We start from the raw sequence: 288,358 nt of genomic DNA on the forward strand, positions 1-288,358 counted from the left end.
ACCAACCCAGCAATACTCACCATCAGCCCACACAGTCTGCAGTGTTCAGCAGCTCACAGCCTGGAGACCCACAAAGCAGGGACTGGTTACTCTATTCACAAAGCAGTTTGGAGGATTCTGAGTTGAGTCCCATCCGCAATGTTCTCTCAAGCACCATTACAGATGGAAGAGAAAAGTCCCTCTGCTCCACTGAGGGGATTCCCACTCTCCTCTGGGATTCATATGACCTCCATGACCAGAATCACGATGCTGCAAATAGGTAGTGCTTCTCTTCTCAGTGAGATCTGTCTAAACTGCAACTCTTGCACAAAGGATGAGCTATTTGTTGTTTTTTCTCTTGTCACTTCCTTTGAAGGAAACGTGTTGATGTAGTCAGTAGTTTGACCTTACTTTGTTGCACTCAGGGCAATATACATGTTAAGGCAGAGAAAAGACAGTTTATGGAATGAGCAAACACTGTGGAGAGAAAAAAACAACTCTCTTAACAGGAAGAGCTCTCTGACAGACCAGACTCAAAGATGTGCAGCATCTGCCTCGGTTGGTTGTGGTGAAAGGAAAATGGGCGACAGAGGAGGGAGAAAAGCAGGAAGGAGAGACAGGATAGAGATGGCAGAGAGATACCAGGAGCTATTAGAAACTAAGGCTGATATAAAAGAACAAATAAGAATGAAGAATGTGAATTTTAATGTAAATACTATATATTCAGTTAGTTGTTCCCAAAAGCCTTGATAAGGATTTAAATGAGAGTAGGGTTGTTATTTGTTCCAAAGCTCTGGGCCTCTAATAGTAAAAGCTCAATCTCTTTTCTTACAAATTGAGCTTTTCATGAGACCGTTCCATCAGTCCAGTCCATTTGTCAAAAGTAATGATGGTAATTCAAACAAATATTTCCAATCACTTTGCATTTCCATTTTCTGAAAAGATAACGAGTTGGTAAAAAACAAATGCAGCTATTTGACAAGAAAAATTATGTGAATCTTATCACTGCATGAGTGACTTCTTTTCTCAGGTGTATTGCAGGCATACTCCTGCCACTCTGAAGTCATTCTTGGTTTTCAGCTCAGATCTGCAATGAAAGATGTGAAGATGAAACGAGATGTGAAGTCTGCTCTGTGTCACAGTTGCCCCCAATCTCCCACTCCATTCATCCATTCATTATTAAACTATAAAACCACATGGGCCCTGGTGTGGCTGCACCTGCTTGGACCGCCTAGAGTTATGTCATTGGGTGGTAAATTCAGTTTCTACTAATAATTCATTTTTGAAATGCTCCTGGTCTCCATTATCTTCTCTCCTATTTTTGTAAATGTGAAGTAGTCGTAGTCACTCCAGCGTGTCCTGGGTCTTCCTCTGGGTCTCCTCCCAGTGGGACATGCCCGGAACACCTCCCGAGGGAGGCGTCCAGGGGGCATCTGATACAGATGCCAGAGCCACCTCAGCTGGCTCCTCTCGATGTGCAGGAGCAGCGGCTCTACTCCGAGCTCCTCATGGGTGACAGAGCTCCTCACCCTATCTCTAAGGGAGCGCTCTGCCACCCTGCGGAGAAAACTAATTTCAGCCACTTTTATCCGGGATCTTGTTCTTTCGGTCATAACCCAAAGTTCATGACCATAGGTGAGGGTAGGAACGTAGATTGACCGGTAAATCGAGAGCTTTGCCTTTCGGCTCAGCTCCTTCTTCACCACAACAGACCGATAAAACGACCGCATTACTGCGGCCGCTGCACCGATCCACCTGTCAATCTCACGCTCCATCCTTCCCTCAATCGTGAACAAGACCCCAATATACTTAAACTCCTCCACCTGAGGCAGGATCTCTCCACTGGCCAGTTCGGCTTGGGTAATGAATGAGTCGACATCTGAGTCCCCAGCCTCTGCTTCCTCTAGGGAAGGCGGGTTAGTGGGATTGAGGAGATCCTCGAAGTATTCCTTCCACCGCCCGACAATGTCCCCAGTCGCGGTCAACAGCTCCACCTCCACTGTAAACAGTGTTGGCGGAGTATTGCTTCCCCCTCCTGAGGCGCTGGATAGTTTGCCAGAATTTCTTCTTCAGAATAGTCCTCCTCCATGGCCTCCCCAAACTTTTTCCAACACAATACAATTGACTTGACTAATAAACCCTTCTAACTGGTAGACACTGGACCGACTCCACTTCCTGCTTTACACTGCAGCAGCAGACTGTTTGACATCTTGGTCACACATGTTACCTTAATTGCTTCTGTTTGTTTGCATCCTCGTAAACAGAATAATCCAAAGAATCCAGAGACCTGGGGTTAAAAGCAGCATAGTTTGGTCCATTTCCAACTAATTAATCTAATTGTCTACAACAACTTGACATACCTGTTTGTGTATGAATGAGAACACCAAGCTAACGTGTTTACATGGAACCCTGAACAGAACAGTGTTCCAGCAAACACAGGTTTGATCATGAACATGGAATAACACACGTAAACAAATATTACATCTCTGGTGAGTTTAGTCAGATTCATTACCATCGAAGATGGTGTTCAATCACAAGCTACTGTGCTATAAGCTACTAAACCATGTAAGAAGATATGAGAATATGTTTTCAGTGAAGGAAACCTGTTTCCTGCTCTGGTGTTCATTTCTACTTCACAACAATAAGTTTTAGTCTTTTTAGAGCTCCAGACTGGGTTTGTACTTCTACATGGAGATAACTTAAGTCTGCAACAGTTAAATATTAGGGTGATTTGATGAGTGTGGATTTAGGAATTTTGATCATGGTTGAACAATGATATTGGTTAAAAAAATGGGCACAATTCTGTTTTTTCCCTTCCTAGTTTGGTGGATATCTCGGAGAAGGACTGGGTTGAGAAGGAGCAGGAGGGTTTGATGGAGGTGGAGAAGATCCTGGACAGAGCAGATCAAATACTGGAGGTCAGCAACGCACACGTCGCAACAGTCTGAAGTTTCTTTTCTCACTTTGTCTGATTTTAATTGAATTGTCTTTTTGTAAAGGAAGAAGAAAATGTCCTGGCTCAGGAGGCCGTACTGGAGGCTCTTCTAAGGTCAGAGAACCACGGTCACTGGCAACTGTGGGACAATCAAGAGTTGCTCACTACGGTATGATTAAATAAAGGATGTGATCTATGATGTAAGGGAGGCTGCTAATCAGTTACTTGAGGTCTGATGGTTAAAGGTCACATAGAGTGGTCCTGTTGCACATACATGTTAGTTATAGAGGTCTACTTACATACATTAACTTGTTTTTATGGTCAAAAACCTCCTAGTTGCTGGAAACGAGCCGATAGAAATCTGTCCGTTTTGAAGCACTTGACAGCCGCGCTATTTCAGACATAAATCTCACACCCAGAAGACGGACTGTGTTGTGATTGGCCAGTACCCTGGAAGTGACATTCAGCACACCAGCTCTCAGAAGCACAGCGCCCCCCTCTGGAACGGTGGATGCACTGCTCCTCATTATCAAAACATTGTTTTAACAATGTTTAAAAATAGCTTCGTCACGACTCCCCGCCTCAGTCCCTTTTATGACTTTGACCCGGAGTCAGACCCAGAGTCAGAAGACACTGTCGCTCGTGAAACACCTCAACAACAGATGTTATTCTTCTTCTGTGGTTCAATGTACGCAACCGGATGTACCCGGAGCAGGAGGATCTGCTGTTCCGGAGAACCGCTGTTTACATAACTATAACGGGATTTTCAGAGATCTCGCTGAGCCTGAGATTACAATAAAACAAGGTAATGACACAGATGCACACTAAAAAACAGTGTTAATTTGAACTTCCGGTCTAGTTTCGCTTTAAATAAATTTAAATGTTGTTGACTGAGTCAGTAGGCAGCTGGCTGATGTTGATCATTTTACAATTGAATTTTTACATCTGGGGCCTCATGTACAAAGACTTGCGTGGATTTCCTCCTAAATCTTGGCATACGCCAAAACCCAGAAACTGTCGTACGCTCAAATAAATTCAGATGTATCAAAGTGTGCGTACGTATGGATCCAAGCACGTTTCCTTTGTACATCCCAAATCAACGTGGAATTGAGCGCACATGCAGAGGTGCCAAACTCCTCCCTGTCCACGCCCCATTTACATATGCAAATCAATTTAAATAGGCCCTGCGATTCACCTCTTTGATCAAATAACGCACTGAACAAAGAAAAGTAAAGGAATTTCACACAGTCTGAGGAAGAGATTCTAGTGAATGAATGAAAACGCGCAGGGAGATTTTGTTTGACACCCTGTCAACAGGGATAAATATGACAAAAAAAGACGTGAGTGGGAGTGTGTTTGAGTCTGTGGGATCAGAGCAGCGCACACACACACACACGCACGCACACACACACACACACACAATACACTCACAATACACATCGCTCGTGCGTAAAGATGGCAGGACATTAAACACTTTGACTCATGTTAAACATTTTTTTTATTATTTCTCACAATTAAAGAATGCAGAAGTGCGCCGCGGCTGACATTTGCAACTTTACGCCCGCTTTTACTGACATGAATACTGAACACAGAGAGACAATCAGGGGCTTGTTAGAAAGCTCTGTAGCTCTAATTTCACCAGCAGAAAAAAGCAAAGTAAACCAAAAACATGATGTGTGAATGCGCACATGCCCAAATGTGCATGGCTGGTTTTCATCATACGGGACAAATAAAATAATAAACTATTTACTCACCCAGAAGCCACCCATCGCGCACTGTTCCAGTTTCCAGCCTGTTCAATTTGCGCATCACATATGATTTGAACATTGATGGAATGAAAATGTTTCCTATTAACGTAAACACATTCTGTGACGGCGCTTTTATAGCAATGTGTGTGCAGTCAATAGCTCCGATTACATTGGGGAAACCGGCTCTCGCTGAAAATTGCGCTTTAATGTTGGCCTGTTCAACAGCATTTTATGGGAGTGTGATGTACCTGGATGATATTCAGATGATTCCATCCCACACAGCTGGCATGGCTCGGCTCAGGGTTGACTGGCACACTCCTGACCGCATCGGCTTATGAGCCAATTATCATTGTTTGCAAGTAAATCCTCGCGTTCCCTAAATACTCGCTCACGTCAGATTGTTCATAAATGTGTCTCTGATGTTCACATCACTCTGATGACTACATGTTTTCACATTATTAACAGTTTCCCAGCATCACCACCAAGTGTCGCAAAAGAAACAATAGCTGGAGAAACGGGCGTACGCCAGCCATGAAGTTAGCGTGGGCACCGCACATTTCCACGGTCATTTCACGTTTCATACATCTGAACGTGAGCGTGGAAAAGGACGTACGCCACGTTTTTGTGCGTACGCAACCTTCGTACATGAGGCCCCTGGTGTTTATATGGTTTGGAAATGACTGCTGGTTAACAAACAATTAAATACATTTCTGAAAAGGTGTTTAAATTTAGTTTATGGGTTGTAAAATCTCTCTGTGTTTGTTCATTTTGTGTCATCTACTCTGCTCATTTTTACAGATGTCATCTACTGAGTTGACTGAAGCTGGTGTTCTTGGTCTTGATGACTGCGTGGAACCTGCAGAAGCTTCTAGATCAACACGAGATACAAGTGAAACTCAGGCCTCTGAAGATGATGGACACTTCACTGAATCTGCAGCAGGAGGAGCTACAGGAGCATTTCATAGCAGGCCGGACCTGCTGACAGAGCTAAGGACAGTGCACGATATGGATAAGCTGATCATGGAGGAGAACCTGAAGATCCATGAGCTCAGGCGCTCTAAAGAAACCCCCAACAATGAACTGCTCAACAGCAAACCTGCAAACGTGTCATCGAGTTTGAGCAAAGAGAGGGAGGCTTTCCGCTTACAAGTGGAAAAGGAGAAAAGGGAGGTGGAGCTGCTTGAGAGGAGTCTGGACAAAAATATACCTCTAAAGGTTGTCAAATGTTCTGTAATGGTTAAGGCTAGAGGTGAATTTAATGAAGACCATTCACTGTATGATGAGCTTTTATCAAATGGCTTTAAAACATCACAGAGAATACCCTCTGTAACTGGGGACCAGTATGAGGACACCTGTCACAATGAAAATATCCAGGGAGAACTGGTTCTTGATGTTCCTTCAGAAGACAACAGTGTGCCTACTAGTTCTGACACTGCTCCGTGTGGTTGTGATGGCAGTGACACGACGCTCCCTGCTGAAGAGTTGGGAATACAACCTGTGGAAAACACTGATAAGAAAGAACTGGGTGAATCTGGTGAAAATGCAACTGCATGTAAACCAGCAGTTTGCTCTGAAATGAGGCCAGATGACGCGTTTGACCCAGGTGGAAAATCGCTCCTGCCTCCTGATCCTCTGCCAAGAACAGCTTCACATCCTGCCAACAACAACCTTACAGAAGATGAAATTCCTCATTCCACAGAGGTGCTGAATCCAGGTCCGTCTTCTGTGGCTCAACGTCCTGATTTCATACAACCTGATCTACAGGAGGAATCGTTTCAATCACAACTGGAGAGCGACTGTGATTCAGTCAGTTACATGCTTCTCTATCCAAAGGTCAAGGCATACAACAACAACAACAACAACAACAACAACAATAAGCATCCAGAAGAATCCAGGCTTTCATTTGATCATGTATCTGAATTAACTGCTACAGAGGAAGGTGGTGCATCTGAAGTGTCTACATGTTTACATACTTCCTCTGTAGAGAAGTCGCAGCAGTCAGCAGCAGCATGGCTGCCTCCTCTCCAGCCTCTCGAGTTAGAAACACAGCAGCTAAATGAAGACTGTCCTGATGGTGGTGGTCAAAGCTCAGAGGCCTTGAGGATATCACATTCTGTGTCACCTGCTTTTCAGACCAGCCTTAATGTTAATACGATAAAGGTAAAGTATGGAACAGTTGTTTTTCAGCCCATTAGAACCTACGCTTTAGAGTATTTTATTCTTTTTTTTCATAAAAATGCATTTATCTCTTTCAATAATGAATTTCAGATATCGGACTTTAAGACCCCCATAGTACTGGACACTGGGTCTGGTATGATGAAAGCAGGGTTTGCAGATCAAGAACACCCAAGTATTATATTCCCAACAGTAATTGGGATGCCGAAATATGAGGTAAATGTATGTTGTCTCATTCAGTTATCCAGATAATGGGGCTGTGCTTTTAATCTCGCCTCTCTGTTTTTGTTTGCAGGATGTAATGAATGGCTCCTTTGAAAGGGAATCCTACATTGGACACGAGGCTCAACACATGAGAGGAGTCCTGGCTCTGAAGCATCCCATTAAGAACGGAATCATACGTAACTGGGATGACATGGAAAAGGTTCAGTGAAACTTCTCACAGCTGTGTCTAAAGTCTCATGATTCTCCTCGTATTACTGTAGTAAACACAGTTCTTCCCCAAATATGTGTATATAAAACACGTGTCGTGCCCATAGATTTGGCAGCACAGCTTCCAGCTGCTGTGTGTGGATCCACAGGATCACCCTGTTCTGCTGACTGAAGCGGCCATGAACCCTCTGGAGAACCGACAGCGTATGGTGGAGATCATGTTTGAGTATTTCAGTGTTCCCTTCACCTACGTGGCCATGCAGGCTGTGCTGGCACTTTATGCATCGGGCAGATCCTCTGGTAACCTGCTCATTTTATAAGCATTTCATGTATGTTCTGAAATTTGTTCCCCATTTAGGACCTCATGGAGACCAATATCTGGTCCTAAACAAGGCAGAACCTCATTTCTGTGGAACTGGTTAAATTTGATTTAATTGTGGTTAGGTTATTAGCTGGTTATGGTTGTTAATGATGAGGCTTTATAAATTCGAAGAATAGCTGCATGTGTGAGTGTTTTTGTTGGCTCACTGATTCCAAAATGCCAAACTCTCCCTTGTAGGTGTGGTGTTTGACTCTGGAGATGGTGTGAGCCACAGTGTGCCTGTGTTTGATGGCTACTGTTTACCTCATGCAGTGCAGCGCTTCCCTCTGGCTGGTGTGGATGTAACGATGGAGCTAAGAAAGGTATTCAGGAACACATTTGTTCAGTGAAATGTTCACTTGAAAAGCTGGTCCTCAGGCACAGAATGACCACAGCAGCAGTTTGTATCATTTTCAATTTTCTTATTATATGGACTGATGTGTGTTTGTGGAAATGCAGTGGTGAAACTAACCTTGTGTAATGTCTAAAGCGCATGGTTTTCAAACTTTATTCCTCTGGTGGTACTTGGAGGGAAATCATAAATACTGTTCTACCGTTTGTTCCAGTGTATTTGATCAGAGTGCAGCTGAGGAACAATGAGTCTTTGGCTCCATCTTAATCTAAGGATGACGAGAGCAAATTCCGTCACAACATGGGTTAATTAAACTCAAATTAATTTTAAAGCTACAATTGTGTACAAGTTTACGCAACAGCAAGAAATCATTTCATCTCATTGAAAAATGTTGAAAATATTAAAAACTATGATTTGTAATTGTACTTTTTGTTGGGTTAAGTTTTGTTGACCACAGTTTATGATGTTTTCATGGAAGCATAACTGCTGCTGAGTGGAAAAACAATAAAAGGAGGTGCTGTATGGGTTGATGCTACAATGGTTTATCATATCTATAGTGTTTGCTGTGTTTGAAGCTCCTACAGGAACAGGGGGTGAGCATGTCCACCACTGCGGAGCTGGAGATCGTGAGGGAGATGAAGGAGAAGTGCTGCTGTGTAGCGCTCAACTACGAAGCAGCACTCACTCAGGACAGCTCCTCCTGCAGGGAGATGCATTACACTCTGCCAGACGGACGCATCATCACACTCTGCACAGAACGCTTCAGGTAACTGCTCATCAATTAGAGAAAATTAGAGAACTAAAATCCTCTGTTTTGGCATGTTTGAGCCGTGAAGGTAAAGTCAAGTCAGGTTTATTCATACAAAGCTTTTTTTTTAAGAAATAACATTTCAACAAAGCAGAATGTGAAAACAAAGAGCCAGATAAGACAAATTGAGAGCTTTGAATACAAATACTTTGAAATAGATTCTGTGAGGGAACAGTAACCAGTGTGAGAGTCATGGAATGCCTGAGTAATACAGTCAGAAGACATCCAGCTAACACACAGTGCTCCGTGCTGCAGCTTATGGTGCCCCCATGTGGATTAAAGATGAACTCACAGCCTTAACTCCACTGTAGATTGACACCCACCTTTCACTTTCTATATATTATAATAATGATGTATTCATTTGAAGTGGGCAGACCTATCACCTACTCCTGACCGCAGAGAGTGAATGGGTGTGCAATGTGTGTGAATGGACCTAGAAAAGTGTTGATTATATTTTCTTCTTCTGTATTGGCTAAATATGATTTAATAGATTGGTCAATGCACTAATGTAAGTTAACAGTTTTTTGTTCTCTGGAATTTGATCAATGCTGTGAGGTCACTAAAACGTATATTTTCACCCCAAAGTGTTTCATCTGTTTAATATTTAGCTTTATGGATTACTTTTATTGCAGAGTAGAGAGAGACCATGAGTGTTTAGTAAATTTTGTTAAACTCTGATATTAACAGATGTACTATTGACCAATCTGATCATTAACCATTTAGATCATGAAGTTTGACAATAATCAAGACCTGAGCAGGAAAAGTGCATCAATTAATAATGGATTCTTATTGGTTGGTTAGTGGACATTACTGTTGACTGGGTTATCTCTGACTCAAACTCTCCTACACTTCATGTTTAAGACCAGTAATGATTGTATTTAATGCTGACTCATCAGATAGATGATGTACAACTGTTGTGTGTCGTTCATCCAGGGCTCCTGAGATTCTGTTTAAACCAGAGATGATTGGACACGACCATTATGGGATACATGAGAGTATCTTCAAGTCCATCCTCAGTTCAGACATTGACTTACGGCGCTGCCTCCTGGGAAATATCATATTGTCAGGTAAAGCTTGCTTTTTGTTTTCCACACAGAATCGTGTTGTCTTTATTGATCTCCAAAGGGCGATTCATTTGCATCTCATCACATCTGTGTTACTTTTAGCCAGATAGTGAAGTAATGGAAACAATCCAATTTTATTTTAACGCCACAAAAACATAACATACATTATATCAAGGCACTGTACATAGACAACATCATGCAGAGCAGAGAAACCCAACAATTCACACAATGAGCAAACACTAGGCATCAATGGAGAAAAATAAACTCCCTTTCAACAGAAGAATAAATCTGTGACAGAACCAGACTCAAAGTGCAGCATCTGCCTCGACCGATTGGGGTGAAAGGAAAAATGGGGAAAAGAGGAGAAGTGGTGGACAGAGAGGGGGAGAGAAAGAACAAGAGGGAGGTGAGGTAGAGACAGAAGAAAGAGAACAGGAGCAGATATATAACAACTGTGTCAAGTTCTAAGTTTATACAGGACAGAGTCAGTGATGACATGGTTATAGAACTACAGCGTAATTTATATAAGCAACAGCAGACGTTGTTAATAAAAATTATACTGATATCAACTTTTAATTATAGCATAATAATAATGATAATAATAATAATAGTAGTAGTAGCCTCAAATCTGGATCTGAATCCTGCAAGATGAGGACACAGAGGGGGGGGGGGGGAGGAAGAGAGACACAAACTAGAGAGAGAAAGAATGAGGTTAATGACGTATAATAAAGTCATATTCATACCTTGAGTGTGAGAGAGTGAGTGTGAGTGAACCTTAGGAATTCTCCCAGCCTATGTCTATAGCTGCATAACTATGACATGGTCCAGGTTTCCCTGAGCCAGCTCTAACTATAAGCTTTATCAAAAAGGAAAGTTTTAAGTAACTTTAAATACAGAGAGAGTGTCTGCCTCCCAAACTGTCATTGGGTGAGAAACGGTGACAATAAATGCATTACAGTAGGATAAGTCAATAAGAAGATAAATACATGCATGTCAGGTTTAAACTCGGGCTTCCACTGACGTCTCTCTGTCTGCAGGGGGCAACACTCTGTTGCTGGGTCTGCCTGAGCGGCTGCAGGCAGAGCTGAGAGACCTGGCACCTGCTGACACTGGGCACAGTGTTCACGTCTGCAGCCCTAAAGACAGAGACTTCTCAGTGTGGTGTGGGGGTGCAGTGCTGGTCAACATGCCCACCTTCAGCTCTGCATGGATCAGCCAAGAAGAATATGAGGAGTTCGGCCCACAGATTGTCTTCAGGAAATGCTTCTGAGACACGGTGCTCTATATATTATGTAATGCATTTAGTGTAAATGTTTGTGTGTGAAGTTTGTGTTCCTGTCGTCATCAGTGAGGATCTTGTGCACTCTCACTCTTAACTTCCTGCTTGTTTTGTGCCTCATTAAGTTTGAGAACCACCAAAATGACAGTTTAATCCGGTGTGGCATTAAATCCCTGTCATTTGACGTTCTTGGCTGTTAAGTAATATCTTAACTGTCTTAACTGTTCCCATTTTGGCAGTGTAGTTCCAATGTAAGCATGATTTTAGTTGGAGGTGAAATGAGCAGTGGAGGAACAAGAGAAGCTCACTGTGCTGACTTCAAATATATATATATATATATATATATATTTATGTATCTATGTATCAATCTAATATGAAAAACTGCAGTTTATTTATACAATACAACGTCAATTTGGTTTCTTTTATACATGTTGGAATCACAACCAGATTATATTTATTAATAACAGATTTATATGATGGGGATTAAGGACTCGTTTTAGGGTTGGGGGAAAACAGCTTTTATAATTAATTTTCAAAACATTTTTTATATATTGTAATATAACTGTAGTCAAACCCCTTTTCTTCAGTGTGGCTTCTTATTTTATTGTTTTTCACAGTTCTATCTTCTCTGTGTGTGCTGTGTAATTCATCATATTCTGACCATGGACTTTCATATGAACATAACCTTTAAAACTTCATTCTTATAGTTTTTTCTTTGTGCACTGGCCTTTATACTCAAATCAAATGGAGGAACAGGAGCACTCGTTACTGTCCACTTACTCACTTGTTGATGGTCACTCTGTTGGACGTGTGAATGATGGTGAATGATTGGAAGTGCAGTGTAGGTTTGGTAACAAACATCTATCACTTGAAATGTTAAATGCTACTGCTGCAGGACAGTGTGTTTTTGCCTGACAATGCTTTGATTTTCTTTGTCATATATATTCTGTATTCCCTGTGCAGTGTTTTGTTTTTTGTGTTGGATTTGAAAACTTGTACAGTAGTGTTTATTTTTGAAAAGGTGATGGGGTCTTTGGTGCCAAACCTGCTGCTTTTGTGTCATTACCAGGAATTCTGAAAAGTCAACCATGTGCATTTACCCATTATTTTTGCATGAAATTATTAGTTGTGTGTAATTGTTGAACATTATTGCATGTGTTTGTTTGCCATGTTGTGTTTGGGTGGTCATGTGACTTTGAGACCGATGAAGACATAGTGTGTTTGAAGGACAGATGTGAGCTCCTCAACCTATTTGGATTCTCTGACTCAGGTGAGAATAAAGAGCCGCCTCCTGTAAATGTGCTCTAACAGTCTGCACTGAGTCTAGCAATGATTTCAGTTAAATCATGGAATCTGTTATGTCTGTTTTTATAATAAATATTTTAATAGTGATGATGTATGTGCTTCATTGTTTTCTCTGTTCTATTTTTCACTGCAGTAGCTTAAGTCCTAGCATTGGCTTAATCATTTCCTGAGGTCCAGATAGAGAGAATGTCCTCAAGCTGAGCTCCACAACTTGGATTCATTTGTTAATGTTAGATTAATTTTTATAGCTGTGCGGTATTATATGTTTGTATAGTGGTCTAAGTTTTCTCTAACGTTTTATATTTGATTTCACATGTATAGTTTGGGGCCCACGGTTGGTGTAGTGGTTAGCACTCTTGCCTTTGCAGCAAGAAGACCCGGGTTCCTGGGTTCGAGCCCCGTTTGGAACAACTTTGGAACAAGGGTCTTTCTGCAAGGAGTTTGCATGTTCTCCCCGTGTGTGCGTGGGTTTTCTCCGGGTTCTCCGGCTTCCTCCCACAGTCCAAAAACATGCGATATGGGGATTAGGTGAATTGACCACTCTAAATTGACCGTAGGTGTGTGAGTGTGAGTGAATGGTTGTTTGTCTATATGTGGCCCTGCGATGGACTGGCGAACTGTCCAGGGCGTACCCCGCCTATCGCCCAATGTCTGCTGAGATAGGCACAGCACCCCCCGTGACCCTCTGGTGGAGGAAAAAGCGGTAGATAATGGATGGATGGATGTATAGTTTGCTTATATCTCATATTTTTATATAGCGTTCTCACCGTTCCGTCTGTTCGTCCGGACTAAAATGAATACCTTCCTGTGCGCGTACGTCCTTCACATTTTGCAGGATTGTTTAGTGGGTGAATATCTCCAGGAGTTTTTTTCGTTTTGTCCAAAAACCTTTTTTTGAAATTTTCTTGAATTTTTACGCGTTTTTTTTGCTGAGCTTGTCAACACGATAACTTGACAAATATTCGACATATTGATGTCAAACTGGCACTGTCCATGCCTCTTACAAGTATCTTGAATAAGTTTGACCTTTCCAAGGTCACCGCTGCACACCACATGTCCAAAGTGGCCTTCATTGCCTATGCAAATTTGCTCTAAAATTGCCATAAAAATGTGGGCGCATGGACTCGGCGCGGAGCATTAGTAGTCGTCGACTATCACCACTCTAGTTCTTTATATATTTTTTTTAGTACCCAGAACTGCTGCTGTAACATAATAATTTCCTCTTTTTTTTTTTTTTTTAGGATCGAATTAAGTGCATCTATTAATATCTAACAAGTGGTTAATATACTATACATTTTAAAATGTGCATATATTCAACAACACATTCCCAAAAACGATAATATTGTAATTATTTTGTCAAATTGAGGCGTATGGGTTATAAAAATGTTATTTTCTATTGTCTGGGGAAAATAAAATACAACATAAAGATAAATAATGCATGAACTATGCATGTGTACAAATGATGTCTTCAATAGTTAAATTGAAGTTGACCAGACTGAGTGGAGTTATGTCCATCCATCCATCTTCTACCGCTTATCCGAGGTCGGTCCCGGGGGAGGTAGCTTGAGCAGAGAACCCCAGAGACAGAGTCCCTCCAGTGAGTCCTGGGTCTTCTCCGGTGTCTCCTCCTCCCAGTGGGACGTGCCCGGAACACCTCACCAGGGAGGCGTCCAGGATGCATCCTAACCAGGATCCCGAGCAACCTCATCTGGAGGAGCAGCGGTTCTACTCTGAGCCTCTCCCAGATGACCGAGCTTCTCACTCTATCTCTAAGGGAGAGCCCAGACACCCTGCAGAGGAATCCCTTTTCGGCCGCTTGTATCCGCGACCTCGTTCTTTCAGTCACTAACCACAGCTTGTGACCATAGGTGAGGATAGGAGCGTAGATCAACCAGTAACTTGAGAGCTTTGCCTTTCGGCTCAGCTTCTTCTTCACCAAGACAGACCGATGCAGAGTCGTTGCACCGATCCATCTGTCGATCTCTTGCTCCATTTTTCCATCACTCGTGAACAAGACCCAAGATACTTAAACTCCTCCACTTGGGGCAAACCGGACCCTCAACGCCCTGGCTGCGTCTAGAAATTCTGTCCATAAAGGTTATGAACAGGTGACAAAGTGCAACCTTGGCTTGAGTTGAGTAGTTGAGTCCAACTCCCACTGGAAACAGATCTGACTTACTGTTGGCAATGCGGACCAAGCTCTGGCACTGGTCGTACAGGGACCGAATTGCCCTTACCAAGGGTTCCGGAACCCCATACTCCCGCATGTAGACGGGTTGGGCGAACTCCCATGCACCCTCCAGGACCCTGCCAAGAGTATAGAGCTGATCCACCGTTCCACGACCTGGATCCGAGGTTAGACTATCCGACGAACTCTCCTCTCCAGGACCCCCCGAAAAGATCTGCCCCGGGAGGCTGAGGAGTGTGATACCCCTGTAGTTGGCACACACCCTCCTGGATGACTGAGATGCTTCACAAACATTTAATATTAAAACAATGAAAAACTATTGATTAAAATAATTTTGTCTACATTTCATAACATGAGAAGTTAGGCAGATGATGAATGAACGAGTTCATATAGATATATGGTCCATATTTTATACATATGTATATATCAACAATATGTACAACAAAAGTACAACGATGTACTGATGTGTGCACACTTAAACAAAGACCAAAGACCAGAATCTGTTTAAGAGGAAAACAGAGGACCAGACCATCAATGGACCAGACCATCAATAAACCACCAAATATAAACTCAGAACAGCACTGCTGCAGCAACGATGGAAAAATATTATGTAAATGTAAGTGATTGTAATTCCTGTGCTGCACACAGGAAGTGATTCATTTACATCAAGACAGATGGAGGAAATGGCAACATTGAGCTCGTACATTAAAAGCACACAGGCTGGAGTTTGACATGCAAAGTTTCAGAAGAGAAATATGCTGCTCAAAAAAAAAACAGAATAATAACAAACTTTAAAACAACAGCACTGTGTCATTTGTGCTTTATTAATCATAAAATTGACTTTGTTTACAGTGTTCTTCCTGTCACATGAGCCATCACTGTGCTCTGATCCACTGTTCACTGTTCAACCACAACTCAAGTTTTGAGTTTTGATCAGTGAAACTGAAACAACAACAAAATCAACAGAAAAACAGATAAAAAAACTTGACTGTGTGTAACTGTCCAGTCACAGATCCTGTGGATTCAGCACAACATCCAGGGTCTTTCCTGACCTCATCACCTGCAGACCTGAGTCCAGCTGAATGTATTCTCCATAAGTACAAAAAAAGCTGTTGGTTGTGTTTGAAAACTCCTGGACTGTGTTTCAGTCTGGACGGATAAAAGACTTCCTGATCTTATCAGCCACATCTTGACTCTTAGTTTTTTCATTTTTACCTCATCATTGCTCTCGTAATAATAATAATTTGCTTCCTCATTAGTCAAACTTTCTGAAACAACTGCAGAAGACCGAATAAATGTACTGTTTAATCCATGCCCAGTTAATTAATTAATTAAAAAGCCTAACCCATTAAAATGATTTTGTCAAATATCAGAAGTTTTTGATTCTGATTAAAGATGTAATGTGAACTAACTTACTGTGGAACTATTTTTAAGTGTTAGTGTTATATTTCTTTGAAAAAAGTGGCAATTTATCCACAACTTTATTATCAAAGCTATGCAAGGTTAGGATAAAGTCATGATTTTGCATGGTTTTAATATTTTTGAAATCTTTAGCTTTAAATACATAATTAATACAGATTCACTTTCAACTTAAAGCCCTATATAATATATGTCATTTCATAATGAAGTAGCAGTGTGTGAACAGTGGCAATGTTGAAAATCAACAGCAGCTTTAAAAAGACTTGATAACAATATGATATGTCAAAGATTAAAATTTAGATCTGTAAAATTACATTTATTAACTTTCTATTGTTTCATAATTATTGTAATATAATAATAATAGAGCCTCTTTAATAATAGCCCCCAATAGATTATATTTATAGAGCCATTATCAAGCACAGAAAAAGTGGCTCGTCACAGAGCACGAGTCAATGCAGATCCTGCAGCAAGGGCCATTTACATCACCAAGACACACACACACACACACACACACACACACACACACACACACACACACACACACACACACACACACACACACACACACACACACACACACACACACACACACACACACACACACACTGACACAGAGACAAACAGAAACACACACTTTTCCAGTGAAATACTCACTGAAAGTCAGAGTAATGTACTTTCAGATTCATTGCTTTTGAATTGAAGACAAACGAGAGGAAAACTCCTGGTCTTGCTGTAGCACCAACTACATCAGCCTTTGAAGATGAGTGGCTTATGTCACCCAGAGGTGCAGTTTGTGAACAGGCACCAGGGCAGGCACCAGGGCAGGCACCAGGGCAGGCACCAGGGCAGGCACCAGGGCAGGCACAGGGCCCCAAGCAGATTATTTTATAATAATCTCTCTCGTGTCTCTCTGTGGATGTCATGGCTCATGTTCCCACAGTGGTACAGACATATAGGGAATCATCTTAGTGTTGTAAATGGAATGTGTTTTTGGCATGCGTTTTTTAAATAAAATGTTTTATATTTTACCTCCAATTGTCATGGTAAGGAGAATATTATTATTATATATTATACAGAATATATAATACATTTTTAGTCTTGGAACCTATTTAATTGGATTAATTGACCCCAAAAATGTACACTTTCACACCAAATGTGTTATTGTAACTATAACAGAAGCAAAGATATGGGCCTCTCAAGTATCGGCAACCATTTTGAAAAAGATTTGCGTATTTTAGATATAAAACGTGATCTCACTTGTGTCTTAATTTATTTCTATGGCCCTAAGGTACTTCCATGCCAAAGGTAACATTTGCATCATGACTTGAAGTCAAAAGTCACTTATCCTCTCTACTATAATGTCCACTATAAACTCAGGCAGATCCCCTCATGTCTTCAGCTCCTGGATGTTGTCGACAGCTTCTTTGTTACACGATTGCAATCTTTCAGGATTGTTTCGCAGCTTGAATGATGAAGAGGGATCTAATGTTTTTTTCCAACTGTAGGGTAACCCTTACCCAAGCTAACTGTTAGCTAGTTATTAGTTATATAACATTAAACACATTTTTCTATTTAATGGGTAAATCATGTGTCCCTCAAAGTGTTAACCTTTCACCTCAGACCTTGAACAGCTGTCATAGCTGGTGCAGATGAGATGTGTTGTTGCAGGAACTGATGCATAAGCTACTCCTGACTGGTCCAAATCTCATGCTACTTAGGACAAATGTAATGTACAGAAGTAGCTGCACTGCTTAAATACAAAATTAATGTTTTTGAAGGAAAAGATAAATAAAGTCACTTTGATGACCCAGTTCGATGACACAATGTGAAATGTGCATTTTTACCCCCAATTGTCATAATAAGGGGAAAAATGTTGGTTTCTTAAACTTGAAACCTATTTAATTAGATTCCTTGACCCCCAAAATGTGCACTTTGACACCAAATGTGTCATTGTAGCTATAACAGAAGCAAAGATATGGGCTCAAGAGTATTTTCGGCATATTGGCGGCCATTTTTGAAAAAACGTGTATATTTCCGATACAAAGTGTGATCTCACTTGTGTCTTAGGATAAATTTATTTGTATGGTTCTAATCTACTTCCATATCAAAGGGGACATTTGCATCATGACTTGAAGTCAAAAGTCACTTAACCTCCCTACTAACACCCAGAATGTAATGTAAGACATTTCATGTGTTTTTCTTCTGTGATTGTGAAGAGACTCGGCAGTCGACTGATCAACCCTGCAGACAGACTAAAGGAGCTGCACACAGATGTAGTCAGACTCTGATGCAGGCACTTCCTGGTCAGACAGTGTTTTCAAAGGAGCTCTCTCTCTCTCTCACTCTCTGCTTTTCTCACTTCATTCACAGTCTCGTCATTAGGTTCTGGTGTTATTTCCACTCACCTGTCAGTGGTGCTTAACAGAGAGGAGACAAGGTTACGTTAGTGACATCACAGTTAGCTTGAAATCTAAAGCTAACAGTAGGGCTGTCCTGTGCGGTGCTGTAGCCATGTCCGCCTCGGCTGGATGCTCTCCGGCGGGCCACAGCTCGGGCCTAGGCCCCGGTATGTCCATGTTCCGATGGTTAGAAGTGCTGGAAAAAGAGTTTGACAAGTCCTTCGTGGACGTGGATCTGCTGCTCGGAGAAATTGACCCGGATCAAGTCGACATCACGTACGAGGGTCGGCAGAAGATGACCACCCTCAGCTCCTGTTTCGCTCAGCTGTGCCACAAAAGCCAGACGGTTTTCCAACTCAACCACAAACTGGAGGTGAGTAAACCAGTGCGTGTTAAAGTGCACGTAATGTGAACGATCATTTACACGAGCCACAGATAACAAGGACACTCGAACTAAGGTCGTAAAACAGTCAAACTGTCAGACTCGTGTCTTATGACGCTGCTTGACAGGTGATGATGATGATGATGAAGGGCATGATGATGTTTGGACTGCCACGTTTGACTTTTTTTTAAATTGTTGATTTTATTGGCATATATCGATGCGGTGAAACTTTCATGTTACACTTAGATTATTAGATAGATCAGAAATCATTGTGTTATAATAGCATTATATCAGGCTACAGTATACACAATATAAATGTAATACAGAAAATAACAATATGTCTGGTCATGTTTGACCTTAAACGTTGTAGACTGTGGTCAAAAAGCTAAAAGTGAACTTTGTTTCTAGATTAGTCAAAAAGTATACAATAAAAGTACTTCAGACTACTGGGATATGAAGTACAACTGGTACTGTATCTAATGAAAGTGAAATCAGTGTTACAGCAGCCAAAAATCATAACAAGGTAGAAATAGATGTAGAAGAGAAATAAGGTATGGGAATATGAGTGTTAATATTAAAAGATGTGCAAGACAGACGATATAAAAACAAGATGACGTCACCATTTACAGTATAGCTACAATGCATTTTCTTTATGTTTGATTTGATGTCATTAAATACATGTAATCACTATAATATGATATAATTGTTTTGACATATAATTTAACCTTTTTCTTTTCAGTACTTAGTAATCCCCTTCAATAGGACTTTAGAATTGATGTAAAGGAGAGAATATCTGCACACTTCACAATAGGAGTGGTTAGTGGTTGATTTGACCACGGAAAGCCAGGTGACGGCTGGCTTGACCATAATAACATAAAATGAAGCTAAAGAACGGTCAGTCTAAATTGTTCTCTGATGTGTGTTCATTCTTATTGAAGTCAGTTAGTTTATTGAGTCACAGGTACAGCAGATCCATTTGTGTTGACACATATTAAACACACATTCTTCTAAATTAAAAACTCTTGCCTCCCTAAGTACTTACCCGTCAGCATGTGATTTAAGAAACAAAACCCTTATCAAAAGAAGAAAAACACATTTATCTCCTGACAAAATATTACTCTCATCTTCACAAGATTAAAAGTAGTGAAGTGTAGTGAAGTAGTTACAGGTTCATAAAGTCATAAAATGTGAATGTCTGTCGTTCAGGAAAAGTGCATTACTTGGTTCATTATAAGTAGAATTATGTGATGATTCTTTTAGTCATTTTTAAAATGAATTTTATCTTCATTTTTAGGTTATAAAAAAAGCGTTAAGAGAGAACAGTATAACAAGGCAATCGGAGATGGCAGACTTCACCCCATTCATGCAACAAGCCCCTGGCTCCCTCTGTTGGTCATAGTGGCAAGTGCAAGTGCGGAAACACAATCAGACAGCGCCACCAAAAACAGTACTAAATAATCTAGATTTATTTAATATAGCAATTACCTTCCATATTTTTTAAATATTGTTTATATGTGATTTCCAAGTGAGATTTCGATGATTATCCTAATAAATGTCTCCATTGTGACATTGTTAAGGATTATTTGTACTTGGTCTTTAACTTGGTGGTTTGAGAATATAATAGATTTAGTTTGATCTATTTTCAGAGGTAATTTATTTTTTATCAAAACATAACTTTATTTTATGTAACTCTCTCTTTATTGTTTGTTACAGCTGGTTTAGGTTTTCACCTGTGCAATATTAGGTGGTAACATCTGCAAATAAAACATAACAAATCAGACATGTTACTTACAGCTAATGTGTTTGACAGGAAATAGTTCCTGCAGTGATCATCATGTCAGCAAAGTTGTGTCTACTGTGTGGCCCAGGTTTTCCATGATAGATATGCTTGTGTAGTGTCCTCCATCACACTCACGTATGTTCCATACCACTGTCCACTATACCAACAGTCTTCATCGTCAGTCAGCTCACCTTTCATTTTAGATTAACAAGAAGCGGTTTTGCCTGAATACATTTTCTCAGTGCGAATCTGGGATTTTAAGTGAAATTTAACACTTTTAGACACAATTAATTGTGTTATTCTGTTCACTGTTGGTTAATTTACTGTTTTTAATGTGAATGAGTATGTAAGTCCATAATTAGTATTGATACATGTCTGTGTATTGGTGCTTTTGACACCCTGTGCCTTTACTATGGTGTCCTGCTCATGTCACTGGTGCTTCTTTTTTCCTGTAAAACAGCTCTTACTGATACACTGATGGATTAACAGGCTGTAGCTGCTCCTGGCGTATTCCCAGTCTGCACCCTCACTTATCAGTCACAGCTGATGCTCATCGGGGGTTACCTGTGCAGTCTTTGTAAAGGATTTGTCTCGGGTTGCTGCAGCTAGATTAGATATTAAAAATATTTTATCATACATTTGATCATAAATCATCATTTCAGATCAGTCCAGTTGTTTTTATGGAGTACAGCATCGCATTCAGAATTTTCTAGGAACCCAAACATTCACACAGTGAACAAAAACGCTGTGACGTTTTTTAGAAGAAAATGAGAGAAAACCAACTGGTTGGACTGGTAGGAGAAGTGGTGGGGGTGGATGGGTGAATGTGTAGATGTTTGTCAAGGCAGAATCAATCTATCAATTATTTTCTCGATTAATAAAATATTTTTTTGTCCATAAAATTTAGTTAAAGCGGACCTAGACCGGAAGTTCCGATTAACGCTGTTTTTTAGTGTGTATCTGCGTCATTACCTTGTTTATGAAGCCCTGAAGGTTCTAAACAAACAGTTCAGCCTGGTCCGGTTACGTAAACACCGGTTCTCCTGAACAGCAGATCCTCCTGCTCCGGTCCCTAGTCCGGGCACAACAATGTTTTGATAATGAGTAGCAGTGCATCCACCATTCCAGAGGGGGGAGCTGTGCTTCTGAGAGCGGGTGTGCTGAATATACTGAAGACTCTGGCCGTTTCTCAATACCCAAGTATGCCAGTATGTACTTGCTTACTTGGAAAGTACATACTTGAGAAGTACGACTGAAGTACATACTTGCCAAGTACGGGAGTACACGAGCATGATTCTTCAATTGAAACAGCAGTGTACTTCCTTGTTCTACTGTTTGAATGACGGGTGGCGCGATTAAGCCTCATTATCGCCACCTACAGTGTTGATGAATGAACATATAAAATATTTTTAATAAATATATGTATTTATTAAAAAAAATGTATTTGTTCATTAAACATAAAATAATTAAAATGTGAAAATAACAACAATATTATTGTTGTTATTTTCACATTTTAATTATTTTATACACTATAAAATAGTGTCCATTATATGTAAATACATATACAATGACAGTGCAACTTTAATATAAATCTAAAATTCAAATTTACGATAAGTTAAACATTAATATTATACAAAAGTTCACACTTTCAGGTCAAACGTTTGCATTAAAAACAACATGTCAACAACAGATCTATCGATCATACCAAGTATGTAATGACGTAGCCGTCTGAACCAGCGGATCATTTCATCAGGACAGGCCGAGGTAACGCTGCCCTCTGCTGGACACTGTGAGCACTGAGCGTCCGCAGAGGCGGAGCTGATCACCTCCAACAGTGCCGCTGTCATACTATAAATACGTCAAATCTTAATACACAAACCACATGTTTGGATTCTAAATGACTAATTTCTCGCCTCAAATGATTTCAAAACTGCGTTCCGGGACACAGAAAAATATTTATTTCAGGTTTATATTTGTATTTTATCCTGCTATGTTCCGCCGAAATGCATTCTGGGATATATGGCTTTCCCAAGTACGCTCAAGTCACCACCTGATGCATACTTGGGAAAATGGGCGGAGCGAGAACACTTCCGGGTATGAGAACCGTACTCGCTGCTCGCGTTCTTGAGAAATGGAACAGAACTTGGACTGAGGCTGATGATGTTTTCACAAGTACGGGAGTACACAAGTACACACAAGTACGCACAAGTATGGATATTGAGAAACGGCCTCTGTCTTCTGGGTGAGAGAGTTGAGTCTCAAATCTCGCGGCTGGGAAACAGCATCAGAAAAGAGGATTTCTATCGGCTCGTTTACAGCAACTAGGAGGTTTTTGACCATAAAAACAAGTTAATGTATGTAAGTAGACCTCCATAACTAACATATATGTGCAACAGGACCACTCTATGTGAGCTTTACAATGTTGATCAGTGTTTATCAAACCTGGAACCTAGTTCCAAAAAACACAATTCCGTTTAAAAACGGAAAAATCACACCCCTGATAAACGCTATCCAAGCTCAATCCAAACTCTAAACTGACCTCAACTCAAAAACCCACATTTTGAATGGAGCCTGAGGGGTCTAAATAGCTGTAAAACCTTGCGGCGAAATCTGAACCACTTCCCGAAGCAATCACGTGGTACAGCCGGGCAGCGAAGCTTCAGACGTCATCATTTTTGGCTCCTCCCCTTAATGGGGCTATGACATGGCAGTGACCTGACATACACTATCTACTGCTGGTGTCCTTCCCATTAACACTATTTTTCCACCATTCTTTTCTTATGTTTCTCCATTGTCTCCTTCTCTCCAGGCTCAGCTGGTGGATCTGCGTTCTGAGCTCACTGAGGCTAAAGCAGAGCGGGCAGTGGTAGACAGGGAGGTCCATGACCAGCTCCTGCAGCTTCATGCTCTCCAGCTGCAGCTTCATGCTAAACATGGTCAAGCAGAGGACTCTGACACCATCAAAGACAGACTGGTAGGTTTGGAGGTGGAGCTGCTGTCTGTAACCTTCAAAATGTGTGAATTCACGGTTTACATTCAGGCATGTTTTGGCATGGGTCTTCGACTCCCTGAAAAATGTACCATCATCCTACCCTGGAGATTGCGCGGACATTTAAAACAAACAATCGTTAAGTGTTGGCTTTTGTACTGATATAAAGTGATCACTACACAAGGTGAAAATGTCTTCTATACTTGATGCAAACACACTTTATAGCAGCGATCAACCTCTGCTGTCTCTCAAGATCTTTGGTGATCTGGTAAAATACTCTCCTGTTCACTTGACAGTTAGATGATATACAGTCAGGTCCATAAATATAGGGACATCAACACAATTATCTTCTTTAAGGCTCTATACACCTCTACAATGGATTTGAAATGAAACAAACAAGATGTGCTTTAACTGCACACTTTCAGCTTTAATTTGAGGGCATTTACGTCCAAATCAAGTGAACAGTGTAGGAATTACAACACTTTCTATATGTGCCTCCCACTTTTTAGGGGACCAAAGTAATGGGACAAACTAAACAATCATCAATCAAACTTTCATTGTTTAATACTTGGTTACAAATCCTTTGCAGTCAATGACAGCCTGAAGTCTGGAATGCATAGACATCACCAGACGCTGGGTTTCATCCCTGGTGATGCTCTGCCAGGCCTCTACTGCAACATGCTTCAGTTCCTGCTTGTTCTTGGGCCATTTTCCCTTCAGTTTGGTCTTCAGCAAATGAAATGCATGTGTAACCATTGTGGGTCGTCATAAGGAGGATGACAGGCCTGCAGCCAACACTCTCTTTAACAAACAGCACACGACTCAAGGTGTCAGCAACATTGTTCTGGTTGCCTAGTACATATTTAATATCAAAGACATAGCTCGCCAATTTAACCTCCCGCCGTTGCTCACAACAGTCTAATTTTAGCTTGGTCAGTATGTGACTGTATCCAGACTGTGAACTTGTGGCCCTTTAACCAGTGACTGAACTTGTCACAGACTGACCATTTCAAAGGCAGAAACTCCATCCAGGGACCCATCAGTTAATAACAGGAAGGGTCATCACTGTGAATCAATGAGGATTTCAGTTTCTGAAATGCTTGTTCCTGCTCCAGTGTCCATTCAGAAGAGCGACATTTTGGTTTTGTGTTTCTTTCCTCTCATTTTCACACCCTTCAGCAGGTTAACCCTGTAAGACCCAAATTAAGAAAAACCTAAAAAAAAAATTATTTGACCATTCAGATGTTGTTGTAGGAGGCCTTAGATGCAGAAATCAAAGAGTTTTTGGAAAAAAAATGTTTATGTACGTTTTTACAGAAACGTTGTAATTTTACAACGTTGGGCTTTGGTGGTAGCAGAATTTCAGTGTTTTTACTCACTTTGTCTGAACAACAATTCACAACAACTAAGGGTTTATTTGCAAGTTTGATTGCTTACTTAGCTCCATAAATGTATATAACATTTAAAAATAATCACACATTAGTCATATTTTTATGAAATCATTTATTAAAAATAAATACATAAATAAATAAACAGGATAAAACTCTAGCTTTTTCTAGCAACTTATTCATTCCTTTTTTCTTTTCATGACAAACTTTCATTGTTAGTGAAAGTCCTAAAAACAGTTCTTGTCCTCTGAAAAGCAAAGGCACTTGCTGCATTGTGTTGGTGAATCCTTTACTGCAGCATCCTCTCCCTGTCTTCATGTCCTTGTGTACGTCCAATGGCAGGTGTGCACATCTCGTGAATGGTCTCTTCTGAGCATTTAGAGGCTTCATGATGTCACTGTCTGTGTTGCTGGGCTCTCTTTGCCTTAAGATCATCCAGACCAGAAAAATCTGTGTTGGGACTGATGAAATATTTCTTCGGCCAGCGACACCTGTCACGGTGCATGGTGCGTTTGTGTGTTTTTGGCTCGATGTCCACGTAATTATCAGCTGGACAGTCCATGGGTGGTTGGTTTTCTTTGTCCACTTGTTGACAGACATCTTCATCTAAGTCTTCATCACTCTCATCAGTGTCATTGAGTTCCATCTCAACTTCACTCTCTCCAGTTTGGATGATATCAATCACATCCTGTACACTGTATCACAGCTCACTCCTTGCTGGTGGCATTCTGGAAAAAAAAAGCAATGAATTAACGTATAAATATGCTTTTTATATTGTAGTACATAATCTGAAGGAACAGATAGGGTGGTGGACCAAGTCCTCTGGGTAGAAATGCTTTCAAGGCAGACAATAGTGTCTGCTGATTGTAAGTCACTTTGGACTAAAGCATCTGCTAAATGCCCTAAATGTAAATGTAATTGTCTGAGCCTATGGTCTCTACTTATCATACTAAAATAAAAACATGCAAACCCCCACTTACATCCACACCCCACATTCAGGAACATTTACACCTTTCCCAGAACTGAATTGTCTGTTGATATCCTCTTTGTGGACAAAGACATGGGATTTTAGCTCAGTCTGATCAAATTAAATATATATTTTTTTAGACATAAAACTTTAAAAACAGTCAAATTTGTCCAGAACACAACACAAGGGTATAATGTATGTAATGTATACTGTTCATGTATAAAGAAAATCCTCTATTTCAAGCCGTGATGGAGTGGAGGGAATACAACCTGTCTGTGTCCACTGTAACAAGCCTGCTATTTTTGCTACCACCAAGACCCAGTGTTGTAAAATTACAACAAATATGTAACAAGCTCTAAATGAACTTTGATGTATCTATTCCACAATAACTAAATATGTACATGCTCTACACATTGTAATAACATCCAAAAAAAATATAAAAGACATTTTACTTACTTTAATTTGATGAATCCAGTCCAATGAAACAAAGAGATTTTGTTCGGAGGAAATCTTGAAAAGTTGTGTGCGTTCATGGCCATAAAGTGGGACTTATAAACAAATGTAACATCCATTAACATTGTTAGACTGAACAGTAAGACCCAATGACTATGTACATGTGGTAAAAAACCAGAAAAAATATAACAGATTGTTTTTAGGGATGGCTAAAGTTAACGTTGTAAATTTACAACCGTGGGTCTTACAGGGTTAAAGAGTGGCTTGGCAATGGCAGAATATCTCGGCACAAAATGTTGATAATAATTTACCATCCCCAAAAATGATCTTATCTGCTTCTGGGATAGGGTCACACCATCAGGTTCCATTAGCAGGGCTGCCAACTTTTGAGAAAACCTTGGAGTGAGACATCGTGGCATGCGGTGCTAATGTAAGGCTGGTTAACAGTACACATCCAATATATTTATTTATAGTAATATTTTATGCATCCCAAGCTTAATTAATGTTTTATACAATATGATTTATGGATTATTAATGCTTTGTACAATAATAATAATACAGTAAATAAGTTGAGACCTTCGATCCTACGATCTTGCCCACAAGAGTCAAATAACTTAACCACTAGACTACCAATGTTAATTCATTGGAGTCATTACCCGACTACCTGTTCTGCGCATGTCTTTTTTCGAGAACCATTGACGCACGGACATCTCTATTGCCGCTCGGTATCGTAACCGAACTGTCTAGTTATCGCCAGTGCGAGCAGTTTCAAACCTATCAATAGAGCTTAGATTGGGCCCAAAAAATCAAGCCCGACCGAGCCTGTGCACGTTGTGTCCGAGCCCGACACATTGTAACTGTAATTACGAGCCCGATTTAAACCCGATATTTTTTTCATACGTGAGCCGTACATGTACGTCCACGTCCTCCCCACAGAGGGAGCTTGTTGTATCTGCTGCCACAGTCTAATTGTCAACAATATTTGCTCTGGTCTGTTGAAACACCCTTCATGTCTATTATGTGGCCTAGAAACTTGACAGATTTTCTAGGGAAAAAGCACTTTTGCTTAGGTCAAAAACCATTTCCAGGCAGGCTTTTAGCCAGCAGGGTCCCGTGCGTCCTGGGGACCCTGTACTGAAAATAATAAGAAATTAGACGCCCTAGTTTTGGGCAGGATGCCCTAAAGACGCCCTATTTTTCCCCCGTTAACCACCGAAACGATGTTGTGATGACGCGCGGGTATAGACAGGTGCGTGCTGGCCGTAGTTTTTGCTGCCAGCACGCGCTCGTTAGGTGTCCACCAGAGTGAAGTACAGTGATCTCTTCATTTGTGTAGCACTTGTGTTATGTCCCCCACCCCCTTCGTAAACTTAAGCGCAACCTCGTTTGCACTGCACGCACACACACACGCTTGGACGCGAACAGCCACTCGAGAGAACGAGCCGGTGACGCGCGCACCATCATCTGAGAGGTAAGGTAGCCTGGACAGCAGGATCACCTTTTCGTGCACAGCTTCCCAAACCTCTGTGGTCGTGAACTTTACGTGTTTGTGACACTTCGACTTTTTTTACTCGTAATTTTTTGTCGAGGTGCACACGTGTCGATTGTCGATCGTTTTGTCAACAAAAAAGTCCCATCCCTAGTGGAAAGTCTCTTTGCGCAAAAGCGAAACTTGGCTGCAGTGCTGATTATGAACTCCCCGCGACACTCTCTTCTCTATCTTTGAGCAGTTAACTAAAAAGATCAGCTCATCTGATGCATCTGTTATTCCCGTAATTACAGCGCTAAAGCGTCTTCTAAAGAAAGAATGAGACCACGGAGTAAAAACAATGAAAAGTGTAGTTTCCCTGTATTTCATCGCGACTGCACTCGATCCTCGTCATAAAGATCATTATGTATGTCTCATACATGAATGTGGGGATGAAACTGCGCACAGAGAAATTATATATTCCATCCATACGAAGGGTTCGCTTACAGTGTGCACAATGCAGGAGAGAGATGAGCAGAGTCAGCAGGGGCGGTGCGCAGAAAAAAATCTAAAAAAAATCTTAAAAAATCCTAGCTAAAAGCCTGTTTCCAGGCGCTGCAAAGCAGTGTCCTCATCAGGTGCAAACACCAACAAATAATCTAAATAACACAACAGACTTACTGGTCACCATGCACCAAAACACTGATGGATCAATCCAGCAGGAGCGAAAAAAAGTTACAGCGCACATATTGGCACCAGAGCGTCAGCGTGATGTAAACAAAAAAAAACACTGTGTCGACTGGACAGCGGATCCAGCCCCAAAATAAGAGCAAAACAACAACTGACTTTCAATTAGATCGTTCTGATTAGAGAAGGGCGAATGTCCGCACAAATGCGTCATATGCATTTATGTCCTTTTGACTCGCTAATGAAGTGATTCACACGCATTTGGAGACCAGGGTCTGATTCTACCGGTTTAGAGGTTTTAAACGAGTCACCCTAATTGACCAAGGTAAGCCAGAACTAAGGCGCTGCGTAACTGAAAGCGCAGCAGAGTCACAGAGTTGTTATTACGCACCGCACAGGGAGCATTGATTTACAGCGAGTTATCTTTTCTTTTCTTTTTTTCAAAACACGTTCTTTTTAGATCTGTAGTGGCATGTTAACAAAATTAAATGGGTTTTTAATAATTTGGTACCTAAGAAATCTCAAATGGCACAGATGGTGCCAAACTGAATTCTGTCTGATGTAGGACTGTTATACTGTACTTAACACATTTTCTGCTGTTTGGGTTTACTGGTACTTTGTGCAATATGATTAATTGTGTCGTGCAATAGCACCAATATGCAAATTATTTTTTCTGTCTCCACTTTTGTATTGTGTACAAGCCTTTATATAGATTCCAGTTTGTCTATAGTTGTAATTTTTAAGTTCTAATTCCTTTTTTGGGCAAAGATGGCCCACCCACTTTTGCACTGGCCCACCCAAAATATTATTTCTGCCTGCGCCACTGCTCACATCACGATGCTGAAGTTGGCTCCACATTCACCTACAGTGCGACTCTCATTTATCTCGTCATCACCGGTCTCTATCACTGGTAGAGACTGGTAGTCATCAATTCTTTGTTGAACATCACGAAAGGTTCACTCATGAAGTGGCTTACACTTTAAGATGTAGGATAGTTCTTGGTCGGGGCAGTGTTTGACAAACATGAGGCCCACTTCATCATTCATGTTCTCTGCCTTCTTCCCCAGTCTATGAAGACCCTCAAGAGCCAGGTCCACTGCTTTGTTCAGTCTTATCCAGTAGTCTACTGGGTTCTCTCTGTGCTTGGGCAGGGTAGCATACAAGTCAGCAAGGGGGAGACATGAGGGAGCATCACTGAAATACTGGAGAAGGACATTCTATATCAGTTCAGGTCTCTGTTTAACATCCAGCGTAGGTTCACTACGCAGCGCAATCTGCACGACATCCCTGGCCTAGCCCATCAAATGGTTCAAGATTTCTTCTGCCTGATCATGTGCAGGAACATCATGTCTTTTGAGTTAAGTCTTAGTCATAACAATCCAGTCTCGCACTGAATACTTGTCAGTGTTGTCGCCTCTAAATGTCTGGAGGTCTTTGTCAGACTTAACATGAACTGTCAGATGTTGGAGATCATGCTTGCTAGCTTAATTGTGAGTGTTCTGTGTAGTAGATGTAGTCTGGTGGTCGCTATGCATATTCACAACACCAGCTGACATTAGCCTTGCAACCATGGATTCACCAATTTGAGCACCTAACTGCCCTACCATGTCAGTGAGATGGTGGATGGCATCAGCGTCACTGTTGGGCGTGGAAGTGTGGGGTCTCTCCCTCATGAACTCATCAACAGGAGCGAACCTCGACCTAACCCCATATCTGTACACCCATCAGCTGTAATCCTTGAATGTCCCACCTCCCTACTGTCATCAGAAAACAAAACACCCCTACCACTTGGTAACACAGGGGTATTAAACTCATCCATCTTATCCATGTTATTTTAGCAGATCTCCACAACCATTAAATGTGCCAATGATTAAATATACTTGCGTTGTGTAAATATAGGAGCAAAATTGAGTTGAAAAACCAAAGTAAAATTTTTAGAACAAAAACAATGTCTACACTAATGAATGTTGCCAACCCACTGACTAAAAAAAAAAATCACTTTCCCTAAACACACTGTGTTTTGAGATGTGACCACACAATGATCTTGAACTGTAGATCAGGACAACAGCACGGCATCCGCGGTGACGGTCTTCAAGCTGATCTGAACATCCAAGGGGTCACGGCACCAGTGTAACCATTGTTGGTCGGGAGAAGAAGGATGACAAGGATTCCGCAGTTTTCACAGCTTTTATTTAATCTCAACCTGCGGACGACAGCCAAAAAAAAGGATGGATGACAACATTTTGTACCCGACTCACGCCCTCAGCCATTGTAAACATTTCTGTGTCACATTTTTCTCTAACACGTCCAAAGGAAACTACAAAAACATAAACTGTCTAATAAACATGGCGTGTGTTAAATGTATAGAGCGCTCCATCTCGTGGCCAAATAAAAATTCGCCACCTTTACAACTTTAAAAAAGAAAAGAAATCCACAAACCTGCAGACGACAGTCGTGTACAAAATGTCGTGATCGTAATTTTTTGGTCATCGTCATTTTTTTTGGGCTCACGCCTAAACATACAGAACAACACTCGTACACACGGGCTCCTGCTAAGCACTGAACGATTCGGTGAACTAATCTTTTGAACAAATAATTTTAATGAACGGATTCTAGTGATTCAGTACCCTCGAATGAACTGCCGATCCCATCACTAATTCTTTCTTTTTAAGAATGTTCCAAACAGTTGATTTGGACACACTTAATGTTTTTGCTATTTCTCTGATGGGTTTGTTTTGATTCACTGATGGTGACAGCTCCTTGGATCTCATATTGAGAGTTAACAGCAACAGATTCCAAATGCAAATGTCACTCCTGGAATCAACTCCAGAACTTTGACCTGCTAAATTGAAGATGAAATAATGAGGGAATAGCCCACACCTGTCCATGAAATAGCTTTTCAGTCAACTGTCCCATTACTTTTGGTCCCCTAAAAAGTGTGAGGCACATATAGAAAGTATTGTAATTCCTACACCGCTCACCTGATTTGGATGTAAATACCCTCAAATTAAAGCTGAAAGTATGCAGTTAAAGCACATCTTGTTCGTTTCATTTCAAATCCATTGTAGAGATGTATAGAGCCAAAAAGAAGAGACTTGTGTCGATGTCCCAATATTTATGGACCTGACTGTATGTTTCCAGTTAGGTGACGTATATGTTTCCAGGTATACACATCTGGATTTATATAGTGTGGCTTTCTGCCAAGATGTCTTTGTTTTGACTCTGACTGTTGCATGAGGGATTGCACAACACTATCTACCGAAGCTCTATAGAAACTACAGTGTGGCTGTGGATAGTAAGTTAATGTCAGACATAATAATGATGTGACGTTATTATGGCGTAGCTGAGAATAAAAAAAGGGTGCTATTATATTCCTACTGCTGTGGAGAACATGAGAGTAGCATGTTAGTTACTGAAACAAATCTAGAGTTTTATAAGCAGTGAGTTACATACAGTGGCCAGCAGTCACCTGGTGCGGTAAACGGTAAACAGCAGTTCTCCTGAACAGCAGATCCTCCTGCTCCGGGCACTAGTCCAAGCACATCAGGTTGCATACATTGAACCGCAGAAGAAGAAGAATATCCGTTGTGGAGGTGTTTCACGAGCGACACGTCACTAGCGTCTTATGACTCTGGGTCAAAGTCGTAAAAGGGACTGCGGCGGGGGGTCGTGACGAAGCTATTTTGAAACATTGTTTTGATAAACAATGTTTTGCCAATCACGACACAGTCTGTCTTCTGGGGGTGAGATTTCAGTCTGAAACAGCAAGACTGATGAGAGCTTCAGTGAGGAGAGATTTCTATCGGCTCGTTTCCAGCAATTTGGAGGTTTTTGACCATATAAACAAGTTAATGTATGTAAGTAGACCTCCATAACTCACATAAATGTGCGATAGGACCACTCTGTGGGAGCTTTAACATCTGTCCTCAATTATCCAATCAGATCACACTGGGTTTTGGTCTGAACATCAGTCCTGAATGTGACCTCAGATCTGCATTCTGATAACATTCTGAGCATACAGCACAGTCAGGGTATGCCTCCTCAACTGGCCTCTCATCTGTGGCACTTTCACTTATGTTACACTAATCAATGCTTGTATGTTAATTTTACATCAGCACAATGTAAACACTGATCATCTGAAGATAACTTGAATCCACACACACTGACAGCAGACTCATCAGTACAGTCAAACCTGTTGTGTTGGAGAGCTGTCATGACGTTGGTGTGTATTTGAATAAACAGTAGGGACACTAGATCTGATCATTTACAGGATGTATTTGAATTCCAGGTGTAAACAGCTGTAATTATTGTTGTCCACATGTGATCCGATCACTGAGGACGAATGTTTGTGTCAGGGTGGGTGGAGTGAAGAATTTTGTTCTTTGATCATGTGAACAAAGCAAAGCTGAATCCAACAAAGCGTCATACAGACAAATGAAGACTGGTTGTACTATAGACTCATTTGATATCATTTGTCACAGCTGAAGTGATCATGCTCAACAGCTGTCCATTATGGTGTTAATTAGTTATATTCCCCTTGAGTGAATTATTTATGTAGCTAAGCTAACAAGCGAATTATTCCGTCCATCTAATATAAGGATTTCTCCATTTTCTCTCTAACCCTCATTTTCTTTACCCTGACCTTTTTTAACATGCACAGGGTAAATGGACTGCACTAAAATGGCACTTCTCTGAATCTTTATCACCACTATAAACACTTTACACTTAGTGATTCTGTATAATATATTATATATAAATATACATATAGTGTTGTTATTTATCAAAAACCATATATCCTCTGATGCAGTCATACGCTGCTATACTAGCAAGCACATTATGTCAGACTGGGAGTGAAACTGTTCCCATGGCTCCTCCTTATAATCCTAACAATGGTTAATTCTACATTACTGATGCATTTCTATAAGAAAAAGGTGATACAGCAGTGTGTCAGGTCCAGCATCATCTTTCTGTCATGATGTCCAGACAAACATGACGTGACTGCAGTGAACCATAGTCACAGCTGTGATCTGCTGTGTCCCTACTCATTTATCTTATATTGTTCTAGGTCTTTATGGAATGTGTTTTGTATATTTACCCTGGAACTAGAAGTAAGTGTAACTGTTATACTGTGCACAACATTATCAACATCAAACACTCATATAATTGCTTGATGGATTCAAATTCTTATTCTTATTCTTATTTATTTTAGTATCAATCAAACAGTGGTTGTACGTTCTCTACACATGATCCAGGCTGTAGTTAGCAGCAGAACTACCACCAGTGTCAACACAGTGAAGTTCTGCGCTAAATTCACAAAAGAGAGTTTTATCACTTTCATGTGCTTTGGTGCTCGCTACTCCTGCTTTCTTATCACTTCCAATGTTTACGGTTTCATTTTTCCAAACTCTAGGGTGCATATTGCTTTATAATACTATAAATCTGCCTTTTGTATTGAATGGTTAACTTACTCACCATCTCTCGTGAATTTCTCTAAACTCTGACTTCTCTGTGCTCTTCCTCCTTTCTTTAAAGCCTACACCAACACTGGATGAGATGGTAAGTGTGCGTACAAAACGTTTCTGTGTGTTTATTGGAAACAGAAACCTAATGCTGTGAGTGTATCAGAGTCCAGTGATTCTGAATTACAGTGAACCATGTAAAGTGGAATCTAAATTATCTTAAAGTGTTGTCGCATCATTGTTTAGAATTTTTAAAATATAATCGTTGTAGTCTTAAGCCCAATTTATACTCGTGAAGTGCTCTGCGTAGGTCAAGGGACGGAGATGACGAGGGCTGCGATTGGTCCTCAGGACAGGCCGAGTTAATGCTGCTCTGTGCCGGCCACTGTGCACACCGAGCTTCCACAGAGGCAGAGCTGATCACCACCGACAACGTCGCTGCCAAACTATAAATACATTATATCTTAATACACAAACCACATGTTTTGACTCTAAATGTCCAATTTCTGGCCTCAAATTATCTTAAAACTGTGTTCTGTGACACAGAAAAGTGAGAAACGGCCACTGTTTCAACAACAACAGTCTTTCTCTCTCTTTCTATTTTGGACGCCATTGCTCACTGTAGCTAAAAACACAACAACCTTGCGTAGCGACCCCTACTGATCGGGCGGGAAATTGCAGTGCGTATCCGTCACCACGACGGAGAAGTATGAAGGCTCGAGGGGTCTCCGTGGTTACGCAGTCGGAGAAGTATAATGTGGCCTTAACTGGGTTCATATGTTTTTCTTAAATTGTAATAAATGACACAGTACTTGACACCTCACTGAGCTCCTGAAATCAGCAGTTAAATAGTTGCACAGAGGCTCTGCTGTCATGTTCCTGTGTCCTCCATTTCAATAGATTTGCTTTGATTTGCTGGTACATAGAGCAGCAGTAGGTAAAACCACTCTGATGTTTGATGCTTATGTGTTGAATGCAAACATTATATTTATGACATGAAAATAATTGATCAACCATCTCTGCTGTCTACGTAAGCTCAGCTGTACCAAGCCTTTGACTTCACTCCTTCATGGCCTGAGACTCTACTGTGAGTCAACAGCTTCTGTACATTTCCTGCTCAGCACCTAATCCCTTTCCTTTCCCTGGTAGATATATCAAACCTCCACATTTCTGTCTGATGATGAAACAAAGACACACTCTTCTAAGTGGATAAATACCATGTAACATTTTGTCCTTGAGATGCTGCTCTTTTTTTCAACATTGTAACAACAATGAATGAATAGAAATGCCATCCATTCTGTATGCTTTGATGAAATAAGTTGTAGAAACACGGTCCTGTATTCATCAGCAGGGCTCAGCCTGTGTCTTACATGTGATTTGCTTCTTCTAGGAGCAGGAGCTGGAAACCAGTAAGAAGGAGAAGCTAACGGAGGCAAAGATGGAAGCAGAGGTCAAACTGTTTAAGAAAGAAAATGAGGCCCTCAGAAGGCACATGGCAGTACTGCAGGCTGAAGTGTATGGTGCCCGACTGGCTGCCAAGTACCTTGACAAAGAACTGGCTGGCAGGTGAGAAGCTGCTGCTCAAACACACAGGACACACAGACACTGACTGTTGTGAGAGACTTTATTTATTTACTATATATACAGTGGATGAAATAAGTATTTCATCTCTCACTGATTTTGTAAGATCGTCCACTAACAAAGAATTTTAATGGTAGGTTTATTTTAACAGGGAGAGACAGAATATCAAAGGAAAATCCAGAAAATCACATAAAACAAATTACATTACATTATTTTGCAATTCATTGAGTAAAGTAAGTATTTGACCCCCTATCAAAACATTACTTAGTACATGATGGAGAAACCCTTGTTGGCAAACAGAGGTCAGACGTATAGACTTATCAGACTGTATGTATATATATATATATATTTTTATTTTTTTTTATTTTTTTAATCACGTCAACATACAACATACACATATGTTGTGAGAGTTTAACCAAAGTTTACATATACATTTCTTATAATTCTTTTTAGTTTAGTTTGAAAGTTAATAAATACATATCTGCATCACATTCCATAAACTCTCACAGTGACCAGTTCCATTCAGTTTACAACTGACAGATTCAGTTACAGCCTTATAACACAGTAGGTCTCTTTGAAACTATTTAATAGCTCTGAATTGTCCTCTAGGGTGCAGCAAATCCAGTTACTAGGCCGTGACATGAAAGGGCCAGCACATGACAAGCTGTGGAACCAGCTGGAAGCAGAGATTCACCTTCACCGCCATAAAACTGTCATCCGAGCATGTCGAGGTCGCAATGATCCCAAGAAACTTCTCCCCTCTCCTGTGGGACATGTGAGTGTAAACCTACAGAGCAGGTAAAGCTGTCAGACAAATACATTTCACAGTTGAACAATTAATGTCCTTTCAGGACCCAGACACGCTGAAGAAAACCCAGGGAGTCGGCCCAATCCGAAAGGTGGTGCTGGTCAAAGACGATCATGAGGGACTGGGAATCTCCATCACAGTAAGGAGTCGCAGTTTTTCTTTCTTCTTCAGTGGCTGCGACAGAAGCATCTATCCTGTCAAACTGATGAGCCACTGGGTTTTGAGATTGTCACTTCAGCTTCGACTAATGCATGTTAGCACATCCGCATGTAGACTACAGGAGTAGCAGTGAATAATGCTTCCATCCATTGTGATCCAGGTGTTAAATAGTTTCTGAAAAAAACAAATGTTTTAAAAGACTATAATTTGACATTAGCTGAGATGTTATAGTTTGTGGTGTTTATATGGAGTTTATCGTGACTTCTCATATGTCTGTTCTTGTCAGGGAGGGAAGGAGCACGGTGTTCCCATTCTTATTTCAGAAATCCATCCAACTCAACCTGCAGACAGATGTGGAGGGCTGCATGTCGGAGATGCCATCCTCGCCGTGAACAGCATCAATCTGCGAGATGCCAAACATAAGGAGGCTGTAACCATTTTGTCTCAGCAGGTGAACGCACACACACACGCACACACACCAGGGTTCCCACAGACCCTTATAAAGTCTTGAAAGGCATTAGTATTAAAAATGTCTTAAATTCCTCGTTCAAAAGTCCTGACAATATTAACACAGGATGTATAATTGTATGATTTTTTTTGTAATTGAAAATCTCAAAATAATTGGTAACGGTTATTTAAAGGGGAATATTATGCAAAATAAACATTTTAATCATTTAAATCCTTATATTTGGGACTCTGGAGGCCCTATCAGTCCATTTTTCCATTTTTTCCTGTTAAGAGGAGTTTTACCTGAGCGATCAGAGATCTGGGATTTATTTACCTGTGTTTTACTTGTGATCTGTAGGTGTGCGTTTTTTCTCCAGGTATAAGTAAATGAAGGAACGTGAGTGCTGTTCCTATCATAGTATTTAATTGCCTTGTTAACTTGTTAACGGCGATAATATGTGTAATTTCCACTGTTGTGTCTCACCTTGTTTAATGTGTACAGTGTGCTTTCCTGCAACTTTAAAGCTGTTGTTGTGTAGCTGTGCGTTGTTTATGAAGGTTAGTAATATTCTGGGACTTAATTCCTCGTTGAGCGCTGACATGTGCGCTGTCTGTGGTGAGCAGAAATTGTTGATAAAAATGATATTGATATCCACTTTAATTATGGCATAATAATAATGGTGATGACATTTATGATAATAACAATAATAACTAGCACCGCAAGCGGTGGTAACGGGTTCGAGCTTGACGCTACGTCGCGACCCGCGCCCACCTTGTCGCTTGCGCCCTGATCTCGTCTCTCGTTCATTCGCTGCTTGCTGTCCTCTTCCACCACCAGGAGGCGATGGTTTCAAACGTGATCATTTTTGCATAGGTGTCTTCAGCAACTACCCATCATCAATCATGGCAAGTTTGGCTCCGACTTGACCTTCCATCGCAAAGTTATAAGCGTTTCGTTGCGTGTTGGGAAAATTTGGAATTTTCGCCAACTTTGGCGCCACCAAATACGCCCGCCATGCGATATTTCAAAAAAAATTTCAGATTAGATCGTACCTCAACTGGTCCACATCGACCTCGCCAAGTTTGAAGGTGATTGCTCAAAAACTGTAGATTTTGGTATCTACGGCAAGTTATGCTGTAAATTCGCCAAAAACGCCTTCGTTTTCGCCTTCAATCCAAAATGGCGGCCTTCCTGTAGGTTTCACAGAAAACTTGTGATTGACTTTTGCCCATGGCACAACCTAATGAACGTGTGTACCAAGTTTCGTTCATGTACGTTATTCCCGACAGGAGTTGACCTAGTAGCACTTTTTTGCGTCAGTCTAGAGCCCCGCCCACTTCCATTTTTTGACGCACATTCACCGAACCACTGTTTTACAAAATTTTCAGCGAGGTCTGATGTTGTCCCGAAAATTCGCGAGGTTTGGGATACGTTTAGGCCTTCAAAAAGGCACTTTTTTTGTGTGAAGAATAATAATAATAATAATAATAACTCTTTCAATTACAATAGGGTTCTTGCACAGTCGTGCTCGAACCCTAATAATAATAATAATAACTCCTTCAATAACAATAGGGTTCTTGCACAGTCGTGCTCGAACCCTAATAATAATAATAATAATAATAGTAGTTGCCTCGAAACTGGATCTGGATCCTGCAAGCTACAAGATGAGGACACAGAGAGAGTGAGAGGAAAGGAAAAACTAACTCCATAGTTCCTCACAGTGGAACTGGAAGCCATGGTGATGTCATCTAAAGTGAAAATGTGGTCAGAGAGTTTATTCTCTAAGGTGTTAAGGGCCGAGTATAATGACCTCAGTTTAAAAGTAGAAAATTAAAGGGTTATCCAGGATGAAATGTCTCTGATAAATATTGATAAATATAACTGTGTGTCATCTTCATAACAATGAAAGTGTATGTTGTGTTTTCTAATAATGTTCCCTAAAGGAAGCGAAAGTATAGGCCCAAGCACAGAGCCCTGTGGAACTCCACAATTAACTTTTATATCACATAAGTATGATTGAAACCAGCAGAGGGCAGCACCTGTGATCCCAAGAGTCTGCTCCAGTCTCTGCAAAAGAATGTCATGATCAATGGTGTCAAATGCAGCACAAGATCTAACAGGACAAGTAAAGAGACTAGACCTTTATCTGAGGCCAAGAGAAGGTTGTTACTAACTCTAACTAGTGCTGTTTCTGTGCTATGATGACAAAACAGACATTAATGTGCAAATATGCACATCATTGATTGACAACTGCCTTTTCTAAGATTTTAGAAATGAAGGGAAGATTAGATATAGGTCTGTAATTAACTAAAACATCTGGGTCAATGGTGTTTTTTAAGGCAGGGTTTAATCACTGCTACTTTAAAAAATTAAAAGGACAAATTAATTTGATTTAATATAGAGCTACCCTAACCCTTTAAACAGTTTAGTGGGATCTAACTGACAGGTTGATGGTTTATGATGAAACTAATGATGAAATTAATTTTAACTAATGGAGATCTAAAGGGGAGAAACTGTCTAACTACACATGGTGCTTCTAAAGCTCTTGTGCTAAAAGATGAGTCAGTGCCACTGTGAGGGACCAGATTATTAATGTTATTTTATTCACAAAAAAGTTCATAAAGTGGTCACTGCTCAGTGTTAAAGTAATAGATGTTTCAGTAGAGCTGTGGCTCTGTGTCAGACTGACTACAGTGCTGAAAAGAATCTAGGGGTGGGAATCTCTTGGCGACCTCACGATTCAGAGGTCAACGATTCGTTTCTAAACTGATTATCGATGCATCTCGATGCAACAATTTTTTACTTTAATACTTTGCTACTCTTTTAAAAGTAAGATAAAGCAACATAAATATAAATGTAGTAGTGCCCCCTCATCTGCCTCATCTGGTGCAGACAGACGGCCCTTTTATTTCTGCGCACCGCCCCTGCGCTGTTCTCTTCTCCCTCTCCCGCGCCGTTCGTCGCTCCTCTGCGTCTCCCAACGCTCATTTCATATCTAAAGCAGACTGGATCATTTCTCTACGTGTTTTATCCCCACATAAAAATAATGATCTTTATGACGAGGATGGAGTACAGTCATGATGAAGTGCAGGAGATCTGAGTGAAACGTGGTGACAGACTCTGATGAGCAGAGCGCACTTTTCATCGTTTTCACTCTGTGGTCTTAATCTTTGTGAAAGAAGACGCTTTAACGCTGTAATTACGGGAATAACAGATGCATCAGATGAGCTGATGTCTTTAGTTAACTGCTCAAAGAGAGAGAACGTTCTCTGCTGTGAAGTCAATGTCGCGGGGAGTTCATAATCTGTGCTGCACGCAGCCAAGTTTCACTTTTGCGCAGAGACTTTCCAGTGTTTAACAGGTGCTGTTCCACCGTGCTGTAGATGTGTTTCGACCGCCGAATTATCGTGCATCCCTAAATATAACCTCTTTATTGACAAGAACGATGTAACCGTAATAATGACGCACTTGATAGTGTGACTTGGGTTTCAATCGGCACCTGGACAAGCGTGCACTGCGCTGATTACATGGGGGAACGTGCGCTCTTGTTCCCCGGTATAGAAAAAGCCGAGGTGTATAAAGAAAATCTATTTTTTAAATAAATAAACAAGCAACGCAAAGCCTGGCGGCCCGCTAGGCTTATAATACACTGAGGGAAACCCTGGCTCTGCAGGGAGCGAAGCGAACAGAATGTTGCAGCAGGCGAAATAATTAAATTTTATTAAATTCCGATTATTAACTTAATCGATTCTTTTCGATGCATCGCGATTCTCTCTAGAACGATTCCGAATCGTTCTAGAGAGAATCGCGATGCATCGAAAAGAATCGATTATTTTTCCCACCCCTAAAAGAAACCTGTGATTATTCTTATTTTCTTCAATTAAAGCAGCTCTAGCTTCATGTAGGATATTTTTGTATGCTACAAAACCATCTTTCCAGGCTATATAAAATTCATCTAGGTCAGGGGTCACTAACGTGGTGCCCGCGGGCACCTGGTAGCCCGCAGGCAGCCAATAAGGTGCCCGCGGGCTCACTTCACTTCACCTCACTTGCATGTATCCGTATGATCGCTCAGTAAAATATCTTTGATATTGTTTATAAAAACTGGTAATCGTTAGGAGTAAGCACTGGAATGAATGTGTATGCAGTTGAATGCATAATATTAATCATTTAAATGGTAAACAAACAAAAAAATATTATATGGTAGCACTCCATATTATTTTTTACCCTTAAGGTAGCTCTCTGTCTCAAAAAGGTTGGTGACCCCTGATCTAGGTTAATGGAACGCCATTTTCTTCTAATCTATGTAAAGCCTGTTTAAGAGCGTGAGTGTCAGAATTAAACCATGGTGCTCGTCTCTTCTGATTCACCAGTTTCTTTTTCAGGGGATCAATAGAATCTATTGTAGCAAGCAGTGAGGCCACTGTACTATCAACAAGGTTATCTATGAGGGTGGGAGTAAAATCACAATAGGTCAGATGTACTGACATTACGGCATTTGGAGTTAAATAGAGGTTGCACTGTCTCTTTGAATGTTAATATTATCATCAGACAGGCACCGGCTGTAGGGTATTTATTCTTTATGTTATTGTAATTCATTATTGTACAGTTAAATATGAGTAAATAATGATCAGTTGGGATAGGATTTTGGGGAAAAATGTTTAAGTTATCAATATCATAAGTTAAAACAATATCGAGGGTGTGACTAAGGCGATGAGTCGGTTTATTCGCATGTTGAATGAAACCAATTGATTCCAACAGTGAATTAAATGCACAGCTAACACTATCACGGTCAACATCTACATGGATTTTGAAATCCCCTACAATTATCATTTTATCTGTTTTTAGTACTAACTCATATAAGAATTCAGAGAACTCTGACAGGAACTCTGAATACGGTGCAGGTGGACGGTAAACTGTGACATATCATCATAAAAAACATCATCATTGGTTTTAATGTTTTCCAACTAGGATGAGATAAATTAAGAATAAGGTTTTCAAAAGATAAATTACCTAGATTTGGGTTGGGGTTGATTAATAATCTAGTGTTAAAAATGGTCGCCACTCCTCCTCGGCCTGAGCTTCTATGAATATGGGTGTTGGCATGAGTGGGTTTAGTACGGGAAGGAAAAGTATGTTTTATGTTGAAATCAAACACTTGTCCCTTACTAATGTGTTTTGGGTCACTTAGCTGTTTTTGTTTATTGTAAAATTGGTCTTAAATTTCACTCCTAGTGGCATTTAAAATGTCTTAAAAAGTCTTGAATTTAACTTGCCTTACGCTGTAGGAGCACACACACACACACACACACACACACACACACACACACACACACACACACACACACAGATGAGGTTTTCATAACTTCAGGGGACATGACATTGACTTGCATCCATTTCCTGGAGACTTACGCTAACCTTAACCATAATTACTACTAACCTAATCCTAACCCTGACCCTAATCCTATTCTCAACCTAACTTTAAAACATTTCTTCTCCTTAAAATATAGTTATTTACATTATGGGGACTTGCTTTTTGTCCCCACAAGGAAGACCGATCCCCATAATGTGACTTTGTAAACACGTTTACGTCCCCACAACATTAGTAATACACAGTGTCTGTTGTCTGTGCTCCCTCCTGGTGTCTGTTACAGCGAGGACAAATTGAGTTTGAGGTGGTTTATGTGGCTCCAGAGGTGGACAGCGATGACGAGAATGTGGAGTATGAAGATGACAGTGGCCATCGCTACAGACTCTACCTGGATGAAGTGGAGGACGGCAGCACAGCGCCAACTAGCAACAGCTCGGCATCACTGCAGGGTCAGAGTGCATTTGTGAAGTGCAAATGAATTTGTTTTTCTTTAAGAAGATAAAGGCGGCTCATGCAGATGCAAACCTGCAAATGTTGAATTGTTAGATTGTGTTGAAGACACAAGTCTAATGTCAATTCACTACACTACAGTCAGATAATGTCTGTTTACTATACTACAGTCAGATAATGTACCTATGTTCACGACACTACAATCAGATAATGTCTGTTCACTGTACTACAATCAGATAATGTACATATGTTCACTACACTACAGTCAGATAATGTATGTTCACCACATTACAGCCAGATTATGGCTGTTCACTACAGTCAGATAATGTGAGTTCACTATACTACAGTTCACTACACTACAGTCAGATAATGTATGTTCACTACACTACAGTCAGATAATGTCAGTTCACTACACTACAGTCAGATAATGTATGTTCACTACACTACAGTCAGATAATGTATGTTCACTACACTACAGTCAGATAATGTATGTTCACTACACTACAGTCAGATAATGTATGTTCACTACACTACAGTCAGATAATGTCAGTTCACTACACTACAGTCAGATAATGTCAGTTCACTACACTACAGTCAGATAATGTCAGTTCACTACACTACAGTCAGATAATGTCAGTTCACTACACTACAGCGCTGTTCTCTTTATGGGTTGTGAGCTGTGGTTGTGGTTGATGTATGACCACATTTCACTAAGTGTTCAGTTGAATGTGTCTCTGCAGCTCTGGAGAAGATGTCCCTGAACAACAGAGCAGAGAATGGAGACACTGGTCTCTCCAGTGCGACACCATCAGAGGAAACTCCCTCCAAGGCCCCTGAAACTGACACCTCCTCCTAAAGGCTCTGCCAAGCCACTGCTGTGTGAAAGTCGAGGATTGCTGAAGAAATTCCTCTCAAAGAACTGAATCAAAGATATCTTTGTCAAGTGGAGGAACAAGAGAAAATGAAGAGAATCAGTCTGTTTTCTCTTTTTCCTCTTGGATCTGGTGAATGTGAGGGTTAAGTGATGATTTGGGGCTAAACATATTCAGAGGTGTAAGGTAAATACAGTGTGCTGTATTTTATTAAGATACTTACAGGACATGCTGAGATCAGAACAAACAGTAGATGTTATCAACCCTCTAAGCTGAGTCACAGTGACATCAGACGGAGGAAAGTGTGTTTCTGTAGATGACGAGAAGACGTGTTCCTACAGTATATGTTCTCCAGGAGAGGCAGGGAAATGTGTCCAAATGAAAGTGGATGAAAAATGAATGGTGAATGAGAATAAATGTGTGGAGGGTGATTAGTGTAACGTGTCATTTCAAAGCCCTTCATTCACTATTCAGTGGGATGTTAAGATTTTAAACCCCCTGACATGAATATTATATTATCTGTCAACACCAATATATTTTTTTACTTTGACAATGAATAAAAGAACAATCTGATTGGTATGGGGGGTTTTTAAACACAGAAATCATGAGTCAAGCTTTTCAAGTCATGTCATTTATTCTCCTTTGAAATATTGCAGATATTTGAATCTACATCTCAATGCAGGTGTTAAACAGTCAAGTCAATATAAGCGTTAGAAGTTTGACCTTTTTTTCGAGCATATTCTTCAACTCTTAAGTTTGTCAAAACAATCAAACAATGATGTAACAGAAGGGAAAATGTAATGCGATGTCATAACATGAAAAATACTTTCTCAAGTTCTAATGGTCAATGTAATCATTTCTGTCTTTACATGTCATGACCTTTGACCCTGCCCCAGTATTGTATCTATATTTATAAAGTGGAGACTGTCAGGTGCAGCTTTTTAACTGACATAGTTTGGCCTTTCTGTTACAGGGTGGACGCACTAATACTTGTATGATATAAACATATGCAGTCAGTTTGAATAACAGACTCTCTCTCTCTCTCTCTCTCTCTCTCTCTGTCGCTGTATACGTTGTCATTGTTATGATTTGAGGGTCATTCTTCTGTAACACTGTTTTGTCAGGAACACGTCATGATAAAATGTGACGTGTAACACTGTAAAAATGTGCTGCATGTGTTAGCTGGACTGTTCCCTAACAGTGTTCAGGCTCAAAGGAACACTGGCAGTAGATGGAAGTCTAACTCTGTGGCATACACTATTCACACATTCATGTCCTTTACTGGCTTTTTTTCCTCTCTGTCTCTAAACTCCTCACTCTTCATGATCAGCATCTTTATATATTTATTTTCAAGCTAAACATTTTATTTAGTCTTTGAATAAAGTTTGGTTTCAATTTGGTTTGTTTATACGTGTGTCTTTTAAGAAAAGAAATATCTTCAGTATATTTTTAGTCATTTTAAAAATCTGTTATTTTGTAGAATTATTTGAATAACTTCACTTACCGTTAGACACAACATTACCACAACTAACCATTATTCTCATAATTGATTTAATTTAATTAATCCAGTGCTTGCTCCATTAAATGTTGATTGGTGTTTCTCAAACCTGGAATTGAGGTTTTTGTCCACAAACCAAAATTATCTTTTTTTCATGGAGCAAAGAAACCAGAAAATATTCACATTGAAGAAGCTCAACGATCACACAATCTGGTGTAAATGACGAAGAAACACAGTGTTTCATTGATTATCAAAATCCATTTATGAATTTGAATTATTATGAATTAATAATCAAATAATCGTTGCAGCCCAAACAACAACAACCACACAGTCAAATTTGTCAGTGTAAAACACTAGTGTGTAAACTACTAATGATAATAACATTGCTTTAATTTCTCTGCCACGAAAACAACAAATGTCTGCATTCGTACAGCTTAAGTTAACACAGAATCTGAGTTTCTCTGCTCCAGTCTCCCAAACCCCTTTGAATGAATTCCAGATCCATGATCACAGTCATATTGTTGTCTCTGACAGGGAAAACACAGACGTCATGTGGACACATCGTTCTTTTCCTACGTGGTGGTGGAAGCAGGTTTGTTGTCACCTTTCATGAGTCAGCATGTCATAAAACGCATTAAACTAGCCCGGCATGTAATAATGCATTATTATATACTGTACATACTTATATTACACTACTGGTCAAAGGGTTTAGAACACCCCAATTGTTCCAGTTTTTTTATTGAAATTCCAGCCATTCAAGTCCAATGAATAGCTTGAAACGGTACAAAGGTAAGTAGTGAAGTGCTAGAGGTTAAAAAAAGCTAAGGTTACCAAAAAACAAAAAGTCAAAGTGTCAGTGACTCAGAAACTGGGAGAAACTCTGACAGGAATAGGTCTGACAGAGCCAAAGCCACAAGAGAATCACAAAACAAGATTCTGAGAGTCAACAGCTGTTGTTATAGGCGGCTCATCATCATCATCATCATCACCATCCTTTCACCTACTCGCTGGGTACAAAACTCCTGTGTGATGAACCGAAGATTTCAAACTTCAGTCCATAACACCTTCTTTCAGACCTCAGTCGTCCATTGGTGATGTTCTTCTTCTTATCCTGACGTCTTAGAAATGGCTTTCTTGCTGCAACTCAAAGTCTTCTCTTCACAGTTGAAACTGAACTTTCTTACTAAGACCACTATGAAGCTGTTGTCCTGTGAGCTGCCTGTGTATATACAGTGTATGCAGAAGTTTGGACACCCCTGTAAATTGTCCTTTATAAATCATTGGTTGTTTGGATAAGAAATTTCAGTTAAATATATATCATATAGGAGACAAACACAGTGATATTTGAGAAGTGAAATAAAGTTGATATGATTTACACAAAGTGAGCAAGAATTATTAAAACAAAACATCTCCAGTTCAGTCAGGTTTGATGGTTTCAGAGCATGGACAGTCTGATTTAAATCACACCACAAATGTTCAATAATATCAGGTCTGGGGACTGAGATGGTCATTCCAGGACGTTGTATTTGTTCCTCTGCATGAATGCCTTAGTAGATTTTGAGCAGTGTTTATGGTCGTTGTCTTGTTGAAAGATCCAGCCCTGACACAACTTCACCTTTGTCACTGATTCCTGGACATTGTTCTCACCTTCAGGGAGGTGCATTGTGATGGACTGCAGCAATGGCCCCCAGGCCCCCCCAGGCCAAGCGAAGGCAATCTGATCCCCCCACATCCAGCGATACCCCCAAGCCACCATAGCTGCCCCCACCCAAAAAGCCAGCCCCAACTCGGACGAGTGAGCAGGGGTCAGGCACCCGGGAGAGTACTCACGACCACCCCCAGCCCCTGCCCACCACGTGTGCATGTGAGTGTGATATGAGGTATGAGATACGAGGTATGTTGGAATCTCGTGTGTAATTAAAATGGAGGGGGAGGCGTGGCATGGACGCTACCCACCATGTGGTGGCTCCACCCCCCTGCACCCCAGCCATACCTCCCCTAGTGCCCTAAATGTATGTGGGGAGATGTATCCATCCTGGAGGGGCATAGAGGTGGGCAAGAGCAACCCCCCATAGGATGCCAGCTTCCCGACTGGCAGAGCCATGTGCTCTGACCACGCCCAGGTCTCCGCCCAAGGAGGGGGCGGTCTGTCTAGGCCAGGAACATACCATAGCGCCCCATGAGCACCACCAGAGCAGAGGGTCAGACCCACCTCCACCCGACTGGGGGGTAGGCCACCGATGAGCACAGCCCCCCCAGATGGGGCGGGGCCCATTCCTAGGCCACCATGGCATCGCCCATGACAGTGATCAAAAAAGTTAGGGATATTCGACGAGAACATCCCTATGAAAAGTTCATGCTACATTGATATTCTACCATGAAAGCAGGGCGTTTAAGTAGAAGGACGGTAATTGGTAATGATAAATGGTCATTTCTTTATCTCACACAAGAACAACAGTGGTGGCAACACCACAACAGAATTCAAATTCTCAATGCTTCAATAACGTGATACATTTTAAAGTGATGTCTTGGTCTCATGATGTCAACATTTGAACATCATGATGAAGACGACTGTTTGAATACAAATTGTCATTGAATCAGAACTTTAGACCACTACATCAGACAGTTAATCACCTTGTTAGAGAACAGCATGTTATTCAATACTGAAACACTGAAAAATTGGACGTGTGTATTCAAAGGTTTAGAGAAGGTTCACTTGAGTTCACTTGTAACGGTTAGAGTGCATTTTAGGTGCATTCTGAAATTGAGTTCAAAGACCAAACATCCCTAACTGTATAAATATATATACAAATATACACATACATATTTGTGACAATGAAGATAAAAGTGTTATAATAGAGTAAATGTGTATCTAACTTGTAGCTGACCTACTGTTATGTCCCCAGGTATCTTGGTATGATCACATCTGGTCCTCTTTAAAACAGTTTGGACAGTCCTGAGTGTAACCAGCATGTGTTACATCATCAAACACAGAGTACTAAAAACCAAACCAAACCACACACTCCATTCTTTGAAAAATACTTTTATTTTCCATCTGAACAGATCAAACCTCCAGACTGTCAAATAAATACAACCTTTGGCCTTCATAGATTTTGGCAGTAAAACAGAGTCATGTCTTCTACAGGAGAACAAGCCATCCAGCAGCTTGTTATAGAGTGAACACACATGCACACTGATGGACATTCACTCTCAGATGTTAACTGTGCTGTTTGGTCACAAAGAAAGACTGAAGAAAAAGAAGCATTTGCTGAGTCACTTAAAAAATGAGCAGATAAATACTTTCCTGTTTACAGTCATTAGCAAAGATACCATTGACTGACACATATCGCTTATCAAGACTGCAGTTTGTTAACATACTGAAGCTGTGATTGTGCTTTAAGAGCGTACTGCTGTACATATTAAATATTGTAGCACCTAATATATGATTTAAAGGTCCAGTGTGAAGCAAATAGTGCCATCTAATGGTACAGTCAAGGAAAATAACTGCTTTGCTCTTCACTAGTTTGTAGAAGAAAACATCATAGTAATGGAAAACCATGGAAGATAATTGCTATAACTATATTATATATATTATATTTATATTATTGCTATAACTGTGAAACTGCAGACTCACGCAGCCTTTCTCACCTGTGTCAGGGAACTACAGTGGCCTTCACAGACCAGAAAGGATGTCTATTCCTAACTCTCTACTCTTTCTCCTTCATCTGCATGAGTTGATTCAGTCAGTCGGTCATTTGTATTGGAAGCTTTCATGCAACAAGACGGGCTCCACGAAGTCAGACGCTTGACTAAATACATTTATTCTACGCTATTTTGTGTTAAAGCAATTACACTATACTTACAATACTTGTATTTGCTGAACGTTACACACTGGACCTTTAATATGTTTTTTTTCCCATTCTTATTGAGGCATATTGACAAATAAGCCCGTTTCTGTTTAACTATTCAAATGAACATTATTAAAGTAAACTGCGTCTCATTATAAAGCTAACACTCAAAGCTGATGTGGTGAATTCACACCTGAAGTCAGAACAACAGACAAATTCATGCAGCATTCTATAAACATATACATACATACATTCAGCTCAGCCTCAGTTCCCTTTCTCAGTGTCACACTGTTGACTGAAGAGCAGGAAGTGGACATAAAGCTCATGTTTCTCATAGCGTCACTGGGAGACACAAGTGTTGCTCATATACTGAGCGTATCGGTCAGAGATGCTCTTCCTCAGCTCGTCGATGTCTCTCCTCAGCTGACCGACCTCCAGCAGCTTAAACCTCAGCTCTTCTTTTACCACCTCTCCGTCTCTGTCACTTTCCTCTGCTGAAACACTCAGCGCTGCACACAGACAAGGAAGTGTACACATTTAACACCACTCTAGATTCTCTTTATTTAACAATCAGTTCATTCAGGAGAAGCTGTGGATCATTCACAGGCCCTGGGCACCATGCTCTGGGCACTATGCTCTGGACTAGGGCTGTAAAGTCAAAGTCCACTGGTCGACTAGTTGGTCGACACGCTCTGGCTCGACCAAAATTGTGATTGGTCGACTAATTTATTTTTTATTGTTTTTACAGTGAATATTATTAGGAGGAAAGTACCAAGGCTAATAGGGGTGTTTTAGAGCACCCGTGTTTCACAGGTAACAGCCTGTCTTCAGAGAACACCCCCCTTGTTTTCCACTATTTTGGTTTAGTCCAGCCCAGTGTGTTGTTGTCGCTGGTTACTATCGACTTTTTTGTTCATTATGGTCTAGAACATCCCACCAAGTTTCAGGTAATTCGTTGAAACCAATTTTGCCTAGGTTTTCACCTAGGGGGCACTATAGAGTCCTTGAGCAACGCACGGGTTCGGGACCTACACCAATATCGCATTTTCGCCAGAGCTGACCTCCATGCCAAGTTTCAGGGGTTTTTATGCACATTAACCCCCTCAAAAATAAGCGCAAACCAAGGATATAATAATAATCTGAAGGATTAACAACAGGACCCCTGCTGATTTACTAACAGTATTTGATTTTTTTTTTTTTTTTTACGGTGAATATTATTAGGAGGACATAACTTGGTAGTATTTGATGATAATCCTTTGATATCTGACCATTGTCTGGTCTCATTTGAAGTTGTACTTACTAATGTTACTGATCCTAAACAGCAGCATTATTACAGTCGCTGTTTATCCGACAGTTCAGTTGAAAAATTCACTGAACAGCTCTCGTCTGCCCTCCAGCCATGTTTTATCACAGAGGATGACTATAGAAACATCTCTACCACAGAACTTAATGGAATAGTGGATAACACAAATTTAACCTTGCAAACAGTTCTAAACACTGTTGCTCCTCTTAAGAGAAAGGTTATCACCCGGGACAAGTCTGCCCCGTGGTACACAGCCCAAACTCGAGCGTTAAAGCTCAGTACACGGAAGTTAGAAAGAACGTGGCGTTCCACACATAATGACAGTCACTATGTCTTGTGGAAGAACAGTTTTGATATATATAAAAAAGCTCTTAGACATGCAAGAACTTCTTATTACTCAGAGTTAATAGAGAAAAATAAGAGCAACCCCAGGTTCCTTTTCAACACTGTAGCCAGGCTGACGGAGAGCCACGATGCAACGAATCCATCGATCCCTCGATCGCTGAGTAGTAATGACTTTATAACATTTTTTAACAATAAGATAGAAACGATCAGAGATAGAATTAACAACCAGTTTAGTACAGCGAGTCTAGACTTAACTGCGGCTCCAGCTTTACATGTACTGAATCATTTCATTCCTATAAGCCTCCGGGAGCTGACCTCACTGGTCTCCTCCTCTAAACTAACTACATGTCAGTTGGACCCTATACCAGCTAGACTCCTTAGAGAAGCTCTACCACAAGTTGGTAATATTTTACTAGATCAAATAAATATGTCTTTACTGAGCGGCTGTGTCCCAAAGGCCTTTAAGATGGCAGTAATTAAGCCATTACTTAAAAAGCCTTCTCTCGACAGTAGCATTCTGAGTAACTATAGACCGATCTCAAACCTTCCTTTTATTTCAAAGATTTTAGAAAAAGCTGCAGCCACACAGTTGTGTAATCACCTGTGTAGCAATAATGTATTTGAAAAGTTCCAGTCTGGGTTTAGAACCCACCACAGTACAGAGACTGCACTACTTAGAGTAAAAGATGATATTCTTATGGCCTCTGAAAAAGGACTGGCTTCTATACTGGTTCTGTTGGATCTCAGTGCAGCATTTGATACTATAGATCATGAGATCCTGCTACATAGACTAGAACAAGACGTTGGGATTAGAGGATCTGCACTTGTCTGGTTCAAGTCCTATTTATCGGACAGATTTCAGTTTGTTAGTGTAAACGAGGAATCCTCCATACTCACTAAGGTTAACTACGGAGTTCCTCAGGGTTCTGTGCTTGGACCTATTCTTTTTACCCTGTACATGCTGCCATTAGGCAACATTATCAGGAAACACAACATAGATTTTCATTGTTATGCAGACGACACCCAGCTATATGTATCTGCACGACCTGACGACCCAAACCCATCTATTAAACTCCAGGATTGTCTCATAGACATATAGACGTGGATGACTCGGAACTTTCTGATGCTTAACACAGAAAAAACTGAGGTCATGGTCCTTGGGCCAAAAGATATAAGAGCAGCACTTTCAAGTGGAGCTCTAAACCTAGGCAGTAACACTTCAGTCCCTTGCACTACAGTAAGGAACCTAGGAGTCCTGTTTGACCAGGATTTATCACTGGATGAACACATTAAGCATATATGTAGAACAGCCTTCTTCCACCTTCATAACATCAACTGGTCCAGAACGCAGCAGCACGGATACTGACTCGAACCAGACGACGTGACCATATAACTCCTGTCCTGGCTTCTCTTCACTGGCTCCCAGTGAAAAGTAGAATAGATTTTAAAATACTTCTACTTACATACAAGGCCCTGAATAATCAGGCACCTTCTTACATTTGTGACTTAATCACTTTATATCAACCGAATAGAACGCTGTGCTCCTTGAACTCAGGTCTACTGGTTATTCCTAAAATAACTAGAAGTAGAATCGGTGGTAGAACATTTAGCTACCAGGCTCCTCTCCTGTGGAACCAACTTCCGTTTTCAGTCAGACAGTCTGACTCGGTCTCTGCCTTTAAGGTGAGACTGAAAACCTACCTTTTTAACATAGACTATAGTCGAAGCTAGATCAGGTATGTCCTGATTAGAATAGTCTATCTTATGCTGCCATAGGCTTAGACTGCTGGGGGAATTTCCCATCATGCACTTAGAATGAGCACACAGACTTTGCACGAGCCGCACTTTCTCTACCCCGTCCTTGATTTTTCATCCCTCACCACTTACCCGATGTACCCCCATGAGATGTAGCACATAAATCTACATGTAGCTCATCTCTAACTGATGTTAATCTCTTACAGTTCTGCTGACACCAGTGAACGACATGAGGTCAGGACAGGAAAGAAGACTCTGTCATCTTCAAGTCTCTGACCACAACAGTCTTCACTACAGGCTGTGACAAACCCAGTGATCCAGATGATCCTGGCAATTAAAGACTTTTTTTTTCACTTTTTATTCTTGTCATTGTGTATTGTATGTTTTGGGTAACATCTACTGCACGTCTGTCCGTCCAGGGAGTGGATCCCTCACCTGTGGTTCTCCCTAAGGTTTCTACCCTTTTTCCCTTTTACAAGGGTTTTTTTCCCCTGGTAGTTTTTCCTTACCCTGGTCGAAGGTCTAAGGACAGAGGATGTTACCAACGCTGTGAAGTCCTGTGAGACAAACTATGTTTTGTAAACTGTGGGCTATACAAATAAAGATTGATTGATATTTTGGTTAAGTCCAGCCCAGTGGGTTGTTGTCGCTCCGTTGCTCATGAGAGACAGACAGATTAGCGTTGTCATTAATTAGAAGTGAATTTTGAGCTTTTCATGTTAGGCTACAGTCAGTCCTCCTGTCGCACCCATGTCAAAGACATCATCAGTGTGGCAGCATTTTTCAAAAGTAGATGACGGTAAAAAAGTGAAATGCAAACTTTGCAAGTAGGGATGTGAATTTCACACATTTTTAGAGTCGATTGTCGAGGTCCACGTGTCGACTTTTTTTTTTTTTTTTTTTTTTTTACATCAGCAGCAACAGCAGCAATGCGGGGGTGTAAACTATTCTACAGTGTACTACTTCATTTTAGGCTCAAAAACATGGCTGTAATGTCCATTATTGACCATCAGGACGGCAATAATAAAAATGAGGGGCAAAAAAAAAGAAAAAAGCGGACTCTCCGCTGGAACGCGTGTGTCGCCACTCGCCAGACGGCTCAGGTTTTTGAACCTGCGCTCGTTAGGTGTCCACCAGAGTGAAGTACAGTGATCCTGACTGGGTGAGATGCCGTCTTCATTTAGCGCTTGTGTTATGTCCCCCACTCCCGTCCTAAACTTAAGCGCAACCTCATTCGCACTGCACGCACACACACACACACGATTGGGCTCGCACAGCTCCGTGAAGTTGGCCCCCCACCCCCAATAAAACCATTTCAAAATACTTGTAATCGATTGTGCTTCGTTTGTGCAGGTTTGTGCAGCAAAAATTTTCGTTTGTGCTGCTTTAGTTTTTGAGTTATTAACATGTTTATATCCAGCCCCCCATATCGTCCAAATGAGCTGAAAATGGTCTCGTTTGTTGGTGCTTCATTTGTGCTGGTTTGTGCTGCAAAAATTTTCGTTTGTGCTGCTTTAGTTTTTGAGATATTAAACATTATTGCAAAATGGGGCGCGCGCGCGTGCCCGCGCCGTACTGAGCGAGCCTCTTCACCACTCGGTAGGTGTGGAAGAGGAGGATGAAGCAGAACCAGCCAGATTTGTCCAAATGAGCTGAAAATGGTCTCATTTGTCTGTGCTTCGTTTGTGCTGGTTTGTGCTGCAAAAAGTTTTGTTTGTGCTGCTTTAGTTTTTGAGATATTAATATATCTATATTGTCACGCAGCCCCCCATATCCTCCAAATCAGCTGAAAATGGGCTCATTTGTTTGTGCTTCGTTTGTGCATCATTTTTTTGGAGCGCACGTGTCGATTGTCGATCGATTTGTCGACAAAAAAGTCCCATCCCTATTTGCAAGCGACAGTTTGCTTTTCACAGCTCTACTACAAACATGCAGAGTTTCTTTGGTTGATTACAGCGTGTGTGTGTGTGTGTGTGTGTGTGTGTGTGAGACCAACATACATTTCATGCCCAGGAGCAGAGACAGGTTGGGCTCCTTCCCCTGTGCTCTCTGAGCCAGGATGTTGCAGAGAGCCTGCAGGTCGAGCAGACACAGTGACATCTCTTTGAGCAGACCACCCACCTCTGGTATCTCCTCCACATGAGACAGAGGCTGAAGCAGCAAGCTTTTATCTGCCTGCCATGGCTTTTTCATGAGAAACAAGCAGACACATGTTAGTCTTCACTCAGAGGTTCTGCTGCGTTTAACACCTGACATTCACATTATTTCTCCACATATATGAATATTCTGACATTGTGTGAGTGGTGACTCTGCACCAAATAATAACAACAACTAGGACTGCACACAGTCATGATATGGCTCTGGCCTCCAGATGCAAGTCCCCACACAAGGTGGGTTTTTCATGTCAGTACCACTAATGCGCTCGGATGAGTTTGCTCATTTATGCAGGGTGCAAATGGCCAAAATGGACGCCAAAATCTGTTGAGGCCATGGTTACTGTCGACTTTTTTTCGTTCATTATGGTCTAGAACATCCCACCAAGTTTCAGGTAATTCGTTGTAACCAATTTTGCCTAGGTTTTCACCTAGGTGGCACTATAGAGCCCTTGAGCAACGCACGGGTACGGGACCTACACCAATATCACATATCGCAAGTTTCAGGAGTTTTTATGCACATTAACCCCCTCAAAAATGAGCGCAAACCACGGATATAATAATAATCTGAAGAATTGACAACAGCTGATCAATATTTACTAACAGTTAAACGTAGAAATAAGTAGAAAAGAATGAAATAATCATTTCACACTAATGTGACTCAGACTGTCAAAGGTAATACAAACACAGATTACTAGTTAACACAGTATTGTTGATTTCTCATATTGTTGCACTCCTCATCACTGTACTCTACATTAAGAAGAAGAAAGTAAAAAAAATAAATAAAATGAAGATAAAATGGAGCAAAGTGTTAATGTGTTGACAGGATGAATCATATTTGACCAGTGACTCAGCTGATGTCTTCTGACCTGATACACTTTCATAATGAAATAAAAGCCTTATTCTTATTGGCACACACACTGTTTTTGCTTAAAGAACAGGAAGTGACATGTGACCACGTGTTAAGATTGGAGTTTGAGAACTTTGAGAGCAGTTCTAGCATGGCTCGACTGGACTGGACTGGGTTTTTGTTGTTGTTTTGCCATCAGTGATAGAACCTGGTACCTGAGCTGAGCCGATACTAAAATGTGACATCATCAGACTGCCGGCCACTGATTGGTCAGAGAGTGTCATCGCTGAAGAGTCATGAACTCAAAGCCAACAATGTCCAACTGTCGATTTGATTTTAAAAGACTTAAAAAACCTGAAAACATGCAAACAAACAACATGCGTTCATCTCCAACATTTAGCAAAGCAAATGTCTAAAATGGAGGAGTCTGGTGTATTTAGAGGCAGACTATGTTCAGTGTCAGAACCATTCTGTCAACAAATCTTTTTAATCAACTGATTCTAATGATTCAGTGACACTGAAAACAAACAAGTCACTAGTTTGTGTTTGTGACGCATAGAAAACCACAACACAGCAGTTTAGTGAAGCCGTGCTATGACAAGTATGACCGGTGCTTTAGTCATGGAAAACACACGGACAGACAGACGGACAGATGGACAGACGGACGGACATACAGACCGACATACATACAGACAGACAGACATACATACAGACAGACGGACAGACATACAGACGGACATACAGACGGACGGACGGACGGACAGAGACAGACGGACATACAGACATACAGACAGACAGACGGATGGAAATACAGACTGACAGACAGACGGACATACAGACATACAGACAGACAGACGGACGGACAGACAGACGGACATACAGACGGACAGACAGACAGACGGACATACAGACATACAGACAGACGGACAGACAGACGGACATACAGACGGACAGACAGACGGACATACAGAGAGACAGACATACGGACAGACAGACAGACGGACAGACAGACGGACATACAGACGGACATACAGACGGACATACAGAGACAGACAGACAGACAGAGTGTGCTCACCAGTGTCTTCACTCCACATGTATACAGACTCTTTTCCTGAGGACAGATGTCTCTCTTCTTCTGCAGTCTTATTCTGGCAGCCTGATAGAACAGAGACACATTAAGAAAATGAAAGAGTGATTGATGATGATGGAGAATTTAATAATGAATCCAAAAACAAACAACTTTTAAGATGAAAGGAATCATCACAGTTGAGGAGAAAACACAGAAGAAGTTGTGAGCTGAAAAGCTGAACTGTCACTCTGTCACATGACATTAGTGAAGAGGGAAAAGAGATTATTAACAGATGAAACAATCAAACACATACAGAGTGAGACTATAGTTCCTCTGTCAGGGTGAATTTGTTACTGTACCGTCAGCTGCAGGCTCAGTCTCTCTATCTGCTGTTTCTGATGCTGCACCAGCTGTTGGCAAACGACAACATGTTAATGGCTGTTTGAGTGTGTGTGTGTGTGTGTGTGTGTTGAGGATCATACCCTGCTGCTCAACTCCTGCTGCTCCACAAGTTCAGTATTTTCCTCCTCGAGTTGTTTCAGGTCCTGCATTGGTAACCTGACCCCGTCACCCAGACACTGATGCACCTTCATCTGCAGACTGGACACACACACCATTATTCATCAATGACTTCATTCAATTCAATCTGATTCCGTTTGTAAAGCTCCAAATCACAACATACATTATCTCAAGGTTCTGTACATAGTGAGGACAAAACCTTTACAATATTATAGCGAGCAGAGAAACTCAAAACATGAGGCACGAGGAGAGAGAACAGCAGCATCTGCCTCGACCAGTTGGGATGAAAAGAAACATGAGGACAAAGAAGAGGAAGAGGAGAGAAATGACAAGAGACTGAAGAGAGAGACCAGGAGCAGATGATTATCAATCACTTTTAACCATTTAAATATTTTCATGTTTCTTTGTTCAACAAAACAAAGACATCATTAAAATGCTTTGTGGATATAAACTTCAAATACATTTGAGAACCTTAGTCAGTCAGTTAGTCAGTGACCGCGTTTACATGAGATTCCGTGTAAACTATAATTCTGAATGAAAATGATTATTCGGAATCAACTTAATTCCGAATTAAGTAGGTGGTTTATTCCGCTTTTAAAGCTGAATTTGTTTATTCTGCGATCATGTAAATATTTATTCCAGTTGTTCAGCACAAGCTCATAAGAAGAAGACTTTGACTTTAAGGAAACTTTATTACGGAAACAATTATTCCAAAACAAGTTTCATCAATAATAAAATATTCAATCATTCATTCGCTCACTCCCACACACTAAAAAAAACGAAAAGTTAAGCTGCATTGACCCATCTTCATCCACTGAACACAGAACCTGTTTCATGTCCACACTTCCTCAGACTCTCCCAGGTTACAGGTTATCTTAAGCCTGGCTGAGACCAAGTCCTTCAGAGCACTGCATCTGTCCAGCCCACACCTAACCTCTGGTTCTTGCAGCTCTTCCAGTTTGCCAGTTTAGCAGATGCTAACAAAAAATTCAGGAGAACCATTGTTTTTTTTTTTTACAGTGTATCTCAAACCAAAAATAAACATTGAAACAGAAAAAACCTCTCCCAGAGCTTCATGAAACCACCAAGTGTTCTAATGTTTCTGTCTGTCACAAAAAGGACACCCCTCCCCAGTGCTGGGATCCAGTCCAGCTCTGTATCTGTTTGTAGCTATAGCTCCATGTATGATCCTCCACTGGAGGTCAGCCATCCGTTTTTCAACAGGAGGCTTATACAGGAGCCTGCAGCCTTTAGGGGAAGAGTCTGCATCTAAAACCTCCGTCCATTTGGATTCTCTTTGGCCCTGCAGAGAACCAAAGTCCAGCACTTTGACACAGCTGAGGTACAGATGTTTCTTCCCACAGGAGATGAAGTCGCAGAGGACTGGAGTCTTCATGGAAAGGAGGCCACTCTTCTCTGTCCACTGTCCCACAGCAGGTCTGACGGTGAGTGATGGGAACACATACACCACCTTCTCTCCACTGGTCATGTAGGGTCTGATCCTGGACAAAAGCCAACAGTGGAGCAGAGAGGGACTGCAACACCTCTACAGTAGCCTTCCCTATTAGCCTGGAGGACATGATGTTAGTCTCCATTAAGTGTCCTAGTTTCACAAATCCAGCCTCAACAAAACGAGTCATCACAGTCGCAGATGAGCGCACCCCAGTGGGCAGGAAAGTGTTATTAAAGATCGGCTCCTCAAACAGCCGGCTGACGTCCAAAGTCCTCCAGGCCTCCAGGCCTCCATCACTGACCTGTAGAAGGAAGCAATTCCAGTTAGGTTGCCATGAGACTCCTGTAAGAAGAGGTGTCTGTCCAATCCAAGCCGTCCAGCCTTCCTCAGGATGAGCTGGACAGGAGCTAACCAGACCTGAGAGCAGCCATACAGTAATCTCTGGGCAGTCTGTAGCCTGAAGGCCGCTACCCTGGACCTGATGTCGATGATGATGCCTTGTCCTCCCTCTGCCACAGCAAGGAACAGGACAGCTGCCCTCAGCCAGTGATGACCCGACCAGAAAAACTCCAGCAGCAGTCTCTGCAGTGCATCCACGAGACCTAGTGGTGGAAACAATAACTGCAGCTTGTGCCACAACGCGGAGGCGACCAGGTTGTTGATGATCAGGACTCTTCCCCTGTAGGACTGTAGCGGGTTTGACTAATTTTAATGCTGGAGTGTCAGTCAGACTTGACTCTGACAAAGTCAAATAAAACAGAACAGAAAAATTTTCGTCAACCCACACAAAATAATAACCAGGCAGATCAAACACATCAATATCACAAAAGCAATCAATCAAACCATCGCATGTGATTTTCACCATATATTTTGTTCACAGTGCACCAAAATGGAGAGAAAGAAGGCGTGCGCCTCAGCTGAATGGTTATTCACAGTTCAGTTGTTTTGAGAAAAGTACGTTTCCGTGTTTCCGCATACCACAGTCCAGTGCATGCGTCACCACAAAACAATAACTCAACCTCCGCTCCGGGTTTTACCGCAGACTCCACCACAAAATACGGAAGTAAACTCAAAATAAGGAAATCAACTCAAAACTAGCCTACGCTGTCGGGGGCCGACAGCAAGGAGTATATACGCCAACTTGTCCAATCCTTAAAACTTTCCAATATACCCAAAGTATACGCACTCGCACCTGCCACTAACTTTTTTAATTAATTATGAATAAATTCAACAAAATAACTGTTAAATATTATGATATAATGCTGAATACACTTTATACATGTTCAAAGTATCCATATAAACTCGATATTGAACACAGAACACCTGAACTCATAAATTTCTCTCTAGTTTTTAATAAAACTAGTTAACCTATTATACCTTGTTAAATATTATGATGATATTAAAATGCTAACCACACCTGCCATATCTTCAAAGTGTCCAAATGTCATGAAAAAGCATACACTATGTTTATTAAATTTCATGAAAAAGCTACAATATGTCCAACTTTCCATTCAATGCATTAATAAAGAAATGGAGGCTTAACTATTTTTTATATGATAATTAATACATGTATATTATAATGTAATAAATATTATGAATAAGTGCTAAATAAACCCATGATATCCTCAATGTGTCCAAATGAGCTCAATAATAAAGAAAAAATGCCTTAACTATTTTTTCTGTGTTCACTAATAAGTTAACCAGTTAACTTATTATGTAACTATTACCAATCATAGCCAAAGTAATAATGATTGTACTTGTAGATAGTTGTTACATGAATCATTGTACTAAATCTGAAGGTAATATCTCCATCAGTCTGTCACGGTGCAGTAAAGAACACCCAAAAAACAAAAATGCACACCGGGTACTCACGGTACCGAAGTCTTTACATTACTCCGTCAGTCTGGCAGTCAGAGTCGGACTTTGCTCCTACTGGAACCGGCATCTCGCGACTCCGGAGACAGCTGATCCGATCGGGAAATACACATCCAACATGCAGTCGGGCCGACGGAACTCGATGACCAGCCGGCTTTATCGCTGAGTCCCAAAACACGCTGGATGTCGCTGGGTTAGGGTTAGGGTTAGTCTTCTCCACGGATCCTCTTTTTCCCTCTCTTCAGCAGTGACTTTTCACTCAGAAAAAAAACCTGCCCTTCCAGGAGGACGGATTCAAGCTGCGCGGGAATCAGTGGATCCTTTCCATAGGAGAGTTGAATGTGGGTGGATGATGGGGGAAAGCGCATGAATGAAGGTGTGTTTTAATGGAAAGGTATGAAACAATGGGATCCTGACTTTGTGGGCGCTACAGGACAGCTGAGGGAGCAGCCATTTCCATTTAGACAACCTGGCTTCAACCTTTCCCAGCACTCCCTCACAGTTCTTTCAATGTCCTCTGCCCAAATCAATCCCTAATTTTAAAACCTCCTGTTCCCCATCTAGGGTTCCCCGGGAGATCTGGGGGGAGTCCTGAGCTCCACCGCCCCATCAGACAAGCTCCACTCTTCCCCCAGTTAATCCTAGCTGAGGAGGCTCTCCCATACAACACCAGGGCCGCCTCTAACTCTCTGACGTCCCCCCGGTCATGAACAAAAACATTTACATCGTCTGCATAACCAGATATGACCACAGAGGGACAGTCAGTCAGCCCTGGAAGAGAGAGACCCCTTAAGCCCAATTTATACTCCTGCGTAAAGTGCTCTGAGTCAACGCAGAGCCTGTCGTAGAGTCTCTGCGTCGTCTCCGACTGCACAAAATATTTTTTAAGTGCGATTGGTCCTCAGGCCGAGCTAAGCTGCTCTGTGCCGGCTCACAGTGAGCACCCGAGCGTCCACAGAGGCGGAGCTCATCCCCGCCGAGAACGTCCCTGCCAAACTATAAATACATCATATCTTAACACACACAGCACATGTTTAGACTCTAAATGGCCAATTTCTCGCCTCAAATTATCTTAAAACTGCGTTCCGTCACACAGAAAAGTGAGAAACGGCCACTGTTTCAACATCAACAGTCTTTCTCTCTCTTTCTCTCTCGGACGCCATTGCTCACTGTAGCCTGAACATGGATGTATAATATGAACTGGATAGAGCTCCGCCCCTTCGCTTCCGTTCATTCCTATGAAGCTGCTCACTCAGCGCATATGCCAAAAAAGTTTTTGACTTCCGCGTTTATTTCCGGGTTATGGGGCCCATAGAGCATGCGCAGTAGTGTCACTACCATAATGTCTCTCAGCTATGTGAACGAGCCGTCCGCGTTATCGACTTGCTCGGCGCGTACATGAACAGCGAAAGGCATGATGGGAGTACGCTAATGACGTGCGCTAGCGGATTTCATGAATACCGGCGTCACGTTAACTTCGGCTTTAAACCATGGATTTGTAAATAAATGCAAAACCAACGATAGCGAAGTGAGTAAGCTGGAAAGTACAATGACGGAGTTAAAGATTAAAACGATCAATAAAAATGGTTTATTTGGGTTAGGACCGTGACTATTACTTTATATGTGTTACAGGAATCATGTTGTTTTTGTCGGTCACAGCTCCACAGTCCACACCCTCATCAGTGTCTCGATGTCCAGGACTGAACACAGTGATAAAGTGCAGCATGTCAGTCTCCTCTCCTCAATGAATCCACACAACAGCTCGTTAATGCATCGATAATACGTTAAATAATAAATGGTAATGAGCGCCGAATAAATAACTAAAACCTGCTTTGTCATAATATTTTAAAAATGTAAACGAAACCCCCTCATTGTCTTAATTTATTCACATTTCTCATAAAGTTTTCATATCGTACGGTTCACTGACAGCAGCGCTGTTCCCGAGACGCCACATGACTGCGCTTTGCTGTGCTCGTACACAGCTGTGACGTCACTCTGAGAAATAAGATTTGTCTGGGCTTTTTATGGCCTTTAGGAATGTTTTTCAAACATGAAACTCCATGAATTAAAAATATAGAATATAAAGATTTCCCGTGTCCATGTCTCCAGGTGTCCTGTGGACACTTTTATACGCGTCTCTTTTACTATTGTGGTCAATGGGAAAATTGCTTTTTGGGCTCCATGGGATTTTTTGTTGCAGTACCCACAGTGGCCACCATGCAAAAATTGTCTTCAAGGCATAGGGGGCGGAGCTCTATCCAGTTCATATTATACATCCATGGGCCAGAAGCACAAAAACCTTGCGCAGCGACCCCTACTGATCGGGCAGGAAATTGCACCGCGTATCCATCACCACCACGCAGAAGTATGAAGGCTCGAGTCGTCTCCGTGGTTACGCAGTCGGATAACGCATACGCAGTCGGAGAAGTATAATGTGGCCTTTAGCCTTATGAGGAGTGGCTCGAAGGCCACACTGTAGAGCTGGCCTGAACGCTTATTAGGAGCAATTTAAGGTTACCAAAGAAAAGTGTAAAAATGGAAGAAAGATTTTTACTTGCTCTCTCTTCCCCTCTCACAACCACACACCACCTGAAGAAGAAGAGCATACTCATACTGCATTTCTAAATGACTCCAGATGGCTATTTTTTTAATAAGTGCGCTTGAAGAACTACAAATAATGCAAAGAGTAGATGGAAGAAAGCACAAAAAGTGGCCACATGCATGTTTAGAGGGATGGGTTCACGGACATAGGCTTCATCGGGGGACATGAAGTCCTGCACCAGGCCACACAGCTTTAAGAAAGACGCACGGGTCATTCTGAATTTCTTCTTCCATTTACATGCGTATACAGAGTGAGGACGTCCCAGTTCCACCAGTGCTGGCTTTAGACTTTTATCCACTGCTCTTTTGATTTGCGAGTGGACTGGGATATGGGAGTGGGCTGAGGTAAAGGAGCCAAGAAGTAGTTTATCTTCTTCCTCCCTTCTCCTTCTCTTCTCCTCAGCTGACGAAACATGAAATCTTCTAATATTATCAAGTTGCTGCTAAAAGAGCAGGCCTATCATAAAAACGACTGCGAAAACAGTTTGCATTGTGTTTGTTATATTTGTGTCCATAGCGTTGTCTTGTTCTGTACTGTGTAATATAAGTAATACTGAGCCAACACATGATGTGCTGCTAACTCTACTTTTTATTCACCACTTTGGGAACAACAGTCTACATCTGTGGCAGCGGTAAAACTGGGAAGTAAACACACACACGTCACATGCGGCAATCATATTCATGTACACAGATTACCTAAGAATATTACAGGTGTAACGTTAAACCGAGATGACAAATGACAGATGAGTGTTTTCAGTACGCTCATGTGCTATCAGAACCCTTCCCGAACCCCAGACATTGAGCGGAATTAAATAAAGGCAATTTAACATGTTTCCATGTAAACTTCAATTCAGAATTATTATTCGCATGTAAACTCGAAGGAGAACAATTACATTTCGAGCAATTAATTCGGAATTAAAAAACATCATGTAAACGTGAGCAGTGTGTCAGTCAGTCAGTCAGTGTGTGAGACAGAGTGGACATACCTGTGAACAGTAGCCATCAGCTCATTCTCTCTTTTAGTCTGCAGCTCAATCTTCTTGTCTTTCTCTTTGATGAGAGCACAGCCTTCATCCAGACTCTTCTGTAAATGACTCACAGTTTCCTCCAGGACTCTGGCTTTCTGCTCCACCTGCTCCTGCTGAGACACACACAGCAGGTTGCCAGGTCAGTTGTCAGATTTGTGACAGATCAATGTAAGTAAGTCTACCATGGACACACAGATTTTTACTTGTTTAACATTAATCCCAGGTCCTGAAATAGTCTTATATAAACATACATATCCATTTTTTCTACCACTTTATCCTCCACATGAGGGTCAATGTCCCAACTGAAACAGGGTAACAGGCTGGGTCACACTCTGGACAGGTCACCAGTCCATTACTAGCTGATTACGAAGTTAAAGGTCATCTATTTTGACCGATGAATTGTTTTTCTGTTAATCGATTAATTGTTTTTTTTGCAGTGTTCAGATTTTTCAGCTTCTTAAAGGTGCATTATGTAATAAATCTAAAGCAACTGGCTATAAAATCCTCCTAATATGTCACAGATGCTCAGGAATAATGTTCATAAAACAAACTGAACTCACCAACAACAGTACAGCCAAAATGTTCGCATTAAAATAATATTTTGCTGACCGAAAAGTTATGGTTATATTTTGAAACTATATAACATAAAAGGGGAGGCAAAAATGAAGGACAGTTCTGTCAAATATGCATAACGTTATTCCATCCGATATGTTCATCCCTAGTCAACAGCCAGGGTCTCTGCAGGTTTCAACAAGTCAAATTTAAGACTTTTTTAAGACCATAATGAACACAATTTAAGAACCATTTCACATCCATACTGGCAAAAAAGTACAAATACATGAAGGAAAATTGGAGCCACAAATCGTTGAACTTGCTGTGGGTTTTCATTAAGTTTTCTCCGCTGCTACACCACGGCGCGAGCACAGCTCACTATAGTGGTGCTCGATAAATTCTCACCGGGCAGCACAGGTGGACTACTTTAGTTCCGTGTTCATAGGCGCGGGAACATATGGTGCTGTGTCAGCTGCAGCCCACCCTGGTCGAGCTTCCCCTAATGGGGTGCTGTGGATTAGCATCTTATATTAATTATTTATATATTTATTTAATATATAAATAAATAAAATGATTAATAATGTGTGTAGTGTGCTAGGGATGGGTTTGAACTCATTTGAAGTGTGTACGACAAAAACAACTGGTCCAGTGCTGTTTGTATCTAGCTTTTCATTTCTGTTTCTTTTTTCTTTTTTTTAAGAATATGGTTAAACAGAGTCTACAGTTTGTTATGCTCTTTGATCTGTGGATAGTCTAATCCTGAGGCAGAATCTTAAATTCCTTTGTCTGCTGAAATGTAACAGAAATATATATATATATATATTTTTTCTTTTTGAAATATGGAACATGCTACGTATCACAGGTATTTGATTTTCCTACTCCTATCACTGAAGTTTGTGGCCTCTATACAATGTTGCATGGGCTACCTTGTTGTTAATAGTGAGTGCACGCTAATAAAACCTGAAACTTGTCATTAGAAATCATTGTTTATTTCGTTTGTCATAGCGATCCCTAAATGACAGTGAGTGGAAACTGTCTACTGAACCTGCTGAAAACATGTGCCACCAAATCATTGTGACGTCATATGTTACAACCCAGCCCCCAGCGCCCCCTACATCAAACAGCTTCCCCGTCTATGTCCGTGTTGTAGTTATGTTATCACATCCTCAAAAATAGAAACATTTAGTTTATGCATGTTTTAAATAAAAGTAATGTTAATAGATTTTTAAGACCTTTTAAAATTGTATTTAAGACCTTTTATGAGATTTTAGGAGAATTTAAGACATTTTAAGGTCTTAAATTCAAATTATTGGATTTAAGAATTTTTAAGACCCCGCGGATACCTTGACAGCTAACGTTACCATACATTATTATACATCTTGATCTTTACTGAGAGAACAGTGTCTTACAGCCACTCATTTATGATAAAACACTCACCCTAGTCGCTCCTCACTCGTTGCTGACGTAGGATACGCCAACGCTCTGGCAACCTCGAGTCTGGAGGGGAGGGGGTGGAGGGGGAGGCGGATACGACTTGCCGCAGTATTTTGAATTTGAGTGCCACATTGTTACAGATAGCGCCTTTAAATGTGAATATTGTCTGGTTTCTTTGTGAATTTGATCAGCACATTACTGTAAACAGTGTTGCTTATGTAACAAATGAGTGAGCCATGCTTCACTTTTTAACTAGCGTCTGTTGCAGCACCCCTAGCAACCCTACTTCCCGAGGTACAGGTTGTAACAGGTAAAAACAGCAATAAAATGAAAAATAAAAACACTCAACAGTTTTCTTTTTGTTATTCTATAATTTCATAAATGCAACAAACTATAGTTCGTTTACAGTGGATGACAAAAAAAAACTTTGAATTAGTATCTTGTATGATGAATTTTATTTAGGGGAGAGGGGCCAAAAATGTCTCTTTTGATAGTAAAGGTTGCTGACCCCTGACCCAGGCAGACTTCACTCCATTGGCATATCACACACCCCTCACCTGGTTTGAATCTTATCTCTCCTGTCACACTCAGTTAAAATCATTCACATCTGATCCAGTCCCCGTCACCACAGGTGTACCCCAAGGCTCTGTCCTGGGGCCCCTGCTTTTTAAAAATATAATTTACCTTCCAGGGTTCGTACCCTTTTTTTAGGATTTGTTTTCCATGACTTTTCATTGACTTTCCAAGACCGAAAATCGGTGCCATCCCACAGTCTTACATGAATGTGCATTTGTTTTGACTGCAAATCTTTGTTAAGACTTTCGTCAAATATAAAAACATATGCAGTTTGTTGCGACACGTCTTTACACGTCATTATCAGCATTTTGCACGTCTGTGTCAGCTCTACCTGTCCACAAAACCCAACTCCACTCTCCCACCTCACTCCCTCACCAACAGTGGGTAAAGCGGCCGCCCCATGTAGAGGCTACGGTCCTCAACGCCCTGGTTTGAATACCTCTCAGATCTCCTCCACATTTCCACTCCTGTCCGCACCCTCAGATCGTCTTCCTCCATCCACCTCACTGTCCCTCCTGCCCGTCATGTCACCATGTGGAGCAGAGCATTCAGCCGCTCTGCCACCCCCCAGACCTCCACCACACAGACTCCCTCCACATTTCAAATCAAAACTAAAAACTGACCGTTTCATAAAATCATACTCTCACAATTTTTATTGTCTTTTGTTATTTTTTACTGTATTTTTTTCTATTGCATTTGTGTGTACAGCTTAAGTGTCGGAAAGGTGCCAGACAAATAAAATGTATTAATGCTGTGTATTGTTGTGTTGTGTTATTGTTGACAGTGAACACAGAGGGTGTGTGTGTACCTGTTGGGCCTGAGCCTGCACCTCCTCCAGTGTAGGCAGGTCACACAGATATTTCTCCAGCGTCTCTATTCGCTCCTGCTTTTCCAGGCTCTGTTCACTCTCTCTCTGACATTTCTTTTTCAGACTACTGAGGTAGCGATCTCTGGTTTTTATCTGAGGAAATACACACACACACACCATGCAGTTACAGTGTTGAAAGTGACCACACAGTGACTCACACTTTTGTTCACACTAACCTTCTCCTGCAGTTTCCTGATGTCCTCTGTGTACTTGTGTGTGACTTGCTTGTATAACTCATTCAGATGGAGAACCTCCAGTTCAGCCACTGCTAATTTCCTGCCAAGCTCCTCATCAGCACACTGCCTGTCAGACAGCTGGCTGCATGGTAACCTCACTACTGCCTCCTATTGGACAAACAGAAGCTGTGCTTTTATCTGATGTGTGATACAGACAATTATGAATTTGATGTGTGTGTATGTGTTACCTTGGTGTTGAGGATGTGGGCGTAGTCAAACCACCCTCTGTGGCTCTGCAGCACCTGCTCAGCTCTGAGCTCATTCTCTCTGATCCGAGCATGGAGCTGCAAGATCTGTTGCTTTTGTCTGAAACAACACAACAATCACTTCTGTTAAAAGATACTGGTCATTCTCTGTCAACCAATGAGCTGTAACAGCTGAGGTGAAGAAGGTCAAATAACACCTGGCAGAGGGCGAGAGTAATGAAAGTGTGAGAATGTTAGAGTTGAAGATAAACAGGCTGAGTGAAAAAATCGGGAGTTATAAAACTACTTTAACACGTTGTTATTGATCCTAATAATTATTATATAATTATATAAGGGAAATCAGACAAAAACAACGTGATTCCTGTAACACATATAAAGTAATAGTCACGGTCCTAACCCAAATAAACCATTTTTATTGATCGTTTTAATCTTTAACTCCATTATTGTACTTTTCAGCTTCACTATATTCACTTCGATATCGTTGATTTTGCATTTATTTACAAATCCATGGTTTAAAGCCAAAGTTAACGTGACGCCGGTACTCATGAAATCCGCTAGCTCACGTCATTAGCGTACTCCCATCATGCCTTTCGCTGTTCATGTACGCACCGAACAAGTCGATAACGCGGACGGCTCGTTCACATAGCTGAGAGACATTATGGTAGTGACACTACTGCGCATGCTCTATGGGCCCCATAACCCGGAAATAAACGGGGAAGTCAAAAACTCTTGGCATATGCGCTGAGTGAGCAGCTTCATAGGAATGAACGGAAGCGAAGGGGCGGAGCTCTATCCAGTTCATATTATACATCCATGGTTGGCGAGTGAGGCCATATTTTTTAAGTGACTCGTGAAATGTTAACAATTTTCCACATAAAGGATTAAACAGATAATGGAAATTGGAGTGCTTTTGATTATTATTATTTTACTGACTATGCATAAGAAGAATGACGTTTACTCAGCTCATATTAGAAGAGAAAATCTTCACTCTTTAACTACAACCACTATGATAATTATAATTAACACCATTATTATTATCATCGATCATAGCATCTTAAAGTCTACATAAACACACATCATTTTCAAAAGAAATACTTTAGGAAATGTGAGACTCTTTTCAGTTTGTTTGCTTATATAAATTATATATTAGTTTCTGAAGCCACGGACATTCTCAAAATCATTTCTGCTGCCTTTTCTCCTCGTTAGTCATGGGCTGACACTGAAGCGCTGATCCTTAATTCTTTGTAATGATGATGCATTCAGGTGCTCCAACTCACTGAACTTTGTGTTCATTATTAACAAAACACATCCTGCTCTGTGTCAACAATACAGAAACTACAGAATATGTAATATTCTCACAGCACTTAGTAAAAATTTGAACATGAACACCTCTGCCTCCCTCAAAGTCCCACCCTCTAGGGCAGAACAGCAGCAGCTATGAGCATGTGCGATTCATTAGCAGCCTGGACACAGAGTGCTGAGGTTGTCCTCTCTACTCTGACTGTAGACTGGGACTGTGGAGGTTACTGTGCTTTAGGAGGTGATCCCGGCAACACATGCTGCTTGTTGATCACAGTAACTGCAGAGTGATACGTGCTTTCACATGAGAGTCTCCAAACACCACAAAACCTCAGCAGATTTAGCAACAGTCACCATGTTGGTAACTCTGCTCCGTCAGAGATGCGGGCGACTTGCAAGCTGTGCCAGTGATCGTGAGGTGCACGACAGATGACAGACAGGTAACTCGGCCAATTATTTTATTCGATCCAAATAATTTAATTGGTCATACTTTCATCATAATAATATGAGAATTAAATAATGATGAGTTTCAAAACCTGGTGGGTTTATTTTACGTTACGAGTGCCACACGCTTATTAGGAGCAATTTAAGATTACAAAAGAAAAGTGAACATTTTGTCCTTTCGCAGGACTGTACAGTGTGAGCATTTCACTTGCATATTCACCTAGAAAAAGATTGTGCCAGTAGAAAAAATAAAAAGTGAGCACACGTGCGAGTACAGATTTCAACCCTTTCAACCACATTTTGATCCTAAAATAAATCGATACAAAGTGGCTCAAACTAGAATAAAACGCATCTGCATACAGACAAGTCATAGCTGTGTGTAATGACGTGAGATAGCAACCAGTGTTAGCGACTTTGGGCCTGATTTACTAAAGCGTTGTGCATGCAAAAACGCACGCAAACTGGATTGCACATTTGCGTTGATGCTGATATACAGTGCCAACCTGGAATTAACATGGATTGTTTGAGGATTTGCATCATTTAATTTACAGAACATGCACACAACTTTGATTGCATGCAATTTTTTATTTTTTTTATTGTGAAGCAAACAACAAATATGACAAAATAACAGAAAAAGTCAATGTGCATAACTGTTCAACCCGTGAAAGTCTATACACCTTTTGCGGCAATCACAGCTCCAAGTGGCTTTGGATAAGTCTATATGAGCTTGTCACATCTTTCCACTGGGATTTTTGCCCATTCCTCCTTGCAAAACTGATCCAGCTCTATCCAAACAACCAATGATTTATAAACGTTTGCATGCCACCAGTGGCGTGCACAGGTAGACACTAGGTGGTGCTAAAGCACCTGCCCTTTGCCCTCAGGACCAAGCAAGTGCCCTTTTGAAAGTTTTTATGTTTTTTTTTTTTTTTGTGGTCCATGCTAACATGATCATCTATAAGTGCTCGTCGATTAAAAGCGTGTGATAATAATGCCCCAATTAATATTCCCTCCACCCCCCACCACACCCGCACACACTTCTGTCAACGTGAACGCGCACAGCGGACACAAACGGAGGCGGCGACAGTGCACAGCCTGCAGCCCGCGCACACCTCCTCTCCTGCCCACCAGCCAGGTAACACATAAATGAATCGAGTCGAGTGTGTTTTTTGCCCCCTAAGCCTCAGTTGCCAAGCTATAACTTGCATTTATTTGTCTCTGCTGTGAAGTAGCCTCTCTCAACGCCACACAGCTGGGCATAAATTAGTCGACTGCTCACCTGCTTAACAAGCTAGACGCTACCTAAAATCAATAATAGATATGACATGATGATGACCACCGCTAGAGTTTGTCATTGGTATCCTACAGCATGTGAATCTATCAGTATACTTACTTAAGATGAATATTTAGTAGGCTATTGTATAGGTTTACATTAGGCTTCATAATTAACACTTATAATTATTATTATTATAAATGTATTTGCTAAATGACAAACAGAAACAGTAGCCCTGTGCTTTGTTGAAATATAACCAAAGAGTCTTATTCATATTGTTGGTCTATTTCCAATTGCAGCAAGACATGGCACCAAGGAGGATGCTGCTTTAGAGAGTGGTCACGCTCACAATAAATAAATATGTAATTACGCTCAACATGTGCCTGTAATGTTTATTTATTTTTTAAATCTCACCCTGCTATAATAAGACAGCCGTCAGTTCTACATGCCGCATAAAGTGCCCTTATTTTTCACTGAGCACCTGCCCCCCAAAATGTCTGTGCACGCCACTGCATGCCACTGTATGTATGTTAGGTCTGATATGTGTCAGTCCTGATAACTGTACCATGTCACATCACACATGTGGTTCTATCAGGCAAATGGGGAATTATGCAAATTAGGGGATTATGTCATTTTGCGACTGTTAGGACAGCCAATAGCTTTCCTTACTGAGGAGTTGGCAACACTGATAGCAACGTCAGTCAGGGACACAGAGTAGCAGGGATAGCAGCGGTTGTAAGTCGCAAAAAATAAACAACTCACGTTATACATACAGTGGACTCTCGCGTGTTCTTTAATACTGTGCAGTTAAAAGAAGAGAATTGTGTCAATGTCCCAATATTTATGTATTTGTGTGTGTTGCAGTACCTGTTAATCTCCAGTTCTCTCTGTCTCAGAAGCCCTTCTTTAACCTTCACCAGAGAGTTGACAGGAAGGCCACTTGTCATCAGTGTCTGCTAACATAAACGTACACATATTCATATGACATACTGTGGTGACATCACTCTGTCTCTTATTCTCACTGTGATGTGGTACAGCTCTGATCCGCTGTTCACTCACACATAACTGAGACTCATTCAGGTTCAGACTAACAGTGAGTGAAACATGTCATCATTGTCACCATCACCATCACCACGACCATCACCATCACCACCACCACCACCATCACCATCATCACCACCATCATCATCATCATCATCATCATCACCATCACCACCATCATCATCATCACCATCATCACCATCACCACCACAGACAGACACAGATCTCACTTCTGCTATGTGAGTGAACTCGTTAGCATAAACGTTAGCAGACTTCATCGTCACAAAAAAAAACAGATGGATTATTCAGCGGCTGAAAGAGAAAGAAAGAAAGACATTTCAGTTAAATATATCATATAGGAGACAAACACAGTGATATTTGAGAAGTGAAATAAAGTTTATATGATTAACAGAAAGTCTGCAATATCAGCAGATTCTGGAGAACAATGTCCAGGATTCAGTGACAAAGGTGAAGTTGTGTCGGAGCTGAATCTTTCAACAAGACAACGACCTTAAACACTGCTCAAAATCTACTAAGGCATTCATGCAGAGGAACAAATACAACGTTCTGGAATGACCATCTCAGTCCCCAGACCTGAATATTATTGAACATTTGTGGTGTGATTTAAAGCAGACTGTCCATGCTCAGAAACCATCAAACCTGACTGAACTGGAGATGTTTGTAAAGAAGAATGGTCCAAAATACCTTCTGCTAGAATCTAGACTCTAATTAGAAGCTATAGGAAGCGTTTAGAGGCTGTTATTTCTGCAAAAGAAGGATGCACAAAATGTTTTCTTTTGTGGAGTCTAAATTTATGCACATGCCTAATTTTGTTTAAATAATTCTTGCACACTTTCTGTAAATCATATAAACTTTATTTCACTTCTCAAATATCACTGTGTTTTTCTCCTATATGATATATTTAACTGAAATTTATTATTCAAACAACTAGGGGTGTGACGAGATCTCGTGCCACGAGATCTCGCGAGATTAAACTTGACGATATTTCTCGTCACGGTAAAAAACTGTCCCGCGAGATTTGTGACCTAAAGAAGGAGAAGGAAAAGAAGAATTTTTGTTTCAATTTGTGGAAGAAGACGTTTATTAAAAGCTCATCCTTACATCAGGGTTTCCCCCAGTGTATTATAAGCCTGGCGGGTCGCCAGCGTTGCTTGTTTATTTATTTAAAATAGATTTTTTTATACACCTCGGGGAACAAGAGCGCATGTAATCAGCGCAGTGCACGCTTGTCCAGGTGCCGATTGAAACCCAAGTCACACTATCAAGTCCGTCATTATTACAGTTACATCGTTCTTGTCAATAAAGATGTTATATTTAGGGATACACCGATAATTCGGCGGTCGAAACACATCTACAACACTGTGGAACAGCACCTGTTAAACGCTGGAAAGTCTCTGCGCAAAAGTGAAACTTGGCTGCGTGCGGCACAGATTATGAACTCCCCGCGACATTCATTTCACAGCAGAGAACATTATCTCTCTTTGAGCAGTTAACTAAAGACATCAGCTCATCTGATCGGCATTTTACTCAGATCTACACGGATCACCTGCACTTCATCGTGACTGTACTCCATCATCGTCATAAAGATCATTTTTCTTATGTGGGGATAAAACACGTAGATAAATTATCCAGTCTGCTTTGGAAGAGAACGCTTGGAGACGCAGGAGCGCAGAGCGAGGAACGGCGCAGGAGAGGGAGAAGAGAACAGCGCAAGGGCGGTGCGCAGAAATAAAAGGGCCGTTTTTGTCTGCACCAGATGAGGCAGATGAGGGGGCACTACCACTTTTATGTTTATGTTGCTTTATTTTACTTTTAAATGTAACCATTGCATGGCTTGTTTTAAGATTCACTGGCCGATTACTTAATTAATATTTAACTTAAGTGAAAAAAATGTATATTATTTATTTAATTTCAAGAGTGTCTTTTTGCAAGACTCTATAGTTGGTGTTTAAGTATTGTTAATAAATGTCTTACAATAACACATAATAGTCATAATTAAACATTTCCACTGAACTTTTACTTAAAGTTTTTTTTTTTAACAAAAAAACGCAGTCGGCCGTCAGTGGGCCCGAGAGATACCACCGGGCTTAGCTGGTTTTCTGGGGGGAAACCCTGCTTACATCATGCATGTAAAGAGTTATACATTTCAAAATGCATGTGCAACTTGTTTAAATAAATCTGTTGGTCCAGTCATATATATTGTCATTGTAATTTTCTCAAAATCTCGTCTCGTCTCGTTCTCGTGAACCTAATATCGTGTCTCGTCTCGTGAGCTAAGTGTATAGTCACACCCCTACAAACAACCTATGATTTATAAAGGAAAATCATGAACATTTACAGGGGTGCCCAAACTTTTGCATACCACTGTATGACTACACGAGTGTAAGGACAAGAAATTATAACATAATAAGCTTTTATACGTTTTTTCATGTATTGTATATATATTGTTCTGTGTAGCAGTGTAGCTCACAACAATAGTAACTGTGCTCATACAGAGCAGGGTGTGGTTTCACTGACAGCTTAGACCAGGAGGGGGTTGTTCTATGTAAATGTGATGATTCTGTCTCTTTGCTCTCAGAAAGTGTAAATCTTTGAGGCCAAAATTCTCCCTAAAGCAGTTTGAGGAGTGCCTACATTGAAATTGCCACATCTTCTTCAAATATCTGATGTGCATGTGTTTGACATTGTTGGAAAGCTTAGAAATCACACTTTCAGGATCTGTAAATAACTCCAAATGTCCCTCAGTAGACTTGTGACTGGTTTTGCCATGACTGGACACAGTTAATCCAATTCAAGGTAATCACATTCACTATTCTAAACTCAGGCTACACAAGATTGCTCCTTCTGTCTCACCATTATGTGATAGATGTGTCAGAGGACACACTGTCGCATACTTTCTGGTTGTGCTCATCACTGACAGGATTTTGGAATAAGATATTTGACTGGTTCTCTAAGGCTTACAAGAGAACTCTCCAACCACAGGTTTGCCTTATTTGTCTGCTCACAGACTACAGCAGACTTGCCTATAACAATGCAGCAATGTCTAATCCTTTTCAGCAATGACATGTCGATATGACCTCAGTTATACTGATGGACTAATTCAGTTGAGAACTTCTCAGTGATATGGTATACGTTTCTTACCTACATGGATAAGTCGAAACAGGGTAAGAACATTGACCACTCTCTCAAGGATTCAGTTTAGATGCAGAACACAATATTGATGATGTTCATTGATGCTCATTATTATTATCATTATTATTATTATTATTATTATTATTATTATTATTATTAATAATGATAATGATATAATAATAATGTCACCATGTTAAACTGTACACAGCTGCTAAAATGACGATGGTGGTGAGATGTAAAAATATTTGTCACAAATGAAAGTTTCTGAGCTGATCATCTTTCCTGTGTGGTTTTATGGATTTATTTTTATATTATTACACTATATCTACTAGGTTGAAATTAATTTCAATTTTCAACTTATGTTTTGTAAAATAATAACAAATAATATACAATATAATAGTAATATATAGTAATATTAATCTAATATACTATTGTTTTGAGGTACTGTAGACTGATTCATTGATATTTGTCCTTTTGCCATAACTGTTATTGGCAGATTAATCAACCAACTATGGATTTTGTTCTCAGAAACTTGATGTTAATGTAATAAATGTTACTAACTTGCTCAAATGTTTTCTATCTGTTTCATGTATTTAGTATTTAGCTTCTACTTTATTTTTATTGAAAATACTGCATATAATTTCAATACAGTGCAGACAAAATGTAGAAACAGAGAAAAAGTGTTTGTATTTGATATTATTAGACAGTTTTATTTGATCAGATGCAGGACACAAAGAAACCTGTTTATATTATATTATATTATATTATTATATGGGCCAAAAAACTTTGCATCAGCAATAGAAAAAATATTGTTCTATTTCTCCAGCATGCATTCTAATTATCCTTTAAACTTCTCAATGAAAATAAAATCCTTCCTCCCTCTCTCTTTCTTTCCTCCATACTTATAGTTAATGTTATGTGCACTCTTACCTGGTTAAGCCCTGGTTCCTGCTGATGTCCCTGTTGCCATGACCAAAGCCCATCTCCACTGCAGCCCTGTGTTCCATTGGCTCTGATGTGACACAGTTCACTCCCTTGCTCTGCTCTGGGTCTGTACTCCATCTGCTCCGCCAGCCACATCTGTGTGCGCAGAGCAGGTTGAATGGGCGAACTTCTGTCAGTGGGAGGAGCCACAGGTGAGTCTGCTTGTTTTGATACGCTGAGGCTGTAAACTTGCCCCCCACTCTGTTTATCCTCAGCTGAAGCGCTGAAGCTCATATCCAGACTGCTGTGTCTCACTGGAGAGGACAGAGCTGAGGAGAGGGACCAACTGCTGGATCTAGTGCTGGGGTTGTAGCGACAGCAGGGGGCAGCACCTGGTGAGCGCTGCAGCAGGCTGTGGCAGTGCAGGGAGGAAGACAGAGGTAAATACAGGTCCACGTTAGAGCCAAGAGGCTCCTTTTTGTAGCCATGTAACAGACCTCTGTCCAGGGAGCCTTGTGAATTTGGATTATACCGACAGCCTGATGTCATGGCAGAGTTGTTCTCAGTTCCAGAGGACAACTTGGTGAGAGACGAGCACCTGCGGATGGGCTGATGATCCCTCATGTTCAGACAGCCTGGTGCACACAGGTGAGAGGAGGACGCTGTAAGATGTAGGGAAGACCTGCTCCACTGAGCTGTGGTGCTGGGTGAGGAAGCTGTTCTGATACTGGTGCTGGGTGAGGAGGACGACGAAGCCGTGACACAGACGGAGGGGATGACATCATCGTCCAGGCTGAAGTGGTGTTGAGACAGCGGCTGGAAAGACAGAGGTGTGGTACTGGAACCAGAGTCATCTGTTGGAACATGGTCATCAAAACATCATCGTCAGCATCCTTCATGAAGTGATCATTTGTTATACGACGTATTGACATTCACCTACAGCCATCATCACTGGAACCAGACTGACACAAAGGCCTTGTTTAGACTTAATTGGATTTTTAAGCATATCCAGATTGTATCTAGCTTGATTTTTGGGGAGTCTGGACAGCTAAAAAACACATTCTGTTTGAATAGCTACTGATCTGTTTCAGTCTGAGTGTCTTCTGCATCCCTCACAGCACCACTCGAACAACAACGGCGTAGATTTGGAGAGATGGAAGTTATTTTGAGGCGCATTAAAAGATCGACACAGTGGAAGACAATAGTTTAAAAAATTGTAAAAGGTATGGAATACAACAACAGACTGTGGGTGGATGAGGACATTGCTCCACTGCCATATCGAATTTCAGTGTTCTTAGTGATGGAGCCAGCAATGGATCAACAACTTTGGTGTGGGAGAGTGAGTGGTTTACAAAGCAGTAGAAGAAAAACAGTGGTGAACATATTATTATGATAGACTAGTACAGACTTAAAGTGGTGAATTTATGAGGGGAGTCTTTGATAAGTGGCTAAAAATCAATTTTTTGTTGACTCCGCACTGACAGACATGTTATCATTGAGAGTGAGTTTCTGTGTCTGGACCTGGTTCCTAGTGATAACAGAGTGCTGGAAACACTTATTGGGTTAAGTAACTCCTGTCCTGGCTTCTCTTCACTGGCTCCCAGTGAAAAGTAGAATCGATTTTAAAATACTTCTACTTACATACAAGGCCCTGAATAATCAGGCACCTTCTTACATTTGTGACTTAATCACTTTATATCAACGGAATAGACCGCTGCGCTCGTTGAACTCAGGTCTACTGGTTATTTCTTAAATAACTAGAAGTAGAATCGGTGGTAGAACATTTAGCTACCAGGCTCCTCTCCTGTGGAACCAACTTCCGCTTTCAGTCAGACAGTCTGACTCGTTTTAAAGACTTTTTCACTTTTTATTCTTGTCATTGTGTATTGTATGTTTTTGGTAACATCTACTGCATGTCTGTCCGTCCAGGGAGTGGATCCCTCACCTGTGGTTCTCCCTAAGGTTTCTACCCTTTTTCCCTTTTACAAGGGTTTTTTTTCCCTGGTAGTTTTTCCTTACCCTGGTCGAAGGTCTAAGGACAGAGGATGTTACCAACCCTGTGAAGTCCCGTGAGACAAACTATGTTTTGTAAACTGTGGGCTATACAAATAAAGATTGATTGATTGATTGATTGAAGTATGCGTCAGTTCCTCATACAACCTCACTTCAGAAAACATGAACTATGCCTTTACCTTCAAGTATGAAGGATTTGCTTTTTGTAAAAGGCAGAGGCTAAAAATATGAGAGATGAAGATGCCTAAAGTTACATCAGGTGATCTGTGATCCACTGTCTCAGCCTGAGCTGTGTACTCCTCTCTGGTGTCTGTGGAGTTGTCAGTGCTGCTCTAATCAGGTCAGTGTGTGCATCACAGTTCTGTGATCTCACTCTCACAGCTCATCACTCCTCATGTGGGATTGAACTCATCAGTGTCAGTGGAGAAGAACTAGAATAAAGACATGAGCCGTTACCTTCCACACTGTCAGAATAGTAAGTGCCAATGCCAGTGTCTCCACTGTCAGACACTGTGCTGTGACGACGTCCACCACAGAAGCTGCTGCTTGGGCCCGTGTGGTTACTGTGCCATGCTGAGTCATGACCAGGGAGCCATGCTGGAGAGCCGCCACTGCCCGAGCCTAAACAACACCATGACAATAGACAGTTACATGTTACAGTTATATGTTGGACTCACCAGGTCACTATGACACAACAACATTTATGACTGTCTGTTGGTGTTAACATCAGTCACAGGAGCTGAAATTAAAATAGGTTTAATGTGTGTTACTGATATGGATGAAATGACAGTTTCTTGTTGGAGTTTGTAAAAACTCTCGTTGCTGGGACAACAGTAGCTCAGTGGTAGAGGTTTGATTCCCAGCTCTGCTACTCTACATTACAATGTGTTCTTGGGCAAGACACTTAACCACATGTTGCTCCTGTGTCCAGTGTGTGGATGGAAGATGAGGGATAGAAAATGTGTTGTATGAGATTGAATGGGTGAGCGGCAAAACTGCAGTGTAAAACGGCTTAGAAAGGTGCTAAAATAAAGACAGCTGCCACACACATAATGTATGTTACGCGTGTCATTTTGAATTCAGACAGATTAATTCACATATATTAAATACAGAATTGAAATATCACACTAGTGTGATCACATGATACAGCTGCACATCATTCATTTCCACCACTGATCAAACATTCATGTGTGTGCTGACTGAAGGCAGCACTGGAAGAACGATTTCACCTTAACCTAACAACAATCTTAGTCAAAATCTAAATCTTAACCAGTTCCTCAGAAATTAGATCAGGTTTTGGTCTCCACGAGGACTAGTGGTCCTGACAAGGTCAGTGTTGAGACCAGAAATGTCCTTAAGAGCTACTAAATACAACACACACTCACCCGTTCTACTAGAGTCGTATCCATCTTCACAATCTCCTCTGGGCCACATTGTTAACGAGGACGAGCTGGATGGATGGACACACACACACACACGCACACGCACACGCACACACACAGCGTCCGAGAAGCGAACAAAGGCTGATTCCCACTCACAGGAAGAATCCACGTTGAGTGTGGAGCTCAGGTCATGACGTCGGAGAAGATCAGTGCGAGAAGCGTCTTCTGTGTCCGCGAATAACGGAAACCTTCCTGTGATTTTGGCTTCTACGTCATGCACCGGAAGTGGCCGGGGTTACTGAGCAACAGTGACTCCTCCTCTTCCGCTGCTCAACGCTGCCAGCGCAGCAAATGTTTCAGGAGTCTATTCCTGACATTACGGTGCAGGGTAGAGCTCAGCAAAGTCTGTTATCTATAGGATTTGTTTCAGTTTAAAAACCTTTACAATAATTTAATGAGGTTGAACCTCATCTCTGTTTTAAATTAGGATTAAGATGTGTATTATGGCTGAATTAGACTGGTTATAGACCGGGATCAAGTTCCATCCAAAGAAGTGTCCCAACAAGAATAGCTGCACAAACATTATGTGTGTACGAGGTCAGTGAAGGACTCACTGCACAGTAAAGATGTTGAGGAAATACAGACTCGGAGAACGTTCATATAATATAAAACCTTTATTTTGTATGTTCTGCACATACACACACAATTATTATACACATTCTTGTCTGATTGGTGTTGTTTTATGACCGGATATGACCAGTTACTAGAAATAAAGACAAAGTAAAACACGGGAGCAAAATCAATGGACATGACTGAGAGACGGTGACACAAAACAAAGAACTTTTAACTGTATCTATTGTATTAAGTTCCAAGTGTAATTCAAGAAAGACAGATACTGGATCTGCTAATATAACAACAAATAAAACCCATTCAAACATCAGACACACATAACATTTACTGCGTTTGACACATGTCCTCTTGTTTTGGAGACTGAGGCCACCACTCCTCCTTTCTGGATGCACCAACATCTGCATCTGCAACACAACATAAACTTTTCAATCTTCCTGAGGAATTGTGGCACTTCAGAACATCTCAGAAAGGATTTGTTTTCTAATCCAAAATGACATTAGGTGTTATAAAATGTAGATATGGCTTTGAATCAGTCCCTACATTAGGCACAGATGTGTTCTTGTCATGATTTATGTTTGTGTCACAATAAGTTTGTGATCTTTAAAAAGTGGGTCCTTGCATTTGAATCTTGGGAAACACTGGTCTACTGGTTTGCACAGCTGCCATGTTGTTGTGTTATAGTAAGCAGGTGTTTTTAGTCATCTGTTCAGTACACACCAGTCAGGACAGTGTGACAGTGAAACCGTATGAACTCACATCATCAATCTGACTATTACAACTGTGATTTTCCCCACTGTGACCTGTGTGAAAATGACAGCTGTGCAAGAAGTGTTTTATACAATTTATTTACACACCCACATCCATCCCCAGGGTGACATGTATCAGTGTTTTGATCATTCCTTGATAATGTAGTTTTTACTGAAAGAGTCAGAGCTGACTGCACTGAGAGGGCCCCCAGTGCTGAGAAGTACCTTCAGACACAGAGGCTCACTCTCATTGAAAACATGGCTAGTCCAGTGTCTAAAAGCCCTTTTATTTTCTTGTTCCCCCACTGGCAGCCGTGTGAGCCAGAGTCTGTGGCTCATAGCTAGTTCTCAGCAGCAAGGGTCACTCAGGGCGCAGTGTCAATACCTCATACAATCACTGAAATGTCCTTTACCAGTCATCAAGCCTCCTTTTGTAAAATACATCTAGGAACTGTAATTGAAGACAAGTATGCAGAACCGATGTCTAATAAAGGACTGTATAAGTAGACCTTCCTGAATGGTCGCTGTGGGAGAAGCCTGAAGACTGACTCACTGACATGTAAGCATTTGTTGCTGTACACTGGGGCTTCATAATGATACTGTACTGTAATGTGCTTAAATAGATGATTCTTGACCAATAACGTTCCAGGAGCTACAGGTTTGGATGCACTGCTGAAAGTTGAACAAGCAAATAATGATGAAGCAGGAATGACTGTAAAAACCCTAAAATGAACAGAAACCTTTGACCTCAGTTAGATTAATAAGAGAAAAATTGAAATAAACAATGTTAATCTAAAAGTCAGCTGATTTTGACTTACTGAAGCACATTTACTAGATTATATCCAAAAGCCCCACTATCCTCAGCACTTTTCAACTGTTTGAATTCAGAGAAACTTCATGGAAGAGGAAAACGACTCATTTGACATGTCATGTGACCCGTTTCAATGATGCTGCTGCTTTGCAAACCCTTGGTAGTTCAGTACTTTTTTAAGTTTCAGTGAAAGTACGATGGAAACCCATCACCCATGCTAGTGTTAATAGAGTCCAGTGAAGATATTGCAGCAGTTACCCTTCTCTGTATCTGGAGAATCTGGAACTTGGGAAACCTCTGGTAAAACAAACATTTTGAGTCTTTACAGTGTTAAGAAGCTCTTAAAAAGGAACATGAGACAAAAGCTACATCTTAGTGAATGGTGGACTTTGAAGAGTATCTACCTGGAATGGTGCCAAGGCTGGAGTTATCAAAGAATTGTTTGGGACAGGATCTGGACAGCAGCTCTGAACTCCCACCCACATCAAAGAATCTGCTTTTAGGTGAGTTGGGCAGAGTGACATTTGGAGACTCTATCACTCTCGTGGAAGGTTCCAGTATCTTCTTGGGAGTAACCGCACACTTCTTGGGTGAACTGAGGAAAGTGGAGGACTCTGAGGTGACTGGGAGGAACCTCTTGGTGGGAGTGCAGGGTGATGAAGGCCTGTCCACTTCAGTTTTACTCTTCACCTTCAGTTTGATGGCTCTGCTTTTCCACTTGCCGATTTCTGTCTGCAAAGTGGAAACCAAGCTGTGGAGACATGAAGACAGAGGTCAAGCAGATGAAGAATAAAATAAATATAGCAGAGAGTTCACTCTAAAGTTCACTTAAGCAGTTCTTACCTTTCCAACTCAGTTATCTTCAATTTAAGCTGTTTAACTTCCTCCTCCAGTTTGGCCTTGTCCAGCAGAAAGCTGCTCTTGATTACCAAACCTCTAGGGTTGGTCAGTTTAGTGTGAAGGTCCTCACCCTGCAGGACTGAATACAACAAACAAATACTTATTGTTACCTTAACCTAAACCAACACCATCAGAGACCCTCATTTTTTACAGGTGACAAATATGACAAACGTGAACCATGAGGCGCTGTGATTAAATATGCACTCAAACAGAAATACCTTCAACATTAACCAGTTAATGTCTAACCCTAACCTAACCACAATTAAAATGTTAGTCCTCATCTTAACCAGGTCCTCAGAAACATGGTTATTCCTCATTAGGACCAGATTTTGGTCTCCATGAAGACTACTGGTAGTGACAATGTCAGTGTTTTTACAGAAAAGGTACTAATACAAGAACACACACACACACAGCTGACTTACACGACTCCTCCCCCTGCTGTTGTGATCTTAAGATCTCCTTCAGCTTTCTCAATGAATCTTCCTTTCCTTTCAACACTGTGTTCATTCTGTGGATCCTGAGCAGAAAGAAGCTTTGGTCAAATACTCAGCTATAATCAACACAAACAAGGCAAACACAATAGCCTGTTGGCTAGAGTCAAGAACTGACAGAGAAAACACAAAAGCAACAACGGAGTCTTACTCTTGTTGGTGTTTATCAGATGCTGAACTCAACTCCACCTCCATTTTAAATAATTTATTCTGGAGTTTTTCCAGCTCTGCAGCACCGGGTGATGTTTTTTTCTGATGTGAAAAGGACAGAACAATACAACAAGAGCAGCTCATTGTCAGTCAAAGAACCAACATATAATGAGTGCAAATAAATGTTAAATGATGTCACCAAGCCTCCATAACAGAGAGTGTGTCAGTCCTGAATAATGGGTCTTTAGACAAACCTCATGTTCTTCATGCAATTTGCTCCTGAGTGTTTGGATGGTCATCTCCTTCTCATCGCTGTGTGCACGGCTGTCCTGCAGCTCTGTCTGCAGGAGCTGAGTGGCCTCTTTATGTATGGACACTCTGCTGTTGGCTTCCACCTGAGCCTCCTGCAGCTGCACATTCTGTTCCTTTAGAGTCTGAAAAAGAGAAAAATACAGTTCATCAAAACATGAACAATTTTTTAGAGGAAAATTTCCCATTCGATGTTCATCTGAGAATTGGGTGAACCAAGGCAGAACGTTTGTATTGTTCATAGAAATGTACAGTGTGGGTCTCACACATTCACTAACAGCTCTCAGTGTTAGTGCCTGGTACTAACTAGTGATGTCAGTCATAAGCACAAATAGAACAGAACATACTTTGACTTCTTCTTCCGTCTGCTGGAGCTGAAGAAGAAGCTGCTGGTTGTCCTTCAGCAGGGACAGCTCTGCTTTAAGGGGAACTCCATCCAGTCCCTGCAGTAGAGTGGAGCTTTTGCTTCTTTCCTTTTTCAACTGAGAATAAGTGTGAGCCTCCAGCAGAGACAGCTCTCCTCTCAAACCACTCTGTTCATCAGTGATGCTCTTTGGGTACATGGACACAAACAATGTTAGAAAAAGTAATATCACGTTCCAAAAATAAGGAAAATGTTCTAAAGAGTCACCATCTTAATTAATGGAAATAGTTGCACTGACATTAATCTTTTTTTTCTGTATGGGACTAATAACTTGTAAATATGTTAAGGTAATTCCCGTGGCTAAAGACAATCATGCCACAGGTTTCCTCCAACTAAACTTGCACTGTTTGCCTGGCTTTGTGATGATGAAATGAGTGTGTAGCTGGTTGACTGCAGCCACTGTGCTGGTCATCATCAGGCCTGTAATGTACTTTCATTTGGAAAGTGCTAGATGTTTAGTAAAGTAGTAAATAATTCCTTCTCATAGGTATTTTCACAAATTGTCCTCCACATCCCAATATCTGACAGACAACTTATGCTCCCTCCTTACAATTGTGTGAAGAGTAAATGTGAACATTACCTGCAGAGTCATCTTTTTGTTGTGTGTCACTGCAGCTCTACGCTCCAGTTCACAGTTGAGGATTGTGTCCAGCTCACTGAAACTGAAAGGTTGGGTGCTGAATGTGGCCTTCAGCTGCTCCGTGAACCTCTCCCTCGCTCCGATCTCAGCTGACAACTCACTGGGATAGAGGGCAATGTTGGCCCACAGCCTCTCCAAAATGTTGGCCATTTTCTATAGAACAAGCAGAGTCAATGAGTGCATTCAAGATGGAGAGATGGATGAATAGAATAGAACTTTATTTGTCCGACACCAGGGGTGACGGAAATTTTCCTTTGACAGGGCTCAACATCACCATTTCACACACACAATTCCTGAGCTTCCAGATGGAGGCGCTGGAGTGCTTTACTGTACATTGTGTCCGAGTGTGTTTGGAAAGATTTAGTTCAAGTGATTTCTCACTAAAAATCGTGACCAGATCATCAACTGCCAGTTGGTACTGGGTGAGGGCCTCCATACTGTCCATGTGGGCCACCAGCGTCATGTCATCAGCATATTTAAATAGACTCATTCAGTCCCTGCTACAGATGATGTTGGCGTAGGCAGAGAACAGAACAGGGGATAAAACACATCCTTGTGGGAGCCCTGTGTTTAAAACCAGTTTAGTGGACTTTAAACCATTTAACACCTGCTAGTGTTTACAGTGTTATAAAAGCAAAGGAGAAGTCCATAAATAGAGCGGTGCGGTCGTGCAGTGTCCATGTTTTTTATAACGGTGTTTAAAAGAGTCAGGCTTGCGTTCCTCCACACCTTGTTTTGCCCTGTAGACAAACTGGAGAGGATCCAGTTTTTTCAGACAGCATATATGACATGAAATCTCTTTGATTTTTGAATGATTACGTCACAGATTTGACATCTTTGTCACTGAATTACCCTGCTGTTAATTTTTCACTTTAAACCACTGTGGATAAAGCCATCAACTAAATATCAGAAATAACAGATTTGAAAAAGCAGCTTCACATAATCGCACACCCACCTGCTTGTAGAGCTGCCTCTTGTCCAGCAGCTCAGTCAGTCTGTGTCCCCACAGTGAGTGGAAGTCCTCATCTCCAAGAGAGAGACTGGGTGCCTGAGCTCTGCACAGCAGCACATCCTGCAGACGCCTCTCTTCAAAAACAGCCAAGTCTTTCTTCACCAAATCCTCAAAGAGATTCCTGTAGTCCTGGGCCTGCCCCTGAAGATACACCTAAAGAGGTGAGAGAACACCTGATTTACCACCAGATCAAGACTAAGAGCTCCAAGGGATATCAAATGGAATATATTCATATTTACTATGATGTTTCCCAGGGTCTTAACAGTCTGCAGACCTAAGCGACAGACAGTGGTGTGGGCGTCCATAGTGGCTTTTGGAAGAGAGGGCAGATGCCTCAGGGAACTTCGCTGCACCGATGTGTCCATGGGTGTGGAGCTATATCTGCAACACGTCTCTATAAAGTTCTTGAACCCTCTGAAGGACTCCTGCAACAGTTCAGTAGAGCTCACCTCAGTGTTTATTCACTCATGAAGGTCATTGCTACTGATGATAAATGTGGACTGGTGACGTTACCTGAAGCTGCTCAGTAGAGTCATGCAGCTTTGATGCCAGTGTCTCTTTAACTCCACCGGTACCTAGGTCCGAACAACTCAGTTGCCCTGTGAGCGCTGAGACGGCTGTGTTAGCCTCACTGAGTAACTGAAAGAATAGAAAAATAAAAGGATCAGCGAGTAGTCTGGTCCTCATAAGCAACACAGAGATCTACACGGTCTTCTTAACCCTTAGATGCACCTTCAAAAAAGTTACGTTAACACACCCAGCACACCAAATGGTGCGCATGAAAGTACACAGCTATAAAAATAGTATCCACTTGTATTTTCTCTTTTTTTTTTTTTTTAAGTTTTAGACCAACATCTGGTCTTTCCATACAGATCAAATGTTAATGTATTTTTTTATTTTTAACCGTTATATTGCCAGGTTTAGTCATGATGCACCTTATTTTATGATAAAAAAAAAAGACAAAAAATGAATTATTTTCAGTATACTTCATGCAAACTGGATTTTTATTGTTTTGATTATTGCAGCATTATGTAAAATATTACCAGAATATTTTATTTTTTTTGCATTATATTTTTTTTTATGTCAAATTTCATAAAATACCAGAGCACCAATACAAATACAAGCTATACAAATTGTGTACATTTATATTTTCATTTTGTTTATATGTCGTTTTTTAGATCAACATTAGACCTCATTATAGATACCAAATAAAAATAATTAGTCATTATTCTTTGTGCTGTAATGAAGAACTACCATCAGTGGTATCCACTCCTCCTTTGCAGCGGTTATAATCAAGAATGATCTGGGGCCTCTTTTTTCCCAGCTGCTGATCTCCAGCTCCCGGTGTTTGGTGCTGAGCAGGAAGACATTTTGTCCCAGTTCGGTGTTTATGACACCAGGGTGTGAGTTGGGGTGATTGCAAAGATGGAGGAGCTGAGGGGGAAGCTCTGGTCAGTTTTTACGCATTGTGCCAACCATGGTGATCTTTCTTCCCAACTGCTCCTCTGCCAGCCCAAATGAGGAAAATAAATGATCAATAGTCACAGTCACCCTCCCAGCCCCTCCGTCATGTCCAACACGACCCTCTCTGTCCTTGGTTTCGTTTCTGCAGCGCACCAGCTGCCCAATAGACGCCAACAGAAGGAGTCCAAACTAAGCCCGCAAGGTGGTGGCACCGAGGACCTTCCACTCGGGCACTGTCCTTCTCCCATGCAGTTTGGTTTATTCTGTGATAAGTTTTGTGATCTCCGTGGTGAAAAATAAATAAAATGTGTCAATTAGCTCACTAACAATGGCCACGGCATAGCGGGGAGGTTCTGGAGTTAGTCCTGAGTCTGGAGGCTTGAACTGGAGCGTCAGGGTGTTTGTGGGTGCCCAGATCGCTCCGTTTTTGGATTTCCACAAAAGGTCCGCTAGTGTCACCTCTTCCCCAAAGTCAGAAGAGTCAGTGGAGTTCGTGGGACACGGGAAAGCCCCCGGGAAGTACTCTTCATCGGCTGTGTCGGTGTCCAAAGCTGATGGAACGAATTGCGCTCCATGCGCTTGTCTTCAATGACCATGTTTAGCGCCTCCGCGGTGCCGCTGTGGTGCTTCATTGTGTGTGGTTTGACATGCAAAGTCCAGCTATGCTCCTTAGCTCGACACCTCATCACCTGTATACCTGTGATCATTGCAGCGCGGTGCACAGATCGGGGTTTGTTTTGGCTCAAATTTTTGCTGTACATTTCATGTGCTGGGAAATCACCTGTGTTTTGGATATTTCAAAAGCAGTGGGGAAACCACAATTTAGATGTCGGGGTGCTTTGGAGACTTGGTGCTTTGAAAGTTTGAAAAAATTTTTTTACATGAAAAGTGGCCGTGGAAGTTGTGCCACCTGAAAGCGACCTACGCTTTTACGCATTCTGGCTCACTGTAAATGCACTGTGCACGTTAGACACGCGCATGCGCACACGCACACTCACATGCACACATCCACACACATGTACTCACACACCCACGCAAAATTTCTCCCTCAGACCTTATGTGGAGAGAGGGGGGGGATGGCGGGGTTTAGTGGGAGTGCCCTTGATCAGAAAAAGCAGTTTTTTCCTCCATGTGCCAAAAAAAGAAAAATGCGTAATCTTGATAGAAATCCGTCAGAGCACACATTTAAAGCCTTTTGCTTCAAATGATATAAAAACATTATAAGATTCAGGATTTTTACTTTATATTTGAGCAGGATCAAAAATAGTGATTTGAATGGGTCTCAATGAGCACATTTTGGTGTGTAGGTGTAAAAGTGCTAGCATTTCAGTTCACGTTGTTAAAAATGGATTAAAAAAAAGTATAGTAATAACTTTTAAAAACACTCAAAAACCTGACAAATTTTGAACCATATGCATGAAAAAATGAAAAAGATATGCTAATAAATCATTGGTTTTTTGAATAAGAAATTTCAGTTAAATATCTCATATAGGAGACAAACACAGTGATATTTGAGAAGTGAAATAAAGTTTATATGATTTACAGAAAGTGAGCAAGAATTATTTAAACAAAATTAGGCATGTGCATAAATTTACGCACAACGAAAGAAACATTTTGTGCATCCTCCTTTTGCAGAAATAACAGCCTCTAAACACTTCCTATAGCTTCCAATTAGAGTCTGGAATCTGGCAGAAGGTATTTCGGACCATTCTTCTTTACAAAACATCTCCAGTTCAGTCAGGTTTGATGGTTTCCGAGCATGGACAGCTCGCTTTAAATCACACCAAAACTTTTCAATAATATTCAGGTCTGGGGACTGAGATGGTCATTCCAGAACATTGTTTTTGTTCCTCTGCATGAATGCCATAGTAGATTTTGAGCAGTGTTGAGGCCCAAATAACTCTATTTTAGTTTCATCAGTCCACAGCACCTTATTCCAAATGTTCTTTAGCAACTCAAGTGACTCTGTTTGTGGCGGGTGCAGAGAAAAGGCTTTTTCTTACTCTTCCATGCAGCATCTCCTCGTGTAAAGTGCGCTGAATAGTTGAACGATGCACAGTGACACCATCTGCAGCAAGATGATGTTGTAGGTCTTTGGAGCTGGTCTGTGGGTTGACTGTGACTGTTCTCACCATCCTTACCCTCTGTTTATCTGAGATTTTTCTTGGTCTGTCACTTCGGGCCTTAGCTAGAACTGTGTCTGTGGTCTTAACATTCCTCACAATGTTCCTCACAGTTGAAACTGAGAGCTTGAAAAATTGGCAGAAAGGCAGCTTTTGGATGTAAAGAAAGGTAGAACATTTTGGCTTCAATTTGATGGATGTCAAGCGAAAGAAAGTTGTTTGCAAAGTTTCTCGCGCCGCCGTGTCTGCTCCCCAAGGCAGCACGACCAACTAATTCAGTCACTTAAAGTGGTCTATGACCAGGCGATAAAGCTCGTCAGTCAGCACCACCGCAATACAGTCCTCTATTAAGGACACTCTTTACAATGCCGCCCAATAATATCCCGCCACGTCCCGCAGACATCAGGAGATAACGGAGGCTGTGACATTATGGTAGCAAAGGACTTGTAAGCATCAGTACTTAATCAGCCAGGATTAAACACACTTGTTAAGACTTTGGACAAGCACCAAGTGTTGCCATCACTTAAACATTTCAGCAGAGTTGCAGTCCTGTATGATAAATGTTGTGCTGAAGTTGCAAAAGATGGGCTGAGGGAGTATAGCACTGTTTTGTTTAGGGATGCACCGATTGCCATTTTTGGGGCCGATTCTGATTACCGATTTTTCAAGAAGTTTGACCTGCCGATACCGATTTTAGCCGATTTAAATTTTTTTAACCACTTTTCAGCATACAGAAATATATATATTTTTGCATCTTTTCTCCTTAATAGAACATTTTAACATAGAAATACAATCAGTTAACATCCAATATCCAACTAAAAATACAAAAACGAATCACTATAAAATAGAAGTATATATAAAAATACAAAAAAAATTGTCATGATACATTTGAACATGCTACCATGGAACATAATAACTTAAAGTGTGACTTTTTGAACAGATTACTACTATAAAATAGAACTAAATAATGCTGTGGAATATTCACACACATCTTAAAAGTGCAGTGTTATGGAACCATGTTGTTCACATCCAATATACAACTAAAAATACAAAAACGAATCACTACCTGTATGTGTAGTTTATTTAAGCTTAAACATATTTCACAATATAGTACCTACACACAAATAAGTAAATGACCCCTCTCTCTCTCTCTCTCTCTCTCTCTCTCTCTCTCTCTCTCTGTCTCTGTCTCTCTCTCTCTCTCTCTCTCTCTCTCTCTCTCTCTCTCTCTCTCTCTCTCTCTCTCTCTCTCTCTCTCTCTCTCTCTCTCGCCCCGTGCCAACAATGCCTCGCGCTCTCTGCGCACACAGGTTTAAATGACAAACAAACAAATGCTGATCAAAAGTTTTGTGCAAGTGATTTAAGGTCCTGACTCTTGTCTTAAATATGACAGGCTTCATTCAGTGATTGAAACAATTATATAAACATTAATGAAACGTTTACATGCAGAGCGCTCACTCGTAAAGCAGACCGCAGCGGCGCGGCCGCGCGGATGTTGTGTAATCAAATACACCGGTACGGCCGTATATTAAAAATTCATATTTTGTATTTTGATTGAAATCAATGAATAATCGTGATTATTAATCGTGATTTCAATATCAATCAAAATAAATGTGATTATAATTTTTGCCATCATCGTCCAGCCCTATTAATGACCCCGGTGAACATGCCATTTTTGCCGTACTAGAATAACGTGTAATTGCACATCCATATCCACAAATTGATGCACTTTAAATGTTTTCCGTTACAGACTAAAACAATGTTAATAAAGTTATTCTTTGTTGTAAGTTGATCTATATTATGTTTTATTTAATGATAATAAGCATACAATGTTATGCAGAGGTGTACTTATAACAATTTTATAGACAAATTATACTATTTATAGTCATGGGGGAGAGTGGGGGGGAGTGCATGACAGAAAATAATTGAGAAGCACTGCCCTAAACCATGATGCTAAACAATCATTGTTTTCAGGTCATCTGAGAGTTGTTTTGAGGCTCCCATGTTGCTAATCTTCAGAGAAGATGCAAAGAGGAGAAACACTTACAATTGGTCTCCTTAAATACTCTTTATCATGATTGGATTCACCTGTGTATGGAGGTCAAGGGTCACTGAGGTTATCAAACCAATTTTGAGTTCCAGTTATTAGTGCTAAAGGTATTGAAATCAATAAAATGACAAGGGTGCCTAAATTAATGCACATGCCTAATTTTGTTCAAATAATTCTTGCACACTTTCTGTAAATCATATAAACTTTATTTCACTTCTCAAATATCCCTGTGTTTGTGTCCTATATGATATATTTAACTGACATTTCTCATCCAAACAACCAATGGTTTATAAAGGAAAATCAGGAACATTTCCAGGGTTAACCCAAACTATGTACAATAACGGTAGGATTCACAAGAAAAAAAAAAGAGGGGAGGAAGTGAGTTGTGTCTGACAGTAGACTAACCTGCTGTAGAGTGTCTGCTTCAGCTTTAGTATGAGTCAGTTTGTCCCTGCATATTTGGAGCTGCTCCTCAAGCTGCTGCACCTGATGGGAACAGGGACAGTGGTTGTCTTTAGTCAGGAGCTCCAGATAACGTCTGGGTCATTTGGCCAGGACAAACAGTGAGACATTGTCTGTACAAGCGAGTTAAACTCATTGATGGCTTGTTATTAAATTACACTAACCTTTAGTCACAACATTGCAATCTAAATATCAATGATCACATGATGTATCAGACAAAAAACAACAAAGATATATGCCTGAAACCAACAAATGTCCCAATGTGACAAACTAAACTAAAACTGCTTTCAAAGACTTCAGCATGAAATGCTTTAGACCTACTTCCTGTTGCAGCTGGGCCTTTTTTTCTCTTTCTGACTGCTCCTGCCTGCTCAGGTTCTCCTTCATGGCCGAGATCTGAAGATGAAAGGGAGAGTATAAGAATCTGTTCAATAACAATGAGTGCATCTACAGAGTGCACACATACCGACTCTAACTTTTCTCCCAGCTCTGCTCTGAGCTGCTGCTTCTCCCGCCTCAGGCTGTTCAGTGTCTCCTGCAGATGATCCCTCTCCTCACTGAGACACAGCAGCTTCTCCTTCTCTGAGGAGGTGCTCTGACAGTTGGCTTCCATCTCAGAGCGTAGATCGTCTCTTTCCGTTTCAGTACACAGCAGTTTCTCTGTTAAAGTCTTCACCTGTGAGAGGAAGGCAGCAGAGAGTCTACGGGTCTGTACACATGAGAATGACTTCAGGAGAATCCGAAATGTTTTTGTATCATTTCAGCTTTTTGGGAAAACTAAAATGCTATTTATGTCGAACTGGCCCCACAGTGAAAATAATAAAATAACTTGTCTTTTTGTGTATACAACAAATACACACCTAATACACACCTTGGAAAAATAGTCATTTCATAGCCCCACCTCTCTTGCATTCACTTTTACCATCTCTGTAGTCATCATTTGCTTTTATTCTTGGAGTTTGTTCAGTCCGTTTGCATGAATGCCAACTTTTTTTTTTCTTTCTCTAGTTCCCCTGGCTGTTTGTTTATGTGATAATATACTGTACATTGTAATATATAGTATGTGTATGAAGACTTTTCTTGAAACAAGCTCCATTAATATTTAATGGGGGAAAAGACTGTGCAGGGAAAGTTCTGTTTACGTGCGGATGAGGTCTAACTTCTGTAAATATAGAGTCAGCCATCCATCACAAACCTCACTCTGCAGTGTCTCCATCTTGTCCTCCAGCTCTGCTCTGACCAGCTGCTTTTCCTGTCTCAGAGTGTTCAGTGTCTCCTGCAGACGATCCCTCTCCTCAGTGAGATACAGCAGCTTCTCCTTCTCCTCAGATAGCAAATCATTTTTCTCTGCTTCAATCTTCTCCATTTTCTCTACTAAAGTCTTTATCTGAGGGGTGAAGGCAAGGAAAATATGCATTTTATAATATAGTCCCCCTGTTAACGGATTGCCTTTTTATAATTAATGGAATAATATACAGTAACATTCACGGCCATCCTAAATTGTGATCATGGTGCCATTCTAGAGGAACAAATAAAGTGACATTAACCTGTTGAATGAGAGCACTCTCCTTCTCCTCACTCACTCTCTGCAGGTCAGCGTTCTTCTGCTTCTGTTCAAACAGCTCCTCTTGGACCAACTTCAGATGCTCTTGTGTTGTGGAAGCCTTAAACAAAAGCATTTCAGCTCTCATTCAGACAGACCTGCTAATATTGTTTGTGACTCATGTGATGACAAGAGGACAGCTCTATTCTCGATGTGAATGTGCTCTGGTTGAACCCTCAGCGGGTGATGTCTACATTGATCCGAATGGGATCAAACTTACAAATAGGAAATATCTGACAACTTTAAAAGAGCAGAGAACATAATAATAATAATAATAAGCAATAAGCAATAAGCAATAAGCAATGAGCAGTTTCCTCACCGTATCCATGATCTGCTGCAAGGCATCTTCCAGCTGGTACTTCTGTTCAGTAACAGTCATTAGAGAGGTGTTCAGTTGAGCCATCTGTTCAAAGACACGTGGCCCATTTCAGTACTTGCAAAGCAAACTAAACAGAAACATTCATAATTTTAAACAAAATTGGAAATTATGAATATATGGGCACTGGAATGCATCTTATTGATGGATGAAACCAGTGCTCACCGCTGCTTGATTCAAACATACATATTAGACATTAAATGGATAAAATGTTATCTTGTCGAGGTCAAAATAACATATTGAGAGAATATTTCGGGCCCGAGCACGAAGTGCGAGGAATCTATTGTTCCTGTTGAGATTATTATTATTTTCTCCAGCGTCCGATGGTCAGTTTTCAGGGGGTTAACATGCATAAAAACTCTTGAAATTTGGCAGGGAGGTCAGGGAGGCAAAACATGCTACAGTGGCATAGGGCCCCAACCCTTGCCTAGCCCCAGGGCTCTATAGCGCCCTCAAAAGTCGGGTTATGGTCAGACAAAAGTGGTCCGATCTGGACGAAATTTGGTGAGTGTATTAGGCTTAAGCCCAATTTATACTCCTGCGTAAAGTGCTGTAAAGTGTTACGCAGAGCCCTCTGCGTCGTCTCCGACTGCACGAAATATTTTGTTAAGCCCAATTTATACTTCTGCGTAAAGTGCTCTGCGTAGGCTACGTAGAGACTCTGCGTCGACGCAGAGACTGTCGAAGAGCCTCTGCGTAGTCTCCGTCTGCACGAAATATTTTTTAAGTGTCCGTCACTCCGTCAAGGGACTACGGAGACGGCAAGAGCTGCGATTGGTCCTCAGGACAGGCTGAGCTTAGCTGCTCTGTGCCGGCTCTCAGTGCGCTCCGGGCGTCCTGACAGAGGCGGAGCTGATCCCCGCCGATAACGCCGCTGCCGAACTATAAATACGTCATATCTTAACACACACAGCACATGTTTAGACTCTAAATGGCCAATTTCTCGCCTCAAATTATCTTAAAACTGCGTTCCGTGACACAGAAAAGTGAGAAACGGCCACTTTTTCAACAACAACAGTCTTTCTCTCTCTTTCTTTCTCGGACGCCATTGCTCACTGTAGCCAGAAGCACAACAACCTTGCGCAGCGACCCCTACTGATCGGGCGGGAAATTGCAGCGAGTGTCCGTCACCACGACGCAGAAGTATAAATGCTCGAGGCGTCTCCGTGGTGACGCAGACGGATAACGCATACGCAGTCGGAGAAGTATAATGTGGCCTTAAGTGTCCGTCACTCTGTCAAGGGACAACAGAGACGGCAAGAGCTGCGATTGGTCCTCAGGACAGGCTGAGCGAAGCTGCTCTGTCCCGGCTCACAGTGCCCACCGAGCGTCCACAGAGGCGGAGCTGATCACCGCCAACAACGTCACTGCCAAACTATAAATACGTCAAATCTTAATACACAAAGTAGGGGTGGAAAAAAAATCGTTTCTTCGATGCATCGCGATTCTCTCTAGAACGATTCCGAATCGATGCGGATAAGTTAATAATCAGAATTAAAAAATAAATAAATAAATTACTTCGCCTGCTGCAACATTCTGTTCGCTTCGCTCGCTGCAGAGCCAGGGTTTCCCTCAGTGTATTATAAGCCTAGCGGGCCGCCAGGCTTTGCGTTGCTTGTTTATTTATTTAAAATAGATTTTTTTATACACCTCAGCTTTTTCTATACCGGGGAACAAGAGCGCACGTTCCCCCATGTAATCCGCGCAGTGCACGCTTGTCCAGGTGCCGATTGAAACCCAAGTCACACTATCAAGTGCGTCATTATTACGGTTACATCGTTCTTGTCAATAAAGAGGTTATATTTAGGGATGCACCGATAATTCGGCGGTCGAAACACATCTACAGCATGGTGGAACAGCACCTGTTAAACGCTGGAAAGTCTCTGAGCAAAAGTGAAACTTGGCTGCGTGCAGCACAGATTATGAACTCCCCGCGACATTGACTTCACAGCAGAGAACATTCTCTCTCTTTGAGCAGTTAACTAAAGACATCAGCTCATCTGATGCATCTGTTATTCCTGTAATTGCAGCGTTAAAGCGTCTTCTTTCACAAAGATTAAGACCACGGAGTGAAAACGATGAAAAGTGCGCTCTGCTCTTCAGAGTCTGTCACCACTCAGTTTCACTCAGATCACCTGCACTTCATCACGACTGTACTCCATCCTCGTCATAAAGATCATTATTTTTATGTGGGTATAAAACACGTAGAGAAAGGATCCAGTCTGCTTTAGATCAAATCAAAATCAAATGAGCGCTTGGAGACGCAGGAGCGACGAACGGCGCAGGAGAGGGAGAAGAGAACATCGCAGGGGCGGTGCGCAGAAATAAAAGGGCTGTCTGCACCAGATGAGGCAGATGAGGGGGCACTACCACATTTATAGTTATGTTGCTTTATCTTACTTTTAAAAGAGTAGCAAGTATTAAAGTAAAAAATAGTTGCATCGAGATACATAGATAATCGGTTTAGAATCGAATCGTTGACCTCTGAATCGTAATCGAATCGAATCGTGAGGTGCCAAGAGATTCCCACCCCTAACACAAACCAAATATTAAGACTCTAAATGGCCAATTTCTCACCTCAAATAATCTTAAAACTGCGTTCCGTGACACAGAAAAATGAGAAACGGCCACTGTTTCAACGACAACAGTCTTTCTCTCTCGGACCCCATTGCTCACTGTAGCCAGAAGCACAACAACCTTGCGCAGCGGCCCCTACTGATCGGGCGGTAAATTGCAGCGCATATCCGTCCACGACGCAGAAGTATGAAGGCTCGATGGGTCTCTGTGGTTACGCAGTCGGATAACGCATTATGCAGTTGGAGAAGAATAATGTGGCCTTTAGTCCAAATTAACTTGATGAATTTTTGACACAAGATTAAGTGGTCAAATTTGTGTAAAATGCTAAATTCGATGTTTTTCTTTTGTGTCTAAGTCGCACATAAGTGTTCCAATTTGAACCAAACTTGGTACAGTTCCAAAAAAAATTCTAATGTACTTCCATTAGCTCTGCCCACCCAGGAGTCAGCCATTTTGGAAAAACTACTAGTCTATGCATTTGAAGGAACTCACCCTAGTACGTCTGAGCTGGTCCTGCCAAACTAAGTAAATATGTTCTAGACAAGTTAATGATTAAAAGTTGTACAAGAATTTTCTCTACCTCAAAAGGGCGTGGCATCAGTGCTCCAACAAAATTGACCTTAAAATTCAAATTTTTTAAATCTTTAATGTGAACAGACCTTCATGATGTTTCTCACAGTCATCAAATAGGATGAGTCATTTGATATTTATTTGTTTATTTTGAATTATTTGGCACAAAGTGTGTGCAGTAGGGATGGGAATTTCACACATTTTTAGAGTCGATTGTCGAGGTCCATGTGTCGAATTTTTTGTCGCCTTTTTTTTTTTTTTTACAGCAGCAGCAGTAATGCGGGGGTGTAAATTATTCTACACTGTACTACTTAATTTTAGGCTCTAAAACATGGCTGTAATGTCCATTATTGACCATCAGAACAGCGATAATAAAAATGAGGGGCAAAAAAAAAGAAAAAAGCGGACTCTCCGCTGGAACGCGTGTCGCCACCCGCCAGACGGCTCAGGTTTTTTGAACCTGCGCTCGTTAGGTGTCCACCAGAGTGATGTACAGTGATCCTGACTGGGTGAGATGCCGTCTTCGTTTGTGTAGCGCTTGTGTTATGTCCCCCACCCCCGTCCTAAACTTAAGCGCAACCTCGTTCGCACTGCACGCACACACACACGCTTGGAGGCGCACAGCCTCTCGATCATCTGTTAGCGCAGGGAGCCTGGACAGCAGGATCACCTTTTCGTGCACAGCTTCTTTAACCTCTGTGGTTGTGAAATTTACGTGTTTGTTACACTTCCATTTTTTTTACTTTTCATTTTTTTGTTGAGGTGCGCGCGTGTCGATTGTCGGTCGATTTGTCGGTCGATTTGTCGACAAAAAAGTCCCATCCCTAGTGTACAGTCCTAGTTTTTATTAGCCTCAGTTTTTTTAAACAAGTAAAAGAAATAGTAAAATAGAGATACCAGACACCAACTGTGTCTTTGTTGCGCTACAGTGGTAGAATGGATCACATTTCAAATTAAAGGTCCATATAGATGTGTGATAGAAAAAGCACCACATATGGTACAACTGAAGGGATATGTTTATATTACTCCACCAATATACAAATGACAGATAACATCAGCCACATTAACGCATTAAGTAATGCAACTTACAAAATAAGAGATGATAAGTACCATTATTTCCCTCCATCAGTGCTTTAAATCATCTTCAAACCATCCAATGTCCCACCACCAGGTCTGCCTTTATGTGAATAAAACTATGGGTGACCAACCTCACTCTGCAGTGTCTGCATCTTGTCCTCCAGCTGCTGCTTCTCCTGTCTCAGAGTGTTCAGTGTCTCCTGCAGATGATCCCTCTCCTCACTGAGACACAGCAGCTTCTCCTTCTCTGAGGAGGTGCTCTGACCGCTGGCTTCCATCTCAGAGCGTAGCTCGTCCCTCTCCGTTTCGGCACACTGCAGTTTCTCTGTTAAAGTCTTCACCTGTGAGAGGAAGGCAGCAGATACTCTTACTGTACACATGAGAATGACTTCAGTAGAATCCAGAATTCTTTTTTATTGTTTCAGGTTTCTATTCACACAGTACAGCATTTAAGTAGCACTAAGATGCGATTTTTGTTAAACTGGCTTGAGAGTGAAAAAATCTCAAAACGCTTGTCTTTTTTTCTTGAAACTATGCCTTAGTAACTTTACGAACTAAAAAATCCAAAAGTTCTGCTTCTGGCCCAACTCCTGTACATATAAGACACTATATATACAGTTGCTCTATAGATGCTGTTTTTAAGAGTCAGTCATCACATACCTCACTCTGCAGTGTCTCCATCTTGTCCTCCAACTCTGCCCTGAGCTGCTGCTTCTCTTGTCTCAGGGTGTTCAGCATCTCCTCATTGAGACACAGCAGCTTCTCGTTCTCTGACGGGGTGCTCTGACAGTAGGCTGTCCTCTCTGACAGTAGATGGTCTCTCTCTGTTTTCATATTCTCAAGCTCCTCAGTCACACTGTTAATCTACAACAACACAACTCCAGTGTCATTTCAAATGTTGACAATGGCACAACTGAAATGTCTGAAATGGAAAAAGCTAGCCACGAAGGTTTTCTGGTATATTTCGACCAAGGGCCTATATTTTTACATTTTTAAATGTGGGTGTGTATATTAACAGTGTCTTTGCAAGTTTCAACAAGTCAAATTTAAGACTTTTTTAAGACCATAATGAACACAATTTAAGACATATTTCAAATCCATACTGGCAAAAAAGTACAAATACATGAAGGAAAATTGGAGCCACAAATCATTGAACTTGCAATTTCATTAAGTTTTCTCCGCTGCTATGCTAAGCTGTAACACACCGCACGCGCAGCACACTAGCTAGTGGTGCTCGATAAATTCTCACTGGGCAGCACAGGTGGCCTACTTTAGTTCCGTGTTGTGATTATGTTATCGCAAGCGAGACTGAAGTTTATGCATGTTTTAAATAAAAGTATTGTTATTAGATTGTTAAGTAACCTTTCAAAATTGTATTTTGTATTGTATCTTAAAAGACCTTTTATAAGATTTTAGGAGAATATAAGACATTTTAAGGTCTTAAATTCAAATTATTGGATTTAAGACTTTTTAAGACCCCGCGGATACCCTGATTAATACTACTTACAAAAAGTTTCCGAGCGGCAATGGCTGTAGTGCAATTTCACGGGGAAACGCTATTCTGAGGTGTATGTGACATTACCATGGGTGTAGGTTTGGTTACAAGACACCGCTGCTTTATCGGCTCCTTTATCGGTGATTCTCAGCTATATTTCTGCTTGGCTGTGATGCGTTCATTGACGCTCAGGCAGTGTAGCAACAGTTCTAAATTGTCTCCATTTAAAGACACATTGTGTAACTGTAAAGGGTCTTTGGTGAGCTCTTTTTGTGAGACATTGGTTACAACAGCAGAAGCTTCTTGTGAAATGAAAAATCAAGATGTTGGAGTGTTTTTAATCAGTCAGAGTGGCTCTGAATTGTACCTCCAAACAATCATAGGACACCAGCTACGTTTAACTGGATTAGCCTCCATTAAAGTAATAAGTCTGAAGGTTCATTTACCCACCATGACTGTGAATGTTTAATGCAGGGTGCCCACACCTTGGTTGACATCAAATTCAAGGACTTTGAGAACTTTGAGGCCAATTAATTCATAAATTAAAGTGGACTTGCCTTTTGTGTTTAAGAGTAAAGGTTTTAGGTTAATAGTCCATTTGTGTCTCAGCTGCGAAGGTGAGCTCCTATGTTCAGTCTCGCTCTGTGCGAGGACATGGACAGAGCCTGCCTGGACAGGTTGCCAGTCCATGGCAGGGCCACATAGAGTTGCACGATACCCAAGGTACACCGCGGTGTATGGTTCCTACGATACTAGAAATTCTACACGACGGTAATACCGTGGATTACGATATACCGGTGCCAGTTTCCGCTACATAACGGCCTTGTCTACTCTCCTCCCGGCCTCCTGACTTCTCACTGCATGCTACTCCCTTGTAAACAAACCCACATTGCAACTACTGCAATCAAACTACACAGCTGTTGAATGTTTGCCTATTACTGGTGATGTCCAGGGATACCATAGGTGGGTTTCCGCACGCTGGGTCCGCCCGTCTGTTAGCTGATTGGCTGTTCGTGTGTTTCTGCCGGCAAGAACGAACTCCATGAAGACAGCTCCGCTTCGATAGAAATTTGCTTCAAAACAAACAACAAGCTAAAGTTCTGTCTGGTCCAGACGCGCCTGCCTCATAAAACACCTGCAGTGTCTCATCCAGGTTTATATGTGGAATACCAGGTTAGTAAGACCTGTTTATTTTCTCATTGGCTAATATTAGGCTATATGCTCCATGTACAGGCTGAAGAATGAAGAGTTAAACGATGTCAAAGTATAAAGCACATAGAAAATGCATAAAAATATAGTTTTCACAGGGAATCAGTTCTTGTTTATTCTATGATGTCCTCGATGGTTTATTATGTTGGAGAAGAAGCATGATTGTCAAATATATTTTTTTAAAGACAGTGGATAGTTTATATTAGTTAAAAATAAATTAATTTGCAAAGGAAACTGAATGATTAATTAATTTCAACCATATACACTAGCCGGTTCGATCCTGACCAGTCCGCGGCTGAAGTGCCCCTGAGCAAGGCACCTAACCCCCACACTGCTCCCCGGTAGCCGCTGAATGCAGGCAGCTCACTGTGTGCTGTGTGTGTGTTCACTAATTCACGGTTGTAGTAATTGGAATTTCCCCACTGCGGGACTAATAAGGGAATCTTAATCTTAATCTAATCTAACTTAATTTATTCATATTTTTTATTGCTTATATGCTTTTGTTCATGTACTCTTGTTGACCCAGTTATGAACTAAAACGAAACTAAATAAATAAGTATTTATAACTTGTACAAATACATTGAACATGAAATGTTTGATTTGTCAGTGTGCTATTAGCTCCGATCATGTCTGTGTGTTCATGTAGAAATGTCTTGCCTGATTCTGGAGCTCTTGCATCTGTAGGAGCTTTTCTGCATCACCACTGCTGCTTGTTCTGCTCTCCAGCTCTGTTACTAAACTCCTCAGAATGTTGATCTGATCCTGGAGAACTCCGACCTTCTCCTGAGACGCCCTCAACTCATCCTGGTTCTCGATCATCTAAAAGATATTTTCCCATATTTGATTTAATAAATCATCCATGGGAATCATTAACTCAAACATTGGCTGTTTGTGTTTGTCATGTATCATCATTAATATCTTAACGTATCTTTAGACATGTTGATATATACATCATTAACTCATATCTACACACACACACACGTATAGATACATACACACGTATGTATATACACACATATACACGTATATATACACATATACATATTCACACATATATATTAGGGATGCAACGGTATTTGGTATTTTACCGAACCACTCAGTACGCCCTGTTCAGTTCAATACACAACGGCAAACAACGGTATTTCGGTACATTTCGGCCCATCATAAAACGTTAGGGGTGTGATTGGCAAAGGACAAAAAAAAAGAGGAAAATATCTGTATATACATATACACATATACACATACATATACATATACACATATAAATATATTATAGTGATGCCTGTTAAACGCGTAAATTTTTTTTAAGTGCACAATTAACGCTCTTTTTGGCCAAGCAAACTTTGCAGGTTTTTTTCACATGCTGTCGCAGCAACTGGTAACGTTAGAACTACAACACCACACTGGATCTAGCTAGACCGGAAACAAAGCAGACACGCTGCGCAGGCCGCCCAAAAAGTAGTCGGCTTAAACATTACATTTTGAGTGGATGAATACAATAAGAGGAATAACTGAAAATATGTGACAGAGATATTCATTGTAAACACACGGATCACATTACTAACAGAACTACAACGTCTCATACCTCCTACAGCACACACTAGTTGAAAGGTAAATGTAAATAATGCTCAGCTTTTCTCTGGTATATACTGTATGTGGTTACAAGTGAGCAGAGAAAGAAAACACACCTGCTCTACATTCTCCTGCAGGTCAGACCTCAATTGGTTGACCTCCTCCTTAGTCTTCTCCAGGTGCTTCTCCAACTCTTGGATCTGAAAGACAGTGGACAGATCATTCATCCTTTTCCTATGATTCAGATTATTTTACGAGGCATTTAGCTAAGAAAAGAGTCAAAAGCACAACTAAAAATGCAAAGTGAAAATCTTTCTACTCGATAGTGGACACTTGGATGAAATGAAGCTGGAATTAAAACAGAAAAGTGGATATAACCTGTCGATGTTGCTGAGCTTCCTGCTCTTCTTTTAGCGACTGTGGTTGTGAGCAGAGCTGCAGCTGGAAGTCACACTGCATCTACAGGTAGAAATAAAACACAAGACAATAGGACATTAGTTTGTTTGAAGGCCTTTTGGGTGTTTTTAAGTACGACATTGAGCGTATGACAACATTTGGTGAATGGCTCCACCCACAAAAAAGTGATGCATAAACCAACAAGGAAGAGGAAATGACAGTGAGTGAGACAGAGATGTGAAAGAGTGTCTACATATAAGCCATAATTCTCTGATGCGTTTGAGACAGGACAAGTAGATGTGGGGAAGCAGAGGTCCTCCTTTTGTCTTGCCATTAAATGTCACTGATTCTTACACATTGAACCTTCATAATGAACCTCAGCTTTCAGTTCAGCTTTTTACCGTCTCCATCTTGTCCTCCAGCTCTGCTCTGAGCTGCTTCTTATCCTGTCTCAGTGTTTGCAGTGTCTCCTGCAGCTGATCTCTCTCCTCACTGAGGGACATCACTCTGCACAGCAGGTTCTCCTTCTCTGAGGAGAGCCGACAGCCATTTTCCTTCTCAAACAACAGTGTGTCTCTCTCTGCTCGAGTATTCTCCAGTTCCTCTGTTAGAGTCTTAGTCTGCATAATATTGACAAACAGAACAGTGATAATCAAAGATTGGTAATAAAACATATCCTTCCTTTAATAAGTGCTGTCAAACGATTAAAATATTTAATCGCGATTAATCACATTAATGTCATGGTTAACTCGTGATTAGTTGCAATTAATCGCACATTTTTATCTATTATAAATGTCCCTTGATTTCTTTTTGTACCATTAGTTTTCCTAATTTTAATACTCTTAAAATAGGAAAGTGGATTGGCTTGCTTTGTGTAAATGTTATTTGCATATTTTGGCATATACTATAGTGTAGGGCTGAACAATTAATCGAAATGTATCTAAATTGCAATACAGCTTACTGCAATTTCAAGACACAATATTTATAATATATTGTTTGTTCAAGCCAAAATCTAATTTTAGATGAATTAATATTACACATCTTGTTCTACAGACTGAACCACCCTGGCAGACAAACTCATCTATGTTACAGGCTAAACCTGTTGTGTGTCATTTGTGTGTGTGAGGAGCTGTGTGTGTGCGTGTGCGCTGTAGGGCGTACGAGACCTTCGCATACTGTGATGTCAGAGAGGTAGGTAGGTGAAGCAGGAAGTTGTGTTCCATGTGTCTTGAATAAGAGGCTATTTTTCACCTCGCAGTTGTGTGAATAAAGAGCCGTTCTTCAACGCAGACGAAGTCCCGTGGTTTAATGTGTTGTTGCCATAATGAGCTAATCCGAGCTGAAGGAGCTAGCGTGAAAGCGCACAGCGCTCGCCATCCACTCAAAACGGAATGTTTACTCTTCACTTACTTGCAGCTTGTCTGTTTTGTTTCCGGTCTATCTAGATCCGGTGTGGTGTTGTAATTGTTACCAGTTGAGGCAACAGCATGTGAAAAAAAAGAGCCTTAATCGCGTGATAAAAAAATTTGACGCCGTTAAAGTGGGTTCACGTGAACGGATTAATTAAGGCGTTTAACTGACAGCATTCATTTTAATACATTTTAATGAGTACATCAAAGTGTATTAGGCCATGCTAATGCTATACAATGACACAGAGCTTTAGTGTAATAGAATCAAACCTTTTGTTTGTGCCTCACTGCACTTTGTCTTTACAAATCCTTTGGTTCTGCTCTTGGAGCTGCACTTGAAGTGGTTGTAAAATACTTTGAACCTCTGCAGCCTAAAGATTAGACAGTTGTGCATTTCCCATTCCCAAGCAAGCTCTTTGACATCACTGATTATGTGATCAAACTCAAACCTTAAAAACAAACAATATAAGTCTTTCCCTCACCATTTCCATGTTAGGCTGCAGATTACTTTCCAGCTCATGCTTTTGCTCATTGACCACCTGGAGAGTTGCCTGCAGGTCAACCACCTGTGCAAGACAATAATCAGATGTCCAAAGGGTATTTTCAACCAATGTTAGTCCATTCATCAATATTCTGACTACATTACACCACCATTGTTGGCTTTTAGCCACTTAAAAAGATGTAGCTTCATTTTACTGCTGAAATTAAAATCTTGTGGCAACCTCATAATCTCCGTTTTTCTTCCTATGTCACCAGCACATTGACCTTTGATCTTCGATAGACACTGTTTTGGAGGACTAAAATTGCAAAGTTTTATATCATTTTGAACAGGTTCTGTTTCCTTTAAAGGTCACAGAGTGGTCCTGATGCACATATGTTAATTATGGAGGTCTACTTACATATATTAACTTGTTTTTATGGTCAAAAACCTCCTAGTTGCTGTAAACGAGCCGATAGAAATTTATTTTCTAATGCTGTCCTCAGCCGCGATATTTCAGACTGAACTCTCACACCCAGAAGACCGAGTGTGTTGTGATTGGCCAGCCAGCGTAGAGCCTTCCCAACTGTCTTGTGATTGGCCAATACCCAGAAGTAACATAATCAGCACACCCGCTCTCAGAATTGCAGCTACCCCCTCTGGAACGGTGGATGCACTGCTACTCATTATCAAAACATTGTTTTAACAATGTTTAAAAATAGCTTCTTCACGACTCCCCGCCACAGTCCCTTTTATGACTTTGACCCGGAGTCAGACCCAGAGTCAGAAGACACTGTCGCTCATGAAACACCTCCACAACGGACGATATTCTTCTTCTGCGGTTCAATCCGGATGTGCCCGGACTAGTGCCCGGAGCAGGAGGATCTGCTGTTCAGGAGAACTGCCGTTTACGTAACCGGACCGGGTTTTTTCAGAGATCTCGCTGAGCTGAGATTACAATAAAACACAGCGTTCTCAGCAATGGCTGAACTGTTTGTTTCGAAACTTGGAACTTCCAGTCTAGGTCCGCTTTAATTCATTGTCTGTCAATATGGTGGCGTTAACTGTTGTTAAATGTTAAGGCTGGCTGAATGTGATGCAGATGTGATATGCTGTAAAATAATTGCCCTTTTAGAATTAATAAAGTTGTCTGAATATGAATAATTCTTAAGTTAAATATGTAACGCAGCAAAGGAAACTTAACCCTCTGTTCATGCTCAAACTCAGTTTTTCCAACTCATAGCTTCAGTTCTATGTGTTCAAGTAACTCTGCTGGAAACCTGTGCAGTGTGTGGGTGTGATAACTAGGGATGTAACAATTACAAATCAGTTGACAGAAAAAATGAATCACGAATGCGAGAGAAGTAGGATATGTTCTTTTTGTTCCTTTTTTTTTTTTTAGAAATATGTTACGTTATCTTAAAAAGGTAGGTACGGGGCACAGAACGAGGGAAGACATGTCGACTGTAGGCAACAACTTTGAGATAGAGGATGCACCGAGCTGTTTAAAATCACCTGTGTGGCGGCATTTTGGATTCCCTATAAACACAAATATAACCGGTGAGAAATGGTCAGACAAAACCAAAACAGCATGTAAATATTGCAAGAGACTGCTAACATATAGCGGCAACACGAGCAACATGCATATTAGCCGCCACGACAGTGAGAAGCAAAGTAATGTTACGTCACCTCGTGAGCTGCCAAACTATAATACGCCATATCTTAATACACACAGCACATGTTTAGACTCTCAGGGTTTCCCCCAGTGTATTATAAGTCTGGCGGGCCACCAGGCTTTAATAAATTAATGTTGTGTAAACACAGCAACCTCCACCAAAAACACAGCAAAACACTTACATGTTTTTGTAGTGCCTCCAGCTGTGGACACATATCTGTAAGAGAAGCATCCCGTTTGGATGTTTGAGCAGTCTCCAGCTGTTTGATCCGCTCCTTCAGCTCACTCTTCTTCTCCAGAGCTGTCCTCAGCTCCTCCTGATTCTCAATCATCTGTGCGACAAGGATATGAATATTTAATTGACTCAGACATGCAGAGGCATAAACGGTTAACAAATGTGTGGACATGGAATTTGGGCAAAGCAGTCACATGATTACAAACCATCTCTATATTTTCCTGCAGATCAGTCTTGAGCTGGTCTCTCTCAGCACTGAGCACAGCAACGGTAGAGAGCAGCTTCTCCATCTCATCTGCAGAGCTCTCAGCCTCTTTCTTACCCTGAACACAGTGAAGCTCCTGAAACAGACGGAACAGTTCCAACTAGAAAACATTACTAAACTAAAACACTTAACAAAACAGAATACTTGGAACCATGTTGAGATTTGCACATATGTATTATACTTATGTATATTTTTTCCCCCCAAAATTGCACAGATTAAAATCTGTTCAGAAATGTTATTTGGCCTGTTATGTTTTGGGTTAGGGTTAGTCCACCGCTAATCTGACTCACCGGCTCAACATGTTGCTGCAGGTCTCTCCTGAGCTGCTCGCGCTCTTCAGTCAAAGAGGTAACTGTGGAGAGGAGCTGGTCTTTCTCTTCAGTCACAGAGGTAACTGTGGAGAGGAGCTGGTCTTTCTCTTCAGTCACAGAGGTAACTGTGGAGAGAAGCTGGTATTTCTCTTCAGTCACAGAGGTAACTGTGGAGAGGAGCTGGTCTTTCTCTTCAGTCAAAGAGGTAACTGTGGAGAGGAGCTGGTCTTTCTCTGCAGTCAAAGAAGTAACTGTGGAGAGAAGCTGGTCTTTCTCTTCAGTCACAGAGGTAACTGTGGAGAGAAGCTGGTCTTTCTCTTCAGTCAAAGAGGTAACTGTGGAGAGGAGCTGGTCTTTCTCTTCAGTCAAAGAGGTAACTGTGGAGAGAAGCTGGTCTTTCTCTTCAGTCACAGAGGTAACTGTGGAGAGGAGCTGGTCTTTCTCTTCAGTCACAGAGGTAACTGTGGAGAGGAGCTGGTCTTTCTCTTCAGTCACAGAGGTAAGTGTGGAGAGGAGCTGGTCTTTCTCTTCAGTCACAGAGGTAAGTGTGGAGAGGAGCTGGTCTTTCTCTGCAGTCAAAGAAGTAACTGTGGAGAGGAGCTGGTCTTTCTCTGCAGTCACAGATGGAGCACAGCTCTGAGCACCAACATCCTGCTCAGCCAGGAGAGCTTCCTTCTCAGCTTGCACAGACTGAAGTTCTTCAGTCAGTTGCTCCACCTATAGAGATGTACAGTCATGTTCAGTCTTGTATACTGTATATTGCTTTCTAGATCAATAACTTACACTATACGACAGTGTAGTTACAGTACTGCTACAGGTGAAGCAAAGATCATTTTGCCTGGCTAGGGTTTAAGGCCAACTTTCGATCATCAATATATTGCATACGGCATATCCATGTCCCCCTTTTCACATTTAAATTTCACTAGTTGCCTGAATCTGTGTTTAGTTGTTTAATCAGTCAGGCAATGAAATTCAGAAATAGTAAACAAATGTACTCCCCTGTACACCTCCTTGGCAGTTGTGCCTCAGCCATCAATGCTGTGTTTACAAGGAAGAGGAAGATTGCAGGCAGATTTCATTATGATGTGTAATAACTAGGGAAGACATGGTAAAGGATTTTTTTTCTCCAATTAAACTGGCTTAACACAACAGTACCTCCTTCAGTTTAATTGTGAAATAGTGGCTGGGGTTTATATTGTTCATTTTAACAGTTTTGTTAAACTTCACCCACCTGAGAGGGAGAGGGAATGGCCATTGCAGGTGGAACTGAACATTCAGAGCTACTGTTAGTGTTTGGGAATAAGTCAAAATTCCTCAGGGGGGGAATGGAAGTTCAACACTGGAGCTTTAAATGAGAGGCTTCAATAAGAACTGGCCTACGCTGTCGGGGGCCGACAGCAAGGGGTATATCCGCGAACTTGTCCAATCCTCAACTTTCCAATATACCCAAATTATACGCACTCGCACCTGCCACTAACTGTTTTAATTAATTATTAATAAATTCAACAAAATAACTGTTAAATATTATGATATAATGCTGACTACACTTTATACATGTTCAAAGTATCCATATAAACTCGATATTGAACACAGAATACCTGAACTCATAAATTTCTCTCTAGTTTTTAATAAAACTAGTTAACCTATTATACCTTGTTAAATATTATGAATATTAAAATGCTAACCACACCTGCCATATCTTCAAAGTGTCCAAATGTCATGAAAAAGCATACACTATGTTTATTAAATTTCATGAAAAAGCTACAATATGTTCAAACTTTCCATTCAATGCATTAATAAAGAAATGGAGGCTTAACTATTTTTTATATGATGATTAATAAATTTATATTATAATGTAATAAATATTATGAATAAGTGCTAAATAAACCCATGATATCCTCAATGTGTCCAAATGAGCTCAATAATAAAGAAAAAATGCCTTAACTATTTTTTCTGTTCGCTAATAAGTTAACCAGTTAACTTATTATGTAACTATTACCAATCATAGCCAAAGTAATAATGATTGTACTTGTAGATAGTTGTTACATGAATCATTGTACAAAATCTGAATGCAATATCTCCATCAGTCTGGAAGATAAAGCCGAAAATGTGTTTTTAGCATAATAAATTAATTAATTTGCTAATTAATAATAAAGCTACAAAGATAGGGATAATTCTCAGGTGGTATGTGATGCCCATGCAAAATTTGAAGCCAATACCTGCAATACTTTGGAAGATACAGGCGGAAATATGTCTTTTATATCATTAATTAATTAATTAATTAATTAATTAATTAATTAATTAATTAATTATTTATAACATTTAATCTCAAACGCCTTTCCAGTTATCGCGTTAACGGCTAAAATCTGCGGACGCGCGACCGATTCCATAATATCCGCATTTCTCGCGGATATAATAAGTACCAACAGCTTCATACTTGTTCCTGAAGTTCTCTGCTGATGTCCTCCTCTGTGCTTCTGGAAACTTCACTGTCAGTAAGCTTTTCCTCCAAGCTCTGCATCAGCTGCTGCATCTCATTCAGTCTGTTTACCACTGACGCTCTTTGCTGCTCACTCTCCTCCAGCTGAAATTAGACATTTACCACCAATCAAATTAAAAAACTCTTTGCTTTTAGTTTAACTGTGGTGTGAGTGCTACAGGACACATGCACACAAGGTGAAAGGTGTGTGATTGAAAAAATGTGGTCATCAAGACTAGAAAAAACGTTTACCATTTACGTTTTATCTAATATGACCACACAGTGAAACCCTACAGCACAGTCATAGGTGATCATTCAAAATCCATAGTATACTATAGTCTGAGCTCAGATTTAAGTGAACTCACCTGCTTCACCATGTTGTCCATCTTATGTGGCAGAGTCCGAAGTGAAGCCAGCTCCTCCAGCTGAGCTCTGAGAGCTTCTTCTTCTTCACGACCTGCTGCAAGCTCTTTTCTCAGACTGGTCACTGTTCTCTCCAGTTCCACAGTGTCCATCAGTTCTGAGACAGAGAATATCTTACTGAAGACCAGTGAATGGTTAACTGACTGGGACTTCATATTAACGGTATGATATGAAACCTACCTTTTGGGACTTTCCCATCGAGCAGAGCAGTAAGCTTGGTGTTCTCATTGAAGGCAACATTGAGCTCTTTTTGGAGGTCACTCTGCATTTTTTTTGAGTGTAACTTCTCCTTTTCAAGTTGAGAACGTAGGCTGTTCACCTCTGCCTCCATCCTTTTGTGGTTGGCAGTGAAGGTCACCTGAAGGAGAGCATGCTAATATTCAGTAAAAGAAGCAGACGGCACACGGCCCTACACACACGCACGGAGGCGTTCATAGTCACCGTCACTATGGGCTCGTCTTTTGCCCTTCACAAAGCGATCCCTTTTTCTATTTTTTCACATCCTATGGCACTAACCATCGTCTTTTTGTAACGTGGTTCAATCTCCTTCCATGAATTTAAGGTCATGTGACTGTCTCAGTGCTCTCAGACAGAAGAGTCATACAAATGCGTGTACAAGCGGACCAGCCTTCCATTGAAAATGAAGAGTTGGCCCTCGCCGCAGCTGACAAAGTTACAAAAATTCAGAGGTGAGTGCCCTAGCGCTGTGCCACCTTTTGGAGCCTGGCACACTATGGCGAGTTTGAACAAGGCTTTACAAGTCAGTCAGCCCGGACACACTGTACTGAGCTACAGGTGTGAAGTATGAATGGGAAATTCAAGCAAAAATTAGGGCTGGGCGATATATCAAAAATGTATCGATATAAAAATTTACGACAATAATCAACGTTTTTGGCTGTGTGTGTAGGTAGGCAGGCTACTGGTGTGTTCATGTCCCTTTAAGACACTCGGACGTGTACAGCGTGTGTAGTCACGTGACTCTACGCTCTCTGTGACAAGGGAAAGAGACAGTGAGGAAATACGAAGCAGCTGCTGCGGCTAGTGCAGGAGCAGTGTTGCCAACTTGGTCGCTAAATCTGGCGGCTTTCCAACTCCTCCTAGCGACTTTATTTGTCAAAAGCGACTCGTGACGAATCTCCCGACTCTGTCTGGTGTTATTGGAGACTTTTGTGGTGTTTGGAAAGCATGTATCCCTCTGCAGTTAATGTGCTCAACAAGCGGTGGGTGCTGCCGGGATCCACACCCCCACCCAAAGCACTTACAGGCAGAGAGGAGACCTCTGTCTTACAGAGCACGGTGTAAATGTTTCTTCACTCAGTCTCACACAAAATAAATCACTGCATTTGATACATAAACGTCTGATATGTGTCAGTACTGATTTCTGTGTGTCACGGCACACATGCTTACATCAGGCAAATGGTCAATTATGCACATTAGGCGATGACGTTTTTTAGCAACTTCGAACTTATCGTTCGTTTATCGTTATCGAGGTGAGCTGCTCAATATATCGTGATATTGTTTTGAGGCCATATCGCCCAGCCCTAGCAAAAATGCTTGCGCTCCCTATACGATTATTCATATAGGGAGACATTTATCCTCTTCAGAGAAATACTGACAAACCACAAAAGTATGTATAGATATCAGTACTGACACACATCAGACATATCATATATATATGTTTTATGTCTGATATCTATCAAATGCAGTGATATATTTTGTGCAAGACCGAGGGAATAAACATTTACATTTACACCACGCTCTGTAAGCCAGGTCTCCTCTCTGCCTGTAAGTGCTTTGGGAGGGGGTGGGGATACCGGCAGCACCCACTGCTTGTTGAGCACATTAACTGCAGAGGGATCCATGCTTTCACGTGAGAGCTTCCAAACACCACAAAAGTCTCCAGTAACACCAGAAAAAGTCAGGAGACTTGTCACAAGTCGCTTTTTTTTGTAATCAACTTTTTATTGATTTTGCGCATTAGAAACACAGGGACTACACGAACATTGAATACACCAAACACCACTACCCATCACTTTCCCAGAACATGCATAACCCACATCATTCCCCTTGTCCTACCTTCCCCACTGAACACACAGAACACCCCCACATCCCTCCCCTCCCTGCGGGACACAGAATCATACCTTTGTACAGAATCGAAATCAAAACAATCAAGTAGCACAGGATTACACACATACAGCCTAATACAGATGAACCTATAGAGTCATGATAAAAATGTTTTAACATCCTCTGCAGCTTTTTCCCACATCTGCAGTGTTTGTGGCTTGGAGTTGTTAATGCGAGCCGATGACCACTCCAGATAAATCACCTCGAGGAGAGCTTGTAGCCAATGTTTTATTGATAACTGATGTGGCGGGAGCCACCTTAAAACTATACGTTTTTTTGCTGCAGTCATGCCCGCCAGCCAGAGTTTATGCTTTACCTCAGCAATCTTGAATCTGGAGTCATCATTTAAGAGAAGAAGTGCCGGCTCCAGTGGGAGTTTCCACCCTATCAGATCAGACACCTTATCCACAATTTTAACCCAGAACCTTTGTACATCTGGACACTCCCACAGAATATGCATCAATGTACCCATAGCGCCCTGATTACAGAATGTACAGTCAGGATGGGAAGCTAGGCCCATTATGTCTTTTACGTGGTGTCAAGTAGGTCCTGTGGCAAATTTTGTAGTGAATTTACTGGTGATTTGGGTTTTTAGACGACCGAAGGACATTTCCCCACACAGTATCCCATCAATGGTCTCTGTTCCTAGATGCACATCTGCCTCCCAAGATCTGCGTTCGGGTGATTCTGCAGGGGTGTATGTTAGGAGATTATTATAAATATAAGAGACTGTTTTCTTATGGGGAGCTTTCTCCATCAGTGATATTAAAGGGTGGGTCCCCAAATTAACCCCCCAAGGCACCTTGAGCGAATTAAGTGCTGACCTTACTCTAAAATAGAGGAACTGTGAGTTTCTTGGGATGCCGAAATGGGACATTAGATTGGGAAAGTCCAGAATTGTTTTTGGCCCGAGATATCCCCCAATGTCCAAATACCATGTTGAGCCCATAATTGTGAGATGAATGGTACACCACCTGTCACTCCCCCAAAATGGGGGAGTGTTTATGCCATTTTGGTTTAAAACCCATATATTTTTCTTAGGGCTGTCAAAAGATTAACATTTTTAATCAGATTAATCACAGGGTAGCTGTGGATTAATCATGATTAATCAAGATTAATTACCATTCGTAAATATGCCAAAAAAAAACTAATTTTCTCTTTATATTGTTGTAGGAACGGAGAGATAAATAAAGTATGTGAAAATATAAATGTAAAGAACAATAAAATACTGTAAATAACTTGTAAAAACCTATACAAACATTACATTGTCAAGAACCCACATTATAAGACAATATAAATAAATAGAAAAAATAAAATGCTGTAAATAACTTTACATTGTACTGTAAATAACTCACATTATAAACAAAATATAAAGTATAGAAGTTAAATAGTTTTCTTGTGGTACTAAACCCACAGCAGGAAATTCCTCATCAGCACCTTTGAAGCACTGCTTCTACTAGTTAGCGTTAGCGTCAGCTAGCATTCTGACGCTAATGTTAGCTGATGTCTGTGTCCCCGTTAGTTAGACAGTGACTGTTAATGTTATGATTATATCATTATCTGCACCAGTAGCGCCACTTACAACTGTGTGTCTTTCTTTCTTTTTTCTTCATCCTCTTTTTTTCTTCCTCTTCTAACTTCCTGATTGATAACTCCTCTTCATTTTCCTTCAGCTTCACACAGGTTAACGTAAGGAGACGTGGGGCCCCTTTAGGGGGGTTTCCTACTGCGATGTCATTGTTGTTTAATGGAGACGGGGATGCAGCTGGTCACTGATGCATTAAATGCTTTGGGCTCCGAGGCCGTTTCTCAATATCCATACTTGTGCGTACTTGTGTGTACTTGTGTACTCCCATACTTGTGAAAACGTCATCAGCCTCAGTCCAAGTTCTGTTCCATTTCTCAAGAACGCGAGCAGCGAGAACGGTTCTCATACCCGAAAGTGTTCTCGCTCTGCCCATTTTACCAAGTATGCATCGGGTGGTGACTTGAGCGTACTTGGGAAAGCCATATATCCCAGAATGCATTTCAGCTGAACATAGCAGGATAAAATACAAATATAAACCTGAAATAAATATTTTTCTGTGTCCCGGAACGCAGTTTTAAAATCATTTGAGGCGAGAAATTAGTCATTTAGAATCCAAACATGTGCCTTGTGTAATAAGATATGACGTATTTATAGTATGACAGCGGCGCTGTCGGAGGTTATCAGCTCCGCCTGTGTGGACGCTCGGTGCTCACAGTGCCCGGCACAGAGCAGCGTTACCGCGGCCTGTCCTGATGAAATGATCCGCTGGCTCAGACGGCTCCGCCATTACATACTTGGTGATCGATAGATCTGTTGTTGACATGTTTTTAATGCAAACGTTTTGACCTGAAAGTGTGAACTTTTGTATAATATTAATGTTTAATTTATTGTAACTTTGAATTTTAGATTTATATTAAAGTCGCACTGTCATTGTATATGTATTTACATATAATGGACACTATTTTATAGTGTATAAAATATTTAAAATGTGAAAATAACAATATATGTATTTATTAAAAGTATTTTATATGTTTATTCATCAACACTGTAGGAGGCGGTAATGAGGCTTAAGTGCTTCGCGTCACCCGCCATTCAAACAGTAGAACAAGGAAGTACGCTGCTGTTCCAAATGGAGAATCGTGCTCGTGTACTCCCGTACTTGGCAAGTATGTACTTCAGTCGTACTTCTCAAGTATGTACTTTCCAAGTAAGCAAGTACATACTGGCATACCCGAGTGTCGGGAGCCCCCCTATCGGCTCGGGGCCCCAAGCAGTTGCCCGCCGCCTTGCCTGTTCATAAACTGCACGTCTACCCGTAGCGCGATGAAAGTGAGAAAGTGCGTTAATGCGTTAAAAAAATGAACGCGTTAATTCCACAAATGAATCATCCTGCGTTAACGCGTTAATTTTGACAGCCCTTATTTCATTCACCATTGTTTGTATTACATGTGATATTATCAGGCCAAATTGAGTAAAACATTTCTTGTGTTTGAGTCCAGAGAAAGCCACATCCTGAAGTCTCAGAGGATGAACCAACTCCTGCTCTAGTGTCTTCCAAGGGGAAGTTACATCTGCACCAAACCAGTGCTTCAAGGAACGTAGCATAACGCCCAGTGATATAACTTAAAGTTTGGGCAAGCCCATCCACCCTGGGGTTTATCTCTTTGTAGCGTTGACCATTTAATGTAAGGTTTTTTCCCATTCCAAATGAACTTTTTAAGCGTCGAGTCAAGTTTCTGCCAAAACCCCGCTGGGGTTGATAAAGGGAGCATAGAACTTACGAAGTTTATACGTGGGAGCACATTAATTTTGATTGTAGCGACTCGGGCAGGCATTGATGAAGGGAGTGCTGTCCATCTCCCAAGGTCATCCTCAATTTTTTCAAAATGGAAGAGTAATTATTTTAGCTATTGCCTGGATACAGGGACTGATTTCTATACCTAAATATACCGCTTTTTGCGCCACCAGTATGCAGGATTGGATTTTTAATTTCTTCAGATCTGTGTTCAACAATAATAGGATCGACTTTGAGTAGTTAATCTTATAACCAGAAAGTGTACCAAATTGTTCTATGATTTTCAGCACACTCGGGAGAGATTGTTGTAGGTCGGAGAGATAAACAAGTGTGTCGTCCGCGTACATTGAAATGGAGTGAGACGTGGAGCCAATTTGAATTGGAGCAACTAATGGGCTTTGTCGTATGTATTGGGCTAACGGTTCGAGCGATAACTTGAAGATGGCAGGAGATGCTGGGCAGCCCTGTCTGGAACCGTGACCCACACTAAAAAGATCAGAGAGCTGCCCAGTCACGAGTCACTTTTGACAAAAAAGTCGCTAGGAGGAGTTGGAAATTCGCCAGATTTAGCGTCAAAGTCGGCAAGTTGGCAAAGCTGCTACCGCACTCGCCGGAGCAGCCGCTTTGTCTTTACTCACCGTCTCTTTCCTTTCTTGTCACAGAGAGCGTGGAGTCACGGGACTACACACACTGTACACAGCCGAGCGTCTTAAAGGGATATGAACATAGTGGTAGCCTGCCGACATACACACACAGCCAAAAACAACTTATTTTCTTCTTCTTTTTTTTAAAATTATCGAATATAACGCCATGGGCAAAATGACGTTGTACATTTTTATAACTATTTCGAAATATCGCCCAGCCCTACTACGACTCACTCAACATGTAGCAATATGGACATGGTTTACATTGTGATCCAGTCAAAACATTATATATACTTCCTCTTTTAAATGACTTTTTGTGTTTGACAGTGTCAGTAAAGTGACATTTACATTTGAACCAATGACATGATTTATGCTCAGTGTCAGAAGCACCTGTGGCTCACAGAACCTCACAGATACTGATAAAATAGTAGAACAGAAGAATAAAACATGTTAATTCCACTTACATTCATCTCCTCAAGAGCAATGTTGTGACTGCGCAGGAAAGCCCATTCCTTCTTTGTGTCTCTGCTGACTCCCTCTGCATCATGCAATGAGCGACGAAGCTTTGCCACCTCCTGCACCAGGTCCTTACCACTCTGTCAGGAGGCATAACATCACCTAGTGAAACCACTTAAAGACCTCATGAGTGCTTGAATTTAGTGGCAGGTTCTGAACAAGCCACTCAGTTGTCCAGCTAAACATTATCTTATTACAAAGAGCATATCCTCTTATATCTCAAACTCTTTAAAAAATTATTATTTACAAAGCTGTAGAGCTGCAACTAAAGATTATTTTCAGAATCGATTAATCGGACTATTATTTTCTCGATTAATCAAGTAATTGATTGGTCCATAAAACTCCAGAAAATGTAAAAAAATGCTGATCAGTCAAACAAAAATGATTCAGTTTTTAATGATTTCTTTGTTTTATGGAGCCAAGAAAGAAAGAACATATTCACATTTAAGAAGCTGAAATCTTAAGCTTAAAACCGATTAATCGATTATCAACAGCTGACGATTAATTGAGTAATAGCTTCAGCTCTACACCCAACTGTGTTGCACATATTAACTGTAACATTTTGAATTTGGATTTACATGGATCATCTGCCTCACACAGACTAATGATTACTACAGTCAAAACCTGGACATTCAGCTGATACAAGAAAATGGCAACACACAGTGCTCAGTGAGGTCCAAAACAATATTAAAGTGCTGAGCAACAGCTGCAGGTTGTAGTGCATTAACAAAGAAATGCTTCAGTAGGGGCACTATTATACAAATTGTTCACAAAAGCTCACCTCCCTTCTATTTTATCATCCTGGCCCTAGAATCACATGGCTGTGCTCTACTGCAAAATCTCTGCTAAAACACTTTACGAAATTGCTTACATACAGAATTTGATATTTACAGTGGATTGAGGGAAAAAAACATGCACATACCATACTCTGAAGTTCCTCTGCAAATTCAATTTTCTTCTTTAGCTCCTCAGAGAGAGTTTCTACTTCATTCTTAAAAAAAAAATAATAATAATAATAAAAATAAATAAAAAAAACTATTTAAATTCAAAAACAAGTTTTTGGGAATCAGACATATTAAAAAAACATTATTTCACATTTTCTCATCATCGTCAGGGTTTCCCCCAGAAAACCTTCTAAGCCCGGTGGTATCTCTTGGGCCCACCGGCGGCCCACTGCAATTTTGTAAAAAAAAATAAAAAATCAAAAGTTCACATGAAATTTTAATTATGACTATTAAGTCTTATTGTAAGACATTTATTAACAATACTTAAAAACCAACTATAGAGTCTTACAAAAAGACACTCTTGAACTCTTTATAAATAATATACATTTTTTTCACTTAAGTAAAATATTAATTCAGTAATCGGCAAGTGAATATTAACACAAGCCATGCAATGGTTACATTTAAAAGTAAAATAAATCAACATAAATAAAAAAGTGGTCATGCGCCCTCATCTGGTGCAGACAAAAACGGCCCTTTTATTTCTGCGCACCGCCCCTGCGCTGTTCTCTTCTCCCTCTCCTGCGCCGTTTGGCGCTTCTGCGTCTCCAATCGCTCATTTCATATCTAAAGCAGACTGGATCAATTCTCTATGGGTTTTATCCCCACATAAAAATAATGATCTTTATGACGAGGATGGAGTACAGTCACGATGAAGTGCAGGTGATCCGAGTATATACAGACGCATTTTTCATCGTTTTCACTCCGTGGTTTTAATCTTTGTGAAAGAAGACGCTTTAACGCTGCAATTAAGGGAATAACGGATGCATCAGATGAGCTGATGTCTTTAGTCAACTGCTCAAAGAGAGAAAATGTTCTCTGGTGCAAAGTGAATGTCGCGGGGAGTTCATAATCTGCTCTGTATGCAGCCAAGTTTCGTTTTTGCGCAGAGACCTTCCAGCTTTTAACAGGTGCTGTTCCACTGTGCTGTAGCTGTGTTTCGACCGCTGAATTATCGGTGCATCCCTAAATATAATATCTTTATTGACAAGAACGATGTAACTGTAATAATGACGCACTTGATAGTGTGACTTGGGTTTCAATCGACACCTGGACAAGCGTGCGATGCACTGATTACATGAGGGCGCATGCGCTCCTGTTCCCCGGTATAGAAAAATCGGTGGTATGTAAAAAAAAATCTATTTTAAATAAATAAACAATCAACGCTTAAGCCTGGCGGGGGGGGGGGGGCAAGTAAAGCCTGGCCCGCCAGGCTTATAATACACTGGGGGAAACCATGATCGTCTTTGCATGAACTGGTCAGTGGTGTGAAACCGCCCTGTGCTAATTACGAGCATAGCTGCAGCATCCTTTCAACACCACACAGTTTTTACCGTTGTGATGTTTGTATATATTAAGGTCAATTATGCTAATTTGATATTTTACTTTGAATTGTTATTATAAAATTAACTATTTATATAGGTGAGGTCTTAAATTAAGCCCATAAAGGGCTTCTACCTCACCCGCAAAGGTGTTCTATTTTAATTAATTTGAGGTCAACTCACCTTAAGCTCCAGGCATTTCACCTCAGATGATTCAAAGGCCTTTTTCAAACTAAGCATTTCCTTTTTCAACTCGTCCTGTGGATGAATCAAAACGTACACTTACTTACTTTACAAGCAAACAAATCCAAAACCTAGAACCTCTAGACACAATTAATACTGATCATCACGTTTTCTTTTTTCTAATGATTGCAGAGTTCTTTAATGTCACAGCACTGCGAGTAAAGCTTTGATTCACTAGTCTCATTTCTCTGTCCCTTTCAGTCACTCGTCTGAGCACACACTCTTCGACAAGCACACAACCAGGCGAACAGAAGACGCATCTGTGCATTCAGACTTCTTTAAAAAAAATTGTTCTTTCCAACAATCAGGATTTCAGTGTGTATATGAATAAAGGCCAGGTAAAGCCATATCTGAACATATGTGATTCACAGGAGATAAATGAAGGATACAGTTTAACACCAGGTGTGAACAGTCATTCTAGGCAATATCCAAGTATGACTGGATCAACAAGGACAGATGTTAATACATTGACTGAATAGGCCTAACTAATAGTAAGAGTGTGTCTTCACCTCATGTTCCTTCCTGAACTCCTCCTCCAGAGATTTGAACTCGTCAGTGTCCCTCTTCTCCTCTAGGTCCTGTGTCAGAGCAGCTTTCTCCTTCTCCAAAAGCGCAATCCGCTCGATGAAGATACCCAGCTCCTGCCTCAGATAGTCTCGCTCAGTGATGGCCAAGTCCTGGTAACATACAGTTCATCAGTCCAACAGCTGTAAGCAATTGCACCCTGATGATAATTCCCTTGTTATAATCTAAACACAGAATCACTTGCAACTGCTCAAGTCAAATAAACCCTCTGCTGACAAATATCAAAATAAATTTACCACCTTCTCTGAGGTTTTAGAAACTTAACACTGGAGGACATTTTGAAAGCTTTTGTAACTGAACACTGGAACCATTGTTGTTTTTATTTTTTATTTTTTACTTTAAAGGGGACATATTGTACCCTATTTCTCCAAGTTAATCTAGTTCCCTGGTGTCCTAATGAACATGTCCGTGACATGCTTTTGTCAAAATACCATAAGGATGAAGCACCACAGCAGTTCAATCACCCTGCCAAAACAGCCCTGTTCAGAACACCTGGTTTAGTAGTAAGTACTTTACCCAAGCACCCAAAAGTACTTTAAAAGGTTTGACCAAATCTGCAGAACGTTTTTATGGAATGGTTAATGTGCAAGATAAAGCTGGGAAGGCTTCAGGTGCCAATTAATAAGGGCAGGCTTTTAGCCAGCAGGGCGTCCGGGTGTCCTGGGGATGCCCTGTACTGAAAATAATAAGAAATTAGACGCCCTACTTTCCCCCGATAACCACCAAAACGATGTTGTGATGACTCGCGGGTATAGACAGGCGCATGCTGGCCGCAAAAGATCAGTTTGGAACAGATATAAAACAATTCCAACAAGATGTGAGGACACGGTTAACACTGGGGGTGATACACAGACTCAGTTATTATTGTGCGGCTCTATCACAATGAGAGGAATAACTCAACATATGCAGAGTGACGGTGATCTTCACCTGTGGCTCGCTAATGTAAACATATTACTTCCTGCTTCACCTACGTACCTCTCGTACCTCCTACACACACACACACACAATAATTCACCTAAAATTATATTTAGGCTTCAACAAATATTATAAATATTGTGTCTTGAAATTGCAGTAACTTGCATTGCAATTTAGATGAATTTCGATTCATTGTTCAGCCCTACACTACAGTATATGCCAAAATATGCAAATAACATTTACACAAAGCAAGCCAATCCACTTTTCTATGTTGATAAGAGTATTAAAATGAGGAAAAATAATGGTACAAAAAGAAATCAAGGAACATTTAGAATAGATAAAAATGTGAGATTAATTGCGAATAATCGCAACTATGACATTAATGCGATTAAATATTTTAATCGTTTGACAGCACTAATTAAAATGCAATGTTACAGAATTGGCCTTATAATTAATTTAGTTTTTCGTATTTCTCTCCACTTACTTCATGAGTCACCATAATGGTCTTTCAAAAAGCCTCAGAATGCCCCATTTTGACCTCAAATTTTCAAAAGGTTGGCATCAGGTAACAAGCTAACATGAATGAAGCAGGGATTAAAATTAACACCGTCCCGTCGTCCCGGGGACGTCATTAATTGTCATCGGGACGATCAATATTCTCTCACGGGACGAAAGAGAATTTTGATTGACTAAATTTTTCTGTTTAAGTTTTCAACACTTTCTGTGAACCAGAATGGGTTCGCGGTCGGTGGGAAATACTTATGTGAAAAGGTAAATGGCTGCGCGCTCATGTTTGTGTTGTTCAGTGAGACGCAGAAACTGCTCCTCTCTCACTGTGCGCCGCTCAAGCCGCAGCGCGGCTGTCTGCTTTGCGCGCCCGCACTGCATGTAAACATTTCATTAATGTTGACATGTTTGTTTCAATCACTGAATGAAGCCCCGCCAGGCTTAGCGTTGCTTGTTTATTTATTTAAAATATATATTTTTTATACACCATGGCTTTTTCTATACCGGGGAACAAGAGCGCATGCGCCCCCATGTAATCAGCGCAGCGCACGCATGTCCAGGTGCCGATTGAAACCCAAGTCACACGATCAAGTGCGTCATTATTACGGTTACATCGTTCTTGTCAAGAAAGATGTAATATTTAAGGATGCACCGATAATTCGGCGGTCGAAACAGAGCGAGTTCACTGTGGAAGACGTCATGCTGTCATCACCTGACAGTCTGGCTGATTTAAAGCCTCCAGATGCAGCGGATGCAGCGCACACCAGACATTGATATCATGCGCAAATTATACAGATATTCGAATATTTGTGTTTTTTCAAAAGTCATTTTTGAGTAATTTTGACAGCCCTAAACGGCCTCATGCAAATCTCAATGCATGGCCCTTCTCATGACGACTACAACCCACTAAATGCAGTCACTAAATGGTGGAGTAGTGGCATTAGGTCCGGTAGGCCGCAGTTCTGTGACTGAGTGTATTGGTTGTCATCTACAACACAACAAATCTAGTCTGGAAATAAATATATTATTTATTATCAACATAATGTATTGTGTTTTTATTATATTACCAGTAAGTAACAACTCAAAATGTAAAAAAAGATTTTCGGGACGGTTCAAAATGTTTTTCGGGACCTTTCCGGGACGGTGGTGAAAAAAGTTAGTTTTAATCCCTGGAATGATGTAATTATTACTATGCATAACAAAGTTAAAAAACAATGTAAGGGTGATCAAGCTGTATCCCATTCACCAAGGTGAATTTCCAAGCATAACTTGCTTTATCACTGGGCGACAAGCTGGCGCAGTTCGAGGAAAAAAAATCTCCTTTTTTTGCCGTCTGAATTCGTACTTGAGAGCCGACTAACTCACGACAACACTGCTAGTTAAACGCTGAGCAACCATGCTGGCGCGCATCAACATTATTTGTAAACAACCAGGAGCCCTATATGGAAGAGTAATGCAGAAAAAGCCTTTTCTCTGCACCTGCCACAAATAGAGTCACTTGAGGTATGCTAAAGCACATTTGGACAAGCCAGCTTCATTTTGAGTTATTTGGGCAAAACAAGGGGCATTATGCATGGCAGAAAAAGAACAGCATTCCAGGAAAAACACTTGCTACCTACAGTAAAATTTGGTGGACCTGAATATTATTGAACATTTGTGGTGTGATTTAAATTGGGCTGTCCATGCTCAGAAACCGTCAAACTTGACTGAACTGGATAGGTTTTGTAAAGAAGAATGGTCCAAAATACTCTCGTCAGAATCCAGACACTAATTAGAAGCTATAGGAAGCGTTCAGAGGCTGTTATTTCTGCAAAAGGAGAATGCACAAAATGTTTCTTTTGTGGTGCGTAAATTTTTGCACATGCCTAATTTTGTTTAAATAATTATTGCACACTTTCTGTAAATCATATAAACTTTATTTCACTTCTCAAATATCACTGTGTTTGTCTCCTATATGAGATATTTAACTGAAATTTCTTATTGAAACAACCAATGATTTATAAAGGAAAATCACTGGGGTGCCCAAACTTTTGCACATCACTGTAAGTGTTTTGTAAAATGTGAGTTTTTAACTTATTTTATTTGTATTTAAAAATAATAATAATAATAGTAATAAGATATATATTACTTTCTATCCAATTTCTATTAGCTCTTTTGGCATAATCTTTTTATTTGTTATTTAAAATGTACCATCACTTCATCAGTTGTTACCAGTGGTGATAAAATACTCAATAAAACGCCAATTACATATAATGTAATGTTGCTTTGTTCTTAAACTATCTTCCACTAATATAGTACACAGAATATAGTATGGAGATTTTGGTTGACCTCGTCTTGGAAAATGTTTACCCACAACACTGAATCTTTGAAAGATCAAAACATTTTGATCAGGAACAAATAAGACTCCACCAGGATTTACCTTCTCTGAAGCTAGAGTTTGAAGGAGCTCGATGGTCTCTGCAAACTCGCTTCTCATCTGAAAACAAAGGCAAACTGTTTAGTGCTGAAACAAGCCAACAAAGGCCAGACAGATCTGAAACAGTGACCAGGATACAAAGATGATATGTGTGTTGAGGGAATGAAGCATTTTTCTCACAGCACACCTGTTCATTTTCGGTCAGACCAAGGCTCTGGGCTTCCAGCTGTCTCTCCAGGTCTGCCACTCTCAAATCCAACATCGTCACCTTCTCCATGGCCTCCAGCTTCTGCTGAGCTTCTGTTTGTTGTAGCAGCTCATAGTCTGCTGCCCTCTTTTCTGTTGTCTCCATGTTCTCCAAGGCTTCGTGTTTCAGCTGAACCTCTGTTTGGAGCTGCAGCTGCAGCTCTGACACTCTGTCATCCAATATTGTCACTTTAGTCTTGGCCTCCTCTTTCTGTTGACTCTCCATCTCGAGTTGTAGCTCCAGGTTGGATACTTTCTGTGAAATTTCATTCATCCAGTTTGGAGACGCATCTTTGGGACTGTCGAAGAAAAACAGGCAGAGGGTTTGTTATGGTTATGGATTCTCAAAACAAAAAAAACCACGTTTTTTTTGCTCAATAAAACCATTCAAACCATTTTAATGCTGTGCCACAAAGTCCTACCCAGTTTTCCAGTCGGTCAAGGAATATGTTATGATCGACTGTGTCGAATGCAGCACTGAGCATCGAGTAATACTAAGACTGAGATTCTGCCATTGTCTGTGTTTAATTGAATGTCATTTAACCTCTTCTTCCCTGACCCTCTTTTTGGAGTCCCTGGTCGAAAATGACATGCCCAAACTAAATAGAGTAAACCTCTGCAATTACAAGCTCTATGTGGATTATCTTGGTATCAAAATGAAGATAACACTTGTGAGATTCCACCAGAATCTCCAGTGTAGGTTTCACTGTAGATGCCACTGTGTCAGAGTAAATGTACATGGAACACAGCATAACTGAAGGATTTTTTGTCTCGCTTAAAAAAATATTGCATTTTAAAGCATATATCACCTTTAAAATATGCAGTAGAAGCTTAAAAACATGGAGGTCATATAACAACATGTGGACATGAGCTATGCAAAGTCTGATGCTGCTGAAATGAAGCGGAGTGAAAATACAGGTTTTATTAAAGAGATGTCTAGGCGTTCTCTCTTTTGGCACAGCTTGGCACCATCTGTGCCATTTGAGATTTCTTAGGTACCAAATTATTAAAAACCCATTTAATTTTATTTATATGTCACTACAGATCTAAAAAGAACTTGTTTTGAGAAAGAAAAAAAAAAGTATGATAACTCGCTGTAAATCGATGCTCCCTGTGCGGTGCGTAATAACAACTCTGTGACTCTGCGGCGTCTTCAGTTACGCAGCGCCATAGCTCTGGCTTACCTTGGTCAATTAGGGTGATTGACAGATCGTTTTAACCTCTAAACCGATAGAATCAGACCCCGGTCTCCAAATGCGTGTGAATCACTTCATTAACGAGTCAAAAGGACAAATGCATATGACGCATTTGTGCGGACATTCGCCCTTCTCTAATCAGAACGATCTAATGTCACTCTGTAATGATCAATCGGACTGGGATTTGTTCCCAAAGCATGCTGGAAAGTGTAGTTCTTCATTACAAGTGGTTTTGTTCCGGTGGAAATAACTTGTTTTGATAAACAGCAAAGGTAAGACGACATTTCTGCTTGTATTTCTTGAAAGTCAGTTGTTGTTCTGCTCTTATTTTGGGGCTGGATCCGTGAATCTTGGCCATAGAGTGATAAAAATGGTGCCGTTGGAATCTGTAGGTTCTCCGCTGTCCAATCGACACAGAACAACAACTGACTTTCAAGAAATACAAGCAGAAATGTCGTCTTACCTTTGCTGTTTATCAAAACAAGTTATTTCCACCGGAACAAAACCACTTGTAATGAAGAACTACACTTTCCAGCATGCTTTGGGAACAAATCCCAGTCCGATTGATCATTACAGAGTGACATTAGATCGTTCTGATTAGAGAAGGGCGAATGTCCGCACAAATGCGTCATATGCATTTGTCCTTTTGACTCGTTAATGAAGTGATTCACACGCATTTGGAGACCGGGGTCTGATTCTATCGGTTTAGAGGTTAAAACGATCTGTCAATCTTCATTACAAGTGGTTTTGTTCCGGTGGAAATAACTTGTTTTGATAAACAGCAAAGGTAAGACAACATTTCTGCTTGTATTTCTTGAAAGTCAGTTGTTGTTTTGCTCTTATTTTGGGGCTGGATCCGTGAATCTTGGCCATAGAGTGATAAAAATGGTGCCGTTGGAATCTGTAGGTTCTCCGCTGTCCAATCGACACGTTTTCGACACGTTTTTTTTTGTTTACATAATCACGCTGATGCTCCGGTGCCGCTTTTCAATGAGTGCGCTGTGACGAGTTTTTTCCGCTCCTGCTGTATGATCCATCTGTGTTTTAACTGTGTTTCGTGAACATAAGAATGGTTTATATCAGCTTTTAGCTGGGTTTCTGACCTTACTGTGGGTATGCAGCATGTCTGTGTTTGTTAATGTTAGACATGGTTTTATGACGCTTTTGTCGCTGCGTCTGATGCTGCCCCCGATCCCAGGGGCAACCGTGAAGAAGAGGTTAAGACTTTGACAAGGGCTGTCTAAGTGCTGTGGTCTAAATCCTGACTGGAAGACATCAAAACAGCTGTTCGTCGACATGAAGTTGTTCAGCTGCATAAAAATGGCTTTTTCAATGATTTTACTGAGAAATGGGAGGTTTGATATTGGTCTATAATTGTTCATTAGTGAGGTGTCTCAAGGATTGCCTTGCATTTCTCACTTTCAAGTTGTAGATTCGAAGTCTTTCTTTATAGATGTCATAGTGAACCTGGAGATTTGTTTTCTTCCACTGACGTTCAGCTTTCCGACACTCTCTTTTTTCAGTTTTTACCAATGTGCCGTTTCTCCATGGAGACCTTTTTTTGCCAGGGACCATTTTCAACTTGTTGGGTGCAATGGCATCAATAATATTTGTTTGTAAATTTTCCCATTGAAATTATCGACAAGATCATTTCCTGAGAGCCAAGGGAGGGTGGGTGTGAATAAATGTTCCATAGGGGGTTTTCTGTTATATAGCTTTTTGTGAATAACTTTTCTTTGAACATTAGTCTGCAAAGAGATAGCACACCAGACTCCTCCGTTAAATATTGAGATTTTAGACATTTCCCTGGTAAATGTTGGAGATTATCTCTCGTTTTAAGCTTTGTTAAGTATTTTTAACTGATGTGAAATTCGGCATTGTTCGGCTTGAATCTCTTGTCAGACGTCCCTCCCTGTGATGGCACTCTGACCAAATGGTGGCCGGCAGTTTGACGACGTCAGGTATAGTATATCGCCTCAGCGCGATTGGAACCTCGCCAGAGCAGGTACAAAAAAAAATACGTGGTACGCATCTTAACCGTGCTGTGCCAAGGCGAGTCAAGTTGGTGGAAACACACCATTAGAAACCATGATCAGAAAAACATTTACCTGTACTCAAAGCTTCGAACTGTCACAGAGCTCTGAGTGGTTTCCAATTCATCCGATGGCTCATCTGGAATATCCCAGTGAACGTCAAATTCCTCATCATCTGTAAAAATCACCAGCCACCAGGTATGAATTTGCTTTCAGAGAGTACAGTTCAGTGCACAGTATGTGACCTATGATCTAATCCTCCTTACCTTCAGTCATCTCCATCAGACATGAGCGGTCAGCTTTTCTCTTCCGGGTAAAAGGATCTGCAAAGCTTAGGTCAGATGACCCACCACCACAGAGTGATGGACGGGCCAGTCTGAGCATCTTTCCTCCCCATGTAACTCTGCGTTTAGGCATCTTAAACAGAATAAGAGTCACAATGACTATGATCATGATAAGACTGCTGATGTCTAACTACAGTTCAACTTTGTGACATTCCTACCTTTTTAACAGGAACCAGGTTAGAGCTGGTGACCATGAGTCTGGTCAGGTTTCTAATCCTGTCCTCTTGTTCTCTCTGGAGCTGATCCTTCTCTTGGAGCAGATGGGCTAGAACCTCCTTCTCAGTGACTGTGGTCTGTGTGACTGAAGAGACCTGCAGGGATCTTCCAAAGGTCAGCAATGGAACTCACAGAACAGGACAAAGAAAGAAGGGGGGGGTGACACTTGCCTCTTGAAGTCGACGCTTCAGGTCCACAATTTCATTGCGGTACCTTTTGAGCAGAGCGCCGTCATCGGACACCTCTGTCACATGAGGATCGTTCTTCATTTTCTTAGCAGTACTGGCAAACTAATACAAAACACTTGGCGTGAATAATTATCTGCTGAGATTTGTTTCACATATGCAGTATTGCTTCATGTGTTTTCAAGTGAAGTGGCACATTCTACCAAACAACATTTCAATGAATCCAGTATAAACGTAGACCAGAGAGAAAAGAGGCAAACCAAGTAAACGAGTGCACTGAAATGTTATTTCATAAAGCTCAACGTCTAAATGTCATGGTAGGGTGTTAGAAGTCCACTGACCTGTAATGTGCTGAGGGTCTCATCTAGAGCAACCGGAGTGATGGTACAGATAATGACTGTTTTGGCGTTTCCACCCAAAGAGTTTTGCAGGATGCGGGTTAATTTACTATCTCTGTAGTTGGTGAAACCCCTGAAGGAGAACAACATTAACAAATGTCAGCACCTTGAACTATCACAGATGCACTTGAGTGTGACCAATTTGGTTGCATACACAAGCAAAACTCTTTGCGGTGCGATTTCATCTTTGGTTGCACTGGGGCACCAACAGTTCCACAGTTTTCCATATATTGATTAGTGTGTAGTGAGAGAATCAGCACTGACCATCATTGACTGTCTTATTTCCCCAACACATTGTTTCACATTCATTCATCTCCCTGCTCTGCAGCTCTCTCCCTCTCTCACACACACAGACTAAAAGCTGATTTGTCAGCCCCTTCTCTCCACACATAGCCTGTGCAGCCTATATTAAACGATGATGAAAAGAACATTGTATACAGCATTTTCTTCTACGAGCTTCTCAAACACAAGATAATTAATGACCACACAGGAGAGAGCTGGGAATAAGATGAGATCAGATGTCATCGTTTTCCTAAAGAAGGAAACATGAGGGCGGTATTATGTGATTTTCACACTAGGAGGTAGGGCTGGGCGATATGGCCTCAAATCAATATCACCATATATTGAGCAGCTCACCTCGATAACAATAAATGAACGATAAGTTAGAATACGCTAGATCATCCCCTACTTTGCATAATTGACCATGTTTATATATATATATATATATATATGTGTGTGTGTGTTTGATGTCTGATATGTATCAAATGCAGTGATTTATTTTGTGTGAGACTGAGTGAAGAAGCATGTTCACTGTACAGTGATTGCAGAGACTCACTGTCTGAGCCCTAGATCAAGCATTTGTTTTTTTCTCCCTCGTCGTGTTCGCTTGGTATGTTATAGCACATCGTATTGTGTGAAGGTGTAAAAACCTGAGGCCGTGAACGCATCATTTAAAAAACAGGAAGTGTATCGTCATTAGGGATGGGAATTTCCACGTGTAACAGCAGCAATGCGGGGGTGTAAACTATTCTACACTGTACTACTTCATTTTAGGCTCAAAAACATGGCTGTAATGTCCATTATTGACCATCAGAACAGCAATAATAAAAATGAGGGGCAAAAAAAAGAAAAAAGCGGACTCTCCGCTGGAACGCGTGTGTCGCCACTCGCCAGACGGCTCAGGTTTTTGAACCTGCGCCTAGTTTGGTGTCCACCAGAGTGAAGTACAGTGATCTTGACTGGGTGAGATGCCGTCTTCATTTAGCGCTCGTGTTATGTCCCCCACTCCCGTCCTAAACTTAAGCGAAACCTTGTTCGCACTGCACGCACGCACACACACGCTTGGTCGCGAACAGCCACTCGAGAGAACGAGCCGGTGACGCGCGCATCATCATGTGAGAGCGCAGAGAGCCTGGACAGCAGGATCACCTTTTCGTGCACAGCTTCTTTAACCTCCATGGTCGTGATCTTTACGTGTTTGTGACACTTTTTTTTGTGACACTTTTTTTGTGACACTTTTTTTATCTAGGTGTGTCGACAAAAAAGTCCCATCCCTAATCGTCATTAGCAACATGTGCGGATCTCAGCGGCTCTGTTATTGTTGTCAATTATGGACATGGGCAAAATGACGTCAATTTCGATAACGATACATTTTCAATATATCGCCCAGCCCTACTGTTTACAAGTGTTAATTTACAGTGTTGTGTGTGAATTATTTCAAGTTATAGTCGATCAACCTCTGTGTTCAATCTGTCAAAATGGCAGACAGCCTTCAGTTTTTCTGACCCCTGATAGTATCATCTAGATTCAAAAGTAATGTAATGCAAACACTGAATGTTCAGTACTCACTTCTGGCTTTCATCAGTCAGTTTCTTGATGACTTGGCCGAGTGTGAACAGGCTGCGGTTGATATTGCAACCTTCTTTGAAACGTGTACCTTGGAAACAGATGAAAAAGAATGAACTGAGTATGTGGTACAGCACAGCATGTATCTCATGTGTCTTCAGTCAAAAACCTGAAACATTCTATGGAATTAACTGCACATTACCTTCAGCTCCAGTTTGACTTGCTCGCTCAGATCCAGCTAAATCAACTAAATTCTAGAAGATAAGGCAAATCGACACAGAAAAAATATTTTTACAACACAAAACATCAAAGGAAGAAAACAGAAAGTAAAGTTAGTGCAAAGATAGCAAGGTGCAAGTAAACTACACTAATCATTGTAAATGTTTATAGTCATCGTCAAATTTAAGATGCTGCTTTTATTGAGAACCATTAAACTATAATCAGGTAACTGGTAGAGTGTACTATTCTTAATATTTTTCAAAAACAAACCAAATGTTTAAGAGTAAATATGCTTTTGACCAGCTTTCCAAAATTGACTCAGCCGATAAAAGACAACTTACCAAATGGGACACAATAATAGCACCATCTGCATTTTCACCTGATGCTGGGTCACTCCTTTCTCGACTCTCTAGAATCTAAAAAAAAAAAAAACACGGAGAATCTAGAATTTCAATCTAGATCTAACCAGTTGTTTTTGTTTTTGTGTGGTTTTGCTTACCATTCGAAAAATTGCATGTGAGCGGCTGCTCCGCTGGTTCATTTTTGTTTTTCCATAGTGACGATTCTCTAAAAAAAATAATAATAATAAAGAAAATAAAAGGCCAATTGTGCAAACTGTTGGACACAACATCTTTCATGTAGTGGGATCTTACTTTCTCCTTTCCGAATCCAGGCCAGTGCTTGTGCAGGAGATGTAACCAGTTCCTCAGTCAGGTCAGCCACATAAATGTTTTTCTGCACACAGCAGAAGCACAATCATCTTTTCTTTTTTTTAACGGTCAGTGATGTCAGTTACTATACATGTTGAGTGTACTTAACCAAATAAACATCACACAGTTTATTTGGTGTTAGTTAGTTGAGCTGTGACAGCTCATTCAATCACAACTTCAAATCTAATGTTGCTTATCTCAGTTCATTTCATTTTCAGGCTGATACTAAGAACTGAGTCTCCTTCCTTATCTGAATCGATGTTTGCATTTTCATGAAATTAACTTCAGGTACATTGTGCACTTCATAAAAACCAAACTCAAATCATTAAATGAACCAGAGTCAACAAAATGTCACTGAAAGTCTTCAAGAGGCCACTTACATTAATTGCCTCTCGGACTTCCAGAGGTTTTCGCTTCCAGCTGTCAACAAGCAGATCAGTCACAGTCTCGTTGTAGATTTCCATGTAAGACACACGGAGAAGGAACTCCTTTTTTGGACACTTTGAGGAAAAGAAAATGAATGGTTAGAAAAAGCAATGATTAGACAACAAACTGCAGCATGATGAAGAGTACTTACATTCTTAATGGTTTGAAAGACATCTTCCACAGCCAGCGGTATCACTCCAGGACAATGGTCACTCCCCATCATGGTGAAAGTCTTTCCAGAAGAAGTCTGTCCATAAGCGAATATGGTTCCTGTAGATCATACAACAACCAGATGTTTGTGCAAAAGACATGCAAAACAGTTACAGAGTGGTATTACAACAGGTTCCATTACATACCATTGTATCCCTCAACAGTGGAGACAACCAAAGGCTTTGCAATATCCTGGTACAGATGATTGGTAGTTTCTTCAGCAGCAAACACTCGATCTACAAACAGCAGAGGTAAGTGAATACGAACACATTTCCATTACCATCACCTTGTAATGAATGGCTAAAATTTGATTTTTTTTATTTTTTTTTTTAAAGGAAACATAATTATTCATCACAAACACTGTGAAACATACCAAAACTAAAGCTCTTGGTGGCATTCCCATCATCAATCTGATGAATTGATTTCTTATCAGTTTTCCAAAACAGCTGGACAGGCTCAGCATTCTCTGATTGGTCACTTTCCTCCCTGGGACAACAACATACAATATGTGCAAGTAACAGCAAGTATCAGCTTAAAGAAAATGAAATCAATATTTGATCTTAATATTGTACACAGTATCAACACTATGAACTTTTTTTATCATATAGCTAAATTAAGACCTTGATTTTACAACAGTCCGAAAAAGAGAGAAACATTTTTTATTAAACACAGACATAATTATTAATACTGTAGGGATATTAGGAACAAGATTACAACATTCACTTACCAAACCATTCATGGAACCAATGTTTCATCCATTTTAAATGTGATTTATTTTCTAGCATGAGGTCAGTAAACATGACCATGTATGCTGACTGAACAGTTCATAAATCTGTCTGTGAATCATCGACACAATTCTCTTCTTTATGGCTCTATACACCACTACAATGGATTTTAAATGAAATGAACGATGTACTTTAACTGCACACTTTCAGCTTTAATTTGGGGGTATTTACATCCAAATCAAGTGAACAGTTTAGGAATTACAACACTTTCTGTATGTGCCTCCCACTTTTTAGAGGACCAAAAGTAATGGGACAAACTAAACAATCAAAAATCAAACTTTCATTGTTTAATACTTGGTTGCAAATCCTTTGCAGTCAATAACAGCCTGAAGTCTGGAAGGCATAGACATCAGAAGACGCTGGATTTCATCCCCGATGATGCTCTGCCATGTCTTTTATGGACCAGACTATATATAATAACATTGCTGATAGCATGAACTTCCATGCAATGCCACTGCCAGCTTCAATTCGCATTTAATCCCCTGGTCATCTCTGAACAGCATACATGTTTAATCTTGCTCGTATGTTCTCAGCCACTTGTCTGTCTACTAATAACTACCGTTGTTCAAATGACATACATTGACTCAATCTGTTGTCAAGTGTTTTGTCACCTACTTAGGTCACTTTTGCTGAAACAACGACTCTTCGTTGAGTTCGCAGCAGCAGCATCAGACATGTTAGCGCTAGCTCAGTCATGCTATGCACAACTTACCTCGCAATGAGCGGGCGCACTCGAACACAGACTTTAACAGCCGACTCTTCTCCCATTGTTCCTTTAACGGTCAGCCACACAATAAAAGTGCCAGGCAAACGACAACATCCAAATAAATGAAGTAAAATAAATATGCCTAGACAACTGTTAAGCGCGCACCATAAGCGGCCACCGCCTTTGTTGAGATTCAAACGCTGTCGCTGTGTTTTGATTGGTCAACGTCATCTTCTTCTTCTTTGACGTTTTTAACCAACGATTTGGCGCATTACCGCCACCATCTGGTATGAAGTGTGGATGAAAAAATGTGACTCTAACTGTACTATTACTGCAAAAATAAACACATTTGCGAAAATAATAATAACAATATGCATACACATGCCTATATATACACACACACGCACACACACACACACACACACACACACACACACACACACACACACACACACACAGAGTGAGAAACGAGTAACTTATACAACGTACATCCCAAACCTATAGCCTCACAATCAGCTTTGTGGTTAAATTGACATAATATTTTGTAAAAGTGACTCCAGGTGACACCAACCTACGTTTTATTTTCTTCAGGCTGAACAATGGATCTGTGACGACTCTCCTACAGTGCTGAACAATATTTTTTCTCTCACTAAAAGGGGCCGTACAGTTCATCCCTAAATCTAACAAACAGACAGAAAACAGTAGTGTAGTGATGTGTCCATTTATTCAACTAGGAACAAATGAAATGATGGTGCTGACATTGTTGTTGTTTTCTTGTTTAATAAATCATTTATGTTTTCTTCCTTTTGTAAAACCTCTTTATTTCCTGTATTGTATTTTCCCCTCTTCATAAATATTGTCTGAGCTGTGCACGTTTCAATTAAAACCCATTCATTCTTTTTTATCATTTTCCAAATTTGAATGATGTTTTCCCTTCAGATTGAATCTCAAAATGACCTTATTCCTTTTGTATGTTTGAGTCTTCATCAACTGGAAGGACTCTTCTAACTCCCCTTGTCACATAGTTTTCTCTGAGAATCCTTCTTTCACTTTTTTTTGCAAATATGTTCGATGTGTAATACTTTATTTTTCTGCTCCTGTTTTACAGATTATTAACAAGTTTCCATCTCTCAAGATCTTTTCCACATCCCCTACCTTCTTTTTTAATTCCCATGACAGGGCGTTTGGTCCTATAGGCTAATAGGTTCATCTTCCTTTTTAAACTTTATATTAGTTTGAATTCCTTTTTAAGATTAAATCTTATTTCTTCTGTCCTCTCTCCACCCCCTTTTATTGCCTTGATTTGCTTCGTTCTGTTGAAACCACGGATGGATGATTTAATTCATAAATATCTATATCTAAATAATCTATCTAAATATATCTAAATAAATAGCTTTACTCTTTTGTATTTGACTTGGTCATATTAAAAGGTAGGTTTGTCAAGGGTTGGAGATCCTGGTTAAACTGTTGGATCAGGCTACATTTTGTCTTTTACGGGTCACTGGACCCGTCAGTAGAGATGAAAAATCTTGCGTAGGTGACACTGGAGGACATGGGGAGCTCCGAGGAGTACTGTGCTCTCGTCTCCTTTCCTGAGGACGTCCTTCAATGCAGATAGCCATGGCGATGAGAGCATTTAAACCTGTTGTAGAAAGCGTCAGTCAAGCAGGAGGTGTTCTCTCTCGCTCTCTGCTGCAATAGAATAACCCGTCACTCTCCGTGTCCCCTGAGCCAGGTTAAACAGTCCACAAGCAGCCTCTTGGCCAGGGGGTAGAATGTTCAAAGACCTTCTGAAGACCCTCAGAGAAAGCAGTTACAGAAGAACAGAGAGATGACTGCTTCTCCCACTCAGCGGTGCCCCAGTCCCGAGCCTGTCCAGTGAGCTGGGTAATCATGAAGGCCACTCTTGACCTCTCAGTGAGATATGTGAGAGGCTGTAGTTCAAAAGTCAATGAGCACAGAGTCAAAAAAGAGCGGCAGGTACCTGGAGCTCCAAAAGAATTGTTCTGGGTTCAAAACCAGAGACGAAGGGAACAGATGGACTGCTGGTTTTGGAAACCACTGGCGTTTGACTGGCCTTTCTGGGAGTTGAAGCCGGGTCGCCAGTGGGAGGGAGGGTGCGTATTTGCAAGTTGAAAAAACAAAATATACAAAATAAGAAAGATAATAAAAAAACAGTAAGGAAAGGATCTGATTAAATCTGGGGGAATACTACCATATAGGAAAATACTATATGGTAGTAGTATATGAGGTGTAGTGATAAATAGATATAGGGTTTATAATTGTAAATCATAAACAATTTTAAATCTGTTTTGTAGATAGTTGGGTAGTTATTTGGATTTATATAAAAGGAATAATTTGTTACGATTACAATGGCGGTGGACCTGAAAGCAGACTGAGACGGTGGTAAAATTATAAACAATAATATTTATTTACAATAAAATGATTAACAAAAAACGACTTCACAAAAAGCGGAAGGAACGGGAGAATAGAGGAAGAGGGAGAGAGAGAAATGCAGCTGTGACAGGTTTGGCTCGGTGATCTGGCAGCGTCCCTTTAAAGGTCCCATATTATACCCTATTAACCCAAGTTAAACTAGGTCCTGATGCCCTAATGAACATGTCTGTGTCATGCTTTAGTCAAAATATCATAAGGATGAAGCACAATAGCAGTTCAATAACTCTGCCAAAACAGCCCTTTTTAAAACGCTCGGTTTTGTGCCTGATCATTTACATGTGAATGAGACCCAGGTAAACACACATCCACTGCTTCCAGGGGAGTGTCGATCTTACTGTCGCCATATATCACCTATTGTCATGCATCGTCGTCACAACCCCCGCTCCATATACCCCATAGTAATGTCCGTTTACCCGTTGTTACTGCGTTTCACCGTAATGCATAGATTGACCACAATTTTGGCTTCTCGCGATCATAAAAAAATAGAAGAAAAACGATTAATGCGCGGCGCGGCGTGTATGTAAATTCCCATGCTAGAAAAAGACCCTGAACGCACCAGTGTAACTGCGGCTCCAACTGGTGTGTGGATCAACAACACGAGGAGAGAACGTGGAAACACGACAGAAAGGCAGCCTTATGGTTATACTGTTTGCAGGTTGCAGGTGAATTTCATTTGATGTAAATTTTATTAGTTCCATTTTGATATTGTTATCAGAGATTTGTTAAATAAGCATTTTGATCTTGTGTTATCATTAGAGATTTGTTAAATAAGTATTTTTGATTTCTTGTTTTTTTTGTGATTAGTTGTGTTTTCACCTGCTGTGAAACTACGATCTGACGCTGGAGTCACCGCAGCTGGGTGGAGATGCGCAGGTGCGGTGATCAACAGCGTCATCCGGAGAAGTTGGTCAACCACACCCCCTGCAAAGATAGAGCAAAGACACGGAGCAGCAGGGAAAAACACAGGAACTTGCAGAAATGAGTGAATGAATGAATGAGTGTGGATTGTGACAGTACCTCCCCCTCAACGGGCGCCTCCTGTCGCCAAGACGGGAGCCTCGAGGTGATCGCGGTGGAAGTCCCGGACCAGGGACTGGTCCAAGATGAATCGGCGGGGGATCCAAGACCTCTCCTCCGGGCCGTAACCCTCCCAGTCCACCAAATACTGGAAACCTCGACCCCGTCGACAGATATTGAGGATCTTGTTCACCGTGTAAGCAGTGGTGAACAAGATCCACCTAGGGCGGGAGGTCCTTGGTGGAGAGCCACACCTTCTGGCACAGTTGGTAGTCGGGGGCTGGTCTACGGTGTCGGCCTGTTTCTGGGTCGCTTGCTGCACCGGTGACGTGCTGCACCAGTAGGTCACCAGTCTCGGTGGCGGAGGGTAGTTTGGGGAGGGGGATGTAATGAACACATTTGGAAAAACGATCGACAACGGTCAGGACCGTGGTGTTTGTGTCAGAGGGGGGAAGACCAGTGACAAAGTCTACTGCTATGTGGGACCATGGGCGGTGGGGGATGGAGAGGGGGTTGAGAGGTCTTGCAGGAGGGCGGTTCGACGTCTTCCCCCGGGCGCAGGTGGGACAAGCAGAGGCGAAGGCTGCTGTGTCTTGGGGGAGAGTAGGCCACCAAAACCGTTGCCTGATGAATTGGCTGGTGTGGGAGGTTCCTGGGTGGCAGGGTGAGTGTCCCCACTGAAGTACCTCGGACCTCATGGCAGTGGGAACAAAGAGCCGGTTAGGAGGACCACCCCCAGGATCAGGTTCGGTTTGCTGCGCTCTGCGAACTCTTGTCTCCACTGGCCAGGATGCCGTGCCCAGGATGCAGGAGGGAGGAAGGATCGGGTCGGGTTCCTGCTCCGGAGGGTCAGGGGAGTAGAGGCGGGACAGGGCGTCAGGCTTAACGTTCCGGGTCACCGGGCGGAATGTCAATGAGAAATTAAATCGGCCCAGGAAAAGGGCCCATCGAGCCTGCCGGGAATTAAGACGCTTGGCGTCACGGAGGTAGGACAGGTTCTTATGGTCGGTCCAGATCACGAAAGGTTGGGCGGTCCCCTCCAGCCAGTGTCTCCATTCTTGCAACGCCAGGACGACAGCCAGGAGCTCCTTGTTCCCTACGTCGTAATTCTTCTCCGCAGGAGATAGGTGATGGCTGAAGAAGGCACAGGGATGGAGCTTCTGGTCGCCTGGGTCGCGCTGGGAGAGGACCACTCCCACCCCCGTGTCTGAGGCGTCGATCTCCACCGTGAACTGTCTCTCGGGATCTGGGTGGGACAGGATGGGTGCCGAGGTGAATCTCTCCTTGAGATTTAGGAAGGCAGATTCGGCTTCTTGGGACCATCGGAAAATCTGTTTAGGAGAAGTGATCTTGGTTAGTGGTTCAGCGATTCGGCTATAGTCTTTTATGAACCTGCGATAAATATTAGCAAACCTTAGGAACCGTTGGAGCTGTTTGCGGGTTAAAGGAGTGGGCCAGTCCTTAACTGCCGAGATTTTTGCAGGATCGGGGGAAAGTTTTCCTTGCTCTACGATAAACCCTAGAAAGGGTACGGATTTAGCGTGAAATTAACACTTCTCGGCCTTGACAAACAGTTTGTTCTCAAGGAGCCGCTGGAGAACTAAACGGACATGCTGGACATGTTCATCTTCGTCCAGGGAAAAGATAAGGGTATCGTCTAGGTAGTCGAAGAGGAACTTGTCCAGCATGTCGCGAAGAATGTCGTTTACTAGGTGTTGAAACACCGCTGGAGCGTTGGTCAGGCCGAATGGCATGATGAGATATTCGAAATGTCCTAAGGGAGTATTGAATGCGGTCTTCCACTCGTCCCCCTCCTTAATCCGGACGAGGCGGTACGCGTTACGCAAGTCCAGTTTTGAAAAGTAACGTGCCTTACTCAGAGGGCAGAAAGCGGCATCCAGGAGAGGGAGGGCATACCGGTTCTTTATCGTGATGTCGTTCAGACCACGGTAATCGATGCAGGGTCTGAGGGATCCGTCCTTCTTTTGACAAAGAAGAACCCTGCACCGGCGGGGGGCGAGGACGGACGAATCAGCCCTGATGATAGCGATTGGTTGACGTACTCCTCCATGCTCAGACGTTCGGAGCGGGAGAGGTTGTAGAGGCGTCGGGAAGGAAGTGAAGAACCAGGAAGCAGGTCGATAGCACAGTCGTAGGGGCAATGTGGTGGCAGAGAGAGAGCCCGGTCCTTGGAGAAAACTTCGGCAAGGTCGTTGTACGCCTCCGGAACGCCAGAGAGGTTGGGTGGTGAGGGCGCTGGAGCTGGTTTGGCCGTGGAACCAGGCTGGGTGGACCAGAGACATCGGGAGTGGCAGTTGATGGACCAGCCGGTGAGTTGACCCGTGGACCAGTTGAAGGTGGGGTTGTGTAGAACCAACCAAGGGAGTCCCAGGACGATCGGAGCCGAAGAAGATGGGATGAGGAACAACTGGATCTCCTCTCGATGGTTGCCGGATATGGTGATGGAAAGTGGAGTGTGTGGTGTGTTACCTCGGCCATCGGTCTGCCATCCAGATCGCAGATAGTCTTTGGTTAAGAGAGTTTTCCAGATGGCTCTAAGGACCCAGAGTCTGGGAAGACTGGGCTAGGAGTACATGTGGTCAGCAGCAGATCACGTACGTCAGATCACTTGTCGGTTTTCTCTGTAGAGTTGCTGTCAATTTTAAGGGCTCTATATTGGGTTGAGGAAAACAAGCTCCCCAAAAGTATTAGTTGAGTTGAATGTACCCCTGGGAAAAGTGAATGTAACAGCAGATGTAAAGAAACACTGGAACATTAGTGGCAGGAAGAGTGGAATGTGGAGAAGAGGGACAGGCATTTCTTCACTGTTCAGCCCTCTGTTAAGAGTAAGTAATCTGGGCGGAGAGACAAGGTAACTCTTACCAGGATGAGATTGGGTCACTGTTGCCTAGTAGGGTGTTTAAAGGTAGGGAAGCATCCACATGGTTTGTGTGGAGTCTTAGAAACGGTGCAACATATTATGTTTGTCTGCTACAAATATAAAAGCCAAAGAAAGCAGAGACCTATCACACAGAATTTAAGATGACTGTTAAATCTTAAAGGTGCCATATGTAAGAATGTGGCCAAAAACGGTTACTACATTCAAATTCAAAACACCGCAGTCTTTAAGGTTTCATTTTCTAACTGGCAACCCGTGGTTGCTTGGCAGCTGAGACTCTACTGACTGCAATGATTGGTAGACTGCGGTAGGTGGCGCCACATGCCAAAACATGATTTCAAAACATAAACATGATTTGCAGTCTGCAAAATAATGTAAATATTTTGTCTGTACTGTTGTTGTTGGTGAGTTCAGTTTGTTATATGAACATTATTCCTGAGTCTCTGTGACATATTAGGAGGATTTTATGATTTATTACATAATGCACCTTTAATTGTGGAGGGCAGCATTACGCTCTTGTGCGTACAGCCTGCCGAAATCCCATTAGAAGAAGAAGAAGAAGTCACGTGTGTGTATCTGTGTGACAGTACCACTCCGTACCACTTGATGGCAGTAATGCAATCTCTCGCTAGCTAAACTCAACAACAGTCTAACGAAGAAGAAGCAGAACGGAACACACGCGGCTCAGAGCTGACAATGCTAACATGTGTTAAATGTCCCGGAGAAGCAGAGTGTGTGTGTGTGTGTGTGTGAACTGGAGATTCACATATTAAGGAGCAGCAGAGTGTGTGTGTGTGTGTGGTTTTGTGAGACGGTTGAAAAGAAGTGAAGCGTTCTCCGTGAGTGTCTCATCTCGCCGCTGACATGTCTCTGTTTCTCGTGAACAGGTTAGTGTGTTGAGTATCAACTCTCTCATTTGACGCGAATCTCACCGTCAAACATCTTGTATCTCGGCATTAAACGTTACCATAGTTACCGTGTACTTTTGTGAGTCAGGTGGATTGAACTTAAATGTCTGTCTCGCATTCATCTACAACACGATAGTCTGGTCTTTATAATGCTTTTCCTCTTCTCAGTGTATGATACAGGGCTCCAATTATAACTAACGATTATTTCCTTGATTAATCGAGTAATCGGTTGGTCCATAAAATGTCAGAGAATTGTTTATCAATGTTTTTCAAACCTGGAAATGTTTTGTCCACAAACCAACATGATTCAGTTTTGAAATATTCTTTTAGTGATTTCTTTGTTTCTTTGTTATATGGAGCAAAGAAAAATGGAACCCCCCCTCAAAAAGTCAACCTCTAACCATTATCAATTAATTTAATTAAATTAAATTCAATTCAGTTTTATTTGTATAGCACCAAATCACATAGACGACATCAGAGAAACTCAATTTCCACAATGAGCAAGCACTAGGCATCAGTGGAGATAAAAAAAAACAACTCTCGTTTAACAGAAGAAGAAATCAATGACAGAACCAGACTTAAAGATGTGCAGCCATCTGCCTCGACCGGTTGAGGTGAAAGGAAACATTGGGAAAGAGGAGAGGTGCGGGACAAGAGCTTTATGAGGTTGAGTTTGGAAAAAGGCCTGATAATATATTCTGTCATGTTCACAGATATCTTGGGGATGAAGAAGATGGAAGCATCTCAAAAGAATCTCGGACTCAGGCTTTATTGGCAAAACTGCAGCAGAAAGCAAAAGAGAAGCAGCAACAACGTTTGACAGAACAGAATCAACAACTGGCTAAGGAACTAACAGAACAGCAAAGTGTTAAAAAGAAAAGAAAAGCGAACAAGGACAGTGGTCAAGAAATTCAACACAACAAGAAGAAGAAACCAAATGTACATGATGTGGACTCTGAAATCAATGATGAGCTTATTGAACAGAAGAAGAAGAAAAAGAAGCAGATGATGGAGGAGAGAGAAGAGGAGGAGGATGGACAAAAGAAGAAAAACAAAAATCCTGCAGGTGACTGTTTTTTTTTCTTACACACATTTATCATAAACTCTCCAGCTTTGTCTATCATCTCGTAGGTTCTCATTAAAGTAGACGAGACAGTGTGACAGTGAGCCAGCATGTGATCTGAAACTAAATGGAATTCAGCCATCATTCATTTTAACTGTTATTTTGTTTTTATGTGAAGCACAAAGCTTGTAGTGAAAAAAATGACTGGAAACATAATGTTTCTAACCTCTGCCACACTGTAACTTTGTATCATGTAAGGTCATTAGTTTGACATAAAATGCATAGATTTCATGCACATGCTGTCATGCTGCATAACAAAACCTGCTTCTTTGGTTTTCAGGCAGCTCAGCTGAAGGTGTTTCAGGAGGACAGGGGGACACAGAACAAGAAGAAGAAGCAGAGGCAGAAAACAAGCCACCAGACCAAACCATAGAGAAAACTTCTGCTCCAACTGGATTCAAAGTTGTAGGAGGGTTTGAAAACCGACCTGTCCAAAAGGTAGAGTGGTGTGCTGAAAAGGGTGATAGGATGGGAGTTGCATGCATCATCAGCATCCACAAATAAAAATGCTTATCTGTGTATTCCCAGGTGCACAGGGTCCTGCCTCATTGGCTCGCGCAGCCTGACATGATTCACAGAGATATTAAAAACAACCTGGTGCCCATCGCTGACATCTCTGGACTCTGTTCAGCACTTGTGAAAAGACTACAAGAAAATGGAATTCAACATTTCTTCCCAGGTAATGAAATGAATGCGTGATTTCAGCAGTAGGTTTCCTAGAGAATTGTTTCAATATGGATGTTAGTTCATACCAAGATGTTGTTGACTTTGAGTAGAACATATAAAATATGTAATCTCTCGAGTGTGTATCGTATGACACTGTTCAGACCAGATATTAAAGCTCACATAGAGTGGTCCTGTTGCACATATATGTTAGTTATAGAGGTCTACTTACATACATTAACTTGTTTTTATGGTCAAAAACCTCCTAGTTGCTGTAAACGAGCCGATAGAAATCTGTCCTTTTTGAAGCACTTGACAGCCGAGCTATTTCAGACAAATCTCGCCTGAGAAGACAGACTGTGTTGTGATTGGCCAGTACCCGGAAGTGACATAATCAGCACACCCGCTCTCAGAAGCACAGCTCCCCCCTCTGGAACGATGGATGCACTGCTCCTCATTATCAAAACATTGTTTTAACAGTGTTTAAAAATAGCTTCTTCACGACTCCCCGCCTCAGTCCCTTTTATGACCTTTGACCCGGAGTCAGACCCAGAGTCAGAAGACACTGTCGCTCGTGAAACACCTCCACAAAGGACGTAATTCTTCTTCTGTGGTTCAATGTACGCAACCGGATGTGCCCGTACTAGTGCCCGGAGCAGGAGGATCTGCTGTTCCGGAGAACCGGTGTTTACGTAACCGGACCGGGTTTTTTCAGAGATCTCACTGAGCCCGAGATTACAATAAAACACAGCGTTCTCAGCAGTGGCTGAACTGTTTGTTTAGAACCTTCAGGGCTTCATAAACAAGGTAATGATGCAGATACACTAAAAAACAGCGTTAATTGGAACTTCCGGTCTAGGTACGCTCTAACATTAGTTCGGGGTTGGTCATTTGACTCGAAATTTAAATCTTAATGGCGACCTGTCACTCTCTGACCCTTGCCTGGAGGTAGCAGCTCAGACATGGGTCTGAAGTAGCTGGATTGTTCTTTGAATGTGCACAATGGATGTTAAACTCTGTGTGCTGACATGATTTCATAGATGGGCTGAAATCATTCCATTATCTGATGTTTGTTTTGCAAGTGTGATTCAATTTCAATTCAATTATATTTGTAAAGAATCACAACATACATTATCTCAAGGCTCTGTACATAGACAACATTATAGAGAGCAGAGAAACCTAACAATTCACACAATGAGCAAACACTAGGCATCAGTGGAGAGAAAAAAACAGAAGAATTTGAGTGTGTGTGTGTAATCTGTGGGTCTGGGGTGTACATGTTAAATTGAGTGTGAGAGAGACTGATATAACACACCTGTGTTGTGTCCAGTACATACGAGTTAGTGAAAGGTCATCAGCTCTCTGTCTCGTATGGACAGACTTCAGAAGAGAGTAAGAATGTATGTTTCAAAGTGGCCCATCCTCACATTTAAGTGAGACGGTAATATTATTTCTAATTGTTTGACCTGATGAACCAACAGAGTACACACCATTTCTGCTCAGTGTTGGTTTTGAAATGTATTGCTGTCATGTGAAGCTCTTTCTGTGAGAGTAGTTGGTTAATGGTGTGTCGGCAACAATTCCAACATTGCAGGAATTGTCCAGTTTTAGTCTGCTTAGGAAACATTTACAAAGATGAATTTCGCTTGCATGTGGAGTTTAGAATTGTATGGTGGTGGAGCTAAAGGATGAATTGGTGGGCTGCTGTTGAGGTGTGGACCCAGCCAGTGTTCTTTGTGTGTAAATTGTGCTTGTCATTTGTTTCAATTTTTTTGAAATAGAAAGCCTCTGCCTTCTCTTTACATATTCAGAAACTCAGTTCCAACATCTGTCCACAGTGGTCCAATCAGGTCTGATCACTCCCACTGTGTTCGGACAGATCTGGATCCTACTGCTCTGGTGTCACATTTACCTGCACAGCAAGGCAGAGGGTTTATTATTATTAATAATGAGAATAATAATAACATCAATAACAATAACATGCTATAATAATAGCATCAGGTCTGGATCCTGCACTCCTGGAATCACAGTTACCTGCAGATTAAAGACAAAGTTATTTCTGCGATATTTTCACAGTGCAAGCAGAGGTCATCCCAGTCATCTTGGAGAACATCCAGAAAGGACTGCTGATTGGACGTGGTGGCTACAAGCCCAGAGATATCTGTGTGTCTGCGCCCACAGGGAGTGGCAAGACTCTAGCATTCGTCATACCTGTTATACAGGTGAGCTCTGCTTTTTCTTTGAACTTTAAATTAGAACGTGCATATATCTCGTTTATATAGACATGCAGTATGTGAAGAAAGTTATTTCCACTATCAGGTGCTGATGGAGAGGGTGATGTGTGAAGTGCGGGCTCTGGCTGTGTTGCCAACCAAGGAGCTCGCCCAACAGGTCGGAATCATTCTGAACAAAAACTCACTGGCTTTTGCTGTGGACAGTTTAAATAAAAGTTAATTGACCACGTTCTGCTGTGCAGGTTTGCAAGGTGTTCACATCCTACACTGAGGGAACTGCTCTGAAAGTGGTAATGCTGGCCGGACAGAGGTCCTTTGCTGCTGAGCAGGCTTCACTTGCAGAATACAGGTGATTACATAAAGAACACATGTAGCACCACTGTGCCAGGTCACACACACTACACGCTTAATGCATTCTAGATGTTTATATATATATATATTCTACTGTATTCCTCTATATACGAATGGTTTGTTTGAATGTGGCTTACTGAGCTCTAATTAAAAAGCATTCATTCATCTTCTACTGCTTTATCCTCCACATGAGGGTTGTGCCAGGCTGGTCCCAATCCCAGCTGACACAGAGCAAAAGGCGAGGTTCACCCTGGATAGGTCACCAGTCTATCACTGCGCCACATGAAAACAAACAACTATTCACTCTCACAGTCACAGTCAATTTAGCCTAATCCCCAAATCTGCATCTTTTTGGACTGTGGGAGCACCTGGAGAAAGCGCACGAACATGCACATTCGCTTGTTCTGACTGGGTTACAAAGCCAGGTTTCCTTGCTGCCAAGAGTGCTAACCATTATGCCAACTGGCCTAAAATGCATTAGTACTATTAATAAGTATTTAGCCTTTTACTGGAAAGAAAACTTTATGTAGAAAATCTGTATGAAATGATGTGCTTTCTCTCTGAATTGTAAAAATATGTTTTTCACTTTATCTCACTCATAGAGTCTTGTATAACTAATATGTTTTTAACCACTCACTCCCACACGTTAAAGTCCAAAGAGAAAATCTGCTTTTTTAGCTGGTAGGGTCACCTGAGCTGCTGGACTTCTGTTTGTGATGTGAATGTGACTACATGGAGCATTTCTGCTAATCATGATGGTTCTTCTAGAGGCGGCAGGAGACGCAGTTTAGCAGACATTGTTGTGGCAACTCCTGGGCGACTGGTTGATCACATCAACAAGAATTCAGGCTTATGTCTCCAACACCTGAGATTTCTTGTGAGTTCTTGATTCATATGTAAGGTAAACATTCATTAACAGCAGATGTGTCTGACCACGATGAATGTCATCTGTTTTCATCCATAACCAGATCATTGATGAGGCAGACAGAATGATTGACAGTATGCACCAGTCTTGGCTCAGTCAGGTGGTAAAGGCCGTCTACAAATCAGGAAGTGAACCAGGGGCCATGTCCATCTTCAGGAGAACTGAGCCAACATATGTTACAGCAGCCAGGTGAGTCACCCTGTCTCCAGTAGTGCACCTTCACACAGAAGTGGGTGGTGGAGTCAAGATTCACAGCAAAGCTAGCTTAGTCATGACATGTTAACTCTCCGTAACATTTCCTCATGTTATAATCACAAGTTATTTTTTTTGCGAAACAAATCTCCCAAAAAAAACTTTAATTAAAGATATTGCAGTTTTATTTGCATTGCACCAAGTTGTTATCTCAAACTATTGGACATAGTGAGGAATAACTGTGGCTCTGTCTTCTCCTATGTGGTGTCACAGTGTGAACTGGATAAAACTGTAGACATTACTGAGTGTGTTCTGTTCCTGTCCCTCCTCTCAGTCTGTCTCCACCTCAGATGCCTCTACAGAAGCTGCTGTTTTCTGCCACGCTCACACAGAACCCAGAGAAGCTGCAGCAGCTGGGCCTCCACCAGCCCAGACTCTTCAGTTCTGTCCACGGTAACTCCACCCACACACAAGACTGCTTCCAATTCCCCCAAGGTCTGACGGTAAGTGATGGTAAATCAGCACAAGCTAGTGTGGTAAATCATAGTTTTAAAGTTCACTCTGTGTTTGCAGGAGTATTATGTTCCCTGTATGTTGAGCAAAAAGCCTCTCCTCATCCTCCACTTCATCCTACGAATGAAGCTCCACCCCATCCTCTGTTTCACCAACTCCAGAGAGACTGCGCACAGGTCAGAGGGAGCCATCTCAACCTGTGACATGAAGTGTTGAGTGTGAACAGGCCCTATATCTCTGTCTCTCTTCTTCAGGCTCTTCTTGCTGGTGCAACTTTTTGGTGGAGTTACTGCTGCTGAGTTTTCTTCTCGTCTCTCTCCTGGTGAGAGGAAGAAGAAGCTGAAGGAGTTTGAACAAGGAAAGATCCAACTGTGAGTGTGTATGAGATGTTTCTGTTTGTACTTTTGGATCAGGATTAAATAACGATGTTTGGTTCTTTTCCAGATGTGTCATTCAGAAACCTCTGTCAAACATTTCATTTAACAGGCTAATGCACAGTGTATACATTAGAGGAATATATAACATCAAATACTGAGATTTTCATAATCGTCACTCAATAATCCAGATTAGATTTAGTTGGGTCATTTGTCAGCAGCCTAATGAAGCTGTTGAGGAGTGTAGCTGTTTTGGCACGGATGCTGCAGAACCTTTACCTTGAGGGCAGCAGGGAGCACAGTCTGTGATTGGGATGTGGGGGGTCCCTGATGCTCTGAGCTCTGGTCTGGCAGTGTTTCTGCACAACCTGGATGGGGGAAGTGATGTTTCGATCTTTTCTGATGTCCTCACTGTTCTGTGCACAGACTTCAGTCCGAGACACTGCAGCTGGTCAGCATGCTCTCTTTGGTGCCTCTGTAGAATGTAGTGAGGATGGATGGGGGGAGCTGAGCTGTCCTCATCTAGCACAGGAAGTGCAGGCGCGAGTGTCTGTGACCTTTAAGCCTAATTTATGCTCCTGCGTAAAGTGCTCTGCGTAGGTTACGCAGAGACTCTGCGTCAACACAGAGTTTGTCTCAGAGCCTCTACGTCGTCTCCGACTGCACAAAATATTTTTTAAGTGTCCGTCACTCCGTCAAGGGACAACGGAGACGGCAAGAGCTGCGATTGGTCCTCAGGACAGGCCAAGGTAAGCTGCTCTGTGCCGACTCACTGTGCGCACCGAGCGTCCACAGAGGCAGAGCTGATCACCGCCGACAATGCCGCTGCCAAACTATAAATACGTCATATCTTAATACACAAACCTAGGGCCCTATGATTTCCGTGTTAACGGAATCGCAGACGGAATCGCGGAATTGGCCAATAAAAACGGAATCTGATGTTAAACGCGGAATATCGCGGAAATTGACATAATGTGACTGAAATGCTGTCATCGTGAGGAAAAGGAACGTTTGTCTGGAGAAATGTTCCGGGGAACGCTCATTCGTGGCACCACCCGTGCATCTCCTCACAAAAACTCACCCGGCCAGGGTTTCCCCCAGTGCGTGTTGCTTGTTTATTTACTTTATATACACTTTTTTTTCTAAACAAGTGTGCTGCGCCCGCATGTAACCGGCAAGTGTCTCCTTGTCCAGGTGCCGATTGAAACTCAAGTCACACCATCAAATACGCCATTATTACGGTTATATTTTTATTGTCAATAAAGATGTTATATTTAGGAATGCACCGATAATTCGGCGGCCGAAACACGGCGAGTAAACTGTGGAACATGGCCTGTTAAATGCTGGAAAGTCTCTGCGCAAAAGTAAAACTTATGAACTCCCCGCGACTTTCACTTCACAGCAGAGAACATTCTCTCTCTTTGAACAGTTAACTAAAGACATCGGCTCATCTGATGCATCTGTTATTCCCTTAATTGCAGAGTTGTAGGTGTAATATTGCGTGTAGAGAAATGATCCAGACGGATACGGAGAAGCGCACGGCGCAGGAGAGGGAGAAGAGTACAGCGCAGGGGCGGTGCGCAGAAATCTGTCTGCACCACATGAGGGGGCACTACCACTTTTTTATTTATGTTAATTATTTTACTTTTAAATGTGACCAGCATTGCATGGCTTGTTTTAAGATTCACTGGCATTTACTTAATTAAGATTTAACTTAAGTGAAAACAATTGAACAATTGAGAAGTCAGTGGATTCAAGAAGAATTTCAGTGGACATTTTATTCACTGACACAAAAAGCACACATTCTATGGTGGTAAAGTAAGTATAAAAGGTAAAAAAACAGAATTAAAAAAAATTTAAACGGAAAAAAAGGAATTCTAAAAAATTAAAGTGGAAAAAAACGGAATTTGGAAAAAAAATAAAGCGGAATTTGGGAAAAAATAAAATTGAATTTTGAAAAAAATAAAACGGATTTCATAGGGCCCTACAAACCACATGTTTAGACTGTAAATGGCCAATTTCTGGCCTCAAATGATCTTAAAACTGCGTTCCGGGACACAGAAAAGTGAGAAACGGCCACTGTTTCAACAACAGTCTTTCTCTCTCGGACGCCATTGCTCACTGTAGCCAAAAGCACAACAACCTTGCGCAGCGACCCCTACTGATCGGGCGGGAAATTGCAGCGCGTATCCGTCCAAGACGCAGAAGTATGAAGGCTCGAGAGGTCTCTGTGGATACGCAGTCGGATAACACATTACGCAGTCGGAGAAGTATAATGTGGCCTTTACCCCCATTGGCAAGATTGAAACAATTATAGTTGAAATCTCCTTCTGCATCTCAACAACCTGCAAATCACAAACAGCCACTAAGTCATATACTTTACATGTTAAGTTGTTAAGTATGTTCCACTAAATGAATGAATGTATTTGTATTCAGCTCTCGTGGTCAGTCGTTTATCTGTTCCTGTGGGCAGTAATGAGGATATGAATGTTGTCATGTCAAAGGTTGGTCAGCACAGATGCAGCAGCCAGAGGCATCGACATCAGCGGAGTCAAATGTGTGGTGAATTATGATGCACCACAGTACGTCAGGACCTATATTCACAGGTGAGCAATGTTTGATTGTTTGTAAAAAAGATGCTGGTCCTCCGTATCGTCCAGTATGTTCACTCTTTGTCCGGCTGTCTCTTTGTTAAGAATTGGAAGAACAGCACGAGCAGGAAAATCCGGCCTCGCCTTCACCTTTCTACTCGGAGTACAGGTTAGATAAACAGACAAAGCCATTCAGTACATATTTTGAATATACTATAATTGCAATGCAAGCTGTCATATTGTTTGGATCATGCAGGAGAAGAGATTTCTTCAGATGGTGGTGGAAGCAGGAAGCCCTGGGATTCAAAAACAGATAGTTAAACCTGAGAACTTCCAGAGTATGGAAGCCCAGTTTGAACTAACCCTGCAGGAGCTGGCCAAGGTTATTAAGGTATGAACAGAGACATAGTCAACATGTCCTTAGTTGATGTCACCTTTTGGTGATTACCCAGTTTGTTGCTGCTCATAGAATTTCACCTCATCCAATGCTCTGAACTGCATGTGTATGAATATTAATTCTCAAAATATCAAGAAGTATCATGACATGTTGAGGAGCTTTAGGTAATACAATTTTAAAAATAAACATAGAATGTGAAGCATTTTAGTTGGTGTAATGAGTGTAGGATATATGGCATTTTCACTCAGTTCTTTAGTTCTGATACAAACCTATGCATTAAACTGAAAAGCATAAGGTCAAACTAAACTCTTTAGTCATTCAATAAAATTGAGTGGTTTTACTATACTGCATTTTTAAAGAGGCTCCTCTTTCTTATCTTTGAAACTCAAATGTTTTCCTCCTGATGTATGTGACTGTAAAGACTAATTATTGGTTGCATATGGATTAAGTTCTGCCTTTTCTTTGTTTCCCTCTTCAGTCTGAGAAAGCCAGATGATGATGATGGAGGATCAATCATCACATTCTCCACTGTGGCAGTTTCCACATGAAGATCCCAGCACATGGGAATGAGCTGAGAACTGATGTTTGCCTATTTAATGATAATGCACAATAATACTGAATGACCACGTACAGCAAGATTTTATTTTTAATGTTTATCTGTGTGAATAATGACAACAAAAGTAGACAAACCTTGGTTTATTGTTTTGATCAAAACAACAAAGAATATCTGTTGGAGGAGATGTGAGGAGGAGACTGAAGAGACGAGAAAGGATGGTGTTTTAATTCAGAAGGTGGCAGTAAAGCATCATCATGGTATCTAAGCTGCCCTTAAACCCAGTGGAACACAACAGAATTAGCACATGTATATAATGTATCAGTTGTGAATGAACACAAGATACTGTTCTTATTTCTGTTGTATTTTTTATTATCATAACTTTATTTTCAAGTGCCATTTAAAAAATAAATAAAAATAATCAAACACCAGAAATTGTTTCCCTATGTGAAGCCTTTGTGTGAAGTGACTACGACTGGTTTTAGTAGCTCTAACTTTTCATATCCTTACAATTGTAAAGCTTCCTCACATCCACAGACCACTGCTCAGGTTGGACTTTAGACAAACTGTATTTTCATAAATAGCAAAAACTATCACTCACAGGTATTCTCATGTTAAGTGTCCAACAGTCGAAACAATGATATTCATTAAACCAAGAAATAGAGAAGAAAATCAAAATAAATGTCACTTTGATTGACTTTGATGTAGAGCTGAAAAATGAATCGTGAAGCTTTTTTCATTATTAAAACGAGAACAATTTCTGATTGTTTTAGTTTATTAAATGTAATATTTTCTTTGTTTCTTTGCTCCACATAAAGAAATCATTAAAACTGAATCCTTTTGGTTGGTGGACAAAACAAGTCATTCAAGAACATCGTCATTTCCAGATTTGACAAACGCTGATCAACAGTTTTTAACATTTCCTGACATTTTATGGACCAAATGATTAATTGATCATGAAAATAATTTGCAGTGTGAATGTGATGGTTACACACTATTTCATGGAAGTGTGCGGGGGAAAGTCCACAGGTGTCCCTGGTTAAGTTACTTAGGTTTCACTTCACTGTCCTGGAGAAGATCCCTTCAGTCCCACTTGGAAGTCTTCCTCCTCATGTACCTCTCCCCCTCACTGTCGGTGACTTCATAGAGCTCCTGGTTGTTCTCTTTCATAGCGTGCAGGTAGCCCAGGTAGCCCACACACAGAGTGATGGTCACCAGCCCAAACACCATCACTGGTTTATTCTGCAAAACAAGGACCCATGTATATGAGAACAGGTATTGGAGCATTTCAAATCTTTTTTTGTTGCTTTATTTGAGATGCGACTCCGATCTCCGTGGTCAAATCAGCCGCAATTGAATTTCGAGTGCACAACTATTCTCAGCATTATGGTAAATGCGGAGAAACGGTGTATCTACTTCCCGTTTTCAAAATAATGTCGCAGTATGAAAACCAGTAATATAATTCTAACCTACATTTAAAATACAATATGATCCATTAAAGTGTTTAATGCGAACATGATGAATAAAAATGAATCAAAGTATTTTTATTAGCACCAGATTGGAGAAATGCCAAAATAAAAGTCCCATATTCATGAGATTGCATGTTTGAGCTACTGTTAAAAACACTTTGCTCAATAATTCCTGGCTATGGGTGGTATATCTCTCTTGTACACATCTAAGACTACAGACAAAATACATACGGAGCATTTTTACTGTACCAATGTGGAGAAATTCAACAATAAAAGTTCATATTTGAGCCTCCAAGTGGCATATTTGACTATTTTTGGGATACTGTAAAATTATTTTGTAGAAGAAAGAAATACCATCCATAGTCAGGAATTTTTTAGCAAAATAATTTTACAGTAGCTCAAAAGTGGTCAAACATGCTACTTGGAGGCCCAAATATGGATTTTTTTTTTTAATGTTGAATTTCTCCACATTGGTACAGTAAAAATGCTTGATATTGAGTGTGTGTGTAGTCTTAGATGTGTAGAAGACAGAGATACCATCCATATGCAAATTGCAAAATATTTTTACAGTAGCTTAAATATGGCCGATTATGCCACTTGGCAAATATGGACTTTTATTTTGAAATTTTTCCACACAGTAGTAGAGTAAAGATTAAGATAAAGATAAAGATCATACTCGAATGGAGCAGGTTTTATTTTAAAGCTCACCTAGAGTGGTCCTGTTGCACATAAATGTTAGTTATGGAGGTCTACTTGCATACATTAACTTGTTTTTATGGTCAAAAACCTCCTAGTTGCTGTAAACGAGCCGATAGAAACCTCTCCTTACTGACGCTCTCCTCAGCTGCGGTGTTTCAGACTGAAATCTCACACCCAGAAGACAGACTGTGTTGTGATTGGCCAATACCCAGAAGTGACATAATTAGCACACCAGCTCTCAGAAGCACAGCTCCCCCCTCTGGAACGGTGGATGCACTGCTACTCATTATCAAAACATTGTTTTAACAGTGTTTAAAAATAGCTTCTTCACGACTCTCCGCCTCAGTCCCTTTGACGACCTTTGACCCGGAGTCAGACCCAGAGTCAGAAGACACTCTCGCTCGTGAAACACCTCCACAACGGATGTTATTCCTCTTCTGTGGTTCAATGTACGCAACCGGATGTACCCAGACTAGTGCCCGGAGCAGGAGGATCTGCTGTTCAGGAGAACCGGTGTTTACGTAACCGGACCAGGGGCCTCCCGCGCGTACGCACAAGAAGATGGCGTACGCTTGATTTCACACACACGATGGCATTTATAAAAATGTACTTGGCGTGGAACCTAGCGGAGCGCTCCGCAAACTCTTGTCAGGTGGAGACGCTGCAATATTAAGCTCTGAAACTTGTCACAGTGTTTCAAAATAATATTATTCATGTGTCTACAGTGACAAACATGAATTATTCTGTGACGAACAACAATGATACACCACGTACGTTTGAACATGTGTGGATAAGATCAGAGGACACTGAAGCTAAAACAGCTGCGTGAAGTTGTCACGACTTCCTGGAACTCAACACTTTGACATTTTTTCAAGTGACGCTTCGGTCAACGTCACACCTTTGTTTGTGCTTCGTTTTTGTGCCGTCTTTTGGACCCTGGGGTCTTCCGTCAGGTGTGACGTTGACCGAAACGTCACTTACCATCAAAGACCAAACTTGTGTGACAGTGTTGACTTCCAGGGTTTAGGAGCGGTGTGTGGCAGTGTCTGTGGCCGGTCTGGGGGCCCCCCGGGGGCGGGTAAGCGTCTGTGAAAGCCTGGGTGTGGAGCTCCAGGAGTTAGTGAATAAATGTCAAAGTGTTGACTTCCAGGATTTGGGGGCGGTGGCTGTGGCCGGGACAGGGGCCCCCTGGGCCGGGTAGACCTCCGGGGAAGTCCCGGTGTGGAGCCTGGAGGTCCAAAAAATTAAAACCCCGGAAAACGGTTAATATTAACCCCAGTACTGTAAAGTAAAGCAGCACAAACGAAGCACGGACAAATGAGACCATTTTCAGCTGATTTGGACGATATGGCTGCGTGACAAGATAGATATATTAATATCTAAAAACTAAAGCAGCACAAACGAAAATGTTTGCAGCACAAACCAGCACAAACGAAGCACAAACAAACGAGACCATTTTCAGCTCATTTGGACGATATTGGGGGCTGGATATAAACATGTTAATATCTCAAAAACTAAAAAAGCACAAACGAAATTTTTTGCAGCACAAACCTGCACAAACGAAGCAACGATTACGAGTATTTTGAAATTGTTTTATTGGGGGTGGGGGGCCAAGTTCACGCAGCTGGACACAACTCATCCCGCGCGCAAACACACATACTTCAAACGTGTGTGCGCGCGCGCGCGCGCGCGCGCTCGTGTGTGTGTGATATCTCAAGTGAGTGTGAGTGAGTAATTTCCACTGGACGCGGAACGGCCGCGGAACGCTTCATCGCTTCCATTCTAATCAATGAGAGCATTCCCACCAGACGCGCTGCGGAGCGTCTCAGCAGCGGCCCAGAAGCGGCTCGCCGCGCTGCAGCGCTATCGATAGGAATCAGTTCTATTTTTTCCGTTGCAGCTGCTGAACCTCGTAAATTTCAACGAAGCAGATCGCACCAGACAGGAAAAGCGACACAGAATCAAAGTAAAACATTTCCGCCCCCCTTTCAAAATAAAACACAATACGCAGGTCATATAACCTGTCACAACTTCATATCAACATTACGTCGTCACCGCTGCTACCAGGTAAACAGTCAATTAATCAGAGCGTCTCAGAGAGTCATAATGTACGACGAGAGACTGATTGTTGAAGTGGAGAAACATAAAATCATTTATGACACCAGATCAACAGTTCTTCCACGTCGGAGAATGAAAAGAAGCTGTTGTTGTTGTTGTTGTTTACTTTATATACACAGTCTATCGCTGGATCTCGCGAACTCGCGTCCGTTCGAGATTATCGCGCGATCTTCCGTTAATACCGCCGGCTCCCAAGGCTCCGCGCCGCTGCCGTAACGCGCCCGGTGGGGATTGACGCTGGGCAGAGGAAGAAGCAGAACCGCGCCGCTGCCGCACGTCGGTTTTAAACGCTCCAAAATAAAGTTACAAACTAAACTGTTGTAAGATAATGGGACTTTAATGTTGAGTAGAACATTTCCTTATCCCATTTTAACCCATACGATAACAAAATAACTGCCAAAAAGTTATTCCACCACCACTGCGCCTTTCATCAGAAGAGACTGATGCAGGTGCGCGCTCGTCAGCCGCTGGAGACACCGGCATCGACACACTGGCATCGATCACTGGCATCCTCTTCCTCCCTCTTCCTCCCTCCCCAGCGTCCACAACACAACAGATCGAAATGATCTGTAAATTCAGCTCACATGGATAAGTCATGTCTAAACAAACATGTTACATCAGAAAAACAACCACAGGATCAACTATCAATGCACAGCCAGTTTTTTTAAACATCAACATTAATATGAGAGCAGCCGTGGTGACCCTCATATTTAGTTCATTCTAATTCCAAATGATCAAACAAACAAAAAATATTAATTTTTTTTCTCAAATGTATACATCATAAATCGATGTGTCGCACACTTTCCATCTTTTTCTTTAATTTTCCGCCTTTGCTGCCGCATTTGTCATTGTTCTTCAGGAAGAAGGCGTCAGAGAGTGCGTTTTACAGTCATTTGTATATTAATGTGTGGGTGGAAAGAGGGCGTGCTGTGTTACTCATTCACCTCCGCTCAGTTTCACATTTGATGGGATGTATAAAGAGAAGGTGCGCAAGACTCTGCGTACGCACGGTTTATTAAATCTGAGAATTTCTTTGCGTACGTACTTTTCAAATTTTGTGAGTACTTTTTTATACATGAGGCCCCAGGTTTTTTCAGAGATCTCACTGAGCCCGAGATTACAATAAAACACAGCGTTCTCAGCAGTGGCTGAACTGTTTGTTTTGAACCTTCAGGGCTTCGTAAACAAGGTAATGACGCAGATACACACTAAACAAAACAGCGTTAATTGGAACTTCCGGTGTAGGTCCGCTTTAAATCTACGTTAGAATTATAGTTTACCGTTCTTAATACCTGTATTTTGAAGTTATTCGGACCGGAATTAAATTTCCACACATGTACAATAATGCTAAGAATACTTGTGCATTCGAAATTTAAGTGCAGCTGTTTTGACCACGAAGATCGAAGTGGCTTGACCGCAGTAAATGAAGCAATATATTGGTGACAGATCCCACAGTAACTGCTACTAACTCCGTGGTTCCAGAGTCAATATTTTCAAACAACACTTTTTCGAATCAAACAACACTTTGAAGGTTACTGCCCCGAATGAGTCAGAACCGCACTTATGACAGAATCAAGATATGAATAGTAGTTAGATAAAGGTAATCGTTAGGGTTGGAAATAAGGCTTTATGAGGTCAGAGACTCACAGGTTTAATGAAGAGTTCTGGGTTGACCGCTCGGAACAATGTGGTGGTCTTTGCTCCCCTCAGCCCGGGAGTCCGGTAGCCTTTTTCCCCGGGACTCTCCTTCCCTTTACCGGCCTGTTTCTCTGACATGTCCGGGCAAAGGTGTTCAGTATTCACCACAGTTGTGAGGAAACATTAATCATCATAAAACTCGTACACTTAAAACAAGCTATGTGGCCTTTGAGGGCGCAGCCATGTTTCTCTGCCAACGAGCACTACGACAAGAGGGAGAGAAACAGGCTATAATCGGCGACAGCGCCCCTACTGGCGATGGGAAAGTACGCCGACTCCTGGCCCCAAAGGAACCCCGGCTATGAAGACTTGTAGTTCTTCAATGATAAATGTTAGCATCAGTGATAATAAAGTGATATAAAAAAAAACCTTGATGTCTTTTTAAAAAAGTTTTTACAAAATTTGTAAAAAATAGTTTAACTCGTAGGTCGCCATTGTTATTAACTTCACAATGCACTCTGGGTAGTGTCATTATAAGGTTGCACTAGTGGGCTTCGGGACCCTGTTGTGACTTTTCAGGGACGTAAACATGTCATCTGTTCAACCTTTTTATTTTCAGATGGCCACTGTACCGCTGCATCTGACATGTCTGGATCTGTCTGTCTGAGTGGCAGCATCGGCCCGTTACATATTATATATGTTATATCGATTCCTAGTTAGGGTGTGGTGATATCACATTCCACAGCTTTTGTTGTTTTTTCAGCCAATCAGCTGACGGTCACGAAGAAAACACATACAAAACATGCTACTCATGCTCCACAGCCGCTGCTGCTGCGTGTGTTCACCGTTGGATGACGATGGACAAGGAAAAACCACAAAAGACCTTAACTGTGGCTGCACTTCTGTCAGTGGACTCGTTAGCATTTTAAAGTGTTAGCATAAACGTTAGCAGACTTCATCAAAAAACAACAAACCAATGGATTATTTAGCAGCTGAAAGGACATGACAATAACTGGACACATTGAGGAACAGACACAGATGTTGTGATTCAACTTGTAATTGGTTAGAAAATATTAATACAAATGATTCATTATTTTTAATAATTGATTTTGTTATTAATTTTCTTAACAACCCTTGCACGGGGCACCATTATGTTGTGGTTCAACAATAGTGGCAATAATTTGATTGATAAAAATAAAGTAATAAACATATATTAATTTGTTTAATAATTAATTAACTTTAGATCAGGGCACCACCCTGAAATCAGGGAAAAGACAATCAATCTATGCCTTTCAAAATCAGTCTAAATAATCACTGTAACACTGTATATCAAAGATATCCCAATTGAACAGTAATGAAGGTATGAATCCGAGCACTGACTCTCTTCTCTACCGTTGTAACAATATTCATGTACAAAAGACACAGAGTGTTCCTTTAAGTGAACAAAAGTAACAATTTATTAAATCAAATAACAAGAATCAATTGAACAATTTGATTCATCAACATTAAATATCCAAGGTTAATTGAATGATCTAAGTCAATGAACATTAAAGCACAATGATAACTTAGTGATTTGAATCAATAAATCTTACTTGCTAAAGCTAAAATCACACAGCTATATACAACATAAACACCAGTGTGTGCGTGTGTGTGTGTGTGAACAGGAAGAGATAAGAGAAGGGAGTGACGCGGTTGATAGTCACTCCCCTTTTGAGACCAACATGGTGGAGCATGCGCAGTAGCGGTTACTGTAACGCACGCCTCCACCAAAGATGGCGCCAAAACACATTAACATCAAGCTGCTGATCTTAGACCGAACACGCGACAGCATGGCTGCAGGAGCGCGTGTTCGACTCAAGATGGCGCCTGTGAGACCTTTCATGAAAGAGAGAGAGTTAGTGAACGAGCGAGAGGGAAAGCAAGAGTACACGATTGATCTTGTGCAGACACAGAGTGGTTCAAGCCCAGCGTGTTCTGTGACTGAAAAACAGGATCGCGTGTAAGTTGATGGCAGCGTAAACCACACAGACTTGACGCAGGTGAAGCCAGGCCAGTCTGTGTGGCATCACAGGCATCTTCCCACTCCTTTCTCCACATCTTGTCAGTAGGAAAGCAGTGTAAACTCACATCAATCTCCTTGTTGCCTTTTGACTGGAAATTGCATCCAAAAGCAGCACAATGTGGCATTTTACTTTATAATTACTTCAACTGTAAACAAACACTAGGTCAATCGCTACTCAACCATTATATGTCATCGCCCCCAGTGTGCAATGCACGTGGAAAGCATGTATGTCAAAATATGCACTTAATATTATAGGTTTTTAAATCAATGGCAATATTTTATGTGTTTCTAACAACATATTCTAGTGCATGAGAACAATTGTGGCTTATTAGGGCCTACAAGTCTTCATAGACGGGGTTCCTTTTAAGGCTGGGACATTTGAAGAAACCTCAGGACGAGCCACAGAGGAGGGCTCTCTCTCTCTCAGGACAGGGGTCATGAGGCGGGGTCACACTCTGGACAGTTCACCTGTCGAGTAGCTTTCTTCCTTCTTGTTATTCATGTTATGTGACCACAGTGTTGTTTATTTTGCTGCTGCTCAGTTGAAATAATCTGTGTCAAAACCGGTCTGTCTATTTACTAAACATTTATTCAAAAAAAATGAACATATTCCAGTTCACTCATAAGGGTTTAGATGTGAACAGCGCCTCTCAGTGGTTGAAAGAAACTGGAGCAAAGTCCTTGTTTCTGAGGATCCTTTTTGAGTGAGAGCTGCAGCAGAGACCTGTGAGACCAGCTCCCAGCTCTCAGGCTGACATGCTCTATGACACTGTGAATCTATGACTCTGTGAATCTATGACTCTGTGAATCTATGACGCTGTGAATCTATGACTCTGTGAATCTATGACGCTGTGAATCTATGACTCTGTGAATCTATGACGCTGTGAATCTATGACTCTGTGAATCTATGACGCTGTGAATCTATGACTCTGTGAATCTATGACGCTGTGAATCTATGACTCTGTGAATCTACGACTCTGTGAATCTACGACTCTATGAATCTGTGACTCTGTGACTGTGACTCTGTGACTCTATGAATCTATGACTCTGTGAATCTATGACACGATCGACAGTTGGAAACTCAGCTTTTTCATCTCCATCAAGACATCATGACAGAGGCCTGGTGTGTAATGATTTATTCATCTGCAGTGTAATGTGATCTGACGCTCATCAAATTTACATGCGTCAGTGCAGGTGGAGGAAGAAAGACACGTCCTCCCCCACACTCAGCACATATTTGCATTGGACTTTTTCACTGTGACGTTGTCTGTGTATACACACACACACACACACACACACACACACACACACACACACACACACACACACACACACACACACACACTACAGTTTAACTTATGGAAGGATGGAAGCATCATTTACTTATACTAGTGAACAGTAAAGTGTTTGTGCTTGGAAAAGGTGTGGCACAGCGCTGTCCCCAGCAGCAGCAGCAGCAGCAGCAGCAGCAGCAGCGAAGAGTCTGATTACAAACACTAGCACACAGCAAAAATACTCCGGGCAAATTCGGTAAGTCCTGACCACTTCTTCTTCTTCTTCTTTACAAAAAAACAACAAAACCCTTCCTTTACTTAGTCCTGTGTAAACATTGTTTCAGTGAAATGAAGAACATGAGACAAACTCTGCCGTCATCTGTTTCAGCCACAGGTGACAAACCCTGTCACGTCAGTCATGAAAATCCCTAAAGATGTTTTCTTAAAGTAGTCGAATAAATAGAGAAAGGGGACTGGTGATGATTAGAGTTGTTCATTTAAATCATGTAAAGCTGTTACAACAACACCCTCTGGTTTCTGTTCACCTAGAGGAGAGTGAGAGGAAGATGAACTGGGGTTTTCTGGAGAATGTCCTCAGTGGGGTGAACAAGTACTCTACTGTGATTGGTCGGATCTGGCTCTCTGTGGTCTTTCTCTTCAGGATTTTGGTTTATGTGGCAGCAGCTGAGCAGGTGTGGAAGGATGAGCAGAAGGATTTTGTGTGCAACACCCAGCAGCCCGGCTGCGAGAATGTCTGCTTCGACCACTTCTTCCCAATCTCACAGGTGCGTCTGTGGGCTCTGCAGCTCATCATGGTGTCCACTCCGTCCCTGCTGGTTGCCCTGCACGTGGCGTACAGGGAGCACAGGGAGGCCAAGCACAAACAGAAACTGTACCGGGACAAAGGGAGCATTGATGGAGGTCTGTTCTGCACCTACGCACTCAGCCTGGTCTTTAAGATAGCATTTGAGGTGGGCTTCCTGCTCGCGTTCTACTTCCTTTACAATGGTTTTGAGGTGCCTGCTCTGCTCCAGTGCAGCCAGAGTCCTTGTCCCAACACAGTGGACTGTTACATTTCCAAACCCAAAGAGAAGAAGATATTCCTCTACATTATGGGCTGCACTTCTATTTTGTGTATCACACTGAATTTTGTGGAGCTTCTCTATATCACATGGAAGCAGTTGTGGAGATGTTTCAGCAGACGTTTCATCCCTGGGAAGGAGAATACTTTCAACCACAGTCAACCTGTGGCTTCTGCTGTCAACACATATGTGTCTGTAAATCCCACAGTCAACAGTGAGGGCAGCAGCACACAGCCTGCATCCACCACTGACAACCAACCCATTCACAAGCAGGAGTGAATGAATGAATTCACTCCTTGAATGATAAAGGGACATTCCATTGATTTATAAATGAGAAAAAGAGGAAATATATGTAAAGCATAAACCAAAACTATAACTAATAATAAATACCTGACTGTTTTTAATGTAAACACTGATGATGATTTTTTTTTTTTCTTTTTACAGAAACTATAAGAGCTTTTAACATGTTTTTTCATGACTGTGTGTGTGAAGTAAGCATTTCATGGGTGCTTTGGTTTTAAATACATTTAGATGTTCTGTATGTGATGCATAGAAGACATTTTAAGTATAAGATGTTAGAAAGCTTGTGAGCTGATATTTAACCTTTTATACAGTATGTGCAGTTTGTGTTGTTCACCAACACCAATGAAATGTGATGGTTGTACTGTTTATATAGATGATAATCAAAGTTTATTGAAATATTATTATTTATTCGTTTATTGGCCTGCCCTGGTGACAGCGAGCCCTCTGTGATGTTTCTGCATCTCCATCATATTTGTTCTTGTTTGTGTATTTATTATTATATTGAGTATTTTTGTACATGTGTAAAGAAATAAAAAGTAAGTCAGTAATCAAAGAATCAAGTGAAGCTCCTCACTGGTGATAAATATGCTTCAGAGGCTGTTTTCATTCTACTTTTTTCATGTAATAATTTCTCGCTTCCTCCCTTGTCTCTCTCTCTCACTCGGGCTCGTCTCGCCCGCATGAGCAAACCAAGAGCGTGGATCTTGGCGAGGCTGTTTCACTGCTTTTCTTTTATGCGCACGCACGCACGCACGCACGCACACACACACACACACTACACGGACTGATTACTAATACTGACAAAAGTTTGGGTACCCCTGTAAATGTTCATGATTTTCCTTTATAAATCATTGGTTGTTTGGATAATAAATGTCAGTTAAATATATCATATAGGAGACAAACACAGTGATATTTGAGAAGTGAAATAAAGTTTATATGATTTACAGAAAGTGTGCAAGAATTATTTAAAAATTAGGCATGTGCATAAATTTAGGTCATTTTATTGATTTCAATACCTTTAGCACTAATTATTGGAACTCAAAATTGGTTTGGTAACCTCAGTGACCCTTGACCTCCATACACAGGTGAATCCAATCATGAGAAAGAGTATTTAAGGAGGTCAATTGTAAGTGTTTCTCCTCTTTGCATCTTCTCTGAAGAGTGACAACATGGGAGCCTCAAGACAACTCTCAAATGACCTGAAAACAATGATTGTTCATCATCATGGTTTAGGAGAAGGGTACAGAAAGCTATCTCAGAGATTTAAGCTCTCAGTTTCAACTGTGAGGAACATTGTGAGGAATGTTAAGACCACAGACACAGTTCTAGTTAAGGCCTGAAGTGACAGACCAAGAAAAATCTCAGATAAGCAGAGGGTAAGGATGGTGAGAACAGTCACAGTCAACCCACAGACCAGCTCCAAAGACCTACAACATCATCTTGCTGCAGATGGTGTCACTGTGCATCGTTCAACTATTCAGTGCACTTTACACAAGGAGATGCTGCATGGAAGAGTAATGCAGAAAAAGCCTTTTCTCTGCACCTGCCACAAACAGAGTCGCTTGAGTTGCTAAAGAACATTTGGAATAAGGTGCTGTGGACTGATGAAACTAAAACAGAGTTAATTGGGCAAAATAAGGGGCGAAAAAGAACACAGCATTCCAAGAAAAACACTTGCTACCTACAGTAACATTTGGTGGTGGTTCCATCATGCTGTGGGGCTGTGTGACCAGTGCAGGGACTGGGAATCTTGTTAAAGTTGAGGGTCGCATGGATTCCACTCAATATCAGCAGATTCTGGAGAACAATGTCCAGGAATCAGTGACAAAGGTGAAGTGGTGTCGGGGCTGAATCTTTCAACAAGACAACGACCCTAAACACTGCTCAAAATCTACTAAGACATTCATGCAGAGGAACAAATACAACGTTCTGGAATGACCATCTCAGTCCCCAGACCTGATATTATTGAACATTTGTGGTGTGATTTAACCCATTGACGCAGGGAAAGCATTGCCGCACTTCTACCATAGACGCCGGTAAAGCGGATACGTCAGTTTTCGGGGGTATAAGGGTTCCTCACGACACGTTTTGAAATTACTTCTCACAAACATGGAGGACTTTGTCAGTGCAGAGATTTCTGAAGGCAGTGATTTTGAGGAGTTTCGTCTTCGATGACGTTATAACTTCAAACGCGCTGAACAAATCGACCGGGATTTACGGTTAAGACATAATTATGTTTGAAGACGACGAGGTCGGTGATAATGACGATAAATACCACTGTAATCGACGGAGTGTTTACAACCGCGCACCAGGGGTGACAGTGGATTTACCTGCAGATGCCACAGCGCTGTAAGCACTATCACCGTCACATGTGAAGCAGACTGTTACAGTCATTACATGATGTTCTTGTACTTCACACTCCATCAGGACTAAATCAAAGCACTGACACAAGTTGATATTACTTTATTTTCTTACTGTTTTTTAATTGAAAATAGTTATTCACTTTAATTTTACATTTTTGTATCTAAATAAACTTAATTTCACAGGAAAGCCACAGGTGTAAGCTCCCAAATACTTTTTGAATTGTGTTCCTATATCTGCTACAGAGGAAGAGAAATCAGTCATTTAGTCGGCATTGAAGCTCAGGTTTTAGAGACATTTTTTTCCAGGTGCTTCAGGCTTTAATGGGTTAAATTGGGCTGTCCATGCTCAGAAACCATCAAACCTGACTGAGCTGGAGATGTTTTCTAAAGAACAATTGTCCAAAATACCTTCTGCCAGAATCCAGACTCTAATTGGAAGCTATAGGAAGTGTTCAGGGGCTGTTAAGGAGGATGCACAAAATTCTTGTTATGCACATGCCTAATTTTGTTTAAATAATTCTTACTCACTTTCTGTAAATCATATAAACTTTATTTCACTTCTCAAATATCACTGTGTTTGTCTAATATATGATATATTTAACTGAAATGTATTATTCTAAAAAATCAATGATTTATGAAGGAAAATAATTTAAGTATATATACACATACATACATACGTATACACATAGTTAGGTCCATAAGCATTTGGACATCGACACAGTTCTCTTTATTTTGGCTCTATACACCACTACAATGGATTTGAAATGAAACGAACAAGATGTGCTTTAACTGCACACTTTCAGCTATAATTTGAGGGCATTTACATACAAATCAAGTGAACGGTGTAGGAATTAGAACACTTTCTATATGAGCCTCCCACTTTTTAGGGGACCAAAAGTAGAGAGACAATTCACTGAAAAGCTATTTCATGGACAGGTGTGGGCTATTCCCTCATTATTTCATCTTCAATTTAGCAGGTCAAAGTTCTGGAGTTTCCAGGAGTGACATTTGCATTTGGAATCTGTTGCTGTTAACTTTCTATATGAGATCCAATGAGCTGTCACCATCAGTGAAGCAAGCCATCATTAGGCTGAAAAATAAAACCAAAAACAAACCCATCAGAGAAATAGCAAAAACATTAGGTGTGTCCAAATCAACTGTATGGAACATTCTTAAAAAGAAAGAATGCACCGGTGAGCTCAGCAACACCAAAAGACCTGGAAGACCACAGAAAACCACTGTGGTGGACGACAGAAGAATTCTTTCCCTGGTGAAGAAAAAGCCCCTCACAACAGTTGGCCAGATCAAAAACACTCTCCAGGAGGTAGGTGTTTGTTTCAAGTCAACAATCAAAAGAAGACTTCAGCAGAGTGAATACAGAGGGTTCACCACAAGATGCAAACCATTAGTGAGCCTCAAAAACAGGAAGACAAGATAAGAATTTGCCAAACAACACCTAAAAAAGCTGTTATAATTCTGGAAGAATATCCTCTGTACAGATGAGACCAAGATCAACTTGTACCACAGTGATGGGAAGAGAAGAGTGTGGAGAAGGAAAGGAACTGCTCATGATCCACAACATACCACTTCATCAGTGAAGCATTGGTGGTGGTAGTGTCATGGTGTGGACATGTATGGCTGCTAATGGAACTGGTTCCCTTGTGTTTATTGATGATGGTATTGGAGATGTCTATGTCTTCCAGACTTCAGGCTGGAATTGACTGCAAAGGATTTGTAACCAAGTATTAAACAATGAAAGTTTGATTTATGATTGTTAAGTTTGTCCAATTACTTTTGGTCCCCTAAAAAGTGGGAGGCTCATATAGAAAGTGTTGTAATTCCTACACCGTTCACTTGATTTGGATGTAAATGCCCTCAAATTAAAGCTGAAAGTGTGCAGTTAAAGCACATCTTGTTCGTTTCATTTCAAATCCATTGTAGTGGTGTATAGAGCCAAAATAAAGAGAACTGTGTCAATGTCCAAATATTTATGGGCCTAACTGTATAAGAGCAGCTTTAAGTCACATCACTTCATCCCAAATTACAATTACAGGATTTGACAGAAAAACCAACAGAGCTGGTGGTGCCTGACACTTTTGCACAGTACTGTGTATATATACAGCATATACTTTTTACAGTAACCATGTTTTTACAGTTTTTTACATGAAAGACGTGTGGCAGAAGCCACGCTGCACATACATGTGTCGTATGAATACGTGAGACAGTGACTTAATATAAACTACACATCACTAAATATAATTTACAATCCCTGGGCTTCACAGATAACAGTTCTTATTTTTGTACATAAAGATTAAAAACTACTGAAACCTGTGAGTGAGTGTACTCTTCTGACATGTCAGTCAAAATTAATGTATGGCATGTTATCCTGTTGCAGAGCCATGAGCCTTCCACCACTGGCCAGTGTATTTAGCTCCAGGATGCTGTGATAGTGTGGTGCAGACGTGTCATGATCCCGCCATGCTTCTGTCCATCGTAGAGCTGCTATTTTCCTGCTTAAATGCTCCAGTTTTCTCTCATCATTCTAAAGCAGATAGTTTTGTTTGATTTTCTCTGCATATTTTTCTTTAATACACAGTGAATTTAAAATAAAAACACAAAACTAATTTATTTGAAAAGCTCAGTATTGAATGCAAGATAGTTTGTTTCCAAATTTATGTTTAAAATAAACGGTGTGTAAAAGGTGCGTTTATAAACGGCAGTGACACGTCTATACTACTCACTGTACCTTCCACGTATCTCAAATAAAATCACAAATATATGAATCGATGTATTCTTTGATCAGCGCAGTGTTGAATGTACAATAACAAGGTACATGTATAGATGGCACAAGGCCCAGTTTAATATAAATATAACATATTATAAATATAAACTACAACTGCCTGATGATTCAAATTAATCTTCTCAAAAGAAGAAATTATTTTGTTATTGATCAAATTAATACTTGTTTTCAAATGTTAGAATAGAATATAAATACTTTAATCATCCCAGGGGGGAAATTGTTTTGACAATAGGTTCAATGCAAGCTCATAAAGAAGCATTAACTACATTTAAACCACATGATGTAAACCTTTTTAACCACTTTTTGTTTTGTTGAATTGGCTGTCGTTTCCAGAAAACCTCTTATTTTGTCTCATCACCCAAAACATGAATGAAAAATTAATAACAGTTCGTACTAATCATCTATTCACATTGGCAGCAACAGAACCATAACATTAATTCTAAATAAGCAGGAGAGTAAATAAGGACAAAGTGACAAATGATGAAAAACAAATAAAACTGGTAAAAATCAGTTTAATATTAAGACTGCTGGTGGCAGTGGGCTATTTCCATCTATATACACATTGCACAATAATAATTAACATCCTGAAATCACAATGTACACTCAATCATGAACTTTCATTTGTCTGAAAGTCCCACAGGGATAATTTAAAGACCCAAGGCTGATGTGATTAAACAGAACAAAATATTAGTACACTTTTCAACTCAGTGGCCCATAAATAAAAACATGCTATTCACATTATCGTATAAAAGAAGACAAAATTGTACAAATGATGTAGAATAATTCTTAACGGTTCATTTCTAAATGAGTGAAAAAAAAAAAATATCACCAGTCTGCAGCAGATTTGACTCACTTTAGTCTCGAGTCTGCTTTAAACAACAGAACAAAAGGAGTCATTTTCTTTTCCAACACCACTGTGGGCTGCATGACCTGCAGCTGTTTTAACATAAGCTCTGAAACGCCTGAAAACCTAGCATCTATTATTATCTTCACCTTAGCAAGGGATTTCCAATTCTGCCGGTTGTTGAATCTAACACGAGTGTCTTTGGCGGTTACACTGGATGTTTTTCTTGTGGACTCTGGTGCATCAACCTTCCTGGTGAAAGTCTGCTCAGATTTATTTGACTGTTCCAGAAACTGTAAGAAAGACATTTCAAATCCCATGGGTTTGAAGGAGGCCAATGGAGCACTCTGCTCAGACGTCTCCTCCTGAAAGACTGCAGGACAAGAAGAGCCCGACTCCTCGTCCTTGCTGGACACCACGTCACTCTTGGTGGTGCGAGGAACTTTCTTTCGTTTGACTAATTTTTCAACGAGTTTGCGTGGACGTCCGCGTTTGCGTTTGACCACCACAGAGCCATCAGAGCTTTCATCATTGGACACTTTGCTATCAAACAAAGTAGCAGGGACATCAGCTGTGGTCCTTCTGCGTAGGACAGGTTTTGAACTTCCATTTTGTCCTCCGTCCAGGCCAGTGTCTGCCACCAGCTCGTTGTCTGACAGGTCAGATGTGTTGTCCGATTTGGAATCGTCACTCCTGTTGGACCGATACTTTTGCCGGGGGAACTTTTTGCAAAAAATGAAATGACTCCGCTGCTGTTCTAGGTACTTTTCTGACAGCCCGTGGCCCATGTAATGTTTTAATGCGCTTCGCTCTGATTTCATGACCGACTCGCATCCTTTGATCATACAGGGATACTGTAGAGGAAATGTCTTGGTGCACATTGCAGATGCCTCCACTTTAGATTTCAAAGAGGGTTTTCCATATTTTGTCCAGTGATTGGTTTTTGACCTGCTGAGTCTTTTTGTGTCACTTCTCCTCTGTAAGAGCTTTTTGTTGCTTTCAATGTTTTCTTTTCCATTACTTGTCTTGGTAATTTGATAAAGCAAGGATTTAGAGTTCTGTTTCATGTCATCTTCTCTTATCTGTTGGTTTTTTAGTTTAGTTGAGGAAAGATCCTGATGTTTTTTCATGACGTGTCTGAGTAGATTCGACTTTGTTGCATAAGAACGGTCACAGCCTTCAACTTCACATGTGAATGAGCCATTCAATTGTTCAGGTTTGGCCAGCTTTATATCTTTATGCTGTTCTTTGATGTGCCAAATGTACTTCCACGAAGTAGTAAAGACTGCCACGCACCCTTGGAGGCCACAAGTAAACTTGCCAAGTTTGATGCTCGATAAGAGACTGACAACGTTATCAATACTGAATTCATGCAGTTGAAGATAGTGCTGCATTAGGCTGGGGACCTCTTGGAAAACTCTGCAGCAGTCTTTTACTTGGCATCTGAATTCAGAAATGTAGGGGCTCTCTGCCTCTGGCTCCTCCTCCTCCTCCTCCTCCTCATCATCATGTTCCATCGAGTCATCCAGTCCGTCATCCTGGTCCTGCTCTTCATTAACCTCCAGTGCTGACAGAGCAGACTGATGGACAGCCCTGTAATGGAGGATCAGATTATGCTGGATGGTAAAGGCTGCCACACATCCTTGATGAACACATCGATATGGTCTGAAGGGACTCATGGCGTCATCAGAGTTGGACTTTTTCTCCTTCGTCTTCTTGCAAATGTCTGTGCTTGGCTGAACCTTTGACTGCTTATTTGTAGCACTGTGTTTATGAATAGACGGAGGCACTGTGAAAGTCGGGGCTTGAATCTGCACAGTTAGAGCTTGGTTGTTCATGGGGGTGATTTGCAAGGGATGAATGACAGTGGAACGAATGTCATCTTGATTTTTCAGTGGCGTTTTATCCATATTAGCTTGTGATGGGCTACCACATTTTACACTATTGTGTAGTGAACACTGTGGTGCTGTGTCTGCCAGTACTGAAACAGAAGCCATTGAGGTTTGAGCGCCTGGAGCTTGATTTGTACTCACTGGCCATGTTTGAATATCAGCAGATGCAGCAGCTTTGGCCTCCCTGCGCTTGATATCCAGATCTGCAATTTCTTTAACAGATAACTTGTGAGCTGACTGGTAGTGGGTGCGCAGGTTTGAGTTACGGGTGAATGGTTTACTGCACCGTTGACATTTGAAGGGAGCATAAAGACCATACCTTTTTTTAACTGCATTCACCATTTCAAGTGTGTAGTTGTGAATTTTGGACAAGTGTTTCCAAAGCGATTCACTTGAAACTGAGTTGAATGTGCAGGTCGTGTCCTCGCAACTAAACGGCTTAACTGCACAAGAATGTGAGCTACGAGAATGGACCTTTGCGGGTACGGTCTGGTTGTTCATAGAGTTGGGATTGTGCTTCATGGGAGGCGGCATCTGATGAGATATTTCTCTGAACAAGTTTAGTCTTTCAAATGCACTCTGAATATCTGCCATCCATAGTTGCTGACTGGCAGACAGCGGAGTAGGTTCAGGATCTGTATCATTTACAACGACTGTTGTGGGGCTTTGCACCTCCTGCTGGGGGGTGGAGGGCTCCCTGAAACAACTAAAGCTTTGTGTGTTCAGTAGTTGTTTAATTTCGTTAGGGGTTCCTGGCAAGATTACATAGTTTTCTTGGATGACTTGTCCTTGATTAGTTGATTCTCTCTTTACATCTGAAGACAACTGATCAAGTCCAGAATTGTTGGAAGGGCTGAACATTTGCCCAAAAGACATATTCTTTGAAATGATACTGGGGTCAGTGCTGTCTGAAATCCATGAGCTGTTTCTACGATGAAAATCACCTGCTAAAATTTGTTCCCGCAATCTCCTTTTAATATCTTGATCAGCAAACTGTCTTTGTGTCTGATCCTGTTTGATACCTTCTTTTGTTGGACTAAGCTGACCATCAGCTAACTCAGCCCACATTACTGGGTTTAAACGTCTTTCTGGTGTCAGAATACTTGTTACAGAGTGACTGTGAATTGTTCCTGGAGTCATGTGGTTTGTGTGACCACTACTAGGTGCAACAGAGTTAGGGCTTTCTCTGAGGATTTGAGAAAGAAGTGGATCAGGGAATTCACTTCCAGTACATCTTTCAGTGGTTTGCTGAGAGAAATGGGCTGCACTGTACGAGTTGCCTTCTTGTCGCTGACCCCTTTCCAGCTGGGCAGTTTCTGTGTGCTGTATCACTGAGCTACTGGGTAAACGCTCACTGGCTCCATAGGGAGCACAAGCATTTTGAAACAACAGCTGGGAAGCTGATGAGTGCACAAAAAGATCAGACATATTGGATTCAGTCATGATTTGTTTAAGAATGTCACCATTTGACTCCCTATTACCATATGCTGGTAAATTATCTTGTGGATAACTGGTAGTGGGATAGTCTTTTGTGGCTGCTGAAGATCTTGTTACCGACTCACAAGGCTTTTCCTGACACACAGCGACAGGGTTATAAGACAACTGTGGCTCTGATGTGCCAACAGTTGGCTCTGAATTGAGCAAGGCAAGAAATGATGCTGGCAGATCTGCATTCATTTGCGACACTTCGTGCGGTTTGCAGGCCGTACCCTTGGACAAATGGCCTCCAAGGGATTTGGGATTGCTAAATTCTCTGAAACACCTGCGACAAAAAAACTTTCCATCCTTAATTATGGCTGGCCATTTGGTTCTTTTGTTTTTCTTGGCTACATTTTGAGTTTGATTAATGACATTTTGAGGTTGGTTGTTTGCAAGTTTTTGGCCTGCACTGTCTGAAGAGTGGCATTTGAACTTTATTGGTCCCTTGGAACCTGAGACTAAACTGCTTTGCATCTGTGACATATATGTTGGAAGACTGTCTTCTACATGTGGTGACGCTTCCTTTGAGCTGTCCATGCATGAGGGGAAAACAGAATGGGGTCCATTTTCCATAAGTGTCGATTGCAAGGACTCAGCTGCTCTGTTCATTATTGAACCCATCACAGAGCTTGGTGGGACACTAAATGGCAGGTTAGCACTACTAGAATCGAGTTGAGGCATGACTTGCAATTTAGATGGATAGACTTGGGAAGATCCACAATTTTGAATCTGTTCGTGTTTAGGGAACGGGTTCCAGCTTCGACTACCTAAACCTTCATTTCCAAACTGAGAGGGAACAATAGGATTTCCCATCAGAAGTGAAGAGGTTTGGTTGTGGAGAGATGAGGTATGGGGATGCAGAGCAGTATAATTTGAATTTGTGTCCATGTTAGTATACGGTGGTGATTGAATTACATTCTGCCTCTGAACTGTAACGTCACTGCCACGCCGATCCTGATGTGAGGTGACTGATGCAAAATGACCAGCAGGTGATGCGCAAGCTGCTGAAAGGTAGGTTACCTTTATCTTAGTATGGCTAGCCTTCCATCGCTCATAGAAATCTGGGTGAATGGTTTTCATGTGCTTGGTCACATTTTTATAGGAGCTGTAGTGCCTTGAGCACATCTCAAAAGCGCAGTGAAATCGCTCTCTTTGTCCTGGAGGGGGACCTGTGGAAGTTGAGGATATCACAGAGTTCTCTGGTCGGTTTCCAGTATGTGGTTGATGGATTACTGTTGGTGGAAGTAGCCGTGACACTCCTGGCTCCAGTGGTCCTGTTAACAGGTTGCTGCTACACGTTGGATGCTGCCGTCCTGGCAATGGTAAATTACATTCAGAGCTGTAACTCATTGATCCCGTATTCCTATTAATTGGGAACATTTGTGGTTGGTCTTGTAAGACATGTGTATTACAGCTACTTGACAGATGACCTAAATTCTCTTCAAATGTGGGTAAAGGATGATTCTGTTGATGAGGTCTCATATAATGAAAAGAACTTCCACCAAGAACATCTCTGTGTCTATTAGCATCAGGTGAGGTAAGTGCATTCACAGGTTGAATCACAGAATTATTTAAATTCTGTGTCTCACTGGCTGAGAGAGGCATATTTTGTGGCTTCTGTGGTACTCTGTAGGGTCCTGCGGTTTCCACAGGTGGTTGGGAAGATTTGAGCAAACTTTCATTAAACACTGGCAGTCTTCCATGATCTAGGTTGTCTTTGACACTCTCTTGTAGTTGGGGAGTATGATTTGAAACCATCTGTTCAAGTGAAGAGCCGATTTGAATTTTTTGTGAAGTTTGTTCAGAAGTTGGACTTTCATTTTGAGTGTCATGACCTTTCTGGTGTAAATCCAGCTGTTGTTGTGAATGGAACACCTTTTCACAGTCCACAACTTTACAAGTGAAAGTTTTATAATGATGTGCCTCATGGTCATACAGTTTGAAGGCTTCACTGAAAATCTTGCCACAACTGGGAAACATGCATCTAGCCTTAAAAACAGAATGCGTTTTCCTGTGTAGGAGGAGTTCAGTGGTCCGCAAAAAACTTGCCTTGCAGTTCAACTGTATACAAATATAAGGCCGTGTGCCACAGTGGACCTGTAAATGATCATTTAGATGAGTGACATTAACAAAGTGGCGGCGGCAATACTGGCAAACAACCTTTTTCTTCTGCATTTCAAGGAAAGTCTTTGCTTCCTCGTTGTCCCCATGGCCTTTAACATGTGCAATGAGATTTTTGAAAAATTTGAAGCTCCTTCTGCATTTTCCAACAGGGCATACATTTTCCTCTTTACACTCCGTGTTACATCTCTCCAACTTGACCTGCACATTATCAAGCAACCCTCTTTGCCCTGAGGAAACACTATTTTTATATTGTTCATTTTCCGTCTTAGCCTTTAAATCTGTAAAAACAGGGGCAGCCATTTTGGGATGAGCCAATGTCTTGCTCGTGTTCATTGCAGTTAGCCTTTCCTTGCAAGACTGTTTAACATGTGATGTTACATGGGGAATTAATGTATCTTTTGAGCTAAAGGTTTGAGCACATATAGGGCAGGTGTATACTCCACTGTTCAGATGAGTTTGTGCATGGCGCACAATCCTGTGGCCAAGAAATTCCTTGTCACACAGCACACAGTACTGCATATACACCTGCCAGTTTCTGAATCTGGCAGATATGAAACCTTGTTCTCTCAGTTTCTTCATTTCTCTGTTCTTCTCCTTTTTGTCTGTTACAGCTTTTAGTTCATAAGTGCCACCGACTATGTGGTCAGGGATATTGCTAAACATCTCCTTAGTGAAAAACTCTCCCTCTTCTTCTGGACTTTCATTATCATTCAGCAGGTCAATGGATGACACTATTGAAGCCTCTTCACCCATTAATCCAAGACAATGACGCTTCAGTGTTTTCCAGTCCCAGAACTCTGGGTCAAAAGGCCACTGGGTTTTAAAAGCCAATAGGAGCTCACATCGTAGAGAGTTGGGAATGGGCATCTTCTCCTCCTCCAGTTTTTGATCTGGTTCATTATACAGAGTCTCCACAGCATAGTATGAATCAACTGTAGGCTCCAGGAGGAACACGGTGAGCTGACAGGCTCGCTTCACCTCTAGGTCAGTTGGAAGCAAACATAAAATTGTTTTACAGACAGTGGCCTTGGTGTTTCCATCATCCGATTCCATTTGCAGAGCTCTAATGCACATTTCAATGCACACCGGGACTCCAATGCTGTCAATCTATAAAAAAGAAGAAGCCACATAATTCAAAGATGCAATACACTTGGAACAACATTCTAACATCTGCTATTATTTAAAATTAAAATAGCACTTTATATTTAATATTTAAAGACTTATTGGTGGAGGAAAATAATTCTAAAACTTTGATGCACCACAATTGTCTCAAAGATGATGAAATAGATTCAGAAAAAGCAAGACAAAAATCTGCTGTGTATATGTCCGCCCGTGGTCTAAACAAATACGTTTGAGTATTTTGTTTGGACACAGAACATGAACTACAACAGCTATGGTGAATTCACTGAAATCTCTGGGGTGCCAAGATAACCTGTTCACTGCTTTCAGTGCACAACTTTGTCAACAGACACACTGTTCCCTGCTGCTGTTACAAATCAAGCTTGAAGACCACATCAACACTGAAGACCTAATATTACTACTAATAACTGACAACAGGCAGCTGTTCCAGGCCCACAGGACAGGACTTATTGTCCTGTCATAAACTACTAAATGAAGAACGGTTTAGTTTAACACAGAAGAAACTACTCGGGGACAAAGAAACTTAAAACTCTGGAATCACAGTATGTTTGGGTGTATTACATACTGTTCATAAATACATATGAAACTATATTAAGTAATATAGTGTCTGTGAAGATAGCTCTAGTTTTCTTCGCCGCAACTCAAATTCACTATTAATCTTCAACAATCATTGTTCTGGGAAAAATAATGGAGGCATTATTCAAATTTTATCCGTTTACATTAAAATATAGCTGAAATAATATAATCACAAGGCACCATCTAACACAAGGCAAAATGCAAATAGAAGTCAGACGTCATAAAAAAGGCTAATTACTGCATGGCATCTAGCATCTTTTCAGGCTGGCATTACTGGCTGGATCCACAACAGCTGGAGGAAGCATGTAGAAACTCTCTTTTCATTAGGTACACTGCAGCATACAAGCCAATAACCGAGTTACTCTCAATACTTTCCAAAGGATGCATAAAGCCCTTTCAGATACCCAGAGATTCCTTCGGCTAGTGTATAAAAATGACAGCTGAAAGGTTAATGGTTAAAATTGGTGTTTTTCAGTAGGATAATACGAGGATTACTGACTGTTTACCTACCTCTGACTGGATGACCTTGATGAGAAACAGGATGTGGTACATGGTTTTGGAAAGTAAGGACATCTGACGGCATCTGTCAAGAAAGGTCTGCTCTGATGGCTCCAATCGCCTCAACAGCTTGCTCCAAAACAGTGTGAGCTCCCTGGTTGAAGGAAAGAAAATTACTGTCTGATTATGAGCTATTAATTAATCTAACTACTCAGACACATACACTGTGTGCACAATTATTAGGCAAGTTGTATTTTAGAGGATTCATTTTATTATTGAACAACTACAGTGCTCTCGGTTAATCCAAAATGTAAATGAACCTAAACCTGAATATTTAAGAAAGTAAAAGTGAGATTTTGTTTTTCTTAAGAGAATACATGTGCACAATTATTAGGCAACTATTAGTGTGCAACTAAATTAAAAAACAAAAATTTTCCCATCTCACTTGTTTATTTTCATCTGTTAAAGTGAGAATAATAAAGCAACTCAAAATTTACAAATAAACATTTCTGACAAAAAAAAATCAGTGACCAATATAGCCACCCTTCTTTTCAATAAGTGTCACAAGCCTTCCATTCATGGAGTCTGTCAGTTTCTTGATCTGTTGACAATCAACTTTTTGTGCAGGAACAACCACAGCCTCCCAGACACTGTTCAGAGAGGTGTACCGTTTTCCTTCACTGTAAATCTCCAGTTTAAGCGGGGCCCACAGGTTCTCAATAGGGTGTAGGTCAGGTGAGGAAGGGGGCCATGTCATTATCTTTTCATCCTTAAGGCCTTTACTGGCTAGCCATGCAATGGAGTACTTCGATGCATGCGATGGAGCATTGTCCTGCATAAAAATCATGGTCTTCTTGAAAGATGCAGACTTTTTCCTGTACCACTGCTTGAAGAAAGCGTCTTCTAAAAACTTGCATTAGGTTTGGGAGTTGACTTTGAGGCCATCTTCAACCCGAAAAAGGTCCAACTAGCTCCTCTTTAATAATACCAGCCCACACCAGTACCCCACCTCCACCTTGCTGGCGTCTGAGTCGAAGTGGAGCTCTGTGTCCATTACTGATCCAGCCGCAGGCCCATCCATCTGGTCTGTCAAGAGTCACTCTCATTTCATCAGTCAATAAAACCTTTGAAAAATCTGTCAGATATTTCTTGGCCCAGTCTTGACGTTTCAAACTTGTTTGTTTTGTTCGTGGTTGGGTTTCAGCCTTCCTTACCTTGGCCATGTCTCAAAGCACTGAACACCTTGTACTTCTGGGCACTCCGGGTAGGTTGCAGTTCTGGAATATGGCAGCACTGGAGGATAATGGGTTTCTGGTAGCTTCACATTTGATTCTTATCAAATCTTTGGCAGTTAATTTGCGTCTTTTTCTCTCGATTTCTTACGACCCTGTTGGCTATTTGCAACAAAACGTTTGATGGTTCTGTGGTCACGCCCCAATATCTTAGCAATTTCAAGAGTGCTGCATCCCTCTGAAATACTTTTTAAAATTTTTGACTTTTCAGAGTCTGTTAAATCTCTTTTTTGGCCCATTTTGCCTGAGGAAGAGAAGCTGCCTAATAATTATGGACAGCTTGATATAGAGTGTTGATCTCTTTAGGCCACACCCTCCCTCAATACACAAATACACATCACCTGGTATGCTGAAATCCAATAAGCACTCAAGTTTATACAGCTTGAAATTGGAAAATATGCATAAAAATTATGATATGGCCAAAATACTCACTTGCCTAATAATTGTGCACACAGTGTAGTGACCATGACCTAATTCATTAACTACTCAAAACATATGGCGACACAAACATGTAAGAGAAAAGTTAAATCAACCAACACCGAGGGGGCACTGACAAAATTCTGAAAGGGAATGAAGGTTTGTAAATATATATGACTTTATCAATACTTATCATCCCTCTGAATTGTTTGTGGCCCATAAATTTATTCAGCAGTGGTGCTTTGTCCCTTCAAGATGTTCAGTCACTAAAACTTGACATTCTATAATTGGGCTGATGATTTTCACTCAGGCACTGTGTGAGCAAAACACCCTCTGTTAACTTGGAATTATTTTGAGTTCTTGGCTTACCTAGTGCATCAAATCTTATTCTATAGGTGATTATCATTGCAGGAACTGGGGTCTTCAACAGCAACTGTGTTTTCACCTCAGGTTGTTATTATTTCAACCACTCAACTTTGTATGTCTTTACAGCAGCACTATGTGAATCTCCTTTCAGTTGTGTCACCAGGGTTTCCCCCAGAAAACATGCTAAGCCCGGTGGTGCATGGCTTGTTTTAAGATTCACTGGCCAATTGCTTAATGAGTATTTAACTTAAGTGAAAAAAAAGATATTATTTATTTAATTTGTGAGTGTGACTTTTTCTAAGTCTCTATAGTTGGCGTAAAAGTATTGTTAATAAACGTCTTACAATAACACATAAAAGTCATAGTTTAATTTTTTTTTTTCACAAAAACACAGTGGGCCCGCTGAGAGGTCCTACCACCGGCCTTAGCATGTTTTCTGGGGACAACCCTGCCACTACTTCCATCCTGACAGTACAGAAGGAACAGTTTTATATAAAGACATGAATTTATATTTTTTAAAGAATAATTTGTGTTGATATTTCAAATGAATGACTTATGGTGTAAACAGTGATCTTTCTGTGGACTCGAGTGGAACTTCTTGTGGCCATGGCTAGTTATATCTTTCACCGTGGTGGAATCTGCAGAAACACCATGTTAATTGAATATGGTTCCTGGAACTACACTATGTAACAGAGGGATTAACTGCTATCTAGCACGTAAGGAAACTCTTTGCACATGAAGAGACTTATGTTTTCTTACCAAGCACAGTAGTTATCTCCTTGAAGAAGCTGTCGGCTCAAGAAAGCTGAACATAGACTGAAAGCTGCCATCTCATCTCCATCAGACTCCAGATTGCAAATCATCTCCAATGCATCACGACAGTCCTCTTTTGAAAGCTGTACAAATTAAAACCATGGCTGGAGTAAGTCTCAGTCATCTTTCAATACTTTGAAAAAATACAAAACATCCTGAGGACACACATGCTACAAGACAAGGTTGGAACTGTAAGAAGTAGGGATGCAATAATTATAGTGAACATTGACAACAAAATACGTTGCCAAACTTCACTTTACTTCATTCTTCTTCTTCACGCTGTAAATTGGAATAACATATTTTTTAAGTGGGTCATCTCACATTCAAACTTTCTTTGTTTTTCCCGAAAACCCTCTTTTTTCAGTTAACAAGAAAAACAGAAAAAAACAATTACAAAACATGTGGAGGGGGTTGTAATGAAGCTTCAGTGTGATGGTGTGTGTAAATCAACCTGCTCTGGTCATAGACAGACTGCCATGCCATTTTTCCCCATTGTCCTCATAATGTATCCGTTTCTTCGCATTGAATTGGTGTGCATGGGAGGGTATACTACAATTCACATCTGAATTATTCACACTTTCGTCATACCTGGTGTGCAAAGACCTTTATAAGTACACACACTTTCACATCACGTATCCAAAACTCTCTAATAACATGAGGAAAATTTGACAGTAGTTGCTTTTTAGAAAAAGAAATGCTGGAGGGGTCAGAATACTCGCTAAATATATCGGAAAAAGCTAAGTTGCTAAGTTGGTGTCCAATGACAAGCCGGACTAGAAGTCAGACACCATTCCAACATTATAAGCACAGCATGTCTACATCTTTGCCCTCTTTGCTCACAGTATAGTGGGACAGTGGTAGGGCTGTAATCAACCAAAGAAACCCTTGGTCGACTAAAGTCCAGAAATTTCGACTAAAAATCGATTAATCGGGTTACAGTTACATCGTTCTTGTCAATAAAGATGTTATATTTAGGGATGCACAGATAATTTGGTGGTCGAAACACAGTGAATTCACTGTGGAACAGAACCTGTTAAACGCTGGAAAGTCTCTGCACAAAAGCGAAACTTGGCTGCGCTTAAATTTTTTTTTACAAAAACGCCGTGGGCCGCCGGTGGACCCCAGAGGTAACACCGGGCTTAGCAGGTTTTCTGGGGGAAACCATGTAAACCAGTATGCGCAGAGAGAGAGAGAGCAAGCGAGAGAGATCTGCGCTCTTGGTCATTAGTTCATTTACTTATTTTTGAGTAGGTAATATGTTGTGAAATATGTTATGTTGTGTAAATAAACTACCTATACAAGTAATTTCGTCTGGTTGTATTAGTTCGTCCTGTTATTGACGTCATGCTGTCATCATCTGACAGTCTGGCTGATTTAAAGCCTCCAGATGCACCGCACACCAGATGCGCGCGTCATTGATATCATGCGCAAATACAGATATTCGAATATTTGTCATTTTTGAGTAATTTTGACAGCCCTAAACAGCCTCATGCAAATCTCAATGCATTGCCCTTCTCATGACGACTACAACCCACTCAATGCAGTCACTAAATGGGAGTAGTGGCAGAAGGTCCGGTAGGCCACAGTTCTGTGACTGAGTGTGTTGGTTGTCATCTACAACACAACAAATCTAGTCTGGAAATAAATATATTATTTATTATCAACATAATGTATTGTGTTTTTATTATATTATCAGTAAGTAACAACTCATAATGTAAAAAAAGATTTTCGGGACGATTTAGGATGATTCGGGACGGTTCAAAATGTTTTACGTGACGTTTCCGGGACGGTGGTGAAAAAAGTTAGTTTTAATCCCTGCCTTACAGGCTCCGGTAGAAACATGGCGTCTCGCTGCTAACAGTGGCTATGCAACCGCGGCCCGCGACCATGTTATTTTACATTACTTTTTGAAACACTACGAAAATGAAACAAAAACTATTATACAGCGACTAGACAATGCAGGAGCACATAATATGTATAAAAAAGTGGATTTTGGGTTATATAAACCCATAAATACTACACAGTGTCCCTTTAATTCTTCATCCATGGGATCACTGTCAAAAGGAAATGCCATGTTAGTGAAAATAGTCACCACCTAATATAACTTCTAATGTTGATGGAAGAACAGACGGCAGAACTATGCTACGCCAAAAGTCGCCTGCTGACTGAATGAATGAGGAAATCAAATATCGTGTGTGACTGAAAGTGGGCGGAGAGAGAGAGAAACTCCAGGTTTGTTGAGAAAAACCTGGTCATATAAAGCTTTTGACAGATCAAGGACACTACACCTAAAAAACACAAGGTGGTTAACCTCAAACATGTTAAGTGATGTTTCACAAACATTTACAGATCTATATGCGAGGCATAGGGCTGGGCGATATATCGATATTTACAATATATCGATATATTTTTAAATGCGATATGGAATTAGACCCTATCGCGTATATCGATATAGTTCAAATTAGCGCTGTGATCCTTGCTCCAGACAAGGAGCTCTCTGCACTGCTCCTCGCACCCCGCCCCTCTTTCATGCACAGAGAGGGGAGGGGCAGGTACAGACACTCCGCTTCACATGGAAAAAGCAGCAACGCCTGCAGAGCGTGCGGAGGAGAGTGTCTGGGTTAGTTAAAGAAAAAGCAGTGGCTCAATAATTACGAATTAGGGATGCACCGATTAATTAATTTAAGAGAGAGAGAGAGAGAGAGAGAGAGAGAGAGAGAGAGAGAGGTAATTTACTTATTGTTGTGTGTAGGTCCTATGTTGTGAAATATGTTTAAGCTTAAATAAACTACACATACAGGTAGTGATTCGTTTTTGTATTTTTAGTTGTATATTGGATGTGAACAACATGGTTCCATAACACTGCACTTTTAAGATGTGTGTGAATATTCCACAGCATTATTTAGTTCTATTTTATAGTGGTAATCTGTTCAAGCAGTCACACTTTAAGTTATTATGTTCCATGGTAGCATGTTCAAATGTATCATGACAATTGTTTTGTATTTTTATATATACTTCTATTTTATAGTGATTCATTTTTGTATTTTTAGTTGGATATTGAACGTGAACTGATTGTATTTCTATGTTTAAATGTTCTATTAAAGAGAAAAGATGCAAAAATATATCTTTCTGTATGCTGAAAAGTGGTTTAAAAAATTGAAATCAGAATCGGCTAAAATCGGTATCGGCAGGTCAAACTTCTTGAAAAATCGGCCCCTAAAATGGCGGTGCATCCCTAATACGAATCTTTTTCACCACTTAAAAACGTGGCACAAAGTGCAATAGGCAGAGTGTGTGAAACTGCGCGCTGCAGAAGCCACAGGCGCAAGCCGTCCACAACCCGACAAAACTCCAGACAAGTGGTGTGCAATAACAAAAGCGGTGTCCTTTCACATTGCCAAAGACACGTTAATGAAAAGCTAATGAAAACGATGGACCCGAGATATGCGCTTCCCAGTCGCAACTATTGTGCACGAGAAGCACTGCTGCAAATGTGACGTCAGACAGTCTTGCAAACCGGCTCGCTAACGTCACCCATTTAGCGTCGACCAGCGATATGTGGTCAAGCAGCACATGTGACAGCACTACTGTTTATCAAAGTAAAATAAAAGAGGGGGAAATGTTTATTGAGTTGCTGCTCTGTTTCTTGTGCAACTGGTTGAGACTGTTCAGATAAGTTAACAAAAAGGAAAAGGTAATCTGAAGCTGATGTTTAAAAATGTTTTTCTTAAAATTAGCACTTGTTGTCTCTATATATAAATGCTGTCCTTTACTAGGGTTTGTCATATTTTGTTCTTTTATAAGAGAAGAAAATCTGTAATTTGATTTTCCAAAGCCATTTATAGTTGTCAAACTAAAACATTTTGATATTGTACTTTTCTCATATACACATATTTATTTCAGAAAAAGATTAGGCTATTTTTATTTAAGATATTTTTTTATTTAAATGTGCACCTTATGGAGCTTTGATTTTATAAAAGGCACTCCTGTTGTTATACAGTGTTTATGTTTTCATTTTATTATTATTATGAGTAGTTTTCAATAAAACTACTCATATTTGGCTTTGACTGAACATTTCATAGCTCTCACTTTGCAGAAAAAATATTGAGATATATATCGTATATCGTTATTCAACCAAAATATATCGAGATATGACTTTTGGTCCATAAGCCCTAGCGAGGCATGAATGAGAGGACAAATTTGAGCCTATCTGACTCAATCTGTCACCTTCTGACATTTATCATTTCTTTAACACAGCTGGTGAAGAGGGTCAACAAAAGCAGGACTCCATCCATGTGCATAACAAAAGTAAAGTTAGTGCTGGGCGGTATACCGGTTCACACAGAATACCAGTTTATATTTTCTAACTACAAGTTTTTCTTACAACGTCATCAGGGGTCACGGCATCAATTTTCACAGCTAGCACAGGGGGGTATGTGTCGGTGTAGCGTTGTAAAGTTGATTTGAATTTGTGCGTTTATATTTTTGTTCAGTGTATTTGTTTCAAATCAACTGGGACAAGAGTCTGGACCTTATTTGAGAGCGTGAAGCCTTGTTGGCACGGGGAGAGAGAGAGAGAGCGCGTTATGAAATATATAATATATGTTGTGAAATATAAACTTAAATAAACTACATACAGTTGGTTATGTGTCGTCGTATTAGTTTGTCCTGTTGACAGTCTGGCTGATTGAAAACCCCCAGATGCATGATGCAAATACAATGCGAATATCTGTGTTTTTTTAGAGGGAATATTCAAATATAATTTTTGAGCAATTTTAACAGCCCTAGTAAGCATGTCTTAGAATATCAAGAATGCATGAAGTTAAGGTCGGCACCCTCCACATCAGCAGGTAACACAGGGAATTGTTATAAAATATGTTGATTTACACAGTAAAAGTTCAGTATTTTGACTGCAATTGTCTTTGCATTCTGATTCCTCACTTCATTAGAATCATGAGTAGCTCTTCTTTGTAAAGAGCATCATTTTCTGGGGCCATGCGAACCTGTAATAGTGTGCAGTTATTCTACAGTATACAGAAAATACTACAGAATCTACTGCAGTAATTCTGGTGTCAACCAGTAGAAAATGCTGTGAACACCTGCTTATGCATGAAAAATACCGTGAAATAGTTAGAATTTTGAAAAATACCGTGATATATAATTTTGGTCATACCGCCCAGCACTAAATAAAGTTTAGCAATGGTATCTTTCTCATACCTGCTTGGCTCATAATGAAATTTCAACTATACCATAAAAAAGTTTTCCAGTCCTGATCTGGTTCAAATAATATAATGCACTTATCTACTTGATGAGATCACATAATTTTTTCTTTAATAGCATGTGACTATTGACTGGCAAATACATACCAAAATACTACTGAACTGCGAGGCTCCACTTACCTCTTCCATTAGATGATCCTGATCAGAAGTAGAACAGAGGCAGACCAGATAGAGCTGTTTGAAAGGCCCCTTCCCTTGGAAAACAGAGCACTCTGAGCACGTCTTTGCCAGCAGTGCAGCCTTCTCCAGCTGCTTCTCTTTCATCAGTTGCTTCACTCTCAACTCTGACAGTACCAGTCCCTCCTGCATCAGGTACTCCTCAACTGAAAACCAATGGCAATGTTAATGGAGCACATATATGAGCACCTATATTAAAGCCAAAAAAAAAATTGGGGCCAAATAAAATAATTAGCTGAGCTACTCGTCTGTCATCTGTCGCGCACCTCACCGATCACTGTCACAGCTTGCAAGTCGCGTGCATCTCTGACAGAGCAGTGTCGCCAACATGGTGACTGTCGCTAAATCTCCCGACTTTTTGTGGTATTTGGAGACTCTTACGTGAAAGCACTTATCACAATTACTGTGATCAACCAGCAGCATGTGTTGCCGGGATCACCTCCCAAACACAGTAACCTCCACAGTCCCAGCCTACAGTCAGAGTAGAGCGGAGAACCTTCACACTCTGTGTCCAGGCTGCCAATGAATCTGCATGCGCATAGCTGCTGCCGTTCCGCCCTGGAGGGTGGGACTTTGAGGGAGGCAGAGGTGTTCATGTTCAAATTTTTACTAAGTGCTGTGAGGCATGCAGGAAAGGTAAGTATAGCTTTAAAATAAACAGGAAAAGCCCTTTACATTTTATTCTCAGATGTACTTCAGGACAAACCTTTACAGTTAATGTGACCATTTATTACATCTGTAATATTTCCATGACCAGACTACTGTAGGGCTGCAACAACTAGCGGACAAGTAGTTGACAGGACGTTAGTGACGTCAACGTGTGTGTTTACCACTGAATGCAATGCTATGCGAGTGAGACATCTCACTTTTCCCAAATCTTTGATGCACTGACAGCACATATGCACTAGTGACCGGGAAAAGAATGGGAAGCAACAGCATGTGAGCGAGCGAGAGGTGTTATGGTACAGGTAATGTGTATGTATGTTTTAGGCATGTTAAAAAAAAGTAAATCGGACCCACGTCTGTTTGCTACGTTGCAACATTTTTCTGACTGATGCAGACCAAAGCAATCGAACTATAGGTCTGAAATACCAATTAAGAGATAATTATGACAAAAATAGTCCGCTGATTTCTTGACTACCAAAACAATTATTAATTGTGGCCCTATTGACCCTTATAATAATCATCCATACCATGTCCTCTCCATTTTTAGTAAGAAAACACCAGTACAGAGAGTAACTCACCAAGTTCAGGCTGTATATTTTCATTGGACAAAAGGCCTCGCAAGATCTTGTTGGTCCAAACGCCATCATACTGGCCCAGAGCAGACAACGGGGACAGCTGAGTGAGTCCATTCTCCTGCAGCTTACTGTGAGCAAACTATACCCGGGCATAAAAAAGAACATATTTAATCAAATATTTAGAGCCAATTATTTTGTAGTTAACATCACTGTTTACCACTGACAGCTTAAAATGTGACATTTTAACTTGAAAGCTTCAGAGAACCTTTACAATAACTTAAAAACAAAATTTTTTTTTGGGAAGGCTGTGTGTGTGTGTGTGTTGTGGCTTTAGCTTTACCTGCAAAGATGACTTAAAACTGTCCCACAGGCCCTCTGGAATGTCCTTCAATGAAAGCAAGAGCTCCACAAAACTCCTACAGAAAAACAGGACATCAAATGAGCAGGACATTGGTTTGGGTTTGCCCTTTAAATATGATGTAATAACATACACTATTTAACAGAAAGGCTGTAATTTAACAAGATTTCATGAAAAGGACTTACAGTGACAGCCTCTCAATCACAAGAGGAACATTTTCACACTGCAGGGAGAGGAATGGAGAAGCCTGAGCATAACTCAGCAAGGCCACTATATAAACTTCCACCAATGGCAAAGGTTCATCTTCTATCTTCCAACGGCCTGCATACTCCAGAAGTGTCTACAGAGAGAGAACATCAACATCATTTACTTTTAATAAAGGCTATTTGGTTAATCTAATGTAACCTGCAGAAATAAACCAACAGCCGAGAATGATATATGTGACAAAGGAGGTCTCAGAAAGCCTGAAGGCTGAAACTGTAGGTTGTTTAGTTAAGGTATGGGACTTTTTTTGTCAAACAAAACAATCGACATTTGTGCACCTAGACAAAAAAATAACATTAAAAAAGTCAAAGTGTCACAAACACGTAAAGTTCACGACCAACGAGGTTAAGGAAGCTGTGCACGAAAAGGTGAGCCTGCTGTACAGGCTCCCTGCGCTCTCAGATGATGGTGCGCGCATTGAGGAGGACGAGTCACCGGCCCGTTTTTGTGAATGGAATAGGTGAGGGTGGGTCGGTAAGGTAACTATGGAGCTTGCGCTAATGTTTAGGATGGGGGTAGGGGACACAACAATAAGCTGTCTACACGAATGAAGACGGCATCTCACCCAGTCAAGATCCTGCACTCTGGTGGACACAACAAGCGCAGGTTCAAAAACCTGAACTGTCTGGCGACACACCTGTGCCAGCAGAGAGAAAACTCTCCGCTCCGCTTTTTTTGCCCCTCATTTTTATTATCACTGCTTTGATGGTCAACATTGGACATTACAGCCATGTTTTTGAGCCTAAAACGAAGTAGTACACTGTAGAATAGTGTCCACCCCTGCGTTGCTGCTGCTGTAAAAAAAAAATTAAAATCGACAAATGGACCTCGACAAACGACTCTCAAAATGTTGTGTAATTCCCATCCCTAGTTTAGTTAGTTCCATTAGTTAGTCCATAATTAGTCCAAGGTGTGGGCTGAGGGATGGGAGCTGTGGTGCATGTGCAAAGCCCCAGACCAGCTGGAGTTCAACTCTGATCTGACACAACATGTGCAGTAAGTATTGTATTATCTGCCTTATCTCAATGTATTAGTCAAATTCGACGTGTTGGTCTGACTTAGAGAAACACATTTCAAGCAGCACACACAGGCATCCTTCAGATCTTAACTGTGAACTGTTGAGTCTATCTGGTGCTATATAATGTATTTTTGTCTTGGTCTAATGCATATTAAATTATAGTGTGAGTGTTAGGTGTTGGTTATGTGCATGCAGTGTCAACATTATTACAGAAACATTATGGTCATTATAGGCATCTGAGAAAAGAGCCCAGGGTTGAGGGTTTTAAAGACAAAATGAATGCAATTTATGTTCACAATTAATTAACAATTTTGTCTTATCTGCAATACTCTTAAGTGTTGTATTTTTAATCCGTCCTCGTTTTTTTCAATTATCAGCTATATCACACTTGATACATGCCACAATGACAATATGGATCCATATTATATTCCTAACTAAATGCTCGTGAGAGACGTTGGACTAACGCGGAAGGCTGTGCTCCAAGATCAACAAAGAAACCGAATGAAAACACATCTTAAAGAAGATTGATGTTCCAGTTTTCCATAGGGGTTCTTGTAGAATCAAACCCAAGACACGGCTATTGTTATGGTCCTGGCATACAAATATAGTTTTCCACCTTATAATTCATCCCACCAATACGCTCTGTTATAATGCGCATATGGGAGCATACGGCACACCTCTTCTGCAGGAGCGTGCGTTCCATTCGGCACGTACACACGAAATTCACCGCGCGAAAATTCACTAATCCTCACGTTGTGTCCTTTCAATTTAACTATCCTTATACGAAAGAGACAACTTAAAATATCAGACTGTTGGTGACTTTTGAAATTGGGGAGAATTTTACAGAGCAAGACGGTGCGTATCGTCAGCTCGCTCCGTTACCATCACATACGATCTGCGAAATTAGTCTCACGAGAACGCGCACGTAGCTAGACACACTGAGCTATAAGCGAACATTTGGCTAACTACTGGTAAAGCTGGGTGAACGACAAGCTGACGTATAATTGAGAATTAATACCACCCATGTACACTTGTCTATGCGTTTGTTGACAATATTACGAAACAAAGAAACGTGCGACAACTGAATACATATGTTAACAATATAAAACAATAACGTTACGTTGCCTACATCCTGCAAACACAGCTAACATGCTAACGTGTGTTAAAAGCTAAGTAGCTGCGCTAGCCAAATCAGTGGCCAGTTTCATTTTATACCTTGTTCTACGAACATTAATATCAGCAGCCACTTGCACGTGCGTTTATATTTATTGAAGAAATCTTAAATGCGAACACTCGAGCAACCCAAGCATCGTTCGACTAGGTTTAAGATCAGTTACTGGATTCTCCAGAACCGAGGGCGAAGCGTTATTGTTAGCTTCTGCAAGTCTGTTAGCTAAAGACGAGATGATACACTTACCCTACAAAACCCTTGACAATACTCAGAGGACGATTGGACCCGGCAGTTGCTGCTCTCTTTAACTACAACTTCTTGTAGATCCTGCAAACGTTGCCGGAGTTCCCAAATCGTTTTACTGATATCTTTCCCAGGACTACGGTCCTGTTCGGCCTCCTCGTCCGCCATCTTCACACCCAGCTCCAGCGCGTACCACTAAAGCGTCGCTACGTAACAGCGTAAAGTGCGTACGTAATGACATGGACTGTGTCACTTGTCAGCCATCAACAACAACACGACAGAAACATCAATTTGTCTGTCAATAATATACTGAGCGACATTAAAATAGAGTCCATAGAGTTTGATTTAAAAAAACATATTACAAAAGAACCTGACAGAATTACAGAATATTAGGTCAATATTCTGAATTGATTGAGAGGATATACTGTAGTTTGGGATGTACGTTTTGTGTCATGTTTTTGTAAAGTCTATATATATAAAATATAAATAAATAAATATATATATATCTCGCAGGGCTATATAGCGATGGACTGGCGAACACACACACACACACACACACACACACACACACACACACACACACACACACACACACATATTATATATATATATATATATATATATATATATTGATACGTGTGTGTATATTGATTTATTTTTTGCAGTCAGACTCAGAATGGCTGACATTTTGTTCTAACACCATACCAGATGGTGGCGGTAATGCACCAAATGGTGCCATTAAACCTCCTAAAACGTCCCTAAAAGTTATTTTCAACAAATACAACCAAAGTCACTTTCAAGTTGCTCCATAGATTTTACAAAAGCTCTTTTGCACAAGTTTAAGTGTCATATTGTCTGTGTACAGTGCCTTGAAATAATGTATTGTAGTGACGGGAGCAGACCCGTTTGCGGACAGTGAGCGCTGATGGTGCAGAGACCCATGGGATTGGGTTCTTATGTGTTGACAGAACTGTTATTGTTGTGATGTGTTGCAGTTTGATGTTTGGTCTGCATGTTCTGAGTGTTGTTGTTATGCCCTGCTGTGTTCTCGGGATGTTTGCTGTTGAATTGGTGGAGACAGTGATTTTGTGGTGTGGCACCATGACTGAGTGTGATGGAGCAGGGGATGATGTCCATCAAATGTTCGGTTGTGATGTGTAACAAAATTACGGACTTACTCGCTGCTGCTAACATAACGTGAGAACCGTGTTGAATTAAAGATATGTCTCTTGAGACTTTCCCCTGCTTGAGCTCGCCGCAGTATGTTAAGATTTGGTATAATAAAATTGAACCGAATAATGCTGATTATGTTCTTTTTGTGAATTGCACCCTTAAACTTATCTCACATTAGTTTTGGATTTGTGAATTCACACAAAGTTAGGCAAGACATTACCTCCTTTAAAGCCAAAACATGTTTTTATGACTTCAGTCTTTAATATATCAGAATCAAACAGAATCAGTTGTTTTGTTTTTGTTCCAGATGCTCCATGTAAAGCATGTAAGAAAAACAGCATGAGGAAACGAGAGCTAAAGATACAGATATAAATAAAACAGTAAAATAGGCAATAAAATAAAATAAAATAAAATATACAATAACACAATACAATAATAAAGTAGACAGTCGGGAAATATATACAATGTACAGTGACTGTTAATGTTAACAAATGAAAAGAAATGACATGAGAATGAGTAATTATAGTTTGTTTTGTTTTGTTAGTTTTATAGATAGCCAAGAGTCCGATCATCAGAGGGAGGACAGCAGTGGCGTGCACGGACATTTTGGGGGGCAGGTGCTCAGTGAAAAATAAGGGCACTTTATGTATGGGCTGAAATATGTGCCACCAGAAACTGAATTTGAATCGTTTATATTTGAATTTGAATCGCTAAACTTGAAAAATTGCATTAAAAAACTGAATTTGAATCATTTATATTTGAAATGGAATTGCTAAACTTGAATAATTGCATTAAAAAACTGAATTTGAATCATATAATTTGAATTTGAATTGCTAAACTTGAATAATAGCATTAAAAAACTGAATTTGAATCACATAATTTGAATTTGTATTGTTTAATTTGAATTATTGCATTGAAAAACTGAATCTGAATAGTATAATTTGAAATTGAATTATTCAAATTCAACACTCCATATCTCTTCGTATTCGGTTCTCACAATTCAGATTCAGTTCTCAAAATTCAGATTCAAATTACTGCGACATACATCCGGTTAGTTCAAGGATGAAGGAAGAGCAATCGAGCGCAGATACAGGATAATCGCTTTGGATTTCGCCAGAACACAGCAGCAGAGAAAACAAACCTGAAATAAATATTTTTCGGTGTCCCAGAACGCGGTTTTAAGATCATTTGAGGCGAGAAATTAGTGATTTGGTTCTAACACCATACCAGATGGTGGCGGTAATGCACCAAATGGTGCCATTAAACCTCCTAAAACGTCCCTAAAAGTTATTTTCAACAAATACAACCAAAGTCACTTTCAAGTTGCTCCATAGATTTTACAAAAGCTCTTTTGCACAAGTTTAAGTGTCATATTGTCTGTGTACAGTGCCTTGAAATAATGTATTGTAGTGACGGGAGCAGATAGTGAGAGTGTTAAGTGTTACTGTGCAATCAGCTGATAAAGCCGAATTCTCTTCAGCAAAAACGGCCTGTCATGTGTGTGCCATCAGGAGATAAAGCAGGAAAGGTTAACAGACGAATGAATTAATAATGTGTTCGTCTTGATTTCAAACTACAAGAGCTGCCACGACGGCTTCATTAACCACTGGCTGTAGCTCTATCCTGGCGGTAAGTTTCACTTTACGCTAGTTTTTTGACTTGACTGGAGTTGTTTAGGTGCTACTGGTTAGCAGATGAGAGGCTGACAAACTCAGATCTATCCCGCTGCTTCAGCTAAGGTAACGTAAATGTAGGCTAACGTTAACTTAGCAATGAGAGATGAGATGAGAGTTTGTCAGCCTCTCATCTGCTAACCAGTAGCACATAAACAAACCCAGTCAAGTAAACAAACTAACGTTAAGTGAAACTTACCGGTAGGATAGAGCTACAGTCAGTGGTTAAGGAAGCCGTTCGCGGCAGCTGTTAACAACGTCAAGCCGGCAGATCCTGTATCTGCGCTCGATTGCTCTTCCTTCATCCTTGAACTAACCGGATGTATGTCGCAGTAATTTGAATCTGAATTTTGAGAACTGAATCTGAATTGTGAGAACCGAATACGAAGAGATATGGAGTGTTGAATTTGAATAATTCAATTTCAAATTATACTATTCAGATTCAGTTTTTCAATGCAATAATTCAAATTAAACAATACAAATTCAAATTATGTGATTCAAATTCAGTTTTTTAATACTATTATTCAAGTTTAGCAATTCAAATTCAAATTATATGATTCAAATTCAGTTTTTTAATGCAATTATTCAAGTTTAGCAATTCAAATTCAAATATAAACGATTCAAATTCAGTTTCTGGTGGCACATATTTCAGCCCATATTTATGCGGCATGTAGAACTGACGGCTGCCTGATAGCAGTGTGAAATTTAAAAAATAAATAAACATTACAGGCACATGTTGAACGTAATTACATATTTATTTATTGTGAGCGTGACCACTCTCTAAAGCAGCATCCTCCTTGGTGCCATGTCTTTAAAGAGTCTGATGACCTCACTGTGATTTATCTGGATGTCTTTCTCTATGGCAAGCAGGAGAAGGTCAGAGAGTCGTTCTTCTCCACACAGACTTCTGAGTTTGTTTTTGATCATTTTTTGACTTGACCTGCTATGGACTCTGCTTCATCTGTAGCTGAATCAGGAGATTCATCTATCTCAACTTCTTTGCTGGTATATGGCCTACTGCTTCCATGCTGTAGCTGCCAAGAATAGAATAATAATAGTTTTAGTAATAGCCTATTTTTTAAGGTTGAATATAGCCTATTAAGGCAAATACAAGATTACTGCAAGTCTTGTAACAGAAATAACTTGTTATTAGCTAAAAAAAATAGCTTAATGCCTAATTTAGTACAGCCAAACCACTTTTTGTAGTTAAGATAAAATGTGGACAGCTTTTAAGATATTTCAGTAAAATTAGAGGAACAGTTCAACTTTAAAATCTGAGCTTTAAAATGCCCTAAACAGTGAACATGACTCTTGACTCTGACCTTTCATCTTCATCTTCCTCCTTGCTGCTGGTGGAAGTTTTTACCCAGGAGAACAGAGAGCTGCTCCCCTGGGCTGCCTGCTGTAACTCCCTTTGTTTTTCCTTTCTTACCCTCTCCTTTCTAGGCATTATGCTGAAATTGAAAATAGACCAACAATATGAATAAGACTCTTTGAATGAATGAATAAGGCTACTGTTTCTGTTTGTCATTTAGCAAATACATTTATAATAATAATAATTATAAGTGTTAATTATGAAGCCTAATCTAAACCTATACAATAGCCTACTAAATATTCATCTTAAGTAAGTATACTGATAGATTCACATGCTGTAGGATACCAATGACAAACTCTAGCGGTGGTCATCATCATGTCATATCTATTATTGATTTTGGGTAGCGTCTAGCTTGTTAAGCAGGTGAGCAGTCGACTAATTTATGCCCAGCTGTGTGGCGTTGAGAGAGGCTACTTCACAGCAGAGACAAATAAATGCAAGTTATAGCTTGGCAACTGAGGCTTAGGGGGCAAAAAACACACTCGACTCGATTCATTCATGTGTTACCTGGCTGGTGGGCAGGAGAGGAGGTGTGCGCGGGCTGCAGGCTGTGCACTGTCGCCGCCTCCGTTTGTGTCCGCTGTGCGCGTTCACGTTGACAGAAGTGTGTGCGGGTGTGGTGGGGGGTGGAGGGAATATTAATTGGGGCATTATTATCACACGCTTTTAATCGACGAGCACTTATAGATGATCATGTTAGCATGGACCACAAAAAAAAAAAAAAAACTTTCAAAAGGACACTTGCTTGGTCCTGAGGGCAAAGGGCAGGTGCTTTAACACCACCTAGTGTCTACCTGTGCACGCCACTGGAGGACAGGTTAATGGCTACAGGCAGGAATGACTTCCTGTGGCGCTCAGTGGTGCATTTAGGAGCAATTAGAGTGACCATCTGTCCCGCTTTAAGTTGTATTGTACAGCAATTTTACCCTTTGTCCAGCCTCACGCAAATTGAGCGTCTGTCCCGCTTTTTCATTCGATGCTGCCAAATTGAAAATAAAAATGCGGATAGTAGGGCTGGACGATTAATAGAATTTTAGTCATGATTTCTATTGTAGGTAAATTCCTATGCTAGAAAAACACCTTGAATGCACCGTGTTACATGCAGCTGCAGCAAGCGTGTGACGTGTGTGGATCAATAATATGAGGAGGGAGCGATTGAAAACATGGCAAAAAGGCAGCCTTTGGTTGAGAATAAATGTAGGACAATAGCAGTTAACTGGAAACACTTTGGCTTCAATTTATAGGACGTCGAGCAAAAGGAAGTTGTTTGCAAAGTTTCTCAAGCTGTCGTGTTTGCTCCTGAAGGCAACACGACCAACTTATTCAGTCACTTAAAGTTCAGTCATAAAGTGTCTATGACGAGGCCATAAAGCTCGTCAGTCAGCACCAACACAGTCCTCTATTAAGGACACTCCCATATCCCACCATATCAACCACCAATCCAGGATTCAAGACGCATGTTAAAGGGATACTTCACCAATTTGAATGTGGCTTTGTATTGCTAGAATAGCAGTAGCATTTTTTAGAAAATGTGCTTCCCTCCCTCAGTTTTTCCCTGACTTGTAAAAAAATCTGTTTTCCCTTATCCAAATGTGCCAAAATTTGCCCTACTGTGATGCAAAACGCGTCATTTGACTCACAGTAGGGCAAATTTTGAAAATGCGGACGCTCGGTGCTCACAGTGCCTGGCACAGTGCAGCGTTACCTCGGCCTGTCCTGATGAAATGATCCACTGGTTCAGACGGCTCCGTCATTACATACTTGGTGTGATCGATAGATTTGTTGTTGACGTGTTGTTTTGTTTTTAATGCAAATGTTTTGACCTGACACTGTGAACTTTTGTAAAATATTAATGTTTAACTTATTGTAAATTTGAATTTTAGATTCATATTAAAGTCGCACTGTCATTGTATATGTATTTACATATAATGGACACTATTTTATAGTGTATAAAATATTTAAAATGTGAAAATAACAACAATATATGTATTTATTAAAAGTATTTTATATGTTCATTCATCAACACTGTAGGTGGCGATAATGAGGCTTAAGTGCTTCGCGCCACCCGCCATTCAAACAGTAGAACAAGGAAGTACGCTGCTGTTCCAATTGAAGAATCGTGCTCGTGTACTCCCGTACTTGGCAAGTATGTACTTCAGTTGTACTTCTCAAGTATGTACTTTCCAAGTAAGCAAGTACATACTGGCATACTTGGGTATTGAGAAACAGCCTGGGTCTGACTCTGGGTCAAAGTCATTGTTAAATCAATGTTTGGATAATGAGTAGCAGTGCATCCACCGTTCCAGAGGGGGGAGCTGTGCTTCTGAGAGCGGGTGTGCTGAATATACTGGCCAGTCACAAGACTATGGCCGTTTCTCAATACCCAAGTATGCCACTGAGACCTACCAACACCTCAAATGACGCGTTTTGTGTCATTTGATAGGGTCCGCTTGGAAAAGGGAAAACAGATTTTTTACAGCTCAGTGAAAAACTGAGGGAGGGAAGCACATTTTTTTGCACATATTACTGCTTTTCTAGCAACACAAAGCCACATGCAAATCAGTGAAGTATTCCTTTAATCTCTGGCTGAAGGTGTTCCTCTGTTTGACCAGAGCGTTGTGGAGAGGGTGAGAACCATGCTGCAGTATCGCCCTCACCTTTGACAGCATCCTCCTGTCTGACACTGCTGTCAAAGTGTCCAGCTCCACCCCCACATCGTCACTGCCCTTTCTGATGAGCTTGTTGAGTCTGTTGGCATCTGCTTCTCTCAGTTTGCGTTGGCCAATCACAAGACTCTGTCTTCTGGGGGTGAAAGTTCAATCTGAAATCTCAAAACACCGTCAGAAAAGAGGATTTCTATCGGCTCGTTTACAGAAACTAGGAGGTTTTTGACCATAAAAACAAGTTAATATATGTAAGTAGACCTCCATAACTAACATTTATGTGCAACAGGACCACTCTATGTGACCTTTAAATGAGCGGAGCCTCCTCAGAAAATAGAGGCATCTCTGTCCCTTCTTGTAAAGGACATCAGTGTTCTTAGTCCAGTCCAGTTTATTGTCAATGAACACTCCCAGATATTTGTAGTGTTCAACAATGTCCACATTATGTCCCAGGGTGGAAACTGGTGTTACTGGTGTCTTTAGTTTTTGTTGCGTTGAGCGGCAGGTGGTTCAGCTCACACCATGCAACAAAGTTGTCCACCACAGCCCTGTACTCAGCCTCCTCACCCTTAGTGATACATCCAACAACAGCAGAGTCCATCCATCCATTATCTACCACTTTATCCTCCACCAGTGGGTCGCGGGGGGTGCTGTGCCTATTTCAGCTGACATTGGGCGATAGGCAGGGTACACCCTGGACAGTTCATCAGTCCATCACAGGGCCACATATAGAGACAATCAACCATTCACTCACACTCTCACGCCTACGGTCAATTTAGAGTGACCAATTCACGTAATCCCCATTTTGCATGTTTTTGGACTGTGGGAGGAAGCCGGAGAACCCGGAGAAAACCCAAGCACACACGGGGAGAACATGCAAACTCCTTGCAGAAAGGCCCTTGTTCCGAAGTTGTTCCAAACGGGGCTCGAACCCAGGAACCCGGGTCTTCTTGCTGCAAAGGCAAGAGTGCTAACCACTACATCAACCGTGGGCCCAACAGCAGAGTCATCTAAATCCAAACTTCTGAAGATGACTAGACTCTGTCTGGTAGCTGAAGTCTGTGGTGTAAAGGGTGAAGAGGAAGGTAGAGAGGACAGTCCCTTTGGGGCCCCAGTGTTGCTGCCATCAGCTCCACTGCCAGTGGGTCTGAAACCAGTGATGGTCCTCATACTACTCCAGACCTCCCTTGTGTTGTTCAGCTGGAGTTTCCTCTCCAACTTCCTTCTGTAGCTGTCCTTAGCCACTATGATCTTAATGATCCTTGATTGAATTTGAAGAAATATGTTCTCTCATATTTTTTTCAATTGCAACCTGTTCTGTTTCATCTCACTTTTTTTTTTTTAATTGCAACTTAGTGTTTTTTGCTCTCAAATCTCTTTTTTGGTTTAAAATCTATTCTATTTGATTGAATAATAAAGGAACAAAATGATCTCCATACGCCTCAAGATTCTTTGTTGAAGATGAAACACATCTGGGTGGGCCAGCTAATCAGAGAGGAGGTGAAACTTTACAGGAAGCTGACACCGAAACGAGAGGCAATGGTATTTATTTCAAAATAACTGATAGTCTTACATTTTTAATTATTGCCAGTCAGACCTTTATGATGTTCAACTGAAACAAAATTCTCAACAAAGACAGAACATGTTCAAGAAAATGTGAGACTGACTTTAACAGATTTGTCATTTTAATTGAATCACAGTCGATGTAGAAAACATGGTCAACATTGATAAGAGGGAGCACATCTAATCACTAACATATTTACACCACATTCATTTCATACTTAACACGTCCAACATTCTATGGTCAATATGTAGGTAAGATGAAGGTGAAATTGTGTGGTTGCTCAAACAGAATTTGTCAAAAGTAGAACTTCAGATGCACAAGATGTGTAAGAATTCATCTTAAATTGTTACAGACAATTCCTGATTGTTTTTAGAGAAAACATTCAGGCTCTTTGGACTGCTCAAATTAATACAATACATTCATGTCGAAAACCCACTGTTAGTAAAGGAAACAGAAGAAAATGTGTTTCATTTTGAGAATTCTATTCTCTCTGCACATCACAGCTGAGCTCTAGACTGTTGTCAGGGCTTCACTTGGATCCACTGGCTGTTGTCTCTTGTCTCAAAGAAGAAAGGAGGAAAGGGGATTTTAGTGGATAATTGGATTATCTACATTAGCATGCTGAGGATTTCACCTAACCGTATGAGGAGAGAGGGGTAGGAAGTCTAATCAAATCTGGATTAGACCAGGTGGCTTCTCAAGTGACAGGAGGTGAACCAGTAATATAAAAACAACCACAGTACCTGTAGCTTTGCATTAGATCTTGTAACACTTGAAGTGAGTGTGACTAAATCTGATGGGTGAAATCCAACTGTATATTTTTCCAGCAGTAAAGCTCTGTGATTCATAAATCTTAGAATTTATTTAGTTATTTGTTTTTCCCTGTAAAACAACAGATGGGGCGTTTTGGGGGTGAGGTGTGGTGGTGGTGGTGACAATCTTAGAAAAAAGACCAAATGTGAAATATGGGAATATTGGGTTTAACGGCTCTCTGCCTTTTTTCTGCCAACATAATGTTTGAGAGTGATGTTGTCCAATAGTTGATTTTTACCTTTCACATTTTAATTTTATACCACCTAGTTCATTTATTATTATCATTATTATACATTGCACTAATTTAACTGATTTGCCTATTTTAATAACATGCTTATTTTGACTATGTTTCTATCCTATCTCACACTTTAATTAACTTTATATCAGAGAAGCATACATAAGTATGGAGTTTTAAGAACCTATACAAACACTGTAATACAGCGACGTGTCCCTCTAATTAAAAAACATGAAACACACAAACACACCATTCTTCTATCATATCATCTTATTCATCACCATTCACCATCATCGCTATTTTCCAAAATCCTAGTGGAAACAGTAATCCTTCATTTTGTTAATAAATATGTAGTAGGCAATTGAAATAGTGAAGTTTAGTCTTTTTTATTTCATCTTTGTGCAGTTTTCCAATTTTCCTGCTGAATACTCAAACTACTCAGTCTTAAAGAATGACACAAAAAGACTAACCATGACTGAAGTGTTAGTATTACTACCTACATTCAGTAGACACAGGCTCGCTCCCATTAATCTGACCAGAGGCTGAACTGCCGTCTTTGGAAAACTCTGAATGGGAAGTTAGACTCGGCCTCTGTTCTGATTTGGTACGACGTGTAGAGTTGTCTGTCACTCTTGTGGTCAGTCTGCCACGGGTGACCTCTCCCCATGGTCTGGGAAGCACAGAACTTCCAACTGAGAAGCAGGTCTGAGAGTTTTGTGATTCATCTTGACAGAAAACTGACCGAGCTTCACGGAAGGACACAGATGGAATGAACTCCTTGGTGACGCGTATTACAGTTCTTGGAGAACTTGGGCGAGACGAGACCCTGGTGGCAGACTGATGTCTGAATACAGGAGGACTACAGGAGAGAAACTGGTGCCTGACAGAGGGACAAGATGGTGGCAGCCGGACTCTTGAGACAGGTGGTGCTGTCACAGGGAGGTAGCAAGCGGACAACTCACCCGCACACAATTCTTTGCTTTCACACCTTGGGCCCATTCTATCTTGAAGGGGTGATGGCTCTTGGTCAGTCAACTCTTCAATATCTCTTTTGTCAGAAGATCCTGCTGCATTACGCAGGTGAATGATCTTCTGTGCCTGCTGGAAGAGACAGTTAACCTTCTCTGGATAAATATCAGTTTTGGGTTGCTGCTCGGCATCTTTATCCTCCATAACAACATCTTGCTTGATAGTACAGGCATGTAAAGTGCTGTCTGATTTTGGTCTCGGGCTGGCTCGGTTTGGGAGCACCTCCACATTCTGTAGAGAAACTTTCAGTCGCTGGGAGACTCCAGCTTTATGGGAAATCACTGGGAGGCTCTGGACCGAAATGTACTGCAACCCTTCTTCATTAGTTGGTAAGTTTTGATTACTCTGGAAAGAATTATCTTGCAGAACCTCTAGAGGTGGGGGAGGTAGGTTGTCTACGTCCAGGTCATCCTTTCCATCAGGCCAACTGTTGTTGTTATTGTTGCCATTGATGACTGAACATCTCTCATAACCATTTTCTGTATTCGATGACAGAAGATCCCCACATTTCCTGACCCTCCTAATATGAGGTGGGTCATTAGGAAAGTCCTCACCTGTTCTACCATCAACCCCTTGGCTAAAGTTATTTATTAACCTTCTGACAGAGTGGTGCTTGGGAGGCTGGGGTACTAAAGGGGGTAAAGAACAAGGTGAGTGATTTGTTCTCAGGGGGAGAAACTGTGCACCTGCTGATCCATTTAACGAATGTCGTCGCAATTGAGCTTTGTACAAATAGTATTGAGGCCCAACTAATGCTTTTTTTCTTTGGATTTCCACCATCTTTTTCATCCGCTGGTCCAAGTCTTTCTTGCTGTCTTGTAGCTCCATCATTATGTTTACACATCTCTTGGATGATGAGTAATCAGTGTTGGTTGCAGTGACAGCGGTCAGGGGGCGTTTAACTGTAGCCTGCTGGTCCTGCACGTAATTTGCTTGCATGTAGAAAAGTGGTTTACTGGGATCTGGTGGGGAAGAGTTTGACCTCTTTCTCTCAGGTCTATTATCTTCTTCTTCTTCAAACTCATCCTCCTCATCATCATCATCATCATCATCGTTCTCCTCTTCATTAACTTCATTTTGGCCTGTGAGGTTAGGTAAATTATTGGGTGGGCTTTCAGTTGCACTCCTAACATTGACTCCAGACCCACAACTGTCAGATCCAGCACTCCCACGATGGCGGCGTTGTTTCTCAGACCCAGTCATGCTTTCGTTCTCCCCCCCAAAACCACTGTCCTCACTGTGCAGGGCAAAATCCAGAGGGTTGGATTTCTTCAAGGCAGCTTCCTCTACTTGTTTCAATACATGAGACAACCTCTGTTCTGCCAGCTTCTTTGCCTGAATCCTCTCAACCAGCACTTTAGAAATGGAAGAAAAATATTCTACTGCCTCCTCAAGTGAGGTATCACTTAGTGCCTGGACAGAGCCTCCAACAAGCTTCATTCTCTCTGTTGAATGCTGGAGCATTTGTTGTAAAAGATTTGGAGGAGGACTAGGGGAATTGGCTGAGTCAGTGCTAGGTTTAGCTGGCCTTACAACTGTGCCCATCATCCCACAAGGCAAAGCCATGAAGTCCCCATGCTCCTTCAACATCAATTCTCCCTCCTCAGCCATTTCCTCGAGTGCCTGATTTATCTCCTCAAAGCTCAGCAGCAATGCAGTAATCATGGGCTGGATGGACAACTGTGTCTGTGCAGCCTGGTCCAGCAAACCCAACAGAATTTCACATTTAGAGATATTTGGGTTCAGAAAAGAGTAGGCTGCCTGGTGAGCTCTCACCATGTGTAGAGGGAAATCCATCTTTTTCTGGACAATAGAGGTCTTCCTCTCATTTTCAATAGACCTTTGTCTGCTTTTCTTTTGATTTCTTTTCTCTTTCTTTTTGACTTTTTGTGACTGTGCAAACTCACATCTATCTATTTCATCTTTCTTTGTTTCTTTAAAGTTCCCTTTATTTTGGGTAGCTGTGCCAGACTCAGGCATCAATTCAGACAGTGCAGTATCTTTTTTAGAATCTTCTACATTAGGTAGTGGAAGTTCATTATTTTTCTCCCTGGTCTTCATATATGTGTCCACATCTTCTTCAGGTATAGATTTTACACTCTCCAGCAGAGTCATGGGAGGTCTAGGGTCTTCTGACTTCGAAAACAACTTCCCTTTGGATGGTGAACAGCCCATTTTTCTGTTTACAGGTAACTCAAGAAAAACTTTAAATATTTCTGTCACTGAAGAAAATGTAAACAAAAAAAGAAAGAATTGAAAGCAAAATGTTGTCCTCACGTAATCTTTGGTCCTTGATAGTGATCAGTAGTGTTCTGTTGGCAGTCCAGCATCCATATGTTCGTATCCATGTATTTCTTTGGACATTTTCTTTCTTCTCCTCTGACGTCTGTGGTCAAACAGACTACATGTTGAATGAACTGACCACCTCCCTGGACTTGCAATGGGGATGAGAGGATAATATGGATTGGAGATTTTTTCCGCGCTCTCTCCTTTAGTGTACACAGATGGTCAGGTAAAGTGAATCCACACACACATGCACACAGGCATTTACATGTAAGACTTTAAGCTCATCAGGTTAATCAGAGCTGCGTGTGTCAGGCGATGTTTTTAGCCTCATCCACCATGCTGTTGGTCGAGTTTACAGGAAGTGTTGATTTGCTTCTGAGATAAACAACATATGCTTCTTATGTATCGCCCGCAGAGTGCATTGCGCATTGTCAAAATACGCACTTAATATTATCGATTTTTAAATCAATGGCAATATTTTATGTGTTTCTAACAAAATATTTTAATACATGAGAACAATTGTGGTTTATTAAGGCCTACAAGTCTTCATAGACGTGGTTCCTTTTAAGGCATTTAAATTGGGACATTTAATAAACCTCAGGAAGAGCCACAGAGGAGGGCTCTTATGAGGCATCCATTGTAAAGTTGTGCTACTACTAAAATAGCTTTTAAAATAACTTTTTGCCACATTTAGCAAAAAAACTTTAATCTGAATAACAAATCTAAATCTTAATGTTAAATATTAAATCTAAATGTTAAATGTTAAATGTTAAATGTTAAATGTTAAATGTTAAATATAAATGTTAAATCTAAATCTAAATCTAAATTTAAATCTAAATGTTAAATCTAAATGTTTCGTTTGAAACTAAATGTTTAGCTAATATGCAAATTCACACTGCCGGTAACGGGATGTACCAAAATAAAAGCTTGAGGAGGTCAGGCTGTGTTTATACAATCAAATAACGAATTAAAACCACCCTAGTGGGGGAAATAAACTTGAACATACTATCGTGATAATAACTACCTAAAATAACAAAAATCATGTTCAGAAGTGTTTTTGCTTTGCCCGTTTTACCAAGTATGCATCGGGTGGTGACTTGAGCGTACTTGGGAAAGCTATGTATCCCAGAGAGAAAACAAATAAATAAATATTTTTCTGTGTCCCGGAACGCAGTTTTAAAATCAATCTAAAGTCATTTAGAATCCAAACATGTGTTTTGTGTATTAAGATAAGATGTATTTATAGTTTGGCAGTGACATTGTCGGAGGTGATGAGCTTCACCTCTGTGGACGCTCGGTGCTGCTCGGTGTTGTGCCAATGTAGGTATCCCCGACAGAAAGTGTTTTCCCTTGGCCACGGCCGCGGAGGCGGAGAAATAGTGGTGCGCTTGCTTTCACCCAAGTAAATTAAAACTAACAACAATTGCATTGTTTAATGATTTATTTTATGTATACTTCACATAGTTCTCTATAACCTCTGGTATTATGAATAGCGTTCTTCTATTCTAGCCAAAGATATGGGGGAAACATTATTTCAGACTGTTTACCTGTCTGCCATAATTTGTATCCCCCCTCAAAATGGACAGATGAAACCTGATCATCAAATGATTTATTTTATGTATACTTCACATAGTACTCTATAACCTCTGGTTTTATGATCCGCTTTCTTCTATTCTAGCCAAAGATATGGGGGGATACAAATCATGGCAGCCATGTAAGCAGTCTGAAATAATGTGTTTCCCCCCCTATCTTTGGCTAGAAGAAAGTTGTTCATAATACCAGAGGTTATAGAGTACTATATGAAGTATACATAAAATAAATCATTAAACAATGCAATTGTTTTAATTTACTTGGGTGAAAGCAAGCGCACCACTGTTTCTCCGCCTCCGCTTCCGCGGCCGGTGGAAACACTTTCTGTCGGGGATACCTACATTGGCACAACACCTGTCTAGAGCAGCGTTACCTCGGCCTGTCTTATTGAAATGATCCGCTGGCTCAGACGTCTCTGTCATCACATACATGGTGTCCATGATATATTTCTTTTGTTTTTAATGTAAAAGTTTTGACCTGACAGTTTGAAAACCGTTTACATAGTTTAGGTAGTTATTATCACAATAGTTCAAGTTTATTTCCCCTACCAGGGTGATTTTAATTTGTTATTTGATTGTATAAACACAGCCTGACCTCCTCGAGCTTTTATTTTGGTACATCGGGTTACCGGCAGTGTGAATTTGCATATTAGCTAAATATTTAGTTCCAAACGAAAGATTTGGATTTATATCTATATTTATATTTATATTTATATTTATATTTAACATTTATATTTATATTTAGCATGTATATTTAACATTTATATTTAACATTTATATTTAATATTAACCATTTAGATTTAGATTTTTTATTCAGATTAAACATTTACATTATATTTTCACAAGAGAAGTAAATATCACAAAATTCAAATATTGCTGTAAATCTGGTCAAAACTAACATTAAAAAAATTAACATGTTTTTTATACACTTTTTTTTGCTAAATGTGGCAAAAAGTTGCTTTTTGCATGCGCACCTTTACAATCGGCGCCTCAGGCTCTCTCTCTCTATAGTTCAGCAGATTACAAACAAAACACCATATTTACAAAGTCCCTGTAAAATGATAAAAAAGTAAGTAAGTACTAAGTAACCACAGTACCACATTTCAATAACTGAAATAAAAGAAAAAAAGAAGTAGGTTTAAATCATTTAACAGTCGGCAAATGATTGAGTGAGTGAGTGAGTGAGTGAGCGAGTGAGCGAGTGAGACAATCCCTGAACCTGGATGTACAGGTTTCGATGGACTTGTAGCACCTTCCAGAGGGCAACAGGTGGAAAAACCTTTGGCTGTTGCTTGAATTGTGCAGCAGGAACTGGACATCTCTTCCAGGTCCAAGGGTCACAGGGTCATTCACACTGCATTAACAACCTGCAGAAGAGCTCTCCTGTCTACCACCAAGCACCCAGTGAACCACACTGTTCCAGCATGTTTTTCCTTTATTCTCCGTAGAAGTGGAGTCACTTCTGGTCAGTCATCATTGTAACGTGAATATCCAAGCCATTGTAGTCACAGAGAGGGTAATACTGGGTTCTGTCCGACACGCTTAATCCAAAAAGGAGCCGTTAATGCAGATTAAATATGTTTATTTTATCCTATTGCTGACACGTAACTTATACATACATGTTGTGCGGATATAGTTGCAATAAAGGGCTATAGGATGGTATATTAGCTGTTAGCGGTCAACAGAAGTACAAGCACCCTGCTTCTCCTCTCTCTACACCAGCCAAACATTTCCCACTCAGGCTCAGCTGGCCTGAGTGGGAAATGACACCCACAACACACCAACACACACACCCACACAAACTCCGCCCACACACAGACACACCCACACAAACTCCGCCCACACACAGACACACCACCAGCCACAAACACCATCTCTAGTGACAAGCAAAAACACATCCATGCCGCTACATTCCGGCCCCTAATTATTATAACATAACCTAATAATTACTAAACAATATAGCAGCATGGAGTGAATGCAAAATACATACAAACAAGATTAACAATTCAATATCCTTTTCTTTTCTTTTTTTTTTCTTTTTTACAAATATCAGAATAGTCCATTTTCAATGTCCTTGAACGAGCGGGTTCAAATCTTCAAGTGTCTCTAGGCCAGAGGTTCCAGAATATACGGAGCCTAGATAGAGTGTGATCAGTGCCACGGGTATTATGTTCAAAGTCAAGTCATGTCAAAACAAGTCACGTCAACAAGAAATCCATCAGGTGTCCTCAGCTTCCTGAAGCAGATAAATCTTGGTGACAGGTCTGTCCAGATAGCTTGTCCTTGTCTTGATCTTGACTTGTCGAACGAGTCCTCCTTTATCTCGTACAGTTTTGACAACTCTCCCTGTGACCCAATAGTTGCGGGGAGCAGAATCATCCACCACTACCACAATGTCTCCAGGAATTAAATTGCGCTTGATTTTGTTCCATTTTTGGCGCCCCTAAAGCTGTGGTAAGTATTCCTTTGTCCATCTCTTCCAAAACAAGTTGGACATGTACTGTATTTGTCTCCATCTACCTACAGAATACAAGTCCTCCTTTTGAAAAACACCAGGGGGAAAAGATGGCTGACCTTTGAGGAGCAGAAGATGGTTGGGAGTCAGAGCCTCAAGGTCATCATGTTCTGTGGATGATTTTGTTATTGGTCTGCTGTTGAGAATAGCTTCAATTTCGCACAGCACAGTGTGGAGACCGTCATCATCCAGAGTTTGTTCTCTTAAGGTAGAGTTGAGAACTTTCCTGATTGAACGAATGAATCTCTCCCAGGATCCGCCATGATGGGAACCACTTGGAGGATTAAACTTCCACTTTATTCCTTTCTGTACGAGTTCATCATGGATCTGAGACTGGTTCCATTGTTCCAAAGATCTTTTTAGCTCTCGAACAGCTCCGACAAAGTTGGTTCCGTTGTCTGAGCAGAGTTCTTTGACTTGGCCTCTTCTTGCTATAAAGCAACGTAAGGTGTTGATAAAGGAATCTGTCTCCAATGATGCAGCTACTTCGATATGCACAGCTCTTAGAGCTAAGCAGGTGAATATCACTCCATATCGTTTCACCTTAGATCTTCCACGTTTCACCTCAAATGGACCAAAGCAATCAACTCCCACTGAGGTGAATGGTGGTTCATCTGGAGAAATCCTGTTGAGTGACAAGTCTGCCATCTGTTGGCTGGCTGGCACTTCCAGAACTCGTCTGCAAACAACACATTTTGCCAAGATCTTTCGTATAGCCACGATGGTGTGGCCGCAGTCTGTGTGGTGAATTGTTTGGCGTGGCATGTGTGATGCGCCTCTGTCTCCTGTCTTCGCTAATAGCAGGTATGTGCCTGTGTCCTTCCCTTGCCTGTAAACCTCTGCGCAGCATGGTGCACATAGTGATTATTGTTTACCATCTTGCAGCGCAATTGGAGCGGCTGCGGACTTGGAGAGTGGATCGCTCTGCGCTGGGGGCTTTCTGGGTGGCGGCATATTCCCTGTGAGGTAAGCTGCTCATTGTTAATCGCTGTCGGGTTGTTTCTCCATAACTTCTATCTGAGACGTCTTACAGCGAGTGTTTATTGAACCACGCACAGATTACGCTGTGGTGGACGGCCGCTGCGCGCCCATCACTTGACACCTCCAACTCCCTTCATGAGTGACTTGGGTTACATGTAGTGTTTTTAGATCTCCAGCAAGCATAGCCAGTTATTAATTATTATTTTCTAGAGTTTATTATCCTTGTTTAAAGTATTTTTGTTTGCTTTGTTTCTTTCCAGGTTATTTAGGTTGTCTTGGGAGGTCATTTGATCTCCATTAGTTTTCATTTAGTGTTTATTAGTTATGTTTATTACTTTCTTGATCTGAATTAAGATGTGTTATATTTGTTGTGTTGTGATTTAAGTGTCTGTGTGTTTGTTTGTGTTACTTTTTCCTCAGTATTATATTTGATTAATTTGTTTTCTTTCTCATTTGTTGAACAGATGCTGTGGGCCGACACGTGCCTCAGCCCAGCTCCCTGGTGGTGGTGTCTTTTCACGAGTCCAGTTGTTTGGTGTGTTGTGTCACGGGTGGTGTTGTGTTGGATTTCCCCTCCCCCTTTTTGATTTTCTGCCGCCGTGGTAAGCCCCAGACCTATTCTTATCCTTCTCTATTGGTTGTGCCGTTGGAGGTATTTAATTGTTATAAAGAAATTAAATAAATTATATTTTTGTAACATAGAACCCGCTCTCTGTCCTGTGTGTCAATGAACCTGTGTCGTCGTTTTCTATTTGGTTTTCCCTGATTATATTAGTTTATAATTCCTGGTGCGAAATTCCACCAGGTGGCGTTGTCGCTGGTTTCCTCCCCCTTGGTCCTGCCACACACAAATTTCTGTTTTTTAGAGGCAAACCAATCGTGTAGTGACCATTGACCACCTGAACAGTGCCTTTCACCATTTCCAGAAACTAGCGATCTTCTCTTGATGGACCCAATTGCTCTTCATGGCTGCATTCAGGGAAGTCGAGTTGAAACTGCTGCTTCCACAGTTCATCCAATTTCACCACAGAGATGCGATTAACAGTGATGCTGGGAGGCTCCAAATCTGATTCACCAGACATTGGCCCATTAACAGTCCATCCCAACAACATCTGGACAGCATATGGCCCTCCTCCTTCACTTGGAATCACCTTTATTGGTTCCAGGGCTCTCGGCGTATTCAAGCCGATCAAAAGCTCAATGTTTGCATCAATTTCAGGTAAGTGTACCCCTCGCAGATATGGCCATCTCCCCAAATCCTGTTCTCGTGGTATATTGCTCCTGCACACAGGCATTTTTTCCTGTGTAAAGACTTCTGTCAAGTCACAGTAAAGGTTGCTTTCCAAGCCATCTCCAAATCCGATACAATGCAACTTCCCACAAGCGTTTCCGGGCCCATAGTGCGCAAGAGAATTTTAGTTCCTCTTCCTGAAACATTTAGTTTATACATGAGACTTGATGTACAAAATGAGCCAGAGCTGCCTTGGTCCAAGAAGGCATATGTTTCCACAATTTTGTGACCTTTCTTAGCCTTGACCTTGACTGGAACGAAGGAGAGCTTACAGTCATGGTCACCGGCCCCAGTGAGACCACTACTTTGCACTGCTACCTGCGCTGCCCACTGCTGTGTTTGACGTCTTTATATTTTTTATATATTTTTTCTTTTTTCTTTTTATACATATGTTTCAGTTTATGTTTAGACTGTACATATAATTGCATGCCTCTTATGTTTCTATCTTGTAACATATTCTGGAGCTGCTGAACTGTGAATTTCTCTGTTAGATGAATAAAGTATCTATCTATCTATCTATCTATCTATCTATCTATCTATCTATCTATCTATCTATCTATCTATCTATCTATCTATCTCATTCTTATCATGGTCCTTGTTCTTTGGGTGAATATGAAGCATGCTAGGGTGTCTAGCTCCACATGTTTTACATGACAATCGCCTCCTGCAGTCCTTACTCATGTGCCCTATGCACAGACAGCCAAAGCAGACTCCATGCTCTTTCAGAAAAGTGATCTTCTCTGTATGCGCCCTCTTTCCCAATAGAGAACACAACTCCAATGCATGTTAACCTTTGCAGTATAAGCAGGTCCTTTTGTCCAGTGGGGCTCCTTCCCTTTTCACATGGGCTTTTCCATCAACTGACATTACTGTTGTAGCAAAACTGCTTCCTCGATTTTGTGTATGACGCTGATAGTTATTTTTACTGCCATCTTTAATTTGTACTGTCTTTGGATTGTCCTGTATGTTGCCAAATATAGGGTCTGCTACGATTTTTATCTGACGCTCAATGAAACTCACAATGTCAGGGAAAGTAGCTCTTCTATGGCGGGTCTCTTGAATATCACAAGCTGCTGACCTCCATTTATCTCTCAGCTTGTACGGCAACTTCTTGATCACCGTCAGCATGTTTACAGGCATGTTAAGTTCCGACATATACTGTATATCATCCATCGTCTCAAGAAAAGACCATAATCTTGGAGAGATTTAGCATCCTCTACTTTAACCACAGGCCATGCGAGTGCGTTGTCCAAATAAGCTGAAGCAATCCTTTGTTCATTTCCAAAGTGCTCTTTCAACAAAGCCTTTGCCTTTCGATATCCTCTGTTTGCAGGCATTTGTTGACAGCTTCGCACAAGCTCTTGTGGTTCTCCTCTTGTTAACTGTGCGAGAAAGTGCAGACAGTCTCCAACATCACCTGTCCTTTCTTCTATGTTGCGCACAAAGGCTCTTATAAAGGCATGATAGTGAAGAGGATCTTCATCAAACACCTGGATCTCTCTTTTTGGCAAATGAGATACATTATGTTGTTGCGCCAGCAGAGCAGAGATTTCAGTTTGCCTTGCCATTACGGATAGCAAATTATTACTGTTGTCAACGACTGGTACCTGAGCATGTGGACTGATTGCAAATTGAGAAGCTGAAACATCATTGTTCACATAATGTGAACAATGATGTTTCAGTAGGGGTGTGACGAGATCTTGTGCCACGAGATCTCGCGAGATTAAACTTGACGATATTTCTCGTCGCGGTAAAAAACTGTCCCGCGAGATTTGTGACATGTGGGGCCAGTAATGCGCCTTTGCTACGTCTAGCCTGCCAGAACCTAAAGAAGGATAAGGAAAAGAAGAAGAGGAAGAGGAGGAGGAGAAGGAGGGGAAGCAGCAAGCAGTCAGAATGACGTCGGAAAACACCGGTATTACTATTGAAGATGCTCCCGCCACTTTAAAATCGTTTGTATGGCAGCATTTTGGGTACCCGGCGGAAATGATAAATGGCAGTATAGTGACTGATAAGACACGGACAATATGCAAGCATTGTATGAAAATAATGCCGTACACCGCGGCTAATACGAGCACGATGCAGAGACATATACAGCATCACCACAGCGCGGTACTCAAATCAAGTGCACCTGTGAAGAAACCACTAACAAGCCAGACGACGCTGACAAGCGCATTCGGACCTCAACTTCTACAGTCAAGCACCAGAGCCACAACAATAACAAGAGACATAGGTGTTTTCTTCGCAGCAGATATGAGGCCATTTTCTGTGGTAGAAAATAAAGGATTTCGGCGACTCCTCCACACACTGGAACCGAAGTACACCATCCCATCACGCACACATTTTACCCGCAAAGTGATCCCGAACCTCTATGAAGAGTCCAAGAGCAAGGTTGTACAGATCCTGAAAGACGCAGAAAGCATCGCCATAACAACAGACGGTTGGACATCGAGAGGTACGCAAAGCTACATCACAATTACAGCCCACACAATTAATAATGACTGGAAAATGGAAAGTGTTGTACTACAGACTCGCCCACTTTTCGAGTCCCACACAGGGGCAAACATAGCTGAGGTTTTACAGACAGCTGTTACTGACTGGGAGCTTAAAAAACCCAACCACGGCATCGCTATTGTTACTGACAATGCACGTAATATGGACGTGGCCGTGCGCGAGGCGGGATTGAAGCCGCACATTAAGTGTTTCGCGCACACTATAAATCTTGCAACCCAAGCTGGCCTCGGTGTTCCCCGCGTCACTCGTTTGCTTGGGCGGGTGAGACGTGTGGCTGCTTCTTTTCATCGGAGTTCAACGGCTACCGCGGTGTTAATGTCCAAGCAGAAACAGCTACAATTGCCATCACACAAGTTAATCATGGACGTTAGGACGCGATGGAACAGCACGTTGGATATGCTGGCTCGTTACCTCAAGCAGCAAGCTGCCATAGCAGCAGCTCTCACCAGCTCAGAGATAAGACAACATGCCAGAAGTATTGATACACTTGACAGCTGCGATGTCAGAGATGCTGAAGACCTTTTGAAGCTGCTGCATCCTTTGAAGACAGCCACCACAGTGTTGTGTGAGGAGAAGAGTCCCACAGTGTCTCTCATTGTGCCACTGAAGACCATGATTGAACAGAACATGACACCAAATGATGGAGATTCCATCAACATGGCCAACACAAAAACTGCAATCCTCACGAATATTGCAAACAGATACAGTGGGGATGGCTTCAACTATCTGCTGGAGTGCACGGTACTGGACCCACGGTTCCGGACTCTACCTCAGCTAGACCATGACCAGTGTGAGGCCGTCTTCCTGAGGGTACAGAACAAGGCAGAACAGTTGCTGAAAATACTGGTATATATATCACTTTAAATTGTATTGTGTATGTTTGTCTACTAAATATTCTTAAGAGATTGATAAAGTGTGTGTAAGAAACATGAGAGCATCTCTTTGTGTGTGTGTGTGTGTGGCTCTTAGCTGCTTATCAAATTTAACACCAGTGTTTCTACTGTTTAAAGAGCACAGCTGAGGAGAGGGAAGAAGGGGCAGCAGGTGGAGCTCACTGTCCCACACGCGGTAGAGAGGAGGCTGTGAGAGATGATGAGCTCGAAGTGATGGAACCTGCTCCCAAAAAGACAGCAGAGGTCCTGTTGGGGAACTCTTTCTCTACTCAGCCAGAGGAGTTCAACAGTTCAAAACAGGCTGAGAGGGAAGTTCAAAACTACAGAAAAGAGGCCTCTATCCCTATCAGTGGCTGCCCTCTGAAGTGGTGGCAAGAACACTGCTCTCAATATCCTTTGCTGTCTCACCTTGCCAAAGCGTGCCTTTCTGTCCCTGCTACCTCCGTTCCAAGTGAGCGCATCTTTTCAACAGCAGGAGACATAGTCAGTGCGCAAAGATCCCAACTGCTGCCAGAGAATGTGGATATGCTAATATTCTTAAAAAAGAACATGGCTGTGTAGTTGCAGCAAGTTGTCTGTGACATACTTCGTCAGGCTCTGTTTGCACTATTTGCACTCTGTATTGACAGAGTAGAACTTTGATTTGGTTTTGCACATAATATTGTTTGCACTTGAAAAAAGAAAGATATATTTCATTTTATTTTAACATTTATAAATGTTAATTTTAGTTTCAATTTGAGGAAGAAGTTTATTAAAAGCTCATCCTTACATCATGCATGTAAAGAGTTGAAATGGAGTTTAAAATGCATGTGCAACTTGTTAAAATAAATCTGTTGGTCCAGTCATATAAATTGTCATTGTAATTTTCTCAAAATCTCGTCTCGTCTCGTTCTCGTGAACCCAATATCGTGTCTCGTCTCGTCTCGTGAGCTGAGTGTATCGTCACACCCCTAGGAGCCGCTGGAGACGAGTTGTGTCCCTCGTGGAGCAGAAGACAGAGAGACGATGGCGGAGCCGAGTGACGGAAGCTCAGGAGCAAGGAGGAAGTCACTGGTGACAATCTGTGTTACTTGGAGACCAGGAGGTGAGTGGACGGCGGAGGAGTCGAACGACGGGAAGCCCATGAGAGAGGGGAAAGTCGCTGACAAGGAATCTGTGCCACTTGTGGAGCAGAAGGTGAGCAGACGACGGTGGAGACGAGCGACGGAAAACCCAGTGGAAAGGCGGAAGTCGCTAACAGGAATCCGTGTCTCTCAGGTAGCAGAGACACAGGTAAGACAGGTAAGGTAAGTACCGGAAAGTATCAATTTACAAAAGACAGACTTGCGACTACCAGTTGGCCAAAATACTGGGTAATTAATTACCCAGTATTTTGGCCATGGTTTCATTCTTCTTACTTCCTTATTACAGGCTAATACCTAGTAACACATTTCTGTTACCATATATTTACTGGGTAAATAGCTAGTAATTAGGGGACTGTAGCTACCTGCTTATTACCAGCTTATAACCCAATAATACAATAACATTTACCATATAGTTACTAGGTAAATAGCCAACATTTTGGCCATAGTTTCATTGTACTTACCTTCTTATTCCCCTCAGTAATTACCCAATAACATACTATAATTTACTATATAGTTACCAGGTAAATTTTATTTTGGCCATAGTTTCATTGTATTTACTTTCTTATTACCATTGTAACTACAGAGTAACAAACCCATCCCTAGCACACTACACACATTATTAATCATTTTTTTTATTTATTTATTTTTATATACAATATAAGATTCTAATCCACAGCAGGGGTTAAGCGAACACCGGACGCAAGTAGGTAATGTACGAGTGAGATACGGACTGCAGCTGGGCCGGGAAGATTCAGCTGCTCCACAGTAGCAAAGTTTGTGCTGGTGTTCCGAGAGGAACGGACTCACTCGGGTTGGTGGACAAAGTTCAGAGTCCCAGGAGATGCTGGAGTGTAGCAGCAGCTCCGCTGGAGATGAGAAGACAAGACGAGCAGGCAGAAGGCGGAAGTGATCCCAGGAGCGGCGGAATCCACTGGAGCCTCTGTGTCTCTCGAGTGGCAGGAGACGTGGTGACCTGGAGAAACGAGTGGTGAGTATTCTTCAAGGAGTCAAAGAGTTTCTTGTAGCGAGTAAGTAACATCTTTACTGGCTGAAGCGAAACAATGGACTGACACTGGTGAGAGGGGCGACTCCGCCTTAAGAATCCTCCCGATCTCTGATCAGAAGCAGGTGGAGTGGAGCCGCGCAGGTGGAATCAATCACCAGCGTCATTCTGGGAAGTGGGTCAACCACATCTCCTGCAGAGAGGGAGAAAACACGGAGCAGCAGGGAAACACACAGAAATACTGCTGTAATGTGTATGAGTGTGGATCGTGAAAGAAATCTTCTATTTGTACGAGTAGTTGCGTTCCACCCGGAGCGGCAGCACGAACGAAAGGCACGGAGAACAAAAAAAAACAATCAACAGCTGTGCGGACGGCACCACGGTTTAACATCAACGATATAGAACTTGAGTTAACTATACAGTTTGCTGGTCTTATCTAACCGATCTTATCTCAGGCAAATCACAGCTGTGTGTGAAACATGCACACAGTGATGTGGAAAGAAAAAAACAACACGCAAACAATAATAAACACAGTGAACTACCGCTTACTATGAGTCGTCTTCTGGGCGAGTCAGGGGCTTCCGCTTCACGACAACGGTTCGATCCGTCGGTTGATGCTGGTAACAAGGAGAACGAGCGGGCACTACGTTGCGCGGCTCGTGTGGCTGTATGATACGTAGTCCAACCACTTGCGACAGGGACAGCTGGTCCACTGTGGTAGGAATGTGCGCAAATCGCCACTTCCTCTTCTGCAGGTATAAAGGGGAATAACTCGCAGGGAGTTATTCACAGGATCCTTGAATCAAAAAAAAGGAAAAACCAAAAATAGGACAGGAATAGACAAAGGAAGAATCTTTAACACTCAGCCAGCAAGACTGTAGATCTTCAGGGATGAGACACCAACAAGTCAGGTCAGAAGGGTTGAGGTGGCATGTGTTGAACGCTTTTTGTTACGATTCCACCTGCACCTTCTCCTCAATTTTATTATTAGTGTTGTTTTTTGTGGCTGCTGCTCTTTCCCCTCTCCTCTGACTCTGCAGGGGGCGTGGCTGACCCAGTTCCCAGACACCGGTGATCACTTGCACCTGCGCGGCTCTTCCTCACCTGCACCAGATGTGTAATCAGCGGGGCTTAAAGGCGGAGCCATTTCTCCTCACCGGTGTCAGATCGTTTTCGAACTTACATGGGTAAAGACATGCTGCTAGCTCTCTCGCTGTACTTACCTCACAAAGTTACTTACCCGTTCGTCTCCGCTCCAGGTCGTCACGTCTCCTGCTGGTCTTCAATTCCTTGGCTGTTCCGGTCTCCCTATTCTCCTGGGATCTCCTGTGCCACGTTCGTGAGTTGTTTCCACTCTGGATTTCCGCCGACCTGCCGAGTCACCCCCGCAGTAGCTGCAAGGACAATTTTCCTCCTATTCCTCCATCTATCCCCTATCGCTTCCCACTTTTGGGAAGTCGTTTTTTGTTATACATTTTGTAAATAAATTTATATTGTTTTGAAATAGCCATCTCCGTCTCCGTCTGCTTTCGGGTCCACGCCACTAATCCTTACATAACGATCTGACCAACATGGACCCGGCGGACTTTGACGCGTTTAAGCAGGCTATTTCCGCCCAGGGCGTACTCATCGGGCGCCATAGTCAGATGCTCTCTAAGGTCTCTCTTTCACTCCGCGAACTCATGGCTAATGCTGCTAGGTCGGCTAACCCTCCCGTAGCCTCCGCCACTTCCGTTTCCGCTAGCGCGGAGCGGGTAGTTGCGGCTAGTAGCGCTAGTTTAGCCACTTCCACTAGTTCGCCGCGGGAACCTTTTGTCCCCATCCCCGAACGATTCTCCGGGGAGATTGGTAAATGCACAAGCTTCCTTTTTCAATGTTCGCTAGTTTTTAGCTTACAACCACGCACCTACCCCGATGACAACGCCAGAATTGCCTTTGTGGTAAACTTATTGTCGGGGCGAGCCGCTCAGTGGGCAACGGCCACGCTATCCAACGCAGCCCCCGCTTCAGTTAGCTACTCGTCGTTCACCAGCCAGTTGTGCAAAGTTTTCGATCACTCTCCTCAGGAGTCCGACATTTCCTCCAAATTAATCAACACCGAACAGGGTAATTCGTCGGTGGCTGATTTTTCCATTCAGTTCCGCATTCACGCTGCGGAGAGTATGTGGAACGACGCGGCGCTGCGCGCTATGTTCGTTAGGAATCTAAAAAGAGAAATACGCGATGAACTAGCGACACGGAACGACGCCCACGATTTAGATTCACTCATTGCCTTATGTATCATGCTTGATAATCGAATCCAGGAGAGAGATCGAGAAAGAACGGCGAGTAGCCGGCGTGTCACTAGCCACTCACGTCCTCTCAATCCGGCTCCCATTTCTCTGCCTCCTTTTCCTACCTTTCCTGGTTCACCTGAACCGATGCAGCTGGGGCGTACTCGACTCACCTCCGCGGAGCGGATGGTGAGGGTGAGAAGCGGGACCTGTCTCTACTGCGGCGAACTGGGCCATCAACGGGCAAACTGTCCAGTACGCCCAAAAGGACTAAGCCCTCCAACACACGCAGGAGTGTTGGCAGGCGGTGCCGTTTCCCGTGCCACAAAGAGATCCTCCCAGGTCAACTCCGGTGGGACCAGAAGTCGATCACGCTCCCCTGTCTGGTCGATTCGGGCGCAGACGACTGTTTCCTGGACCTGGACACTGCCCTCCAGGCCGGGATCCCCACGATCCCGCTCGAGACTCCGAAGGAGATCCACGACCTCGACGGCAAGATCTTGGCCACAGTCACTCATCGCACCAGACCCATCGCCCTGGTCCTGTCCGGCAACCACCACGAGCTGCTTCAATTGTTCCTGATTCCGTCGTCTTCCTCCCCGATCGTGCTGGGCCTGCCCTGGTTGGCGCTCCACAATCCCCGGTTCGACTGGTCGTCTGGGCAACTCTCCAGCTGGAGCGTTCCATGTCACTCCCGCTGCCTCCGCTCAGCACTGCCCGCTCCTTCGACCACTCCGGTTCCGGTTCCCAAGCCACCAGATCTTTCCACGATTCCGGCGGCGTACCACGACCTCGGGGAGGTGTTCTCCAAGGACCTGGCTCTCTCTCTTCCTCCCCATCGACCATACGACTGCGGCATTGACCTGCTTCCGGGGTCCACATTACCTTCCCGACGGCTGTATAATCTCTCCCAGACCGAACGCTCATGCATGGAAGAATACGTCAACCAGTCTCTGGCCGCTGGTCTCATTCGTCCCTCTTCATCCCCCGTCGGAGCCGGTTTTTTCTTTGTTCAGAAGAAGGATGGTACCCTGCGCCCTTGTATCGACTATCGTGGTCTCAATGAGATCACGGTCCATAACAAATACGCGCTGCCGCTCATGGACGCTGCCTTCAGCCCTCTGTGCAAGGCTAAAGTATTCTCCAAACTCGACCTTCGCAATGCGTACCATCTGGTTCGCATCAGAGAGGGCGATGAATGGAAGACCGCCTTCAACACGCCAATGGGACATTTTGAATACCTTGTCATGCCTTTTGGATTAACGAACGCTCCAGCAGTCTTTCAGCACCTAGTCAACGACATTCTGCGTGACATGCTGGACAAATTCCTGTTCGTGTATTTGGATGACATCCTCATCTTCTCGGAGTCCGAGCAGGAACACGTCCAGCATGTCCGCATGGTGCTGCAAAGACTGCTGGAGAACAAGCTGTATGCCAAGGCAGAGAAATGCGTCTTCCACGCTTCATCAGTTCCTTTCCTTGGCTTCATTATCGACCAGGGTAAGCTGTCTCCAGATCCGGCCAAGATCAGCGCGGTGAGGGACTGGCCGACCCCCTCCAACCGGAAACAGCTGCAGCGATTCCTTGGTTTCGCGAACTTCTACCGGCGATTCATCCGGGACTACAGCAAGGTGGCTGGACCCCTCACTCGACTCACCTCTCCGCTGCAACCATTCTGCTGGTCCGATGACGCCGAGAATTCCTTCCAGAGACTCAAGGTACTGTTCACATCTGCACCTATCCTCTCCCACCCTGACTCTTCCCTACAGTTTGTTGTCGAGGTCGACGCCTCCGACACTGGAGTTGGAGCCGTTCTCTCACAACGCTCGCCTGCCGACCAAAAGCTGCACCCATGCGCTTTCTTCAGCCGACGCCTTTCCCCGGCCGAGGCGAACTATGACGTGGGGAACAGGGAGCTGTTGGCGGTCGTGCTGGCACTCCAAGAGTGGCGGCACTGGTTGGAAGGTGCGTCTTTTCCTTTTATCGTTTGGACAGACCATAAAAACTTATCTTATTTACGAGACGCTAAACGTCTCAACTCCAGGCAGGCACGTTGGGCCCTGTTCCTGGGGACATTCGTGTTTACCCTTACCTTCCGACCTGGGTCAAGGAACGTTAAACCGGACGCACTATCTCGACTATTCTCACCTGATCCACCTTCTCTGTCTCCCGAGCCGATCATTCCCCCAGCTTGCATCGTGGGAGCCGCCGCCTGGCCGGTGGAGGAGAGGGTTCGTCTGGCCCAAGGAGCGGAACCAGATCCAGGAGACGGCCCTCCCAATCGGCTCTTCGTCCCGGGCGCGGCACGATCGGAGGTTTTACAGTGGGCACATGGCTCTAAACTCACATGTCATCCCGGCCTCAATCGCACTCTCCGGTTCCTCCGCCAGCGATTTTGGTGGTCCTCCATGCCTCAGGACACTGCCGAGTTCGTCCGAGCCTGTCCCGTCTGTGCCCGAGGGAAGACCTCGAACCGCCCTCCAGCTGGTCTCCTGCAGCCGCTCTCCATCCCACGTCGTCCCTGGTCCCACATTGCGGTGGACTTCGTTACCGGTCTACCACCGTCTCGCCTAAACACCACGGTCCTGACGGTGGTGGACCGGTTTTCGAAGTCCGTCCACTACATACCGCTCACCAAGCTCCCAACTGCCATCGAGACGGGGGACCTTCTAGTCGAACACGTCTTCCGACTCCACGGGTTCCCGCAGGACATCGTCTCAGACAGAGGGCCTCAGTTCACTTCCCAGGTCTGGAAGGCGTTCTGCTCGGCGTTGGGGGCGTCCACCAGCCTCACGTCCGGGTATCACCCCCAGTCTAACGGCCAAACAGAGCGGGCCAACCAAAGCATGGAGAGTGCCCTCCGTTGTGTCGCCGCCCGCCACCCCGCCTCCTGGAGTTCCATGCTTCCATGGGTGGAATACGCGCACAATTCCCTGGTCTCCGCATCTACCGGCATCTCCCCATTCATGGCGACCCTGGGCTACCAACCACCCCTCTTCGACTTCCAGGAGGAGGAGGTCGCCGTCCCTTCTGTCCAGAGCTACCTTCGCCGGTGCCACGCGGTGTGGAGACAGGTCCGGTCATCCCTTCAACGATCTTCCATCCAGAGCCAGAGGCAGGCCAATCGCCACCGCATCCCGGCTCCAGACTATCGCCCGGGACAGAAGGTATGGCTGTCGTCTAAAGACCTTCCCCTGCAGGTCGAGTCCCGGAAGTTGGCGCCTCGTTTCATTGGGCCGTTCGTCATCGAGCGGATGGTCAACAGGTCCGCCGCCCGCCTGAAGCTTCCTAGAGCGCTACGAGTCCACCCGACCTTCCACGTCTCACTCCTGAAACCAGTGGAGGAGTCGGACCTGGTCCCACCCTCCAACCCTCCTCCTCCACCCAGGTTTATCGACGGGGGGGAGGCCTACACAGCCAGGCGTATCCTGGACAGCCGACGCAGGGGCCGGGGTCACCAGTACCTCGTCGACTGGAAGGGGTACGGTCCGGAGGAGAGATCCTGGGTTCCACGCCACTTCATCCTGGACAAAGACTTGCTGAGGGACTTCCATCGGACCCATCCGGATAAGCCTGGCCTAGCGCCAGGAGGCGCTCTTTGAGGGGGAGGTACTGTTACGATTCCACCTGCACCTTCTCCTCAATTTTATTATTAGTGTTGTTTTTTGTGGCTGCTGCTCTTTCCCCTCTCCTCTGACTCTGCAGGGGGCGTGGCTGACCCAGTTCCCAGACACCGGTGATCACTTGCACCTGCGCGGCTCCTCCTCACCTGCACCAGATGTGTAATCAGCGGGGCTTAAAGGCGGAGCCATTTCTCCTCACCGGTGTCAGATCGTTTTCGAACTTACATGGGTAAAGACATGCTGCTAGCTCTCTCGCTGTACTTACCTCACAAAGTTACTTACCCGTTCGTCTCCGCTCCAGGTCGTCACGTCTCCTGCTGGTCTTCAACTCCTTGGCTGTTCCGGTCTCCCTATTCTCCTGGGATCTCCTGTGCCACGTTCGTGAGTTGTTTCCACTCTGGATTTCCGCCGACCTGCCGAGTCACCCCCGCAGTAGCTGCAAGGACAATTTTCCTCCTATTCCTCCATCTATCCCCTATCGCTTCCCACTTTTGGGAAGTCGTTTTTTGTTATACATTTTGTAAATAAATTTATATTGTTTTGAAATAGCCACCTCCGTCTCCGTCTGCTTTCGGGTCCACGCCACTAATCCTTACACTTTTATTGTCTTCACTTCGGGGGCGGAGCATCCCATAGGACCCACCAATGGGTGAATAGTTGCCTGCTGTTGGACCCTCTGGTGGGTCAGGAATCCTTTGTCTTCAACATGTGGGTTTTAGGCTTTTACGACCCCACACTTTTCACCAGGCCTGAGTTCAGGTTTTTTTACGACCCCAACTGTTCTGACCAGGCCCGAGTTAGGCTTATAGTTTTCCAGTAGACCTCCACAGACTACAATGGCTAGGCCCAACAACATGAAACGTAAAAGTGAAAGTAAAATGTGCATAAAAACACTTCATGAAATACATCAAACCCCTCATGAAATAGAGACTTTGTGAACTGTAAGGAGAACTTTGTTTGATATGTGTCTAGGTTCTGACATGCCTCATTATAAACAAAACTTTTAATGTTTTCACAACAAGTGTATTTATCAAGTGTGTATCAGGTAAGAACAGAATGGTAAAATTTATAACCAAGGCCTCAGATGAAAGAGACAGTACGGCCACAAATTAAAGAAGAAAAAGTAAAAGACAAGTGAGTACAAACTGCCCACAGGTGCACTGCCTTGTGCAGCGAGAACGCGTTAAGAGCCCATGATAGCCTCATGCTCAACGCGTGATCACCTTTTGGTACTTACGTACTTGCCGTGTATTGGTCGACTTTTCAATTGTGCATAGCTATATTAAAAAATATTGAAGTCCACCAGTCTGTGACTTTTCCTAAAATGATGTTGGGTTGCACCACCTTTTGCTAAATGCAATATATATTATTCACACAAAAAATATTGTTCATGTTTTGTCATTTTTACCTGTAATCGCCATGTGTGTTCAGTGGACGACCAGATAATTCACAGATTTGCACCAACATTATTGGGCTTTCTGCGCACTTTCAGTCTGTCCAATCTGGCTACTTCACACACCAACGCATGGCATAGAAATTATTTTCCAGAGTGGGCAGAAGGGTTGCCACAGTTACTTTGAAAAAGTAATCTGATTAATGACTACTTACTCAGTCAGTACTCAAGTTACTTTGTTAGTTACATTCATAAGCTGCTGACACATCCCACCCCCGCCGCTTTAGGGATGAAAGTGAAAGTGTTACTCCCATTTAGTTTCTATTGTTAGATGTTCAAATGTCTGCAGTCATTGACACAAAGTCGACCTCATTCAGCGCGGACTTCAGATTTCTCTCCTTCTCTGTATCCAGATAAGAAGAAAACGATGTTCTGTGAGGCTGCATTGATACTACGGATCGTCTTTATAATGGCACAAAACAAGGGCGAGTTAACAGTGTTTAAGGGCAGCATTTCTTCTACAACATACTGCCTGACCAACTTATTCAACTCTCCCCACTTCGGTTTTGAACCTTGCCATTTATGTTACCAGGAAAAACAAGTTAGAGAACAGGGAAGGTCAAGGAGTTAATGCGGTGTTTGCCTGCAACATTAGAGCAAGACTACGGCTAGAATTTGCTTTTTATAAAATGACAAAAGATTTAGACACTTTTAAAAATCAATGGTGTTCTAATGATGTCATCTGCAGTCTTAAAAATAATGACCTGGTCTTTACACATTTTTTAAAATTAATCTTTTAGATGTGAAGCTTTTTTTGAATGAATGTTTTAACATGTAGAAAAATGAAACATAAATAAAAATATCTCCCTCTCTCGCTGCCTGTCTGGAGCAGCTGCTGACAGATGTGCAGCTGACAGTCACAGTTTTCCTCTTGTCTCTGAACAATATGATTATGTAAATGAGGGTCCACACATTTAAGGCGGTGCAATAATAGGAGAGCCACCAGATTATTTAAAACCAGAACCCGGCCTCAATAGGACATCTGAGGGAGCAGCCATTTCCATTTGGCTAGTTTTCCCTCAACCTTTTCTGTGGCACCATCCCAGTTCTTCCTGACCACAGCGTCGTTACCCAGGAATACGCCAAGGTATTTTAGGCCGTCTGTTCTCCAGCTCAGATTTTGGGGGAGAACTGGGGGGCCACCACGCCACTGACCAACAGCAAGTGCTTCACTCTTATTCCAATTAATTTTGGCTTTTGAAATAGTATAAAAAGTTTAGGTGATGCTGTTTAAAAAGTCAATGTCAGTTTGGTTTTTAATAAAAACAATGATGTCGTCCGCATAAGCAGATAAAACAATGTTTTCATTAAAACCAGGTAAAACAAGGCCATTAATGCTGGTTCGTATTTTTTGTAAGAGGGGTTCAATAGAGAGTGTGTAGAGCATGCCAGAGAGTGCACAGCCCTGTCGGACACCTCTACACACTCTGAAAGGCGCACACAGACTACCATTTATCTTTAGCAAACTCTCAACCTCACTGTACAACACCTTGATCTTAGCAATGAAGCTGACGCTGAACCCAAACTTTCCCATGGTTTTCAACCGGAAGTCGTGTTCAACGCGGTCAAACGCCTTTTCTTGATCTAGTGAAATTAGACCAGTGTTTAAGCCTAATGAACTGGAGACTTCCAAAACATCACGAATTAGGTAGATGTTATCTACCATAGACCTGCCAGGTACACAGTACGTCTGGTCCCGGTGGATGACCTGCTCCATAGCTCTTCCCAGCCTGTTAGCCAAAGCCTTGGACAGAATTTTGTAATCAGTGCAAAGCAGAGACACAGGGCGCCAGTTTTTTATGTCCTGCAAGTTTCCCTTTTTGGGCAGGAGAGTGATCACTGCCCTTCGGCAGGACACTGGCAGAGAACCCATGACCATGCTTTCGTTAAAAACATCTAAAATATCTGGAGCAAGAACAGTCCAAAACGCCTTAAAAAACTCAACTGTTAGGTCGTCTTGCCCAGAGCCTTCCGTCCCTGCATTCCCTGCAGAGCGGCGTGAAGCTCATCCATCTGCAGCGGTGCCTCCAGCTGAGAGTTCATCGCTTCAGACACCTGGGGCACCTCACTGCAGAAAGTGTTGAACAGTTGCTTGTTCTCTTCAAGTTCAGAGGCGTAAAGGGAAGAATAAAATTGGACTGCTCTTCCCCGAATTTGGCCAGGTTCAGTCAGCTCCTGCCCTGTGTCTGAAAGCACTGAAAGGATCGCCTTCTTCTGTCCAAGCTTCTTCTCCAGGCCGAAGAAGAAGCTAGAAGGAGCATCCATCTCAGAGATGTTTTGGACCCGGGACCTGATTAATGCACTGTGTACTTTTGTGTCCAGCAGGTTGGCTAAAGCCATTTTTTTGGATTTGAGGACATCTATATGTCCTCGATTTCCTGTGGAATCACTCAATGATTCAAGTTCCACAATGTTTATCTCCAGATCTTTATGCTGTTGACATAGAAGTTTAATCTCTGTTTTCCCGCGGTCCCACCACTGTCTAAGACAATTAAAATCACTCTTTCTTTGTCTAAAAACTTCCCCAAAAAACGTAAAAGCATCTTTAAAACTTATCAAGAGCAGAGTTAAAATGCCAATATGCGCTTCTTGGTGAAGTCTTTTTTAAATAGGTGTGACATAAAATCAAAGAATGATCACTAAAACCAACTGGTAAAATCTTACACAAAAGAAATGATACCTTCTCTGTGATGGGAGCACGAGTACTGTCTGGAGTCTGTATGCGTCCTTCTCCACACATCCACCACTGGCTGTGAGTGTGAATGAGCTGCCTCAGAGCGTGTTGAGAAGCTGGATGCGGCTCTGCATGATTTCGATCTATAAACTCATTTTCAGTACAATTAAAATCCCCACCCAAGAATAAAAAATCCTCCTGGTAAATTTTATTCAGCTTATCTAAAAGTTTGTTAAATAAGAATTTTCTTTCTGCAACGTTGTTAGAAGCATAAATATTAATAAAATACACAGTAAAATGATCAAAAACAGCTTTGGCTAAAAGGAACCTCCCTTCTATAACATGTGGGAGAGAAGCTCCTGGAGAGCAGGAGGGCGACTCCTCCACTGGTGTTGGTGCCATGGCTTAAAATAATGTCACCTTCCCACTCTCTGTTCCAGTTTTACCTCCACGCTTTCATCACTGTGAGTTTCTTGTAAAAAGAGAACATCAGTTTGTTTAAAAAACGAGCGGTTTCAAAAATAAAGGCTCTTTTTTTGATGTCTCTGGCTCCGTTAACATTTAAACTCCCCACCCTTAAAAACGCCATAAAGAGTAAGAAGTTTAAAATGCCAAATAAAAACATCCCTTCATCTGCGCCAGAGACTTTATGCTGCTGTGACCCACGATCTCACCCACGGCCAGACCCACGTCCTCAGTACTGCACGCAAACCCGGCAACAATTTTGATGCCATGCTTGCGTGTCAGTCGTGACAGGTTGTCACTGCTGACAACCATGTCGGCGTCTGAGACGCCTGCAGCCACGAGGCTGCACACACAAACAAATCACGCACACTCACACACCGAAACCAACAATGAACCCCTATAAACACACCTTATACCATTAACTGTGATACCGTACAATATTACCAAGAAATATTCGAGCTAGAGAGAAAGGAATTTGACAGAAGTCAATCGCACTCTCGCCAGACACTCTGCACACACTCACTCACTCAGAGAGAGAGAGATAGAGAAAGAGAGAGAGAGTTTGCTTATCAACCGGCAACAGCGGGCAACATAGGACATATAAAAAATAAATAAATAAATCACGTGACCCCCTCTCATATATATATATATATTGTAATTTATTTTTTGATCAAACACAAAAACACAAAACATACATGACAACAGTTGTGGTTGGTAAGAGCAAAACACATATATCATACAGAATAACATAATTGAAGGTAAGGAAGGAAAGAAAACAAACATAGGCGTTACAGCACTGTACAAGGCCTTACATGGACAATTCTTAGAAAGTCCACAGTTACCAGATCACAAGCGATTAAGTGAATAGACAGCTATAGCAATGAAACAAAAACAGTGGCAAGGAAACAGCATTATACAGGAAAAAAGAGGAATAAGAGGGGTGCCATTCAACATTACAGTACCCCCTGCAAAAAAGTGCCCTCAGCTTCTTGAAGGACATATCGTTCCCCTTTAAAACAGAACTCAGGCGCTCCATTGGTAGGACTTTGCATATTTCTCCATATCACTGATTAACAATTGGAGGCCTAGGTTTAATCCACTGAAAAAGTACTCCTATCTAACCAAAGAAGCTTATATACTGTAGGAGTTTTTTGGGCTCAACAGAGATAGCCCCTATTCTGATAGACCCAACAGAAACAAACCAGGATTAATTTGTATACTCTTACCAATAATTTAGTTGATTTCCTGTGAGACAAAAATGAAATATCAAAGGGCAGCGCCAGATACAATGTATATAAGATCCAACGTCCTGCTTACACTTAACACAGAGGGAAGAGTAGTCAGGATAAAAAGCATTGAGAGATTGTGCTGTACGTTGCAATCTATGAAGGATCCTGTATTGACTCTCTGTTGCACAAAAAGGTTTTGCCTACGGATTCCACTGCATTGGACCATGCTTCCTCTCCAAACTCAGTTGCCAAGTCCTTATTCCATAGACCTTTAGTTTTGTCGATATTACATGCAATGAGGGACCCTAGTTCTCCATAGAAGTGGTAAATCATTTTCCTATTTCGGTGGCACAGTATTAAAATTGAGGCAACATCTGAGGTTATTGGCTGGTCTTCAAGGAGTCCTTGAATGATAATGAAATGTTGAGATGATACACCAAATTTGGCTCTGGGCTGTTCAAAAGATAACAATTTATCATACTCAAATAAATTGCCAACAATTCGAATACCATAATTTTACCAATGCTGAAATATGTTTGTACCCACATCTGATGGAAAAGCCCTATTCTGCATAATGGGGTGAACATGGAGGAACAGCTTTGCGTTGCGCTCTTGGCATTACCTCATTCCTCACGCATTACATTGTACATGTAGGTCATTTTCTCCAAACAACTAATTTCAAACATGATTCGTGGCTGCGACTCCAAACAAACTTCATGATTTATTCTACACTTTTACACTATCGCCACTTCAGGGAGAAGAGACGTGCCTCCTCATGAATGATCATTTTATCACTAGCCGGCGATCTTCTTGCAGATCCATCAGGTATTTCATTGATCTATCAACACAGCCTAGCCACACGTTTCATCTTTAATGTGAATACAGAGAGGCGTAGGCTTGTTATGAAGTTGTCATACAAACGGAGCTAATGTAAGAGTTGTGCGGGTGTGATGTCAGGAGAAGGCAGCGTGTTTGTGTTGCCAGTTCATGGCATGTGAATAAATGGATTGCTGTTGGGATGCGTGCATTTATAAGATCGTTTAGTCCCATTTGGTTTGGTTGCTTTCACACCAGCGGAACCGTACCAAAGTAGTAGTCCGAGACCTGCCTGAAGGGGTGGTCTCGGACTGGTTGATTTGGAGCGCACCAAAGAACCAAGATTACATTCACACCAACGCAAAAGAACCGAACCAATGGACCAAACAAGTTTGGTGCGCACCAAATGCTGTAGGTGTGAAAGCCATTGACCAGCACTCTCACCATGGGGGCGCTGTAGAGCAGCTTCACCCATTTCATAAATTCATGTCCCAATCAAAACCTCTGAAGAACCTCAAACAGGTAAGGAAATTCCACCCCGTCAAAAGCTTTGGCTGACTCTAGAGCTCCACATACAATTCATTAAATTCTTCTGACTAAAGTTTGCATACTGAATCACATTGAGAAGATGTCGAACATTTGAGTGTGAAAGCCTGTTCTTAATGAAACCTGTTTGATCAGGTTTAATCAGAGAGGGAAGATAAACCTCCAGCCTGCGGGAAAGAAGTTTTGATTGTACTTTACAATCAACCCTAATCAGACTAATCGGCCTGTAAGATGAGCAGCAATCTGAAGGTTTGCCTTTCTTTAGAATAAGTGAAATATTGGCCAAGTTAATTGTTGGTAAGGTGCCACACTCAAGACTCACTGTACATTCAGGTGAGTGGCTCGACTATCACCTGGGCCGTTTTCTTAAAAAATTCTGGGCAAGACCCATCGGGGCCCGGCACCTTCCCACCTGGTAGAGATTTAATTGTTTCATGGACCTCCTCCTTAGAAATTGGGCAGCTCAGAAGGTCCTTACCCTAATCTGATAGTGTCAGAAGATCTATGTGGTCTAAAAATTTGGCTTGATCCCCAGTGCTGTCAGGGCTTTCTCAAGAATGCAAATTTTGATAAAAGCATTTCATAATATTAACCATATGTTTATTGTCATAATGTATAGCTCCTCATCATCTTTTAATGATGGGATCACATTAGAATCAGCCCTGCTGACTGCACTTTGCCAGACTAGTCTGTGCCTAGCGTAGAAAATAACAGTTTCCACTTTTTGTGTAAGGAGGTTATAGAGTGAGCTGCGTCCAGCTTAAGCCAAGACAACTTAGAGAAGGAGTGTTTAAACTCCTTCTCCAGTTCTGAAATGTGAGATTCCAGCTTTGTGAGCACTTCTGTGTGTGTACAAAATAATAACTCCCCCTAAATAGGCCTTTGCAGACTCCCATAGTGTTGATGCTGAGACATCAGGTGTATCGTTGATGGAAAAAAAGAACTTCAGTTGTTCCTCTGATAGAGTTAAAAAGGTGAGCAAGGAGGGGTTAAGCTGCCAGCGGTGTGTAGCCGAATCGTAGTAGGGAGGAGTAAGTTCCAGGAATACAAATGAATGAGTGTCATGACTAATACTACATGTTTTAACCCTACATCCAGTGCCTGCCTCGAGGTGAAAAAATTGTCAATCATTGAGAATGAATTATGTGGGCAGGAGAAGAAGGTGAAATCTATTATTTTTGGATTCAATATTCTCCAGGTGTCAAATAGGTTCAAATCGCTGCATAGTGTTCTTGTGGCTATTGGCATTTTAAATGGGCGAACGGACTTTACAGGGTTCCAGCAGGCATTCAAATCTCCAGCCAAGATCATAAGAGGTGACGCGTTAGAAGATAAGAATAGAAAGAGGCCTCTCTGTCTGAAAGCCTGTTGCTCTTAAACACCGAAAATAAACAGAAACAGATACTGCTGTCACATTTGAAAAACATGACTGACCTCTGTCGGCAGCCTCGACAGATGAAGACTGACATGGACATTGGAGTCTACTCAGGAGTCTAACAAGGAGGGTTATGAGGCTCAGCACCTTTCTGCAATTGTTCCTATATTTCACATATGAGCACGTATCCCATTCCTGTTCATGTCTCTTCTAGTAGATAAAACAAATGATTTCTTGGAAGTCCTCCTGTCAAACATTCTGGAAAATGGCCCTCCACTTGTTCTTCTTGGTGACTTCAACATCCAGTCAGGGAAGTCATACGATTTACTTCTTTTACTTTCCTCTCTTTCTTTCACACTCACTCTTTCTCCACCTACTCACAAAGCTGGTAACCACCTTAACCTCACTTATTCATTCGATTGAAGTTTAAAGACTTTTAGAATTGAGATTAATAAACACCTTTTTTGTAACCAGATATGCTGTCTCGGCCATCATTACAAAATGAACCTAAGTGCCTCATATAATTGTTAAGAAGTTAAAAGATAAAAAGGTCCCAGGGTGGCGTTGTTTGGCGTAATAGTTAATTCTAAGTGCTGCCCAGAGCACACCCCACACTTCCTCTCTTCAGGTTCTAGGGGTCTCAGGCTCTGCACTGACCCTACTCTCATCCTATCTTCAAAACCGAACATACAGAATAACCTGGAGAGGATCTGTTTCTGAACCTTGTCCTCTCACTACTGGAGTCCCTCAGGGTTCTGTGCAAGGCCCTCTCCTCTTCTCTCTCTTTACACCAACTCTCTTGGGTTTTCTCTCCAACTCTCCATGGGTTTTACTATCACAGCTACACTGATGACACCCAACTCATCCTCTCTTTTCCCCAGTCTGAAACACACGTAGCAGAATGAACATCTCTCAATGGATGTCTAACCATCACTTAAAACTCAATCTTGACAAGACAGAGTTTCTTTTTCGTCCAGGAAAGGGTCCTCCCACCACAGACCTGACCATCACCCTCGACAACTTGGTGGTAGACCCCTCTCATACTGCAAGGAATCTGGGTGTGACACTGGATGACCATCTCTCTTCACCATCAACATTGTTGCAACCACTCGACCTTACAGATAAATGTTGCACCACATCAGGAGGATATGGCTGCTTCTAACCCAGAAGGTGGCGCAGGTTCTGGTCCAGGCTCTTGTCATCTCATGCTCTGACTACTGCAACTCCCTCCTGGCCGGTCTCGCTGCGTGTGCCATTCGACCTCTGCAGCTCCTCCAGAAAGCAGCAGCTCGACTGGTCTTCAACCTACCAAAGTTCTCTCACACGACACCGCTTCTCCCCTCCCTTCACTGGCTTCCTGTAGCTGCTTGCATCCACTTCAAGACTCAGTCCACTCCGCTCTGCATCAACAAACCGGCTTGCTGCCCCCTCACTGGGAGGATCCCAGTCCAACTCACAACTGTTCACTGTCCTGGCTCCCAAATAATGGAACGAGCTTGCCACATCTTCCGCCACCGACTAAAAACACATCACTTTCGAATCTATCCGGACTAAGACAACGACGGACAAAAACAATAACAAAAACTGCACTTACTTGTTCATTGCACTTATGACTTGCACCCTATAGTTTGGCATATTTGAATCATCAGGCATCAGGAAGCCAGAAAAGAAAGAAGAGAAAGGAAGAGGAGGATAAGCGTTAAAAGTAAAGACAGTCTCTATAAGAAGGTACAGAGGAAACTCTTTCAGAAGAATAAGTAAATGAACTCATGGCCAAGACCGCAGACCTCTCTCTATCGCCCGCCCGCACTCTCCAGGCACACTGGTTTAAATAAACAACAAACAAATGCTGAGTGCTGATCAAGAGTTTTGAAAGCAACAGCAGTATTTTGTATTTATATAAAGTGTGGGTGAACTTAAACTGTAAGCATATGCAGTGGTTCCTGTAGGCTTTGCGTGTCTGTGGTGGTGTCCATTTTGCTTGGGGCCCCCAAATTCCTTCAAACGGCCCTGGGGAAGTGTATGGAATGGAGGCTTTATTTGGCTCTGTTACAACTATGGTCGGATGTCTTTAAGAGGAGGTGGTTTCCTATTGCAAGTTACTTCTCTCACTGAAGGGAACACATACTGTGCTGCACTGTCCTAATTGTCCATAATTCTTTCTTTCACTCATTCACTCATTCATTTATTTATTTCTTATTTATTGTTAAATAAAAAATATATAACTTTTAAAGGGACGTACTTCTCCTTCTTGTTAGTCTGATTGATGTTTGAGTGGCATTCCTCGTCCTGCGAAGTGCTTCATAACATTTGGGTAAAAAATGGCATAAGATGATGCCATAGTTGGATACTAGAATGGCTGAAGCCTGCACAAGCGTGCCTTCTTCATTTCTGGTGATATAGACTGGAATAAAACACACCCATACAAACAAGTACATCAGCATGCTAAAAATTATATAGCCTGTTTCACTGAACTGCCGAGGAACCCTCCTGCCTTTGTAGGCCAAAAAGAAGCAGACAAGCACCAATAGACCTATGTAGCTCAGCATTATACCAAAACCAATGTATGTGTCCCCCTCTGTACACTGGATTTTGTTTTCCATGCTTTGCTCGCTAGGAGGTGTCTCATCAATATCAGGAGAATCAAAGATGAGCCAAAGAAGACAAATAACTCCCTGGACAGCAGTTGTCACAATAATAATAACAGGTGGCTTGTAAAGTTTGTTGAGTCGCCTGCTTATCTGTCCAAAGGGAAGGAAATCCTTTAAAGTACGAATGGCCTTGACCAGGATGCAGGAGACACACAAGGTAAAGCCCATGGCATACATGAGTTGGCGAGCCCGGCAGAGGTGGACACTAGGTTTTCCCATAAAGCATGGCACACTAGCAAAGCTCACTGCCAGACCAGACATCATCACACAGGACAATCTCACCTCAGCTTTTATCATTGGTGGTGAATCTTTGTAAACAAAAAAGAGAATGAAGGTAACCAGTAAAATTAAAACTCCAAAGACTGCAGCTGCAGTCACTGCAATGGAATAAGGATCGTTCCATTTCAGGTAGGTCTCCAGTCTTGGCTTACAGTGATCCCAACCCTTCAGTGAATGGGTTCCAGTGGGACATATTTTGCACTCATTGAGATCTGTTAAAAAAAGATCACAACATTAGATATTACATAAAAAAACACAAAACAAGAAAAAAAATCAGTAGGCAATTCATTCATACCTGAATCATCTGAGTAGGTCCCCTCCACACAGTATGTGCAGCTGTAACAGCAGGATACATTTAAAATCTTCTTTACCAAACCCTGTGGACAACTCTCTGAGCATCTCGACTGAGGGGCCTGATACAACAAGAACACATGACATCTATCATGACAAAACATCTATCTATCTATCTATCTATCTATCTATCTATCTATCTATCTATCTATCTATCTATCTATCTATCTATCTATCTATCTATCTATCTATCTATCTATCTATAGTGCTGTAAAAATGTCAGGCCACCACTCAATGTGTTGTTTTATCAATGCTATTATAACCATACAATAGAATTATTTCTCAATTACTTTATTGCAACACGCCCCCATTATTATAATTCAGGTTCATCCAAGACATGCTTGAGCATTAGCATACACATTTTGAATGTACGTAAAACTCATTCACTGTTAAACATTAAGCTCATTCAATGTATGAGTGGTGTATGCCATAAAGTAGAATGTTGTAGTTCTATTTGTGACATGGACCCAAAACCAGAAGTGTTGCAGTGCCAGTGCAGGTGATGCAGACCTGCTTACAGGAGAGGGATCAGGTGTCAGCCATCTCCTATCAACTCTGCTATATAAACCAGGCCATAACTCCACCAAGCTGCCAGATTGTAGATTCAACTACCCAGAACTTTAAGCTTTATTTTCTAAAAGCCTCTGGCTTAAGCAGAAATGTTGTACCTTTTTGCATATTTCCCTGAGTCAATGTTCTGTTCTGTGCATCTGGGTTTAAATTCAGTTTTTCTGCGTAAATAGAAGTGACATTCACCTTGTAATGAGTTGATGTACCATCAAAATGTAGCACATTGTTTGAATGGATTTTCATATAATGTTCAAGTTGTGAAATTGTTTTAATATGAGTTGTTTATCTGCTTCCAATACATGAAATGTTAGATAGCAAAATATCCGATACTCCACGCTGTCTTTGAATGTATCAGTATCATATGTGCACTGTGATTTGTTTAGACAGGTGTCAATCATTTTTTGTGATAGAGAGTTGACCTACCAGATAAAAGGGGCTGGGATTAAAAAGTTCAGGAACGGAAGTGACGGAGAAGGACAAAGAATGTGATAGCAATGCTATAGTTAACTCTACAAAAAAAAAGGATATTTACAGTGGTATGCAAAAGTTTGGGCACCCCTGTACATTTTCATGATTTTCCTTTATAAATCACTGGTTGTTTGGATAAGGAATGTCAGTTAAATATATCATATAGGAGACAAACTGTGATATTTGAGAAGTGAAATGAAGTTTACACGATTTACAGAAAGTGTGCAAGAATGAGAAGAAGAACAAAGGCATGTGCATAAATTTAGGCACAAGGTCGCTGTTGTTGATAGATCCAGCCCCGGTGCTGTCACTGATTCCTGGACATTGTTCTCCAGAATCTGCTGATATTGAGTGGAATCCATGCGACCCCAACTTTAACAAGATTCCCAGTCCCTGCAGTGTAATTCTATTTTAGTTTCATCAGTCCACAGCACCTTATTCCAAATGTGCTTTAGCATATCTCAAGCGACTTTGTGGCAGGTGCAGAGAAAAGGCTTTTTCTGCATTACTCTTCCATACAGCATCTCCTTGTGTAAAGTGCACTGAATAGTTGAACGATGCACAGTGACACCATCTGCAGCAAGATGATGTTGTAGGTCTTTGGAGCTGGTCTGTGGGTTGACTGTGATTGTTCTCACCATCCTTACCCTCTGCTTATCTGAGATTTTTCTTGGTCTGTCACTTCAGGCCTTAACTAGAACTGTGTCTGTGGTCTTAACATTCCTCACAATGTTCCTCACAGTTGAAACTGAGAGCTTAAATCTCTGAGATAGCTTTCTGTATCCTTCTCCTAAACCATGATGTTGAACAATCATTGTTTTCAGGTCATTTGAGAGTTGTTTTGAGGCTCCCATGTTGTCACTCTTCAGAGAAGATGCAAAGAGGAGAAACACTTACAATTGACCTTCTTAAATACCCTTTCTCATGATTGGATTCACCTGTGTATGGAGGTCAAGTCTCACTGAGGTTACCAAACCAATTTTGAGTTCCAATAATTAGTGCTAAAGGTATTGAAATCAATATAATTACAAGGGTGCCTAAAATTTTGTTTAAAGAATTATTTCTGTAAATCATATACACTTTATTTCACTGTCCAAACTTTTGCATACCAATGTAGTTAATTGTTTTTTGCTGGGGTGGTTTATGTTATATCCACAGATACACGGACACAGCTGTGTGCTCACGGTACTTTATTTCTAACACGCACTCATAACAACAACCCGGGCGTCTCAGCTCAATGATGTCACACTCATGCAACTCCACTAAAATACAGCTGTAAGTCATATGATACATTTACCCCCCTCCATTCGTAAGAACACATAAAAGAACAAACTTAACATTACATTGGCCTGAATGTGGCCAAGCGAGGCGTGTTCTGAGCCCATTCTTGAGAGTTTGTTTGAACATTTCTTTCTTTCTTTCTTTCTTTCTTTCTTTCTTTCTTTCTTTCTTTCTTTCTTTCTTTCTTTCTTTCTTTCTTTCTTTTTATTTAGATCCCCATTAGCTTTTGCAAAGCAGCTATTCTTCCTGGGTTCTATCATATTCAGTGTGACAAATACAATGTAGAATGATACAGACATGACATACATTACATGACATACATAACATAAAACCAAAAAAAAAACAAATACAAAACTAAACTAAACAAAAACAAAAAAGACAGCTAAATTGATATTTAGATAATATCATATTTTTAAAACTATATAGATATAATTGTGTAATATGATGAGGGAGTGTGTTCCACTGTTGCATTACCCTATATATAACTGTACGTTGAATCATAGTTGTCCAGTTTTTTACCAGCTGCTCCTTACAGCTCGATAAACTACCCTCTGGAAAGGGCGACCAGAACAAGAATGGCGGACAACTCGAGTGTCTTTAAGAGGTTTTATTCTAAACACAACTTAATACACTACTTAATAGGTTGTAAACCGGCAAATCATACAGGTTCTGATGATCATTTACAGATGATGACAAACAAATAAAGGATTTGCTACATACAAGAAGCACTTTGGTCATCAAAGCTTTGATGACAACTGCTTTGATGACAATAGTCCTTTGATTTTGCACTGTACGCGCTTGGCAACTGCTAGAAAGTTCTACAATAGTCTTGGATTTTGGTAAAGTGAAACAACCTCCGACTGCATGCCTTGTTGAATAATTATGTGCTGCTGAACTGAAAGACAAACTTCTATAAATAATAAAAGGTGATTTTGTCATTATGACATTCTTAATAAAACACATCAATAATGATACAAATCTAGTTTTAACATCCAACCAACCTAATGATTCATGCATTTTAATAACATTAGTTCTCCATCCACAAGAAAGAGCTACTCTTGCTGCTTTATTCTGGACCAACTGTAACTTCCTTATTACTCGATGAAGTAGTGGACCTGACTATAGAGCAGTAGTCTAAGTTAGACAAAACCAAAGCCTGTATCACTTGCCTAACCAGTTGGTGCGTTAAATATTTAGCACATCTTTTGATTATTTATATGGCATTTCCCATTTTAGTCACAACCTTTTTCATCCCATGATACTTTATTGTCAATGCTGACTCCTAGAAATGTTACTTCTTCTAGTTGCTTTATCATCATTGTATTTATTGTGAGATTGAGCTTTGGTTTTGAACTTAAAGAATGATTTGTTCCGATTTGTTTTAGACACATTCAAGATCAGTTTATTGTTATTGATCCAGTCCACCACCTTAGTCATCTCACTGGCTAAATTCACATTTAAATCATCAATTGTGGCTGCGGCTAAATATATAGTGGAGTCCTCTGCATACATTGAGATATGAGCTTTGCTTAATACAAGTGGAAGGTCATTAGTAAATATAGAATAAAGGAGTGGCCCCAGGCAACTGCCCTGAGGCACTCCATGCTTCACATTTATGATGTCAGAATAGCTTCCATCGAAGTACACCATTTGCTTTCTATAACTTAAATAACTGTTGATCCAGAACAAAGCAGACTGAGTGAAACCATAACATTTCAGTTTTTCAATTATTAATTCATGATTAAGAATGTCAAATGCTGCCGAAAAATCCAACAGGACCGCACCTATAATGTGTTTCAGTTCAGTTCAGTTCAATTTCCTGAAACCAATCATCAACCATTTGTTTTAAAGCCGTAGCAGTTGAATATTTACTTCTATATGCATGCTGATTGGTCATTCAATTGTTTTGAGCAAAGTTAGACTGAATCTGTTCATGTACAATTTTCTCCATTATTTTACTTAAAATCGGCAGTAGGCTAATGGGTCGTCCATGATTGCAGACAGTTGTTTTCCTTGAAACCTTGATTAATAATGTATGTGACCATACAGTTTACTGTCAAAATCATCAATTCCTGGAGATTTATCCTTACATGTCATTAACATCAGTTCAATTTTAGCAACACTAATTTGATTGAATTCAAAACTACACTCTTTGCCTTCCATAATCTTGGCTATTAACTGAAGAGATGAGTCTATATTATTGGACTGTAAGCTGACACTACTTTCCAATTGATCTATTTTTGTCATGAAGTAGCTGTTAAAATGATTTGCTATGTCTACTGGTTTTGTGAGAAAACCTCCCTTAGTACCGAGGTAAGATGGTATAGGCTTTAGGGCTGCAACAACGAATCGATGAAATCGATAAAAATCGATTACTAAAAGCGTTGGCAACGAATTTAATTATCGATTCGTTGAGTCGCGCGATTAATACGTCACTCCTAGGGGCGGAACTGTTTACAGATGCCGACTGTTTCATGCCGGTTCATGCACACCCACAGCGAGCCTTGTGTGCGCGTGAATAGTCGAGCGTATAAGCGGTGCGGGATAGTTTTAGGTTGAGCGACAACTTATATTTTAGACTTGAAACATGGCGGAGGCGGAGAAAACCGTTCGGCCGAAATCTTCTAAAATGTGGGAACACTTTACCATTCATGAACCTAAAAAGTGTGTTAGCTGCAATCTTTGCAAGAGCGAAATGGCGTGACACGGGAGAACCACGGTGATTAACCAGCACCTAAAAAGAAAACACGTCGGAGTCCTCCGTGACAAGGAAGGGAGTAAGGAAGTAAGGACATGTAACATTAGTCTCTCATGTTTCTCGTTTAGTGGGTTAATTTATTCATTATTCAGCTTTACAAACATGAACAGTTTATTAAACTTACGAAAGCATTAGTGTGCGTGTGTGCGCGCGCATGCATGTCTTTTTTTCTTCTATTTTTAAAGCACTTACAGCTGTAAGTTATTAAAAATGAGTTTACATACTACTATGATGTAATAATGTAATGAGTAAGTTTCTGTAGTAAGCAGGTGAGATTCAAGTGAGGTAGAACATTATGTCGTCAGACAGGGTCAATATCAACATATTAAATATACTTAAATTAGTATAAAAATACATGTGTACTTTAACCTGTGTGAGTATAGATTAATTAATTAATTAATTAATTAATTAATATTATAAAAAATGTGTCTCTTCTGTAAATGTATGTTTATCATACCTTGTATGTTTTTTTGAGTTATTCCAGTTAGTTTTGATTTTTTTTTATTATTTAATATTACTTTTTGATAGCTCAGAGACGTTGGAGTTGTTTTTACACTTTAGTCTGCACTGTGAATTTGAAATGTTCCGTTTTTGAATAAAGATATGGCAATTACAAATGTTTCTTTTTTTTATCCGATTCATCGATTAATCGAAAAAATAATCGACCGATTAATCGATTATTAAAATAATCGTTAGTTGCAGCCCTAATAGGCTTAGTGTTTCCTCTAAATAAGTAGTTCAAGGTTTTCCATAAGTGTTTGCTATCATGTTTGATTTTATTAATTCTATTTTCATGATACAATTTCTTTTTCTTCTTATTAGTTTTGGTTACAAAGTTTCTTAATTTGCAATATACTTGCCAGTCAGATTTGAGACCTGCTGAAATTGCTGACAATTTTTCTTGATCCCTTTCCTTCATATATCCTTTCAGTTCTTCCTCTAACCACAATTCTAACCGTAAACTTTCTTACTGGTGCATGATGGTTCACCACTGCCATGAGTATTCTGTTGAAAGTTAAAAGTGCTTCCTCTGGATCTCGTATTGAGAACACTTCTGACCATTCAGCATTCTTAATATCCTCCTTATATTTGTCTGGATTGAAATGATTGAAATATGTTTTATTTAATACCTTAACCCCAGTCTTGGGAACTTTTGTTTTCCTTACAATAGCTACAAGGTTATGGTCACTACAGCCTATAGGGACAGCTATGGAAGCAGAACAAACCTTAGGTACATTTACATATATGTGATCGATACAAGTAGCAACTCTGGTGCCATCACCCTTCAAGCTTATTCTGGTGGGTTTCTTTACAACCTGAGAGAAACTACAAGCAGCACATGTATCCATAAGTTTTGTTTTCATTGGACAAAAATGAGAATTCCAATCTACATTCATATCACCCAAAAAGTACACTTCATAATTAGTACCACTGACATGATCTAGCATATCACAAATTGTGTCTAAATAGCAGCTATTAGCATTAGGGGGCCTGTAACAGCATCTTAGTAATATTGGTTTAAGATGTGTCAGATGAATTTGTAACCAGAGTACTTCAGTATCAGATGTCATCAGGTCCTTCCTCACTAGAGCAGGTATATGACTTTGAATATAACAAGCAACTCCTCCACCATATGAATTCCTGTCTTTCCCAAAAATATTGTATCCATTTATCATCAGAGATGAATCCTCGAATGTACCGTCTAAATGAGTTTCTAACACTGCCAATATGTGTAAAGTATTTACCAACAGTACATCAGCAACTTCAGTCAATTTATTCCTGATACTGCATATGGTGAGGCAAGCTGTACAGTCCTTCACCACAGTCTCCACATCCCTGTCAATGTCCGTCCACCAAACCAAGCCCCTGCAGCGTTATTTGACTTTCACAATGCCCAGGTGACCTTCATGCACCCTGGCTAGGACACGTGCTCTCAAAGCACTTGGGACCACTGTACACAGCCCCCTTGCCACACAGACCTCGTTCCAGCAGGAGAGATTGTCGTTGATGCGGTGAATGGGCGCTAGTTCCTCTGAAAATTCCCTGGACCAGCCCTGTGCAGACACGTCTTGGAGCTCCTGCAGGGAAACTGCTCCTTGGAGGGGCATGTGCAGCATGAGGACAAGCTCCGGCTCTGAAGGGTCCTGTGCAATGTCTCCAGCAGACTCTACAGCTTGACCTTGGAGAGCAGATCTGCCACGTTGTCCTGACCAGGGGTGAACTGTGTGGTGAAATTGTATGCCTGCAACCTCTCAGACCAACGATGACCAAAGATGCAGTGGCTTGTGTCCTGTTCCTGTCATGGCCAGCAGGGCTGTAAGGGCCTGGTAGTCCGTCCGCAGTGTGAAGTGGCGTCCGTATAGGTACATATGCCACCGTTCACATGCCCAGACGCAGGCCAGCACCTCCCTATCACCCACAGAGTAATTCTGCACCTTGAAGCAAACACCACTGGGCGTTCACCCCCTTGCTGGAGTTGAGACAGAACAGCACCTGTGGTGTTGGAGACTTCACAGGTCACAAATATGGGGCTATGCAGGTCGAAGTGGGCAAGCACAGGCGGGGGAGTGAGCTGTGATTTGAGCTTGGAGACTGCTGCCTGCTCTGCATCCTGGGGCTCAAGTAGGCGCAGAATGGCATCGACATTTGAGTGGAGTGGGTTGAGGCCAGAGGCAGTTAGACGGAACCCCACAAACTTGATGACAGGCACTGCAAAAATGCACATCTCCCCATTCAATGTGGGTTGTGGCAAGAAAGCACATTAAGGACTCTAGAAAGGCAGTTGTGTGTTGCAACCGGGATGCCAGCAAAGATGGTGGCCATGATCTTCCGAAAATAGCTGGGGGCAGAGCTGAGGCCAAAGGGCATGCGGGTGTAGTGGAAGACACCCTTGTATGACACAAAGGCAGTGAGGTTACGGCTTCCTGGGTGTAGGGGAACCTGCAGGTAACCCTGGCGAAGGTCAAGCTTGGAGAAGACCGTGGAGCCATGGAACTGAGCAGACAGCTCCTTCATTGTAGGCAATGGGTATTTATCAGGGATCACTGCTCTGTTCACCTGTCTGTGGCGCAGGCTGCCTGACTTCTTCTGTGCCACCACTAGGTTGGAGATCCAGGGTGAAGCGCCAATCCGCTCAATAATGACAGCGTCCAGCAGCTTCTGCAGCTCAGCCGTGACATTGTCACGTTGGGTGAGAGGTTGGATGACAGGGGACACTGCTGGGTTAATGAACGGCTGATGATTGAAGGCAGTGAGGCAGCTCAGGCCAGCGAAGAGTGACTGCCGGTGTTGCTGCCAGGGTAGAGCTTAGATCTGGCCCAAAAAATCAAGCCCGACCCGACCCGAGCCCGACACATTAACTTTAATTACGAGCCCGAGCCCGATTTAAACCCGACATTTTTTTATATATGTGAGCCGTAAATATACACGGGCTTGGGCCTCTCAAAACAAAATTCCCCTATTCAATCCAGTCATTTCTTAGGTGTATTGGTGACATAAAGGCCTGGATGAGACTCAGACTACTGTGACGATTAATACGTGACACACACACAAACTAGCGACTAGTGACTTATAAAGCAGTTGTTTTGTGTATTGTATCATTAGGCTCAGCTAATTAAAAATATTTATTATTTCAGAACTTTCTGAATGACCAGAGCACAGACTCTGACACAGTCACTGAACTGAAATAAGGCGGACGGGTATTATATAATATTGAGCTTCTATGTCTTATTTATTATTCTGTACAGCACTTTGGTCCACTGTGGTTGTTTTAAAGTGCTTTACAAATAAAGTTTGATAAAGACAAATAGAAAGGGACAACAGCAGCTAAAGCAGTAATCAAATCTGTATCTGAGTATGGTGTTGTCTTACCGTGATATTGCCAGTTGAATGCCAGGTGAAACTTTCCACATAGAGTTGTATTTGTTCACTTAGGACATGGTATTTCCCAATTCTACGAAATATTCTGTGGCGTCCGTATTTTTCCCATATGATCAGATCATACCCAGTTACAAAATCATTATTGTCGTCAAAGTAGAAAGTTTGGCCTTCAAATTGAAATTTAACTTTCTTCAATTCTCTAAGAAGCTGGAAAGCAAATTTCAGAATTACAATTAAAAAAGCACAGCTTACTCAAATAGCTCAATGACTATTCATTGAAATTACATGGAAATACATTTTACAGTACAGTAAAAATGATAATAGGTCTTACCTCCCATGGAGCAAAGTCGATTTCTCCCGAGCACGGAGAGCTGTTGCACCTCAACAGCTTTTTGAGAGCATGTGCTGTGTCCCACACGGATACCCTATGTGGGAAAGCTTCACTTGTGTCAAGAGAGCTCACAAGATAGTCATCATTTTGATCTTGGGGACTGCTGAGATTGCATGCGCTACTAGACTTCATTTTCAGTACGTCAGGTGATGGACAATAGGATAGGGATTCATTTGAGAAACAGTCAGAGGAACAACCAAATCTCAGGTGCTTGTATTCCTCAATGAAGTGGTTGTATCCTCCAGGAGTTACTGTAAGATTCCTCAGGTAATTATCAAATGATTCACTCTTCTGTGCAATAAAGGTGAAGCCCAAGATGTCACCAACCCTGTTAATGCCATCCATTTGGGCAAGAGACCAGCTTCTGGACCAAGCATCACTGGCAATCCAAGTTCTTGACGTGTTGGTCCGGATCATCTCCTGAAATAGGATCTCCACCAACTCTTCTTTGAGGATTAGCACTACCACCTGGGCCTTTGAGGAACGGATCTGCTCAGCAACTTGCTTGACAAGTTGCTGGATTTGTGAATGATCAAGGTAATGAGGCAACACCCCTTGATATGCCAAGCACACAGAATTAGCCTCAGCATCCCTGACGAAGCTCTCAAATGCTGCTTTGCCATATTCATCATCACCATACACAATCCCAACCCAGTTCCATCTGTAGTGATGCATCATACTGGCCACTGCTTTGGTCTGATGAATATCACTGGGAATAGTTCGGAAAAAGGGTGGGAATCTCAGCTTATCACTCAGTTCTGGTGACGATGATGTGCTGCTTAGCTGAAAAGGTGTAAGATAAAACAGAGTTATACACATGTACACACCACACACACACAAAATGGGCTGTATTTTACACCTGGGCACAAAGTAGCGCACAGCGCAGTGCAAATTGTACAACCGGCACAGTCATCACGTTTACGCCGAACACACCCGCATTGAGTGTGTAGTAAGGGCACTTGCAGCACTTCAGCTCCTCCTCATCAGCCAATGCATGTTGATTGTTGGTGCAGTTCCTTTCCACTGACAACCAATGTGTTGTAAGTTCTTGAGGTCCTCCCAAACACTCAGGAGCTGTCCACACAAAAAGGTCTGACAAAGTTTTTGTACTGTACACTGTGCAGTACTGTGCAAAAGTTTGGTTGGTTTTTCTGTGTGATGCGACTTAAAGCTGGTCTTATTTATTAGCGAGCTGTCGATGAGTTTAATGTCTTGAATAAACCTGGTGTAATAGATGTTTTTTATTTAAATGAAATAGTAGGACAAACACAGGAATTACCAGTAACATTAATTAAGATTCCACTCCACTATTACAGAGCTGTGTTCTTGTTCAAGTGTAAGGGTAGCTAAATAATTGACACCTGTAGAGGATGTTTTTTTTTTCTTTCTGAAATTTTTTTAAAAAACAACAACAAATGAAACTGCATACATATTTTCTGGATGTGTTCCAGTAAAGGGAAATAGAAATAATTATCCTATAATGTCATTATAGCATTGCTAAAACAAGAAATCTAATGGTGGCCTAAGACTTCACAGTACTGTATATATACATATCAGTGTTTCATCCACATGGAAATTATGATGTTATAGTCCCACCTCTTGTGTGCATTCACTGTTGTGCACTCTCTTTCCCCTGTCTTTCTCCATTCTGTCTCTGTTTTTGTGATTGTATACATTGTAATGTATACTAAGCCTTATTTAAAAATAATAAATACAAATAAAAAATAATAATAAAAATAAAGTTTGCTCACAGTGAGCATGCTTTATGTGCATCTCTTAAGGAAACAGACCAAACAACAGTGTTGACATCTTATTGATTTTGTCACTACATTTAGTGTACATTTGACTTAACAGACACCTGGCCACTTTTTTTATTTTATTTTTTAAATGTGATGCTACTAGCAACAAATCTACTTTCTGGCATAACCCTAACTAATTTCTGAGAAGGAAATAGTCAGTTCTGCCGCATGAATCTCACTCATGCGGCAGAACTGGTCTGACTGTAGACACACAGAGAGAGAGAGGAACACTGTAACCACACAGTTGTGGATGTGTAGTGCAGCTGGCCGTGTGTGGAACAATCGCTAAAGTGTTAACCTCTTCTTCCCTGACCCTCTTTTTGGAGTCCCTGCTCGCAAATGACATGCCCAAACTAAATAGAGTAAATATCTGCAGTTACAGGCGCTATGTGGATTATCTTGGCATCAAAATAAAGATAACACTTGTGAGATTCCAGATTCCATTCAGAGTAAATGCACATAGAACACAGCATAAATGGAGGATTTTTTTCCCTCGCCTAAAAAAAATATTGCTTTTTAAAGCAAATATCACCTTTAACATATGCAGTAGGAGCTTAAAAACACACAGAGGTCATGTAACAACATGTGGACATGAGCTGTGCAAAGTGAAAGTGAGTGAAATTACAGAGGTTATAGTAAAGAGGTGTCTAGGCGTCTAGGGGGCAGCTGGGGGGGCCTTGTTTAAAAACTTTACTTGTAAAAACATCGCCACTATGTCCACAAGCTTTTCAAAGTACTGAAACAAACAATAAATTGACCAAAACCCAATTGTAAATATAATCTTAGGCCCCTGACTCACTTAGCTACGGCCCTGCATCGAACAAGCAGTGCGCTGTTCACAGTCTGGCTCACACACAGCGAGTCTGCTGCTATGACTCTGCATCCCGGCACAGAGAGGATCGACTGTGCTGCCCCCCGACCTTCTGAAGGTGAGATCAGTTTCCCAAGGTGAGGTTTAAACACACCAATTTAACTTAAAGTCACATTTATAAAGAATGTAATCTAAGGTTAAATTAATTAAATTAATTAAATGTGAAATCGCGGAAATGCCGTATAGAAACAGCATATTTACTTCTGGTCCGAATGACTTCAAAATAAAGGTATTAAGAACGGTAAACTATAATTCTAAAATAGATTTTAAATAAAACATATTTCATTCCAGTGTTTCATCCGCCCATGATGAATAAAAAAGATCAAAGTATCTTTACTCTACTACTGTGTGGAGAAATAAATAAAAAAAAAGTCCATATTTGCCAAGTGCCATATTTTGCCATATTTGAGCTACAGTAAAAACAGTTTGTCTCAATAATTTATGACTATGGATGGTATGTATGTCTTCTACACATCTAGGACTACACACACACACACGCATTTTTACTGTACCAATCTGGAGAAAATCAACAATAAAAATCCATGTTTGTTCATCCGTGTAATTTTTTGCCATATTTGAGTTACTGTAAAAACATTTTGCTCAATAATTCCTGGCTATGGGTGTATCGTTGTCATTATGCTTCAAGAAAGGTGCAATGTGGACATCACACAAATGTTAAAAAAAACAAAAAACGGAAAAAAAACACACACAAAACCTACACAATCCTCATTTTTTAAAAAACTTTTCACACAAAATGCAATTCCAGTCCACATTCTTCTTATTTTGCAGCTCTGCTGAAATTAATCTTAGATTAATCTAGATTAAAATGGCTAGGTTTCACGGTATATGACGGTATTTTTTTTCATGCATAATCAAATGTTCACAGTATTTTGTACTGGTTTAGAACATAATTACTGCAGTAGATTAACTTTGGATGGTCTATTTTACTGTCATGAATACTGTAGAATAACTCCACACTAGTACAGGTTCACAGGGCCGCAGAAAATGTGTTTAGTGTTTTGAAGATAAAAATAATTATTTTGCCCTTTCACAGATTCAGTGTGACAGCTGTTGCAGGTGGTTCCACATACAGTGCCTACGAGTGGACACAGCAGAGCTGCAAAATAAGAAGAATGTGGACTGGAATTGCATTTTGTGTGAAAAGTAAAAAAAAAATTGTGTAGTGACAATGCTACACCCATAGCCAGGAATTATTGAACAAAATATTTTTAGAGTAGCTCAAATATGGCCAAAAATGACACTTGGACGAACAAACTAACAAAACTAATTTTTAAAGTAGATTTGATATTTAGTGTGTATGTAGTCTTAGATGTGTAGAAGACATAAATACCATCCATAGTCATGAATTATTAAGCAAAATAATTTTACAGTAGCTCAAATATGGCCGATTATGCCACTTGGCAAATATGGACTTTTTTTTTTTAATTTCTCCACACAGTAGTAGAATAAAGATACTTTGATGTATGTTCATCATGGGCGGACGAAACACTGGAATGGACCATGTTTTATTTTAAAGCTATGTTAGAATTATAGTTTACCGTTCTTAATACGTTTATTTTTAAGTCAATCGGGCCGGAAGTAAATATGCTGTTTCTATACGCCGTTTCCAGGTTAGGCTGGTTTAGAGGGGTTAAGGACACTTTAGTTGGTTAAGCTGGTCACAATGGTCCAGCTAAGGCTGGTCAGGCTAAGACATACAGTATATATGTATATATGCATATATATCAGGATGTATTATTTATACATATCATGACAATTATGAGCCATGCTTGCCCAGTCCAGCCTGGTCAGTCGAAGAGGCTGGCCATCCAACCAGCTTGCCCAGCCTACCACCCATACCAGCTGACACACCAGCCTGGCCAGCTTGTTCAGATTGGTAAACCAACTAAACCAGCCTAAGACCAGCTAAGACCAGCTAAAACCAGCTAAAACCATCAACCATCCTAAGCTGGTCTAAGCTGTTTTTAGCAGGGGGGCGTTACGTCACAACACACAACACAACTGTAGCTCGATGGATCATATTGATTTAATTAGCTAAGCAGTAGACCTGCTATAAAACCACTGACTGTCACCTATCACTGCAGTGAGTTAAACCAGGTGACATCCTTTACTTTTCTAACTGGGAAAATAACAAATACAATAGCATTAAGTAGTCTAAACATAACCGTTGTGTGTAATAAATATCTTCTGATTTTATATGTGTTATACATATTAACTACATGGCCCTACAGTGTAGTGATACAAGGATAACCAGAGCTTCTCACAAAGAAAAGGAGAGCAAAAAGTGTGGATATTGAAAGGGTTTTTAGTAAGAAAAGTGCACAGCAGAAAGAGAAGGAGGGAAATGAAGGAGAAGGTAGTGAACTGGAGAGACCAGGAGGCTCAAAGCAGAAGAAGACCACAGAAGGAGATGAAGAAATAAGTGAAGGAGAAGAGGATGTGAGGGACAGTGTTGTTTTCGTCAACAATGACGATGACAAAATCATTTAGTTGACGCCACTTTTTTTCATGACGATAAGGAGGCGGTGACGAGATAAACACGGCTCTTTTATGACTAAAACATGACGAGATTTGTGTGAGTTTTCGTTGACGAGACAAGAATGGACTTATTGTGCGTGTCAATTAAACCTATGAAGTATCTGCTGCTGCATTCTATCCTTGTTTGGTCACGCCCACCACAAATCACAGTATTGTGGGTCCTAAAACCATAAACTTTGTATTTGAATTACTTTCGTTTGATCGCTGTGGATCGATTCCTAGTTTGGGTGTGGTGATCTCACATTTCAGAGCTTTTGTTGTTTTTTCGGCCAATCAGCTGCTCCGTGCGGAGAAAGCACATGACTACTTAATATGCACGTACCCAGCTGCTGCTGCTTCTCTGTGTGTGTGTGTGTGTGTTCACCGTTGAATGAAGATGGACAAGGAAACCTGCAGAAGGACTGAACTGTGGCTGTATTTCTTAACAAAGACAGAGGCAGACATAGGTCTCACTTCTGCTATGTGAGTGGACTCGCTAGCATTTTAAGCTAGCGATATATATACTTTTTTCTTTTTTTTACTAAAACTAGACTAAAACCTTTTTCACTTTTCTTCGACTAAAACTAGACTAAAACCTTTTTCCCTTTTCTTCGACTAAAGCTAGACTAAAATCCTTTTGAGTAAAACTATCACATGTAGAAGTGACTAAAATGTGACTAGCACTAATAAGCATTTTAGTTCAAAAGACTAAGACAAAACCTAAGATGGTTGTCAAAAACAACACTGGTGAGGGATGAAGAGGAGGAGGCTGCTGCAGATTAAGAAAGTGAGACAGAGGCAGGGAGTGACAGGGAGGAAGAGGGTCCTCAGCCTTTTAAGTTTTTTTAAATTATTTTTGATTATTAAACCAGATTAAACCAGCCCGACCCACCAACCTGCTCACACACCTTCACCTCATATATGAGCAAAGCTGACACCTCAGTAGAGAATCATCCACTTCTCCAGTTTTCACCATTGAAAAAGCAATGCATCAGATAGAGGCGCACTTGGCTTTTAACCCTGGCTTTAACAGTCTTTTTTACGATTGTTTACACACTTAAAATAAAAATTTCCACACAATTTGCAAAATTCTACCCAAAAAAGCAAAACACCTCCACAGATTTTCTTCACCCTTTTTGCAAAAGCATTACACACAGTGATTTGTAAAATTCTACACACATTTTCATACCTTAGACACAGATAAGGATTGTAAGGTTGCTTCCTTGTCATTACAAAGCCCCCGGAAAATCTTCATTTCCAACTTCCGACTGCTCATTCTGACTTAATTAAAATGATTAAGAAAATTACATTTAAGATTTAATTTTCAAAACATCCTCCAGCAAAAAGGTAACGAAATCCAATTAGAAATGTCAAATTTGAAAATTAAAATGCATTAACATGCTTTTTTGTTTTCATATATATATATATACATATATACATAAAACATATAGTATATATTGTATAGATACCTATTTATTTATAGTATTGAAAGAATGTATAAGATTGTGGGTATGGATGTGTTGAGAGAGAGAGAAGCGGAGCGCAGCAGAGACGGCGGCAGAAACAGCTGTGTTCATTTGTTTTCGTTATCACCGACAATGAACAGACTATTTACACAAACAACACTGTATCTCTGTCATTCCAGAACGAACTGTGAGTGGGAAGCTCACATGCAACAGACACGGCTGTATTTAATGCACATTTATTTCAGCATAACACTAGGGCTCATGTTTGTCAGAGCACAACATACAGACACAATCTTATCAAGGAATGTCATGTCTCCATCCTTGCATGGCAACACCATGTGAATCTGTACTTTATCTGACAAAATAATGTACTTGTTGTGGACGGTTCCGATCACCCTTTCTTAATTTTGCTCTCCACATCTCTTGCATTCAGCTGACAGCGTCCTTTTGTGAACACAGGGATCTTTAAGTCGGCACACATAGGTCCCACACTGTCCTGTTTGTCAACACCAAATCCCCAGGTAACAGTTTGTCCAGAATCTCACAGTTATCAGTTACACACTCTCATATAACCTGTAGAAGGTTATGTTTGGTCGTCTTACAGCGGCGAGCCAAGCGAGCCGACGACTCGGATACTTGGTCTCCGTGGTTGTGCCTCCACACTGGAAAGCGGTGAAAAGTTAATCTCTCCCATTGCGATTGTGTGTTGCGCTGTTACACCCCACAACACAACAATGGTTTAACATGGTTGAGATGGTAATTAACGCCAAATTAAGAAAACTAAGACACGCGACTGAGGAGAGTACGTGCGCACTGGTCCAAGTAGTAGTAGTGAAGTACAGGAAGTAAAGGAAGCCTCCACAACATGGCGGCCACCCCAAGTAATGACGTCACATGCCCGAGCCCTATAGATTATTAATTTTATATATTTTTATATGCAGCTACATTTTGAAAATGAAAAAGCATTTCTGTTAATGCATTTTAATTTTCAAATTTGACATTTCAAATTGGATTTTGTTACCTTTTTTGAAAATGTTGAAAATTAAATCTTAAATGTCATTTTCTTTATCATTTTAATTAAGTCACAGAATGAGCAGTCTTGAAGTTGGAAATGAAAATGCATTTTGAAATATTGATTATTCATTTTATTTTTGAGTCACAAAATGCAGCTATATTTTGAAAATGAAAAAGCATTTCTGTTCATGCATTTTAATTTGGATAATGGCACACATTTGCTTCCATACAAATTGAGTGTGGTGTTTGGATAATTGTGATTATATTTTGTAAAAAAGAACCCAGTTTTCAAAATTGCGTGTAAACAATTGAAAAAAGACTGTAAAGGGAATGACAAGCAGAACTCTTCAGAAGAAAACTGAAGTCTTTGGTCATATGTTTTGGAACATACCAGTGAATAATACAGATACGAAATGCAACCATTTTCCACCTTGTGCCTCGCTTTGTGCCAAGAGTTTCACACAGCCCACACACTATAGATCATTTAAATAGGAGACACACACACTTTTATATACAGTACATACAAAATGTGACTACAGTACATGACCTAGCGCTTGTGACTTACTAGAGGAACCATGTAGATACTGAGCAGTCTGGCCACAGCAACGGTTGTCTCAGAGAATCGTGCTCCTAAAATAATCTTGACTCTGGGCCTGAAGTTAGTGTAGTTGCACATTCCATTTATGGATTCGTTGACTGCAAGCATCTGCCCTACAGTGTGCAATGCTTTGCTTGCATGTGAGCATGTGTCACACATCAAATATCCAAGCTTCACTCCTGGGAGGAAACCGTCTGCATTTATCTGCTCGATTTCATGAATTATAGCCAAGGATGCAATGAATGATCGTTGATCAAAACTGAAAAAAGGAGGTGTGAAAAACCAAATAAACATTATAGTGCATGGAAAAAGATATATTATCTTTGAATCGTCAGCAAAAGGAAAAAACATACAACAGCACACACCCTGATCTAAATACCTAGAAAATAACAGTTTAAGAGACAAAAATGTATGAATGTTTGAGGAAATTAAGTCATTGAAACAACACAGTCTTTAAAAAAGTAAAATAATAATGGTAAATCTTAGTTAATGAGATTACCTTCCTGTAATGGTGTGATCTGAGCCTCTCTTACCTCTATATGATAACTTCAATGGACCAAATAAAATAATATGATATAACAATGAAATAATCTTCCTGGTGTAAACTGTATTAAAACAATGAAATGTGGTAAATTCATACTGACTCTGAGCAGTGGAAGCTGTCCGGTCTAATCCGCTCCTGAATTGCCTTCACTTTACGATGGCATGGCAACATTATCCCTATAATCACGTCCCCTGGAGCCTCGGCCCCACAGGCGGACTGAGCAATGTCACATCCATCCTCATAAGCCAGGACAATGCTGAGAATCATCAGGGCCACAAACTGGCTGCACAGCAGACCACACACCTGCATCTTGAAGGGAGACAGTGTTTTAAGCTCTTGTGTAATAGACAAGAATGAAACTTTGTTTTTCTTCTATCACATTTCATCTCTCATGTGGTATCTGGGAGGTGCCTGACAGTGTGTGACAACCCTGCTTGAAAGCAGAGCTGAAAATGGCGCTAATGTAGATACATGTCATTCTTTCTCATGTTTCCACTCTGACGGGTACGTGCACAGTCAGGTGAAGTAATATTTTGTAGTTTCTGTGGTTCTTGAAGTGTAGTTCATCGTCATGGGTTCACCAGCACAAGTTAGGGTGACACTGTCTGACACCATTGCCATGAACATGACTTGTTTTTCTTGTTTGTGTGCTCTGCATGACAGCTTTTTTTCCCCTTCTCTTTTCTGGAAGGTGAAGCAGAGAGCCTTCAGAAATGCAATCAATGTGACTTCACCGGTCCTGTGGCTCAGGAATCTATTCATTGTGTGGTATGACCAGTTGTCAGTGGGAAATCAGGCAGGATAAGTATAAGTGTAAAACTACCAAGCTAAATAAGAATCCACTGATTGTTATATGCGTATACGCAGTTTTAATCAAGTGTTTTTCTGTCATCTCCCTCATTTATGTATTTTTAGTCACTCAAATAACACTGACAACATTTTTATTTTAGATCATTTCCAGTTGTCTCTTTATTTCTCTAGCACCAAAACACAACAATATTTATCATTCACTCACTCAGCCCATTAGGGGCTTCACACATTATTCTGTTTGGGAAAAAAAATAGTAATTAAAGCCTGTTACAGTGTTTGCCGTTTCCACATCCCTGCCAGCAGGAGGCACTGTGGGATTTTGGTTTGATTCAGCGATTCAATCCATGTCTCCTTTGACATCTTATGCTTTTCCACTATATAGTACCGATGTGCTCACATTGTCCTTGGTGCTGATTACGTCCTCAGGGTTATTGATGGCAGATGGCAGTTTGATTGTTGTATCATGATCCAATTAATTCATTTAAAATGACTGGACGGTTTTTACAGGCCTGACTGACATTTTTAATTTTTGTGACATGCTTTAATAAATCGGTTATGTTCATAGTAACTTAGGTATCTTATTATATCTTGGTATTAAACATTCATTTTTGTTTGGCACAGTTGCATCTTACTCACTTTTACACAACTAATGCTGTGGAACTTTTAAGGTTCAAATTTGTGTTCTTTACATGGAAAAGGGCATCATCTATTACAAAGGATTTAGTAAGAACATAGTAATAGCATGGAAACATGGCTTTCTTTTACAGTACAGTTAACTTTACTTACCGTAAATTATAGGGTTGGGAATCTTCATAATCGAAACCAAACGATACGCTTCTTGATACACTGCCAACGATTCCATACAACGATTCATGAAAATGACCAGCAATACGATACGATTCTCCCACCTATTACAATACAGTGTGATTTAATTTTAACACAATGCGATGCAGTGTGATAGGATACGATGCGATGCAGAAGAAAATGATACTATCGAATACGTAGTAGTTCTCAAGTTATGGTACATAAGGCATTAAAGCAGGCTGTGACTTTTACTTTGAAACATAGGAGATACAACAGAGATCAGAGAGAGCTTGATTTTGCTGAGACACACTGCTTTGAAGAAGAGACAATGGATTGTTCACAGGTATCTCTGGAACTGATAGGTTAAGGTGAGGAGTTAAGTTTGTTGTGCTACTGGTGTATTTAACAGCAACACGGCACAATTTACATATCGCATTTGATTTATCCAGCTCTCCACCACGATTGTAAAAGCCGAAACGTTTCCACACACTTGACGCCAACCAGCGAGTTTATCACTTTAGGTTGTTCCTCCATGTCTCTACCATCTCAGACCTGACTCGCCGCCTCGGGCTGCGGAGAGAACTCAAACCAGAAATAGACCAGTTTTTATAGTTTATATACGTTTATAATAATACATATTATTCGGTTTATATCGGTGCAGATGTTTTAGATACGATACATCTCGAGTTCATTCGGATTTTTAACCGATGCAGACGTTTGCCATCGATCCAACCGCATCATATATGTTCATATTGATTTAACGATGCAAATCGGTGAATCTTCCCAACCCTAGTAAATTACCATGTATTACATAGTAATATATGTGACCCACCACGGACCAAGCTGGGAACAATTCGGCAAAGCGCAAAACGAGAAAAAACGGCTAGCTTCTTCAGATGCACTTTCCCTCAAACCCTCTTCAGCCTGGGCCAATGTACTTCCTGACTCCACGGAAATGTGGCCTTTTTGGTGTCTCCTGTGAAGGGCTGCAAAAACAGGTACATTTTCTGATTGATGAAGGCATGTCGTCAAGTAAAGGGAGCAATGAAGTCATCAACTACATGCATAATTTCTTCAGCAACTTTGGAGTTGGAGAAACAGATGTGGATCTTCATTGTGACAACTGCAGTGGACAAAACAAAAACAACTTCATGCTCTGGTACGGTGCCTGGCAGGTTGGACACAAGCTTCATCCACGCTCAGCATCCACTTCCTGATTGTTGGCCACACCAAATTTGCCCCCGACTGTGGCTTTGGACTAATCAAGCAAGCATTCATGAGGACCAGAGTCAATACTTTGGCAGACATCACTCAGGTTAGTTCATTTTATTAGACTACAATATGTAATGTGTAAAATGTGATTTTTTTTGGAAAAGTAATATAATTAATTTCATTGTGGTTCTTGCTGTCAACAGGTAGTGGAACACAGCTCTCCTGAAAGTCGCCTCAATATTCCGCAGCTTGTTGGAACGGCAGATGGCAGAGTGATAGTAAAGACCATCGACTGGCAGACACATCTGAGTCCCTACTTTCGGAAGCTCCCACAGATCAAGAGTTATCAGCACTTTAGGTATTTATATTCAAACTTCTGCATTTTATAAATAAAAAAATCATGAATGGACATAATAGTGTTCCATGTGAACAGTGAGCCATGTTTTAAATATCCTGTTGTGTGCTTCTATTCTGTCACAGCTTTGATGCCAACAGACCAGGTGTGGTGCTTGCTCAAACTCACAGTGATGCAGAGCCTATCGAGTTTCAGCTACTGCGCAACCCAGGAGTTCTGCCCCCTGTTGACATTCTTCCCGTCCTGGCCCCAACTGGACTGACCATGGACAGGCAGACGTATCTTTTTGAAAAAATCAGGCCTTTCTGTTCTGATGAGGCAAAAGACTTCACATGCCCAGCACCAAAGGTTACAGCACAGAAGAGGGTGCGCTTGTGATGTCACCATTTAGCCTGCATATCAACTGTGATGGACAGAGTGAGTACAGTCACATTGTGGTGGAGGAACTGGTATTGAAGATGATAATATAGTCCATGCTCTGGAAAATATTCCTTCACACACTTAGATATATTTTATTTGATATTTGAAGTATGTATCTATCTTTCACCTTTCTTGTTTCTCATTTTTATTCAAGTGCTTTTTGTAACAGAAGAATTTCTCTCTGGGGATCAATAAAGTAAATTTTGATTCTTATCAGTCCACTGAAGTACTTACAGCAAATAACACTACATTGACATGAACTACATTCATTTCTTTTTTTTTTCAAACTGCTACACTGTTTCTGTCCTGTGGGCTAACAGACATCAGATGTCACTGACAGCGAGACTGGGTGGGGGGTTGTGACCATGTTAATGTGATGCAAATGAGCAGCTATTGGCCTGGCTCCTCAAGTTGGTCAAAATCTTTCAGGCTTAATTTCTCCCTAAAGCAGTTTGAGGAGTGCCTACATTCAAATGGCCACATCTTCTTCAAAAATGGTCAGATGGACATGTGTTTGACATTGTTGGAAAGCTTAGAAATGTTCACTTTCGGAATCTATAAATTACTCCAAATGTCCCGAAGTAGACTTGTGAACGCTTTTGCCATGTCTGGACACATATCAGAAACCACATGGTACAAGTTTGTGCTTATTCCATGGCAAAGGGAATGTTACGTCCCTCTTAAGGAGAGACATCTATGAAATTAGGCTCGAAATGCAGACAGAACACAAGAAGTAAAATCAAAGGTAATATTTATTAGCCTAGGGTGTACAAATCGTGAAGCTAAGCAAACAGGAAGTGAGTACAACAAGTGAGGAGTGAGCCGAACTGCAGCTGAGCCAGAGAAGATCAGAAGCTTCACTTCGATCGTCAAAGTTCGTGGTGTCAGATTCCACCACTGGTTTTAGGAGGGCGATGTGGAAGGTGGGGTGTATGTTAAGTGAACGTGGCAGTTTCAGACGGATGGAGGTGGGGTTGATGACCGGTCCACAGGAAATGGGCCGATGAACCGGAGTGCCAGCTTGCGGGACTCAACCTGGAGCGGAAGGTCCTTGGTGGAGAGCCAGACCTTCTGTCCAGGTTGATAGTCGGGTGTGGGGATCCGGTGTCGATTGACCTGTTTCTGTGATTGCTGGGAGGCTCGTAGCAGAGAGGCCCGTACCTGACGCCACACAGAATGGCAACGACAAAGGTTGGCTTGAACGGATGGCACCGCGACTTCGTCCTCCTGGAACTCAAAGAGGGGAGGTTGATAACCGAGGGAGGCCATAAAGGGGGAGACACCGGTGAAAGCAGATGTGAGTGAGTTGTGGGCATATTCTATCCAACGGAGGAAAGTGCTCCAGGCAGTGGGGTGGCGTGCGGTGACACAACGGAGGGCGCTCTCCATGCTCTGGTTTGTCCTTTCTGTTTGACCATTGGACTGGGGATGATAGCCTGAGGAAAGACTGGCAGAGGCCCCCAGTGCCGAGCAGAACACCTTCCACACCTGGGAGGAAAATTGTCAGAGATGATGTCGACGGGGAAGCCATGGAGGCGGAAGACGTGGTTGACAAGGAGCTCTCCCGTTTCAGCGGCAGAAGGTGGTTTGGGAAGTGTGATGAAATGGACTGCCGACCACGGTGATGACGGTGGTATTGTTGTTGGATGGGGGGAGACCAGTGACGAAGTCTACGGTGATGTGGGACCATGGGCGATGAGGAATGTAGAGTGGATTGAGCAGCCCCGCAGGAGGGCCGTTATATGTCTTGCCTCGAGCACAGGTAGGACAGGCGGAGACGCAGGTTGCTGTGTCCTGGGGCATGGAGGGCGACCAAAAGTGCTGCCTGAGGAACTGCAGGGTGCGAGCGACTCCAAGATGGCAAGCGAGTTTTGATGAATGAGCCCACTGCAGAACCTCAGAGCGAACGGGGTTGGGGACAAACAGGCAATTTGGAAGTCCACCTCCCGGATCAGGTTCAGTCCGCTGGGCCCTACGAACCCTCGTCTCCACAGGCCAGGAGGCTGCACCCACGATGCAGGCAGGAGAGAGGATGGGGCCAGGGTGGAAGGTGAGGGTGAAATTGAAGCGTCCCAGGAAGAGAGCCCACCGAGCCTGCCGGGAGATAAGTCGTTTAGCGTTTTGAAGGTATGACAGGTTCTTGTGGTCGGTCCATACTATGAATGGCTGAGCGGCCCCCCTCCAGTCTCCATTCTTGGAGCGCCAAGACGACAGCCAGAAGCTCTCAGTTCCCCACGTCGTAGTTCCTCTCAGTGGTGGAGAGGCGACGACTGAAGAAGGCGCAGGGGTGGAGTTTCTTGTCATTGGAATCACACTGGGAGAGGACCGCTCCAGCCCCAGTGTCGGAGGCGTCGACCTCCACGATGAATTGACTCTCGGGATCAGGATGAAACAGGATCGGAGCTGAGGTTAACAGCCCCTACAGACAGGAAAAGTCAGCTTCAGCCTCACCCGGACCACTGGAATGTCTTTATAGGGGAGATGAGACAGGTGAGAGGTTCGGCTGCTTGACTGTAGTTGTGAATGAAATTGGCGAATCCGAGGAAGCGTTAGAACTGCTTGCGGTGGGAAGGAGTGGGCCAGTCCTTGATCGCGTAGAGCTTGGTGGGGTCGTGGGAGAGTCTTCCTTGCTCGACGATAAGCCCCAGGAAAGGGACTGACTGGGCGTGGAATGAGCATTTTTCTGCCTTGACATAGAGCTTATTCTCCAACAGCCGCTGCAGAACCAGGCAGACATGCTGGGCATGTTCCTCCTCAGTCTCAGAAAAGATTAGAATATCATCTAGGTAGACGAAGAGGAACCTGTCCAGCATGTCGCGCAGAATGTCATTAACAAGGTGTTGGAAAACGGCTGGTACGTTGGTCAAGCCAAAAGGCATTACAAGATACTAGAAGTGTCCAATGGGGGTGTTGAAGGCCATTTTCCATTCGTCCCCCTCCCGGATTCGGACGAGGTGGTATGCGTTCCGAAGGTCTAGCTTGGAAAATATCCGGGCCTTGCTGAGGGGTCTGAAGGCGGCATCTAAAAAGGGGCTATGCATATTGGTTCCTAACCGTTATCTCATTAAGTCCTCTGTAGTCAATGCAGGGTCTGAGGGATCCATCCTTTTTCTGGATGAAGAAAAACCCTGCGCCGACTGGGGATGAGGACGGGCGTATGAGACCAGCGGCCAGAGAGTGGTTGATGTAATCCTCCATACTCTGGCGTTCAATAAGGGAGAGGTTATAGAGCCTTCTCAATGGCAGGGTGGCCCCAGGAAGCAAGTCTATGCCGCAGTCATAGTTGCGGTGAGGTGGTAGTGAGAGAGCGAGGTCTTTAGAAAAAACCTCAGCGAGGTCCTGGTATTCGCTGGTGAGGTTAGGAGGCAGTCTCTGAGCTGAGCGGAGGCCACCGGACCTGACCCGCCAGAGTAACCTGTTTGGGTGAGGGGCAGGAAATGACTCAGTCATTTGGGCGATTAGGAAGTTGATGAGGAGATGGCCAGGCTGTCCACAGTAGATACACACCCCTGACTTCAGCCTGCATTGTCTCTCCGTTGGCGTGAGGCGAGCCCGGCCCAGCTGCATAGGTTCAGGTTCGGCAACGGAAGAAATGGGTGGTGTGGGCTGATTGCTAACTTGAAGGAAACGAGGAGCAGAGGTGAGGAGCAGTTCATCCTTCAATTCCTCATTCAAGTTGCGAAAAAATAGAGCCGCTTGCGGCGGCGAAAATGCGCAAATCACACATTGGCAATACATTAATACATTGTTGCTCTGGGACGAATAGTCAAATACCCTCCGTAATTCATTAGCAAATGTCTCATAAGTAGGTGAACTTGTGTGAGGATTATTTAATACGGCAGCGGCCCACTGCGCGGCTCTACTGGAGAGCAGGTTAACAACAAAAGCGATTTTAGCATGGTTGTGGTTTGAACACGAGTAAACATTGGAACAAGAAGCTGGAACATTTCCCGATGTCGCCGGAGAAACATAAGGTTCCCGTGCAGAAAACAGAGCGGAGGGTTCGGGAGTGGCATTAACTGAGGGAGTCGTGGATGGAGGTGAAGCAGAGAAGCAGAGAAGCGTCTCTCTTAAGGAGAGACATCTATGGAATTAGGTTTGGACTCGAAATGCAGACGTGAGAAGTGAGGAGTGAGCCGAACTGCAGCTGAGCCGGAGAAGATCAGAAGCTTCACTTCGATCATAGCTGACGAGGTGAGACGAAGACGAGGAAGGCGGAAGAAATCCCAGGAGCAGAGGGATTCACTGGAGCTTCCGTGTTTCTCGAGTGGCAGGAGACGTGGTGACCTGGAGAGTATAGCAGGTAACTTTCCAAGGAGTCAAAGTTTCTTTCAGCGAGTAGAGAGGCAAACGTGTGACCACACCGGCTGGTGTGAAACAACGAACTGACGCTGGTGAGCGGGCGGCTTTGGTCTCAGACTCCAGTGTTGTTTTCGTCAACGATGACGATGACTAAATCTTTTCATTGACGCCACTTTTTTTTCATGACGATAACAAGACAGTGACGAGATAATCATGGCTCTTTGATGACTAAAACATGACGAGACTTGTGTGAATTTTGATTGATGAGATGAGAATGACAATGATGAGAAAATGTTAGTGGGTGGTCGGTCAACGCATATTTCTGCTTATTGTGTGTATCAATTTCCTAGTTAGGGTGTGGTGATCTCACATTCCAGAGCTTTTATTGTTTTTCGGCCAATCACCTGACGGTCACGGAGAATACACATGGCTACTTAATATGGACGTACTCAGCTGCTGCTTCTGCAGTGTGTGTGTGTGTGTGTTCACTGTTGAATGAAGATGGATAAGGAAACCAACAGAAGAACAGAACTGTGGCTGTACTTCTTAACAAAGACAGAGACAGACTCAGACACTTCTGCTAGGTGAGTGGACTCGTTAGCATTTTAAGCTAGCGATCTTTATGCTAACTACTAGCAAACAACAAACAGATGGATTATTGAGTGGCAGAAAGAAAGCAAGACATGACATGATTGGACACAATAGTTAGTAGTAGTGGCTAAAGTTAGCTTTCTTACGCTAATGTCAATTTGTGTGTGTTTCTTAAGCAGCATGTCTAGCCATGTTTACATTCAGTGACGGCAGGAAAAAAAAGACAATAGTTGCAGATTTATGAGATTAAAAGTACATTTCCATTTTATTTAATATAATATTAAATATCGAATTACACCTACGATTTCTCCTGCTGTTTGTGTTTTAAACATATGAACCGTATGTATATTGACCGATCAGTTCAGTCTGTTTAGCGTGTGTCACCTGCTCCCGTCTGCCTCACTCGCTCAATTAATCAGTTAAACTCTGTTGATTTCTTTCCATGAAACAGACATTAAAACTATTTTGGTTTAGTAAATTTCAGTCAGCTGTTGTGTGGCAGGTTATTTAGCTGCAGTCACTCGGCTTAACAGCCGTCTCTCAATTTCGCAAAGTCAAGACTGCGGTCAAACCAGCCGTCCCTCGATTTTAAGTGCGCCTTTTGCCAACTTTATGCCAAATATGTTTACGAGCTCACTGCAGCGTGTGGAAACTTCCGGTTTTCAGAATAAAATAGATATTGTGTAAAAAGTGTATTTTAAAAATATGAGCGTTAAGATTTGTTTTGTGTTTTTAAATTAAATAAATATCCATCCATTTTCTACCGCTTATCCGGGGCCGGGTCGCGGGGGCAGCAGTCTGAGAAGGGACACCCAAGACCTCCCTCTCGCAGGACACTTCCTCCAGCCCTTCCGGGGGGACCCCAAGGCGTTCCCAGGCCAGCCAGGCGACGTAGTCACTCCAGCGTGTCCTGGGTCTTCCTCTGGGTCTCCTCCCGGTGGGACATGCCCGGAACACCTCCCGAGGGAGGCGTCCAGGGCCATCCGATACAGATGCCCGAGCCACCTCAGCTGGCTCCTTTCGATGTGGAGGAGCCGCCGCTCTACTCCGTGCTCCTCCCGGGTGACAGAGCTCCTCACCCTATCTAAGGGAGCGATCCGCCACCCTGCGCAGAAAACTCATTTTAGCCGCTTGTATCCGGGATCTTGTTCTTTCGGTCATAACCCAAAGTTCATGACCATAGGTGAGGGTAGGAACGTAGATTGACCGGTAAATCGAGAGCTTTGCCTTTCGGCTCAGCTCCTTCTTCACCACAACGGACCGATACAACGACCGCATCACTGCGGCCGCTGCACCGATCCACCTGTCAATCTCACGCTCCATCCTTCCCTCACTCGTGAACAAGACCCCAAGATACTTAAACTCCTCCACCTGAGGCAGGATCTCTCGACTGACCCGGAGGGCGCAAGCCACCTTTATCCGGTCGAGAACCATGGCCTCGGACTTATAGGTGCTGATTTTCATCCCAGCCGCTTCACACTCGGCTGCAAACCGCCCCAGCGCATTCTGGAGTTCCTGATTCGTAGGAGCCATCAAGACCACATCATCTGCAAAGAGCAGAGATGAAATCCAGTTGCTCCCGAATCGGACCCCTTCCGGCCCCTGGCTGCGCCTAGAAATTCTGTCCATAAAAATAATGAACAGAACCGGTGACAAAGGGCAGCCCTGCCTGAGTGCAATATGCAATGGGAACAAGTCTGACTTACTGCCGGCAATGCGAACCAAGCTCCTGCTCCGGTCGTACAGGGACCGCATGGCCCTTAACAAAGGGCCCCCGACCCCATACTCCCGGAGCACCCCCCACAGAATGCCACGCGGGACACGGTCGAAAGCCTTCTCCAAGTCCACAAAACACATGTGGACTGGCTGAGCAAACTCCCATGAACCCTTGAGCACCCTGCGAAGGGTATAGAGCTGGTCCAGTGTTCCACGGCCAGGACGAAAACCGCATTGTTCCTCTTGGATTCGAGGTTCGACTATCGGCTGAACTCTCCTCTCCAGTACCCTGATATAGACTTTCCCCGGGAGGCTGAGGAGTGTGATCCCCCGATAGTTGGAACACACCCTCCGATCCCCCTTTTTAAAGAGAGGGACCACCACCCCGGTCTGCCACTCCAGAGCCACTGTCCCCAACCGCCACGCAATGCTGCAGAGACGTGTCAACCAGGACAGCCCTACAGCATCCAGAGACTTAAGGTACTCAGGTCGGATCTCATCCACTCCCGGTGCCTTGCCACTGGGCAGCTTCCTAACTACTTCAGTGACTTCGGCTTGGGTAATGACCCCTGGGTCCCCAGCCTCTGCTTCCTCTAGGGAAGGCTTGTCAGTGGGATTGAGGAGATCCTCGAAGTATTCCTTCCACCGCCCAACGATGTCCCCAGTCGAGGTCAACAGCTCCCCACCTCCACTGTAAACAGTGTTGGCGGAGTACTGCTTCCCCCTCCTGAGGCGCCGGACAGTTTGCCAGAATTTCTTCGAGGCCGACCGGTAGTCCTCCTCCATGGCCTCCCCGAACTTTTCCCAGACCCGAGTTTTTGCTTCTGCGACTGCTCGGGCCGCTGTCCGCTTGGCCTGTCGGTACCTGTCAGCTGCCTCAGGAGTCCCTCGAACCAACCAGGATCGATAGGACTCCTTCTTCAGCTTGACAGCATCCCTTACTTCCGGCGTCCACCACCGGGTTCGGGGATTGCCGCCGCGACAGGCACCGGAGACCTTACGGCCGCAGCTTCGAACATCCGTTTCCACAATGGAAGTGGAGAACATGGTCCACTCTGACTCAATATCTCCAGCTTCCCTCGGGATCTGGTCAAAGCTCTCCCGGAGGTGGGAGTTGAAGACCTCCCTGACAGGTGATTCCGCCAGGCGTTCCCAGCAGACCCTCACAACGCGCTTGGGTCTTCCAAGTCTGTCCAGCTTCCTCCCCCGCCAGCGGATCCAACTCACCACCAGGTGGTGATCGGTTGACAGCTCAGCCCCTCTCTTCACCCGAGTGTCCAAGACATGCGGTCGGAGGCCAGATGACACGACCACAAAGTCGATCATTGACCTCCGGCCTAGGGTGTCCTGGTGCCACATGCACTGATGGACACCCTTATGTTTGAACATGGTGTTCGTTGTGGACAAACCATGACTAGCACAGAAGTCCAATAACAAAACACCACTCTGGTTCAGATCGGGGAGGCCATTCCTCCCAATCACGCCCCTCCAGGTCACACTGTCATTACCCAAGTGAGCATTGAAGTCTCCCAACAGAACTACGGAGTCCCCCGGTTGGAGCACAACTATTGCACAGTAGATCTGTTTGCAACATCACATTCAGATAGTAGCTCTGTAGCCTCCATCAGCTGTGATTATGTGGAGCCAAAACTCATGTCTGTCATTCTGCATACAGGTTAGAGATTCATTCTTCCTGATATGGTCTAATTAAAAAAATAAACAGTTTCTACTCAAAATTCATTGAAGTAATTATATCTTGGCATGTATAAAATAAAATAATATCTGTACATTTGCTTGTGTGTCAACATACAACTGACACACATTCAGTAACAGTTTAGAATTTATTTCTTACAGAAAATCACAAAACATAAAGAACACTGAGGCTAAGTTAAAATTGAACACAAACACATAACAGTTCTATTAACAGGACAAACATAGTCATCTATTTTAGGGGAGGGACTTCAGAGATGCTAGTGCTGCAGACAGTCCAGCCTCCTCCGTGTAGAAATCCACTTGAATTTACAAGCGTCTTCTAACAATCTCTATTAGGTCCTTAATTCCTCTTTGGAAGCACCCTGGGTCATTATTGACCGCACTCTCAAAGAGTTCAGAAATGTCTGGATAGTGCTGTGCAAATTCTTCCTCAGCTGCTGCCTGGTGCGCCAATTTTAGAAAATGGGTTTCTCCCAAACATTGACACTTGTGTCAGAGAGGACCCCACTTCAAGATCATAGCAGTCCGCAGCCTCTGCGGCCTCTGGCAAAAGATCTGCAGGCAGTTTCTTTGGGCATCCCTCCAGAGAAAGTTGATTTGGGATACCCTTGCCAAAAAAAAAGCACATCAAAAGAAATCAGTGGCCATGATTTGTGTAATGTTATGCATTTCAGTGCACCTCAAGCAACGTGTAATCTTGGGACGCTACTAAAAAGTTTAAATGTTCCATTAGTACAGTGTATGCCTTCAGTTTATTTTTTTATGTACTGGTTATAAACAAATTACATTTTAGAAATTATAATCTGAATTGCATGTGTTAAATATATGCTTAGACTTATTTAGCTTGTGTCAAACTATCCTGTTCTCTTTTGCACTATTTCCTGTAGCTAACTTAGAAGGGTAGAAAATTCCTTGGGTGGTACACTGTTCTTTGCTGCCCAGTTCATCACATCAAGGTCAGAACAGGTTGTTCATGGCAGGACTGGACATATTTGCATCTTTGACATGTTACTCCATTATATATATTACATACCATTTTAAGGTCAAGTCTGATGCCATTTTTAATAGTTTTGACAAAGAGGAATTCTTTATTTCAATAGGATTACCAAACATGTAGGGACAAACACAACTGTTGTAACAAACTACACAAGTTCATTAAAAAAAAAGTTTTTATCAGTTTTATGCAATACAAGCTCTATTGGGTTATGAGGTGACGTATGACAGTGCTACACGATAGGTATTATGTAGATTCAGAAAGGAGGTACACTATTAGGGGGCTAAAGGGACACTTTAAAAGTGCTATGCAAACATTGGATCCTGTGTGCATTCCAGGGCTGCACCATCCGGTCAAGTCCAATTTGGGATACCTGACAGGTAAGAGTGGACACGCAATATCGTGTCATGCTGTCTTCAAGGTTGAGTTCCTCCTGATCAACAAGGTGGATGAGTGCCCCTTTCAGTGGGTAGTTTACCCTGTTGTTTACCTCTGGCCACATCCTTTCTACTGTATGATTCTGAAATTTAGAAAGAGTAAACAAAAATCTAAAGGTCAGTAAAATATCAATTAGTAATTGCACCTATACAGTATAGTAACCACCCTGGATAAATTGTTTCTCTCTAACCAAAAGCAAGAACCCAGTTTATAATAGCACATTGTAATTATGCATAATAAGCATAACAAATTAGACATTTCCTTTCAGATTTTTGGCTTTGTGTTTTTGCATCAAAAATACTGAATCTCTTTTCCAGAGAAGATTTGTGAGCAACATAGCATTATGACAGAGACAAGAGTATTATCAGCTAACAGTTGAGTGATTAAGGGAATGAGACGTAATAGACCAATTGTGTGTTGACTGTGTTTGCATGTATGGAAGTCTTTCTGTGTTATTCCTGTAGCCTGCCAATTTCTCCTGCATAAAAAGAGTTAAGTAAAACTCTTTTCCATGGTCTACCCTGATTTGGTCCCATATTCCATACTGTAGGACAGCATCTCTGCAAAACAGCGAAGTGTTACAATCAACTCAATTTCATATGCTGTTGCAACATAAGCATGGCCAAAACCAATTTTCAGTTAATGTATTGGTCTGATTATGCAATTACACAGTTAGGTACAGCATATTTAACTGACTGTTAGCATTTTGAAAAGCACTCATTTTAGAATGATATTCTCAGTGGTGATAAAACTGCAGCTGCTATCAGCCAATTTGTTTTATTTTTACTTAATGGGTAAGAGCAGTTTAATTGCTGTTTGCTAACATATTACAATAGAGCAGAACACTAAAACTTACCTGTAAACTTCTTGATAGATGGTCAGGTTGTTTTTTACTGGCATGGTGGAGTGGCTGACAATTTTGCTGGAGAAACCGTCAACAGCAAGGACATGGGTCACCCCAAACATCACCAATTTCTCGTTTTGGTCAAGTTGCAATTTGTGACCCATATACTCTGCACTGTATGGCACTGGATTTAAGTTCCTAAAACAAAACCAGTTATTGTTCTCAGTGTTGTCACAGCAATCTATAATATCTATTAGCCATTTTAATAACACCTACATTACACCGATGTGCATGATATGGCTGTTTAATATGTCTGAGGACACGACCAACACGCCCATCTGATGCTTGGATTCCTTTTGAAGCCAGGTAACCAGTCATCGTGGTTCTTCCATATGCTGGTCCAGTCTGAAATTTGAAAAAATAAATTAATTAATGAAAGTAGTGTAGCGCTCCAGTCTAAATGATTATGTAATTTTATTTCATTTTATTTCTTGTTCTTATTTCTGTTCACAGACCGAGAAGTCAAATTAAACGGTTAACACATGTCGTTGTGATACTCACAAGAGATGTGTTTATTTCTTTATTTTTCTAAAGAGATTGTTTATTTTAGAAGATGTATTTTCTTATGTTTGTACCACTGAATGTATAGGTTTTTCATTACAAATGTGTAGGGAAATTAATTACATGCTATTCTACATCACGCCAGCAGGGGGCAACAGTAGTTTTTCCAGCAATTCCTTTGAAAGGAGCTCTGTAGTTTCAGTTTTTAGCTTTAACTGTTAATATGCCAAGCGTCAATTTATGGTATAAAATATATAAAAACAAAATATAAGCACCTTAAAATTACAACAAAACTTAGATTAAACAAGGCAATCAGAGATGGCAGACTTCACCCCATTCACGCTACTATGAATTTGGGCTAATGACAGGCTATTTGATTTGATTCTTTTAAATATTGTAATGTCATCATCATCATGAGCAAAGGTTTAGTGCCACTGTTTTCATTCACTCAGGTTCATGTGTAGGTTTTGTGAAGAAATGCAAAGCCCCACCACATATTCCTTTGTATAAATGCACATCACACTTCACAGAGGTCCATACACACAAGTATGCACTGCCATCTTCAGTCAAATCAAAGATGCAGCGTCCCACACAGCAAAACGTCACGTTTTGTTGAGTATTACACAGCTGTTATTGAAGTTTATAAAAATGCTATACTATGTTAAAGTGGACCTAGACTGGAAGTTCCAATTAACGCTGTTTTTTAGTGTGTATCTGCGTCCTTATCTTGTTTAAGAAGCCCTGAAGGTTCTAAACAAACAGTTCGGCCACTGCTGAGAACGCTGTGTTTTATTGTAATCTCTGGCTCAGCGAGATCTCTGAAAAAACCTGGTCCGGTTACGTAAACACCAGTTCTCCTGAACAGCTCCGGACAACTAGTACGGGTACATCAGGTTGCGTACATTGAACCGCAGAAGAATAATAACATCCGTTGTGGAGGTGTTTCACGAGCGACAGTATCTTCTGACTCTGGGTCTGACTCTGGGTCAAAGTCATAAAAGGGACTGTGGCGGGGAGTCGTGAAGAAGCTATTTTTAAACATTGTTAAAACAATGTTTTGATAATGAGTAGCAGTGCATCCACCGTTCCAGAGGGGGGAGCTGCGCTTCTGAGAGCTGGTGCGCTGATTATGTCACTTCCTGGTACTGGCCAATCACAAGACTCTGTCTTCTGGGTGAGAGGCTGGGAAACACAGCAACTAGGAGGTTTTTGACCATAAAAACAACCTCGATAACTAACATATATGTGCAACAGGACCACTCTATGTGACCTTTAAATGTTATACTATTGCTCACCTCTCTAATGGCTTTAGCAACCTCGACTTCCAGTTTGGAATCTTGTACCCGCTCTCTTCTTATGCCATTTTGGATACAAAATCTGTGGATGTTTGATCTGGAGAACCCCTTTGTCAAGCCACATTCGAACTGGAGATGATTCGATATATCCTTATCGGAATAGCCATGTTTTATCATACTTTGTATGACTTCTCGGTAGATAAACAAACTGGCCATTGTCTTCAAGGAGAGTGGTTCATTTTTGCCGCAAACTTTTCTGTCATGCGCAACAGTAATCTCACGTCAAATCGGCACAAATTCGAGTTGATGGTCGTGAGCGCTGAAAATGCGCCGTACCCACGTAACTACCTGGATTTTCCAGGTAAGCCTGTTACGACCCGGCTCGAGGGCAACAACATGTATTACACAAACAAGGTAAGATGCAAGAAAACTTAGTTTATTGCAACCAAAAGTAACAGAGGGAAAACAAAATGGAGTCTCGAGACCATGCTGCTGGTTCTGGCTGCAGGCAGAGAGAGATTGGGTGGAGCCACACAGGGCTTTTAAGTCCAGCAGCAATAGGTGTCAGGTAATGAGTTAGGAGGAGGTGGAGGAGAAACTCCAGGTACCCTGCAAAACATGGCACAACAGGTCTTGGCATAACACCCCCCCCCCTTAAATTGGTTGCTCTAATGCAATCTTCCAAACTCTACAAGGTCGTACAAAATTAATGAGTAGCTGTACGAGAAACTGACACCTACGACCTTGAGAGGGCATCAGCGAGAACATGTTCCATGTTCTTTCCCCGGATATGCTTGATGTCTAAATTGAATCCTTGCAGGAACAAGCTCCATCGCATCAAGCGTTGGTTGGAATTCCTCATCCTGCTGAGGAAAACAAGCGGGTTATGGTCTGTGTAGACCACCAGGGCCTGACTGGAAGAGACATAAACACTAAAATGGATGAGAGCAGAAATGAGGGCCAAGGCCTCTTTCTCAGTGGTAGAGTAAAGTCTCTGATGTATGTCAAACTTCTTGGAAAAATAGGAAACAGGGTGCTCGACCCCTGAAGAGTCATCTTGAAGAAAGGCAGCCCCAACCCCAGCGTCACTGGCATCAACGGCCAGTTTAAATGGCCTGTTAAAGTCAGGGGCAGCAAGGACTGGAGCACTAGTCAATAATGCCTTTATTGCGACATGCCTGTTGATACAATCGTCTACACGGGGAAGGGGATGGCAATCTGGTTTTGTGACAGCATTAACCTTGCGAAGATCAGTACAAAAACGAAATGTGTGATCTGACTTATCAACCAGCAAACATGGAGAGCTCCATGGGCTAGCACTAGGTTCTGCAATGCCGTGCTGCATCATGTAATCCACTTCTTTACTCATCAGCCGACGTTTCTCAGGATTTGCTCTGTAAGGGTGCTGCCTAATAGGCACAGCATCTCCTACATCAATATCATGCTGGAGAACGTTTGTACATGTAGGCACATCAGAGAATAGGGTAGGATGTTTACCAATAATGTCAGACCGAATTGATGGCTCTAAATAAGACAGATGGACATCTATGTTGGCTATGATTTCTGAGTTCAGAAGCCTACCATGAGACACTCCACCATCAACAACACCATCAGTGTCCTTCTCACTTGCCGGGATTAGAGTGCTGAGTACAGCAACAGGCTTCACATCTGGAAGTTCAGCTCTCACAGTACTTTTTCAAAAGGTTTACATGGCAGAGACGTGTTTTACGCTTTCGTTCTGGGGTCTTTATCAAATAATCACACTCCCCCACCTGACGCTCAACCACATATGGGCCACTAAATCGAGCTTGTAGAGAAGAGCCCAGAAGTGGCAGCAGCACCAACACCTTCTCACCAGGGGAAAACGTTCGATGCTTTGCCTTCCTGTCGTACCAGCCCTTCATCCTTCCTTGGGCTTCCCCCAAGTTCTTCCTCGCCAGCTCACATGCTGTTCTAAGCTTGGACCTGAAATGATAAACAAAATCCAGCAGATTTGTGGCTGGAGTCTGGTTTGCCAGCCATCTCTCTTTTAATAGTTTTAAAGGTCCTCGCACAGTATGTCCAAACACCAGTTCAGCTGGACTAAAGCCAAGAGACTCTTGAGTGACCTCTCTGGCCGCAAAGGGGAGCAAAGGCGTTCCATCATCCCAAACTCTCTCAAACTCTTTACAGTAGGCTCGCAACATGGTTTTAAGGGTCTGGTGAAACCGCTCTAGGGCTCCCTGAGACTCTGGATGGTAAGCGGATGAGGTGCAGTGCTCGATGGACAACTGCTGGAGCACCTGAGAGAACACACGGGACATAAAGTTAGAACCTTGGTCAGTCTGTATAACTCTTGGCAGACCAAATACTGTAAAGAATTTAATAAGGGCCTTTGAAATGGCTGAAGCAGTGATTTTACGTAAAGGGATAGCTTCAGGAAACCGAGTGGCTGTACACATGATCGTCAATAAGTACTGGTTACCGGATTTGGTACGAGGAAGGGGACCAACGCAGTCAATCAAGATACGCTCAAAAGGCTCTCCCATAGCAGGAATAGGATGTAAAGGAGCTAGTGGAATTTTCTGATTGGGTTTACCAATAGTTTGGCACACATGACATGTCCTACAATGCTCAGTCACATCAGATTTTATACCAGGCCAAAAGAAATGTCTCAGCACTCTGTCTAAAGTTTTCTTTATTCCCATATGACCAGCAAGACAATGATCATGAGCCAACTGCAAGACATCGTAATGATAGACACTTGGAACCACAACTTGGAACACACTACTCCAATCATCATGACAAGACATCTTAGGAGAAGTCCACTTCCTCATTTATATGCCCCTGTCCAGAAAATCACCACAAGACACAGCAGCCACCTCATCATCATAAACAACTTCGTCAAAAAGAGGAGACAAGGTTGCATCTTTCCCCTGCTCACACTTGAGCTCATCACAAGAGGGGAACACTTTACCAAATCCCAGCATGTCACCCTTAACTAAAAATGTGTCAAACAGTGCAATATCAGAATCAGCTTCTTGGTTTTGTTTGTTTTTCTTTAGCATAGCACGGGTGGTAACACAAACAGGGAAGGTCTCTGGGTATTGCTTCTCAAGTTCATCTGGGCTTTTGGACACTACGGGAAAAGGAACCACCTCAGGAGCAGCGAGTACTCTACCACCAGCTAAATCATTTCCTAAGATGAAGGATACCCCTTCAATCGGAATGGAGGGACACAGAGCTACAGTAACCTCCCCAGAAACAAGACCGGTTTCAAGTTTAAGGTTATGCATAGGTAGGGACAGATAACCCACCCCCGAACCCGTGGACAAGGGCACTCGAGCCCAAGGCAGACTGGTCAGTAAACTGTAAAAAGTCCTGTAGAATCAAAGACTGAAAAGCTCCAGTATCTCTTCAAATCTTAATAGGTTGCTTGGTTGTAGAATGAGCAAGCGAAACAAAACCCTCCATAAGAAAAGACGAAGAGCCGGCCAGCTCACACTTCTTAACTGGTTCGTCCATGTTTTGAATTATAGAATTTTTCACAGGTTTTAGTAAGGCAACAGGCTTACTAGACTCCTGTTTCCTACTCAAGACGGGGCAATCGGCAATAAAGTGACCACTGTTCTTGCAATAGAAACAAGCCTTTTCTAAGGGAGCACTTGCAGTAGCTGACCTTCGAGTAAAAACTGTAGAGACAGTGGGAAGAGGCTTTGAAAACCGAAGCCTATTAAACACCGCCCTCCCTTTTTGCTCACCTTGGTCACTATCAAAATGTCCCTTGTGTGTTAACACAAACTCATCTGCTAAAACGGCAGCTTTATCAAGGGTAGTCACTTTTTGCTCATTGAGATAAATACACACAGCCTTAGGCAGACAATTTTTAAATTCCTCAAGCAGAACTAATTGTTTAAGATCCTCCTTAGTTTCTGCTTTCTGCGACTTGCACCAACTATTAAAACTGGTCTCCTTTTCTTTCGCAAAGTCAACATAAGTTTGTTCATCTAGCTTACTGAGGCTTCTAAAACGCTGGCGATACACCTCAGGAACAAGCTCATAGGTTCTTAATATGGCAGCTTGAACCTTTTCGTAGTCCTTGCTATCCTCAATGCTTAAAGCAGAATAAGCTTCCTGTGCTCTCCCCACCAGAACACTTTGCAAAAGCAATGTCCAGGCATGCGCTGGCCACTCTGAAACGATGGCCACACGTTCAAAATGAGGGAAATGCTTTTCCACATTTTTCTCAGAAAATGGAGGTACTAGTCTGATGTTTCTCACGACATCAAACTGAGACGAGGCAGCGCTAGATGAGCTAGTTCAAGTTCTTTAAGGAACCGCTCATGTTCTAAATCCATTTGCTTTTCCCTGAGGAAACGCTCTTTTTGGCTGTCTTCTAGTTGCAACTCTCGAAAAGCCAATTCTTTTAATCTCAACTCAATTTCAGCCTCTGATATTTGAGAAGGTACAGGCCGTTGATAGGCTGGTGAAGAATAAGGATCAAGGACTTTCCTTTCCATTAAAATAGTCTTAAGTGCATCTCTTATACTATCCTTAAGACGTTTATCACTACTGGTAATCTCAATGTCGTAATAACTAGCAAGACTAAGAAGCTGTTCTTTAGTAAGTTGACCAAGCAGATCCTCTGATGGTGCACTAATAAAGTCATTGATTGCCGCCATACTTAGTAACTTTACTAAATCAACAGGTGAGAGAAAAAACAACCACAACAATGAAATCTATAGACCAACTACCTTTACGAAAAGCTTCCAATTAAACCAGTATGCACAGTGCACACAACGCAAAGTGCCCAATACCACAAGCAGCTAGTCACAAATGGTCTCTAGAAACCATAATCACAAAAGAAGCCTAGGAAACCCCCATAGAGCAACAAGTACCTCACTTTACAGATCAATCAATAGTGAGCACAGTGAGCAAATCTCGAGTGCAAATGTTCCTCCCAGCAAACCCCCTGGTACCTGCCTAACTCCAACTAAGCCTAAGTATCTTCTGAGACGTGCCGGGCTCGAGGCTTCTTTAAAGCAGAACCTCAGTAAACCTTAGCCATATGACTAAGGCCCTGAAACGCTCGCCCCCACCAGAGAAACACCCAGGATTGCCTCGAAAATAAAAAAGGCAAAATAACAAATTGTGCACCGATGGACGGGCAGATTGCTCTGCCCGGCTGGTACACACCCTATCTAACCAGGGAGATCACTCACCACTTGAGAAAAAAATACACTCGAACATTGAACTCACCATACTCACCAAGAGAAGCTGCTCATAGCCATACTGCCAAACACCACCAAATCTACAGGATTACACAGTCTAGGGTATAATTATTATATATATATATATATATATATTTTTTTTAGATGGACGAGCCCCCAATATGTTACGACCCGGCTCGAGGGCAACAACATGTATTACACAAACAAGGTTAGATGCAAGAAAACTAAGTTTATTGCAACCAAAAGTAACAGAGGGAAAACAAAATGGTGTCTGGAGACCATGCTGCTGGTCCTGGCTGCAGGCAGAGAGAGAGTGGGTGGAGCCACACAGGGCTTTTAAGTCCAGCAGCAGGTGTCAGGTAACGAGTAAGGAGGAGGTGGAGGAGAAACTCCAGGTACCCTGCAAAACATGGCACAACAGGTCTTGGCATAACAGGCCAATATTGCAAACTGTTGCCTATGGTGGTAGCTAGCTTAATTTTTTCAACCAGGTGTCCTGTAAAGTAAAGCAAGTCTCTTGCTGGACTGAAGAATTAAACTTGTGTTTCATGCCTCATCTTAGTAGCAACACTTAATGTGTGTTAATGTCTGTGGAAAAGTGAATTTAAAGCCTAACATGTAGGCTATGTTCATTTCCTGATGTTTTTTTTCATGAGAGATAGTGCCATGAAGACCTGGCTTTGTATGGTGTATTATAATAAAAGTATCTGTGTGGAAATTCCACATGCTGCCTGAAGAGCCCTTCAGTAAACCCGAGATACCGATACCATCGCCGGCCATAACCTTCACTTTCACCAGCCCACATTACAAGAGTAGGAGTTGATAGATGATGTATTGTGGTCAAAATAAGAATAAGTGATCATCAACTGCCTACCCTGAAACCCACTCGAGATGGACCATTACCTGACGTCACTAACATACCCGTCAGGTTTTAGATTAACATTTTAGATTAACATTTTGTTGCATGGTTTTACCTGCCCTTCTGTTGTATTTCCTGTTTTAAATTGAGATGCTTTTATTTTGATCGCAACAGGAAGTTTTAGATTACGCTAAAAAGGTAGTGAAAAAGACAGCAAAAAGGTTAAAATCAGAGCACAGAGAGAAATATTCAGTGTATTAGGAACCCCCGAAGAGGCAAAGGGTCAGTGAAGTAAAACGTTGATGTTAAGATATGAGTCGTATCTTGAATTCGTTTTGAACTGCAATAACTTGTAAATGATTTGCTTAAGTAAGTTAGTGTTGGCTTGATGTGTGTACTGTGAGGGCTATTATAAAACTTTAATGGGAAGATACTAGCTAACATACTTTGTACACAGCTCTGACGTTGGTTTTGGAATTTGCAATACATTTGTTTACAAGTGTCAGACCATCTTTTAGAGGGATATGCTACAATCCTCAATTTAATTCTACAGTCCAGCAAGACATTTACTTCTTATATATTAATTGTGCAGAGTTGCAGCTTGTCATTAACATTTAGACTGTATACTGTGGTTTAATTATGTCCACACATACACAGGTAATATGTAGATGTAAACAACTATTTCCAGGTGCAAATTGAGGTCATGACACCATTTACCAAAACCTTTGGATTTCCTGTCCCCACGACTACAGGTAAAAATTTTGTTTTCCTAAATGTCCACTTTGGGCTGAGGTTTCAAAAAGCTCCTGCTTGAGTGTCCGGTTATGATGTAGACAAAAGGCCAAATCACACAGAAAAAGATAGGTTACATAACACTTGTGTATGTGTGGACATAGGCTGCATTGGTATATAAATAATCTTGGGGATTTAACTGCATGCATGTTTAATATAATTAATAAACCACTGAAACGTAGGAGTAAAGGGCAAAGTATAAATAGACACGAAGAAGAAACAATGCAAACATGTAAAGGCAGAAGAGCAATTTAATGATTTTGTTTATTATTGCAACATTGCTGTCTCTTAGGTCAACACAGCTAGCCTGTACATCACTGATGCTTCCAATGTTGCGATTTTTCCGATTGATGGTGGGTGTTTCAGCTCCCTGGACCTCTCTGACCATGGTCATTATGAGGTTCATGGGGAAGAAGCTAGTGAGAGAAACCTGACAGTCCCAGCTCCTTCACGCCAGTTGTGATGGCCTCTAGCACTTAAATTAAAGGATCATGATATATTGCATTAAACTTTATTCCACTTCCAAACAACAGACTAATCAAACCATCAGATAATTTGCAATAGACTACTTTCTGGCAGGTAGCCATTTTGTGTATTGCATCACAAGCTCTGACTCTTTGGTCTACATTTGAAGGGCAGCATAAGTCTGCCATCTGGGGGTTCAGTCCCACCAGCATTGGGACCTGATTATGCGCTCTAAAACTGAGCCTGCAGGGGCTACACTGTAGCGCATCTTCTCTGTGGGTCAACTTATGGTGTAAGAAGCCATCATCACCTTTAGTTCTGTCAGTCAATCACTGAAGATATGTAAACAATATCCTTTAAAATACCATTCCGTGAAATCAAAAATATTTTTCAAAAAGCTCTTATTAATTTTCCAACTTTTAACTTGCTAGAGAATATGTATTTACACACAGCTGCATGTCTTATAACAATGTCTTAAATGGCTGCAATTACTTGATCTGTCTTTTCTTTTTTTTAATGTGACAAATGCAGAAATGAGCAATCTGAAATTCTCTCACTGAGAGACACGGTGGAGGAACTGCTGGATGCATCCCATGGCCTGGATGAACTCACAAAGAAGATAACAGACATTGTTGCTGCCAGCCGTGACGTGGCATTACAAACTTCAGAAATCTGCAGAGGTATTTTTCCATCCTGCATCTGTTTCGAATATTGCTCAATGTAACAAAGAAATATCAATTTATAGTATTAGATTTAATGTTGGAACAATTGTTTTGAAAATAATTAATTTGACAAAATTCTTACTTACGGCATTTTTCATGGATTTTGAAAGAAAACAAAAAAATTAAACATTTGTTTTCATGTAGTAACACTAGAATCAAACCAATAAAAAAATATACACACACACACACACACATACATATATATATATATATGTATATATATATATAACTAGATAAATGCAAAGTAAAAGCATACATTGTTAGCTTAAGCAAGATTAGATTAGATTAAGCAAACTGGCTTCCCTGATTTCTATAGGTAATTTGATCATCAAGTGAAAATAGACATTTGTCTACCTTTTTGGTTATGATCTCAGTGCCTGATTTTCATATTATAACGGTAATATTTTCTAATTTATTTATGATGGGGACTCTGAACATCCAATGATTATCTCAGTTAGAGTGCATGCCTCAGAATTACAGTCCAGAATAACAATCAGCAAATATTTATTTTTATGTTGTTGTTTTTTGTGTTTTTTGACTGAGCCGATGTTTTCCTCCTGTTGCTGGAGCTTGGTGGGATGTAGGATTAGCATCGAGGAGTGGAGGAACACCTCTGACCTGTGTAGCTGTGTAGGGATGAACAGCCTGTCTACAAGGAGGTGGCTGGACTGTCTGCAGCACTAGCATCTCTGAAGTCCCTCCCCTAAAATCAATTTGTATGACTATGTTGACATGTACTGTTAATAGAACTGTTATGTGTTTGTGTTCAATTTTAACTTAGTCTCAGTGTTCTTTATGCTTTGTGATTTTCTGTTAGAAATACATTATGAACTGTCAGCCTGTCTACACGGAGGTGGCTGGACTGTCTGCAGCACTGGCAATGTCATGACAAGAATAATGGAAATACATTTTTGTAACGATTTTTATTTTATTTATTTAACCTATATTCAACCAGATAAAAGACGCAGTGAGATCAAGATCTCTTTCAAATGGGTGACCTGGCCAAGAAAAGCAGCAGCACACATTATAGTTAATAAGGAACAGGGAGATAACACTTATAAAACAAATATTGAAACATAAGTGCAACTAGATAGACAAATAAAGTGCAGGAGTTATGAATGCAATAACAATTTAAGAACACAGTCACTGTTCAATGGATTTCTGTTGTCTGTCTTTTAAGATAGTGAAATAAAGGTTGGCAAATTGAGTTCAGGTTAATAAAACACATTTAGTAGAGGTTATGAGAAGTTGTGCATTAAAAGTTATGAAATAAAGGGAGATATTGTGATATTAAACCCAGTGATCCAGATGATCCTGGCATTTAAAGACTTTTTCACTTTTTATTCTTGTCATTGTGTATTGTATGTTTTGGGTAACATCTACTGCACGTCTGTCCGTCCAGGGAGTGGATCCCTCACCTGTGGTTCTCCCTAAGGTTTCTACCCTTTTTCCCTTTTACAAGGGTTTTTTTCCCCTGGTAGTTTTTCCTTACCCTGGTCGAAGGTCTAAGGACAGAGGATGTTACCAACCCTGTGAAGTCCCGTGAGACAAACTATGTTTTGTTAACTGTGGGCTATATAAATAAAGATTGATTGATTGATTGATATTGTGCATGAAATGATATAACACATTTAGAAATGTGTAATTTTTGTAGGTAAAATAGTTTAATATTCCACTGAGAATCGTATTCCCAGATTGACAGTTTAAATATGTAGTTTATTATTTAGAACCATGCAGACATTAGAAACAATACAGCAATACCTCATCTAAACTAAATTCAGTCTCCCGCTCCGGGGGCCTGCTTCAATGCCTGGGGGTGACGGAGAAATGGAAGTCACCTCTGACCAACCTTTTTTGTTTTTCAGGTTTAGCTAGGGGGAGTTTATGATAACGAATGAGGCTTTCTCTGATAAGGAATCATGCTTTCTCAGCCATTGCTTCCTCAAATACAACACACAGACACACCCATTATTGGAATGTACAATGGCTGTGAGCACTCTAGCCACTAATAAGGGGTTGGGTAGTTGGGGCACACCAGACAAGCATGCACTAACTACTGATGTCACTTCAGTCAATACAGAAGGTAAACCTTAGCTAGGGTACCCACTCAGTACTGGATGCGGTGGAGAGGGGATGGTGATCATCGATGTAAGATGGGCAGATGCAATATGTCATGAAGTAGTGACAGGACAACAGATGACCTTGGTAGATGCCTGCAAGAAAATGAGACTAATAACTAAACAGGAAAAACGAGACTTACACAAAATCAGAACTGGACAATGGAACACAAACATGTTCCAACAATGGCGACACTTTTCAGCCAAAGCAGAATCCCAGGCTAGACGAGGAGGTCATTACAGGAAGTAATGTAGCAGAATGCCCAGACTTTTTGAAATGTCTTTTCGCCTGTGAAATACATATATATATATATATATATATATATATATATATGTATGTATGACAGGAGGAAACCCAAGATGTAGTGAGGAAACCCACATTTGCCCTGCAGAATATTACAGTGCAGGAAGAATATGGATATGATGTAACTGCCATATTGCCACCGATAGTCCGTAAGCCTGATGGTTTGACTTTTCCATATTTCAGAGCACAAGGAGAAGAGATAGAGAAGATCACAAACTTTAGTGATAAGTCCCAGATAAAAGATGTGGTATTGGTGAGATGCAGCAGAAAACCCATCAAGATCAAATTGGAACACACAATTAAAACGGTTGGGATTGGTGGAACAAAATGGGGTAGAAAAAGTTGTTGAAATTGATGGAATAAAAATAGGAGGATTCATATTATCCATCATGGTGTTAACTTGCTGTGTCCTACAATTGCTGCGCATGTATAGTGAGTACTATGACTGGCCACTATCTAGTGAGAGCTGAAGAGATAGGCAGGCAGATAGAGAACGCAGAGATAATAGAAATGATAATTTACCCCACACTATGCAATACTTATATACTGTGCACTACTTATATTGTATATACAGATTTTTATACTGCTTAAATTACATTCCAACTGTGCAATATCTATATTTTTAATGGTACCCTGCTAAAATCACTTTCATACTGTGTAAATATTTATATTTCTATTTTTATATACTGCAAAATTACATTTCATTCTGTGATATTTATATTCTATATGCTGCTAAAATCACATCTCACACTGTGATATTTATATTTCTATATTTCATATACTGTAAAAAAAAAAATTACATTTCATACCGTGGAAATAGTCTTATTTATTATTTTTTATACCCTGCTATGGGTCACGTCTCATAGAAATGCACTTTTTATATTTAAACCCTGCTATAGACCTGCTATTTCATACTGTGCAATAAGAATTTGATGGCTGTTTATCCTTTTAATGTAGTACGCTGAAACTGAAAACCCACCTCACGTTAACTAGGGTCACTTTTTCTTTTTAATGTCCTTTTGACCCATTCTCTGGTTGTTGTTGTTGTTGTTGTTATTGTTCTTCGTTGTTAGCTGTATGCACTTTCAAGGTGAAGTCAAGTAAATCTCGTTGTACAACTTGTATAATGACAATAAAGGCATTCTATTCTATTCTATTCTATAACATACATCTGCATGGATGCAAGTGTCAGGGAGAAGGAGTAGGGACAGGAGGTCACCATCCACCCCCCGCAATGCATGTAAGTGCTGTTTTTGTAGATACATAACAGTATAGTAGGTATTTTATAACTTATAAGTACTATGTAAATGAATATACCTATATTGAATTGGTAATTATGCAGTCTCCAGCACACTGTGCAAACTGATAGAAGCATCCTTTACCAGATAACACCAATCTAGAGAAATAGGACATCCTAAGGAACAGTGAGATAAGTTGAACATATTCCAAATTTAAATCTATAGAAGCACAACATTTAGCACTACAACAGATGGGATTAACCACATATGCACTTTCAACACTTCAACTTCAACGCAGCTGAAGGTCCCTGACGACTGGTGGCTAGTCCAGAGGATAAGGTACCCACATCCACCAAAGCCGTAGTAGATGATGCAGCCCCCAGCGTCTCTGCCAGAAGGATGGAGAACTCCAGCTCCACCAGCCCTCATTCCACTGCCACACACTCCTGGGGGAGGCCGCAACAGCCCAAAGGTCCAGAGGGAGCCAAGCCTGAGCCGTGATGATCCAATGACGACAGGGATGAGAACAACGAGAGCCTAGGGCGGCTATCGACAGAGATGACCAGAACCAGCCAGCTCATCTATCTTCAACCTAGAACCTGACAACATAGCCCTGCTGAATCAGGCACTGCCAAAACCACTGATCCAGTACGCCAATTAACATGCGGTACAGGAGGCCATAGGCAAGAGATGTTTTCACCAGTATACAGAGAAGTTGTCATGTAGACCACGCTTCATAATTTCCAGATATCAGCGAATGAGAAGACATTGTTTTTATTGGAGCAGAACCCAACAGGGTGTGGCAAGAGCCATTCAGGCACGATTGAGCATCGGCAGCAAAGACTGTAAGAGCGTCGGGCTGCAGCCAAAAGGCTACTGACAGAGGACACTTATTTTTCTATTCATTTCTCTAAATACCCCGCTTTCTCTAAATACCCTGCTTTGTAAAAATGTGGCCTCAGTAAGGCAGAGGCAAAGTAAAAGATGAAATCAAAATCTTAGACTTGACCATCTGCAACAAAGACTGCAGTGGAAGAAACTGGGAGAGAAATTGGGTGAAGTTAAAGAAGAGGTAAAGAAATGGGAAAATAGAAATACTAATTATAAATCAAGAATGAATATAATCAAAAACTCCATCCAATTTTGGCCAACATATTCCCTCCATCTCACAAAATTATTTTACAATTAGGTAAACAGTGTGTATGTCACGATCCACATTTCATGGCTTCTGTTTTTATTGTTGTTTTGCCTGCTGCTCCCTGTTCTTCTCTCTCTGTGTTCACCCTGCAGGGGGTGTGGTTGACCCAGTTTGACGCCAGAGATGACTTCCACCTGCGCAGTTCCTGCCCAGCTGCGCCTGATCAGCGATCATCCGGGCATATAAGGCGGGACTTCGCGTCTCTCTGGTGTCAGTTCCACGTTTTCGCTTAGCTGTTAAATGCTTCTCTACTTCGCTACTAGAATTCCTGACGTTTCCAGTACTCACCTCAATCTCCGTATTCAGGTCTCCACGTCTCCTGCTGAGAGAAGAACACAGAGTCCCTGCGGATTTCCTACCACTCCTGGAATCGCCTACTCCTGTTCTTCTCTACCGCATTCGTCTCTTCCACCACGACGACGGGGCTTCACCTCTCCTCAACCTTCGTGGATCATCAAACCCTCCTCGCTGTACATCTCGAGTGAGTCCGTTCCTTGGGAACGTGAAAAACGAACTGTGTTTGCCACGAAGGAGTCGCTGAGGATCTGGTCTGCTGCTATCTTTACTCTCCCTTATACTGTCACATTCTACACCCTCCCTAGCGGATGTATTTGTGTTTATATATATATATATATATTTATGTTTTCATTTTTAATAAATATTATTATTATATATATACTCACCTGTGTCCTGCTCTGCATTCGGGTCCAACTCTCTAAGTTCTAGGTTTTCCCTTTAAAGGGAAAACAAAACAGTTGGAACTGACCAACGATGGACCCGGCAGACAGGGACTTGATACACCAGGCGTTAGCTTCTCACGGTGAGGCCATACGCATACACGAGGGCCTGCTAAGAGACGTAGCTACCGCCGTTCGTGAGCTAACCGTTAGCATTCAACCGCTGCTAACTTCCGGGTTACCTGTTTCACTGCGTGCTCCTTCTCCACCAGCTACCCCTACGTTAGCTCCCGCGCTAGCTTCCCGCGAACCATTTGTTCCTACACCCGAACGATTTTCGGGGGAACTTAATAAATGTGTAAGTTTCTTGTTTCAATGCTCACTTGTCTTTGACCTACAACCTAGCACTTACCCTACTAATCATGCTAAGATCGCGTTTGTAGTAAACCTACTAACCGGTAGAGCCGCTCAGTGGGCCACGGCCTTCCTTAGAGATGATCACCACCGCTCCATCTCCTATGCTACGTTTTCTACGGAGTTGAACCGGGTTTTCGACCAAGCTTTTCATAATAGTGACATCTCTAACCAATTACTTTCATTGAAACAAGGTAACTCATCTGCCGCTGATTTTGCTGTCAGTTTTTGCATATTGTCATCTGAGAGTGGGTGGAATGACGCAGCTTTAAGGGCCATTTTTCTACGTGGGCTTACAGACGAACTACGGGACGAATTAGCTACTCGTGATATAGCACCCCATCTTGAAGTGTTAATCGAACTAGCTATTCGCATTGACTGTAGACTCCGTGAGAGACGAATGGATAGACGACGTCATCTTACGGTTCATGTCCCAGATACCCCACGATCTTCCATCTCTTCTTCTCTGCCTTTTCCTTCTGCTAACTTGGTTAGCCTTCCTGAAACCATGCAGCTGGGGCGAACACGGTTATCGCCTACGGAGAGAAGACGACGTTTACAGTCCGGAGACTGCGGACAGTCTGGTCACGTCATGTCGGTCTGCCCACATCGCCCAAAAGCCTAAGCTCACCAGCGCACGCAGGAGTGCTGGTGAGCAGGACCATCTCCTGTCCCTGAAGGCTCAACTTCGCTGGAACCAGGACTGTTTTTCCACCACATGCCTGGTGGATTCCGGAGCTGATGAAAGCTTCATCGACAGGCATCTGGCAGAACAGGCTGGCATCCCTACGACCCCCTTGCCTCAACCCAAGATCATCTCGGACCTCAACGGCAATCGGCTGGCTGAAGTGACTCTTCGCACCATTCCCCTCACCCTGGTCCTGTCTGGAAACCACGTCGAGGAGATCCAATTCTTCCTCATTCCGGCTTCCTCCGCTTCAGTGGTCCTGGGTCTTCCGTGGCTGTCCCTTCACAACCACTCCTTCGACTGGTCCTCGGGTCGGTTGTCCAGCTGGAGCATTCCCTGCCATTCCCGCTGCCTCAGATCTGCTCAACCCTCGCCACAGAGAACGGCCGACGTCCCACCAGTGCCCCCCGACCTCTCCGGTGTCCCAGAGAGTTATCACGATCTGGCTGAGGCGTTTTCCAAAGATTGGGCCCTCTCTTTACCCCCTCATCGTCCATACGACTGCGGTATAGATCTCCTTCCTGGCGCCACTCTTCCTTCCAGAAGACTCTACAACCTCTCACGCACCGAACATCAAAGTATGGAGGACTATATCAACCAGTCGCTGTCTACAGGTCTCATTCGCCCCTCATCTTCTCCAGTAGGGGCAGTTTTTTTCTTCGTGGAGAAGAAGGACGGATCCCTTCGTCCATGCATTGACTATCGTGGGCTAAATTATATAAAGGGGAAGAATCGTTACGCCCTTCCTCCTCTAGACGCCGCCTTTAACCCTCTCAGTAAGGCCAGAATATTCTCCAAGCTTGACTTACGCAATGCTTATCACCTGGTTCGCATCAGAGAGGGGGACAAATGGAAGACGGCGTTTAACACTCCCATGGGACATTTCGAATACCTGGTCATGCCTTTTGGCCTCACTAACGCTCCTGCCGTGTTCCAACACCTGGCAAATGACATTTTGCACGACATACTGGACAAATTCCTCTTCGTATATCTGGACGACATCCTGATATTTTCTGAGACTGAAGAGGAACACGTCCAGCATGTCCGGCTAGTTTTGCAGAGACTCTTAGAGAACAAACTGTTTGTGAAGGCCGAAAAATGCATGTTTCACACAAAATCTGTTCCATTTCTTGGATTTATTGTTAAACAAGGCAGCCTTGCACCAGATCCTGCTAAGATCTCTGCAGTCAAGGACCGGCCGACACCCACCACCCGGAAGCAACTACAACGCTTCTTGGGTTTTGCTAACTTCTACAGAAGATTTATAAAAAATAACAGTCGTATTGCTGAACCTGTTACCAGACTTACCTCTCCCAAACAGGCGTTCCTGTGGTCCGATGATGCAGAGACTGCTTTCCTCCGCCTCAAGGAGATGTTTACTTTGGCCCCTATCCTCTCCCACCCGGATCCTGAGCTCCAGTTCGTGGTCGAGGCCGACGCTTCCTACACCGGAGTAGGGGCGGTTCTCTCCTAGCGAAACCACAACGACCAGAACCTCCATCCCTGCGCCTTCTTCAGTCGCCGTTTATCCCCTGCGGAGAAGAATTATGATGTGGGAAATAAGGAGCTCCTGGCCGTGGTCTTGGCACTACAAGAATGGCGGCGGGGACCGCCCAACCTTTCATAGTGTGGACCGACCACAAGAACTTGGCCTACCTCCAGAACGCCCGTCGCCTGAACTCCCGCCAAGCTCGTTGGGCTCTGTTTCTAGGCCACTTCAGGTTTTCGTTGACCTTCAGCCCTGGTACCCGGAACGTTAAGCCTGATGCACTCTCTCGACTCTACTCACCAGACCCTCCGGAGCTGGAGCCTGGGACCATCCTGCCCCCGTCTTGCATTTTGGGCGTTGCTACGTGGCCTGTGGAGGCAAGAGTCCGCGAGGCCCAGCTGACCGAACCTGACCCCGGAGGAGGACCTCTTGACCGTCTCTTCGTTCCAGAGGCTACTCGCTCGAAGGTTCTCCAATGGGGTCCCTCCTCTAGACTGGTTTGTCATCCTGGTTCTGCATGCACGCTCCAATTCCTTAAACAACGCTTCTGGTGGCCCACCATGTCCCTGGATGTCGCCACCTTCGTCTCAGCATGCCACCTGCTGGACTCCTGCATCCCCTCCCCATTCCCCATCGCCCCTGGTCTCATATCGCTGTTGATATGAGACCATATCTCCCTTCCTCCAATAACAACACGACTGTCCTCACCGTCGTAGAGCGTTTTTCTAAGTTGGTTCATTATATCCCCCTCCCCGCCCTCCCCTCTGCCATGGAAACAGCCGAGACGTTGGTCCAACAAATATTCCGGATCCATGGTTTCCCTGTGGACATCGTCTCAGACCGTAGGCCCCAATTCTCCTCCCAGGTCTGGAAGGCCTTTTGTGCAGCACTGGGGGCGTCCGTCAGTCTTTCGTCCGGATACCATCCACAGTCCAACGGCCAAACAGAAAGAGCCAATCAAAGCATGGAAGTGGCGCTACGTTGTGTCGCCGCTCGCCACCCTGAAGACTGGAGCAGTTTTCTTCCATGGATAGAATATGAACACAATTCACTCACCTCTGCTTCTACTGGCGTCTCCCCATTTATGGCTTCCCTGGGCTACCAGCCTCCACTCTTCGACTTCCAGGAGAGGGAGGTAGCGGTTCCTTCTTTTCAGGCCAACATGGAACGCTGCCAGGCCGTGTGGGTGGAGGTCAGAGCATCCCACGGGAAGGCATCACTTCAATCCCAGAAGCAAGCTAATCGCCATCGCATCCCCGCCCCTGAATACTTACCTGGCCAAAAGGTATGGCTCTCTTCGAAGGATCTCCCTCTCCAAGTGGAATCCCAAAACTGGCTCCGAAGTTCATCGGCCCCTTCCCAGTTGACAAGGTCATCAACGCCACCTCCGTTCGCCTCAAGTTTCCCCAATCCCTGAAGATTCACCCGAAGTTCCATGTGTCTCTCCTGAAACCTGTGATCGAGTCGGATCTAAATGCTTCTCTACTTCGCTACTAGAATTCCTGACGTTTCCAGTACTCACCTCAATCTCCGTATTCAGGTCTTCACCTCTCCTCAACCTTCGTGGATCATCAAACCCTCCTCGCTGTACATCTCGAGTGAGTCCGTTCCTTGGGAACGTGAAAAACGAACTGTGTTTGCCACGAAGGAGTCGCTGAGGATCTGGTCTGCTGCTATCTTTACTCTCCCTTATACTGTCACATTCTACACCCTCCCTAGTGCGTGTATTTGTGTTTATATATATATATATATATATATTCATGTTTTCGTTTTAATAAATATTATTATTATATATATACTCACCTGTGTCCTGCTCTGCATTCTGGTCCAACTCTCTAAGTTCTAGATTTTCCCTTTAAAGTGAAAACATAACATTGTAAGCTTTATTTGGGGAACAACCAGGGAATGCACTAAAAGAGGATTTCTTTTTAAAAGTAAAGAGTACGGAGGTTTAAGAGCTGTGAAGATGGGCACAAAGTTTGTGTTTCCTATGTTCAAATGTGTCTGTCTCCATTAGCAGGAATGCTCTGTGGGTTGGCGATCTCGTTCACTGGAGAAAAAAGAGAGGAAGAGCCAGACAAGGTCCTGAACACAGACTCGTCTATGGTGACTTCCTTGATAAATACCAACACCTCAACATAGACTGGAGCGGCCTTCCAGCTAAAACTATTTTCAAAAAAGTTAAGGATTCCACATATGGAGGTTACATCAATTACAAACAGTTAAATAAGGATGAAGGAACAGAGCTTTTAAAAACATTTTAAAATAAACATATATCAGAGACCATCAAGAACCAGAGATGGCTTTTATCTCTGAACTAACTCTGGTCAGGGCTGTTGTGTCTTGGAGCTGCTATGTTAAAACAAAACAATGTCCTATGATTAACTGCAACGATGATGAGACACAACAGCACCTTGAATAGATTGTTATAGAGCACAGGTAGTCTCGGGAAATGCTTTTAGTATGGGTATCAATAATAAAACAATATTTTATGCACTTATAGATAAAAAACATATAGAGCAGGAGCATATGGACCTTATGCAATTAGTTGTCTGTATTGCGGGGTCAAAACTGTGGAAAACAAGGTGTATCATGGTCATAAATCAAACAGTAGTAAACAGTGACACAGTTTACAAACACATTTTAGCAGAACTCAGGAGGAGAAGAACCCTAGATAGGGAACAGCTCCTCCCCTGGGACAATTTAATTATTTAAAATATGGACCTTTTGTATGTATTTTGCACTGTTTTGGCACCTTTTACATTGTCTTTGCACTTTATACACTTTTTTTAACTGTGTTTGCATCTCCGCTCGTGTTATTTTTCACGTGATGAGGAGACGTGTCGTATCCTGATGTTGTTGTTGCTCGAAATTCAAAAAAAGTATTTAAAAGCAAAGGGGGTAATCTGGGAAAACGCAAATCAGCTGTGGCAGGCCAATTGGGATGGGGAACAGAAGGGTCGGCACCAGGTGCAGCATAGTGTTAAGGGGCAGGGGGACAGTAGAGGCAGCAGGAGGGAGGAGGTATTATGGGTGAGGTTGAGGCTGGGACACTGGTCACCAACATTGAAGCTGGTAGGGAGCCATCAGTCAGGGTTGTGTGAGGGACGTGAGGAGGAGGAGGAATCAGTGGAGCATGTATTGCTTGGGTGTAGGGCATATGAAGTGCAGAGGAGGGCGATGCGGGACACGATGAGGGGTGTTGAAGCCCAGGGATTCGAACTGAAGGACATACTAAGTGAGGGTGGCGGGGCTAAGCCGAATGGAGATGGATTTTCTGAGTGTAGGGCAGAATATGAGGGGGAAAGGGCCTAGGTTGGGAGATTATATATGGGTATAAGTGTATATAGGTATGATTGTGTGTAAATGTGTGTATATATAAATATATTTGATTATATGGGTGTATGTTGTTAGGTGTGAATGGGTGTGTATATTATACTGTGTGTATGTATGTGTGTATGGGTATATGTATAAATATGTGTATGTGTATGCATGTATGTATGTATATATATGTATAAATATGTATATGTATATGTTTATGTATGTATTATTAGTATATTTAATATTTAGAAGGACATTTAGGAGGAGAACTTGGAGCCTGACCCACACCCCAGGTCAGTAGGTGGCGGTAATGCCCCATAATGTCGGTGGCCAGCCGCCGTTAAAAATAACTAAGAAGAAGAAGATGCAGTGCTAAGAGCAGGCTGCAGAGGGAGTAAAGCGCACAACAGCCGCAATAGTCCGGCAGACACAGAAGAAGAACAGCTTAATAAACACGCCCACTTTAGCAAACATAAGTTAACTAGGTTTCCTACTTTCCTTCTTGTTTATTTTAAAATTAGTATTATTAAAAAGTCGTCATCATGTTCACGGCAGCAGGTGGTCCTGTGGAGGTTTATCTGGACCTTCTGTCGCAGCCCTGTCGGGCGCTACACATTCTGCTTAACTGCGCTAAAATACCGCACAAAGTCCACACTGTGGCTCTGAGAAAAGGTAAGGTGCTAAATGCTAGGTTATCTGCTGCTCTCTCTGTGGTGTCCTAACGATTCAACACCAACTGTAAACACGTGTAGTGATATTCCAGCAAAAACATCTGAATATATTATACGAGCTAAATGGAACTTAATGTAATGAACGTTGGTGCATAAAGGATTTTTTTAGTTTTTAGGCAGACCGTTAACGTCCTGTCAAGAGCATACAAGCACGTCCAATTATCTTGAGGCTCTTTTGTAAATGTGTAGGGGAGAACAGGAGTCCAGACTTCACTAAATTGAATCCAATGCAGAAGGTTCCTGTCATGGTGGACAATGGCTTCATCTTAACAGAAAGGTTAACACACACACACACACACACACACACACACACACACACACACACACACACACATTTAAATGCTTTTATTTGGATCCAAATTTTACAAAAAGGAGAACAAGATCCAAACATTTTGGGAAGAAATATTGACAAAGTCTCAGGTTAATAAAGCAACATGCTGTTACAAGACCAACATGATCAGTTAAAATATTACACCAAACACTTAAGGGTAAACAAAACATCTTTGTCTCCAGATTCGCATACTACCTATGGTGGCTGACACAGAGCAGAATTTTGCCAATCTTTTGGCTTCTTTCTTATGTAACCCACCCAACCGCAGTCCTCTCACCACATTTTTGTAGCTATGAACTAAACTTCCAAAGATTAAAGATATGTTTACATTGGTAACCTAGTTGACATATAAGACTCAGCAGTGGCTGGTATTTCAGTAACGCACACACATACATACATACATACATACATTTTGTACTGCTAGACAGTTATACTGTAATCCCTAACCCTAATCTCAACTGTATTCTGGCCAGGACACTGAAAGCTAGACAGTCCTTGAAGATGAGGATCAGACAGAATGTTCTCTCATCTGTAATAAAACACAGTTCAATGGCTGACAATGTCACACACATTAAATTTTCCCCTGGATGAGTCTTCTGTGTCCAGCTGACTTTTCCTAAATCATGTCTTTACTGGGTCTGACTATACAGATATGGATCCTCACAAGTGCGCAGCCATCTGTTGGCTGCTCACTCAGGAGGAGACGGAAGTCAGACAGCAGACTGTACACCCAGGAGTTAGTTGCTGCCCTTGGCAAACTGTGGTGTAAAGCAGCTTTCAATGGTCATCAAGACTAGTGTTATATAAATATAAACCATTTACCATAAGTTCTAACGGGCTGTACACTAAGAGGTTCAACACTGCCCTCCACAGTTTAAAGTTCCCAATCACGTTTTGAAATCTAAAATCACATCTCAAAGTTGTGAACACAGATCAAATCTGTATTTCAGTGAGTCTCTCTGTGGTCTGATCATATTCATCTTTTCTACTTCATAATAGATATTTTTTGCAGTTTTGTCTTATTTTCAGAGTGAGGTGTTTTCCACCAATCCATTTCTATGTCTGTATGCTGCAGTGTTGCCATCCTTAAATACCTGGCCACCAAGTATGATGTCCCAGAGCACTGGTATCCACGACAACCAGAGAAGCGCGCCAGAGTTGATGAATACACAGCCTGGCATCACAGCAACATACGACCACACTCTGCTAAAGTCTTCATACTGGAGGTAGACACACTGTGACAAAGCGTGACACACTGTGATGGGCTTTCTCAGGCCAGACAACACAAAGCATTTCTTTCTTTCTTTGCTTTCAAGAAGAAAATATGAAATCAACTGTCAACTGATATGTTCATGTTTGGTGTCTGATTATACAACAGCACTGTGTACTGTCTGTTTGACAATAAAAGCTACAGAAATGCAAACCTCCATCAAGCCAATTCAGTTTCTAGATCTGTGTCGGGATCACCACCAAAGTAGATTGATAAGTATTGAAGCGATTGAAGTTAAGTGACTGTTCACCACTTGTCCTTGCCTACCTCAGGTGCTGCTCCCTGCCCAGTCTGGAGCTCAGGTGGACAACATGCGTTTGACTCGTGCTCTGTCTGAGCTTGATGACACTCTGGGTAAACTGGAAACCATGTTCCTTCGCAGGCAGCCTTTCCTCTGTGGAGATGACATCACTGTGGCTGATCTGCTTGCTGTCTGTGAGCTCATGCAGGTCAGATTGTTTGTGGCATTGATTGGTTTACTGTCCACCCCCCAGTAACTTGCTTACACTGGTACACTTACTGTGTCACTGCAGCCTCTGGGGGGGGACAGGGATGTTCTGCAGAATTATCCCCAGCTGCAGAGGTGGAGAACAAGAGTTCAGTCAGCTGCTGGAGATGCCTTCAATCAAGCTCATGCTGTCCTCTACGCCGTCAGAGATCGCCGCAAAGCCAAGTTATGACATCATGATGGGGCTTACCTACAGGAGTGAGAAACCGATAAGATAAATATTTTTTTGTGATTAAAAAATTATAAATATATTGAGATCATGATAAGTGTTGAGGAAAGATGCAATATCCATTGTGCTACTTTAAAACATGAAAGACTATGTTTGTGGGTTCAACACAATTTTCAAGTCACTCACATGGAATATAATTTTTTTCCATTGACTATAATCGCGGTAATAGAAATTCACCATGATTAACTTATTATAAGTGTTTTTTATCCTGATGAGCGATGATGTCCTATATTGTCCCATCATTATGTATGATTGGACCAGGTTGATGTGTTTCATATGACTGTGCTCAGATGAGGATGGTGACCATCTGGTGTGTTTGGTCCATTTTTCCCCTCCGTTCTAGCTTTAAGAAAATCATAGCAGTAACTTTACTTTTCTAACTTTATGAACAAACACAGACTACTAAACTACAGTTTAAAATAATTTTGATTTGTATTTTTTTGTGGATCATGACAATTCAATTTCATTTCAGTGTTATTTCTATAGCCCAACATCACAAACACAATAACTCAAAGGGCTTTACAGTCTGTACAGCAGTGACAGTCTTTTTCCTTTGACCCTCTGTCCTTTGACATGCAGTAGGTGTCGCATGTACAGAAACAAGTTCAACAGATAAGAAAACATCAAATTTACAAAGAGCGGAAAAAGAAGATGGAGACCAGGAGAATTTCACAAATTAATAACGTCACTAATATATTCATCTCGCAAAGAAAAGCAGTACAGACCATTTTAGTTTTACAAAGGATTGATCTGCAGTTGCATAGCAGCTGAATGAGCTGGAGCTGCTTTTGTTGTGCTGTGATGAGACATGAATAAAGCAGATGAAAGAGAGAATTGCATTGTTTAAATGTGGTCAAATTGAGCCCTTTACTCTTGGGCTGGGCAGTAATGTAATAGCAATATCGGAATTATATATGGAACTATATCTTTTACAGTATCAATATATAAAAGGTTTAATATATAGTGATATGGGTAAGCGGTGTGCAGTTATAGCTGTTGAATGTTTTACCTCAGATGTGTGAAATGTTTGTCTTCAGTGTTTTCTGTCCATAAAGATTTTTACCCAGAATTAAAACGTTATTTTAGTATTTGATTTGGAATTTTATTGCAATAATTCCAAATGGTTTAAAGCAGTTTTGTTGTGATACTATTGTTGGTTTTATTGCCCAGCTCTAACTATAGTTCAAAGCTCTCTTCTATCGCAAGTCAGGTATTTCTTTGTTTCCCTCCACTGACACCAAGTGCTTCCTTACTGTGTGAACTGATGGGTTGTGTTAAATACCTTGAGATAACCTATGTTGTGATTCATTGCTATTTTAAGTAAAAGTCATTTAATTAATTTTTTTTTTGAAAACCTTCAAGTTGTTGGAAGAACATTGAGAATTTCACCATTTAGTGCTGAGCTGAACAATTCACAATATTATTAATATTAATATTCTAAATGTCTATTTTCTCTACAGCTACACTCAACAAAAATATAAATGCACAAAGAAAATCTTGTAGTTATGTGACAAAACAGAGTAACTATCCAAAAATAACAGTACAACTTTATTAAAAAAAGTTACTTTAATTCGCGAGCATTAGGATCAATTTCTGCTGGGCTGCTGTGAGGTTGAGACCCTGGTGTGGTCGACGTGCTCGGAGATTCACCTCCCTCAGGTGGTTCCCGACTGTCTGCGCTGAAATCCGCCTGTTGTGCAGACCAACAGTCTCACAGGCAGTTCTGGTCACTGGGCGGAACCGATCACAGATGTGCTGGAGCCGCATGTACCGGTCCTGAGCGGGCTTGGTAACACGTGGCCGGTGGGCATGTGAACGGTTCGCTGTCGTTCCAGTCTCTCTGAAACGAGTCCACAGGCGGCTGACAGTGGAATGATGCTCAACCCAGCACTCAGCATGCCAATGGCACGCTCCACCATGATTTGTGACATCTGTGGCATATTAAGTGACAAAAGTCCACATTTTGGTGTGCCCTTTTATTGACCAGACCATATGTACTGGTCACGCATATTGACCACCACTCTGCTAT

At 41.7% G+C, this 288,358-nt stretch overlaps 10 protein-coding genes across 11 annotated transcripts; 4 read left to right on the forward strand and 6 right to left on the reverse strand.

Moving 5' to 3' along the window:
• The first annotated feature begins 18,343 nt into the window (after nt 1-18,343).
• gopc (golgi-associated PDZ and coiled-coil motif containing) lies at nt 18,344-45,105 on the forward strand. 2 transcript variants are annotated; one of them, XM_083898718.1, is made up of 9 exons: nt 18,344-18,817; nt 23,416-23,580; nt 34,091-34,114; nt 35,408-35,583; nt 36,208-36,373; nt 36,450-36,545; nt 36,852-37,016; nt 42,668-42,833; nt 43,575-45,105. In XM_083898718.1, exons 1-9 carry the CDS (start codon nt 18,557-18,559, stop codon nt 43,688-43,690), a joined length of 1,335 nt encoding a protein of 444 aa, XP_083754844.1. In that variant the 5' UTR covers nt 18,344-18,556; the 3' UTR covers nt 43,691-45,105. The 2 variants fall into 2 exon arrangements, with proteins under 2 accessions (XP_083754844.1, XP_083754845.1); XM_083898719.1 differs by lacking the exon at nt 34,091-34,114.
• A 4,286-nt stretch (nt 45,106-49,391) lies between these two features.
• cep85l (centrosomal protein 85L) lies at nt 49,392-79,456 on the reverse strand (the record flags this gene model as incomplete). The annotated part of the gene is made up of 15 exons (XM_083899080.1): nt 49,392-49,561; nt 54,456-54,639; nt 56,534-56,614; nt 56,887-56,937; nt 57,010-57,127; nt 58,171-58,548; nt 58,801-59,178; nt 63,962-64,116; nt 67,374-67,526; nt 67,610-67,777; nt 67,858-67,975; nt 71,759-71,844; nt 76,016-76,863; nt 78,479-78,643; nt 79,408-79,456. The coding sequence occupies 15 exons, from the start codon at nt 79,454-79,456 to the stop codon at nt 49,392-49,394; spliced, it is 3,102 nt and encodes a 1,033-aa protein (XP_083755206.1).
• A 902-nt stretch (nt 79,457-80,358) lies between these two features.
• On the reverse strand, nt 80,359-132,943 carry cenpe (centromere protein E; the record flags this gene model as incomplete). Its single annotated transcript, XM_083899081.1, has 52 exons — nt 80,359-80,438; nt 81,850-81,888; nt 81,996-82,342; nt 82,435-82,570; nt 82,914-83,008; nt 83,134-83,234; nt 83,387-83,566; nt 83,789-83,992; nt 84,446-84,658; nt 85,461-85,670; nt 85,757-85,942; nt 86,031-86,156; nt 91,560-91,640; nt 91,938-92,012; nt 92,083-92,325; nt 92,812-93,003; nt 93,164-93,280; nt 93,539-93,622; nt 97,951-98,160; nt 98,480-98,683; nt 101,181-101,342; nt 102,212-102,295; nt 102,474-102,554; nt 102,893-103,111; nt 104,383-104,466; nt 106,236-106,385; nt 106,495-106,629; nt 106,844-107,581; nt 109,302-109,448; nt 109,709-109,863; nt 109,947-110,124; nt 116,322-116,453; nt 117,296-117,364; nt 118,880-118,954; nt 119,449-119,616; nt 123,366-123,422; nt 123,550-123,907; nt 126,913-127,012; nt 127,104-127,254; nt 127,340-127,492; nt 127,568-127,687; nt 127,924-128,053; nt 129,829-129,916; nt 130,028-130,079; nt 130,386-130,460; nt 130,544-130,611; nt 130,698-130,779; nt 131,135-131,254; nt 131,332-131,450; nt 131,537-131,626; nt 131,764-131,876; nt 132,888-132,943. The coding sequence occupies 52 exons, from the start codon at nt 132,941-132,943 to the stop codon at nt 80,359-80,361; spliced, it is 7,632 nt and encodes a 2,543-aa protein (XP_083755207.1).
• Nucleotides 132,944-140,052: 7,109 nt separating this feature from the next.
• ddx51 (DEAD (Asp-Glu-Ala-Asp) box polypeptide 51) lies at nt 140,053-150,080 on the forward strand. Its single transcript, XM_083899082.1, has 16 exons — nt 140,053-140,141; nt 140,876-141,228; nt 141,566-141,723; nt 141,814-141,964; nt 144,025-144,170; nt 144,268-144,339; nt 144,425-144,531; nt 145,302-145,410; nt 145,502-145,647; nt 145,985-146,153; nt 146,224-146,339; nt 146,418-146,534; nt 149,042-149,143; nt 149,234-149,297; nt 149,385-149,519; nt 150,004-150,080. Exons 1-16 carry the CDS (start codon nt 140,119-140,121, stop codon nt 150,019-150,021), a joined length of 1,986 nt encoding a protein of 661 aa, XP_083755208.1. The 5' UTR covers nt 140,053-140,118; the 3' UTR covers nt 150,022-150,080.
• A 159-nt stretch (nt 150,081-150,239) lies between these two features.
• smim8 (small integral membrane protein 8) lies at nt 150,240-156,241 on the reverse strand. The gene is made up of 2 exons (XM_083898753.1): nt 156,012-156,241; nt 150,240-151,320 (listed from the first exon to the last, which is right to left on the reverse strand). The coding sequence occupies exons 1-2, from the start codon at nt 156,138-156,140 to the stop codon at nt 151,162-151,164; spliced, it is 288 nt and encodes a 95-aa protein (XP_083754879.1). The 5' UTR covers nt 156,141-156,241; the 3' UTR covers nt 150,240-151,161.
• Nucleotides 156,242-159,904: 3,663 nt separating this feature from the next.
• gjb7 (gap junction protein beta 7) lies at nt 159,905-160,699 on the forward strand (the record flags this gene model as incomplete). The annotated part of the gene is made up of 1 exon (XM_083899083.1): nt 159,905-160,699. One exon carries the CDS (start codon nt 159,905-159,907, stop codon nt 160,697-160,699), a length of 795 nt encoding a protein of 264 aa, XP_083755209.1.
• A 5,757-nt stretch (nt 160,700-166,456) lies between these two features.
• On the reverse strand, nt 166,457-187,246 carry znf292b (zinc finger protein 292b; the record flags this gene model as incomplete). The annotated part of the gene is made up of 8 exons (XM_083899084.1): nt 166,457-173,332; nt 174,452-174,593; nt 177,274-177,410; nt 182,727-182,929; nt 184,028-184,163; nt 184,365-184,440; nt 184,568-184,722; nt 187,082-187,246. The coding sequence occupies 8 exons, from the start codon at nt 187,244-187,246 to the stop codon at nt 166,736-166,738; spliced, it is 7,611 nt and encodes a 2,536-aa protein (XP_083755210.1). The 3' UTR covers nt 166,457-166,735.
• Nucleotides 187,247-221,095: 33,849 nt separating this feature from the next.
• Nucleotides 221,096-248,020, reverse strand: olfcb1 (olfactory receptor C family, b1; the record flags this gene model as incomplete). The annotated part of the gene is made up of 9 exons (XM_083899085.1): nt 221,096-221,526; nt 222,497-222,630; nt 227,563-227,758; nt 228,496-229,395; nt 229,479-229,596; nt 238,482-238,697; nt 238,822-239,664; nt 247,135-247,426; nt 247,812-248,020. The coding sequence occupies 9 exons, from the start codon at nt 248,018-248,020 to the stop codon at nt 221,096-221,098; spliced, it is 3,339 nt and encodes a 1,112-aa protein (XP_083755211.1).
• Nucleotides 248,021-260,064: 12,044 nt separating this feature from the next.
• Nucleotides 260,065-271,021, reverse strand: LOC310935234 (uncharacterized protein; the record flags this gene model as incomplete). The annotated part of the gene is made up of 8 exons (XM_083899086.1): nt 260,065-260,241; nt 260,939-261,148; nt 261,479-261,626; nt 261,923-262,108; nt 262,146-262,315; nt 265,539-265,731; nt 265,834-266,048; nt 270,941-271,021. 8 exons carry the CDS (start codon nt 271,019-271,021, stop codon nt 260,065-260,067), a joined length of 1,380 nt encoding a protein of 459 aa, XP_083755212.1.
• A 12,781-nt stretch (nt 271,022-283,802) lies between these two features.
• On the forward strand, nt 283,803-287,161 carry gstt2 (glutathione S-transferase theta 2; the record flags this gene model as incomplete). Its single annotated transcript, XM_083898462.1, has 5 exons — nt 283,803-283,932; nt 284,181-284,268; nt 285,398-285,548; nt 285,865-286,041; nt 286,126-287,161. The coding sequence occupies 5 exons, from the start codon at nt 283,803-283,805 to the stop codon at nt 286,270-286,272; spliced, it is 693 nt and encodes a 230-aa protein (XP_083754588.1). The 3' UTR covers nt 286,273-287,161.
• Nucleotides 287,162-288,358: the final 1,197 nt, after the last annotated feature.

Source organism: Microchirus variegatus (genome assembly GCF_963457635.1).
Source record: "Microchirus variegatus genome assembly, chromosome: 12".
Taxonomy (NCBI): Eukaryota; Metazoa; Chordata; class Actinopteri; order Pleuronectiformes; family Soleidae; genus Microchirus; species Microchirus variegatus.

Coding starts and splice junctions, on each gene's coding strand:
- gopc (XM_083898718.1), top strand. CDS start 18,557: ATGTCCGCCTCGGCTGGATGCTCTCCGGCGGGCCACAGCTCGGGCCTA. Junction 36,374..36,449: donor TCCCCTCTCCTGTGGGACAT/GTGAGTGTAAAC, acceptor ATGTCCTTTCAG/GACCCAGACACGCTGAAGAA. Junction 37,017..42,667: donor TAACCATTTTGTCTCAGCAG/GTGAACGCACAC, acceptor TGTCTGTTACAG/CGAGGACAAATTGAGTTTGA.
- ddx51 (XM_083899082.1), top strand. CDS start 140,119: ATGTCTCTGTTTCTCGTGAACAG. Junction 144,532..145,301: donor GCTTCACTTGCAGAATACAG/GTGATTACATAA, acceptor TGGTTCTTCTAG/AGGCGGCAGGAGACGCAGTT. Junction 146,535..149,041: donor GAACAAGGAAAGATCCAACT/GTGAGTGTGTAT, acceptor GTCATGTCAAAG/GTTGGTCAGCACAGATGCAG.
- smim8 (XM_083898753.1), bottom strand. CDS start 156,140: ATGTCAGAGAAACAGGCCGGTAAAGGGAAGGAGAGTCCCGGGGAAAAA. Junction 151,321..156,011: donor CAGAACTCTTCATTAAACCT/GTGAGTCTCTGA, acceptor CTTGTTTTGCAG/AATAAACCAGTGATGGTGTT.